The 281,661-nt window shown below is 51.4% G+C and overlaps 7 protein-coding genes across 9 annotated transcripts; 3 read left to right on the top strand and 4 right to left on the bottom strand.

Annotated features, from left to right (window-relative positions):
* The first annotated feature begins 68,721 nt into the window (after positions 1-68,721).
* Positions 68,722-92,034, top strand: RNF24 (ring finger protein 24). Of its 2 annotated transcripts, none has more exons than XM_050896209.1 (6): positions 68,722-68,784; positions 79,337-79,486; positions 86,075-86,117; positions 87,142-87,183; positions 90,422-90,501; positions 91,559-92,034. In XM_050896209.1, exons 2-6 carry the CDS (start codon positions 79,344-79,346, stop codon positions 91,695-91,697), a joined length of 447 nt encoding a protein of 148 aa, XP_050752166.1. In that variant the 5' UTR covers positions 68,722-68,784; positions 79,337-79,343; the 3' UTR covers positions 91,698-92,034. The 2 variants fall into 2 exon arrangements, with proteins under 2 accessions (XP_050752166.1, XP_050752165.1); XM_050896208.1 differs by lacking the exon at positions 68,722-68,784 and adding an exon at positions 76,511-76,521.
* Positions 92,035-95,218: 3,184 nt separating this feature from the next.
* PANK2 (pantothenate kinase 2) lies at positions 95,219-115,193 on the bottom strand. Its single transcript, XM_050895678.1, has 7 exons — positions 115,004-115,193; positions 104,579-104,931; positions 103,282-103,535; positions 102,067-102,243; positions 101,692-101,815; positions 99,004-99,129; positions 95,219-98,538 (listed from the first exon to the last, which is right to left on the bottom strand). Exons 1-7 carry the CDS (start codon positions 115,191-115,193, stop codon positions 98,488-98,490), a joined length of 1,275 nt encoding a protein of 424 aa, XP_050751635.1. The 3' UTR covers positions 95,219-98,487.
* Positions 115,194-121,577: 6,384 nt separating this feature from the next.
* MAVS (mitochondrial antiviral signaling protein) lies at positions 121,578-126,373 on the bottom strand. The gene is given in 8 exon segments (XM_050895899.1): positions 121,578-122,375; positions 122,897-123,051; positions 123,994-124,396; positions 124,399-124,575; positions 125,003-125,235; positions 125,633-125,807; positions 125,928-126,057; positions 126,319-126,373. Coding segments are annotated over 7 exon segments (1,947 nt in total). The 5' UTR covers positions 126,045-126,057; positions 126,319-126,373; the 3' UTR covers positions 121,578-121,688.
* Positions 126,374-127,347: 974 nt separating this feature from the next.
* Positions 127,348-258,461, top strand: PTPRA (protein tyrosine phosphatase receptor type A). 2 transcript variants are annotated; one of them, XM_050895857.1, is made up of 24 exons: positions 127,348-127,457; positions 155,400-155,537; positions 187,205-187,276; positions 227,930-228,008; positions 228,441-228,803; positions 231,617-231,634; positions 238,707-238,791; positions 240,139-240,212; positions 243,132-243,268; positions 245,081-245,171; positions 245,645-245,721; positions 246,878-246,914; positions 248,205-248,302; positions 248,448-248,567; positions 249,529-249,695; positions 251,275-251,410; positions 252,198-252,347; positions 252,471-252,564; positions 254,004-254,080; positions 255,658-255,792; positions 256,185-256,310; positions 256,803-256,954; positions 257,275-257,410; positions 258,116-258,461. In XM_050895857.1, exons 2-24 carry the CDS (start codon positions 155,520-155,522, stop codon positions 258,188-258,190), a joined length of 2,517 nt encoding a protein of 838 aa, XP_050751814.1. In that variant the 5' UTR covers positions 127,348-127,457; positions 155,400-155,519; the 3' UTR covers positions 258,191-258,461. The 2 variants fall into 2 exon arrangements, with proteins under 2 accessions (XP_050751814.1, XP_050751815.1); XM_050895858.1 differs by lacking the exon at positions 127,348-127,457 and adding an exon at positions 129,584-129,613.
* A 7,719-nt stretch (positions 258,462-266,180) lies between these two features.
* Positions 266,181-269,012, top strand: MRPS26 (mitochondrial ribosomal protein S26). Its single transcript, XM_050896131.1, has 4 exons — positions 266,181-266,455; positions 267,314-267,451; positions 268,253-268,376; positions 268,767-269,012. Exons 1-4 carry the CDS (start codon positions 266,181-266,183, stop codon positions 268,896-268,898), a joined length of 669 nt encoding a protein of 222 aa, XP_050752088.1. The 3' UTR covers positions 268,899-269,012.
* A 1,092-nt stretch (positions 269,013-270,104) lies between these two features.
* Positions 270,105-271,202, bottom strand: LOC127016147 (neurophysin 1). The gene is made up of 3 exons (XM_050896488.1): positions 271,083-271,202; positions 270,684-270,888; positions 270,105-270,154 (listed from the first exon to the last, which is right to left on the bottom strand). Exons 1-3 carry the CDS (start codon positions 271,200-271,202, stop codon positions 270,105-270,107), a joined length of 375 nt encoding a protein of 124 aa, XP_050752445.1.
* A 2,603-nt stretch (positions 271,203-273,805) lies between these two features.
* LOC127016148 (vasotocin-neurophysin VT) lies at positions 273,806-275,532 on the bottom strand. The gene is made up of 3 exons (XM_050896489.1): positions 275,413-275,532; positions 274,655-274,856; positions 273,806-273,984 (listed from the first exon to the last, which is right to left on the bottom strand). Exons 1-3 carry the CDS (start codon positions 275,530-275,532, stop codon positions 273,806-273,808), a joined length of 501 nt encoding a protein of 166 aa, XP_050752446.1.
* Positions 275,533-281,661: the final 6,129 nt, after the last annotated feature.

Genomic DNA, 281,661 nt, shown 5'->3' with positions numbered 1-281,661 from the left:
TTAATCTTAGCATCACATCCACGGGAAGACAGGAGAAACTCCCGCAGCATACCACCAAAACTCCTGCAGCATCCTCACAAGTCCTGAGACCTAAAAAGTAATGGGGGCCCTAACCTACCATCAGGTATTCAGGTAGAAAAATGTGGGACCATCAGAACGGCCATCATGGTCCATTCATCCCAGTGACTTGTCTTTGGCCACAGCCAAGAGTGGATGTCTAGAGAAGAGTGTCAGAATACAGCAAACAGTTTGAGATACTTCACCAAAATATCCAGTCAGCTTCCAACAATTTGTGGCTTCCTGTGCCATAAAGAGTGTTTTCATATTTAATTACCCATAGTGAATTTTTCTTCTATGAATTCACCTAGCTGCTTTATGAACCCCCATCGATTTTCAACATCCGCAACATCCTGTTGCAAGGAGTTCCACAGCTTAATTATACACCGGGAGAAGAACCGCCTCCTCTTGTTTGTTTTGGACTTGCAATTTCTGGTTTCATCTGATGTCCTGTAATTCTTGTACAGATAGAGATGGCGAACATGCTCTCCCTGTCCACCCTTCCCATACCACTCAGTGATTTATAGTCCTCTGTCATAACTCTGTCTGATGAGTCCTCATCTACTTAGCGATATGGTAGCCACTACAGAGTTTTGAGCATCTTGATGTCCTGAGTCTTTTCCAACTTCACTTTGCATTCACTCGCCTTTTGAGGCTAGGGAACCGTCTTTCAGATGCTTCCTAAGAGAGACCACGAGCAGCTGAGGCCCTTTCCCATAAGGGGGTGTGTATCCCATACGTGCTCAAAACAAAGGGGCTGCCAAACACGTGAACATGGAAGCCCATCAGGCCAAAGCAGCTCTAACAGCTCTAGTAACACATTTCTTACTTCACTGAGGAGATAGGAGTCAGCACGCAGTGTTTGCAGATGGTCTTGGAGGGCTGCATTTTTCGAAAGGGGAGAAGGATGCCAATATTTTTGTACTAGACTCCAGGGATACTGGAGGGGAGAAAAATAGCAGAGGAGATTTGAATTCCTCCAGGGTGATTTCCCTGAATGAAAGCCCGGAGGATGGCTGGCATGACAGTGCAGAGATCTCTGAGCAGTGCTATCCTCCACGAACCTCTCCCTATTCCCTTTCTATCTGTGTTAGCACAGGTGCTGGGCAAACCATCTCCAGCACCCACATTGCTGAGGAAGCAATGTCTTCACTGCTCAGAGCAGGGCAGAGCCGATCTCACACCTGCTTCGCTGGGCAAACATTCGTGTCTGCCGGATGTTTGCAAAGTCAGCAGAGATAGGAACCAGCCTCAGAGAGCCAGGCTCATTTTACAAACACTGATACCTGAGGAACCTCTAACAGCCAAGGCAGGAGGCCCCTGGGAAGCGCCGCTGAGCACGTGGATCCCAATCCACAGCCTGGGAAGGTGGGAAGTGTAAGAGGACTTGTCGAGTATTTTCTGCCCCTGATCACAGGAATCACAAACTTGCAAAGCTGGTGTGAGACCGTTTCACCCCTCTGCCTGCTTCTTTGTTATTATCAGAGCATCTAAAGAGGCGGTCAGAGCACAGAACGGCAGTGCGTTCAGGGGTGTACAAACACGGACAGCCTTTCCTATGAACACAGCTAAGCCTTTAAGAGGCTCAAACTGAACTACAAAATCACCAGCAGATCCTGTTTGAGACCAGCTGGTGTTGGCTGGCAATAACAGCCTGCCTGCCATGCAAACATCCATCTGTCTCTCCAGCACCTACGTGTCCTTTCTAGGCAGCATCCCACAGCTTTGTCTGTCTGGGACACCCCAGGGAACCAGACTCATTTCTGTTGCTATCACAACTCCAGCAAAAGAGATGCTTAAATTAGCGAGACTTCATAATTCCGGGTTCATTCAAATTTCTGTTCATTCAAAACCCCATGAGCCCAGGACTCAAGTACATATGGTCAGAGACCATCAGTAGATACCAACATGAATGAAAGCAAGTACAAAGAAGAAAAAAAGACAATGCTGTGTCGTCCCAAACCTTCCATTTTGTAGCCATCACAGCACCACGGTGTTTTAAGAAGATACTTGAAGGAGAACAAGGATGTTTAAAAGAAATTCTCCCCACCCGTGTTTGAAGGGGCAGTGCAGGAGAGAGCACAGAGGCACATGTCTGAAAACAGAGCAAGAAGGCTGCAGACGCCGTGGGCTGAACAGAAGCAGAGGCCAGCCGTTCGGTACAGAAGGGCAGTCGTTGGCCCACAGGGCATCCATGAAGGTACCAGATGCCAAGGGCCATGGATGAGACCCGCAGCTGTGCAGAGGGGTAGGAAGGACACAGCACAGAAAGCATCAGCAGGATTTTGACACAGCACAGTTTTGCAGGGGCTGGGATAAGATGTGTGTAAGCAAGAGGGGACAAATTCACTGTGTCAGCAGACACAGTGGTGTCCTCAGGCTTCAAAAAAAGACACCAAGTCAGCACAGGAGGAACGAATTAACTATGCTGGGCACAACCCAAAATCCATGAGGTCTTGTCAGACGCAGGCCAAGGTTTTAGTGAAGACATGAGCTGGGTCTTGGCGTAGTATGTGCACAGAAGTGGCAATCACATCGAGCTGGAGAGGAAATCGGAGCCGAGGGAGAGTTGTTTCAGATGGGAAAGATTAAAATGTGTTTGGGCTGTGAGGAGGGGAACCAGAAGCCAGTGGAAGGGTAAGCAAAGAGAGAGCCAAAGCAGAAGGAAGCATCAGGTGACGGAGCGAGGAGGATGGCGGGGACAGGTCTGGGGCAGGAAAGGGGATGCTAAAGGGAGAGGAAGAAATATCCTCTTTTGTCAAAATCTCCTCGGAAGAAAACAGAGAGCTCCTGTTCAGAGCCAAAACGGGGGGAGGATGAACGAGGAAATTAGCTTTATCACAAGATATCCCACAGCAGGAGAGCAGAGGAGGGCAAGTGAATGCTGGAAGGTGGCCACGGCTGGCAGGATGACCTGGGGGACCTGCGGTGAGTTGCAGAGAGCCAGGCACTGAGGAGAGAATTTATTTTGTCCCTTTTCAGCCATAGTCCATACCATGCCTTAGCCTAGGGCCACTTCCAGCTGAGGAACTCTGTCCTTCAGGTTATGCAAGGTATTCGCAGGAACCAGTACAGGTCCTACCACCGGTACCTGCAATAATGTGGGGGGCGGAGGACTCGTTATGTTCTCTGACAGCATCACGGCTTTCAAGCAATAACCCAGAAAGCAGTGTTTGCATTGGCTTGGATGTGAAGTCAGGTCATGATGCAAGCAGATAAAAACCGGAGCTTAGAAAACGGGCATTGCAGTTCTGAGCTGATGGAAATGTTGCATTGGTACCCTTAACTTGAGAGGATCAGGAGGCTCGTGGTGAGTAGCCATGACGTTACTCATGGCCCTGCCTAGACAACTACCCAGCTCTCACACCTTTCCTTTTCTTCCTTCCCAGGCGTCCAAACACCTCTACTCCTTCTCTGACACGACACGAAAACTGCTTGCCTGTCCATCAGCCATCAGAGCGTACAAAACCTCGTTCAGATCAGAAATGTTGTACCTGGGCAGGTCACACGCCCAAAGCCAGCAGTCAGTTTACCCTGATGAGGTTCCCAGCGCGGGGAGCTGCCCCAGGAAGGCACTGTCCCTAAGGCCAGCACCAGCTATGACATGGCCACCCTCTAGTGGCCACCACTCCTCTCACGGAGACTCCCCATCTTCCATGTGAACATCCATTGCTTACTCCTCCTTGGTAAGAGGTTAACTCAGGCACACAAAGAAACCATTGTGGAACTCGTGCTCCTCCCTGCCAACCATTTGCAGCAGCACTGCGTCGGCTCACGGTGCAAGAGTTCACCGATTGTGTGTTAAAAATGTAGAAGAAACCGTAGAAATTAAGGTGCCCACAACGATCACATCAGTTCCTCCTGATTTGCGGTCCAGCAGAATATTTACCCTAGTCAGCATATAGCACCAGCATCAAAAAGAGACCAGATAGAGATCAAATGCTATTAGTAGGGGAAAAAAATACAAGTTTTGTTCAGCTGCACTTTCTTTCAGTTTGTTTTGTTTTGTTTTGTTTTCTAAATGGAATATTCTGATCCTCAAACATTTTTGTCTGTTCTCCCGGAGAACTCCATATAGGTCAACCCATCTATATCTATATGGTGGTGTGTCAAATTAGGTGGGCATGAACACCCAGGGGAGAGTTTGCTGGGGTGGAAGACACAATGCAGCTGCGCAGGGACAAGAGCCCATCTCCTTCGCTTCCTCCGGATAATGACCAGATAAAACATTACATGGCTGAGAACAACATTTCTCCCCCTGGGGTCTGTGAGAGCATCTTGGGCAGCCCATGAGACCATACCCATGGTCGCTGTGTCCACTTAAATCTTCCCCCCATGGTGCATGTTGGCCCTTAGGACACCGTCAAGGTCGCCCAGTGGGGCGCAATTTGAGAACTGCTGGGTTGGGACCAAAATTAAAGCTGTACCAAATCAACCAGGAAAAGAAGCGTAAATGTTTTTAAACAAAATATCCTGCGGCGATGCTAAAAAACAAACACATGCTGCTTTTGTGCGAGCAGGCAAAGGAGAACTGGAACCAAACCGGAAGGCAAAAAGGAAGTCAGCAACCCAACGGGTGACAAGTAACTCAGATTTCTTGCATCACGCAGGATCCAGTCCTGTTGCGAAACCCCGTGGGGTTAGATCCCTCCCTCACCAGCAGTCTCATCAGCCGTGAGTCATTGCAGAGAGCAAGAAGAGACTCCGGACTCGCTGAGCCCCACTCCAAACTCATACTGGGGGATGCGACTGAGGAGGAGTGACTTACAGCAATGTATGCAATGACAATGGAGTCCTCTGCAGCCGTCCTTGAAGGCAGCATTAAAGCTACATTTGCCACTGGGAAGTGCACTTCCAGACCAGGTGGATGGTGTAGGGGACGCCTGTCAACCATCTCACTTACTCTAATAGCTAACAAGTAATTGAAACACAACCAAAGCCAGCAAGGTGAAGGAATCATCTCTGGGATTTCCTGAGACTGAAAGCGTTTGTCCTGACAGCTTTATTTGATGACCCCTAGTACTTGAGCTGTATGAGACAGAGACTAGCTAGTCCTCATCCGCACTCGCCAGACCACCCATGAGTTTCTAGACTGCTCTTGGGTCCTCTCATGGTCATCTCCTTTCAAAGCCAAGAAGTACCTTACCTGGCTATCCCTCGCAGGAATATCACTCCATGCCTCTGCCCCCCTCGCTGCCCTTCTCTGGACCAGCTTTCCCAGCTCCAGCTCCTCTGGTACGGGGGACACTGTATCCATGGCGCAGCGCAGAGCTATTGTGATGTTTCCCCTGTGTTCTTAATTCCTCCGTGAGAGTTCCTGGCACCTCACCCGTGCTGGAGACAGCTTCACCCAAGAGTGAACGCATCTGAGCAGGAAAGGCACGGAGAAAGGAACTCAGCGGCAGGGAACGTGCCTCTGATGAGGATGGGGATGGAGAGGCTTGACCCATCCTTCCTCCTGCCCCCATAAACCTGCATGGGAAGGAGTCAATGAGCATGGTTACGTCTCTTGCAATGAAGCAGGCCTAAAGCAAGATGTCAAGGACCTAAGTCAGGAGTTTAGAGAGCTACTGACAGTGCAGGGGCAGGCAGGAAAGTGCTTGGGCTAGCAGAGAGGTGCTCGGGGACACGTGTGACCCCCCCGGTGCCCTCCCTGCTACACAAGCTGTGGTGAGCATCCAGTGTGAGCTTACGGCAATGGGGAGAGGTAGCTTACTTATCCGAGAGGAATGGAAAAACAAGAGAGGTCAATTCCTGTGTTATTCTTCCTCGGGAAAACCCCTCTGGATATCAGCTAGGTCTGTTCTGACGTCGTCGTGCCTCTGGCTTTTGCAGACTGTCTGTCTGTCTGTCTCTCTCCCCAAGCCAACGCCACATTCGTGGTGGCACACAAGCCAGAGATGATAACACCAGAGCTTGAGCCAGCGAGGAGGACAGGGGCCAGCACTGCCCGTGGCAGGGAATCGCTCAGGACCGGTCGGTGTGGAGGCCAGCCCTGAACTTCTCCGTGATGCTACACTTGGGACAAGCACAACCACAGCCAGTCCTTGGCTCTGCCCTCGCTCCCCCGATGGGGGCATGGGGATGGGCTTGTCCCCAGCGTGAGCGGGGCTGTTTCTGTCCTCCGTCCCCTTACCAGGTGTTTTCTGCTGATCTTTCCTGCTCGGATCCCTTTTGTCTTTTCCTCCCCACAGGGCTGGGCTGATGAAGCTGATTTGGGATCATGTGTTGCTTAGCAACATTTATTATCCCTGACAACATCCGAGTTTACTCCGGCTGCCAAAGGAACCAGAATGAAACGAGCCTCCCTCACCTCAGGCATGGAAAGCTTTTAACTAAATTTGTATTTCTTGCTACCCTCTCTGCACGCAGACATGACAAGGGCACCCGGTGGTGCTCGTCTTCCCCCTCCATCACTGTCCAAAGCCCTTTTGTGGAGCATGTCTCTACCAGGGCGGGTCCCAAATCTCAATTCTGGTTCAGCAAAACTAACAGAGATGTAACCAACGCCAGGCTCACCCGGTGGGTGAAAAGAGGCTTTGGGTCAGAGAGTAGCATCTCTCTTCTGGGCTGATTCCATCTTACATACAGCTGTGGGATGTTTACAGCCACTGATTCCAGCAACACATCATACACGAACCCACCCCATAGGGAGGACATTACTTGACATACCTTCTATTGCTAGTTGTTGCACCACAGCAAGCCAAAATTGCATTCAGGTATTGGCATCTCCTGGGATGACACAGGTTACCGAAGGGATGCAGCTTGTGAATGAGCTGGAAGATCATCTACAAGGCAATGACAGTACGGATGTGTCACCTGCACCGTGATAGGGAGGAAAGAGCCTCTTGCCGATGCGTCAGCATGCCCTGTGAAATGCTTCCTCTCTTTCAGGGCTTGGACTGGTCAACGTCCTTTTGAGTCAGCGGGAATGGGGTTCAGTTCACAGATGAAAGCCCCACTAGCATTAGGTATCTACCTGGAATCTAGGGGCAGGACTCAGCTACCTAAATGTAGGCATCCATTTCCACTGGGGACATCCATGGGTATCCCACCAACCTCTCTGGACATGCGTGGGTCTCCTGTGCATCCTGTGCCATACCTGCCAACCCTTGCAGATGTCCTGGGCATGGTACAGCATCTCTCAAAAGGCCTGAAGTGTCTACACTGAGGCACCTGAATTTAGCCAGAGGTGTCCAAGGGCCTGTTATGGTTCACAGAGGTTTAATCAAGGGACTCTAGAGAGCTCTCCGCCTCTACAGAAAGTGCCTGCATGTGGTCAGATGAATCACCTCTAGACATTATTGCCTGTACTGGCAAGAGACTCGATGTGGTTGCCAAAACATAGATGTCTAGTGTTACCTGAGACCTGCTGTGGTGTATGGGACATCCTCTTAGGGATGTGGCACGGGCTCTTCCAGGATGGAGATATGGCCACTGAACCAGCAGATGGAGGGAGGGACGTGCCAGGCAGGAGACCCTGGGTATCTAAACCAGCACTGGAAACCTGTATTTAGGCAACTGAATCATTGCTCAAGTGTATCTTCCCAGTCCAGAGGTGCGTTCATCCTATAGAGAGCACAAAACAACTGGACGATGAGAAGCTTGGGCTGCGCTAGCTCTGGGCCGAGAGAGCGTTGGCATCCAGGATGCCAATTCAGCAGGTTTCTGAAAATGCCAGCTTCCCTTCCAAAATATCAAGCTTCACCCACGAAGGAAAGGAACGATGATAGCTCTGTTCTCCAGCAGCTGCAACAAACAAAAGCTGTGTCAGAGCCCATTCCAGCAAGGAGGCACCGAGTAAAAAATTGCCCAAGAAAATGCAAGGAATTTCCTGGCATAGCCAGCCCTCCTAGCATGATCCATGCTCACAAGCTAGAAATTCGAATCCTTGCATTGTTAGCTAAGACAGGATTTAAAATCACATATAAGCAGCACTGGCACCAATTAGCCATCATAATAAGCAGTGCTGTAAGGTGGTGATGCCTGGCAAAGGCAGCAGATCAAACAAAAACGCATTCAGAGGGCAGGAGGGGTTTTCTGAGGGAATTTCCTTGGGATGAGCCAGGGCGATGGAGAAGGGAAGATACTAAAGTGGTGACTGTGGGCTATGAGGAACTTGCTTTGTAGTAGAGAACAGAGCAAAAACCACAGTGCTGGGAGAAACACTGCTTTGGATGATAGCATTTCTACATATAAACATGCCTCCGAGAACGTCGCAGGCTTTCAGGAAGGTAAAATGAGTGTTGTAACCTCTGTTTCGTAACAGAAGGGAAAGCCCAGAGACTTCAGGGAGAAGCAAGAGGAGGAGCACGGATTACAGCCTGACGCTTTCTCCTTGACCTAGCCATGAGGACAAGCCGTTTTGCTGATATTCTTTGGGCTAAAAACTCAAAGCATTCAAGAAGGGTTTCTGGAGGTGCATCCAGGACTTCCTGAAGGTGGCCACAAAACATGGAGAAGGGCCAAAATCTCTTTCTGAGCAGAAAAGAAAATGCAGGCAATGCCTAAAATCCCTTTCTTTTGTCTCCTGTGGCCCCCAGATGTCCCAGGGGACATCACCCCATGGCTGCATCCCTGCAGGGGACCTGGACAGGACAACCTCCCCAGGGCATGGAGGTGAGCTGAAAACTTCGTGTGGTTTTGGAGCACGTCAGCACAGGGCTGGCAAGCCTTTGCCATCCTTCCAGCCCCTTGAGGCTGCTGTGTCCTGCATCTGAGCTACACCAGCTAACATCTCCCTCCTGGTCCTAATGGCTTGCTGACCTGATTTTAGTGTTGGTTGTAGTCTGGCATAGGTAAGCAGCCTGAGGTGGGTTTGCTGAGCGCACTTAAGGAAGGGCTAATTGTACAGGGTCTCCTGGGTGCACTGAGCTCCCCGGCACTCAGCACCTCTCTGGACCAGGGTTTGGACCAGCGGCATCACGGAGAGGGAAAGGACCTCATTTTAGGACTTCCTCCACTGAATCAGTTAATGAAATATGCAGCACCCCAGTGAGGCAGCAATAAGGTTGAAAGGAAACTGAGGCACAGCTAAGCTATGTGCCTTTCCTCCGAGGAGAGGACCCCAGTCCCATGCTTCCTCAAAGAAGCCGTGCTCCCTGGCAGATGAAGACGGCACAGACAGCAGTAGGTAGTTTCCAAACCAACAGTTGGGCTCTGGAGCCATTTTGGCCGAGCCCCCAGTCCATGTCCGACTGCTCAGATGAAAGGTTTCTGTGCTGGCCCCGCTCTTGCTGGAACTGAACGAGGATGAACAGCTTGGCTTCAACTTGCAAACTGAGCCGAAGCCCTAACAGACATTACAGGAGGAAGCTGAGCAGACTCCAGGATGTCCTCTCATCTACTTCTCCCCATTTGCCGCAGCAAAAAAAAGGGATGAGAGGGTTGCGATGTGCTCTGATTACCCTGCTCTGCAAAACACTTTCCTCCGCCGCTGTTGTTTCCTGCCCACCTACAACCAGTGGCCTTAGTGTCTGTGCTCTTGGCACAGCCCGATGAACCCAGGAGCTAAGAAAACATTCAGAGGGCTCGAATGAGTAGCAGCCCTGTGTTTGGGCTGAATAGCAAAAGGAGCTTGTGTGGGTTTCCCTTTCAGAGCCGGCTGAGAAAAGGTTTTGTTGCGACTCTCTGTCAGGCCAGAAGCGCCGGGGAGTCTTGAATTCTGATCTCTGCGCTTGTTTGTGCCTATTTAATTTCATTATTTACTCTTTAACTGCTATAAGGGCTGAAGCAGCTCAGAGCTCTTGCAGAGAAGACTCCCGCTAGTCCTGGCCAGGCGAGGTTGGGGTCTGTCGTTTGGCTCGGAGACCCAAGGAGCCCCCTCCGAGACCCAAACACCTTCCCACGCAGGACATCATTGCTGTGGGAATGGCCGTGTGACATAGCCTCTGTCCTGGCCCAGACCCTCTGCTTGGCAGGGTGCTAAAAGGGTCCTCTTGCACTCAAGGTTTTTTTCCAGCCCAAACACAGCAAGAGGAAGAGAGGCCGAGACAAGAGTGTGGATGGAGCTGTAGCCACTGGAGGTCTTCCCCTTGTCCAAGACCTCTGCCCTCAGACCACCACGTCATCCCACAGCTTCTATGTCCTCTTCAATTCTCCCAAGCATCCCAGCAGCCGTGATGGGAAAGATACGCTCCCTCCCAGCTAGCCCTGACCTTAATCTGGCACCTCATCATCTCATCCTTGGACCTGGCTGCAGTTTCCCACAGATCAGAGATCTCCAGGCCTGATGGTTGTAACTCGCTCTGCCTTGGAATGAAGACACAACACATTGCCTGGAAACACTCTCATGCCATCAAAATTCATCTCCTCAGGAGATCAGCACCATGGGAAGCCGTGGCTGCAGTGGTCTGGTGCTGGCTCCATCAGACATCCCTTGGTGCCTTCTGAGTGCAGGTCAGTACCTCTACGGCCACCACTCAATGGCATGAGGCACACAGGAAAGATGGACTACCCTCGGCCATGCACGGTCTTCTGCAGCCTTAAGGTATCAGCCATAAGCTGAACCTGCAAGGTGGCCATCCTGGCTTGGAGACTGCAGTAGTCACGGTCCCCATGGAGAGCACGTGATTTTGGCTGAGCCACCTCTGTGCCCAGTCTTGGTACGCATGCTCCAGACCGTGCGTTCCTCCCCTCAGCCAGAAACCAACTGGGAGAGCACCTTCATTTCTGCTATTAAAGTATATCAGGTGCTTTGAAATATAAATATCAACTTATTCCAGGTAAGCTGCAAAGCAGGGAGCTCCAGGAAGGTTTTGGGTGATGCTGATGGGATGGTCTCGTCTTGAGTTACTGAAGGAGGAGCAGCATAAAGGAAGGAGAGGAATGGAATGGAAGAGGATAAGGATAAATATTACTCAATGAACATTAATATTTAGTAGCCAGAACCTCAGTCATTGGATAGTCTGTGAATTTAGATACGAAGTTCTTGGAAGGGCTTGGAGGGATTTTTGTGCCTCATATTCTCATAGGTGCCAATTAATTAGACGAGCCAGCCTGAGATGCAAGACACTCGAGATGAAGCAGGATAACCAAAACCAGTCTGTATGAAAAAAAAAAAATATTTATGAATAATTCAGAACGAACACAGCAGTCCCAATTAAGGCCAAACCTCACAGAGGGAAATGTGGATCTAAGATTTTTTTTTTGGCTGAATTTGGAGTTTAAGTTCAACTTTGGAATTGCAAGCATGTGAATTATACACTGCTGGGCATCCTCCCTCGCTGCCTTGTGCCTATATTGCATGTGCTGCATCTAAGGGCTGCGTTTTATAGACAGAGAAGCGTTGATTCAGCCACGTGGGTATGAAGCCATCCGTCCGTCAGCCGCCGTCACTGCACACACAGTGCATCAGCTGTCTCTGGGGACGTTATTCTTCCTGCCCCTGGCAATCCGACCTCAGCCAGGCGAGGCTCCAGCCGAGGGAACGTCCTGGCCCTCGCTCTGCGATCACCCGGGTTGACATCAGGATAACCCCGTTAGTGTCCGGGGAGTGCCTCCCGCTCTGCACGTGCGTAACCGGGAGGGAGATGACCCCGCCGTGCTCCTGGCCCTGGAATTCTCCTCGGAGAGGGCTCGGCGTCTCGCAGCGCCGCACGGACGATGTGCTCCCTGCAATGCCTCACGTCGGCTCGTCTCGCTGAGCCGTGCACCCCCCAGAAAGACGTGCAGGGAGATGTTCCTGCCCTGGCAGCGAGAGGTGGCCTTTTCTTCGCATTTCATCGCCTACCGAGCCCCATTCGACATGGCACTTCAGCCCACGCCTTTAAGCCCAGGTGTCCCACCGAGTCACTTCTCTGCAGCATAAAAAACCCCTTCCCTCGCTATCTCTTGCAGACCACTCGGGATTTCTCCAGCCAGAGGCACTGGAGTATTTCCCACCCATCAGGAGAGCTCTTCGCCCGCTCTCAAGCCAAGGTCTGGCGTTACCCCAAGGGATGTTTCTGACTGGGCTCAGGCTCTCCCAGCTCCCTCTGGAGCTCACCTACCCCCTGGTGAAGCATAGATGCTTCAGACAACATGGATGAAAGGATGGGGACCATCATGCTCATTGCGGGGAGCCCCGTTTCGCAGCCCACTCCTCCCCTCGCAGTGCAGTGCACCTCTCCTTGGGATGCTGAGCGTGCTCTTTGCAGGGGGGGCTGCACCGGGGAAGGCTTAGCGACCTGCTGGATGAAGCCTAGAGTGGGGAAGCTTTCACAGTGCCTCGGAGGGATCCCTTTCCCATCTGCCCTATAATCACAATTTGCAACAATAACCAGTGTCAAATCCCATTCGAAAGCCGAGTGCTTCAAAAAAAGCCATTGCTACAGCAAGGGGAGGATGCTCTTGCCTCCCTCTCCCCTCCACGCAGCCCCCATCCGGCAAAATCTCCGGCTTCCTACCCGCTGCCTCAAGAAACAAGGAGAAGGGGGAAGGGAAGCAAATCTCAACCCCAGGCTCATGCATTTTGCCGCGTCAGAAAGCAATTTTACATGATTACAGAGCTTTCTATTCTGGTCTGCAATTGCAAGTTTATTAGTTAAGAGCACACCAGTAACTTTGAATTGTGACTGCATTAGGAGAAGCACTCAAGCCTCATCACCTTCTGAATAAGACACTTAAGGAAACATCCACGGCAGTTATAACCTTTGATGGATCTCTGCCTGTGGCAGGAGTTCATGTGCTCATGGTGGGAATAAGGAGAGGAGAGGGGGAAGCGGGTGATAATGCTTCCAGCACAGAAAGCCGCAGTATAGCAGCAGATCACACCCATCTTTACGGAGGAGGTTCATGAGATATTGATCTGCTTTCACTGTTTAAAGCCCAAAAAGGGAATCAAGTTTAAGCAAATGAAAAGCCTTCTCTGAAAGCGGAGGAATTGCGAAAGAAGATGTGCGGGGAAACGCAGCACGGGCAGGAGCTGGCTGGAGATTTCCATAAGCCTTCACAGCAAAGCAAAATCCATCCTGGGATCTTCTTTGCCAAACCACGTCTCCTCTCCCGGGAGGTGGGGCAGCTGGGGTACATCATGGGACAGGGCGTAACAGCCACATTAGGGGATGTGACCAAGGGGACGCCCTTCACACAAGGCCTTGCTGCCTAAGCAGGAGCTCCGGCGACCCTTGAGCATCTCCAGCAGACAGGGACAAATCCTCCCAAGAGCCCACTGGGAGATGGAGTGGTTATCCTCATTTCACAGCAACAGGGAATTATGACAAGCAAAGGCAAGGCAAGGACAGATTTAGATCCAAATGCTAAAGTACCTAAAGTCCCTTGACCGAATGGCTATTCATTCAAAGGACATAAACCTTAATAGACTATCAATGGCTGATGTATTAAAAGTTTACCGAGATCACTCAGATTTACAGCAGAATCAGGGGACTGAATTTTTTGGTTTTTCCTGAGCCACAAACATCTTCCTAAATTGTGGAGCAATCCTTCCACTCTGTAATTTAAAATGAGTGATTCAAAAAAAAACCAACAGAATAAAAATAAAATCAAAGCAAATTTCAATGAAGTGAAATTAAGATTACTGCCAACATCTGCTTTCTGAAAAGGAGAGAGATAATCTTGAAAAGATTTTGCTTGCAAAGGAGCGACAGGCATCTTCAGCTTGAATGCTTTTTCAAATGAAGTAGAAAAAAGCCCAATCTAGAGGAGCTTAGGCAACCCTCTCCTTCAGCAGAGACAAAATGCCACTTTCTGGGAAACCCACCAAATTTGGACCGCTGTTGCTGGAGGATGCCCTCCCTGCGGGGTCACACCCCTCCCAGGGGGATCCGAAATGTTACTTCACCCAGAGCTGCGAAGCTAAATCAGGCAGAAATAAAATCACCCCCCAAGTCCGACGTTCCTTTCCCTCTAACGGGGCCCGGTGAGATTTAGCCCTAACGCTGGTATCGCAGCTCCAAGGTTGCCCTTCAGCGGGACCGATGCGGGATGGGGTTTATTTACCGAGTACAGGCTGTGCTGACGCACTTCTTGTACTGGTGGAGTACAGCCCGGCATTTGCTGCCTTCAAGCAGCTCCTGGGTCGGACTCTGCAATCCCCCCGCCGCCTCCCGGATTTATTTGCAAGGACGGAAGGTCACGTTCCCGGTCACCACGCAGGATCCAGCCCAGCGACAGCGGCGGGGTGCAATATTTCCAGGTCAACTCCTGCTCAGCCCCTGAAGTGCTGCTCAGTGAAACAAGAACATCTTTTAAGCAATAATTTTCAACCATCCACTGGCCGACCAGCTCCCTCTGCTGCTGCTTCTTCCAACTGGACCCAAACTACATTTTCAAGAGATGAGAAGCCACCAGAAGCAGCTGATGAATTTAGCGCAGCAGTTGGCTGGCAGAGCACAGTCTTTGGGATTGAAGGGTCAGGCGGCTCCCTGCAAGATGCCTGGTGACATACAAAATGCTCTATGATACCTTAAACATCTGCACATGTCCCAGGTCCTGTCGGAGACCCACCACAGCTGGAGGCCAGCAGATCCTAGGGCACCTCCAACAGCCTATGGCTGCTGAACTGGACTGAGCCTCACTATCCATGTGAACAGACTTCACTGACTTCAAGGTTCTTGGTTTATTTTCCATCCTTTGGGGTTTTTTTTATAAAAAAGGCCAGGGTTGTACCAAGACCAAACAAATGCCTTCACTGCATCGCCGAGAGCAGGAAGATCATCTGGCATCTCCCTCGCTGATGCTCCCTTGCTATCTCTACGTTCACATCCCTCAGTGGGACCATACCCAGATCAGATGAGCAGAAATTCTGGGCAGGGGGTATCATAGCAGGCTTTTCCTGATTTATTTTGAAGATGTTACTTTAACCATTGCACGCTGTGCCTTCAATCTCAATTGGAGTGTAAATCTCAATGGCTTCTCTTGAACCAAAGCTTTCTAATCAGCCCGGCATTTGCATCGCTGGCCTTTGGAGATGTGGGGATGCCAGACACCTTCTGAGCTGGCAAAGATGGAGATCAGCAGCAGAAAGGTCAGGAAAACGATCTGCTGCCTTGCTGAACAACATCACCCATGCCCATTGCAGGAGGAGACACCATCTGCCATAGTGATGATAATCCTACAGTCACCACTTGTTCCCAGGAGACCCGAGCCCCCCGACACGCTTGGCAGTGTGCGTGACATAGCAGGAGACAGCCCATCTCGGGCTGAAGAGCATAGAGGTGAAATAGCCTCCACCTCCAATTCACATCTGGGGAAACTGAGGCACACAGCGGCTGGGACAGGCCTGTGATTTCGTAGAAAGTTGGTGGTAAACTGGAAATGTGTCCCCCAGGCTCTGCCGTGAGATTGAAGCTGCTGCGGAGGGGTGGGAGGGTGGCTGGCTTCAATATATGTTTAGAAGTGAGCGAGGTGATGTCAGGAGGCTCCAGCTGCAGCAGGGACAGCCTGGAGGGAAGGCAGGGGGGTCACGCAAGCTGCTACCCAGTCAGCCCTGAATTCTTCTGCAGGGACTGGCAGCAACGACACCAACCTCCTGGCAGACCTGCCGATGGGGCAGAGATGGAAGGGAGGCGTCCATCCACCAGGCACGTGGAGGAACCACCAATTCGCTTCACCCCCAACCACCCAACAGGTGCCGGACGTGACCGTGTTCAGGTCATCTCCCACCCGTGGCCAGGTTGGACCTGATAACCTCGGGCTGTTTGAAGCGGTGCCCCAGGGGTGAATGGCAGCAAGGTTTATCTCGGAAGGTTTATTTAGACAAGGGTATCCACCCTGAAAAGAAAATAGCCGGCATCCTGTTTTAGAGCTGTACCGTGCCGCTGCGGCCGAGCAGCTCCCAGTGGGAGCGGGACACCAAAGCCCTTGCTAAGGGGCGGTGGAGAAGAGTTGTACTCAACATGACCTTGAATCCATCGTCCCAAGGCTCTGCGTGGGCCCCAACGTCTTTTTTCAGCATCTTCTCCTTCCTGCAGCCTGTGACTACTAAGGAACAGGGAACAGGTAGGACTTACCCCCCAGAGAAGGAAGAATGGTTGATCTGGAAGCACAGGAGCTGCTCTGATCGAAGATGCCAGCTCAGAGCAAGGCCCCAGCTCGATTGCTGCGGGATGATCAGGATTTGGTGCAAACCCCAGTTCAGGATGCATTCAGAGGGAGCAGGATGAAGCCCGGAGGCTGGGCTGTGGGGAGGAGGGTGCAGCGGCAGAGGAATGTAAACCCTCCTTAGGTCTGGGCTGCAGAGATGGGATAGGGATGTGTGCCCACAGCTACAGGGATGGCTTTGGTCCCTGAAGTGTCCCGTCAGTGTAGGACTCCACTGGAGCACCTCGGGATGTGGCACCACCCACAGCCATCTCCAGGACCTGTTTGGTCTGTCTCCTCCAGACCAAGTATTCCCAGCCTGGGGTCACAGGCTACATTTTGGGCTGTATTTGAAGATACTTCTGTTTGGGTGAGAGAAGAGTGGGAGGAGACGGGTAAAGAGACAACGCAGCAGAAGTTGTGCAACCTCCCTGAACGAGGAACGAAGCGCTGCAGGAGAGCAGCCCAGGGAAGGAAGAAGGATGCACCCCCTTTGCAGAGCAACGTCCTCCCGCTTGCTTTCCCTCTTGGCAAGCCCTGCAAACAGGCTGTGAGGACAGGGGGCCATATTCCTCTGCTGGAACTCCAGACGGATGAACATTTGCTGTGCAGCTCACAGAGCAATGAGAGCCTCAGACCCTGCCTGTCCAGGTCTGCCAGACCTGGCCCCCATCCATTTGAGGACCAGAAGGAAGATTCCTATGGCAAATGCAGGTGACTCCACCGGCTGCATGCTGCAGGCACTGCAGACATTTTAGTTTGTATGGATGAGCTTCCAGCTCAACCATGACCTGTTCCCTCCAGGACACCAGAGGGGAGGGAATCTGCAGAAGGGAGAGGAGAAGGAGAGCCAGAAGAGTGGGGAATGAGATGCAATGACCAGATGGATATTTCCAAGAGCTCGTCCAGCCCTGAACCTGCCAGGGACCTTCTGCAGCCCCATCTCCTCCTCTCTGCCCCTGGCTGGAGAACCACTCGGGTCAGTGACAGTGGCACAGAGACTTGCTTCAGAGGGTATTCAAGCTCCAGGAGGAAGCATTTTTGCAGAGAACACCGAACGGGAAAGGAAGAATGCTTGAAGCAAGGGCAAAACCACCAGAGACCTGCCCACAAGATAGCTTCGTGGTCCCAGATGGGGCAGAAGACCCAGAGGAGCAGAGAGATTCAAGATGATGAAAGAAAAGCAAGATCTGCTCCGCACAGTGACTACAGAGGCCCCTTATCAGGGGTGCAAGGAGGAGGCAATTTTAGGATGCTCCACTTTTCGCTCATAGCCTGAGGGCTGTCAGCTGCTGGATGCATCTAATCTTACTGGCAGCACGTAGCTACTGGCTTCTTGTCTTTACCTTTGCTTCCACTGGAAACCACTGATGGAGCTTCACGATGGTGAAGCACAAGCTCACGCTCCAACACCAGAGCTTGGACCACCACCGCAGCAAGAGGAAGGCATGGGTGAGAAAACTCAACCTCTCCATTTCACACCATTGACATTTCAGCAAATCCTGCCTGGAATAGTAGCAACTAGTCAGGATTGCTTATCTGCTGGCTCTGCCGGCTCTGAAGTGGAGCAATTTGATGATGTCAGTCCAATAGCCCTGGCAATAGCTTAAGAGGAGTCATAAATCATTGACAATAAGTTAATCACTTGAGCTAATAGGTAAGACAAGGAATACATTGTTCTAAAATGAAGCAAAATTTGCCAGAGACAAAAAAACCCGTATTCCTCCTCATTGCTTTCTGCTGTTGACAGGAGAGCGATCCTAAAAGACATTTGCTATGAAATCGCTGTTTCGCTCCCTATCAGGCAGGGGGAAGACTAAAGCAGCTCTTAAGGTAATTCCAAATTTAAGATCTTATGTCACCAGGTTGTTCAGGAGGAAAACTTTGTAAAAGCAGAAGAAAAAAAAAATCCTCCTCCTTTATCACGTCACTTGGCAGCCTTGTGTCAACTTTCACCCGAGGATGTGAAAATGTTGTAAATGCAGCAGGATGCTGAACCTCCCGCTGCCCCTTCTCTCCTGGAGGAGCGTGGAGTTACCCCTCTTCCGAAGGAATACAATGGGATGCTTCTTTTCCAAGTACATACTTGTACAAAAAAAATTCACTGAATTAGCTGAGCCTTCCTCCTCCTGCTTTGAAGCTTGACTGGGCTGACAAAGAGTTTACTGCCTGGAAATGTTTGGGGGGGGGTTTTTGGAAATCACCATTTTTCAAGATGGAAAGCTGAACCAGAGGATTGCTTTGCTATTGTACCAGCACATGTAATCCTCTCCAGCAATGCAAAAATGCACGGCCACGGCTCTGGTGTAGGTGTCCAAGAATCCCCCCCAAACTTTGGCCAGAAATTCCTCTGAGAAATCGCTTCTCAATGAACAAGTTGTTCCCTCCCACCTCTCCATGTCACGCTGGATTTGATGGACCTGCTGTGTTTCCCCTCTTCTTTCCCAAGCTAAGAAGTCCTGGCCTGCCTAACCACTCCTCTTACAGAAGTCCTGCCAGACCTTTGCCATCTTCATGGGGATCTGAGATGCCTGACTGAGAACCTTCAAGAGACCCATGTCCTTCTGGGCCAGCAACCAGAGGACAGACGGGATATCCCAGGTCACATCAAACAGCACTTGGCACTTACACTTCAGCAGCTGAAATGAACTGGGTGGGACGGGGATCATCAAGAGAAACCAGAGGGCAGAGGGAGGGTGGGAGCATTGGTGGGGCACCCAGTTGTCCTGTAGATGATGTGATTTTCCTCCGTAGGAGCACAGAGCACTGGATTATTTCCTTATGGATTTGTTCCGAAATCTAGATTAATTCCTCACCATAGTTCTCATCCTCTCCTGCAAATAATTAATTCTTTCAAAGCAAAATAAAATCAAGGACCACCTAACTTGGCATATCAGGGCAACTCCACCTCTCTGAAGCCAGCAAGCTTGTGAATAGGACATCAGAAGGAAGACAGACTGAGAGGACCTTGTCACTCCCACCTGACTCCATAGCTGTTTGGACAATGACCAAACGCCAGGTTACATAAAGCCAAAGAAACCCCATCACTGGGAGGGGTGGGAGGACGTTTCTCCTCACCCTGAGCTGTTTGTGAGGTTTTTTCCATGTTTTTTCACTGTGGAGCCCTAATTAACGACAGATGCACGGACCCCCCGGGCTAAGCGTGCCTGAAGTCAGTACAGGAGAGGGACCAGCATTCCCCATTCCCAGCCCTCAGCCGGAACCACGGTTGAAGGAGCCAGTCTAAAATAAAAGGTTTCATGGCGTGAACTTACCAGAGGAAGTAAGTTTTCTCCTGGAAAGAACAGAAAGTGTGTGTGGCAGGAGCAAGCAGCTCCTTGGGGGCTGCCTGAGCAGGAAGGAAGATGTTTTGATTTATTCTAGGTGTGAAACTTGGCCAGGGAAGCTTGCCAGGTGTTTGTGTTGGCTCCCCTTCATCACCAGGCTGTGCTTCCAGCGGGAACTTTGCTTCTCAAAGCTGGCCTCTTAATATCCATAACTAGAAGAAGAGGGAACAGCCAGCAACAAGGTCTGGCTTACCCAGGGGCAGGGTTGGTGGAAGGGCTGAGGTTAGACTGAACTCAGCCTCCACCAGCATCTGGGCAGGGATCAGAGATGCACACAGGCTTCCCCCAGGGTCAGCCTCGCCGCCATCTCCATCCCTGCCACCTCCTCGGGTGCTGCAGAGAAAACCAAGAACCCAGCTTATCCTCAGCACCGTAGGGCAATTTTCCTGGCGAAGCAGATCAGAGCAACTACCTACAACCAGGGCGTGAGAAGCCAGATCTGCGGCAGTTCAAGGCATCGGGGTGGCCGGCCTTCGGTCAGCCACAACGCAACAACTTCCCACAGATGGGGCCAATTCAGATCAAGCCTTTGTGCTTCTGCACGGCATGACATTGGGCCAGGGGACAGCCGACAGCCTTCCCAGTCTGCAGGAACTGGAAGGTCCTGAGATATAGCCTGGGAGCAGGCTTAAAGCAAACAAAAGGAAGCGCTGTTTCACACCACTCGCAGAGACGGTGCATCTCATCATTGCCAACAAATCTAGCCACGTTGCATCCACTGTAGGTGATGGGAAATCAAGCAGATTGTGTTCTGGCCCCCATCTGGCTCAATACTCATGCTTCCCTGAAGGCAAGGGGTTTCCTTCCCCTCCCAGGGTGTGCAGGCACAACTTTTGCTCTTTTAACTCTTCCCTTTCCCTTCCCCGTGTCTTTTTGCATGGGTCTCACGGGGTGGCTGACCCACTAGCATCACCTCCTCCCTCCACTTGTGTTGCTTTCTCCCCGTGTCTTCTCATATGTGGGATAAAGGAAAGGGTGGAGAGAGTTGTTCCTCCTCTGCTTTCCTCTGACCCCTCTAATCTTCTTGGCACCCCATTTCTTTCCTTTTGCCTCTTTCTCCCCCTCCAATTTTTTCCCCTTCCTACTGCTCATCTATATTCTGCTGAAGCAACCATGCGGGAGAGCGAGAATTGACCCCAGGTCCCAGCAGTGCAGAGCGGCTCACATCTTCACCGTTAGACCACACTTGTGCACATCCCCACTGCATCTCCTGGGGCTGGTTCTCCTCTGCACCCCCCGTGGCTTTCCTGGGGCCACAGTTGTTTCTTACGTTTCTGTCCCATTCACAGTGCCTGGAATAACAACGGCTCTGGTGTCACAACCCAGAAAGGTGTTTGCAGCACAGTAGAGCATTGCAAAGGGGCGTGAGGCTGTGCGGGAAATCTAAGCGCGCGACCTGGGATTTGGAGGGCTAAAGGACTGCTCAGGGTGCAAAGGGCCAGGTCTAGACCAATTTCATCCACGCAACCTGAAATGGATGAGAGGAGGAGGGGTTCTAGTGCAAACTATGTCCAGAATCATGCTCAGGGTTCCTCTCAGAGGGACACTAATTTACTCCAAAAGCAATACAGGCTTCTGCATGTCTCCTGCTCAGGTTCCTCTCAGAGGGGACACTAATTTACTCCAAAAGCAATACAGGCTTCTGCATGTCTCCCGTTGCTTGTCCTCCTGTCACTCTAGCATCTCCTTCACCAGGGATTCCCTTCACCGTTAAGGGTGAGGACCAAGGACAACCTCCCCCTTAGACCCACCCTTACTCATTGAAGGTGTTCAAGCTCTCCTTCCTGCCTCCCTTGTCACTTTAGGCACGGTCACCCCCCTGCATATCACTTCAGCCTTCACATCTCTTCACAGCTACAAGAGGCGACCCAGGCAGACAGAGCAAACGGCTCTTGACTTTGCTCCAGACCAAGCACGCCCCTTTCCTCGGGATGAGACCGAGTGTGCTGAGTGTACGCAAAACATCCTGTATTTCCCTGACACCTGCGTCTAGCAAGGCCCTCGAGAAGGGATTTAAGGACTGTCTTCAGCTATGAATGTTCTTGGTTTCATTGCTCAAAGTCAGACCTTTATTGTCATGAAAAGGATATTGTGGTGAGCGCTGTCACTTCCACTCACTGTTGGGAAATGGACCTTGCCGTGAACTAGCTCTCACATTGCCTGGAGTATTAACCCACGTATCGCTTTTAGGATATTTAGGAACAGTCCTGCCTCCAAGTCACTACCTAACAGAGCGCTAGGAAGAGAGACATGCTTCAACAGAGACCCAGGCCACCAAATCCACCTGCTTGGGTCCTGATGCCTCCTTCCAAAGCATATGCAAGAAATTCCATGAGCAAAATGAACTCCATGGTCGAGATCCACGTGCAGCTGAGCCAACGTAGCTGCAGAGGGGAAGAGCCTCAGCTATTCATCCCTCCCCGTTTCTCCCCAGCTGTGTGGTCCTACCCCTTCCCAGCACCTGCTCAGGCCCTGACACAGCACCGAGCGCGAAGACAAGCCAGTTCTCATCCGTGTCATCACGGATCCCGTCTCTTGGGGACACAGGAGGATGTCGTATAAGGGCATCTGATATTATGGCTTATCGCAGAAAGTCTTTCCCTTCACAGGGGCTCACGTGCTGAAGCATTCGGCCTGCATTGCCACAGACCCCAGCACGACTCCCTCGCGTGCTCGTGCAACGCCTGTCGAATGCAAGGACTGCCACCTCTTCCAGGAGGACACGACCCCAGGTTTCATCCTGTTGAACATCCCTCTTGTGCAAGCAGGCTGCTTTGCATTTCTGAAGAGCTCTTCTTGTTTTTCTAATTCTCGAAAAAAAAAAAAAATTGCCTAATTTCTAACCCAATTCCTGGACCCTCCTGAGTACATGGTGGCTTCAGCATGCTCGAATGGGACCTACAGCCTGGGTCCGGGCATTGGTTGCTGCCTTATGTCAGGGGACTCCCGGCAGTGCAGGGCAAACCGCACAGGAGAAGAGCTGCTGAGGAACCCATCCCGAAGGGCTTCGTCACTGGGACAGGCAGCGACGAAGCCCCAGCTCCATGGGAAAGCACCTGGCAGCTCTCTCCCTGGAGAGCGGCGAGATGAAAGCACCCAGGTGCACAAGCAGGCAGCTGCGAGGGGGCCCAGAGCCCGTCCTCACACAGCATGCCGTGTTCCCGGAGCAGGATCAGGGTGGTGTGACCCACTCTGAAAGCGGCCAGCTAATTGCATACCTGCTTGGCTCATCAGTTGGGTCATCTCTTGGATGTCTGCTGGGCTCCCGTGAATCCTCACCGCTCTGACCTGTAGAAGTGGGTATCTACACCGAGAAAGGGAGAGAGGCAGAAGGAGCTGGCTTTGGAAAGCCCTCAGGTGGCACCTCCCTTGGAATCGAGAGGCTGCATTTTCCCGAGGAGCTCTCATCATTATGATTTTGCAATATGACGTTCCCTAGCAGACCTCCTCATGGGGGTCTCTTGGTGAAGGCTGGATCTGCTCCGTCGGCCCCCACATCGAGCCAGAGCAGCTCCCTCGCCGTCAGGTACATCTCCAGTTCAGGAGCTGCCTGTCCACCCAGCTCCGCATCCCACCTCATCCCCAAACCCGAGCTCCTGAGCGCTGCTTCCGACGGGACCTGTCTGAGCACGCATTGTACGTGGCTCGGGGTGACGGCTGCTGTTTTGTAGGAATTACCCTCAAACACAGGCACAAAGTTTGAAAGAAAACAAAATGAAAGATTAAATATCAAAGCTAAACCTACTAAAAACAGAACCCTGAAGGGACAAAATCCCCGGCCTCAAAGCAGCTTATGCATCTCAAGTTCCTGGTGGTTTTTTGACCAACCAACCTCAATCCTGCCCAGCTTCCCTCTCAGACACAGTGTTTCCAAACACGTTGCTTCCTCACTGTGAAAGCCTTCCTCCCACCCTACTAATCCTTTGCTTTCCTGCTGCACCCCCCAGATCTACCAAACATGCCTTTCCCACAGGACCACCTTCCCCAACAGCCCCCTCTAACCACATCCCCGTGGTGCATCTCCACCATCTTCCCTGCTGTTGGTCCAAAATGGTCTGAACCCCCCAGGGTCTCCCCTGTCTGAAAGACACACCCCACCCCAGATCCAGTGGGCTCCTCTTCAGCTGCCCAAAGCCCTGGGACAACCACCAGCTTCACCGAACATCTCCAGGAATGCCAGCTCCACAGGGCTTTCCAAAAATCATCACTTTTCATCCAGCACGTGCACAAGTCTAGGTGAACATGAGACACCTTTGTGCATTTCTCCAGCTCACCACACGTTGAGTGTCTTGTGGCTTTAGGGCAGAGCTTCCCATAAGGTATCCAGGAGCCTCCTTCCCTACACACAGCTCCTCCACCCTGACGTGGGCTGGGCGAGCCTTGCTCTCCCCTCAGCCCCTGGCCTCTGCATTTGCCATCCTGCAATCTCCTTATCAGAGGTGGGATTCAGCTGGCAGATTAAGACACCTAAACGTGTGCGTCTTGATGTTGGACACTCGATGGAGGAGCCTCAGATGCCACCAGGTGCCTGTTTTCAGGCCACCAAAGCAAGCCTGGGAGCCAACTTTTGGAGGAGCCTCTCCAGTCCCACCCAGCGGGTTCTCCACCTGATCCCCTGCTCCAGCACAGGTCTTGTGCCAGCGCTGGGTACGAGCCACATTTTCTGTTTACCCAAACCGTCTGGATAAACACTTATCCAAGATCAACCCTGCCCGTAAACAGCCCCTGCACCAGGTGCAGGAACATCTCCCATCACATCCAGGTGACTTCCCTGCATTGGCTTCGCAGAGAAAGCAAACACCACGTGTTTAAAAAACAGATTTTGCAGACTGATGGGGGTAGGCAATGAGTCCTCAGTACAGGAGAGATCTCAGATGCCGTACACAGATCTCTCAGATCGTGCCAGGGCTCAGACAGTCGATGGAGAGACCTCCACGCGGAAACCATTCCCGTCTCTACTCCCTTTAGCCTTTACTATGGCATGATCCACATTTCCTCTGCAAAGAGCAGTTCCCATCCCAAACACACCTGCCGAGGCAGATAGGGGCTGTTTATCCTACGAGAGGTTGTTTTGGAACTGATGGGCACTACCTTACACAAACAGCCCGTTTCAGTCCCCTACTACAATGCTGTCACGGGTACCTGAGAAAATGGCCTCGGCCCTTGGAAAAGGGGACAAAAATGGTTTCAATAGGAAAAAATAGAGGACAGGGAACGTGCACAGAAGAGCACAGACTGAGGATACCGAGCTTTTCTTCCTGGGATCCCTCGCTCGGGACACACAGGGACAGATCCAGACCCAGCACTCGGCACCAAAATCTACTGTGTCCTTTATCAGGATTTTATAGTCCCTCTCCCTCATGGCTAAGGAAAAAACCCACAGCCAGGAGAGAAAATTAAAACTACCAAATGCTTCCACTTACCTAAAAAAGGAGGAGTTAGGTAAAGATAGAAGAGATGCTGGTGTAGCATCCCCTGGCTTTCTACCCCACTTCCAGTGCAGGCGAGGAGCCCATCCAGGAGGGCAGCAGTTAAATCCAGGTCTGTATCCCTGAGGAAGGTGAGGGGTTTTTGCAGTGTCTGCTCAGGCCAGAAGAATGTTCTGGAATTAAAGCCCCCGTGCAGGTGTGGGCACCGTTCAGCACAGTCTTGCTCCATACCCAATACAAAACATCTGTGCCAGCGCTGCCAGCACACCTCATCCAGAGGAAATGATTTGGGGATTAAGCAGGCACACGTGTAGCAGAGAGACATGATCAAGCAAGCATGGGAAAAGCCACCGCCAGCAAGGAGAGCCCTGCAGACTCCTCCGGCCTAGCAAGGAAATACAAAGTTCACACAAAGGGAATCAATAAGGGGGGGGGGGGGGGGGAAATCAATTGTATTTTAGGAGCCCTGAAGTAAAAATCCCAGCGGGAGAATTTGTAAGTCACATTCCAAAACCCAACATTGGTTTTCGTGGCCTGCGGGAGCAGAGAGCCAGTTTCTCTCCCAAGGGGAACAAGCATGGCTCTGCTGCAGGCAGCAGAGCTGCCGTGAGAAATACGGTGGCCCCTGACTTCCACCTGGTGACTTTTTACAGTACAGGGAATTTCCAGAGATGAAAAGATCTCTATGCTTTTTTTTTGATAATTATCCTCTGCTAGCGACTTCCCTTCATCTCCGGTTTTATTTTGACACATTCATTGTGCTCTTTTGATCTCCACCTTCGCAATGACACCGCGGATAATAATTTCCAACAAAGGATTAAATATTTTGATGTCTCCACAAATCGCGTCTGCTGTCACTCCAGCTCGGAGGCAGCTGCAGCGCCTCACAGCCCTTATGCTTCGGGGCAGAGAAAGCCGATCACCAGCTGAGACCATGAAGACATTTCCTCCTGCAGCAAGGAGAATTTGCATCCCGTCTTTTGCAGCTCCTGGACCTTGCAAATCCCCGCTGCAGCGCTCTCCATGCTCCTCGCAGGCTGCAGACGTGTGCGATGGGTTTTGCCCTCTGGAGGTCCAGCCTGTAAGACCAGCGTGGATCTCCTTCACCCCAGGAGACCCCTTGTTTTAGAGCCAAAGGGTAAATGTTCAAGCTGAACCCATCCCCTCTGCCTGGGGGTCGCTGGAAGGTGATGCAGGTCGCTGCCGGCATGCACTTGGGGGAAGGAGCTGTATTATTTTCTGTTGCAAGGCGGGGGGGGGGGGTTGCAGCTGTCTTGGGACATGCAGGTTTGGCAAGGGAGGAGGAAGGAGATGGTGATGGATGACCACAGCTTTCCATCGCTCTGCAGGACTGAGAGCTGGGAGGGCTGCCCAGCCTCGCAGCTGAGGCTCCCAACCCCTCAGGGCTCATCCCTGGGGCAAGGGGTCACGGCTCCCGCTGTACTGGGTCTAGCTGAGATGGAGTTAATTTTCCCCACAGCAGCCCTCGTAGTGCTGTGCTCTGTATCGGTAGCTAGAAAGCTGTTGGTAACACACGAGTGTTTTGGCCGCTGCTGAGCAGTGCTCCCACAGCATCAAGGCTGTCTCTCCAACATTGCCCCCCCCCACCAGTAGGCTGGGGGTGGGCAAGATCTTGGGAGGGGACAGATCCAGGACAGCTGACCCAAACTGACCAAAGGGATATTCCATACCATATGACATCTGCTCAGTATAAAAGCTAGGGGAGGAGGAGGAGGAAGGGGGGGCATTCGTTTGTTTACATTTGTCTTCTGGAGCAACCACTATGCGTACTGAAGCTCTGCTTCCCGGGAAGTGGCCGAACATCGCCTGCTGATGGGAAGTAGAGAATAAAATCTTTTGTTTTCCTTTGCTTTCGCGCACGACCTTTGCTTCTGCTTTATTAAACTGCCCTTATCTCAACCTACGAGCCTTTCATTTTATTTTCTCCCCTGTCCAGCTGAGGAGGGGCAGTGATAGAGTGGCTTTGGTGGGCACCTGGCATCCGGCCAGGGTCACCCCACTACACCCACCCACAGAGCCTTTGCAGAGGCACTGCAGGTGCCCCCTTTGCTGAAATGCTTTAGCACAGCCACCTCCCCCTGTATTTGCAAGGAGCATCCTCATTGTCATCTCTCATTCCCCATCTCTGGAACCACCAGCTCTGCTGCTGCCTGCAAATCCATGGGACAGAGGGAGCCCAGCCATCCCCTGGCACAGTGCACCAAGGTGGACATTCATGCCACCCCAAATCACCCCCCGTATCATCCAGACTCTGCCATGTGTGGATCAGGGCTTTCTCAACCACAGTGACCAACTCCCTGTGCAACATCTCAGGCACAGCTTGGCCGTGACCTTGTGTTTGGGCAGGGTTGTTCCCCTCCCTCCCCAAGCGATGCTGCTGGGCTCCTCGGTGGAGGCCACGACATCCAGCATGGTGACAAGAGATGGTCACGTCCATGAGGCCGTGTCCAAGTCTCTCCTCATAGACCTGGGGCCATACAAGGGGTGAAAAACCAGCAGCTTCTGGAGCAGGGAGCTCAGCCCTGCCTTTGCCAGAAATAGTGCCGGTGTTGCTCATTATTTAATTTCTTCCCACCAATTCCCTCCCCAAACCTCTCCCCATCCCTCCATCCCAAGGGTCTAATTCTCCAAGAAGCGGGAGCATCGCTTGCTCTCCCCACCCAGCCGTGCTGTATTCGCGCTCGCCAACCCCAATGAAATCCTTAAAGAAAAGCAAAGACATACTCAATGAGAAAACCCACCGGAGGAGACCACGGACAACACCTCATGCATCACTTCTCCGTCTGACAGCTCTCCAAATCTCTGTATTAGGGGCTGCGCTGCCGCTCCCGGGGAGCTCCCTGGTGTCAGTGACACTTCACAAGCTGTCTGTCAAGAAAGCCGAGTGCCAGCAAGGACCGCAGTGGCATTTTTAAGACGCAATTAAAAGCTGTCCTGAGGCAGAAGCACGCATGGAAAATACAAACCCAACTGAACGTGTGACCTTTCCCCAGGACTGCAGTCTTTGCTGTTTCTCAGCAGTTGATGGCATTTTTGAATTGAAAAAAGTGTTCTGAATTAAATTGATAAAATCTTATTCAAGATATGGATGAGTGCTAGCTGTCTATTTCTTGGGGAAATTTTAAAAACTTTGAAAATCTCTATTTTAAAACAACTCCCATGTACTTTCCCAGCAAACTGAGAGGCTCCAAAACAAAAACCTCCCGTGGTTTGAGAGCAGCCAGCTTCTCCAGACTAGTAAAGACCAGTAAGTAGAGGAAGACAGAAACATCAGATGCCTCGTCAAATTTGTCCTGGTAGGCAAATAGGAAAAAACTGTAATTTGGAAAAAAAAAAAATTGTTTTACTTGCAACCTGTCATTAATCTGTGGAACTCACTGCTGAAGATATTTCTGAAGCTTTTAAGGTATTAAATGCCATTATGTACAACTGATTTCCATGTCAAATACCTCCCTCAGAAACTAACTTCAATTTCGAATGATCGGAAACATTTCTCCTGCTGGGGTACCTCCTTCAGGTTTATGTTTCAGCTTCGTTACATAATTCACACCCAGAAAAATCTGCATTAAGAGAAAATGAAGATGCTGACGTCAAACCTTAAAATGATAGGAGATGCCTTGATTAGGTGAACTTCCCCTCCTCACCCTGTGCGCTAGGGCATGCAACAGCTCACGCGCTTGTCCCCGAGAGACCTTGCTGGGACGAAGCAGCTCTGGGACTGAATCTGAACCACGTAATAGGAAATCAGGGTCTGTAGGTCTCCGAGGGGTTTGAGGAACAGTGCCCTGCATGAGGGATGGGACATTAAAGAGGAGGACAGCTACTTTCCTTGTTAAAGCTGTTGCATGTTGCCTGCAAATGCTGTGGCCATCTCTGCTACTGTGATACTAAATCACCTGAAGTAGGAAGAGGAGGAGGGAATCGCTCACTTGCACGTTATTCCCTAGATGCCCGCGATGACAGGGACACCTGCATCGTGAAGTTGCTCAGGTCTCCAGCAACGGCATGAGCCTGGTTCCAGAGCTGGGCTTGAGGAGGACCATCAGTAACCACCACCCAGCCACACTCAGAACAGCAAGGAGGAGATCCTTCCCGATGGCCTCTGTGGTGCACGTGCAAAAAACCAACAAAAAGCATGTACGGTGGGGAAAATAATGAACGTGCTCTTCCAGACTGTGCCATCGTGCACCCAAGGAGCAACATCAATGTGATCATGGGCAACCTGACATCCCCAGCTTTTGAGATCTGGGCTGAGCAATCTTCACTGTCTTTTAAATATATGTAAAGTACAACATCCGCAGTGATGCTAGGCAGGAGAGAGGGGGGATCTGGGGAGGCTTATACAGGCTTGAACTGCAGGACAAGCTGACACTAGCTAGTGGCAGCAGTGGGGAGAAAGCTGCTATAGGTGAGGTCTCTCATGGCTTCCATCAGTGGGACAGCCTGCTCAAGTGGAGCCATCCCTACCCGTAGCTCTGAACTGCGCTTTGCACAGTGGTCAGAAGTACGGAGGCACCAGCACATCCATCCTAAGAGACAATTATCCTATTGCCCTCAAGCCCCAGGATTTGCTAACTGCCCCGCTGCAAACCTCTGACTTCTCAGTGCTCATAGCCAACAGCTACGGTTTGAGGTTATGATGTGCCACTTTCAGGAACTCAGTCCCAAAGCAGGCGAAATTCAGCTGGGCTGGCTTAACGTTACAAACCCTGAACTGAAACCATCATCCTGGGAAACCCCAGGGGCACCTGCCAAGCTGTGCCAAGGCCGGCCGGTGACAGGAGCATGGCCCCAGTTCAGCTTCGGGTGGCAACCTGCCAAGTCGCAGTGCTTCTGATCCCACCCTGCAGAGCAAGGAGCCAGTTTTCTGGCCAGCCTCCCTGGGCCCGTCTCTCATTTTGGGACCCTGTGGTCCCAACCCTCACAGAGCAGACCAAGCAGCTGGATTCTACAACACTTGGGATGCTGGAGCAGAAAAAAAGACCTTAGTAGGATCTTGAGAAGACACAAGATCTAGGCATGACCAGGCCAGAGGGGTTGGTAGACTGACTGTCAGCCAGAAGGAGCGAGACATGATGGATCCGTCTCTCCCACTGTGTCCTCACCTTGCAACACAGTCAGCCCAAACCAGTATCTGCCAACCTTCTGCAGTCAGGGAGTGGGGTCCACAAGGAAGGGGAGGAAAGGACAAATGTGCTGCCAAGCAAAAGCCCCAGAGGGCTGGCAGCATCACCCCTGTGGATACAGCGAGCAAGATAACAGCAACACAGCAAAGGCCAGCAGCTGGGAGGGGAGAGTGGAAGAGAAAAGTTGCTGAGGATGTGCTGGTCTGGAGGACGCTGCCTCCCCCCATCCCACTGGGACCAGTTTGAAGTTCCAGCTGGAAGCAGTCTTGGCTGGCTGGAACAACATCATTCAGTTGCTGAGACATCTAATGCCCTCGGAGATGCTTTAGGCCTGCCTCCCCACTTTGCTGGTCAAGAAGGGAGAAGGTCTACCTTGCCCAAGCCAGCACCCTGTGGAAGCTTAGGATACTCTCAGGCATCTCAAACAGCCACACACCTACCTGGGGACATCCGAACCCAGCATGCTGATACCTCTGCCAACAGACATCTCAGTCCAGGAGCCAAATCCCACACTTGGTTTCTGGTTCCTGCACACACTTGCTCAGAGATGCTGGCACAGAGCTGGTTGTGGCTAGTAAGCAAGGATCAGGAGATACTGCAGGCTCTTATGCTTCAGTCAAGGCTTGCATACGTTCAGGACACATGAAAACCACGTCTCAACACAGCTAAAAAGAAGCTGATAGGCAAGCTAGAGACCACCACTCTTCCAAAACACATCAAACAGAGACTGAATGTCCCAGGTGGAGCTTAAATAGAGCTCCAGGGCCTATGGGTGAGGCTGGAGGCCACAGGTGAGGCTGGTCATGGCCATTAAGGCTTATTAGTGCCCTCAGAGCCCTGACACCAAGGACGTCTCCGATGGCAGAAGACAGCTATGTGTGGGCAGCTGAATGGAGCCTCATTCCTGGGGGATTACAACGATTCATGCAGCGGCACGAGCTGAACGTTTCGGCAAAGGTGATTCAGCCATAAAGGTGACACAAATCGCAAAAGGGCCAGCAGAAACACTTCCCCTCAGAAATGCTCAAGGATCTTGTTTTCACATATCGTAAACACCCTCCTTCACGTCTCTGCTGATCTCACTTATTTTAGGGGTGGTTCCCTTCAGCATCGCCCCCTTCCAACTCCAGGGCTTGCATAGCGTCCGCTCAGTGAAGCGTTCAAGACCCTCGAGCAAGCGGTGCCACGTTAGTCCACAAGACATCTGCAGACCACAAGCCTGCGTCATCTTTCTATCACCCTTTGAAGTGTGGAAATCATCTCATTAGTGGGTAATGCAACTGGAAGTTAAGGAGCTTAGAAATCCTGACATTTTATGTTCAAAAGTGCCTGTTTTTACTGCAGCCCAGCAGGGAAACTATTCTGCTCTGACGCCAACCGATGGCTTTGGGGGTATTATCTCTTCTGAACATTAATACCCATGAGCAAACAAAGGCATGTGGCTGAAGGGGAAAGAGTCCCACCCAAGGAAGGAAGGCAGTCTTCTTTTTATGCGTTTACACTAAAAACTGATTCTAAATTCAGCTTTAGGAAAGGTCAGTTCCCATGCAAGCATCAATGTGAAGCATCCGTGTCCGCAGGAAGGTTCGTGGGTTGTGACATGACCGTCAAGGGGCTGGTCAGTCCTTCAGAAGACCTTGGCCGTATGAGACAGCAATGGAGACCTTACAGTGAGCAAAACTCTCTTACTGATTCAGTGGCAGTGTGAGCTGTCCCAGAAGCCTTCATGTCATTGAGATGAGTTGTGACTTCACACTCCAGGGACACAAGCACTGAGAAGGGGCAGAACCAAGCCCCAGCTCCTCATCCCAAGCCCTCGTTTGACCCGTAAGGTGGCAAACAAATATCTTAGGGACCCCACATGGCTTTGAAAACCAGTGAAACACTTTGCAAGGAAAAAAGCAGCATGTCACCTCTGGCCAGGATGACTTCTGCCCTTCGCTGGTAAGATGAGGTAATTCAAGAATCAGCATGACACAAGCAGTAGGCTACTCCCCTTGCATGGAGCAAGACTTTACTCTTCATTCTTGCAGACCCACATGGAGTCATTGCCAGATGTGCAGACCTGGCCTGAAGCCCACTGGAGCACATGGTGCCTCTGATTTCCACGGACAATGGATGGGATATAGAGGGAAGGAGGAACCAGATCCCTTTTGAGGACGTTGGTGGAGGAGATGGTACTCCAGGTCTTGTCTGCCAGCATGTGGGAAGGGTGGGAGCGGTGGCCACCCATCATGGACATAAACAGCCCATCTGAGCCAGCCTGTAGGCATCTCCCACCGTCCTGCAGACTGCACCCATCTGACTGGCAGTGACACAAACGAACCCCCAGTTCCCCCCGGCTGTAGCTAACAGTAATCCGAATGGGGAATCTCCCTCCTTTCAGATCCCCTGCCCACCGTTACAAGCCCTGGGCGAAGCTGGCTCATTGCAGGTTGCAGAGCGTCTGCCAGCAGCCAAAGCAAACAGAAACACCAGCACCAAGGACCTCAGAAGTCGGGGTTACCCTTGGCAAGTGCAGGCTCTGCCCGTCAGGCTGTAAGCCCTGGCTCATGCGGGACCTGCTGAAGAAGAGGGGGCAGGTGGACCTGCAGGGCTCTTACTTGAAGGGCTTTATTTGTGGCATGGGCTTGGGGCTGGCCTGGCTGTCCAACACTCTCCAGAACCCCAAATCTCTGCTTTGCCCCAGCCAGAGATCAGCAGCACCCAAAAGGTACTGAGAAACTGTCTGCCCTAGGATCCTCCTCTTGTCTCCATGAGGATCTCCAGACCTTCTCTTAGGGGCTGCCTCCTGCTCCCCCAAACTAGGGAAGCCTAAACAGAACTGCAGAATCACAAAGCGGTTGAGGTTGGCAGGGACCTCTGGATGTCATCTGGTCCAACCCCCTGCTCAGGCAGGGCCACACAGAACTAGTTGCCCACAACCATGTCCAGATGGCTTTTGAGATCTCCAAGGATGGAGACTCCACAACCTCCCTGGGCAACCTGTGCCAGTGCTCGGGCACCCTCACAGTCAAAAAGTGTTTCCTCATGTTCGGGGAACCCTCCTGTGTTTCAGTTTGTGCCCATTGCCCCTTGTCCTGTCACTGGGCATCACTGGAAAGAGCCTGGCTCCGTCCTCTTTGCACCCTCCCTTCAGGTATTTATGTACATTGATGAGACCCCACGCCAGCCTTCTCTTCTCCAGGCTGAACAGTCCCAGCTCCTCAGCCTTTCCTCATAGCAGAGATGCTCCAGTCCCTTCGCCGGGCTCTCTCCGGTATGTCCATGTCTCTCTTGTACTGGGGAGCCCAGCACTGCTCCGAGCACAGTGCTCCAAGTGCGGCCTCACCAGCGCTGAGTAGAGGGGAAGGATCACCTCCCTCGACCTGCTGGCAATGCTTTGTCTAACACAGCCCAGGACAGCACTGGTCTTCAACGAGCAAGGGCACGTTGCTGGCTCACGGTCAAACCCAGAGCGAACTTAATCCTGGAAGGGCAAGAAGGTACGAGCCAGCCAGGGCACGGGGGAACTGGTCACTTTGGAGGGAGGGAGAGGAATCCCTCACACAGAGAAGACATAGCCAAGAAGACGCCAAACCTTCCCTTCCTGTGAAGCCTCACCACCCCTCCACCCATTGCTCCTTTCTTCTGATAACAACCACAACCTGGGCCTGGAAATTCAGGAGCAGGAAGGCTACTTACCGGCAATCTTTCCCTTCTCATCTCCTCCAGGTCCAACTCCAAGGTGTTGGCAGGAGCCAGGCAAGGCTCCGGCTCCATCTGGCAAAGCCCTCCGGGGCTCAGGGCTGGTGTGTCCTCACAGGCTCGTTTTCCCTTTGACCCGGGACGCCCAGGCATCAGACACTGCAGGCGGGACGTGAGAGCAGGTGAGCTGACGTGGTGGACATTGCCAAACCTCACAGACGCTGGCAAAGGGGATGCGTGTCCGCTCTTAGCCCACTCCAGCCGGCTCTCACGATATGTGTTAAACCATCTTCATCATCAACTTAGGGGATGTCACTAGGCTTTGCTCTGAAGTGGCCGAGAAGCAGGAACATGTCTTCTCCATCCCCTCAAGTAAGAGGCAGCTATGGAGAGGCAGTGACTGCTGGGAGAGGGGGTTTATCTTAAATGGCCCCAGCAAGACTCGGCAGCACAGCCATGGAGGTACCCTCTGGATCGGGATGTTCTGGAGATGATGCACGCAGAGCTCTTCAAGGTAACTCCTGTAACCCATCAGCACCCATTTGGCTTGCAGTGCTCTGCTAACCTGATCCATGCCCGCCTGCCTGTGGAAACCTCTTTGCTTTCTCCACATCGTGTCTTCCCACCCCAAGAGAGGGATGTGGCCATCGGAAAGGAAGGCTCCAGCCATCTGCCTTCCAGCTCACCGACCCCTACCTGCCATGGGGTCCTGCCAGCACTGGGCTGGCCTGCAAGCAGCAAACGCTTGTGTGACCCCTGTGCTTTAGGAAGGCAAAAGGAATGGGTTCAAATGATGGCGATGTCTCGGCTCAGCCCTGCCCATATGCTGGGGAAAAATGAACTCGGCTCTCGCGTGCTCTAGGACCTAGCTGAAAGGAAGGGACTTTATCTGAAAGACAACAGGCAAAAGCAAAGTAAATGAGGTAACGTTGAGTACCTTGCAGTATGAACTGCTCCTGGTCCTGCTAACGACTGCATCTGGGCCAGCAGCAATGTCCCGGCTTTTCAGTAAGGGCCTCCATAGCAGACAGGCTCTGGACTTGGTCTCCTGCTGACAGGAGACTCCATAGACTCACCTGCTCTTCTTGCTTGAGTTGCAAATCCAGGATGAAAGCCACCATCTCAGATTAGGGTCACCACCCCACTGAGACCTACTTATTTGGCCCAGAGTTTTGCACTTTATTATGGTCACAAGCTTCCTTCCACCTCCCTCCCCTTTTCCACAGGTATCATTTTGAGCTGAGATGGTTCACCCTCCTCTCTGGTTGCAGCCACCAGTGGTGCGGGCCTTAGCACATCTTACCTGCATATGGGAACGCTGCAAGATGTTTGGCCAGCAAATACATATGGAATTTGGCCATCAGGAGATAACTACCCGAAGTGGACTGCACCCAGTAACACCTCTCTTGTTTTCAGAAGGACACGTTGATGATGGTGAGACACCAGGTTTTACCTGAAGCAGCTGAGGATGTGTTTGTAGCTGGTGTTTCCTCAGGAGATTTCCACCTCTAGGAGGGATGGAAGACCCACCGGGACACAAACTTCTGCTGCAATGCAGAAGTGGGAAGATCAGGTTTGCCCACAGCTACGTGCAGCTGCGTCACTTGCCGCAGTGCTTTGAAGCCTCTCTGCACACCCTCCTTCAGAGACCTCCTGGTCAACCCAGCCTGAACCTCCAAAAATTTGGCTGCTGCTTCTTCCCTACGGTTCCTGAGCCCAGCTCAAGTTTCTTGGCTGGCTGGCTGGGAGCCGACGGGTGGCTGCTGGGTCCTGGATGCTTTTTTAGTGCCAGTGGCTCCAGCTGGTCTGCCTGTGCTGGGGAGAGTTGGTAGGGGAGGGAGTAGGAAAATAGCATAGGAAAAAGATGTGTCTGTGGCTCCGTTTTGTAATCCAAGGGCGCTCTGGTTTTAATCTAGCTTGGGAAAACCCTGAGGGATGTCTCTGCAAGGAAAATAAAGAGAGAGAGCACTGAGTCGTCAAGGTCAACCGGCTCCTCGTGTTTCGAGAAAGGGCAGGACTTGCAGCAGGGCTGAGCCGTAGACAAGGTTCTGCCTGAGCTGCAAGGCGAAAGCAAGCCCAAGACAGACTCCTGCAGACCGAAAGCACAATCTGCACTATTTCCATCACGCTGTGGGTGAACCGAGGCCAGGACAGCCCCTATAGACAGACTGCATCGGTCACTCACCCTGCCTTCAACCTCTGCCCTACAGCCTGGATGAGCAAGACCTTGGACACCATTAATTTGGTGCATACGTTGGTGCGGTCTGGAGGACCCAGAGCTTGGCTGAAGTGTGGCCCAACAGCACATTTACATGCCAGCAATGGGGAAGATGGCAGAGCGTGGGCTTGAGCAAGACCCTCTTCACTACCAGCACAGGCGGGCTGGGAGTTGCACCAATTTCGCACTATGGTTCCCCTTGTGAAGATTTCGCTGCCGGGGAAGAAATGTGCTTATGCCAGTGTCCTGGTTTCGGCTGGGATAGAGTTAATTTTCTTCCTAGTAGCTGGTATAGTGCTGTGTTTTAGATTTCATAGGAAAATAATGTTGATGATAACACCCTGATGTTTTTAGTTGTTGCTAAGTAGTGTTTATGCTAAGTCAAGGATTTTTCAGCTTCTCATGCCCAGCCAGCAAGAAGGCTGGAGGGGCACAAGGAGCTGGGAGGGGACACCACCAGGACAGCTGACCCAAACTGGCCAAAGGGATATTCCATACCATATGACATCATGCCCAGTATATAAACTGGGGGAGCTGGCTGGGAGGGGCGGATCGCGGCTCGGGAACTAACTGGGCATCGGTCAATGAGTGGTGAGCAATTGCATTGTGCACCACTTGCTTTGTATAGTTTAATTCTTTTAGTATTGCTATTGTCATATTATTATTATTATCATTGTTTTTCATTCCTTTCTGTCCTATTAAACTGTCTTTATCTCAACTCACGAGGTTTTTTTCCTGATTCTCTCCCCCATCCCAGGGGTGGGGGGGCAGCGAGTGAGCGGCTGCGTGGTGCTTAGCTGCCGGCTGGGGTTAAAACACGACAGCCAGCGCAGTACATCCCTACCCAGCCAAGACACATCACCATGCTTATAGCAACGCGGTGCTCCCACAAGGAGAAGTCATGTAAGGAGCAGGTCTGAGGGCAGTAAATCCTTTGAAACCCAATCTCCGTACAGAAATTGAGGGACCGCAGAGCCCACCCAAGGTGCCAGCCTCCTCACTCCACATCCAGGTGAGATCCTGGCTTGCATCAGCCCCTTCCCCGCCATGCCATGCTTGCCGTGCAAACAAAGCCCTACAGGGCTTAAAACCAACCAGCCTCCACTCAGTCTCCTGTCAAGGGTTGGGATGATTCTTCCTGGCCCAAAGGGAGTTTTGGGCCACCCAGGAGCTTTCATCCTGCTTGGTTTTGTCCCTTCCCCACCCCAGTCTAGCCACAAGCCAAGGACATAACTGGGAAGCCGTGCGCACGTACCCACGCCTCTGCAACCCTTCCCAGCATGGGGCTCTGCCCATTGCCTCCAGGCTTCAGCCAGTCAGGAATATTTGGACAGACCTGTCTTCCTTCCCCCTAAAAATTACAGAATGTATAGATATGTATCTCGGCAGGATACATTGCCTTTCCCAGCTCAGGGGAGTTGGGGAAGGTTTGATGTTCGGCAAACATCCCGTTTTGCATCCTCCTAAAATGCAAGGTTATGGGGGGGAGAATGTTTTTTGGTTCAGTTTTGCTGTTTTATGTCGGATTTCAATGATTCTTGTTGCGTTTGCAGTAGTCATCGTACCAACAGTTTGGGGTGTTTTACCTCCCTGGGAGAAGGATTCAAAGCTCAACCTTTCCTTTAGGACACACAGACCGTTTCCTTCCCAGATCAGGGGTATTTGCAGGGCCCCTTGTTCCCACCATCCCTGTATCCCCATATAAATCCTTGGCAATGGGTGGGCAGGTCTCCTCCTCTGTCCCACAAGGATCTACCTTCTCTCCAGCAACAGCAGAGGCTGGAGGCAGCTCATCGCATGGCAGAGATGCTCTCCGTAGTGAGCCCACCCTCTCAGAAATCACGTCTCAAGCCATTTTTTTTTTTCCCTGGGCCAAGCTCCAAGCGTCTTTTCCCCCACCTCATAGGTTCAAACGGGGATGGGGAGGAAGGCGAAGTGTTAAAGAGGTGAAGCAGGAGACCTCTGGGACCTCCCACCTGCAGCTTGGAAGGAGAGGGAAGGAGGGGGCTGAAATCAGACACTGGATCTTTCCATAATGAAATGGCCAAACGCTGCCAAGAGGGTTTTTTCCACTCTACAGCTACTATAGGGTTGATGACAGGAAAGCTAATTATATCAACATCCTGTTTACCCGGCAGCGTGGAACAAGAGCCCAGATATACTTGGGCTGTGAGGGCATACTCTGATCCGGTTGCATGAAAGAAAAATCTCAGCCATGCGTCTGGGTCATTTTCTTCTGCAGGTGAAGTGCTCCCTGCTCCCACTGCCCCACACCTTTGTCGGTTTGCCCAAAGAGAGATCCTGGAAAGCGAATCATGCAATGCCTACCTTGTGGAGTTCCTGCTGAGAACAGCTCGCAGAGCTGGGAAACTGCTTACCCTGCTCTTGTTGGAGCACATGGGGTTTATTTAAATCCCTGTGGGTTCCTGCTAACCCTGCAGCAAGCCCCAGCCCAAAGCCTGGGAGGGAGCTTTCCCTGGGAACACCCTGACCAAGCAATACTTTGCAGAAGAAGCAAAACACCCAGCAAAAACCACCCAGCAAGTCAGGGCGCCTTGCCTCAGTTTCCCTCTCTGTCAGAGCTATCTCCAACAGACCGGTGTCTTTTTCCCATGCCCTCCTTGTCCCACACCTTACATTTCTGGCTGGCAGGCAGCTGGGCGTGCTGGCAGGGTCCTCTCCAGACGTGGTTTTGGTTTCAGCCTTGCCACCAGATTGCTTCACATCAGCCACGGCCCCTCTGCTCATCTGCTGCTGTCCTACTCTTTTCCCACATTTCCCATCACTTTTTACTTCTCCTGCTAAGCCTGAAACATGATGGGACAGCCCAGGGAGAGCAGAGCTGGAGGAAGGAGGAGGCCCCAGCAACGAGCCTTCTCCATCTCCCTCCACCCGCCCTGCACCTAAGACCTTGAGCTTAGGGTTATGGTTATGGTGAGCTCTCACTGGCAGCACGTTGAACACCATTCTGTTGGCTTTTCCTCCTTCAATATTAGCATTTCAGAGCACCTGTTAAACGCAAACCCAGAGAACTCAAATAATTTGTACAAACCTGGAGAAACCATCCAGGACCAGAAAGTGTCCCTTTATTCTGTCCCTTCTGCTGGCTCAGAAAACAGCCAGAGAAAGCATCTTCTCCTACCCTCTCCTGGCCAACAGAGCCGATGTTGTGACGTGGTGTAGAGAAAGAGCTGACAGGCACAAATTCGCCGAGCTAGGGCTAGAGCTGCCAGCAGGCAGGGGACTCGGCACCTGGATGTGGTCCAAGGAAAGTGCTCAGACCTGCCTCCAGATGTTATAAGGTGCCAGCACATTTCTGTCTGACTACCAGAAATGAATAGAATAGAATATTTCAGTTGGAAGGGACCTACCATGATCATCTAGTCCAACTGCCATATCGTATTGATGAAGCCAAGAGAGAAAGAGCTGGAGATCCACATCTGGATCTGAATTTACTCAAAGCTCCAGAGGGCTCAGCAGAGTTTGGGGTTGGGTTCACCCTGGTGAGAGCCCATAGGGTAGGCAATGGTCTTTGTAGCTACCCTTTAACGCCTTCAGCCTGTCCTTACAGGCGATGTGCTCTGGGCCCTAACCATCTTGGGGTAGCAAAACAAAGTTGCCGGACTGCTGGAGTTCCTGCCTTCCATGGCAAATCAAGCCAAGGTGCCGTCACCTCTTCATTATTAGTGACCTTCCAGCATTTTTGGTGAGGGCTATGTCATTCACCGTGAGCCCCTGGTACCTTTCCAAAGTACAGTTACCTCCAGCCTCCTTCAGATCCTGCTACAATTTCCAAGGGTTGTGCAACAGCCGAAATATGGCACAGTGGTGTGGGGCACAGCTGCATGGTCAGATGTCCCCTCCCAGATGATGGGATGCCTTTCAGCAGCCAGGGTGCAATAATCACCTTTGCATTAACGTCTAGATATTATGAAGCTTAATGACTCAGCTGTCACAAGGTCCTCTGAAAAGAGACAGTGAAGAAGGACAGATAGGCGAAGAACAATGAGAACCTGAAGGACCAGTATCAGAAATAGCGTGGCCAGCAGGACTAGGGCAGTGATCGTCCCCCTGTACACTGGTGGACCTCAAATACTGTGTTCAGTTTTGGGCCCCTCACTACAAGACAGACATTGAGGTGCTGGAGCGGGTCCAAAGAAGGGCAACGAAGCTGGTGAAGGGTCTAGAGCACAAGTCTTATGAGGAGCGGCTGAGGGAAGTGGGGTTGTTTAGCCTGGAGAAAAGGAGGCTGAGGGAAGACCTTATCGCTCTCCACAACTACCTGAAAGGAGGTTGTAGCGAGGTGGGGGTCGGTCTCTTCTCCCAAGTAACAAGTGATAGGACAAGAGGAAACGGCCCCAAGTTGTGCCAGGGGAGGTTTAGATTGGATATTAGGAAAAAATTCTTCACTGAAAGGGTGATCAAGCACTGGAACAGGCTGCCCAGGGAAGTGGTGGAGTCACCATCCCTGGAGATATTTAAAAGACGTGTAGATGTGGTGCTTAGGGACATGGTTTAGTCGTGGACTTGGCAGTGCTAGGTTAACGGTTGGACTCAATGATCTTAAAGGTCCTTTCTAGCCTAAATGATTCTATGATTCGATGACCCTCACAATCATTCATTTCCAAAGAAACAAGACCCAAGATCCACATCTCAGCCGAGTCTGAGTGAAGTCACGTCTGCTTTAAGGATTTTGTTCCTCTTGTCAAAGGAAGACCCAGTCCTAATTAATGTTAGGCCAAATGCCACGGCCAAGACTTCAGGAGACCACTCTTGTTGCCAAATCCTCTTCCTTCCTTCCTTCACATCAGCTGCAAAACTGAAATGACCATGTTTTTTTCCAGACCTTATTATAAATTAGCAGGGCTACCCAAGTGTATTTATTATCCTGCAACACAGAAATGTCACTGTGAAACACCATGGCCCACCATTTCAACCTTCTCTCAAGTCCTCTTTCATCAAGGCCATCTGAAGAGAAGGGGGAGGTCGCTCCTCAGGCCCTGTGACATGTGTAACCTCATGGGGTACCAAAATAGGTTGAATCAAGAACATGAATCGCAAAGCCTGGCAGTCCCGGCAGGCTCTGGGGTGGGATGCAGCTGCCCACCAGGGACACCTGGGCCATGGAGAAGCTCAGGTCACCATCTGCAAGGGGCTGGCTGATATGACAGAGGACCAAAGGGACATGCACACCCTTCCAGAGCAGCATCTGGAGAGCAAGAACTAAGACAGCACTACGAGTCTGTGCCTGCACGAGTGTCCTACGTGAGCCACTGCACCCTAATGTAATGGGGTCTGGCTCAGACTGCCTTTTCTACTGAAAAATGTGGATTTAAGTGGCCAGAAGAACTCATGAATTTGGCAAATCGCTCTGGCCAGATTAAAAAAAGAAGAAAAAATACACAAAAGTCGGGGGGGTGTTCAGAAAAGTCAACATCTGCCACAGCTTATTCACACCAGCAGTACTAAATCAAAACAGAGTTAAGGCTAGAAACAAAAGCAAAACAACTCTTTTGGTTTGGGTCAGATTTCCTTTTTTTTTTTTCCCAGTCTCTGTTTTCAGTGGAGGGGGTTCTTCTGTTTGTTTACTTTGTTTGACTCAGCCCCAAAATTCCCTTTGATTTTTCAGTGTAAGCTGAAGGCAAAACTCAGTTATTTGCACAGCTGCCTGCCCGCCCCGCCACAGAGCACGAGCCCCTCGTGATGGAGGGCGTAGGGACAGCCACTTAGGGTCAACCCAAAATGTGCCACAGGAGATGTCCTGCGACAGAGGAGCAGGAGGGATGGCCACAGCACGTCTCAGCCCTTCCCTTGTTCTCCAGCATCCCCGTGCAACCCACAGCGCCGTGCAAAGACAGGAGCATGGTGAATTCATAGAATCATAGAATCATGGCATGGTTTGGGTTGGAAGGGACCTTTAAAGGTCATCTAGTCCAACCCCCCTGCAACGAGCAGGGACATCTTCCACTAGATCAAGTTGCTCAAAGCTCCATCCAATCTGGCCTTGAATGTTTCCAGGGATGGGGCACCTACAACCTCTCTAGGCAATCTGTTCCAGTGTTCTCCACACCTTCTCCTACGTGCCATGAAAGCCACCAGAAACAACGGCTATTCAGCTAAAAGGCAAATTTAACATCTGCAGAAATAAAAAATGGAGCAAATTTAATTAAGAGTTTTGTGAGCAGCATAGAAGCAGGATCCTGGTTCCCTCTGGCCAAGGTCTGGGAAGGCAGAACCCCCGTCTAGGCACATTGGTAGAGAATTTGCATGGACAGCCCCAGACCACACATCAGAGAGTGAAGAGGCTGCAACAAGTCCAGCTCTTCCTCTTCCACCTCTCCGTACAAACGCAGTCCCATCGTGGGAGGGAGTGTGGTAAGGAAGAGCCATTGTCCTACGGCGAAGCAATGCCAAAGTCAAGTTTAACCCAGACCCAGTCTCTTTAGGAGCCCCACCTGCCTCTCAGCTCAGGGTGAAGGAAGAGAAGGGGATGGAGAGTTTCTCGGTGACATCTCTGGTTTGCAGCCTCTGCCCTGTCTCCACAAAGGTAGTGGTGGGGGATTTTGAGGGTTCATGTTTTGGGGGTCAGTTCTGGCAAAGGAAGATCATGCCTCGTTAATCTTTTAAAATGTGCTGGATGAGTCTCTTGGGAAAAGCAAGCTGGGCAATCACATTGAGACTTTCTGTATGTACCAGAGGTGCAACCACATAGCTGAGGAGTCCCAGCGTGAGAAGCAAAATGTTTTTATAGAGTAAAAGAGGAGATAAAATGAAGAACTAGATGCTGTAATGAGGGTCACAGGCTCTGTACTCAACCTGTCACAGCATTACCGTCCCATCCTACCACTACAGGAGATGGATTAGGACACCAGGGCTTGGTTGAATTGTGTAGAGGTCCAGTTGTGTAGAATTGGGATTGGGATATCCCACCTGCCTCCAGCTGCTGTTCCAGAAGAGCCCCAGTCTCTTGGGGTCCTCTGCTAAATCTACCAGCCCCACGGGGATGTCCCAGGTGCCCAGGGCATTGCCCCAAAGAGCGATGTTGCCTCTACTGGATGGAGCCTTAGGGAGGGAGGGAGCACAGGATCCATAAAATGCACATATTACAAACTTCTCTGGGACTGAAAAGGAATTTCAGGAAGACGTAAAGAGCGTCCAGGCAGCTGCCTACGGCCCTTTCTCCCTTTCCCCTGATTGCAGGAAGGAGCAGCCCCGCTATGCCAGGAGGAGGTTGCCAACGGGCACGTGGCCAACGGAGGCGAGTTTGCTACCAGCCAAGGACGAGATCTGCTCAAGGCCAGAACGCCATCCTTGGCAAGTACTGCTGGTATAGTGAATGCAAGGACCTTCCCCCGCTCCGACTTTCAGGGCCCCCTCCGATGCACGAGGAACGAAACGGCTGCAGAAAACAGCTGGAAGCTTCCCTCCCCACCCAACAAGGGCAAAACACTTTTCTTAATCTCATTCTTGCAAAATGCTGAACTATTTTAGCTGAAACTTTCCAAAAACATTTCAGCCTGGAGGCAGCCAGCCAGCCTGGAGAAAAAGTAGAGTCTGGCAGAGTTATCAGTAATTAAAGGCAAAGTCTTGTAATAATAGGAAACAAGGAGCATGCTAATGATAGATACCAGCTCTCCCTTTAGACAGGCAGCACCTCACCAGCCACTGAATTAGAGCTGCCCTGGGGCACCAGAAAGGAGTGAGTTATGGATGGATGGATGGATGGATGGATGGATGGATGGATGGATGGAGCAAAGTGGTAGAAAACCAGAGAAGCCCGTACCCCACTCAGGACAAAGGGCAGGGAACTCTTCATGTCCTCCAGATAAAGCCCTACGAGCACAACCACAGTCAGAGGAGGTCCTCTCAGCCCCTCCTCCATGGGCATCAGACACACTTCAGGCTGCCCTCCACAGCTGCCCCGCGGCCCGTGGTACTGCTGTCATCGGTTGTCATCTCACTGGGAGAAGGGCTGGGGATGCAAACTAATTCATTTCAGAGTTTTCCACCGATATCTGCAGGAGTCCTTGGTCTTCTCCAGACCACGAGCAGCTCCTGGACCACCAGACTGCCCAGAGGGGATGCCTTCTCTGAGCTGCGCCTAGAATCACAGGGAAATAACACATGGCCTTTCAATGCTTGGACTATGGAAGATGGCATCTTCAGCAGAAGACAAGTCTCTTCCTGAAATGAGAGTGATGCTTTGGGATCTGGCAAGGGGACAGTACTACCAAATTAATTCAACACTGCACAAAGCAACTCTGCATGGGTAGCTTGCTCCAGAGGCACAAAGCAGTCCTCTTTGCCCTGGGAAAAGCAGACTCATGACCCACAAGCTCCCGGTATGTGTTAAGACCACCAAAAGCCTCACCAGGATGCAGTCCCAAATTGCACAGACCGACCTGGGGTTTCCAGCCAGCTCGGCCGTTGAACACTCGTGGAAACATCATTGCGGAGCTCCAGGCTTGCTCACGCCAGAGCTGGTGCTCCAGTGGGAAATGCAGCTGGAGACTGTAATCCAGCAACAGACAGCTGGAGGGTAGCAGATTTCCATCGAAACCACAAAACGTCAGAATTGCAGATACAGCAAAAGCTGTGAACAATCTGAAAATCTGCTTTGGCCAAGAACATTTACATCTCATTTGGGATCAGCAGGACGGACAGACCAGCACATTCAGAGCTCAGGAACACTGACTCAGGAATTCTTGGATTGTTCAAGTATCTGGTTTGGGCTTTTTTTCGTCTGCCTTCTTGCTTTTGAACCATTAGGTCCTATCTTTTCAGCCTCCTCTGGGCAGCTGAATGGACCGGCCATTTTTCTTGCATGAAGATCTATTCATGCAGTATTCCTGTGAACACTCACACGAGTCAGGGCAGTAAAAAAAAAGCACCAGAGATCCCAACCAACAGCCAACATCGGCTGTATCCCTGGTGTATTGTTCTTAATTAGTTACTATAATAATTTTTCTATTAATTGATTTCATTGCTTTGGTTCCTAAGCTATCCTTTCACGGACCAGGATCACTTTGTGCAAGATGCAATGCAACAAAAAAAACAGTTTCTGGTGCGAAGAGATAGGATTTCCACTACATTTTCAAGCTACATTTCAAGTTTGCGCCAAACTTCAAGAATCGGGTGAGATTTCAAACCTTTGGACTCTTGGACAGGGGAGTGATAGATAAGTAGGGTCAGCATCCCAAAAGGCACATCTGAAGTATATCCAGCAACATGCATCTCCCACCAAGGAGCCAGAAGATGCCACGACAGCTCCAGGCATGGTCATTGCCTGCAGGGAGGCACGGTCAATCCCCTATCCCTTCTTCCCCCGATTCCCGTATCCCTCTCCACCGGTGCGTGAGCGGAGGGGAGGTCTGGTGTAGCTGGGACAGCTGCGTCCATCGCTGCAGGAAATCCTGCGGCGAGGAGGGACCGCGTCTGGGAGAGGAAGGAAGGCAGGGGAAACGGGGCTGTCAGGATTCAAAGCAAATATCCTGTGCCAGCCGCCTCGCAGGCCCTGTGACGCTCGTGTCCCCACCAGGGTTTGATGAGATTTGGCTCAGGGCCTAGCCCCATTTTGGGTCCTTTTTTTTAAAGAAAAAAAAAAAAGTATTTGCTTTAAAGCTCCCTTCTGCGGAAATCTCTTTTCCGTCCCCTTGCTCCCACCACTCTCCCTCCCATCGCTGCACTGAGTTGCCTGGTCTCCTCTGCAGAGCGTGGCTCAACTGCTGAACCCCAACAGCCACCGGCTCCGCTCCCCCAAGACGTGACCCTCCAGAGATGCTTCCCACCGCGTGCTCCCTCCACGACAAAGCAGTGCCTCCAGCCTGGCACAAGGCATGGGAAGGGGGCAAGACCCAGCGCTCTGACGGATCTAGGAGACCTGGTAAAGCCCTGGCTCTGCCAAAAACCCAAAGCTGGACTTCAGGTTGCAATGGTCACTGGTCCCTCACTCCTGGTACCTCCAGGGTTTCCCCAGCTTGGCCATCATCTGTTTCTGCAGCAGGAGAAGCATGTGGTCCTTCCAGAGCCAGATGCTGGCTTGCAGCCCTCCAACCAGTTTCTCAGGCTACCTGGTGAATGGAGGCAGTGGGGTCTCCTTCCACCATCCCTGAAGGTCCACCATGGGGTCCTTCAAGCACGACGCACGCATCCACACAGGGATGCGGAAGTCACCCCTTTTACCTCCCCATCTCCCCCTCCTCCATCTCCCACATAAACCAGCTCCCTGTGCCTCGCCAGATGCTAACCTCACCTGCTGCTCAGACAGCATCATGGATACATCCCTCCTGCAGTGACCCTGTCTCCTGGCCCACAGGACCTCCAGCCTGGGACCTCCTCCCTGGTCCTGTACCCCTTACTAAGCAACTCCTTGACCCTGGAGCAGCTCCCAACACACTTTCTCCTGCGGGGAAAGAGGAACCAAGGGTCTTTTCTGTCCTCCCCAACACTACACAACCTCCACACAGTTGTAGGTCCAAGTAGTAGGTTCAAGACAAGAACACTTTGAAGATGGGGCTGAAATAAGGGGGGGAGGCGCCAAGACCACAACCTACAAATAGCAAAAATTTCCCAAAGACAGGGACCTCACATTCATATCTAACACAGCTCCTCATTCCAGATAGTCCAAAGGAATTTATCTGGATGAATGGAGTTAGTAGCTGGCCCCCAAATCCACCCCTCCTTGAAGAGCCAGACCCAAGACATGTAGCCCATGGAGGAGCTTGGTGTTGGCTGCAGACCTCAGTCTGGACATGAGGACTTGTACATGGACCAGCCCGCAGCGAAGCCTGGGTTTGGGTCGCTCTCCAGAGTCTGTGCAGGTGATGATGGGGTAAATATACTGAGAAACTCAGCAGGGCAGCGCTGTTGTCTTCACACGTCGCAGGAAATGCAACAGCCCCGTTTGTCCTATCGACACGGACCCGGGCAAAGCATCAGTCCCTGAGCAAAGCATCGCCGGCAAAGCAGAGCTTTAAATACAGGTTTCCAACGCCTAGTGGTAGTGGACACCGAGCCCTTTTCAGGCAAGAAGAGCTGCCCCCGACCTTCGCTGCTGATGGAGGAAGGGGAAAGGGGAGCATCCACGGAGGTACGCCCAACCCCACGCTCCCATCTCCCCAGAGAAGAGCCGCATGCCCTGCGTGGCGCTTGCGGCTCCGGAGACATCTCCACCCCACCAGCACCGCTGTGCTTCTGGATATAGCCACTAGAGGATGGCAATGTCCTAGGCCACCTGCCACACGCTGGAAACCACTGAGATCCAGCTTTGGAAACCGGCTGTACGGGGGATCCCATCAGCGCCGAGGCCGCCAAAAACACCCATCCCACGTCGCTCAAGTCCAAATCACAAGCTGAAAATCCCCGGCTCTCAGCTCCGCTTCACATCCCAAGCAAAGGCAGCCCCTTTGGAGATGGGTAATTGAGATTTTACAGGGGATCAGCCCACGCGTGCTCCCTGGTCCCCTCGGGACACGGGTGAGTGGGTGTTTTGCTGAGTTACTTGGTGTATTTCCAGATGTTACTGTCTCCCCCCCCACCCCAGTTTTTGTGACCGCAGGACGGTCAGACCCCCCTCATCAGAGAGTCCCTGGCACCTCCACAGTTTTCTTGCATCCACCATCAGATGGTTTGACCAGAGTAATGACCCTCTGGGCTTTCCGTGGGGCCATGATTTCCAGCAGAAAGCGGGGAGCCTGACGAGCCGGGGAGATGGAGGGAGCCCAGCACCTCAACCCCAGCATCGCCCCAGCATGCTTTGCAGGGAACTTTCAAGGCAAACAAATGTCTGGGAATGACGAATGCCAAAGTAAAATCCCGATTATGCCAAAAATGTCCTGTCTGAGCCACAGCTTGAAGAAATATTCCTCCTCACGAGGAAGCATAAAAGCCAAGCTGAGCTGCAGAATGAGATGAGCTGTATTACCTTTGAACAAGGACTCACTGGGGAATAAAACATCGTCAGTCGTTTCAAAACAAGATCACGGTTATGAGTGTGATCAAACTTGAGGCTGTGTGTGCCTTATTCATGGGCGTGCATCGCCCTGCTGCGGCCACGGAGCGGGTGGTCCCGAACGATTCGCTGGGAACCAACCTCTCCTCTCCTCTGGGGTTGAATTCTGCCCAGCGTTACACGTGTTTTGCTCCAAGCAGAGAAGAAAATGTTCAGTTCCTGGTGGGTTTGAGCAGAGCATCCAGGATAGCCCTCCGAAGACATTGGGAAGAATTAATTATCTCAATATGCAAAGAGATCTCAGTATGCAAAGAGATCTCAGTATGCAAACAGATAGAGTTTGCTCACGTCTGCCTTAGAGTGAACATTGGCAGCGATGATGACCTCTTCTCCCAGCTGAGGTCGGCTGTGGCTTTCCCCTTCCCTCCCACCGAGAAGACAGACCCAGCTATGTTGAGCACATCCCAGCCAGCGTGGTGGATCTGCTGGGCTGGCCCCAGTACACCAAGGTCTCTCTTGGGCTGGGGGGCCCAAAATGGGACATGGTCTCCAGATGTGGTCTTGCAGTGGTCCCAGGTCCCGCTCTGCAGGTGTCCAGCCTGTCCCGGGATGTGACATTTGCCTTTGCTGAATTTCAAGAAGGTCCTGTTGGCCTCGTTCTCCATCCTGCTGAATGGCAGCCCTGCTCCCCGATTTGGTGTCGCCCACAAAATGTGAAGACCCACCGTTGGCTCTGGGAATCCTCGAGACAAACCTCAGGAGGCTCAAAAAAAGAAAAAAAAAAAGGAATAAAGCACCTCGAGTCCCTCAGGGTGCCCCACACATGTCAGAGACACTTTGCTTTGGTCATCTGCACCAGCCGTTGGGTCCTTTCGGGGGCAGGAGGGGCATGGTGATACCTCACCCTTCCCAGGCCGTATCCCAGCCCCGGGGAGGGGGACCCAGTGGCACAGCATCTGCCCGCAGTGTCCCTGAAAAACTTCCCCACTGCTAATTAAAGGCTCCGACATCGGTGTTTTGATGCCAAGTGGTTGCATAACACCTGGAGGTGTCCAGGGCTCCGCGCTGCATCAAGGGCAGGGATGGAAATAGATCCCTCAAATCCCAGCTCCCTGCTCCCTGCCTCCCTCCTCGTGGCCATGCCGGTGGCCTCCAGCCTGGCACAAGCACGGGAGGGATGGAGGGAGCTGCTGGCCCCGAGGAAGAGGTCATCCCCCTCCATAAAAAGGGGCAGGTGGTAGCAGAAGCAGTACGGACCAGCACTGATGGTCTCCCACCCTGTGGTGCCTTCGGGGGGACACCTCAGCTCGATGTCCCCTGCCACCCTCATACGGACCATCTAACCAAGCATCCAGACCCCTCTTCTCTCCGGTGGGGATTTTCATGTGGTGGCTCAGCTTTCTCCACCCAAACAGAGTTATAAAAAGATACAGCGAGACCTGAGGTTCATCCAGCAAATTCCTTCCAGCAAGAAGAGTAGGTTTTCACAAGGGACTGGGTTGAAGTTTCAGAGCTGGAGCCAAGTCCAGCTGAGTCAAAGCTCCCTCCCGGCTTGCCAGCTGGATGTGATGCACCCCAGTTTTACGGGAAAGGCATCCAGCCAAGAGGCATATGAAGCATTGCCCAGGTCAGCTGCTCCTCACCCATGCACAAAACAGGGCATCGGCTACGTGAATGGAGGCAGGTGCGTCCTCCGCAGGACCAGCCTTCTCCATAGATCGTAAATAATCCCAAAGATGCTCAGCTTAAAAATTCCTGCTACCCCACGGGAAAGCCCTTGGCTGGAAGGGCACTATGAGCTCTCCTGGCTCTCCCTGGAGCTGGTGGGACAGCCAGTGAAGAGCATCTTCTGGAGCACCCCCAAGGAGGGTGGCTCTGCTGCAGCACCCAGGTTCAGGATGGACTTTGGCCAAGTGCTGACTGAGGTTACCCAACGCGACTGCCCAACGCCGGCCTCAAAAGTCTGAGGACACGTCCCAAGTTTTCTGGGTCAAGCCAGCGAGACTGGCCTCTCCCAAGGCCTTGGGACAACTTTGCGTTGAGCTGCAGGTCTCCTAGCCCTGCTCTGCAGAGGTAACAATCCTCTTCAGTTCAAGCCAAAGCTCTGACCTTGAGTTCTCCAGTTTTTGGGGAGCTGCAATATATTTTCCAGGGCCTCCTGCTCTCTGCTTTCCATGTGATGGTGTCCCACACATTTCCCAAGGGAGCTGCTGATCTTCTCCCCCTCTATTCCCAAGGGCAACGTGAAAGACCATCACCTGGTGCCCTGAGAAGGACAACATTACGAAGCCGGATGTCTCTGGAGAGAACAGGTCACCCCAGTGGGCCGTGCCTCAGTTTCCCCAGCTATCAAAAGAGGATTAGTTCATTTCCAGGATGTCATGAGGCTCAGAAATAAACATCGCTGGCGCAGGACCAAGCATCACACAGGCAACAGCTTATCTGGGCTGCTCCCAGCACCGCCCAGGAAGAGGAGATCTGGTGAAGCCTTGCCTCCCCAGTTAGCCCGGTGACAGGCAGGGACATCACGGGGGTGGACGCGTGGCACGCTGGGTTTCCCTATGCCCAGAAATTACTCCAATTGCTGAGCCCCAGTTCTTCCAGTCTCCCCATTTATCCAGAGGGTAAATGCAGAGAGGGTTAATGGGAGAGTCTCGGTGCCCGCGCTTGCCCTACAAGACCTGCCACCCGCACGTCAGAGTGGGAGGAGAGGTGAAGCCCTTTCCTGGCACTGATGCCAACCTCCCGAAAAACCATCCGCTCCCCTCCGTGGCTGGCCAGGGCCAGGGAAGCTTTGCAGGAGCATCATAGCTGTCGTCCGCAGGTGGCACGGGAGGTTCCTTCTCACCCTGCTTTGGTGCAACGGGGCGATCCCGTCGGGGTGTAAAGGCAGACCCCAAAGCTCAGCTCGGACGGTCGGGGTGACCATGTCATCATGCTGCTGCCGGCGTAGCACCATGTTTGCAGGGTGCTTTGGTGTCTAGGTCCAACGAGGAGGTTCAGCAAGAGAAAAACCGATTAGAAATGACCCGTGGGCAGGATTCGCTGACCCAGCAAAGTCCTCGGCTCCCTCCTCGCACGCCAGGTAGGGGAGCAGACGGAGCTGGAAGGTGCTCAGGGCAGGGATGGTATCTTCCTATAAACAGAGGCAAAATTTCCCGTAACCACAAGACAAACAGCTCTCAGAAAGGCCAAGACCCACAACCCCCCCAAAAAAAACCCTTCGGAGGGGCGAGCGTTGGAGGAAGGATTAGAGAAGAGCCATTTCAGGTGGCCTCTGCTGATGATGCATTCAGCATTTCCTTCTCCCCGCTCTCCCGACCAGGCTCAGCCGGCTCCACGGGAAGGCTTTGCCGGCTCCCTGTGTTTACTGGCGTGCGATGCTATCAGGAGTCACGGCTCTGCCCATACTTGCAGGAGGTAAATCTGCATTCGGTACGAAGGGTGGGGACTTTCCTCGCTCCCGACTTAAAGGCAACTTCAGAGGAGCAGCATCTGCCTCTCATCAGCACACAACAAGAGCAGGCGTTTGATGACCACTTCGCCAGATTTTTTCAGACGTGGAAGAGGCAAGTTAATTGGCCCCTCCGGCTCGGGGCCAGTGGTAGCCATGAGAACGGGGCTGGAGATGTCATTTCTTGTAGAGGCTCCAGGGAATTTATTTTCCTCTCCTTTTTTTTTTTTCTTTTAATTTAATTCAGGATAGAAATGATTTGCTCTGCACACGTATTCGCTACCTAAAGCTCGCTCCGTGCAGGACCCGCTCTTCACACAAGGCAGGAGGTCACCAAAAGACTGTGCTGGGTCCCAAATTCAGTGTCCTCAGCTCGAAAAGCATTAAGCGATCAGAAAAGCTCTGGTCATCCCATCTGCTGGATGTTGCAGTGGTGGCCCTCCACACCCAGAGAGCCTTGATGTTGTCCATCGCATGAGCTCCCCTCTGATTCCTCCCAAATGCTGTCGTCTTTTGCGCATGGCAGCATCCCCATCTCCTATTGACCTGCCACGGGACAGGGGACATCCCACACCCCTGCCCGCCTGCGTCCTGACTTATTTCCGATGCCACAAGCCAGGTAGCACCCCACCACCTCCACGCACAACTGCATTTCCTCCGATTTTCACCTGCTGGGAAATCGTCCCCCACGTAAAAGTTGTCCCCGGCTTTACCCAGGAGCCCCTCTCCCGGCGGATGCTCCTGCAAGGTTTTTCCCAGCCTAATTTTAAATCAATCCTAGCTGATCAAGTGTGGTCCCAGACTGAGGCATCACCGCAAGGATCTGAGGAAGGGACACTATTTAATAAAGATGCTCTGGGCTCTCTGCTCCCCTCCTCCTGCTTTGATTGCAAGATCTCTATTTCCACCAAAAAAAAAAAAAAAAAAATTCCAAAAAGTGAATTGCCCTCAAAACCCCCGGAGCAGTGGGTGGGTGGGTGGGTGGGTGTGGGGGTGTGGGTGTGGGTGGGTGGGTGGGTGTGGGTGTGTGACCGTCTGAGTCTGCGAAGGGCAGTTTGGACCCGTTCCTAGTTTGGAGCATTCCTGTCTCTTTATGGCTGATGTTCTCCAGATGTTTTCTATTGCAGCCTCATGTGGAAACCCACTGGCCCCGGGGCTGAATCCTGCTCAGCCCTCCACGTTACACCCAGCAGAGAGGAGGAGGAGGGTGATTTGACATCGCCGTATGCGCGGCACTTATTATATTTAAAGCATATTTAAAGCAACCCTGGGGCTGAACCACGGCTGCACAAAAAGTGCCTACTCCAGTTCTCGCTCTTACTTTTGAACTCTTTTTCCCAAGGAATCACCACACGTGTGATCCCTCCGTCTCCACCAGTCCATCAAGCGCTGTTAAACAGAAAGATACGGATACAACCTCTGGCTCAGGAAGTCCCAAAGCAGCAAATTGCCGGAAAGAGAGAGAATATAATGTGGAAAGCATTACCCTGGCTTGGCCCTTGCCTTGCATTCCTCTCGAGCAGCTCCCCTTGGTCCCAGCCAGCGGACGGATACTAGCAGAGACGGACCGTGGCTCCGAGCCAGGAGGAGCTCTCGTCCCACCTTGCGTGCGTGTCCCTTGCCTGTATTGTCCAGATTTTGTTGAACGAGCAGAGGTTGCCACCAAGGATCCGGCCGGTTTCACTCTCTGCCTGTGTCTTCTATGGGTGGGATGATGTGCTTGGTGCATTCCTAAGGGATAAGGGGGAATTTGGTTCCCCTCCTGGAGCTCTCGGCTCTGGTTTGGTCCCTACAGGGACCAATGAGTGTGGCAGTTCTCAGCTTGGTCCCTGTTGGCAAACGCCCCATCCCCAACTGGGACGTGGCGGGTCCCAGCCATGGAACAAGGCTGTGGTGGCCCTGGCAGCATCGATGCAGTGGGGCACCGCATTTTCCACGCATTAGTCACCATGCAGCCGATGCACACGCTGTCTCGGACAAACCGGTTCGACCTCTGTTGAGGGAACTTTCTCATTTACCATGTATAGATTCTTTTTTTTTTTTTTTTCCTTTCCAAAGACATCCCTCCCCCCACACACATCCTTCCCAATCCTCATCCCTCTGTGGTCCATACTTCACCGAGGGTGAGGAGCTGCCCTGGACGCCCAGCCTGGAGAGATGCGATCGTGAGGGCTTTGCGGGCTTTGCTTTGCCCGTCCGTCCTTGCACCGGTGCCGGATCCTGCACAGGACACGGATGCTCAGACTCGATGAGGGTCTTTTTCCCAAGGCGGGAGGGGAGGGCACAGGCAGAGCCCGGTGGTGTTAATGGGGTGAGGGAGGGTCTGGCTGCCTGACGGGAATTCCCGAGCGCTTCCTCGCGTCTCAGGAAACCGCCTGCATCCACCAGCAAATGGTCCCTGCTCCAGAAGAAGGCACTTGAAAAGTTTTCCTGACCTCAGTGGTAGGAAAACACCCGTGGCAATCAGCTCTCCATCCTGACCGTGCTGAGCCCAGCTCCGGGCTGTTCCGGACACCCCAAACTGCCAGGGGCTGGACACTCTCGGCAGGATCAGTCCCTGCCTGTAGCTCTGAGCCCTACAGCCATGTCTCCCCCAGCTAAAGCTTTCAACATTGCCCAGCGATGTCCAGGTTGTTCATTTTTCCCTGGCACATTTTTGGCATGGTCTGGGGCAGAGCAGGAGGATGAGGATGGACCCATGGGGACGCAGGCTGTGCCGTGCCACCTCCAAGCACCTGAAAACGGGCCCCGACCCCATTTACTTCGCAGCATGGATGCGAGCGGTGATTGCCCGAATTCCCCTTTTCCTGTTTGGACTGGCGGGATCCTGCCCCACAGCTGAGCCCCACGGCGCATCGACGGAGAGGAAGAGCCACAGGGTTTGGGTTGCCACCCAGGAGCGATATCTGCTCCGCTCGTTAAGCTGGATGTGATGCTCAGAGCGAGATCGCCCTGGGTGGGTGCAAGGACCGAGGAGGTGGGTCACGAGGAGGTGGGTCACCCGTGGGCAAGCAGTGTTGTTCCTTGACTCACAAAGTCATTCATGAGTCAAAGCTGCCGGGTAATCGTGCCCTGCTACAAGGAAGAGGAAGAGTCTGCCCCGCTCCACCCCGCTCCACATCAGTCTGGCAAGGGGCAAAATCAAAGTCCTGCTGACTCCGTGAGAGGGGTGGAGAAGAGGTCTGAGAAAGCAATCCTGCACCCCAAACGCGGAGCAACGCCTGCGCTAACCGGCTGAACAACGTTGCCGCAGCAGGGATGGAGGGAGGGAGGTTCCCCGCATCCCGCTTCGGAGGCAGAGGTGGGATGGGCACGCTCTGCACGTGTCTGATGTTCACCAACAAGTGTCCTTTGCTGGCCACGTTCCCGCTCGGATCAGCCGGCAAGGCCACCGCATAGACCTCGAGTGAAAGGAGGGAGAAGGGGAGGCAAGGAGTGGGGAGATCAAACGGTCACGGTGGATGAAGAAGGGAAAAAGGGGAAGAGTGAGGGGGATTGTTTCCAGTGAAGGAGCTGGAGGAGGACGTTGGGACCACGAGGGTGTCCAGGACCTGACAGCAATATGCCACGGTGCTGGGACCAGAGAAGGGGCTGGACTGCAGGAGCCCATCTCTTCCTCTGCCCACCAGGTCTCCCATCCACAACACCTGTATGATCAGCTTGGCCAGGCTGGTGAGGATGAAAGTCCCCCTGACCAGGCAGAGACATGATACGGGGATAGACAGTCCAGGTAGGCTGTTTTTATGTCCTCTCTACCGCTGACAGATGCCAAGATGACCAAAGCCCATTTCTGCTCGCAGAGTTGAGCCCAGACCGCATCTTCTGCCGCTGGCAGATGGGCTGAAGGCTGAGATTTCAGCAGGACAGACCTCACCCAGTAACATGGCTCAGGAAAAAGCCTGAGGGAAACAGCCAGAGGGTCGATCTCAGTGATGAGAAGGGAAGGTCAAACAGGAGTCCTGCTGTGAGACCCACTAACACCTTCTTCTGCCTCATTTCATGGAGGCCTCAGCCCTTGATGAGCCCTGTGAAATCCCTGCTGCAGCCGGGGAGGGCCCTGCGGGGCCACATGTCACCAGGCAGCAGTAACACTATGGATCTACACCTCCCACCATCTCCTCCGTGCCGGCAATCAGAGGGCGTCTCTCCCCACAGCCACCTCATCAGTTTTCATCCAAACAGGAAAAATTACACCCAAGCCCTGCTGAGGTCGGTGTTCCCCTGCCTGACGGACAAATTTTGGGTTTTCTGCTCAAATGAGGGCTCCCGGGCAGCGCCAAGTTGGGTATCAGCGCTTGCTTTCAGAGGGCTCGAGAGCACCAAAAGTGCAAATATGTCACTGGGTTCGCCCAGCTCACTTCGCCGTTGGGACCGCCGTGGCTTTCCTTGGGCTGCATGGGTGGATGTAGGTCTAACTCACAACAGGGAACCCAAAACTCTGCCACCACCTGCAAGCAAGGCTGAAATGCCACCAGAAAAGAGCTCGTCCCTGCCCCACAGCCCAGTCATGATCCACCCAAGGCAACCTCAGAGGGGCAGGAGGTCCTCACAGGCTGCAGGAGGTGGCACGTCAGGGAGGCTCCCTGGCTGCTGCCACCGCTCCGGCCTCCACAGGGACGCACAGGTCCCATCCCTGAGCTTGTCACCCCATTTGTCTTGGCATGACAACAGATCTGCTGTGGCATTCATGGACCAGCACCACCCGAAGTCAGGACTGGGCTGGGAGGAGAGCTTTGCAGCTGGCTTGGTTCACGTGCCATGAGAGGAGCTTCCCAAAGATGAGCTGCTCCTATAACAAGTCCTAAACCCTCTCTGCTTTCTCCCCAAAATCAGAAGAAAGACTTCGGGGTATCTCTACAGGCTGGATCAGCGCAGAGGAGCGTTACGTGCATCGTAAGAGGAGCAGGAGATCCCGTGCCCAGGAGAAGGCAGCCTCTGCTCCATCTGCTTTATGCATTTTGCCCGTGGGGGCTATGCTTGTGCAGCGCAGAAGCAGCTTTGCAATGGGATGGAAAGAGGGGGTGGTGGTCGACCACCCGGCCTGCAAGCCCTCCTACGACTGAGGACAGGTGATTATCACAAAGCAAAAACATCCCGGAGAGGAAGGAGAGGAGAAAGGAGACATCTTCCACCTTCCCAACGAGACAGACCCACCCTCCCTTATCACCCCATCTCTCTGCCGTAAGGTCTGGGCATGCAGCCGTGCTGGATCTCAGCTGCCTTTGCTCCTCGAGTAGGAAAAAACTGGATCTTCTCATACACAGAGCGGGGTGTTATTAGCAGGAGCGCACGGAGCAGGGAGAAAGTGAACGGCGTGGTTTCCTCCGCAGCGAGGGTGGTGAATCAGAGCTCGGAGACACGTCCCCGCTCCCCCCAGATGAGCCGGTTTTGGGTGCCCCCCTCCCACAAGCCTCGTACCGCCAGCCCGCAGGCAGGACACCGCTCATCCGATCCTTCCCCTTCCACCAAGGGGACTTTCTCGGCCACGTCCCCACGGAGGCAGCAGCGCTTCCCAAAGGGGAAACCAAGGCAGGGAGGAAGGTACATCACAGCGAGCCGTTCGCTATAACCGGGAGCAGAGCCTGGGCGTAGGGCAGTGTCCGGGAGCCCTGTGCCAGCTCTGGGAGTCCCAAGGGCCACCCTGCCGTCCCGGCCACCCGCCCTCGCAGGGAGCTGATGTCCAGAGGCAGAAGGTCCCTGGCTCTGGGACAGGCTTGGGTTTTTTTTCTCTCTTGCGGGGACTTTCTCCCTCTGGTGAACTGTCACAGCCTGGGTTTCCACCTGCACCTCGAACTCCTTTATGCCTGTGTTTGTCACCTCCTCGGGGGTGGACGTCATCTCCTCCCAGGTCCCGGCAGCTCGGGAGAGACGGAGGAGGAGGTGGCATTTAAGGAGAGGTGGACAGACAGACAGACTGCGCTGAAGTCCTACCCTCATGCATGCAGACCCCCTCCCCAGTGCAGCCCTCGGTCCCTCAGCCATCAATCCCTGCAGACCTCCCAGAGCAGCAGCCCGCGGGGACACCCTGCCCCTTGCGTCCTTGCACCGCGGTGACAGCGAGCGGGGCCGCGCCGCGGGGCTGGTCCGGATCCGTGGAAAGCCCGTGCTCACACACCATACAGCTGGCAGCGTCCTCTGCCCAAACCCCGCCGGCAAATTTGGGCTGGACCGGTTTTCCCTCTCCCGCCCCTCGTGCGAAGCCCGGCGAGGCATCAGAGCCGGTGTACGTCCCCGCAGCTCTGCGCGGACTCCACCGACCGGCTCAAGAGTAACGACTTATTAACAAGGGCCAAACTCTCTTTCTTGAATATGGATAACAGAGGAGGTGGTGTGATCAGACGCAGCACGTCGCTGGCCTTCATGTATTATCACAGCCTGCCGTGTGCTATTGCTTGCCTTCACGTTCATTATCACAGCCTGCCGTGATGACTGCGTTGAGAGCAGCCCTGCGAAGGACTTGGGGGTATTGCTGGCTGAAAAACTGAACATGAGGCAGCAATGTGCGCTCGCAGCCCAGAAAGCCAACCGTATCCTGGGCTGCATCCAAAGAAGCATGGCCAGCAGGGCGAGGGAGGGGATTCTGCCCCTCTACTCTGCTCTCGTGAGACCCCACCTGCAGTACTGCCTTCAGCTCTGGGGCCCCCAACATAAGAAGGTCAGGGACCTGTTGGAGCGAGTCCAGAGGAGGCCACAAAGATGATCAGAGGGCTGGAGCACCTCTCCTATGAAGACAGGCTGAGAGAGTTGGGGTTGTTCAGTCTGGAGAAGAGAAGGCTCCGGGGACACCTTCTAGCAGCCTTCCAGTACCTAAAGGGAGCCCACAAGAAACCTGGGGACGGACTTTTTACAAGGGCATGCAGTGATAGGACAAGGGGTGATGGCTTTAAACTGAAAGAGGGCAGATTTAGATGAGATGTAAGGAAGAAGTTCTTCACTGTGAGGGTGGTGAGGCACTGGCACAGGTTGCCCAGAGAGGTTGTGGATGCCCCATCCCTGGAAGTGTTCAAGGCCAGGCTGGACAGGGCTTTGAGCAACCTGATCTAGTGAAAGATGTCCTTGCCCATTGCAGCGGGGTTGGAACTAGATGATCTTTAAGGTCCCTTCCAACCCAAACCATTCTAGGATTCTACAGTTCTATATGTGCCAAGGACAAAGGCTGCGTGCGCGGCCAGCAGCTCTCCTCCCCACCGGCTGCGGCTCCAGGCTTCGCCCCAGGGTGCCGAGGTCTGGCCAGCGTGGGAGGAACGGCAGAACCTGATCTCCGAGTGCATTTGCTTCCCAAATTCATCCTGTCAGCTGCTGGCGGTTAGGTCCCCGTGGGGCCCTGGCTGTGCAGTCTCTTTGTCGACACCAGGACTCCCAGCGAAAGGCAGCTCGAGCATGTTGAGGCAAATCCCTCCCATGCGAAGTGGGGATTCCCACAGCGGGAATAAGGCTTCGCTCAGTGAAAACATCCAGCAAACTGCGTCCCTGTCTCATCGCTCAGGCATCCCGAGGTCAGGGCCAGCGTCGCCTTGAAAGATGCTGCAAGTCCTCCCACGACACCTCGTTAGGGCATCCCGCGCTCACGCCGCTGCCTTCCTCGGCTGGCAGGGAGACGAGGTCGCAGCTGGGATCAGTTCGTGCTCTCATGGCGCCCGGGGGACCCTCGCGTCCCAGCCTTCTGCAGAGCCTGGAGAGAGGCGAGGCCGGAAAGCCGCGTCGCTCCCCGCCGCAGGAGCGGTTTCCCACCGCCACGTCGCTGGCAAAGGCCATCCGATTTCACCGGGATGCGGCTGCCGCCACGGCAGAGCCCGGCGCGTGGGGCCGAGGGACGGAACCACCACAGACGAACCGTATTCACGGGTTTCTCATTACAGGCTCGCAGCTAATTACAGCCCTTGCCTCCTCTCCCTGGCTTGCCCACCGCCAGATCTGGCCTTGCCGGGCTTCGCCCGCCCAGCTGGGAAAGGAGACGGAAGATAAGACTTTCCTTGCACATTAATAACATCCTGCAGACGAGCTCGAGCGCCTCAGTCCTTGTGAGGAGCTCTGATAAGGATGAGTCACTGATGTACCCGAGATCCCGAGCTCAGGAAATCGCGGCGGCTCGTGACGGGGAGCGGGCACGCCGCCATCACGCCGCACGTCGCTCGGTTGCTGCTGCGCCGGGATGCAAAGCCCCCCGCGGTGCAGGTGCAGGCCGGTCTCTCTCCTCCTGCCTGCCCGGTTCGTCTTCCAAGGGTGGGAAGAGAAAACGCGTTGTCCTCGGGACAACGAGAGCTCGTCCCGATGGGGTGACGCCGATCGGCTGACATCCCGGCGCTGGGGGGTGATGTCATTTCTCTTGCAAGTGATGTCGAGTCCCTGGGGATGGGGATGGGGACAGCGACGGGTCCTCCTCCCCCCACGCAGCCGGCTGGGTGCGGATGCCGGCAGAGATGACCAGAGCAGGACGGTGCCCGCTCACACCCCCCCCGGTGCCACCTCCTGTCCCCTCTGTGCCACTCCTCTTGGCCCCACTGCCACCTTGGCCCCACTGCCACCACCCCCATACCACCTTCCTCGTCACCACCATCACCCCGTCCCCGCTGCCATGCCCTGTCCCCATTTTCACCCACTGCCATCCCCGTCCCTGTCCCCGCTGCCACCTCCTCTCCCCACAGCCCCTGTCCCCACACCACCCCCCTGTCCTCAGTGCCACCCCCTGTCCCCACACCATCTCCCCGTCCCCACAGTCACCTCATGACCCCACCGCATCACCCCCTTGTCCTCAGTGCCACCCTGTCCCCACTGCCACCCTGTCCCCACTCTCACCTCATGTCCCCACAGCCCCTGTCCCCACAGTCACCTCCTGTCCCCACTACACCTCCCCCTGTCACCTCCCCAGTGCCACCCTGTCCCCCTGTCCCACCCTGTCCCCACTGCCACCCCCTGTCCCCCTGTCCCCCCCTGTCCCCACAGCCTCTGTCCCCGCTGCCACCCCCTGTCCCCCCTCCCACCCGCAATGGCGGCTCAGCCCCCCCCCTCCAGTCCCTCCGCTCCGCCCTTCGTCACGTCACTCCGCCGCTCCGCCCCGGGGCGCGGCGTCGCGCAGGCGCAATGCTGGCGGCGAAGCGGCGCGGCGGTGCCCGGCGCCGGGCGGGGGCGGGGGCGGAGGCGGAGCGGGGCGGGGCGGGGCGGGGCCGCCTCCATCCGGGTCCCTCCCCGCCGCCGGGCAGTGCGGGCGGCGCGAGCCTCGGCGGGACAGCGGCGGGTGAGTGCGGGGCGGCCGCGGGGCGGCGGGGGCCCCCTGGGGGGCCGGAGGACCGGGCGCCCCCTCCCCGTGCACTGCGCTGTGGGGCAGGGCCCCCCCCCTCCGGCCCCCTGTGGGGCAGGGCCCCCTCCCTGTGCGTTCTTCTGTGGGGCACGGCCCTTCCTCCAGCACCCCTGTGGGCAGGGCCCTCTCCCTGTGCACCGCTCTGTGGGGCAGAGTCCCTCCTCCAGCACCCCTGTGGGGCAGGGCCCTCTCCCTGTGCACCGCTCTGTGGGGCAGAGTCCCTCCTTCAGCACCCCTGTGGGGCAGGGCCCCCTCCCTGTGCGTTGTTCTATGGGGCAAGGCGCCTCCTTCAGCACCCCTGTGGGGCAGGGCCCCCTCCCTATGCGTTGTTCTATGAGGCAGAGTCCCTCCTCCAGCACCCCTGTGTGGGGCAGGGCCATCTCCCTGTGCGCCGCTCTGTGGGGCAGAGTCCCTCCTCCAGCACCCCTGTGTGGGGCAGGGCTCCCTCCCTGTGCGTTGTTCTGTGGGGCAAGGCCCCTCCTTCAGCACCCCTGTGGGGCAGGGCCTTTCCATGTGTGCTGCTCTATGGGGCAGGGGCTCCCCTCCCTATGCACTGCTCTATGGGCAGGACCCATTCTTCAGCAACCCTGTGGGGCAGGGCCTTTCTACCTATGCATGACTCTCTGGGGCAGAGGCCCTCCTTGTGCGCTGCTGTGTGGGGCAGGGCCCCTCCTTGTGCACTGCTCTGTGGGGCAGGGCCCCTCCTCCGGCACCCCTGTGTGGCAGGGGCAGCCCCCGTGGGGGACAGGCCGCCCTCCCTCTCGGCTCCACAGTCCCCTGTGGGGCAGGGACCCCCATAGGGAAACGGGGCTGCCCCTGACTGTGCCCTGCAGGGCGAGGCCTGTCCCTGCTGCCCCCCATGCAGACCCCTATAGGGCAGGCCCTCCTCAGCATGACCGGGGTGTGCCTTTGGGGTGGCTGGCTGCCCTATAGGGGTGCCATAAGGTCCCCACGTGGGACCCGTAAGGTCCCCACTTGTGGGGCAGAGGGGACAGCCCAGAGGAAGTCCAGCGGAGGCTGGACCGTGGCCTGGGACCACATCGCCCAGGAGTGACAGAGGAGGGGGCTGGGGGCGTCGCGAAGGGACGGGGGACGTGTCCCCACCCAGCGCTCATCCCACCCGGACCCCTTTACGAGGGGGAGCTCCTGGGGGGTCCCACCCCACACTCGGCTCGGGTTCCCTGGGTCACCCCATTCCCGGTAGCCGCCAGCTTGGAATCAGGCACGTCCCCTCGCTTTCCTGGGGCCGAGACAGGACGCTGCGGGTTTCTTCGGCTTAAAAAAAACACCCAGAAATGGGAAAAGCTGCTTTTCGGAGTTATACAGGGCTGCTGTTCCTGCCGTACAGGCACGTACGGAGCCCTCCCAGCATCCGCTGCTTCGCCCGCTTTGGCAGGGGACGCGCGTGAGTCCCACGGGACTGAAAACCGACGGGTAAAAATGCACCTCCTGGGGTTTTGGGGTTTTTTTGTTTAGTTTAGCCTGTCTTTGTTTTAGCCTGGGCGCGTGGAGGAGAGCATCTCCGTGGGTCCGGTCACCCTGCACACTGACGAGCGGTGCCGGAGCCTTCGGATGCGCCAGCGTGTGTGTCTGGGGGTTATTTCCCCCTCCCTTGCACACCTTTGGCAGGAGGTTTGGATGACATCTTGCTCTGGCACGCTCCTTTCCTTTGATCTCGAGTTTCCTGCCATGTATAACGTGTTCGGCAACACGCGAACCCGGCTCCGCGGCTGCCGGGGAGGGCGATGCGGGTGCCTCCTCGCCCCGGTTTTCCCCGGCCGGCTCCTGCCGACAGCTCCTGGCTTTCCTTTGTCTTGGCTGCCGCCAGGACGGGCTCTCGCAGCCCGAGGATGCTCTGAACGGAGCAAAGACAAGCACAAAAAACCCCCCCGCCCCTTTGTTTCCAGACGTTGGCGGGCTCAGCTGATTTTGTGCGGCATTCTCTGTGCCCAGGCAGATAAACCGACTACTCCCATCTCTTTTTTTTTTTTTTTTTTTTTTAATTTTTCTGGGTTATTTTGGGTGATTTAGTTTGCAGGGAACATATCCCAGCTGCAGGCTGTGCCAGAGGGATGCAGCAGCTTCCTAGAAACGGGGTGAATTAGCCAGAAGCGTAACTGGAGCATCTCGTGGTTGTCCTCTCGTGTCCTCCTCGCGTCTCCTCGGGTGAGCAGGGCCATAAGCTCTCAGCACCGCAGGCTGAAATCCAGGTTCACTAACCCTTCTCCTTGCTCATAGGAGGAGAAGTTCAACCCCGGGTTGCACAACCCGCTGCCCGCAGCAGCTTTGGGGCCGGTGAGGACGGAGGAAGGCGAACGAAACCCAGGTCCAGGCTCAGACCTGACTGCCTTGATGGCTGAAATAAGCCTTTTTTTTTTTATGCTTGACCTGCGAGACAGCAAAATACAAATTTTAATAATATTATTATTTTTTAGATTCCTATTATTGTTTCAGTTCCCGTGGGTGTTCGGTTTGATAGCGAGACCGTAGCCTGAATTCATATTAACGCTTCTTTTTTATGACAGGTGTAAACAGAGCTACCTTGAGCGTGTCAAACAGCCCCTGAGTAAATCAGGTTATTTGCTCTATTACTTTATTCATACAGGTTAGATGCTCCAGCTGATGCATCTAGAGTGCTGTGCCATCTGGAGCAAAAATTAAATACAAATTTGGCCCCCAGCCCGGAAAAATAACAAGCCTTTGCCTCCAATAACTGGCGGCGGAAGAATATAGCCCCTGTCAGAAGAAATGCTTGGGGGCAATGTGGAAGGAACCCAAAATGCTCTAATTGAGGTATTTAAAAAAGACAAAAAGAAGGAAAATACATCCTTCCACCCTTGCAGTGCGTGCTGAAAGCAGCCAGGAGGGATGGTGTCGTGGGGCTGATGCCCACGGATGAAGGTCCTGGTCCTGAGTGGGTGGTGGAGCTGCAGGAGGTGAGTGTGGTGGTGACCTCCTGGCTCTCCCAGTCTTGCTGTTGAAGGAAATCCCCTCCACAACCTCCTGAAGCTCCACTTGACCACGTGCTCGGCTCAGGTTTGCTTATTTTGTCCCTGCTCAGCCCGGCAGAAGTTTATGCCAAGGCTGGCCCTCTGGCTAGGACCTTCCTTCTCATCTCCAGCTGGGTTTGGACACTCTGGGTCTGCTGGCTGGGTCACTGGTGTTGTCGTTTGGTCAAAGGCTATCTCAGATTTGAGGGAGCAAGATGCAGAGGTGGGTCAGCTGTAGTGGGACCCCTTGCTTGTGCAGCCCAGGCTCCGGTCCACTCGCCTCCAGGCGTGACTGGAGATACCTGTGATGGACCAGCCGTGAAGGACACCTTGGTCAACATGCTCTGGATGTTGTGGGATCTGTCTGACCTTCAAATGAGGAAGACCGTATGTGCCAAATGGGAAATAAGACGATGACCGCTGGTTTGCTACCACGGTTCTTGGCCGGAGGGTGGTCCTGGCCATGTCCTGGGGAGAGGCAGGTGATGGGGAGGAGGAGGTTGAGGGTTACGCGACGAGGAAGCAACAGAGCTGCTCGTGGGATGTCTCCAGACTGTGAGGCTGAACCGAGCCTGGAGGTTTTGCCCAAGAAGGACTGATTTCCAGCTGATCTCCTGGACTAAATGATGCGTGGGATGATATGGGGACACCCAGCTTTGCTAGGAGGACTTTTGTGCTTATGGGCCACCTCTCCACATGTTCCCTCTTGGATCATCCCTCCCAACGATCCGGCTGTCGCCTCCACCTTGGCTGTATGGCAGAAGACGTGTTGCGAGTGATTAGCTCGTAGCCATAAAACACCACCTGGACGTTGAAGAGGTGGAGAGAGGCACTGCTGGGCGCACTCGTCTCCTCCTGCTCCCACCACCGTGACCTGAAACGCTTCTGCCATGGGATGGCAGGGCTTGGCATGGCTGAGACAAGGTCCTCTCCTACCGGGTCAAACTCCTGCTGTCTCACCCAGCTGCACGGTAAACCCAGGCAACCCCATCCCTCAGGCCGGCGTGGGAGGTGCGGATGCTTCTGGTGGTCTTCAGCCACCTTGGAACCGTCGGCGTCAAAGCGTGGAGGATGTTTGTTTGGGTTTGAAGCTTCCCCTGATCTTCGGGCGTCTCGGTCTCGGCTGTGGTTGGTGTCACTGAGCTGCGTTTCTCTTTATTTTTGTTTCCTGCAATCATTCATCGTAAAGCTGAGTGTTGTTGACATAAGATAACGTCTACCTTGCGTAGACTTCCCTCCCCGTCCCTTCGACGTTGCCCTGAAGCCGCTCAGACTTAGCGTCGGGAGCGGCCGTCCTGCCCACGTCCCCGCCCTGACTTATTGACAGTGTTTTAAAATGACATCAGCGATGATGCGATGCGGGGCTTATCTGCAGGATAGCTCAGCCCGTCGCCTGACCCCGGTGGTGCCTCTTGCTTGGTTGAGAAATGCAGATGTTCCCATCGAAAACGCGCTCGAGGAGAGGATGCAAAACCCCCACGGTTTCACGATAGCGATGGGCAGGGGTAATTTGCTTCCTGACTTGAGGAACGGGAAAACCTCGGCATCTCCATCGGCACGGCGGGTTGGAGCAGTACCCGGTTCCCCCATCCCGGGATGCAGCGGTACCTGAGCACTCGCTGGGGTTGGAGCTGCAGCGGTTTGGGATGCTTTTCTCTCCCTGGAGCGATGACACGGGCCATCCAACGTGTCGTTTTTCTACCTGTATGGCACATTTAATTTCCGTCAAAGAAAAAAAAAGAAACCTAAACAGTTCCAACCACGCATCAAGGGCTCCTGTGTCCTGTTAACGAACTGATTGCGGTGCCAGAGGGATGTCGACGGGAGGAAAGAGCCGCCATCCAAAGCACCTCGAAAGGATGCCAGCAATAGCATCGGCGGTGAGGACAGAGCGGCTGTGAAGCCTCCATGGTTGGTATGAGCGGTGGCAGGAGAGGAGGAGACACGCTCGGGGAGGATGGACAACCTCGCTGCTCCGAGAGAAGCAAAAAGCCTCAACGCCGATGCGTGGATGGGCGGCAGGAGCCGGGCGCCAGAGCCCACGGACCAAATTAGCTGCGAGCAGCTGCCTCGGCGTAGCTGAAGGCTGCGAAGGTCTCGGGTTGCTCCGATGCCGGAGCTAAAACTGGATCAGCCTTCGGGAAAAGCAGGCGAGATGCCGAGAAGCAGGAGGAGGAGCGAGGGCCGGGCTGCAGGAAGCCCGGGCAGGGAAGTCCTTCGGCCGGTTGCTTTCTCTGCTCCAGCTCCGGGTCTGCAAATATGAGAAGGAAGCAGGAATAACTTCTCCTGGTTTATTTTTTTTTATCTCCGTGGAGGATTAATCTTGCCGCTAATACAGCTTTTAACTCGCAAAGCGCTTTAGAGGAAACCACGCCAGGAGTGCGTTTGCAAGAGAGAAACTGAAAGTGCTGAGCGGGGAGAGCAGCTGCCCTCCTGATTTCAGCCAGCGGCCGGCTCGGGGCCATTATCACTCTCCCTGCCTGCAAATAGCGGTGGCTTTCCTGGCTTCTTGGCTTGGAGGAGTATTTAGGGGAAAATATAAGAGCTCGGGAGCCGTGCAGATTCCTGTCCTGGGAACCCACAGGCTTGGAAGAGGTTTTGGTTCTTCAGTCGGTCTGTTCGAAGCCAGGAGGAGCAGCCCGGCAGGTAGGAAAATGGGTGAAGCCAAATTACCCATCAAAATTGGGTGGGAGGGAGCACAGTCTCCCACCTGACGGCTTCCAACTAAAATAAATTCATCTGAGCGTCGTGCCTACCCGCCCCCCGGCCCCGACCAGGCTCTTCGTGCTTGCAGCCTGCACGAAATTAAATTGTCAGCGTACCGTAAGGATCAAATTAAACTTCTCTCCACACAGAGCTTTCTCGCGAGCAGGCAAATATTTCTGCGGTGCTTTAAAGACTCTCGTTTTTCTGTTGTTCTGTATAAAAACCCGTCGCCAGGCTGGGCTTCCCCTGGGGCGGTTTCCTGGCTCGTCGGTTATTAACGCAGCTGCGGGGTTGGTTTTTTGTTTTGCTTTTTAGCTGAGAAGTGCTGGATTAAGACCCAGCATCTCACTCTCTTGGCATCTGAAATAAAAGATGGGGCTTTTGGAGACCCCGTGACGGTGGTAGCCATCCAAAGTGGGACGGGATTGTGCAGCATTGGGTAGTTTTGTGGCTGAATAAATAGCGATAATCTCGCCTGAGAGCTGGCTGGAGCCCATCCGCTGGCGCTTGCGTAGGTCGGCCGTCTGTCAGCTGAGCCCTCCACCCTGGTCTCGCTTCGCGTTCGCACCAAAAAAACCCTCACGTTGCGCTGAGCGTTGTTTTGGGGGCGGCGCTTTGGGAGTAAAAGCAGGAAAAATGGATCGTTTCCTCGGCTGCGGCTTTGCCTGGGGGGTGCTGAGTTGTCGTGTGCTCCCGACTGCCCGCGGGGCTTCCCCCTTGCATCTTCCTCCCTTGCATCTTCCTCCCTCGCATCTCCTGCAGCCTCTCTTGCCCCTCGCATCTCCTGCAGCCTCTCTTGCCCCCTCGCATCTCCTGCAGCCTCTTCCCCATGCATCTGCCGTCGATGCAGCAGGAGGAGCGGGTCGGGGTGGTGACGGCGAAGGGCTGGGATGTGTTGCAGCCGGGTGAGAGGGATGGGGCTGGAGACGAGCCCGGCGTCGGGTGTTTTATTCCAGTCCGGAGGAGCCTTGGATGCTAAAGCTGGGAGCGGGAGTGTTGCAGGGAGTTAGGAGTTGGGCTACGCGGGGATGGCGAGTGTTTACCCAAAGCCAAGAGAATATTTTTCTGTGCCTAAGGAGAGAAAAAAATACGGTACCCCATTAAAGTGGGCTGGAGAAGAGGGATTCTGCTGCCATCCCATCAAGCACCTCCAAAAGGAGTGTTTTTAAGACACGCCCTGATGAGATTGAGTCCTGGTTTAAACTGAGGTTGAAACTTAAATCTCTTTAGGTTTCTTTTTTGGATGGAATTTAAAAGAGGAAAGAAGTAAGGACTAATAAAAGTTTGCTTTCTTTAGAAAAAACAAAAGAAAACAAAAGTTTTCTAACAAAAGTGGCTTTTCCTCACTGAAGGATCATCTGAATCCTTTTTGCCTGAAGCCTCCTTTAGGTTTTGATTTATTTCAGCTATTAACGTTCCTCTTAAGAGCCAGAACGTCAAACTTAGGAGCGAACTGTGGTTGGTATCAAAAACCAGGTTGCAGATTGCCTGCTTCATCTTCTAAATCAAATAGTTTATTCTTTAATATTATGAATTATTCATTGCAAGCGTAGCAGCAGGTGCCAGGCTGTTTACACGAGGATGCCGCGTTATATTTTTCCACCTTAATAATGCGGGTCCTTGCCGCAAAGCTGTGCGGACGAAGGTTGCTGCGAAGCTGGGCAAAACTCGGGTTTTGTGTGAATTATCCAATTTGCTGCTTAGAAGTTTGCCCTCTTTTTTCCTTACTATTAAAATAATGTTTCCCTTAGTCAGTGCAGAACAAGTCAGGGGTTTGGGGTGGTTTTTGGTTTTTTTTTTTAACTGGAGCATCATTCCCGTAAGAGTGGGACCCCAAAAATGGATAGTGATGCCCCGGCGGGATGCTCGCTTGGGATGGGATCCTGCCTTTCGGCTGCAGCCAGGCAAGCTGACCTGGCTCGCCTTGGATACCAGCATCACTCCAGACAACCCTCCGCGGCACTAGGATGGAAATTCCCCTTTTCTACCCCAAAACCGGCCCTGGTGAGGATTTCTCGGCGAGGACTCGCTGTGTGGCAGCCGTCTCTGCGGGCTGCTCTCCGCTTTTGTTTACATCTGGTAGAAAACTTCTTAAATTTACTGATGAGGGAGTAATTCTAATCCTTCTCAATGAGATCAACGGATTAGTGTCTCAGATGCTTATAAAATTGTGAGGATTAGCCGAGCCTTTCCCCCCCCCTTTTCTCTCTATGCCGTGGAACGTCATCGCCGCATTTTAAAAGGGGATCTCTGTGCTGTTACTAAGAGCTGAACCAATTTATAGGGGTCTTTTGCCAATCAAAGTGTTTCAAAACCATATCTTCATCCTCTCCCTCGCTCGCTCTGGCTTTTTGTGCAATATTAGGGTTTTTTGTTGGTTGTTTTTTTCTTTTTTCCAGCGTCCCTGGCACCAAACCACGGTAGCTGTTCAGCAGATACGTTGGGTTTGCGTGGCTTGGCTGCGTTGCGGCGCCCGTGCGGGTAAGTAGGGAGCTGACCCGAAAGCTTTCCTTGATAGCGACTTGCAACATCACATATTGAGATGAGCAGATCCTGAAAGTGATGTTATTTCCCGAGGTTGCCCCTTATTGCAAAGGATTCGGGCTTTCGTGGTCCGTTCCCAGAGGGGAACAGTCCTTTTGGGTCGACGGGATGCTTTCGCCCCGGCTGTCGAGAGCGATGGGACCGGGATGAAACTCCACGCACCCCACATTCCTGCATCCTCTTAATTATAACCTGCGCTTTCATTAGGACGTGGTCACTAACCGGCTCGCAAGGAAAACCACGCACGGAGGTAACGTGGAGGAGGGTTTAGTTCAAACCCCGTTGCTCTACCTCCTCTTGCAATATTGCCTCGTGCCTTTCCCTGCAGGATATTTTTAAAATGCCTTTTCTCCTGGGTCGATGGCTGCGCGGTCGCTTGACCTGCATGAGCAGGGCAATCCCAAACTGCCTAGTGGTAGGAGCTCCAAGCCAGGAATTTCTGGCCCCGACCCAATATACTTTCAGAGGCAAGCTTTTAAATATATACAAAGACAAGCTCATAATTTCCACTATACTAATGAGGCCACGGTGTTTTCATTGAAATGTGCCAATAGCCGCCGCGGTGGTATTTTAGCAGCCTTGTACTGTGAATCCAAATGTGATTTAACATGGCAGCCCCCGCAGAGCGGAGGAAAACCGGCTTCTCCTGCTGAATTTCAATGATGCTTCTTGGCGGCGCTACCCAAAAATCCCCACGGCGGTGGGACCTTTCCTTGCGTTTCATCCCGACGCAGGTTTTCCGCTGAAATGCCACCGTTTTGGTGAAGATGGGGAAGGGTAGGAATGGGTTGAAAGAGGGATAACGATATTTGAGGAGGGGAAAGTCTTGGTTTTAAAGACTGGTTTTCAAAGATGTGTGGCTGGCTGGTGCGAGGCGGCGATTTAATAACCAAACTCGCTGGAAGTATCTTTAACTCCTAGTAAAAACCAAACGCGAGGGCTCCCAGGCATCATGTGCTCTCTTGACCTTTAAAAAGACACTCGAGGCAGCCTGCCTGCTCGTTGCTAAGCCGACTCGTTAGTGCCACTCGTATATTTTGCCTTCTAGTAGGCGATTCAGCGCCCGGGAATTTGTAAAGATCCAACAGCAAACTATTACACGCCTGAAAGTCGCGTTGGTGTTTTTTAGCTTCGCTACCCGAGGAGGCCCCGGTAGCCTTGAAGTGGTTGGAAAATATTTAGCGGGTTTTGTTCGGTCGGCTGCAAGAAAAATGCAAACTTTAAGCAACCCTCTCAAAAGTTGTTTGGCTTTTTTTTTAAACGAGTCCTGCGTCAGCAGCACACCCGTAACTTGGGGTTTTACTTATTTAGGGCTCAATTTATGAGAAACCCTTGCAAGAAGCAACGTCCTTCGGCAAAGCGGAGGTATGGGTAGGTAATGCTGAAAATTCATGCATGGCTATCCATCACCTCCTGGTTACAGACCCCCGTGCTGCAGGGAACCCTGAATTTTAAGGTCCCTTGACTTTCTCCATCCCACTAAGGTCAGGCCACAATGCCAGGGAGAACAGGGAAGAAGGACGGTATCCCATGGCATTGCCTTTGGCGCTGAAACTCTGCACCACAGAGGAGGAGATGTGTATGTTGGGTTTATGCGTATTTATCTCCGTCAAGCACCTCGCTTGGCCATGCAAGTCTGGCAGTGGAAAAGTTCAGTTTTCCGTTTCCAGCTAAATTTTGAGGTTTTTGTGATCCTTGCAGCCACCTTTGCTTGTGCCGATCCCATGGGAGTGAAGCGGTTTCTGTCCCATATCTGCATGGCTCCGAGGAGGGCTTTTTTGCTGGACTCTGAAGCATTGCAAAATCCCCCTGGTCTCTGTTAGCAGAGCAGAAGGAACGATAAAAAGAAATACTCCCCTAAAACCCAGTACTTTTGTTAAAACCAGAGGAAGGGCGGGCCGACTGTGCAGCTCCTTTTTCTGTAAGTATTAGGAAAAATAGCAAACGGCAGTGACGTGGCATTAGTGTAATTTCCCAGCAGGCTGAGTTTTGGGTTTGTTTGGGTTTTCCTGAAGGCTTTTTCATGCTGTCAGCATCTTAAAATACAAACCTTGCAGAATCGGCGTGGGCTTTGGGGGACGGCTCCTCTGTAGGATTTGTTTTAGTGACTTTTTTCTGGTATCCAGACACCAGCTTTTTCGCTCTTCTACATCCAGCTACCTCTTCTGCTTAATTTTTACAGCAAATATAAATGGTGCAATTAAAAGGGTCTGCGGAGAGCATTCCTGAGGACTGAAATCCAGAATCCGGGAGCAGACGGCAGCAGCATAAAGAGGAATTCTTCCCTCTCTGGCCTCATGCTGCTTTTCCACCGCGAGGCTTTACAGCCATCTGGATCCCCTTTCAGATTATGCCCCCCCCCAAAAAAATCCATAGCAACCAATCCTAGCAACCTTATTTAGTGTAAACGAGAGCATTATGCCTTCCTGCATCCCAAATTGCACTTGGCTCCTCTTACTGCCTTTGTAGGATGGCTGCTAGCAGCTGCGATTCCCATCGCCGGCACAGGGTGCTGCCTACCTCCAGGAGGATTTTGTAGGGATTATTGATCCCTGGATGTTGCACTGATTTTTCTTTTTTCCCCCCCGTTAAAGGAGCTTAGGAAACAGGGGAAAAAGGGTTTCAGGAGATCGTTTAGTCCATCTGCTTCTCAATATAAAAGAGTGGAGAAGGCCGGTTGCTCTTCTGCTGTGCAGAAAGAGATTTGCTTTTGTTCAGCCTGAAGATGACTTGGATCAAAGCAAGATGGTCTTCCAGGTGTGATATTTTGGGAGCCCCCCCTGGCTCTCGGTGTCATCAGCCAGGAATTTGCAAATTCCCTGGAGCGTTTAACACCACCTTCTCTGGTCTGGCCCTTCAGCGGCGTAGGCCGAGCATTTCTCGCGGGGTTTCCGATCCGCTTTCCCCAAGGAACCTGTTAATTGGGGAAAACTCTGCAAACGAGGAAAAGCAACCGCAGACGAAGGTGGAAGATTATTTCCACCAAATTAAGTAATAGGGGCAGGGGGGCTGCAACGTGCGGCGTGAAGCTGCCCACCCTGCGGTGATGCCTGACTTCAGCCCTGGCTTTCGCTGCTTTGCTTGGTCTAAAATACTCCCATTTTTAATAACAGGCGTGTTATGAATTTTTTTAGCACCTGAGCTACATGGTACGGGGCGATGCTGCTCCGTTGAGTGCCGTGGCGGCAGGCAGGGATGGAGGCAGCGATGGGGTGACGTGGTCCCATCACCGTGACACCGTACAGGGTACCGGGGGGCTGCTGCCTTCTGCTTTCACCACCGTGAGGATGAACGGGGCTGGGGGCAGGAGGAGACAGCAGCACAACCTTTCCCACCGCGCTTTCGGGAGGAAGAGCGAGCTCGGCGGGTCGTGACGTTGGATCTGGGATGGAGCCGCATGCCAGGAAAAGGGGGGGGGGGGGGGGGGGCGCACAGAAAAAAAAGGAAAAATCCCCAGGGCCAAAGGGAAAAAATTCCTCAAGTGTTATTTCATAGCCGAGAAGCAAACTGAACCGTACGCGGGCAGCTTGTGTGCACGTTTCAAAGCGAGAAGCTGCCGACTCCGCTTCAAACCCTCCTGATAAGTGATTTCCATTTCTCATTTCTGCGATCCGATGGGAGCCTGAGCAGGGCTCTCCTCCAAACTCCCCTTCCCCCCTCCTGCAGACCAGATTAAAAAGCGCTATTGATTTTTTTTTTTTTCTTTCCCCCCTGTTTATTTTTGCCTTTTTTCCTGGAACTTGCAAAATCAACCCTGAGCAAACCTGTGGTTTGCCTTCCCAGCGATGCTGGGCGAAAGCACTTGACTTTAAACTCGGCGATGGGAGCTGCAGCTGACCTATTTTCTGCACGTTTCTCTGCCAACGGTAGCAAAAACATTTTCACGTTTCAAGGTGCTCTTCGGTATTAAGGTCCTGGGATCATTTGTCTGTTAAACTGTCCAGAATCGAAAGCACTTGCTGAAAATTGCAGTGGTACCAGTTGCAGTGCCGGGTATTTCTTTTGTTATAAAGACTTTTCTATTTTTCTTTCCAGTGGCCGATTGCTTCGTCGCGTTGTCACATCGCTCTGTCTGTGTCCCCCTGCCCAAAGGCGGTGGAGAGGGTTAAGGTTTTGTGCTCGGTGTTGGCCAGCCGGGGAACGCGGCCAGGAAATTTCCCGATTCCAGTTCAAAAAAAGCATCAGATTCGCTCTCGGGGAGAAGGGATCAAAGGTTCGAAGCGGTTCTTGGTTGGAGGTCAGTTTGGTTTCTTGGTTGTCCAGGCACGCAACAAAAATCCACCGCCACCCCCCAAACTTGCACACAGCTGAAATGAGTAAAATAAACAGTTTTTGTTCCGTTTGACACCCAAAAGTTTCCTCTGTTCCCCAGCTGCGGCGCAGCATCGCCCCGGATGAGCTTTGCTGAATCTCGATACGACTCTGCCCCGCGGCGTAAGGGACCGCGAGGGACCTGTCGGGATGCTCTCCGTTCCCGGCACGCTCTGCCGCGCAGTCGTTAATCCCGCTAATCGATAACGCTGCCGAGCCGTGCGCCGTCGCTCACACTCCTCCTCTGCTCGCTGCCGGCTTTTTGCGGTCAAAGAGGGTCCGATCGGATGCTCGGAGCCAGCGCTGGATGCTGGCACCGTCCCCAAAGTAGCATCGTAGCTCTACTAAAATCACAGCACGCCAATTTTTTCCACACACACCCCCCCACCCCCCCAGTCCTGTTGTCCCCTGGTTTTGGATGGCAAAGGACATCGCTCCCGGCTGGAGCAACGTTGAGATTTCCCCCCGCTTCATCCCAGGCGAAGGCGATGGTGGCCGTGTGGCATCTCAGCATCTCTCGGGCGACAGCGATGCTGGTTTCGGGGGCTGGCTCTGCAGCTGCTTGCGATTTTCCCACCGCCGCGCTGCGGATCCTCGCGCTGGACCAGCTCCAGAGGTGGAGCTGAAGGAAATTCCTTCCAGCTGCTTGAGGTCAGGGCTTCGCTCTTCTTCTGGGGTTCACGAGGGGGGTTTTTTTGCCTGCGAGTTAAAAGCAGGCATCTCTCACTGCTGCTTTTTAAACACCTGGAAAAATCTTTAGGGTTTTTTTTTTAGATATTATCCTATTAGGCATACCCATTAAATAACCTTTATGTTGTGGATTTATTGCATGGAAGAATGCCCCGCTTTGCAAGACAACTTGGGGTGTTTCAGAAAGGTCTTGTCAGCTGCTCACAGTTTAACTTTCAACCGAGTTAATAACCGTTTTCGTTAAACCTGTATAAAACACGTTGCGGACTTGCGTAACGCCTTTGAAACTCGAGACACCGTTCGCGCTCGCTTGAAATCTTTCCCATCGATAAAATACTTCAACTTGGAGTTTCGCCACGGCTTAGCGTTTTCTTTTCCCTGAGATTCGTGGTTTCGATTGGGCGACAGGAACCTGTGTGTGTCTGGCTTTGTTGAGTTTTTAAAGCTCGGTGTTTCCTGGAGATGGGTTGGCTTCGCCAGCTTGGCCGGTGGGATGCTGTCAGGGCTCAGACCACCGGCTCCATCCAGTTTCCCCAGTTAATGGTCGGGGAGGTTCAGACCAGCCTGGCTTTGCTTTGAATCCCTGCGGAGGAAGTTGTTCGTCTCAAAAACATAAGGTAAATCCCTCTGAAAATGGGTTTTTATTTACAACGGCAGAGGCAGAAACCACCCCTCCACCGAGCGCGTGGGCTATATTTAGGCCCCGTGCACGGCGCTCGCGTGGCCCCTTTATGCACTGGTGTTATAAATAAATAATAATAATAAAAAAAAAAGAGCGAGCAGCTCTTATTTAATGAGTAAAACCCAGAGAAGGAGCGCACAGTTCAAATCCATGCGGTAAAGCAGCAGGAAAGAAAAAATTTGCGGCTTTCAGCCCGTGAATGATGCTCGTGGCATCACCTGCAGTGGACCAGCAGCGTCCCTGGTGTCACCCCTCGGCCTCGGGGACCGCGGCTCTCCTGCCTCGCTCCCCGCCTCCCTGCCTCAGTTTCTCTGCCTGTGAGAAGATAATTGCCTCCTTTATTAATCCCTTTGAGATCTCCTGATGAAAGCTCTGGGTAAGAGGTTGGCCCCGCTTATTAAGCGCATTAAGTGCTTGCTATGATTATAATAGGGATTAATTTGGCTAGGTGGCTTATTTGGGTTTGCCTTTAACAGCCCAACTTGTAATCAAAGTGCTGCGAAGCCGGTGAGTTAATGCTGACCTGTAACACTTCACTTCCTGACTTCTCGATATGCCGTAAACAGTACCCTGGCTTTTAATTAAAGCTCGTTTTTGTAGTCGTCGAAGAAACGGGGATGTGCTTGGCCCTGCGCTGCTGATTCACTGGAGGGTGTAACGAAGGAGGAGGCGCGGAGCTCAGGTCATTCTGCTTTGCGGCGTTGCCGTCCCTGGCTCTCTCTGCATCCCCGCGTACGGCCCCATTGCGATGACGCTGCCGTTCCTTTTTATTTTTGCAAGCTGTTGTATCGTTAAATAAGTTCCCTCCGTGCTGCAGCCTGGGAAGATCAGATTTTCTCTCCTTTGCTTTAGTCGAAGGTGTTTGCAATATATATATATAATATTGCAACATACATATATTGCAATATATTATATACACAGTATATTGCAATATATATATATTGCAAAGAAATATGCATGCATATATATATATATTTTTACTTTTTTTTAATGTGCACTTAAAAGATTTTCCTCCAGCCAGCCCCTGGGACTCCCGTAGGGCTTCCCTGGTTCAGGGCTTTTTCTTCCCACTCTTTCCCCACATTTATCTTTCTTCAGCAAACTTATTTCTTCTGTCCTGACCGCTGCTGGCTGGCAGGCGCCCTGCCCGGCCCTTGATGTTTCACGGTCCTCTCCCCGTGATTTCACGCTCCGTGAGGATGTGCTGACCCGATGGACCCAGGCACAGTTGGAGACCTCGGGGAAATGGGGCATCGGGCAGGTGCCTGCCCAAATTCCCCACCGCTTCGTCTCTGTCATCGCAGCAGGTTCATTTTTTAGATGAGCAGCAAGTCAACATCTTCCCCCCCCTCCTCCATAACCGCACGCTGCAGAGAGGGTCCCATCCAGCCCTGGGGAAATCCTCCCCTCTGGAAGGTTTCTGCGGTGCCAACCTCCTTTTCTCCGGGCAGCTCGTGCCCCCCATCCCGGGGGGTTGCGGGGACCGGCCGGGGGTGGTGGGTGCCCCAGGAGGGGCATCTGCCTGCTCTGAAATGCCTTGGCCTGAGAGAGAGCAACAGGGAGGCTTTTGTTCTGCACCAGAAACTTTTCATCCTTCTTTACGGCTCCTTTTTTATTTCTTTTGGCTGCGCTCTCACAAATCTGAAGCAGATTAAAATACAGTTCCTCCCCCCCGACTCCCCTAAAAAAAAAAAAACCAGCCCGAAGCTTGGCTGCTTAAAATCATCAGATTTCAGTGAAGTCTTTTAAAGTTAACAGTTTCCTGGATCCTGTGCAGGCTAACTTATTTTTTCCCTCTAACCTCTGTGTTTTTTGCCGTAATGTTTCTCAGCTGTTGCAGCGGGAGGGAGGGAGGAGCAGGGTATCTCCGATGTGGAGAAGCTTATTTCACACGGGGTTGGATGAATCTGGTGTGGGACTTGCTGGACTTGCACCGTAGGGGACCGAAGGGTTGTCCCCGGGAGGCTGAGCCCCCGCGATATGGCCGGCAGGTAGGTCACAGTTGCATCGGTGGCGTCCTTTTGGGGCAAAATATTAGGGAAATGGTACCGTTGGAAGAAGAGAGTAGGATGCTGTGGGTGGGACGGAGCTCTGTTTCTACTGACCGTTTGTTTGCCGGGGGCTGTGATGGTTTGTAGCTGCGGCCGTGGTCATGGGGACCGGTGGAAGAGCTGCCCGGCTCGGCTGGACACGACCGTAAGGATTTTTTCTGGCTTGATGAGATTTGCTGCCCTAAATGCAGCCCGGACCTTCCTTACCCGCCATCTCTGCTTTTGTGCTCGGTCCGCTGCGGCATCTCCTGGTGGGAGAGCTGAAGCAAAGCCCCCGGCTCTGGTAAGAAGAGCATCACAAGTTAAAGGAGTTGTAAAGGAAAGAAAAATAATAGTCTGGTGCTGGTTGGTTTTGTTGCCTCTTCTCCAAGAGTGGTCTCTCCTTCCTTGCAAAAAATCACCCGAAGCTTTCCCAGACGGCGGACGTTTGATTTTTCTCTTGGGTGGTTGAGGAGCTGGAGCCGGCCAACCTTGGCCAATGCCCGTGACTATCAACACAGGCCCGAGGGCGAGTGGGGACAGCCGGAGCCTCGTCCTCCAGCCGGAACATCCTCTGTCGCGTGAGCGTGACCAAGGGGAGAGCCCCTGAACCGTCTAAAATCCCTTTGACCCAGCAAACGGCGCGGAGACGAAAACCGAACCCAACCCTGCGCAGCGACGCTGAGCTGCGCATTAACTCTGCTGGAGCCGGGAACAAAGGTTTGGGGGCTGGTTTTGGCTTTTTTTAATTTATTTGCAAAGCAAAACAGCTCGGCTGAGCGGAGCAAGCGTTGGTGGAGGAGCGTGAGCTGCCGGGTGGTTGCTGTGCTATAAAATCCCATCCCCACCAGTGCTCGCAGGGGGGTGTGCCGGCTCCCCAAGCTCTTGTAGCATTTCCACGTTGGCCGGGAGAGTTTCTGAACATGCGTGTTGGTCTCTGGAGGCTTTAATCAAATCCAGGCTTTACCAGAAATTGCCTCGAAACTTCCAGCGAGCCGAGGAAACCGAAAGCAGCCGGAGCAAGGAGGCTCTCGGGCAGGCGTTCGGTGCCGGCAGAGATGCTGCCTTCGGCGAGGGGCGCGAGGAGGGTGCAGGCGAGGGGTTAGTGCCGGCGAAGCAGCCGGGGTGAAAGGTGAGTCTGCTCCCTGCATAGCAGCTGGGGAGCGTGCAACGTATATATGAGCAATGTGTATATGACGGGAGGATGGAGGAAAGCCCAGGGGGTTCGGCAAAGAAGGGTTCTCCAGGGGGAAAGGAGATGCAGGAGCGAAGATGCTGCTTGGAGGAGTGGGACGTTCAGAGGATGCTTTGCTTTTTGGAGCATCGCTCCCCGGCACGTTTGGGTTCAGGTCCTGCGGTTTCCCCGCCGTCTTCTCGCCCCATGCAAAATTGGGAGCCATACAATTAATGCGCCGTTGAAAACTCCCCGCTCCAGGGGAGGGTTTTGTTATCCCTTGGTAATTTTGTTTGGGAAACAGGGTTCAGACTTCAGGTACTTTCCCTGCTTGTTGTGAAATTTAATTGCACGTCCAGCCCTCTCCTGTGGGCAGAAATGAAAACAAGGCGTATTTTTTTTACTTCCTTTTCTAAGGTGGGGGTGGGTGAACTTTATGCCTGGCCAGAGACAGTTGCGATCATTCAAGGGTGAATGGCTCAGAGAACGATTGCAATAGAAGGGAAGAAGAAGAAGAAGTAATAAATATGTGCTTTCCAGTTAAGGGTTTTAAGTATTAACGTGGCGTTACAGCAACAAGGGTTTTTTACGGTGATACAGAGACACTGGGCTGGTTTTCCGCCTGACTCCTGAAAAAGACTCCGTGAGGGTTATTGTAAAATATCAGTGTCCCGTGTCATAAAACTAAAATCATGGGAGAGATCATACGCTGAAGTCGTTATCCCAGGCAGCTGCTTGTGGTTTAATTGGGTCTCTCTGAGGGGAGGGAGGTTTTGGTCACGCGTCCGAGACGTGGTACGTCGACAGCCAAAATCGTTGCATCTTCCTCTCGGCCGCCGTTTGCGGGTGCTTCGGGGTTTCACTGGGAGGAAGCAGCCTGGAGTTGTACTGAGGAATAAAGCTGAAACCTGCAAAAATGCCCTTAAACCACCAAACCCGGATCTCACGTGGAAAAAACCAAACGCAGTCTCTTTTATGGCCCCTGTAATTTCTCAGCGGCGCTGCCATATGGCACGGGAATGTCCTCGTCCTCTCCTTTCTGCTGGGGATGCGCTGGGAGTGTTTTGAACCTGCGCCGGTTCATGTACACGCTCGATGGTTTTGGAGGGGGGATTTCTACGGAATGAGGAATTGGTCTCGGAAACCGCAGGAGGGGAAGGGAAGGCAAACCTGCCTTGCTACAAGGCTTTCTGGCTGCTTTCAGTATTTTGGCCTAATTAATGAGGGGTTTGGGGGACATCGGCTGCAGCCGGGGCTGCTCGGATGCAAATCCCCGCCGTCCATCTGATGCAGCGTTTAACTTAAAGGATGACGTGTGTAAGGAAGAGGGAAAATAGCTGGAGGAGAAGCTCACAGCGGGAGAAGAAAAATCCCAGCCCTGGCTGATCCAGCCCTGCTTTGTTTTCAGGGTTACCGAGCTAGGGGCTCGGTTTCGGGCAAGGATGCCTTCACCCTGGGGGGTGAGGAGTGAGAAGGCAGTGCTGGTCGCTGCCCTCTCCTTCCCCTCCCCGCCTGGCTTTGGAGGGACCACGGGTCTCCAAAGGGCATCCCGTGCCGCCGAAGGAGCCTCACGTCCATGTGTTTTTCTCCCTGTCTCCGCAGCCTACCCATGAGCTCGGACTTCCAGCATTACAGTTTCAGGATGCCGAACATCGGGTTCCAGAACCTGCCTCTCAACATATACATCGTGGTTTTCGGCACGGCCATCTTCGTCTTCATCCTCAGTTTGCTCTTCTGTTGCTACTTGATCAGGTAAGGGAATGTTCCCCGGCTGCTTCAAGAGCTGCCCCGGTTCAGACCGAGCCTGTCACCGATCCCTCCATCCCAAAAAGAGGATGGCATCGCCTTGTCTTTCCGCGATGCGTCTCGTGCCAACCTGATGTGACCCCTGAAGTGGTTTAACTTTCCCTCATCATCAAAGAATTTGCTCAGCCACGTAGTGTCAGACCCAACGTTCATCCCTAGTAGAGCCAATAGACCCAGCGCGTACGCAGTGAGTACTGAAGGCCGTCTGCCCGACACATCTTGGAGCTACCAGTCCTGCAAGACAATTACATTAGCCGCTTTAAAACCAGGAGATGTATTTATACGTATGCTCAAACAGGCATGAAAACATGGTTGGCTTCTCAAAAAGACTGGAAAGGGATGTTTTATGGTTCCTGCTTTCTGCTTAATGTTTCAACACGTTTTCCTCTTTAATGAGTAACTTGTGTACTGTGTGCTTAAGAAATGTTTAATACCTGCTCCGTTCGTTATTGTACACAAATTGCTCATTCAACAGCGCAGTTTAGAGATTAATGATGCGGAGTTGATTTGTTAATCTGAAGGATGGGGGAGCGGGACGGCAGGGTTAAAGGTTGTTCCAGTTTGGGCTTGTTTTAATTATTTTATGGGCCATTGGGGAGAGAGTTGGGCCACTAATTGAGAGGAGAAACTCTTCCTGCCGGAGGGAAAGCAAGAGGCAAGTGGGGAAAAACACGGTGCCTGGGAATCGAGGCGGCGATGGGGGTAAGTTGTGCTGATAACCTGGGATGCGGGGCCGGCTGCGCCTCGCCCTGCGGCCGGGAGCAGAGGGCATCGCTCTGCTGGCAGCGGCTGCCGAAATCCTGCGTGCCCGGAGCTCTCCTGCCAAGTTGCAGAAGAGCTTTTCCATCCCCTTTCCCTCCCCTCTGGCTTTTCAGATGGCCCCGGCTCCCTGCTAGCCGTCCATCCATTGCATCCCCTCCCTCCCTCCCCGTATGACAGGCGCCTGGTCCCTTGCACCACGGAGGCTGCGTCTGGCTGGCTCACGGCAGCCAGTCCCACCAGGTTTTCTCTCCAGAGGGTGTTAAAAATGTTTTGTCCTGCTTTTGTAGACCAGGGAAGCAAGATTTCAGTGTCGCCTTCTAAATATTTGATGATTTCCACCTATTTTTAGCTCTGTACGAAGCAAAACCTCGTAAAACTTGCAGGTGAGCCCAAACCCAGGCTTACCCAGGGGTGATTTGGGCTGCCTGGGCGTCATATCTTCACTTTTGCCTGCAATTATGCACAAGAAAAGGGTGTTTGAAGGTGCAACGCATCTGTCCACCCCGGCAGACAAGGCAGAAACAGATCGAGGGGTCATCCGCGACCAGGCGATTTGTATCTTGGTGCTCGATGTTGACAAGGGCTGTGCTGGGATGTTGTATCTGCGTCCAGTGTTCGCATTTTAACTGGGACGCCAGTGGGAGGGGATGCAAAAAAAAATAGACAAATGGTGTTCAGAAGGCTCAAGGACGTGTTTTGCCCAGATTGAGCTTGAATCTATATGGCTCGCTTGCAAAATGAAGAGGTGTTTGGACTTTCAGAGTATTTTCCTGGGCACTGGGTCTTGCTGGGTGTGTTCTGCCCCAAAGAAGAAATAACAAGTAGTAATGTCTGGAAGATCAAGCCAGAAAATCTTTAAATTTAGAAGTCGGAGGCATGTTGTAAGAGAGAGGGTGAGTAACCGGTGAAGCAAGCCAGCAAGGGAAGTGGCAAGTCCTCCGTCTCTTCGTGTCTTTAAATCAAGACAGAGGGCCTTTCTGGATGAGACGTTTTGGCTCCCGTTCCCGGGAGTAACGAAGTGCTGTTTAACGACCTATGATGGATGGGAGGTTGCATTAGATCATCTAATGATCCCTTTATAGCCCTAAACTCTATAGAGACTCTATGAATTGCTCTTCAAACCACTGCCCCCAGCTCTATTATTGGCAAAACAGAGCCAAACAAGAATCCTCCAGCCCTCGTTTTGGAGGGTTTTGCCGTGCCATGGGGTTTTAGCTGTGCCGATGTGCCCCAGGAGCATCCACCTCCTTTGAATTTGCTTTGTCATCTCAGCTTGTGTCGGGTAGAGAAGCTTGAGCTTCGGCGTAGCTTGGAAAGCCTTGTAGATGGACAGCAGGAGAAGGACCACGTGCCTGCAAGTGCCGAGCATCCCAAATGATTGTTCTGGGAAGGATTTACCATGTCGCTCCCCTTCAGTGCCATTTAACGCCGAAACGTTGCTGGCGCCTGGCTGCGTAGCAAGCAAATACCTGCAGCCCTGCGGCAGGAGGATTTGGTGTACAAAGTAAGATATTGAATTTAAACTGAATTTTTCCCCGTCCCAAACCAGCTGCTAAAGCCTCCCGGATTACCCCACGCATTCCTGACCCCTTCTGCAATGAGGTGCGTGGCTTTAACGCAGAATCACATCTGGAGGCTGTATAAAAGAGAGGTGTTAATTTAACAAGCGGACGCAGCATGGATCAAACCGTGTCGTTGCAGAGAAACCGACCCAGGGCAGAGGGGTGCGGGCAGGGACGGTCCCTTCGGGAGCTCCAGGGCTCCGCTTGCACCCGCAGCGGTTATTTGGAGGTAACAGCGGCTCGTGGCTTTCCCCAGGCCCTGCTTTGGTGCAGAGGCAACGCAGCCCATCCTCTCCCTCTCCCTCCTCTCTCACAACTCGCACATCTGCAAATATTTGGCAAATAACAAGCGGAGCTTGTGACACCGTCCTCCGGGCCCTGGTTCTCATCGCCTGCTCCAGCTCAGAGCATCCCGTGCAGCCCTCCTCCGCATCCCCGGCTGGGGAGACATCCGAGGCGTGGAAGAGCCAATATCTGGTGTATTTACCCCTAATCACAGAGCTGACAGCATTAAATAAAGGATGCGCCGGGGGAGGAGGGCACGGGGGCTGCGCTTTGCAACTGTGTCAATACAGAGTGCGCTGCCCGCTCCGACGGGAGGAAGAAGTGACGTTTTTAATCGGGTTGGCTCAAAACGGAGTCCGATAGGAATTTCAGCCAAAAGCAAAGCAAAGATCATTGCTGTCTGTGCGCAGCCCAGGCAAATCTCGAGCTCTTCTGCCACTGCAAACCACTCCGGTACGAAGCAAGGGTCCCACCCTCGCAGCCGCTGCCTCCGCTTGGAAAAATGGAAAAAAAAAAAAAGGGAGGGGAAGAAAAATGAAGTGAAATTTTGCAGGCAGGCATTTGTGTCTGATCTCTGCTGAGTTAATGACAGTAATAACCTCGTGTTGCCTTCAGTCCCCTAAAACCCAGTTCAGAAGGATGCTGAGCCGAATGATGCTGTGCTTTCCAAGCATTTGAAAGGTGTGCACGCTCGCCCTGGGTAAAAGCCGCAGCATTCTCTCTGCCCGTGCTTCGGTGCACGGGGCTCGTCTCTGCCCAGACTAGAGCGGCTCAAAGTCTACGGCAGGCGCAGGGTACGTAGCCCTCAAAAAGCCCTTTTTTTTTATAGGGCTCTTCCTTTCAAACCTGCCAGGATCAAACGCAGCGGTTGGGTTTGGAGAGCCCAAGGAGCCCGGCTGGGCCGGGGAGAGCGATGCAGCGATGGGGTGAAGAGCCAGTGCCCGGTACCTTTCTATTCTTTCTGCTGTAAAGTGTCAAATAAGCAGATCTGGGAGGTAAACCTGCAAAAAGTTGTTTCCTCTGCATTTTATTCCCGTGATCGTTGGCTTGCTATAGACGATTCAGAGTCACCCAGAGAAACGGGGTGCTCCCTTTCCCGCGGCAGGCCTGGAAAGCTTGGGAAGAGATCACAAAACCTGCGAGAGGCGGTTATTAAATGGAGGGATGGGTGACGGCGTGTGCGCACGCGCCGTCTCCAGCCACGCGCTGGCTTTCAAGACGCTGTGTGGTCCCTTATCTAAATCAGCCATCTGCCAGAAATTCCTCCGGAGTCACAGCTCTTGAAACGAGATGGATGAAGCCCTGGGTCCGACAGGGAATAACGCTTGCCAGGATCCAGGGTCTCCTTACGACAGCTGCGCTAGATCCGACCGGGATCCATCTGGCCCAGGATCCTGGCTTTGAAAGGAAAGCGTGGAGGAGCAGACCGAGCTCGCACGCTTCGGGACCAGATGTGCTCCTGCCGTTCCCCATAACCTTCAGCGAGGGGTTTTTTTTTTTTGGGCAAAGTCTCCCCATATAGCTCAGCACCAGCCTGTGGCATTGTAGCATCCGTGCTCCGACGGCACGGAGCTGCACGGATCTGTGGCCAGGTGGTCGCTTCTTCCCCATCGCTGGTCCGGATGCCTCCACGGCGTCCGCAGATGCTTGGGCTTGTTCTGCGTGACACCTTCCCTCCGGTGGCTTTGGCTCATCGGGGCCAACGTCTCGGTGCTCCGTAAGACAGATGCTTTTTCCCGTGCTGGGAGAGTTTTTCCCCTTGTACGCGGTCTCCAGCCGCTCATCTTGCTTTGCCCCATCTGTGTTTCATAACCGGTTTCCCAGCCGCCGGGATCCCCGCGGATCGGGCTGGTTTCATCCTGTTTTCTCTATTGTTCGTGCATCTTCTGCTCGTGTTTCTCCTCGGGGTCGTTGGCGGAGGGATGCGACCCCAGCCTTCTCCTTCCTGCCTGCTGCCATTTTATCCGCGGCTCTGCAGGCAGGTTCCCTGCCAGGCAGCATCCTTAGAGGAGGAGGGATGGCTCCCCGCTAAATTCGGGGCTCAGGAGCCGACTTACTGCAACTCTCTCTGCAGCATTAAGGTGCATTTTTACCCATTCTTCGACTTTTAAGGCCCACGACAGTTGCAGGGGGGCAGTTTGAGGAAAAAGGACAGGGATATATTTTTACATCCTATTTTTCTAACTCACCCACTGCAGCCTTGCGGGATCAGAAAGCCTCCGAGAGCTCAGACTGAAACAGCCGGGGTTTGAGACAACCCCCAGAATATTTTCGGAGAAGCGAGATTACAGGCAGGGGGGTTTCCCATCTGAAATCACACTCGAGGCTGGCTGGGGAAAATATTCCTATGGCTGTCCAAGCCCTGCAGACATGCACTGACATCTTATTAAAAGTCCTTGGCCAACTCTTTAGCCTTGATGACTTCCCTCTTGAGTTTTCAGAGCACTTCACTAAATGCCATGTCTTGTAATGAGAAGCAATATTAGTGGTTTGTTCGTTTTTTTTTTTTTAAAAACGTATTTATTTTAGGAGCATAATCGGCTTCTCCAGCCAGCTGATGCCTGCAGAGCGCTCCGCCGGGCTGTGGAAAATGGGCTGCTGCTTGTTCTGCCGTGGAAAGATGTTTTATTAATAATAGTTTGGACTGAAAACTCTGGAGGGATGTGATGTGTGTTTGTGTTTGCTGTTTCGCTCGGTCCCCAGGAATGGGGACAAATGCTCCCAGCCGTGCCTCCTGGAGAGAGGAGGCTGGAGAGGGAGGGGACGGGACCGGCCCTTTGCTTGTGGCCTTAAATTCCTGCTGCCACCGGCTGGACTTCCCACCGCGGCAGGAGTTTTTGGAATAGGTTCATCCCTTCCATCTCCATGACTTGATTTAATCCAGGAATGGATGCTATTGAGGGAAGAAAATCCCCAGAAAACCCAAAATTGTGCTGAGCACAGTGCTTCGAAAGGTGGGTGGGGGGAAGCAGCTTATGCAGTTTATAATCTTGATTTTGTTCCACCGCGGCGTTGGCTCCGGCCCCGGCTCCTTCCCCAGGGCAGGGCCCTGGGTCATTGTGTGGGCTTGTCACCCCGTGCTTTAACATAGCACATCCCCATCTGCTCTCCTGATAAAAAACCCCCAAAATCCCAAGATATAGGTTCATTCTCCTGCGGTTTTTGGCAGCTCGTTATCTCTCTGGTTATTAAATTGCCCCCTGTGATAGGAGGCGAGAGATGGAAGACATCCCACTGCTTCTCTTCCAAAGCTTTCTGCTCCGGTGTTGTCTTTGGATGAATTAGCCGTCCTTTGCTTGCTCAACCACACGGATGACCTCTTGTTGAATGCTTCTTCCTGAGAGTTTGGGAGGCAGAAGCGGCACGATCGGTCTTATAATTGAAGATAAAGCTGTGTTTGAGGAACCCCACGTCACCCAAGCAGCACGATGGGGGCTTCGGTGGGAAACCTCTGAGCGGGGAGGTCTCCTTCCCCGTCCTCGCTCGAGCGGGAGCGGGGCTTTCCTCGGGTCTGAACACCCGTGGCTTGCAAAAAGGTGCCGCGTCCAGTCTGGAAATTGTTGGCAGCAGAAGCGGTTGGGAACTGGGGGTATTTACGGCAGCTCGTGATTTACTGAACAGCTTTTGCTGGTCTTAACGGTGCGGGTGATATCTGCGTGGAGAATTAGGGAGGTCAAAAGAGGAAAAGGGGAGGAGGTTGTGTGCTTTTGGATGGAGACGTTGCCTTCCCAGCTACAGGGAAAGCTGGCTGTTGCTTAAATGCGTCGTTTCATGTGGCCATTCTCATTTCCGAAATGAAAAATTAAAAAAAAAAAAAAAAAATTAAATCTGGAAAGGAGGGAAATGAAATGTTTGGGGTGTTACAGTAATCCTGATTTTTTTGCCTGTCTTCATGTTTCTCCCTGTTTGTTTCTTTTGATTGCAGGCTCAGACATCAAGCACACAAAGAGCTTTACGCCTACAAACAGGTGAGATGATACACAGTAAGTTGTCGTCTTCTCCCCTTCAGCTTAGCGCCAAATCCACGTTGGAGCAGTCATTCCTGCAGGTTTCCTTGTGTTGGTGTTCTCCTTGGGAGGCTTTTGGTCTTCGAAGAGAAGTTGTAACGCCCAGGCAAACCTCTGATGAGGTTTGTTTAATTGTTTTCTGCCCGCTGGGCCCCCCAGGAGCATCTCTCAGCTGTCAGTCTGCAGGTCTTCGCGTTTTCAGACGAGGTCCCTGAGCGCTGGGGATGTCTCCATCCCTGGAGCACCTCAACCGAGCAACCTTTCCAAACCCTCACCTTATTTCCCGCTGTGAGCAGTAACGCCGTCGCTTCCCCAGCAATCAAACGATGTTTTGCGGGGTCCGAATCTGCTCCCCGGCTTGGACCCGGCTGCTCTGGACCACCCGCAGCCCTGGGGCTCTCGTAGGGACCTCTCGTAGGGAACACCTCCCCGTCACCTTGGCAAACCCAGCTGTTTTCCGCAGGCACCTACACGCGCCAGCGCCCTCGTTAAAATAAACACGGCCAAGAGGTCGGTGTCAGGTTGCTGCTTCAACGTCCTGTTTTCTCCGGGGCTTGTGTAATTTTTCTGCCTCCAATCTGTCGTTCGAGCAGGGAACTGGGTGGAGTTGGGCTGATACGATACGATAACACGTGGTCGCCCTGGATTTATAGCCCTCTCCAGGTGTTTAGCCTGGATGGAGTGAAAATGAAGCGGCAGACGTCCGTGCAGGAGCTTGTTGCAGAGTGCGGGAGCCCAGGAGGTTTAAATTCGGGAGGAGAACTCCTGGATTTGGTCCTCGTGTTAGTGGTTATAGCTGTGCCAGCGCTGCCTTCCTCCTGTTCCTGCACAGGGGTGAAGACCTGATGCGCTCCCCGGCTGCGCCGGGTTTACTGGGGGTTTCCAGTTCTACTGGGACGCTAAACTGGATCTCTCTTTGCGGAGATTTTTCCTGCGAACGCTTGTGGCAGAAGCTGTGTCCTGACCCCGGCGCTCTGTCTTACAGGTTATACTCAAGGAAAAGGTGAAGGAGCTGAACCTACACGAGGTGAGTACGTCCCTGGGGCGGTGGCGTAGCGGCAAAGGCTCCCTCACCCTCCTCTTCCTCGCGCTGGGGAGGGGATGGAGAACAGGCAAAGGCTGGCACAGGTAGGAGGGTGCAAAAACTCAACGTTTAACTCCATCGGGAGCAAAATGCACAGCTAGGTGTGCTTTGGAAAGCTGGCAAACACAACTGCTTTACTTGTTTTTGGAGAAATGGGGCACCCTGAAGCCTCGAAGCCTTCATCCCAGCCTGTGAGTGCCAGGGGGCAGCGTGGGGTGTTCGCGGTGCTCGGGCAGGGCGGCAGAGCTGGACCCCGGCCGAGACAGCCAGCCGGGATGCCCTGGCCTTGGCTCTCTGCCTTTTAGCTGGGGCGAGAGGCGAAACAGCGGCGTGGGGAGCCCCGGGGGGACCTGCGGCTGCTGCAGTGGACAGGGAATACGTTGGATTTCAGGAAACCTGCCCGGAGAAGATTTTCTCCGGCCGCAGAGGTGTGCCAGCATCACTGCCCGCTTGCTGCCAGCAGCGGGATTTGCTCTGCAGCCTCTTACCTCGTTACAGGGAACACGGCCAGGGCAGGTTAACAGCAGCTCCCGACGCTGCTTTTCTCTTTCAACAAGTCTAATCGCTTGTTTATGCAGCCAGTAACAGCACATCTGCAAAGGAGGTCTGGATTTAAACCATCTCCCTCCTCCTCCTGGGTTCCCTTTAGCTTTTACTGCGTTATTATTATTATTTATTGCATTATTATTATTATTTACTGCATTATTATTATCACTGCAGTAAAAAGCTGTGGATAAAAGGGGAGGCAGAGGCAGGCTGGGCCGTGTATAAACAGTGTCCCTTGACGGTTACGTCCCCTCCAGCCCCGCTCAGCCTCGCCACCGTCAGAGCATGACGATATCCAGCACATCTCTGCCGCCCGCGTTACTTGGGCGGAGTAAACTCTGCTGGGATTTAATTGAAATCAAAGATAAACATGCTCCCCGGGCTTCTGCCCCTCGCGCTCCTGCTTTGCAGAGAAGAGCTGGCTGGAAGAGGCAGGCAAAGGAGTATTAAGAATTAAAAACCCCTTTTTCCAGCCCCAAAACCATGGAGGTTTCTTCTCAGATTCGGGAGGAGGGCAGAGCCCGCGGCAGCTGAAAAGCAAAGCCCCGGCGGACTTTGCATTTAAGCTTTGCAGGGGGAATTGCGCCAGCGCCTGCCCCGTCCCTGCGATGCGGGCTCCGAAGCGGCTCCTTGCCGGGTCCCTCTGCGTTCACGAGTTAAGAGGAGGCTGAAACACGGCTCAGAGTAACGCCGTTGCCCTAATCCACCTCTACCTACCTGCCCCTTGAGGTTTAACACCCCGTAGTTGTTCTCCGCAGGTTTCCAGGCTGTTTGGGGCTGAGTGTCCCTATTTACAGACCATTTTTCATGCTGAAGTTGAGCAGGAATCTGCTCGAACCCTGCTTCAAACACAGGCTGGATTTATTTCCCCTAATGACAACAGAAATGCCCACCCGCATCCCGGACCCGAGTCCCCTCGCCTGTTAAATACCAGCTCCATTTGTTTATAAGCCGCTATTTTTTTTTTTAATTCCCCGAGCAGAGCAACAAGAGCCCATCCCATGTTTCGTCCTCACCCTCCGCTCCCCGCAGCCGAGGCTTGAGGCCCCTATTTCTGATCTGCTTGCATTAAATTGACTTGCAGTGGGATTTTTTGCTGGCACGCAGACTTAAAAGCACTTCCCGGGGTGAGAAGCTCGTTGCAGGGGGGATTTGGGAGCGCGCCGGAGCTGGGAACGCAGCGATAACCCTCCATCCTCCTCCTCCATCACCTCTGTTCCCAGCTCTCCGCAGCTCTCCCAGCCCAAACGCTTTCGGGGAGGACGAGGGCTCCGTGGGGAAGGGGATAGAGCAGCTCGAGCTCTTCCCTGGGATTGGGGAAAGGCTGGAAGGGTTTTGCTCCAGCTCCTTCCAAAATATCCCTTTTTGGGCATTTGGATTTTGGTATTTACAGTAAGCGGTTCTGGAAAGCGGAGCACGGGGCGGGAGGGGGGAATTTTGCAACATCACGGGGCGGCTGCCAGGGCTCGGCCGGAGCCTTGCAGAGGGGAAAGTCCCCACTGAGCTCTTCAGCCCCGTATTTTTGGGTTTGGTTTTCCTCTTTTTTTCCATCACGCCGCCTCTCCCTGCCTTTCACGGGGCTCAAGATGTGTGCGTTCCCCCGGGGCCGACCCGAGCAGCTACGCCGGCATTTGCTGGCTCAATAAAAAAAGTCTCCGACGAGCTTTGGGTGGCTGGAAAGTATCGATGGGTGCCGCGTCCCCAGGAAAGCCGGGAGCCTCCCGCGGCGCTTGCCAGCCGCCTGCCTCATCCCCAGGGCTTTTGGCAGCGGGGCTGGCCCTTGTTTCAGGCTGCCGGAGACTCCCAGGCCGGAGGGGCAGGGGAGCGGGGCTGGGAAAACCAGCTGGGAATATCCAAAATCCCCAGGAATATCCAAAATGGGTCAGGAAAAACCGGCAGCGTGGGGGAAGGAGATTTCGGCTGGGTCTCTCGCCCGCCAAGAAAACAGCCACCAACCTTCCTGTCCCCGGGCCAGAGATGCACCCTTCGCCTTTTCCTCTTCCCAGAGTTATCCCTATGGATGCAGCTCGATCCCGGGGACCAAGCAGCAGCATGGATCCGTCCCCCTGCACCCTAAAGCCTCCTAGCACATCAAAACACATCCCAGCCTTGGCGGCTGCTGCTCCAGGGAGGCTCCGGGGACCCTTCCACCGGGAAAGGGAGACTCAAGCCCCAGCCGTGCAATCCCAAAGCCCGGGCAGCAAAGTCTGGGAAGGCTTTGGGGGGGATTTCACCCCTCGGTGATGCAGAAGCCTCCCAAACGTTTCTTCTGCAGCAGGGGGGGGCAAAAAAAAAGCAGCTTCTTGGTCCAAGCGGAGGGTTTATAGCAAAAGAGGAGTTTGCTTTCCCTGTGGCATGGGGAGGTATTTCTCTCCCCACCCGCAGTGTATCCTCGCTGGCATCAGACACCAAATTGCCCTTTTTTTTCCCCAACCAAAGGCAGGGGTGAGGCGAGCACTGGGGAGAAGATGGAAACTGGCCGAGGGCATCGCCTGCGGGGAGGGTTTTTTTTTTTTGGGGGGGGGGTGTGCAGTATTTTGGCTGGTTTAGAGACATCCGTGTAGTTTGTATGTGCAAAAAAAATCCGCTTCCCGGCTGCTGACTGCCTGCTGTCTCTGCCTCTCACATCTTTCAGATCTGCGCCGTTTGCTTGGAGGAGTTCAAGCCCAAGGACGAGCTGGGGATCTGTCCCTGTAAACATGCCTTCCACAGAAAGTAAGTGCAGGGAAACGGGAAACCGAAGCCGGGCTGCCCCGACCCCTGCCCGGCGGCCCCGGGGAGGCTCTTGGCGTGCGTGAGCTCTCCTGGTGCCGCTGCTCCCCCCCTCGCCCCCCCGGGGTTTCTTCCCACCCCAATTCCAGGGGAAGGAGGGGAATTGCAGCAAAAGCTCCTTATGAAATGAATTTGAGCATTTGGAGCAGCAAAGGTCCAGTCGTGAGCTGGCAAAACCGCTTCCCTTTATGTATACGTAGACTTTATATATTCCAAAATGTATATGTACGTTTGTGTGTGTGTGTTTATATTTACATATATAAAATTTATATCTATTTATAAAATAAGATACTCAGAACCACTGCAACAAGCTCCCCAGGGAAGCAGTCACGGCCCCAGGGCTGTTGGTGTGGGGTTTAACTTGTAGGTTGCCCTGTGGCCTCGCTGAGCCTCATGGGTCCCTTCCAACTCGGTCTATGATTCTATCATCAGAAATGTATATATATGAATTTTATATAGATGTATTGTATAAAAATGTAGAACACTATGAATTTTATACACATAATATATACACATTATATATGTATGGTGTGTGTATATATATGGTGTATATATACATTTTTATAGAGTAGGTATTTATAAAATGCATATATTCATGTAGACCTTTTTGTGTATATATGTATTTTATATATTTTTATGTATGTGTATACATTTTTATATCTGTTTTATAAATATATATAAATTATATATATATATGTGTACACAAAAATCCATGTATATATAGACACACACACAGAGACAAAAAAAATTCCTGATAAAATAAAGACACCTAAACGGTGAATTAAAAATTCGGCAGCGGCAGGGTGACAACGGATCAGAGCTGGCACGGGGCACCCCGGCCATGGCCGTCACCCGCCGGGGAGGCCCAGGGGTGGCTGCCACCCCGAAGGGGCACGTGGGGCACCGAGTTAGGGGGTTATTTTTGCAGCACCCTTTAATGACCCCTGCCCCCGTGTCTGTGTGTCCATCCCTGTGTGTGTCGTGTCCCCCCCCCAAAAAGGTGCCTCATCAAGTGGCTGGAGGTGCGGAAAGTGTGCCCGCTCTGCAACATGCCGGTGCTGCAGCTGGCCCAGCTGCACAGCAAGCAGGACCCCGGCCCCCCCCAGGGCCCCCTCCCCGGCGCGGAGAACATCGTATAGCTCCGCCGCCCCAGGGACTGCCCCGCCGCCGGCCCGGGGGACTCGGAGACAACCAAAGCACTACGGCACCAGCACGGAGGGACAGGCGAGGACGCAGGCGGCCGGGCGGGGAGCCCGCAGCACTTTAAAGGGGGGCACGTCCCCGCCGGCCGAAGCGGAAGAGCCCCGCGCCCCAAAAACCTGCCTCCGCGGAGCCGTGCCGGCATGAAGGATCTCGCACTCGAGCCCGGGCTCGATTCCTCTCCCGGGGCAAGGAGGGGACTCGGGGTCCTCCGTGGGCGCCTGCACGACATCCTTCTTCCAGCGCATCCCTTCTCCAGCACGACGTCCGCCGGGAAGCAGCGTGGGGTACGACGGAGCAGTATGGAACCATCCAGCAGCGCCGACAGCCTCCTGCAACGCCGCGACGTCCCCCCTGAACGCCCCGGTACGCTTCCCAGCCCTGCTGCCCCCCCCATGCCCCTCCACCGCCCTCGAAAACGATGCCTAAAATGCAGGGGGGGACCCCGGAGCATCACAGGTGGTTCCTGCCCCATTCTCCTCTTTGCCGTTATTTTAACGGGGTTACCTTTGCCTCTGCAATCGCTACCTAGAAAATTAGGTCTCGGCACCCCGGGCGCAGCGACGCCGGGGTCTGTGCCGCAGTTGGGTGCCTCCTTGGCACCCGCTGCTTCTCCGAAAGGGCTAACCGGGGCGGGGAAGCCGGCGTCGCCCCAGGAGATGGCAGGGTGGAAGTTGCGTGGGGTCTCGTGGGCTTTGGTTACCCCATCCACCCTCCCCGGGGGTGGCCGTCCCCCTCCTTGGCGCGATGGGCTACCTCAGCGGGGCCGTTAGTCCCTCCGACGGGCACGATCCTGGCGTGAACCATCAGCAGCGAGAGCCGGCGGCGGCCACCTCCTCCTCGAAACCGCGGCACGGCCTTGCCGGGGTGGCAGGCAAAAAATCCTGTGCTTTGGGCTCGTCCCATCGCTTTCGGCCTGGCCCCGGGGGGTTTCTGGGCAAGGGAACGCGTGAGCCGGCAGCGTTTTGCCTTGCCGAAACACCCCAACCCAAGCAGCATCAAGTGCAAAAGCTGCTGGGGGGGGCGGGAAGCCGTGCCACCCCCCTCGCCTCTCTGACCACCTCGCGGGGTGAATTCAGGCACCGTAGCAAACGCCCCGGCGTCCCCCTCCATCTTCACAACTCTTATTCCCTTTTTTTTGGGGGGGCGGGGGGGGTGTCAGTATTACATGGTGATGGCTTTCCTGGCCCCCCCCGGGCGCAGGATGGGGCGCGGGGCTGGGAAGGCTCCGGGTGTCGATCCCCCTCCTGTAAATACTGTGCGACTCCCGAGACTGTTTATGGAGCGTGGAGCCTCATAGACGTGTTTGTACACTACGAATTCTGCAGCAGAATGTTTTTTAAAACGTTTGCTGGGTTTTTTCGGTTTTTTTTTTTTTTTTGGTTTTTGGTTTTTTTTTTTGTAAGCTATATTTTTGTATATTTAATTGCTATTTTGAAATTCTAATAATGCGTCTTTTTTGCTAATCACACTATTCTTAAGGAAAAACGAGGAAAGAAAAAAAAACAGTTTGCATGTGATTTGACTTGAAATGTAAATAAAAGCAGGTTTTGGAAGCGGGGGTGTGTTTGAAGGGGTGGGTGGAGGGGGGCGGTTGTACCTGGGAGACCCCGGCCACGAGTAAAAGGGAGCATCCCTCGTTGCTCAGCCCTGTGTCACCCCGGGGACGTCCCGGGACCTGCTGTGCCACGTCTGACCCCAGCCCTTTCTGCAGGGGGAGCCTGGAAAATGGGCTGGTTTGGGGCTGGGGAGGGGGGGTTCCCGTTGTCTGTGTCTCCCTGCAGCAGCAGCAGCAGCAGCAGCAGCAGCAGCAGCAGCAGCAGCAGCAGCAGCAGCAGCAGCAGCAGCAGCATCCCTTGGCCCAGAGCAGAGCTTTGCTCCCAGCCAGTGCTGGATCGGGCAAATCACCCCGGCAGGGCAGGCTCGCTGCCTCAGGTGCCCTGGAAATCCCCGGCCGAGAGGGATTTCGCACATCCCGGGCGTGGCGTGGGCTTGCCTGGCTGGGGAAGAGGAGGTTTCTCCTCCAACCAACCTTCCCAGCCCAAAGCCCGGCCCGCAGGCAGGGGTTCCCGGGGCAGGCAGCGAGGCCTGGCTGGGCTAATGCCGACCTCCCACCGGCCACGGGATTTGGAGGAGCTCAGCTCCCAGCCTCCATGCTACGGGATTTCCTGGGGTCCAGCTCGAAACCCCATCTCCTGCTCGCCTCATTTCGGCCCCGCTTTTCCTCCAGGCTTCACGAGACGGGAGGAAAATCCCCTTTCCCTCCTCTCGCATCTCTCCGCTGCTGCCTGTCCCCGTTTGGGTTGCTTAGCTGGGGCCATGCCAAGTTGCAATCCCTGCAGCAACCTGGGGTGGAGGAAGGAGGGCTCCCACCTTGCCCTGTCCTCCTGTCCCCTGTCCTGCTGTCCCCCTGTCCTGCTGTCCCCCCCCACCCCGTCCCTGCCCAGCGCGGAGGGCTGCTGCCCTCTAGTGCTGGCTGCACCCCCAGAGCCGGGTGCTGGGGGGCAGATCCCACCCGGAGATGTTCTGCTTCACCTTCTCCCGATGGAAACACAAGGAGCGACCTTCTTGCTGCCCTCCCTGTCATCTTCTGGAAGCTCCAAAGAGTCACGGTCACGGAGAGCTGGCTGGGTGAAGAGTCCCGCCGGTGGGACAAAGCAGCAGAGGGTCTGGCCGAGCCGCAGCCTGGAGGTAGCGCCAAGACGCACAAAAGACAGTTAGTTTTTGTTACTTCCACCCCACGGTTCCTGCTCCGGAGAGATGCCTTGCTTCCACCTCCAATCCACTCCCTATCATCCATACATGAAAAGCCAAAGGGCCTCCAAAGCACCGATCGATCACCTGCTGCCAAAGAAGTCTTTCGTCAAACCCTAAAATCCTGCAATTTGCCCTGAAACGATGCCAGAAACCCCCCTCGCTGGACTTACCGGTGCTGGCAGCCTCTGCTAACAAAGCCACGGGATGTCCCTCAGAAAGCCTCGGGCTTTGAAGCCAAGCTGCAAAAATAAGCCCAGACCCAACCCCAGTCGCATACAAATCCACCTTCTCTCAGCAGCACAGCCCCGTGCTGGCGTGCAGGTTTTGGTCAAACCTGGTTTTTAGAAGCCTGTTTTTAAGGTACCTGATTAAAAGCGTTACTAGCCTGGGGGGACCGAGCATCGAGAAGGGATCCTCGCTACCAGCAACAGGCAAATACTGAATTCTTAATTTTTTTTTCCCCCTCCATTACCGTGCTTTGAAATGCAACTGATTTCCAGAGACCAGGACGTGCAGGGAGTGAAGAGCAAGCAAGGATTGCTGGCAGTTATTTTAATAAGTTTCTAACCATCAACTGGAAGGGCTCATTTACACCCATTTCACCGGCATATTCTTGATGCCTCTTCAGATCAACGTTCATCCCTTTGCTCTGCAGCCAGGAAGAATGAGACAAGAAGCAAACAAGACAAGAGTTTCAAGTATATAAAAAATAACTGTAATATTTTATTACAAGAAGAAAAAAAAAAAATTTACAAAAAAATACACACAACACATCAGGGACTTTGGTGTCAGACATCAGACCGCATGGGATCTACTCAATATCCATAGAAAAAAGAGTTACACACACGAGTGCGCAGAACGAACACGGGAAAACGCGCGGCACGCTGCTCCCAGGGACGCCAGCCTGGCACCTACGCCAGCGCCTCAGGGCAGGGACTTCTTGTAGACCAGGCTGCGGGGTCGCTGCAGAGGCTGCTCGGCTCTGCAGAGGTTCCTCGGCTCTCCGCAGCTCCCCTCTGCGTAACAAAATCATTTCAAGGTAGCTCCTTCCTTCCGTCAGTCTTCAGCTCCCAAAGGCTACTGCTACTAAAAAAATCAGCCCCTCTTCTGCGTATTACGAAGATTCAGAGGCGGCTTATATTCCCTCCCCGCACCGACGTCGTCTGTATAAAACCCTCGGGACTAATTAAATCTGATAAGCCCACACCAGCCCAGTGCATCACTGAAGCATGACACCAAGGAGCTAAGGAGGTCCTGAGCACGAGGACGTTTCAAAAAGCCAAAGCGCGTTTCTGTTTCTTTTCCACGAGTCAAAGCAGGGCCCAGGTTATTGGCTGTGCGGGCGGGTGACCTGGCTGAAACGGCAGCCGGGTACGTGCTGTGTGCTACATGTTGTATGGCAGAGAAAGAGTTAAGTCTAGAAAACCTACAATCAGCAATTTGAAAGCGGAGTTGTTTTTAATACACCTACCTGGGCTATCTTTTGTGTCATTTCACAAGAAATGAAGAATACGTGAGGTCTCAGATGCGATTTGCCCAGCGAGGTTGTGGATGCCCCATCCCTGGAAGTGCTGAAGTTCAGGCTGGACGGGGCTTTGAGCAACCTGGGCTAGCGGAAGGTGTCCCTGCCCACGGCAGGGCGTGGGACTAGGTGATCTTTCAAGGTCCTTTCCAACTCAAACCACGCTATGACTCTGTATTATCCTGCTCAAACCCCTTACCTCTAAAAGTACCACGTTATACTGAACGCAGAGCGGGATACAACTGAAACCTGCACTATCCTGCAGGAAAAGCACAAACATTTTCTTCTGCAGACAGCACGCAGCAAAGATTACCTTTCACGGGAACGCTGCTCTCTTTCTTCCCCCCATTTGATTATTGTTGTCAAATTACTGGATGTATTCAGGAAGTTCCAGGCCCACAGTTAGAAAGTCCCGTACTTTACGTGGTGTCTGCTGTCTGGAACACTTACCCAGCAGAGCTGACAGGACAGGCTTTAAGAGAAATATCACACAGGATCTAATCTAGCAAAGAGTACGTCTTCTGAATTCGTAGTTTCTTCCCTTTTCAGGCCCAAAAGAGAGGCAGGTACCGTGCAACGAACGCAGCGAGCTGCGGAGCACCTTGCGAGTACTCGGATCTCGGGCTGCAGCAATAGGTAGAGCCGGACGCGATTTGTTGTGCCGCTACTGCACCTCTACTGCGCGTTATTGCAGCCAAACCGCAAGCTACCAAACCGGCAGCGGCTGTCCAGCGCTGCGATCAGTCATCAAAACGGGCATCGGGATCAGAGAGCTGAAAATCAACTTCTCCGAAAAGAAACCATGGCTTTAAAAGATGCGTTCGAGTCAGGATGACCGTCGTTCCAACGTCCTGGGATAAACCCCAACAAGTATGAGGCGAAGGGATCGGCACTTGCATTTCACGAAAGACTGCTTCATGCCGGTCGCGGAAGGAAAACTTCTACATATAGCTGAGCTGCTTAGCTGGAAAGCCAGAGCACTGAATTGCAGAGAACGCGCTGAAATAGTATCTCCACGTAGCTGACATCGTCAAGGGAAGGCGCAGATGGCTCTTCAGAAAAGCGGCTTTTTCACGCTCCCTGACTGGAGTGCAGTTATACTGAAATAACCGATGCCAGTCGCACGGCCAAGAGAACACCAACACCCTTCTCACTAAAGATCTTCCTTTCGTAACGCAAGGTTCAAGTCTGGGAAGAATTTCCGCAAAGAGCCGGGGCAAAGCAGAGACAGGAGGAAGGAAGGTCAGATTACAAACCGTATGCGTGCTGCTTTTCTTTTTTAAACTGCTGTCCCGCTATCGGCATCTCTGTTGTTTTGAGAGCGCAGTTATTCGGCGTGCAGTAAGCCACTGCTAAATCCACATCCTGAGAGTGCAATATCTTTAGGGGTTGCAAGCTGCAGCCACCCAGTTTGCGGGCTGTATGCAGGACGGCATGCACAGAGAAAACAGAGAAGAGTGCAGCATGCATACGGGAAGGAGAGGTTTCCCCCGGAAGCTACAGTAGTTTAGCAATTAATAAACGTGAAATGGAACATTACAGAGAAGATCCCAAGTGTATGACTGAAAAAAAACCAATCTCTTTGGTACGGTTATATGCAGCCAAGTTTTACAACAGAGAAAAAAAACCCACAAAAACCCAAACTCCACACTATTTCATCCTCAAATTTGCTTTTAGCAGATCTCGAGGTCAGAGGTTGACAGACAGTCCTAACGCTACGCCAGCACTATGATGTATCCCAAGGGGTGTTGTGGTCTGTATAGAAGTGTTACAGGCTGACATCGGGATCAACCCGAGACAGAAGATTTGTGCCTTACCTTTCGTCTCTAGTATACACAGATAAGAAACTGCGGTAACAGGAATAAAGCTTTACTGACAGCACAACGGTGACTGACAGGCCGCTGTACGGTTCAGAGGAGACAGAAGTGGTCCGGATGGTTTTTACCCGCCAGGGCTGCGCTGACGTTCTTTCCCCCGTACAGACAATTTACAGCGCAACGCGAACGGGATGCCTTTCATTTGCAGAACGTAAGACGCTGCAGCTGAACTCTATGAACTGTGAACTGGGTAGACATTCAGCACTCAAAGGAATCTTGACGGAGGGAAGAGAGTGCACGTCTTCTATTACGTCACCACCACTAAACATGGAGAAGACTACATAAAAAGGGCTACTTGATGTAAGCGACTAAATGCCCTACAGATGTCCCAGATACAACCGCCACCTTCGGTCAGCGTATTTGCATATATACTCCTTTTAAACAAACCTGCGTTGTAATCGACGATTGGTTTCAACTTTACAGACAGAAACACAACAGTCCTTTCCTTTTCTGATTAGGTCACGCACAATTAGTTTAACAGTCAGCGAACAGATGCTTTAAAGCGAAACGTGGGCTTAGTGACCCAGGAAGCGCCCCAACTTCGTAGGTCCAACGTACAGAATCTGCAGGGAGTCAGGCTGAATCCAGGAGTTCCAGAAGAGCACCGACTGCCCCAAAATAACCCTGAAGAGCAGACAGGAGTATCTATTAAAAACTCAAACACAGGCATGCACCTGACACAAGAACAATAATATTACATGTACTGTGTAAGTTTAACAACTTACAAAGGACAGTGGAAAGAAATAACTATAGGTAGGTACGTTACAAAACAGATTCTAACTATAATTGCTGTATTGGAAAGCAGAGCTGCACAGAATCATCTATACTGTCAATAGTCTTAAAAGAAAGTTCACAAGCAAGATGAAATCAGTAGTAAACAATTCTGATATTAGCTACCAAAACAATATACGTGTTTTTTCTGACCCTACACTGGGCATTGCAGTAACTGTGGCTGTAGTAACAAAGGACCGGGAACCTGCTGCACAACGTGTATCATCAACAGCTACAGACTCCACACAGCTGTTCCCACAGCGTTCGAAGGATTTGCATTTTGCCACAAGACAAAATAAATTTAAAAAGTAATTTCACCTCATGTTCCAAGAAAAGTGCTTTTAACTGTCCCTTCGACCAGTAGTCCAAAGCATACGCCAGAAGCCTCATCGAGATTGTATTGATCCGAAGGAAGTTGCCAACGAACACCACTCGATTAATGTTCTGCAAGTATTAAGGGGAAAAAAAAAAAAGACGGGAACATTAAGGCTAAATTCCATTTTCTGCTTCCAACGATGAAAACCCCACCTTAGAGTAAGAAGAAAAAAGTTACACTTGTAGTGCCTATTAAAATGCCGTATGCAGCTTTTCAAATACATTTTCCGGTGAGACTTGATGAAAAACAATCAGCTGAAAGCAGAGGGAAATCACCAGTTGACACTAAAGCAACTAGATCCAGAGAATCACCCCAAATAGCTGTTCTGGCAGCTAAGGAGCGTAACTCCCTTGGTGAGCAGGGACGGGAGCTGCAGAGAGAAGAGTTATAATCCACTTGCAGCCTTCTGAATTTAGAATTTTAAAATTGGACCCAAAAGTGCCGATCTACAAACAAGAGACGACACCGAATCGGCTTGGGGTCTGGCAGCAGCAAGAGACGGTTCAGAAGAGCAAGGTGAGACCAGAAAGGGTGCACTGAGATGGTCAGCAACTGCGCTGGGAGGGGCCAGAAACTACACCGAAAGGCAAAAAAAAAGAACTCTACTCGGCACTTGTCCTGGTTTCAGCTGGGATAGAGTTAATTTTCTTCTTAGTAGCTGGTACAGTGCTGGGTTTTGGATTTAGTGTGAGAAAGAATGATGTTGATAACTCTATCCCAGCCGAAACCAGGACAGCACTGGTGAGGCCGCACCTCGAATGCTGTGTTCAGTTTTGGGCCCCTCACTACAAGACAGACATTGAGGTGCTGGAGCGGGTCCAGAGAAGGACAACGAAGCTGGTGAAGGCTGTAGAGCACAAGTCTTATGAGGAGCGGCTGAGGGAAGTGGAGTTGTTCAGCCTGGAGAAAAGGAGGCTGAGGGGAGACCTTCTCGCTCTCTACAACTACCTGAAAGGAGGTTGTAGCGAGGTGGGGGTCGGTCTCTTCTCCCAAGTAACAAGCGATAGGACAAGAGGAAACGGCCTCAAGTTGCGCCAGGGGAGGTTTAGATTGGATATTAGGAAAAATTTCTTCACCGAAAGGGTTGTCAAGCATTGGAACAGGCTGCCCAGGGAAGTGGTGGAGTCACCATCCCTGGAAGTATTTAAAAGACGTGTGGATGTGGTGCTTAGGGACATGGTTTAGTGGTGGACTTGGCGGTGTTAGGTTAACGGTTGGACTCGATGATCTTAAAGGTCCTCTCCAACCTGAACGATTCTATGAATTAAATGACTGCTGGAAGTGTCGGGCAGGATCTGCAGAACATTATAAACATCCACAATTCCATCAGAAAGCAGTACTAGCCAGGTCATTTTAAGACAGGCTCTTTTTCAGACTCTTCCACACCACCCGGAAATCCGCAGGTGTAGCTACAGCCTTTCTGGCTTAGGAATTTGAATAGAACGGTTGAGTTTTTGCTATGAGATCCTTATACTGGCTAGGAACACGGATCATCAAGTGCCATCTCCTCTCTCTCCCCCCAACTCCAGCCTTTGACTCATCATTAAAAAACCTGCATGGCTCTCTACTGTTAATCTGGGGGGGGAAAAAAAGATTTAGAAACCCATAACCAAAGCAATTCTGAAAGAAAGGAAAAGACCACCCAAGTAGCGACATTTTGGATTTAAATCAGACTTCCAGTCAAACTTTTCAATCCCAAAATAGTTCTCCCGAGCCAAGTGATGAACTCTGAAGCTTTCTTGTTCTCCAACAAGAAAATAATTTTCAGTTCCTCCTCTTACCGAGGAATCGGGATCAAGTCCTATCTGCTCCTTCACTCACGTCCTTCTACGGATTTTCCTTCCATCCCGACACTCATTAACGCTTTCCCCTAACTGTTCAGCATTCTCTTTGCATTCAGCTGTGTACTCAGCAGATGTAGTGTGGGCAAGACTGTTTATAATATGTCTTGCTGAGTTTCAGCACTAAATGAAGGTAAATAGTGAGCATCTGCCAACAGCAACAGGAGTCAGGAGGATGCTTCTCCCCGTTAGCGCATCCCATAGGAACAGGCTCGGAACGGAGCGGAGAGCACGTCTCTGTTCTTTCATAGCCCTGTACAATGCTGCTTGACATGAATGCAACAAGGCAGCACTGTAAAGAAGCTGAAAGCACAAAGATACAGGAACGGCCGTGGAAGTGGTGGGGCCTGACCAAGAAATCGAGAGCAACTCGTAAAAACAACACAGGAAAGGTATCCAGCCTCTACGCCCCTCCACCCCACCTTTCCTTCTCTCTCAGCGGTCCCAAGAGCTGTAGTTTATCGCACACCTACCGTTCCTCAAACCACCGCGGAGAAGCTGTTTCACTCCTGACCAAGCAGAGGACCTAATGAGACCAACAGCCAACCCCTAGTTCCTTCACAGCTCTTCAGTTCACAGCGCAACGATCTGGCTCAAACTACACAGATGAGCAAGGACAAAATTTACCGAAGAATCCAAAACGAGCGGATTACAACTTACTGAACATCCAAAAAGACGAGTACTAACATGCATCTACAGAAGCGTATGCAGGGGAAGAGATACTGCGTGGCAGCAGCACACAAGTGATGCTTGAGACAGGAAGCGATGAAACAGATTGCCCCTTAATACCTCATTAAGTGCACACATCCGTGCTATGGAGCCAATGTTATTAGTGATGGTTATTAAAGTAGCCTTCGCGAGGTCCTCTTTGCTGACAGATTCCCGCTTCTCCTTGCTCATCATGTTGCCGAAGCTGTAAAGACAGTTTTTGGGTTACAGGTCCATTTGCGTCAGAATTCCAGGAGAAAATGGGAACTGCTAATTTAACCAAAGTGATTCATCTTGAAGTATTTCTAACTTTAAAAAGCGTTGCTATCAGTAATTTAGATCTGTTAAAACAGAGCAGCAGAAGGAATGGGAGCTCTTCTAAGACACGTAAATCCAGCTTTTCATCCTTGCAGAATCTCCAGTGAAATTAAAAATAAAAATCAGTCAAGTCGTTACCTGGACGCTACAGCCCAGCCTGGCAATCCGAATCGCTCGTAGTCTCCTCCGTAAATGTCCCGCACTAGTTTGTCCACCTTGGTACTGTCTCCATGGGATGCCATCTCTAGGGCCTCTTCAAAGGTGGAGCAACCGGTAAGAAGGCAGCAGAGACCAAAAAAAGTTCCCCCTCCAAGGCTGCAACATAAAGCACAATGAAAGTCACCCGCCTTGCTTCTAAAGAGACAGAGAAACAAAATGCCTCGTTCCACTGAAAGCTCCGATTACTCAGCTACGCATGCTGAGTTAGCTCAGCTTGCCCCATTCCTTCAGCTGCTTCTCTTTTCAGTCAGAGCAACCTTGGAAGAGCAGCAGTTTTCTTTAAATCTGTTACTTTCAAATAACTTACAGCCTGTAAGGAATCCCACGCCCTCACAGCCTTCCGCAGAGGGCATGTTTCTAAATGAGAAATTAATTTTGTTATTTTACAATATCCACCTTCTTCCCAGCACTCAGAGAAGTCAATTTTAAAATAAATATTAGTCCTGAGGGATAACTGGAGTATCAGGGCACAGCTGTTCAAAACTTAGGGGGAAAAAACGACGTCCTGTTCACTTTACTGCGCACACATGCCAATAACGAGGTATAGCAAGAGTAAGATCTGTACTGTGGGGTTTTTTTTTTATTATTATTGCCAACTTGCAGGAAATTCAGGAGAGCTTAAAGCCACAGAGCTCTTTGGCTTTGCCTGGCAACAAGAGCCACATCTTCAAGAAGGGTAGCTGCAGCAGTCCAGCAACTGTCTGGGGAATTACTGCTGTGCCAGCATCCCTTCCACCAAAATAAGGTAACTTTCGGAAGTCAGGATGCAAATCTCTACTGCTAGGATCAAAGCTAACAGTTGTTAACACGATCATTAGGAGTGTATTTGGGATAATCCCAACCTATGGGATCTCTCTGATGGCAAATAAAACACTTCAATTCCTGCAACGGGGCAACCGAAAAAACAGCTTCTAAAGAGACTGGCTGCAGTAAAGAGACCAAAACATGAAATTCAGATTCTCTCTTCCAGGAGGGATCTTTGTTGGCAGAGATAAGGGACTGCAGTAAAAGCAGGAGCTCGGTCATTCAACTCACCACCTTTATTGCAGCTTGTCCCTGAAAATGTCATCTACAATGCAGAAACGCATTCCAGACTCGGCAATAAAACTCCGTTTACGCCCACACAGCACTCACCTGGTGCCTGTTACCCGTTTATAGTTTTCTTCCGAATACACAGCCAAAATGCTGACCCCTGAGCCAATGTTCACCAAAAGGAGAGGATACGGATTCTCCAAGTTGAATGGGAGCTTCTGACATCTTTCAGCATCCGTCGGGTTCTCAAAATAGTAGCACTCTGAATGTCCATTGAATCCAACTGAATCAATGTACAAAACTCCTTTAATAAGGCAATCGAGTTCATCTAGCTTACAAAGCTGAAGGTCACCCATCTGGCGGGGAAAAAAAAAAAGAAAGAAGAATATTCAAGAAGTGGCTAGGGATCTGAAGTGTTTATGCTCAGGGCTAGAAAAATGCATTCACTGCCAGCTGAATGCAGCTACCTCCATTACTCCCTGCAGTGGCTGAGAAAGAAGGACAGCTCACAGGAGGGCTCCATCTTTCTCCACACACATGGACTGCTAACTACCCCGGCCCTAAAGCGTGCCGACGTGAAAGAGGGGGGGAAACGAATAACTGGATGCACAGATGGACACCGAGAGAATCCCATCAACTTCCACGGGCCTGATTTAGGCCCTGACTCTGAGGCACTAGCATGAAAAGCAAGGAAAAATGAGAAGGGACTTAACTGTTTGACAAAAAAAAAATCCCCCAAAAACCACACGCAAAAAAAAAGGGGAAGTTATGAAATTGTTTTCCCCTCATGTCACTGCCTCGACTGCACAAAAAGCCTCTTTATTTGGTGCATTTTTTCAAGCCCTGGTTAAACAAAGTATTTATCACACGTTTTTCACCTATGAACAAGAATCAAACTTATAATGAAGCCACATGATGATGTCAAATCCCAACTACTAACCTCCTTTCAGTTAATTTACCACCAAATTTGACTGAACCTCTATCAGCTCACTCACATGTGTGTTAGAAATGAAACCACGTGAGCAAAGGAACAATAAAACAAATATTAAGCACGTGAAAGACAGCAATGAGAAAAAAACCCGCAAGACTGAGATCAGCATAATCAGAGATTAATAATACAGAGAAAGTCTTGTAAGAGCACACGCCATGGAAGTTAGTGAATAATTTTAGAGTTACAGGAATGTTACATGCACTTTCAGGAAAGAAAGTATCCTAAATTGGAGATGCAAACTTGACTCCACATGCTCTTTCCTGAACCAAGTTTCATTTGAGTTAGGTACACTCTTCCAAAGCTAAGATTTAGAGACGTTTTAGAGTCTTCAGAGAAAGTTTTCTAGTTTTAAGCTTTAAAAGAATTCCACTACCAGATCCTAATCGTATAGAAGCCAAAAATGCATACTGTGCGAAAGTCCTGCTCAAATTTGTACGCTCCACCTCCCGTGGCACATAAAGTAGTATGGAGGCTTGAGAAGTGTTTTTCGCTTCCCATTTGAATAAAAGCAGGCATGTCATGAGTAGGAAAGCGTATAAAGTGCAGATTGCCTTTACGTCCACATAGGGTAAGGTCCTTTAGTTCAAGGTGCACATCCCGAATGCCTGTAGATCCATAGGCTACGTTTGATGTCAGGTATTTGCGGATGCTTTTGAGATTTTCCACTTCTTCCTCCTCCTCTTCCGCGGTGATGTCCTTTGGTTCAAAATAAACAAGTTTGACCAAGGTCCCTCCGATATCCAAGCCAAACCAAGGAAAGACTAAAGAGAGGAGAGAAAAAAAAAGAAGAAACAGGGTATGATACTGTCATACCACCAGCAAAATAGTTATAAACTGAATTATGTCATGCAATTCTCTAGGGACTGCGAAATGCAGGCCCGTTCGATCTACTCATTTTCAAGTGGAAAACAAAGAAAGAAATGTTAGCAGTCTGGTCTGTCTTTGACAAGCGCGGCTGAGACTCCTCTGCACCCGAGCACAACTCCTGTTTTGAGATGCCTCATGTTCAGGAGCTCCCAACATTTGATACGCAATACTCAAAATACTTACAGCAGCACGCAGAGCTGAAGATACACACAGCGCAGGTCTGACGGTATCCATACACCCGCTAGACACTGCTGCAATTTTAATCCCCAGCTATTTCTTTTATAAAGTTCTGATCCAGAGCCAGAGCCAAGGATAATACCAGTGCTTTTACATCAAAGGGATGTACAAACGTTAACTAATTACAACACATAACTGAGGTAGACAAGTAATCTAAGATGCCCCAGGGAGACAAAAACAAATGTCTAATTGGATTATTTTATTAGTCAAATTCCCCCATGGTACAAAATATGCATTAGTGTCAGGCCCAGCAACATTTACAGCTGTAACAGATAATGAGCTTCTTGGAAAAGATCAAGAGAAAACCCTGATCAGATGGAATCTGCGATTAGAGCTGAGAACTGGAACAGATTAATATTACTATTAATGAACTAAAGGATAGGCTAGAGCTAACAAGATACACGGGCTCCAGAGCAAAGAGAAAAATGTAGCCACATGTTCTGGCTTATGGCAGCAGGATTAAACCCTTACGGTTTTTTCCAAAAGGAAAAAAGGAATGTTTAGAAAATAAACCTGAATGCAGCATAGATGTTACTAACGTTCCCCTGGAAAGAAGGATCTCAGGTTTTAGTAAAATTCTTACATGTCAGAGCCAGGCATGATAACACGCTACTGTTATTTTTGCAAAATATGTTTGCTTATCTGCAGACAGATAAGCCAGCAGTACGAAGAAGCCCGCGTTCCTACTGCCATTTGAAAGCGGTTATCCCTCCGGTTAAACTCAGGGAAGAAGCAGCAGCCACCCTCGGAACGCAGAACTGCCCAAGCGAGAGCGTGTTCCTTGTGCCCCCGTCCCAGCAGCGCAGGAGGTGCACGCCGAGGCCCCGCCACTCGAGCCGCAGGAGCACTAAGCAGTCAGAGAGCAGCACCCAAATACCCACAGGCAGCACTTAGGAAAGCTGAACAGCAAAGAAAACAACTCAAGGGCAGGAGGGGAACTCACTCCTAAAGAAAACCGTCTTTGAAAAGCCACAAACCCGACAGGCAAGCACGTTTTTGAAGACGATGTATTCTCTCCTCGGTGGGTTAACTTGGTTGCCGTACAGAGCGGAGGTAGAACAGGCCCTTGTAGAGCATCGCAGTTCCCCAGGAGCTGCTAGAGCCATCAGTTACCCACGTTATTTTTAAACCACTGAGTTATTTTTATATATTTACATAGAGGCGACCCCCAACCATCAACAAAAGAAATCTTGAAAGAAGATGCAAACTCTATTTTAGGAGGCACATCCAAATCCCAATCACTCTCTATTTCTAATGCATTTACTTCAAACAAGAACAGACATAAAAATAACTTTTCATGAATGAGAGAGGGAGAGAAATCTGAATCACGGCCCAACAGAGAAAGAAAGCAGGAGCAATTCAAGGACGTTTTTCATGACAATTTCTCATTCTGCACTCCTTAAATGAATTTCAGAATTGCAAACTCTATCAGCATTTTTAGGATGGAAAGTCTACCAAGCACTTTAATTGGAGAAAAGTTTAGCATATGTGTCTTACTTCAAGACTCCCTCATTAAAACCTTACTAAAGTGCTTCACAAAAAATTAAACAGTGAAGTTACTTCTCAAGGGAGGAAAGTTGGCTGCCTGGGCCTCATCACGTCACGTCAGGAGAACCATATCCCTGGGAACACCAGACTGGGAGGAGCACCCTCATGGGAAGGGGAGTCCAAGACCCCAGAGTGTAAGTGAAGAGAAAGGCAGGACAAACTCCAGGATTTCTGTACCCCCAAAAAAGAAAGGGTCTTGTCATGGAGGAGTGCGGTAACAGCAGCTGAGCTGGCAAACAGAAGTTGGAGACCATGACCATTCCAACAGGGAGATGGACACTCTACTTCTGCATGGCAGGCACCGGGGCAGCAAACAAAACCCACCGAGCGTCCGCTTGCTTCACTCACCTGCTCTTCCTGATACCTTAAGCCTAAAAACCCGTACACAGGCTCTCCTAATGCCGTATTAAAGCCATCTCCAATACGGCATATACATCTGTAAGTCAGCAGTCCCCATATTAACGGCAGAATAGGATCACCCCAAAAGTGTTTTCCCTTTGTTTGCATGAAGTCGCAGATTTATCAACTAACTACTGCAGAAAAATGCTTTGAACAAGGACCATGCTCTGCTATTGAGAAGCAGCAGCAATAAAAATACCATCAACGTCACGCAGGTAAAAACAGGGCATCGGCAGCCAAACCAGAGCCTTCCGCTGCTGCTCCAGTCCCTCCAGTGACTGAACTGGTAAACACCACTCTAAATACCCAGTTCACATATAGGATCACTAAAACCAGTTTCCCCACGTTCACTGTGCTTCTCAATACTGCTTAAACTCTGCTGGAAAACTAACAAGCTCTACACAAGAAAAGGAACATGAAGAGGCCTCCCACGTTACTCAGCCAAGCCTGCTCCTGTCTGTTGTGGTCACTGACATCCCGGACTCCCTTTTCACAAGTTTCCCACTCTTAAAAGCACTCGGCTGCTTTGTCATCTCTGCTCTGATGAAGGGATTGGTTCCAGAAGGCTCCTGTCCCGGTGCCGGGAAACCTCCTTCTGATTTCTGGAATATATTTGTTCCTGTCAGGACATGCAATTTTTTTTCTGCATTATGAAGCCTGCACTTTTTTTCTTTAAAAGCATCCCCACCTTTGTATTTAGAGACAGCAATCTGCCCCCAAACTCACTCTGCCAGGCTACGCAAGGGTAAAACCAGGGAGAAAGCAAAGGATGGGGTCTCAGAGATGCCCTGATTGAGGTGAAGCAGAAAAGAAAAGCATCCAAAAACTAAAGCATGGTGCCCCGCTGAAGCCACGTAAACGCCATACGGGCTGCTTCATCACAAGGTAACGGGCTTCCACTTCAGAGCAGACACTCGGCTGGTAGTACATGCATTTGTTCAGCAGAATAACACTAGCTCATTTCAAAGTTGGTTGTGAAGTTCACACACCAAACTCCTACATTCAGGGACACAAACCTTCCAGATTTTAGGGCACGAGAATCACCAACTTGGTCCATCAGTTTAGGAAGCCTTCCTAGTCACAAAAAAAAATATAGCAGCTCCTTAGAAACTTCATCCCAGCTCATTCTCAGTGCCCTCAAGACCTTCAATTTTAATATATATAAATTTACTTTTTATTCAGGTGGTGTTATAGTTGCCACTGAACTAGCAGAACATCAAGCGTGGGGTCAAACCACGCCAGTTATCCACGGTCTGGCACATCAGAAGACACGGCTAACGGGGAAACAGGAATGATGCCTGCAGAGCTTGGTGTAAACTGCAGTCAGGCTGGGCTCAGGGCTTACTAGTCTTTACTTGGCACTGGCCCTGCTGAATCCCAGCTGGCCCCAAAAAGAGCATCCAACCCGCCGTGCAGGGACACAGCCTCAGACGGGAGCTGGCTTCACACACCCGGGCAGCACCAGCTGCAGAAAGCCTCTGCACGGAGCAGCTGGTGTTCTCCATCTGCCAACAGCTCGGCTATACCTTCAGTAAGTCACCAGGGATAAATTCGAAAAGATAGCCTATTAAGGTAATTAACTTAAACCAAATGATTCTTAATTATGGATCTCTCGTTATATACATCCCAGCCACAGGTTAAGAATCCAAGGCAGAAGTATGCTAGCTCAAAATCAAGTACTTCTTTACCATACGGTAAAGGATTTTCTATGCAGTAAAACCTGCACAGAACTCTCAAATAATCTGGGGCAGGGACAAAACTTCCCGTATAAACCCATTTTTGTAGGAAAGGGATGTGGCACACAAACAAGAGGAGGAAATTATTTCAACGACATGTAGAACCGTTTTTTTTTTTCCTTACACTGACAGGAAGTCAGCCAACACGAACACGCAGGGCAGCGACAGCTCTTCCGTATCTGAGAACTAGAAAAATCCATGCCTTCAAAGGGAGGAAGGAGGAAGCTCTCTTGGATGAACGCCATCACCATCTGCTACCGAGATTTCTCTTAAAACACTGATTTTTTCCCAGCATCCACAGTGCAGTTGAAAGCCATCCAAAGATCTCTCCCTTTTAAGCCTCTGAAGCATTTTTTCCAAGAGAGCTGCGGCAGAAGACGGCAGATCTAGAGCAGCGTGAGAACTGGTGGCATCCAGGAGCCTTTGGGCAGCCCGGAGGCTGATTTTTCTCAGTCAGAAGGTTCTGCTGAAATAACCAGCGCAAGAAGACGCCAGCTTTAATGGCTAAGGCAGAAAATGCAAACGCTGCCTCTCTTCACTACCTCCCCGCTGCTACGTGGAGCCCTCCGTGCTGGGAAAGAGCCTCGCACGTCTCTCCTTTCCAAGCGCTCACCAGCCAGAGAACGACGGGGAGGAGGAGAAACCCGCAGGCAGAGCACAGGAGGAGCATCGCGGTGCGAACCTCTGGACTCTCCTCCTGCCCAGCACCTTCCGGGAAGCGTTTAGTCTCTCTCCCTGAGTATTTGGAGATTTACAAGAAAGGCAGGAAATCCTCTTCTCAAAGCCAGAACTGCAATCCATTCAAAACCTTCTACAGTCTTTTTCCCTCAAGAAACTCTCTATGTTACTTCGTTAGCACGATGACAGCCACCAACCCCACTTGCAAACATTGTGTAAGACAAAAAATAAATCCCAACGGTATTCAGTGTGAAAAGCAGCAGGGGTACAAAGAAGGTGACTGAAGGAACTGGCAAGATGGTGGCACCGCTCAGCAGATCAAGCACACAAGGATGAGCCTTATTTTCATTTGCTTCCCTAATGCAACACACTGCAACAGCAGTTATAAAGTATCTTAAAGCAATTTTTTTCCAAGAAAAAAATTCTTCATCTTTTGGCCTGACGAAGTATTGTTTCCCCTTAGCACAGAGACTTTTAAAAAGCAGCTCTATACATACATTTTCATATGCACAATGTACATACAGCTTTGTCTTAAAAATAAACCTTCTTCGAATGGGCAGATCTATGGATACGCAACAACAAACAAAAGACCAGCCTGCAAACAAAGTTAAGGGCTTAGAGCTCGTACTAAATAACCTCACACACAGAAAAGCTCGAGGATACTATGTGTTCCCACCACCCTCCCTTAATCTTCAAATCCCTTTTAGAGTGAGACTGTAAGCTCTTTGGGGCAAGAAAAATATAATGCCTTTATTTGTTATGTAAATTACTTTATAAAATTGGACACTATATAAATAAAAAAACCTCAACAGACTTATTCTGAAAGCTGCAGAAGTGTCAAGATGAAAGAGGCGATATAATTACAGATCTCCATGGTGGATTTTCTTCATACGACAAGCAGCTCAAGTTGTATTTCAGACTGATCCTTAAGTTATGAGCCAATTATATCCAAAGCTAAAAAGATTAGCCTGCGGAGCAACGAAGACTGACGATTTAGTTGAGCGTATGACAGCATCTCTATGCTTACTCTAAAATATTCAACGTTATATTTTAATAGTGTTATACCACGATGGAAATTTTACAGCTTGGAAAAAAAAAAATTCATCAGCATTTAATATAAAGTGACACTAAGTCTACATATCCTCCCAGCTCTAAAAATAGGCTCTGCTAGGAATTCACATTTCATACACAATTCCAAAACATAAAAAGGTATTTAAAAATCAAAGCTTAAATTTTGTTCTTCAAGGGAGCTGCCAAAACAGTCTTTTATTTGTACCTCTACTTGGATACCATGTATATTGAGAATTTAAAGCAATGTGTACATTATGTCCTTGCATGATTCTGATAGCAGATACTAAAACTTTAAAAAAAAAGGTATCAGTTGAAAGGACTACAGAATGGATGAGGACATGTTTTTGGTTTTTTTTTTAAACCACACATGCATACATTTTTAGAAAATATTTGCAGGATGCTTTTCTTGACATTTTAGGTATCGGCTTTCTTTTGGAATTCATGAATACCCTACAATACAAATACACTTTACGCAACTTACTTGCCCTCCCCTTTTGTCAAACAGTAAAACATTATGGATGATGCCTGGCAAAAGCATCAAAACAAGGTATTCTTTTTTCAGAGACCTAACAAACAGGCTACAGAAAGGAGAAGCATACTTTGTCACCCAAGGAAATAACCTAAACTCGTCTCTGTCAAGGAAACCAGGTTTTCCAGAAGGAGCAGAAGAGCGGTGCAGCAGCACAGGAGAGCCAGGAGAGAGTGGGGGAATTGGAAAAGAGGGGAAGCTGATGAACCAAAACGCTGACCTATTTCTCTTATCATAAGGAAGATTCACTACAAAAAATATTCCCCTGCTCATTATGATCTTGTCATCATCAGGTTTACGCCTGGCACTTAACCTTACCCACAGCAAGCCATTTGGTATCCCACAGTTACGTTAAAGTAAATATAAGGTGAATATCCTCTTTACTCATCTGGGATACTTCCAGTCCAGTTTTTAAGTGTAGATTTCAATAATGGTACTGATAATTCATCACCAGAAAGGAATTCTTCTGTATTGTCTCTGGAGCTGATAAAGCTTTTTCTGTATTACCATTTCTGCCTGTACTAATAATCCTGTCAAGCTCCCCTTCACACCCCACCAACATAATACCTCAAAGCAGCTAGGAACTTCCAACAAATCTCTGCTTCACAACGTTTTCAGGGACACTTCTCACTCCCTTCCGAGAGCAACAGCGTCCTTGACTTCTCCTCCTTTTGCCTGTGGCATACTGAAAATCACGGCATCCGCGATAAAGCTCTTTAGTTCCTATGAAGCGCACCAAGAAACATTTAATAGCCCGAGATGCACGAAGGCACGCAGCTCAGACATCAGTTGTACTGCTGCAGGTCAGGTTATTTCAGATACATCCAATCTAATTCCCCTCGGTCTCAGACCTTCCCTGATCTCTGCAGTGAAACAGCCCTCGCTGCACATTACTGGTACAGACGGACGACTACGGAGGAAGAAAGATCACGAGCTTGAACCGCAGCCTGCTGAAATCCTTTCATTCCTGGAGAAGCAGGGCTCATCTGCCAGGGCATCTGCCAGCACAGGCAGGCAAGACAAGCCTCAAGGTCACTGAGCTTGTTTGCCACATACCAGCAGCAGACAAGTGGGAGCTAAAGTAGGACATTTTTGATCAGACGCCCATTAAGCGGTTTGCTTTCATTTAGGCTTGCTTCAATCTTCCTTAAGGTGGGATCGAGCATTTTAACTTCAAAACGTAATTTACTCTGACATCAGACGTTGTCCCTATTAAGGGATGTACTTGCTCCAGCACATTTCTCTTCCAATTATGACAAAAATCACTTAGGAAAGACAGGCTATGCTGTAATCCTGAATCCTACTATGCTGACCTTCCAGACTGGACCCAAATCCTGTCTTGGAAGCTGCCAGAACACCTTTTTTCCTAAAAGTATCCCACACCAGTCTCTCCATTTAACTTTACCGCAACAAACCAGAACCTCAACGGCCAACTTCAATCTACCTTTTCCATAAAAGACACAGAAACTGCCCCCGAGCAAGGCAGAAAAGTATAATCACCTCATGCATAGCTCTAAGTCCACCCTAATTGTCATACCAGAGATCTCCCACATTTCCCTACAGCTGGCTGCAACATATTAACCAGCATGTCTCTAACGAACAACCCCACAGCTCCCACTGGTAGGTTTTGGTCTGATTTCCTTAGAACAGCCGCCACGTAAGCGGACTTTCACATACAAAGTTGGTTTTGCTGCATCTATATCGCAAGGATGCTCACCACTGCTAGTGCCATTACACCCCTCTACTAAATTTCTCTTTCATCCTATTAATGCTTCAGCAAGGAAAACCCCTGCAATTACCTCAGTGATTTAACATTAACTTTACAATCACTTCCCGGTGCAGGATCACTCCCGTAATCCGGCACGATCTAGAAATGAAAGGAAGGGAGAGGCAAAGGGAACGCAGGTTAGCACAGCCACGCTGACACTACATTAGCATTGCTCAGCTGCACTCGCCTGAAATTAGTAACGCAAGCAGCATCCAGTTCAGCAAACGTCTTCGAAAGTCTTTTGATATATAATTCCTATTGTTCACACTAAGACAGGGCAAAAGAGAAGCTTCCTTTTTTTCTAGCAACCAAAAAAAGAGAAAGAACACTATTTAAAGCTTTACATTAATACGGTAAGAATAATGTCTCAGCATTGCCAGCCAACAGATCAAGTCTTGCTATGAGATGCAGGACAATTTTGATTCCTGTTTTCAGCCTGGACTCATTTGCTGATGTCCTTTTAATAGCTGCGCAGGTAACAGGGAACTACATTGACACTATTTCATTTTCAGGGTACAGCAATTTCCTTCCAAGAGGAAGGACTCTAGCACAAGTAAAGAAATAATCACTCGGTTCCACTTCAAACATGGCTGAAGTAAGTCACCAGCCACAGCCACCTGAACGGCAGCTCCTGCTGCTGCCAAAATGAAGGCTGCCATCCATTTTGCACCTAACTCACTCCACGGACCATTTCTGATAATGGCGTTGAAAAACGTGGTTCGGGGGACTCTTTTTTCCTTACACAGCCCAGTTCGCTCTGTGCCCAGCCCCTGCCAAACCTGCGGGGTTCTCCCCTCCCAAAATTTGCACCATTCTCTTTGCTTTCCGCTGCTTTTCTTCCACCAGTTACCAGTCCAGCCACACAGCCCTCACCCCCTGGCTCTGCCTTCACACCCTGGCCCCTCTGTCTGTCCTTCTGTCTTCTTTTCCTCGCTCTCTGTGTCCTCACCAGTGACCTTCCCTCCCCCTCCGATCCAAGGTCCCCAACTCGGGCACCTCAGCACCCGCCACAGCCCCAACCTCCGCGTCCTGCCCCACCAGGCCAGGCGCCATCTCACCCTCAGTCTCCCAGAGTTCTTGTGGCTCAGCTTGGCCCATTCTCCATCCCAACCTGCTGAGCCTGTGTCACTGTCCCACCGTGTCCCCACCGTGCTGTCCCCAAACTGGCCATGCTGGCCAAGGCATTAGCCCGCCGTGTCCCCACCGTGCTGTCCCCAAACTGGCCGTGCTGGCCAAGCCATCACCCCGCCGTGTCCCCACCGTGCTGTCCCCAAACTGGCCATGCTGGCCAAGTCATCATGGGACACCGTGCTGTCCCCAAACTGGCCGTGCTGGCCAAGTCATCACCCCACCGTGTCCCCACCGTGCTGTCCCCAAACTGGCCGTGCTGGCCAAGTCATCACCCCGCCGTGTCCCCACCGTGCTGTCCCCAAACTGGCCGTGCTGGCCAAGTCATCACCCCGCCGTGTCCCCACCGTGCTGTCCCCAAACTGGCCGTGCTGGCCAAGTCATCACCCCGCCGTGTCCCCACCGTGCTGTCCCCAAACTGGCCGTGCTGGCCAAGTCATCACCCCACCGTGTCCCCACCGTGCTGTCCCCAAACTGGCCATGCTGGGCCCATGTCACCACTCCACCATGTCCCCACTGTGCTGTCCCCAAACTGGCCATACTGGGCCCATCAACCCCCTGCACCGTGCTGTCCCCACATCCCTCCCTGCCTCACCCCACTGCTGGTCTCTCCCCCCCCCCCCATGAAGGAGCCCTCTTCGCCCAGCCTCACCCCACCTGACCCCGCCCCCTCCTGGCCCCACCCATCATAGCCCCACCCCACTCCATCTCATTATCGTAAACCCCGCCCCAGACCCCGCCCCTTCCCCGCTGCCGCCCTTTAAACCCCTCCCATAGCCCCGCCCCCCCGTCCAAGCCCCGCCCCGGCCTCACCCCCCGCCGCAGACCCCGCCGGCCGCCCCCCCCTCTCCCCCCCCCGCCGCCGCACTCACGCGGGCGGTTCTTGCGGACCGAGTCCCGGCGCTGGCGGCTGACGGAGCCGCCCCGTTCGCGGGGCTGCGGCCCCGCCGCGCTGTCAACGCCCGCCGCGCCGCTGCTCCGCCGCCGCGGGGGTCCGGCGTCCGCCCCCCCCCGCCGTCGCGGCTTCTCCTCCGCGCCGCCGCCATTGCGCAGCGGCTCCATCCGCAGCGCGGCCCGGCCCCATGGGCCGCCCGCCCCGCCGCGCCGCGCCGCGCTCCTCGCAGCCGCCACCGCCGCAGCCACCGCCTCCAGCGCGCCTGCGCCAAACGGCCCCCCGCGCGGCGCGCGCGCCCCCGGCCCCGGCGGGGCGGGATAGGCCGTGAGGTGGCCCCCAATCCGCGCCCTCCGCCGCGCGGAGCGGCAGGCGGCTTCGCCAATGGGAGACGGGGATTGGAAGGCAGCGGGGCGACAGGCTCCTCCCCCGCGCTCGGCCGCGGATAGTGACAAGCGCGGCTACGCAATCGAATGCGCGAGCTCGGCACGGGGCGCCCGTTAAGGGGGCGGGCCGATATGCGACAGCGCCGGCCTATGGTTTTCTTTTGGAAAGAGAATGACACGACAGCTGCCCAATGATGTGAGGCGGCTGTCTGCTCGGGGCTGGAGAAGGCAGGCTGATTGACAGGCCGAGTAACTATGGCAACGCAAAAGGTGGCCGAAGGGAAGACCGCAGTAGGCCCGGTTGGGCTGGGCCGCGCCGGGAGGGGGGCTGCTTTGCATACGATTTGCATGTGCAGATAGCGAGGCCTCCCTCATCCCCTCACCGTGGGGTGGCTCTGCGGCCCCCTGGCCCCCCACCATGTCAGGCCTGCGCCCCATGGCCTCCACCACAGCCCTCCCTCGGTGGCAGCACCAGGCCGGCCTGGGGCCTAAACCTCCTCGTTCCCTACCTGCAACTCACCCCCTTCCTCTGCTCCTCCTTCATTAGCCATCTCTGGGAAGCTCAAGACTATCACGGCTGATGCTGCCCGTGAGGACGCTCTGTCCCAAAGGCGTGCTTGAAAGCGTCATCTGCGGAGGCTGCCTCTCTGGGCCACGTTAACAGCACTACCATGAAGTGAAACAGAATCGGATGTTTCTCAGCTTGACACATCCTGGAGGACAACTAGTTGGGGAGAGCTAAGGTTTCCCTCCTACACAGAAAGAGACAGACGGACAGCAGAAAGAAGTCCTGTTCCCCTTCATCAGGCCTCAGCGGTCAGGCTGGATCCAAACTCCCTCTTCCAGTGAGGGCAGATGAAAACACTCGAGTTCACCAAAGATCTTGCAAGCTCAGTAGAAAGGACAGACACAACGAAACGGGAACCAAGACAGGAGGTTTAGGAGCAGAGACAAAGAAACAAGGGTCAAGGATTGGGGATACATTCAGACCCAATCCTCGGCTCCCCTATATATCACAACGTAATTTAAGTGCTGATGCATCCTGTTCTTTAAACTCTGACCCTACGTTTATCGTTGCTGAGCTAGCAACTACAGCAGTAGCCATCCAGGCAGCAGAAAAATTGAGGCGACCATAAAGAGGGGTGTAAGCGACGATCAACAGGATGACATTCAAGAGGAAAACAGACTCCCGGATTATATTGTGCCGTAACAGCTCCTGTTGTAACACGATGGAGGTTCCTAGGTGGAATGTTAATTGATGTCTGACATACCTAGAGCATGGCCAAGCGTGTAACTGCAACCCAGTGACCCACGGTGCTCTTCACGTGCACCACGTTAATCTCAGCTCACCACAATCCTCAGGCATTAATTCGATACCAAAGGGATAAGTGACTGACATTCAGAAAAGGTGTAATAGTTTCACTAAGAATTTGCTGAATTCTGGTTGCTGTGGTGAAAACAGGGCACAGGGATTGGTCAAATTTAGTTTGTGTAACTTTAATATCCTGTCGGGCAAGTGCAGGAAGCATATAAATGGGGTTGGTGCTGATACGAGATAAAGCATAACCTCTCTGAAGAAAAATAACCCTGCTTCATAAAAGCGTTGCCTTCATTTTGTTAAAAAATGAACTCGCTGAGCTTCACTGCCTGAAGTTCAGAGTATTGTCAAGACCGAGCCCTGAATGTGTTTCATATACCTGGGTTGTAAGTCAAGAGCTCTAGCTGGGAAAGCAGAAAGCGAGGAGAGCTAGCGGGCTGTCTCAGCTGTGAATACACAGCAGAGCCCTTGGGAGCCTCTTCTGTAAAAGGCAGTGTGGAGAGGGCACATAACGCTACTGAAAAGGGCTGTTTCCATCATGCTGCTTGAAAACTTCCTATTCGTCCCCAAAAGGCATACACCACAGGCTGGCTCACCCCTAGGGCTCCCTCGCCAGCGTGGGGTGAGCCAGAGCCGGGCACAGCACCGGTTTTGGTGACGTTGGTATCTCTTTTCTGCAGGTCAAGCCAAGCCCAAAGCTGTTCAGCAGACGAGGAGCGGTACCTGGGGAGCAACCACCGCTGGTGCCTGCACACCAGAGCTGAACCCAGGGTGGCAAAGGTGGCCCAGCTCCGTTTTCTGTGCAGGATCCCGGGATCCAATGCGACCAGAGAATCTGGGAGAATCTGGATCATGAAGTGCACGCAGTGTGCTGGGCTTGGTGCGTACTGTCCACCTCAGCACACATCTGCTCATGGTGTCCGCCTGGTTACATCCAGTCCGGAGGGTCTTTCCCTCCCAGCCTGCCACCACTCAGCCACAGCTGCCTATGGCCTTATTTCTCCCAAACACCCTTCTAACTTGCAACGGGTTGCAGCTCAGATCTCTGCTTAAAAGCCTTTGGTGCATTTCTCTTCCCAGAACTTGCCCAGTTCCTCTTTGGCAACCACAACGTCCTGAGGAGACGACTTCCGCAGCTCAGCTATACGCTGCATTGAGAACCACCCTCCCCGTCTTCACCCTGAACCTGCCGTCTGGGCTTCCTATGACCTGCCGCGGTGGGCATCCTCTAGACCAGGACCTGTGCTCGCTCCGAAACGAGGTCTGAAAACTGTCCCTGAATCCTTTCCACCTCTTCCTGATACAGACTGATGGCCTCAGTCTTGCTGCGTCACTGCCAGCAGTGCCCTTCAAAGCATTCCCTCTGGCGACGGTTTCATAAACCTCCAGCTTCTCAAGACAGATCCAGATGTCACTGTGAGCAACAGAGAGGGGTTTACCTGCCCCTTTCACCAGAGGACCGCAGATTCGGTGGTTCTTGGCACTGTCTGAACCTACCCCCAAACCCTGGGGGGTCACCTCTAGTCTCTGGGATGCTGGAACAGGAGGTGTCACCCCGACGTGCCCGGCGCGCAGCTCCCAAGATCAAAGCAAGGGTTTTACCAGAACTGACTGCCCAGAGGCAGGCCGAGGAGGAGGAAGAGGCGAGGAAGCCGAATTCCCGGCAGACACTCCTCGATACTCAGGCAAGGGTTCTCCAAGAAATCCAAACGCAGCTCCACAGCAAGGGAAACGGTCCAACTCCCACAGAGTCGGTTGAAATTGTATACGGCAAAAGTTGTACAAACAGCCTTCTCTAAAAGCGTCGGTCTTCTTAAATGGGAAAACCCAGGGGCATGAACTGCTGCAACCCTCCCCAAAAAAAGCAGAGGAGGGCTGTTTGGATCCTTCTTTGCAGCCTCCGCTCCCTGAGCAGGTCCGTTAGCTGATTTAATTCTCCAGCTAACTTCTACGTTAAAACTTTCCTTGCTCCACAGAGGCTTCAAAAGCTGAGATCCATCCCCCTCATCTTACAAACACACACGGCAGCCTCACCAGTTGAGTGTGAAGTGGCAAACGATTTTATTACACAGTTAGTAAAAGGCTTTTGTTCTTTTTTTAAAAGACGTGCAGGGACACAGTTCCTTCCTGCAGGTTCACCTGCTGATTACGCTTTTAAAGTGCTACATTACAACTGTGAAAATACCGGCACTTCACAGCAGAAAACTGAGCGTGTGCTTTTATCAAGTCTGAAGTGGTGATAAACCAGCTGTTTCACACGAGTGATTCGATGTGAAAAGGCAAAGCGTACAAGCCATTGCTAAAAAGGAATGGGAAAATATGTGAAGAATTTTGCAGGCAAGTAAAGCATGAGAGAAGAGGGCCTTGGTACGGATGCTGCTGGTTTGGGATCTCACGGACGTCCTCCGAATCACGCAGAAAGCGTGTGGAGAAGGCACGTGCCCCCTCTCCTGAACGAATTTTTTCATGGATTCTGCAGTGTGGTTACGCAGGCTCGCGTACTCTGCTTTGCGATACGTATTCTGCTTTATTTCGGTGCAATATTCAGTAGTAAACACGAGCCTTTTAACAAGGTGAAAGGATTTGGGGACATTTCCTTACCTACTTCAAACAAAAAGCAATTCTTAGTGCTGAAGACTGCAGCTTTCACTGGTGACAGGTCTGTACAAAGCCCTCACTGACAAAATTATGAAAGCTGAGATAAAAAAAAACCAACAGCTTACTGGGAACTGCTGATGGGGAACCCTGGGTTCTTCTCCCTGCTGGCAGGGATGTTTTGGACAAGTCACCACATTATCTTCAAATAGGGAGAACAGCCCCCACGTCCCCTCTCCCAGCAGAGGAGCTCAAGTGTATTTAAAAGCACTGTCCCTTCATCTGACAGATAAAGCGCCAGGCACTGAGCACACGATGAACATCTCAAGTTCACCTGGAGAGCAGCCCCCTCAGATCAAAATCAACACCTCACTATTGCATATATTTATTGTCCTTATCGTTTAAGGGAGGCACTTCTTGCATTTTTGGGCGAAGGGCAAGTGTTAGGAGGGAGGAGCAACCGTTCGCCCCGTCGGGGGCCTGACGGACCCTTCCCACCGCCGGCCGAGCTCCGGGCACGACGGCTGCACTTTGCAGCCAGGCGCCGGGGAGCTCATCTCCCTCCTGCTCCCCTGCCAGCGGGAAGGTCGTATTTTGGGAAGCTGTGCCGAACAGTAGGAATCCAGGAGGAATAAGTTACCGGACACAGTAAAGCAGGGAAGAAGCAACAGCCCGGCCATCAGCACCAGGCCACTGCAATAGTTTAAAGCCCGTGGCATCCTTGCGGGCTGGCCGGATTCAAGCCGTGCCAGCCCATGGCACGAGCCTTCTGCTGTGCAAATCCACCACCAGATCACCAAATGTTTTACCCAGTCCTGCCTCCCGCCACAGCTCCCCTGTGACACCTGAAAGTCTACGCTGGTATCTTTAGAGCTTAAAAACAAAGAAATCCTCTAGCTACAATAACCCCCCAACTACAAAAAAGTAGGTTTGTTACTTTTGTGCCTCTGTGCTTTTGGCAGGGTGTAGATGAGATGGTGAACAACCTGCAGCCGCAGTGACAGAAGCGGGCAGCACGGCTGGTGATCACTAAACTCTGCCTAGAGCTGGAAATCCGTGCCAACAGCGACTGAGCGGGGCTGCTTCTGCCCCCGAAAGCTGCCCTGGGCAGGGGGAAGCTGGGGATATTTATTTGGGTTTGAGGATTTTATTTTAGAAATCTTGCAGCCCAATCCCCTCGCATTCCAAGCTGATCCCTGGGGACAGCAGGAAAATTGCAGACTGCAATTTTAAATGGGACCTTCAAGATAAGCCAGAGCATCTCAACCACCGGGTATGACCTCCCTGCAGCGTGCAGAGTCGATCCTATTTGTGTCCCAGCCTGGACACAAAGTTTCCTATATTCCTATCCCATAGCACCAGGTATCGGGAAAGGCAAGAACTACATCCACCCTCCTAGCCAGGCTCTAAAAATACAGCCTGAAGATCAAAGACGCCCAACAATCCTGTGTGGGACCAAGTCCACTTAATGCTGGCATTACGTGAAATGTTCCTCTTAAAGCATAATCTCACTTTCCCTGACTGGAGGGGGGTGAAATGAGGTTCATCCTCAAGAAAGCTGGTTAGGTGCAGCTCTTTCCTGACCCTGAGCTTCATCCCCAGGGTGTCAGCGCTGCGTGAAGCGATCCCAGAGCCCAGCCCTGGCCCTCAGGAGCAGGGGAGGATGCTCCGAAGCAAAGCACCGAAGCAGGACGACAGCTCCTGGGAGAGGGGACAGCTTGCACACGGTCTGGCCTGGCGCGTTCTCATCATGAGGGCGGCCTCCGCACCCAGCACCGGGGGAAAGGAGCAGCAGAGACGAGCAAAGGTCCCAGCAGCAGAACCAGAGATATCAAGTAAGGCAAATTCAACATGAGGCACCTGGTGAAGGCTGCTGCACAGACCCTCGGGCACGTTTTCAAGCCGAGATGAGCAGAGCCAACAAAATCAGCTCCACTTTTACAGGACGTCTGCAAAACCTCCCCTCGCTGCACTGCCCGGAGGGACCTGGGGGATCACCCTTTGGACCACCAGGACATGTTTCCCTGAGGCCTCCTGGGACCAAACAAAGAAGACGTGGAGAATCGCCATGAGGACTTTCTTTTTTGACTCAAGGGAGCACTCCCTGAGCAAGACCCTCTCTATGGGTGTAAAAAGAGAAGGCTACAGACAAGATGGTTGGGAAATGGGGGGGGAACAGACCCAAACCCAACAGCATCACGCAACCAAGGCCTCTTCCAGCAAAACCTTCCAGAAAGAGATTTAACAACGCCCCTATCATCCCCCCCCCGCTGCTCTTCAGGCTTCAAACGCCTTGGCCAAATTCCTGCTACGAAGAGGAATCGCCCAGGCTGGGCGACGGTCGTGGCATCCCATCCACTCCAGCGCTATTTCTGCAATCGAGCGTACACCAGAAATGCCACCGCTGAAATCACAGCGATGCCCACAGCTGGAACGATGTATGGCAGGGACGGTCCGTTGCTGTCCCCTGGGGGGACTTTGGCCTGAGACGAGCTGGTCGCAGTGCCACAGCCCCTGCTCGAGTCAAAAACTGGAGGGTTTCCAAGGGGACCGGCTCCGTCTCGGAGGTCGCTGCCTGCCTCGAGCTGGGTGCTGGGGTAATGGTCCACGCGGACCTGGTGGGTGCCCAGGGAGGTGCTGTCCCAGCTCGGAGGTGGACGGGAGTCTCTGCTTGCTCCAGCTGCCTCCTCTTCCCTGGGGTCTGCATGAGCCGCTGGAACCGGGCATCCCGAGGAGACTCTGGAGAGCGCTTCTCCTGAGCTCGAGCTATCCGTGCTCACCATGAGTGGGTCGCTGCTGAAGGTGAGGCTATCGGATGCCCCGGAATAGGGGCCGCTGGGCCCCCGAAAGCTCAGGCATCTGCCGGCTGCCTCTGGGCTCTCCCCAGCTGTGGAGAGGAGGACGCCCGGCTTGTTGACCTCCACATCCCTCTCCACGTTGCTGCAAGATGCCCAGATGCTCGTGGCAGAGCTCACCCGGGATGCTGTCCTCCCAGACGTGCCTTCAAAGCTTCCTGCAACAGTCGGGAGAGGGTCCGCCGAGGCCGGGAGCACCTTTGGGAGACAACGAGAGGGGCTGGGTGCCACGGTGAGCACCCATTTGGCCTGGTCTCGGGCACCCACGTCACATGACAAGCCCACTTCAGTGCTCAACCACCACATCTCGAGCCACTAACAGCAAAGTTGGGTCACGGGTAACTCCCAGGGCTGGGAGAGTGAGCGGGGCAGGGAGGTGTTGGGGCTCCAGGGAGCCTTTGGGATTCGGGGGAGATATGGGAAGGAAGGAAGGGGAGACAAGCAGTGAGGAGAGGGGTGGAAAGAGCCACCTGGAAGCCAGGAGACTGGCAAGTCAAGGAGAGGAAATAAGGAGTCAAAGCCTGACAAACCTTGGCTCCCTTCTCCCCTGCTCCAAAATACAGCGTTCAGACAGGGACATGAACACAGTGGGGGGAAAAAAGCCCTGAATAAACTCACTACCAGCTCAAAATCTTACACCACAGCAGAAAATCTCCCGACCAGGGGGAGTTCGCAAGGACCTGAATGAAGTGCAAGTGGGAACAGGAAGGGTCACCTACTTTCTCCTTCGTCAGCATGGAGGGGGTGCTGCTGGCCGTCTCCCCCGCGGGCGGTTTTTTCTCTTGTACCGGAGGCTTCAGGGAGGTGTCACAGGATGGGGATGCGTCTCTGGGTGCAGCGGTAGTGACTGGGGTGGTGGTTTCCATCCGAGTGTTTATTGGGGAGAAAACAAAACGTATTGCATTAATCAGGAGACCTAAAAGGCGAGTTTTGCTCTTCCCCAAGGACGCTGCAACAGGATACTCCCACTTCCATGGCAGGTTGCGTGCCTGCGTTCACAGGTTTTCACCTTTTTCCCCACAAATCCGTGTTAATTTGCACAGCAGCGGAGACTGCAGCCTGGTGCGGCATCCTCGGCACTGTGCAAGTCCAGGGCGCGGGCGAGGGACCCGAGCCACAGCACGGCCCAGAGCTGGGGAGGTCGGACAGGGAAAGGACGCAGCACCGCTGCGTGTTGCTTGTGTGGCCCTGGCTCTGCCGTGGCACCTGAGCTCTCCTGGTAGGTAAACCAGACGGCACCAGCCAAGCCGGCACCCCCAATCTGTTCCTCCCTTTGAGACTGGGGTGACCCCAGGCTGCTGAAATGGGGATGCAGACGTTCAACCGGGTCGTTTTACATCGGAAATGAAGCAAGTGCCTCTGCCAAATCCTCGTCAGGACGTTGTGCCAAAATACAGCGAGCAACAACCGCAGCAACAACAACTGCAGGGCCAACCAGGGGAGAACAAGCAGCCAGGCTGGATTTCTGTACAACCCAACCTTGCTCCCGTCCTGGAGGAGGTCACTGCAGCCCAGAAGATGGGAGAGGAGATGGGTGACAACAGCACTGAGAGCTGTTCTCTACACCTCCATGAGTGCTCATGGGCCACGAAGGCAGACGCAACCTTGGGCTGTCCTGTACCAACAGCCACAGCTACGCCCGTTCTTTGGGGGGGTCCCCATGGCCTCCCAGCGGGGCCCTACCCCACGCCTGCACCTTCTCTGCCACTCTCCATCCTCACCGTCAAGCAGGACGGGCATCCGGCAGCACCTTCAACCCCGCTCCCCGTCAGCTTGGTGGCTACACGGAACTGCCGGGAAGGAAACCCACCTCCATCTCCTCCGTCCTCTTGCAGCATCCCGACCCGCTTCTGCTCCGCCTCGAACTGCTGCTGTATGAGGAGGGGGCTGCGCACATCCACAAAGCTGCCCGGGGGCTCGCCGTGCCCAGAGCCTGGCACAGCCTGGTTTTCTGGCAGCGAGTCTGGGGGCTGCGGCCCCCCGCTGCGAGCGGTCTCCTCCAGCCTGGAGGGCATCTCAGTGGAGACATAGGAGTCCTCTTCAGGCTCGTTCCTGGGCTGCTCGGCGCTGCGAGCAGAGCCCGCATCCCTCGGCGGAAGAGACCTGCCCAGACCCAAGGCCGGCGCGCCGCGGTGCAGGTGGTTGGCGTTCCCAAAACACCCGTTGTCCACGCACACCGGGTGCTGCTGGCGGCTCAGCCAGTCCCGGCCCCGTTCGGGGGGGCAGCCGATGGCACGGCCACGCTGGCTGCCCCGGGGGTCCCCGCTGCCGCCTGCACAGCCTCGATGGGGTGCGGGAGATGCCCCTCTCCGCCGTGCCCATCGCTTGCTCCGTCACGGACCACGCTCCCAGGTGGAGGCGGCCGGGGATTCTCTTGCTCCAGGAGGTTTTTGGAGAGCTGGAAGGAAATGAGCTGTGTTAAATTGCTGTGCCAGGATGAGGGGGTCTGGGACCACCGGGGTGCCCCAAACCCTGACCCAGTGACCTACGCGAGCCCGGCGATGAGGGGGTCTCTCCTCGGCACCCACCGCACAGCTCGCAGGTCTGCACGGGATTGGGGGCTGTGGAGGGGAGCCTGGACTAAGAGAGCGGACCCTGCGCTCCCATCCCTGGAGGGGAAGCAGGAGAGGGGAGCAGTTATAGGGCCATATGTAGGCTATAAGATGCCAGACACAGCAAGCGTGCAGCAGAGATCAGCAATTAGAGGCTGCTTGGGGTGTCCCTGAACGAGCCTGGCCCTACCACGGCCTCCCCACACCCCACCGCGCCGACAGTCCGGTCCGAAAGTGACCTTTGTGTCCCCATCTGACGTGTGCCCCGCTCACCGATTCCTGCACCGGGGCCCTGGCGTCCAGGTCTGTGCTGGTGGTGGTGGCAGCACCGGGCAGGAGAGGCGGACGGCCGCCGGCGGGCAGGTCTCGGCGCGGCTGCTCAGCCAACGAGGCACCCGGAGCAGGGTTCAGCCCCGGGGACGGCGTCTGGGCACCGACGGAGGAGACGGCGGGACGGGCATCGCTGGCCGCAGGAGGGAAGGAGGCAGTGGCGGGAGCCGGGGGACCTGGAGGAGCCAAGACAGTTCATCAGCGGGAACATCGGGGGAAAAGCCGAGGAGGCAGAGGATGAGCGTGGGGCCGAGGCAGCCCCTCACGTGCCCCTGCTCTGTCCCCACATCGGCCAAGCCCACAGCACCCCTTCATTCATCTTTCCATCTCCCCTCCAGGTGAAAAACCCAGCCCACCACCAACCCAAGCACCTTCGCACAAGGACCCTGTCATCCCCGGGCACATCACCGCGGTGAGGGACATCCCTGGGGATGGTCACAGACACCCCCAGGCCCCGGGGAAGCCGGGGCAGGGAGAGAAGCCAGCTGCTTGGTGGACACCAGGAGATGTGGTTCGGCTCCCCATCTCCACCAGACCCCTGGGGCAGCACCCAAGGACGACGAGGCTACATACGGGCTCGCCAGCAGTCATATACGTGCTGCAGCTCGTCGGCCAGGTGCCCCGCGTTGTTGTGGCGCAGCGCGTCGATGAGATCCGGCACCCAGCCCTGCCGGCACTTCAGGTGCTGGTAAAACCTATAGACGGTCGCCTGGCTCCCCCGCATTTCCTCCCGGGCGTGAAGTTCATCCTAAATAAAACACATAGGGCATCTAAGAGAGGATCTGGCTTAGAGGTAAGGCAGCTATATGTTGCCTGAGCTATACATTGGGGAAGGAGGCCGGCAGGACTCGAGAGAGCAGAAAATTACTCTGTCGGCATCAGTCAGGCAGCTCAGGGAATCGGCGAGCGACGCCACATGGATGTTCTTGAAATTCTTGAGGTTTTTCAAAATGTAGTCGTACACTTTGTCTTCGGCAAAACCCATCCTGCCTCAGCCCCTGCCGAGAGAGAGAGAGAGAGAGACTTAACGCGAGCGGAGGGCTGCCGGTAACGCTTCGACTTTTCTATAGGGGCTTGGGCTTTTCTATAGGAGCCTCGGCACAGACGCTCAACCTCGCCGCCGCGGCGATGGAGGCAGGGGGAAAACCCTGGGCAGAAAACACACAAAGAAAACATACTCAGGGTAAAGTTCAGCTCTCGACTCCGCTTTCACAAACCTAATCCCCCTTCTGCAATGCCCAGCCGGTATTTACCCTTACCCTTTTTGCGGCCGGGTGGATCCCAGCTGCGGGGTTTTCGTGCCGGTCCCGTGACACGAGCACGCAGGGTCACGCCAGGCGAAGGGGGGGGGGGGCCATGGCTGGGATCCCGCTTTAGGCCCTGGGCGACGCGGCTTCTCGCCGATGGAGAAGGATGGCGGAGGGGAAGCAAGAAAGCTCCTTCTCCCGGGGAAACGGCAGCCCGGGAGGGGAAGGCCGCGGCAGAACCCCCCCTGCCCCGCAGCTCGGCCTTCCCGCTCCCCGGGGAGCGCTGGGAGACTTTATGCTTGACAAATAAACTCGAGAGACCCACCCCCGGAGCTCCCTGCTCGGCGGGCCCGGGGCACGGTGCGGGCCCCGGCCTCCGCTGCAAACCGGGCGCGCCCCCGCCGCACAAAGCCCCTACCTGCGCCCGCCGCCGCCGCCGCCGCCGCCGCGCGCTCCGGGGAACGCTCTGACGTCGCCCACCCCGCGCGTCGCCGCCGCTGATTGGCCGCCGCGCACGCCCGTCGCGGTGATAGACAGGCGCTGTGAGAGGGGGAAGTGCCCGCCCTCTTCCCGCTCCCCTCCCCGCACCGGGACCGGATCCGGGCGGCGGGGCGGGCCCGGGACCGCGGGGCTGGTACCGGCCGCCACCCCATGGCGGCGGGACCGGAAAGGGGCGGGGAGGAGAGGGCCGGCTCCCGCGCCGGCAGGTGGCAGCACCGTAACGGGAACGTCCCCCGGGCACCTGGCGGAGGGATCCCGCTGTGGCCGCATCGCCCCGCCCCTCGCCCCGCCTCCCTCGCTCCGCCCCCCTCGCCCCGCCCCGGCCCTGTCAGCGGAGCGCGCCCTGCATGGAGCCGCACCATGGCGGCAACGGCGGCGGCGGCAGGAGCGGGCGGGCGGCTGCGGGGGCGCCGCTGAGGGCCGGCAGCCCCGCGGCGGGGCTCTGAGGGGCGGCGGTGCCTCCCCCCCCCTTCCCCTCCCCTTCTTTCCCCCCCCCTACCCCCCCGCCCCGACCCCCGCGCCCTCCCCCGGCGCGGCGTCCATGGTCGCGGCCGGCCGCCGCGGCGTCGCACCGGAGCCGTTGGGCGGCGACGAGAGCCAGCGAGGGAGAAGGAGCGGGGCCCGGCCCGGCGCCGCCCGCCGCGCCGCAGGTGAGCGATCGCCCGCCGCGGGGGTAGGCGGCGGGGACGGGCCCGGGGTTGTTATGGCGACGCGGGGGCGCCTGGGGGGGGGCTCCAGGCGGGGCCTCTTCGGGCGGCACCCACGCGTGTCCGCGGCCTCTGCGTGGGGCCCGGCCCGGGCTGCCGTGGGGTCCTGCCTCTCTCCCCCCCCCCCCCCCACTGTGAGTCTTATTACGTGTTTTTTAATAATAATAATAATAAAAAATGAATCGTGGATCGGGCACATGAACTTCCACACGTGGGTCTGTAGCGGCCCACGGCCCCTTCCCTCCCCACGCCCCTGGGGGCGGCCGGGGGGTCCGAGCTGGGGACCCCTGTCCGACACCCAGCAGACAGGGCACGTCGCCGGGCCACAGTCAGACCCCACCATCTCCAGCCGCCGCCTCCTCCCCGCCACGGCTCGCCTCTCCCTGCCGCAGGATCGCCGGGCTCCGTGGACACCGGCACGCAGGACGCCGGGGGTCCAGCGCTGGGCCCCCCCACCATGAGCGAGCAGCCCACCGGCCGTGCTCGGCCTGACCCACGGCCTCCTCGGCAGCTCTTTGGCCTGTACCGGGGATGTAAGGCTTCTTTTCGGGAGGGGTACACCGGCCTCGTAGGCTCGTGGCCTGGCTCCCGCCCTGCGCCGTCCCTCGGGGAAATGCTCCGAGCCGGAGCGTTGGAGGGGACACCCCTCCTCGCCGCGAGGTCCGAGGGCTGTGTCCCCTCCTCGCCGGTGTCTCCGCGCATCCCAAATGGGAACGTACGGGCTGCCACGCTCCGGGCTCTCCCACGCTCGGGTAGATGCGTCCTTCCTCCTCGGCCAGCGCTTGCTTATTTCTGATCTTGGATGTCATCAAGGGTGGAAAATGTGACAGGAAGGAAGGGAGGCTTTTTTTCCTCCTGCTAAATATGGACTGGCATTAAAATCCAAATACTGTCGTGAAAGGAATCCCAGCCCCTGTTTGTTGGAGGAGGGAAAAACGATGTTTTCTGGCTTTTCGGCTGCGAGGTTCCAGCTGGGAAGTTTCGCAAGGAGCGGCGAGGTCCTTGCCGAGAGCCTCAGGAATTTACTTTGCTTGTTCGCAGGACGCTCTCCGCAACGTATTACGCTAAAAAAAAAATTAGTCATCCGTTCTCTGCCTGTCCGTGGCTGGGGGGGAGCTTGCTGTGAGCATGCAGGATGCTTTGAAAATATTTAGGGATTTTTCCTCTCCTGTATGAGGACTTCCAGAAATGAAAGGGGTGCGGGCCAATAAAACTGCAGCCCCAACAGAAGTTTTTCATCTTTCTTTATTTTAATTCCTGTTGCTGCAGCAGCCGGTGGCGGGGAAGGAGGTGCACGGCGTGGCTGCAGCCGATGCAGGGAGCTGCCGGGTTTGCAAGGAGGATTTATGTCTCCCTCCGTCAAGAATCAGATACAAACTCATGCCGTTATTCCCACGGTGAGGGTGGGAAACCGGCTCGATGTGGGGCTCTGGGACGAGGAACGGGACCCCAGGGATGGTCACGGCTCTGCCAGCTCCCCCCATGACTTCTGCTGTGGCCGAGGTGAAGAGCCAGGACGTTTTGGGGGGGCACGGACCACAGCTTCGCTGGGACCTGGGGGTGCTGGGCGGGAGAGACTTGGTGTCTGTGCTGGGCAGAAAATGGGCACTGCCATGTTCCCCTTCCACGTGTTCCTCTCCATCCCTGTTGGAGAGCTTTCTTGGAGGGGTATCTGTGGGAAGCTCCAGGGCTTTTGCCTGATCTTTATAAAAACTGTTTGTTAAAGCAGTGAGGGGATACTGGGAGGTGCTGAAAATAGATGTTTCCCGTTTCCAGGGGCATTGCTGTGCTGGCGTTGGTGCGGCTGTATTGTTTTCAAGCTAATAGGGTACATAGCTCTGCTTTTCTGAAATGTCACTCTCAAATAACTGATGCTTTGTGCGGATCCGTGGTATTGGTCCCAGTCCAACATCAACATCCTTGTGGAAGAGCAGTTTGAATTCCCTCTCTCCCCGTCTCCTCCCGCCGACGACCTACATCTGTTCTCCTCCGGCCCCTCTGTGTTTGCAGCAGGACGGCGGATCCCGATCCAGCGGGAAGGGCGCAGGTTGAGTGACCCCTGCCGTGCTCGGCCCGCGGGTCTGCCGTAACCGCTTCGGGTAAGGCAGTGCTGAGCCACGGTTGCGTGGTCGTGGTCTGCGTGATGCCTCAAAACACTGGGGAGCGTGGGGTGGGTTATTTCGGGTGGAACAGAGCGCCCGTACGCTTCCGTAGGGTCGGGAGTAGCACAGCAGATACGCAAGCTGCTGGCTGGTACTTTATTCTTGGTGTTATATGAGAAGGAGGTCAGCCCTCACGGCTGCTTTCTGGTCTCATTCACAAATCGCGTTTTCCTCTTGAAATAAAACAAATCCCCGGGCTTTCCTGCGGCGGTGGAAATCATTTGAATGCGACCAGGTCCGTAAGCATCTCTGAAGCCTGCGGACAGGAAGAAACACTAGAGCGAAGAGGTAGGAAATGTCCGTGTTTATAGCAGCGGGCTGATTCATCTCCCTGCTCTTAACTCTTTCCCTCCTGCTTTTGGTGAGATCCAGCTGGTTTGCTTCCAGGCTCGGAGGCCGAGGAGAGTATCGCCAGCTCTCCTCTAGCTGGATCGCAAAGTGCTGCTGGGTTTTGTACATTGTGTTTATGTGGTTTGGGGTGGAAAAGGAATGGGCTGTTGGGGGTGTGCGGTTATCCGAATGGGATAAGCGGAACATCGGCAATCACATTAGGAAGGTTTAATATTTAATATATGGGTTATGAACCATTGTGCTTAATCACTATCTGAAGGGCTTAGGAAGAGATTTACTGATAAGCAAGCGATTTCTGAACTGTCCAGAATGATTTCTTGCATCTTCCTCGGGAGCAGCTGGTCCTGGAGATTGATAGAGGCTGGCCTGATCCTGTCCTTCCTGATGTCTCTAGCTTTTGTAAGTGGGTAGAGCAGCTTTCATCACAGGTGCTTTCTTCTCATTAAACTCACAAAAAACGCTGGAAACCCTTTTTCTCTGATACAACTCACATGGCTGTACTATAAGCCGTAGTACCTGGCAGTGCTTGAAACTTATGCGCGTAGCCAAAGCTCATGGGAAACATGTCTTGGGCTTGACGGACGCCGTCACTGTCACGTACGTCTGCCCCGCCACGAGTCCGGAGCTGGCTCGTTCATACTTTTCTCTGGCTAGTGTCTTCAGGAGACCTTGAATTTCAGCTGTGTCTCCAGCGTGGCTCTGGAAACCCTTGTGATGGCGGTGCTGCTGCCCCATGTTGACCCATGTGGGTTGGTTTGGGGTTTTTTTTTTTGCAGCATAAGGTGTTTTGTAGTACAGCGAGGCGGGGGCTGCCCCTCCGGGTTGGGTGCCGCTGTGTTTGTGCGGGGAGGAGGTTGATGGCGGGGGACACGTCAGGGCACACAAATAATCCGTCTCCACCACCGCGTGTCCTGCGGGACTCAATCTAACCACGCGCTGTACGGCCGCGGTTGGTGGGGCTGTGCATGTCTTGCAGGTCGGCGTGGAGCTGGTTGGAGGTTGGGAAGCGGAGGTGGGAGGTGGAGGTCTCGTGACTGGTGGGACTACTGGGGTTCGACTAAATTTGGGGGTTGTGTCTCCGTCGTGGGAAACCCTGCTTTAGGCTGCGGGAGGGTGCGTGCCTGCGTCCCCCTTCCCTCCCTGCCATGAGTCGAAACTCACCTAACTGAAAGCATCAGCCGTGGCCGTCAAACCCACTTTTGCTGTGGTTACACATATGGTACCGCGGTGTTTATGGTGGCTGCAGTTTTGATGGTGGAAGTCGAAACAACTGAGTGTGGGTTGGGTTTTGGCATGTTGGTCATGTAGGAAATCCTGGTGGCTACTGTAACAGGCTTAGAAATCTTTTAAAAAGGTTAGAAATCTTTTAAAAAATGGAGCGAGGACTGCTTTTTTCCCAAAACACATGTGGGAGAGCACCCTTTTTATGCCATGTGCAAACAGATCGCTTGCTTAGGCAGCAGCGAGTCCTCTTTATTCCAGAATAATTTGTTGTCCTAATTCCTTCCTGTTGAAGCAACTCCATCTTGCATGGAATAATTAGTACTAATTTGGACCTGGGATGGAAAACAAGAGTTCTCCAACTTCAGAAGGGTAGAGAAGAGCATAACCTCTGCCTCTCCTGCGTGAGTCAGGCCGTGCCGTGCCGTGCCATCCCTCCTCTAAAGCAAAATTAAAACCTGTACGTGAGACCAAACATCCCAGGTTGGTAGGAGGGGCAGGAGATGTTGGTGTCACCAATTTTAAGCCTTTTGCTGCTGCAGGGAGCCGAGGACATCTGTAGTGAGGAGGAACGGACCACCACCTCCTTCCTTCTTGGCTAACACTGAGGAATAAATAAACAAAAATGTTCCCACCGTGCAGATGTGAAAAGCTGCTGCTGAGCCGGTCTGGCGTGTTGGTGTATTCCTGGCGCCCCGGCCAAGTACTTGAGACCTTTTTATTGCCGTAACGAGGACTTCCACATCCTGCCCCACAGTCCAACTCGAGCCACGGCTATTTTCTGGTCCTTCCGGGAAGACATCCCTGTTCTCCCTTCCTTTGCGTAGCGAAGGAAAGCCAGCCAAATTCCTTCCCTCCCCCAAATCCCTGCGTGTTTGAAGAAGGGGAGGTGCAGGCATCCTTCCTGGCTTCCCCAGCGTTTACCTGGGAAGCATGAGATGAATTACGGCGCGAAGGTACCGCAGGCAGGATCACCCCTGCCCGTCTCGCAGCCACCTTCCTCGGCGCTGGTAGGTTCGTCGTTTCTGCTGGCAGGGGTGGCGAGCACCGAGGCCGCCGTGTCCTCGTTTTCCAGAGTGCTGCGTGAATGTCTCTTCGGGCTGAGCCCTGGAGGCGGTGGAAATGGAGGGATGTCTAGCCTGGAAATCCCAGCTGGCAGGAGACACGCTGTGAGTGAGACGGGCTTCCCGGTGTCTGGATACCTGACCGCTAGAAACCTTGGCTGATGGATGCTACCTGCCTGCAGGGTTGGACGGGGAGTTTTAAGACCTGTATTCGTAACTTGGGGGTCCAAAACGCTGTTTGACTCTGCACAAGCTAGATTGATAAAAGCATGTAAGAGGCTGATCGCAGAGGTGCTGCAGCAGCATACCAGTCTTAAAAACAGAGTTCGGCGTGTTCGAGCTTGTAGGTTTTGTGTATCCAAGTTAAGTAATAGGTGACAGGAAACCTTGATTCAGGTATGAGCAGTGAATCAATCAGCACTGGATTGCTCTGTGGTTGAACCAGCCCCCCCTTGGTATGACTGCCTTCCCATATCACGCCTGATGTTTCGAAATAACCTCTCCGAGTTACGATTGTTCTGATGATCTAAAACCCAGGGGTCTAGCTCACTTTGGTCTCCACCCCATCAGCGGTGACCTTGCTCCGGGGCTGCAGAGAGCAGCAGACATTTCTGGTTTAACTGCTGAAGGTAGGATGTCTCCCTGGGTTTGTGCTCAGATGCTCTCCTCCAAGGAGTTGGGGATTTTCGGACCAAAAGGCAACTTGTAGAGGGTTTCCCCAAAACTGATACCCAACCATCCTCGCTTGTCTTCTGTGCATCCAGTGTGTCGTCTTCTGTGTCTGTTATTTATAGTGTACGGTCTGGTGTGCTCATGCAGGCTCAGCTTTAACTTTGGTTGACCAGGTAGTAGGAAGAGCAGTGATCAGAGATGTGAATGGGATGGACTAGGCAGCTCTGGGGCTTTTCTGCAGCGTTGCTGCCCTTGGGAATGCTGATAATAGCTGCAACTAAGTGGTTCAGCCATAGTGGTGAACTTTGTGGTACCTGCAAACTGAGAAGCAGATCCTCCTTTAGTCCCTGGGACTGTGTGGGGTCCGTCCCTTGCTTGCAACCCTGCGTTTTCAGAGTTGGTGTCTCAATTCATACTCTGGGGATTTCAAACGCTTCATTCACAAACTGCGGCTGGCTAAGGGCTGATATTACTAATTTGTGTTAGTAAATTACGTCATGGTACGTGTCAGAGAGCGTTCTGCAGCCAGGAAATCTGTTCCTGGCCTCAACGTGCGTTGCAACCAGCTTGAAGTCCTGCTTGCTCCCGGTTGGGCATCTCTTACTTCACCCTTCGAAATAGCAAGTTTGCCCTTGTGAGCTTTTAGGTGAGCACTGAAGTGATAACTGATGATGTGATCTCAAGAGAGGTCTTGACAAATCTGGGGAAGGTTTTCTGTTTACTCATCTTTATTTAAAAAAAAAAAAAAGGAAAGGGAGGACCTGCATTGGCCTGGAGGTCAGTCCACTCCACGCAGAAAGACACTGGCCATAGCCGTGCTTACTCCGTCCACGAAAGACTCTGCTACACGCTGTGCGGACCCAGCCCCTGACCAGGGACAGGAGGAGAAACGGAGATGGAGGAAGAAGCGACCCCCCTAGACAGTGAAATAGGTTAGTGGAAGAAAAGCCAGGAAGGCAGCTCGGGTCTGGCTGCTGGTGGCAGGGCGGCCTGAGAGACTCAGCTAAACCTGGGGGGCAGAAGGGACAGATGTCATGATGCTGTTAGAGGTTTCTAGAAGGCAGAAACCCTGAAGTAAGTAAGTCTTGCTGAGTAAGAGGAGAAATATGAAGAACAGGATTTGCTTTTTAAAAAAAAAAAAAAAAAAAAGGCATTTTAGTGGTTTATAAAGATTCCAGCAGCGCTCTGGGAAAGGGCAGCCTCTTGTTCCAGGCACCGTGCACAGAGCACGGCGATATCCTGGCTCTCAACCTGAAGGTTTTGAGGTACCACGAATTTTTCTCGTGATAGCATGTGGCAGGACAGCGTGCAAAACTTTCCTGCTGCTTTACAATTTGAATAATGTTTTTATCATGCCAGCAGATAATCATCTTACTTTTGTTCCAGAAGCGGAGCTCTTATGGATATGTTTGAGAAGCCTGAAAATAAATATATTCACATGTGTTTTCCAGTGTTGCTTAACACGTGATGTATCTCAGAGCCTCTGGATTTCACTCTCTTGCAAACTGGCCGCTCTTGAGTATGAAGGCTCAGAAGTATAACTTCAGGCCTGCTCTCAGCTGTGCGTGTACATACTTAGTTAGTCTCTAACTGGAAGTACAGACTTAGTTTTCCCTTGTTTCTCTGCATTGCTAGATCAGAAAGGCAGTGCTTTAGTCCGTCTGTGGCAGCCCAAATGCTGCAGCTTCACATCCGTCTCGTAGAAGACCCTAATGCCATCCACGCTAGGCCTGGATGATGAATTAGAGATGAACAGAGATGAGTTAGAAATGAATAATAAATTGGAAAGCATGCATAATCCTCAAGATTTTCTCCTCAGGAGACTTTAAACCTATTTGGCTACAGACAGAGAGATGTTTTTAATCCCAGTCACCGTGTAGAATTTGCATTCTCATTCCGGTGGCAGGGTGGGAATGCCAGGCAGGATCTTTGGTTGACTCAATGGCAGCAGCTTGGTTTTAGATATTTGGCTAGCTGGAAGACTGTGGCTGGGATTAGAGAGGTTAAATTATTTTCTAAGGTTATCTAGAAGTATATGGAAAAGAAATGGGAAGACTGTTTTCATGGCTAGCAAGGTTTTACTTTGCTGTTTTGCGAATAAAGTTTTGCTACTTTTTGATTCTGCTTCACTCAGTCCTTCAAAATCTTTCTACCGGGCAGTGGCCTCCAACAGCTTAATTTGTGGTTCCCTAATTTTTTCCATCATTTTAACCCTTTGAGAAATTTAGTGTATGCATATTGCTGCATAATGGGTGGATCTGCATTTCAGTCCTCCGCTGGGCTTTGAAAGTCTGCACGGGTTGGCGGGGTCATCTAGAGCAGGCTACAGACGTTTCCCGTGGGGCTATGGGAAAATCTCTTACATAGCACTGCCTTTTAGAAAAAATATTCAGCCAACTCATCTATCATCTTTTCTATACTTGTCTAGGTCTGCAGTGGTTGTGTACGAGTTATTTTTTGACTCCAGCAGGGACCTGGAGGTGAAATCTGTGACCCAGCCATTAGTCTGCGGTGCAGCAGTGCCTGGTCTGGGGCTGTACTTCAGCTCTCGGTGTGCTGAGCAGGCAGGTCTGGCCTCCCAGAATCCAACATCCAAACGAATAAAATGCACAAAAGAGGTATTTTTACAAAGGGAAACTGAGGCACGGGCTAGCTGACATACAAAGGCAGCTTTGGAAGGGTTAAGATGAATCTCTGCTCTCCTGGGAGGTGAGTAACTTAAATGCACGATCATCCTTTCTCATATCTTAAAACATGATTGAAGGAGGCGTGGGATGGGCAGCTTGCAGCCTTGTCTGTCTGCGCAACCCAGTCTCTAAGAGCATCTCCTCTTGCTTTTCTCCTCTGGCATGTAGAGGAAGAGCGGCTCTCCTGTCCCCTCCTTGGCTGAGGCTCCAGAGAGGCTGACAAACCCGGTGGCTGCTTGAGCGTTTTCCACCTTGGGTCCACCAGCGTGTTAAGATGGCTTGGAGGATCCCCAAAGTGTCTCCACCCCTCTCGGTTGCTATTGAGAGGGTCCCTGCGGGAGGTTGTGTCCCTCGGTCGGGGCTGCAGGGGAACTCTTAGGGATACAGGTGTAAAAACGGTGCTGCAGGTGCGTGTTCACAAAGGTGGTGGATCTCTTGATCTACTCAAGAGAGGTCGTGTAGACATCTGAGTATCTGGTATTGCTTCTTGTGTCCGTGTCTTATCCCCTACGTGATGGAGCATTTACTCTTTGCCTTCCTTGAAATTTGTTAAACTGAGTTCAGTGCCTGTGCAGAGGTAGTTGTCTTTTTTCCGGGATACAGCATATTCTGTGGGGGGTGTTTGAGTTTATGTAACCTCCCATATGTTGCCCTCTTTGTGTAGAAACTTGAAGATAAATTGTGAAATGCAGGGAGCTGCTTTAAAAGGATATACCCTCAGCTGGATCTCAGCCTGTTTGTGACAAGAAAAGAGGAACCCAGGGAGCCCTCTGTCCTTATTTTCTCTCTCGTACAGCTGAGTGAGCCGCATGGGATGGAGCATCTGATGCTGCCCCGTTGCCCAACACTGTGATGCTCCTCCGGGAAGAGGGCATGGTGAGCTGTCAGCAGGCTCGAGGGCAGGCATGTGCTGTTAGGAAGGGCGGTGGTTTCTCCGTGGAGGTGCTGCAGCTCCGGCATCATTCTCTGCAAGCTCTCTCCCCCTTTCCAAAGCCGCTGTGTTTCCTACAGTGCATCTCTGCCCAGCAGAGAGGTTGGTGTTTTCGGTGGAGCCTTAAGTCAGTGTTAGTTGAACCAGTTGGCTGGACCTCATCTTGCCAGGTGCTGCTTGGTCTCTGTTCCCGTGTAGATCGAGGGGGTCTGAGGACGCTCGGCACCTTGCAGAGCAGGGTCCTTTGGCTCCTGTGGGACACAAGCCTGGCAGCTGGTAGGAGATTCATGGCTCTTGTTCGTTGCAAAGTTGAAAGAAGCCGTTCAGCCATCCGCCCAGCTTGTTTCTGCTCATCATTTTTGAAAATGGTTCAGTCGCAAGTGTAAGAGCAATTGTAGGCGTGATGCTGCCAGATTCTGCAGCCTGCCTCTTCTGAATAATTACTCAGCACGGAATGAGGGTATCTGAAAACATCCATTTCCATTCCCTCTCCAACCGCCCTGGAGCAAAGCCAAGAAGCTCAGCCCCTAAAGAACTCCCCTTTTGAACTTTAAGGTTGAGAAACTGAATTTTTACTCTGAAAACTGTGCTTATTTGACTGGTGGACGGAGAACGAGGAAGTCTGTGCACATGTGCATGGGAGAGGCGGAAAGTACTGGGGGGAAAAAGTGCTTCAGAGATGAGCCATGCAGGTCTGCTGATAGCTAGGTGGAAACTTCAGCCAGGGCTCCTGGGCAGCAAAGCAGTCTCAGCGGTGACGGGAAAGCTGAGCTCCTCAGCATCCATGCCCAGGAATTGACCTATTCAATGTTGGGTTTTTTTTTTTTTGGAGTTACTGCAGGATCATGACTGTTTTTAGGAAGCCAGGAACTTTGCAGTTGCTCAATACTTGCTCAGCTGCTTTCGCATGGATTATTTGGAATGATTTTATTTTTGCAGGGTGGATTTAGACTTGCCGACGTGGGATCTTTGGAGATTAGGGTGTTTAGCTGCCATGGAACGATGTGGCGGGCGAGCAGCAGTGGAAGCGTCTCCTAGCTGCTGTGAAGGGAGGAGGGCTGGCTGCTCTCCCTGGCCGCTGAGGTCCTGGGGTGCCTGGCTTGGTGACCGTTAAAGGTGACCGATCCCTGGACATGCTAGCAGCCTTTGGACTAAAAGACCAAACCTGTAGTTTAATCTGTTTAAGCTGGTGTTGCTCCCCAAAATGAGTTCCTGCCTGTTATTGCCTGTGATCCGAGGCACCCAGGTGCAGAGTGGGGAGGTATTACCTGCTGATAGTTTGGCTCAGTTAGGGGAGAATCTTTAAAATTGTGTTTTGCAGCATTTAAGAATTCCTTCTCTAATGGGACTCATGCAGCCATTAGCAGAGGGAGGGCATTGTGGTGTGCATAGAGGGATTTAATTTTGGGCCACTCAGTGCCCCATGGGCCGAGAAACGCGATGCAGATCTAAGGGAATTTGGGTTCCTGGAGCCCTGTCTGCCGAAATGCCATCCACTTGTGCGGAGGAAGTATTGCTGGCCAGCTGAGATGGTCTCTTTATATTTGGTGTTGGATTTTTCTCCCTCTGACGCTTCATTAAGGTGATGTAGTTACAGAAATGCTAGTAATTAACGAACGAAGGACACGGGCGGTAGCACAGCAGCCAGCTTGCATGGGGACATGGACATTTTTCCCCAGTTTGCAGTCCGGCGCGGAAAGTTCGTCTTGGGATACCTCTGCCATGCTCATCGCGGCTGTGACCAGTCCCATCCTCCAGCCAACACTTTCTGTGTCACTTCAGCTGTTTCCAGCCCCCCAGATGGTCGTGGCAGCGTGCGGTGTCTCCCCTCCGACACCGGAGTGCAGGCAGGCTCCCAGCCCTGCCAGAAACCCTGCCGGCAGCAGATTCCAAGCCTGGGAGAAGGAAGAAGGCTGCTGCTTCCACCTTTTTTTTCCATTTTGCCTGTTACAGTAATAGTTACAGATCTTTTAAAGCATCGCTTGAGCTTTGTCTTCCCTAACAGGACTGGCCTGTTGGTGCAGGGCATTTGCAGGAGGATTATTTTGCTGTTCAGGTGACAAATTGCAGCTCAGCTCCTTTGGGATGCTTTGACTTGACGCTTGAAGAGGTTAGCCTCCCGAGTGAGCGTCCGGCATCCAGAGCTCAGTCCTCTGTGTCCCTCCCGTAGTTTGAGACCGGGGTAAAGCAGCATAAAAGGTTTTTAAAAAAAGCCTCTTTTCAATTCTGATCTCCCTGCAGCCTGAGACGTTCCTGCCTCTCTATTTCCCTGCACCAGCATCTCCGATGATGAAAATCGGTGATGTGGCAAAGCCTCCGGTACAGGGGAGATGGGCTTCAGGCTGCGGCAGTGTAAGAGGGTTTTTTCTCCTGCCCTTTGATCCAAAGGACTGGCAGCAATTTGCCCCTGGGGTCCAGGTCGTGCTGACGGCGTGCCAGGCCCGGTGGGTTTCCAGCATGAGAAGCAGGCTGCGGGACTGTTTTATGTGAGGTGAAGGATGCGTTTCCCCCAAGATCTTATTAGAGCGATGCCATCGGCAGCCCCTTCCCAACAGCCAAGGGTCTGCCCTGCTCCCCACCCTGGCCCTTGGGAAGAGGGATGCCAGAGGGTTGAGGATGGGAGCAGATGCTGAGCTGCGCTCGTGGGTTTGCTTTCAGCTGTGATTCTTCAGCATGCATGTCTGTCTGGCATGACGAGGAATTGGAGAATTGTTTTTTTAAAGATGAAAGTGCCAAACTTGGCTGTAGGGTTGAAGCCTCGTTTCAGGGGCTGAGCAAATGCACCATGAGCAGCAGGGCCATAGACTTCCCTTCCGCTGCCCTCCAAAGGTGCTGCAGGCTCTGGTCTGGGGGGAATCAAAGTTCAGCCACTGGGTTCATTCAGTTTGGTGGGTTTTTTGGAGACTTTTGGAGAGCTGCTGCTGCATCAAGCCTTGGCAGGCAGCCTGGCCTCTGACGGCTGCCGTGGCACAAGCCCATCATTTGGACTTGAGCTACCAACTTCCATCTTTGGACCAGCTCTCAGATAACAGTGGCTTTTGTCAAAGATATGAAGGTATTTTGTGTCCCTCTTGAATGAGGCTCTTCCAGTGACCCTGTTGTAGCTCTTCAATGTTCTTCAGCCAGTTCTCAAGCATCTCTGACTACCCCAATTTATCTGTGGTCACTTGATGTGCGATTACAAATGACCCTGTCAGACGATAGTGTTGGATGTTACGTTAGAATCAATTTTTCTCATTGCTGATGGTTTTACTTCATATATTATTGGAAGCTGGGACCTAGTTTTACTTTGAAGCAGTCAAAACATTGAATGAAATGCTCCAAAGCTTTCAAAGCATTTGAACTACATTCTCCCTTCAGACATTCTCGAAGTCTCTTCCATCCTGGATCTGACCCCAAATACCAGCTCTGAGCTGTGCCTGGGTTGCAGCGGCACTTGGATCTACCTCTGGGGAGAAGTGAGAGGTCTGGGGAACATTGGGAAGCAATGATATGGGGGAGAGGAACTGAATATGTATGTGGTGCTTAATTCTGTTCTTGCTGGTAAGAGCCACTTGAATTTATTTCTCAGCACAGGTTTGGTCCATCCTATTCTGGAGCTAAATTCATGGCTTGTTTTTTGGGTTGTCTCCTCCTTCCTTCCTGTCCCCCAGCTGCCAAACCCTCCCTTCTGCACTGTGCCCTGGCACACAGCATCACAGTGTCTTGAATTCCAGGACTGCCGATGTGCCAGCTGGAGACACTGAGCTTGTACAGGTATAAATTTTGGAAGCCACAAAAAATGATGACTTCAGAAAAACCTCCTTGCTGAATTTTCTCTTTGCTCAGAGCCCAGCGATGTTGAACAGGCACCTCGGAAGCTTGGCTTATTTCGGTCTTTGTGCAGCGTTTGGCTTCGTGCAGGATAGCTCCCAGGCTTTGCTGCTGTGCTTCTCAGCGACGTCCTTGCATGCTCGCTCCTCTGATCAGCCCAGGCTGGAGCAGTCCAACGTGCGTGTGGTTGCGGTGCTGCAGAAGCAGGCCCCAGCGCAGGCGGCAGCAGGAGGTCCACCTCGCCCTCTGCCCTGCCCACAGCAAGCAGGCAAGGGCTGCCGAGACCGGCAGTGCTGGGTCACGCCAAAATCTCGCCACAGATCCGTCCTGCAGTACAGGAGCGAGACACCGAGAAGCCATTTTCACCTCCCCACTGTGAGTGGTTCTTGGACCCTGCCCCTCCATCTCCACGGCCAAGACCCGAAAGACAATCTTGGAATAAGGTGCCTGCAGGCAGAAAGTCTGGCAGTACCTGCGCTGCCCTTCTTTCCCCCGTCCTCCTTTGCTTTTACGAACTTGTTCCATAAATTGTCTCTGTTGACAAAATCACACCTATGGCAAGCACTTGCCCACTTAATTCTTCCACTTGTAGTTTTTCTTTCCTCTGGGCAGGGTTGTTTCTTAGCAGCTTCAGGCGCAAAGATGCCTATTTGTTAAGTCTTTCCTGGCTTCAGACAGAGGAGTTGAAACTCTTTAATATTCCTGTCTTCTGTGAGCTCTCTTCCATGAACTTTCCTTCACTTGCCATCCTACTCCCATTTATCGATGCCTGCCTTGCTCATGGATTTTGTGCCCAGGGAGGGACTGGGGTATTCCTGTTGTGTCATAGCAGGCTGCCTGCTGCTCCCAGGGAAAAGGGGAGAGATGTGAAATAAAAGGAGGAGTTGGTGCTTCCATGCTTGTTGAGAAGTGCCGGTTTTTGAAATACTCTAAGCATGAAGTCTCTTGCTTGGAGAATACATATGATGTGTCTAACGATGCTGACTGCTTCCCACTCGAGTTGCCCACTGCCTGATCCGAAATGGATTTATTCCCTCTGAAGTGGGGCTCATTCAGCTCACTTTAGGTAATAGGCAGCTGAAAAAGCAACACTTTTGCTTTTTCCTAGCAGAAAACATCCTGCAGACGATTCATTATTAATAATAAGCTGCTAAACCTTGTCATCTTTGATAGCCAGGCATGTGCTATTAGCTGAACTCAGCGGTTTAGTCCCGTCCTATAACGTCCCTTTAACCTTGAAGCCAGCTGTGCCTATTTCACCATTAATATTTGCACTTAATATTCCCACTTGCTGCTTAATAACTGGGGGTCAGGCCCTGTCTCGTCCAAATTGGGTGTTCGCTGGGGCTCAGGCACAGCAGCGTTGGCTCATTAGTTAGTACGTGGTTGAGCAGGGAGGGCTATCGCCCCGGTGTTGAAAGGCAATTAAGGTGTGAAGAGCTGATGAGTTGTTATGCGGCAGAGGTGAGCTGATGTAAGATGTAGGTGGTGGTGTTTTGGAGAGTTTATTTTTCTGTTCCCTCTTTTCTGCACGTGTTGGACCACACCTGACGATCGAGTAAGGCAGCTCAGCTTGCTTACCTTGGCGTAAAACCGCTCTCCCAAGCATGGCACCCTGTCCCGGCTGATGTTTTGGCAGGTTAGCAAGGCGAGTTGGCCGGCTGTGGCTGACGCAGAGCCTGGCACGGGCCGCTGTGGGAATGCCTGGGGTGGGGAGGTGGAGGAGAAGGGAGCTCTCGCCTGGTGGCAGTGGCCTGTGTGATCATCCGGCTCGGAGGACCCCGAGTAACCCACCGCAGAACTTCTCCCAACTCCGGCCGGTGCCCCGACTGCCTGACTCTCGCCTTTCAGTAGGCTGAAATGAAAATGTGGAAAACAGATGTGACCTGACGACACTATCTTGTTTAACTATCTATAGCCAGATGTTTCCAGCTTGTAGTGCTAATTTCCACTTACAGTTATCCAAGAGCTAAATCCAAGATGCTCACTCCCCTTGTGTCCAGGAAGAGGAGTCAAACTAACCTTAACACTAGTCCTGTGATCCATTACTTCGCTCGATCCTACATCTCTTGCAAACAGGTAGGGCAAGACTGTCCATGCCCAAACTGTCACATGCATCTAAAAATCTCCTTCTTGTAGTGAAGAGTTTTCTTCATTAACTGGATGAAAGGATTGAAAAGCAAGACTATTTTGAGAGTAGTCCGTATTTCAGGGTAAGTACTTTGCAAGGGCTTTTCATCATGTCCTTTTTTGAAGACAGTACAAATAACTTTCTCTAAGGGATGCTCTTCCCTCGAGACCGCACATGTTTTTCTTAAATTTCATTGGCACGTGACCGCTGAGCACTGAAGGACTCGTCTGAATTTTTCTAACTCCTTTTGAAAGGCAAGCTGTTCTTTCAGCCTCTTGCAGAATCTGTATGACAGGAGATGCTGTAATCAGGCTGCAGCGGTAATTGCATTTGTAATGTGAAAGACAGAACAGAGTCTAAAATTCTCATCCTTGCCTGGCTCTGTGGGGACTCAAGGTAGTTAAAAAAAAAAACAAAACCAACAAACCGAACCATTGCTTTTGACATTTGAAATTGGTCTGGGCAAAACATTAGGAAACAACATACTCTAGGGGACAAGATGATCTAATACATCTGACTTTTTAAAGAAACATGCTCCTGTGGAAACTTGTTTCTGTGCCTATTCCAAAGCCCTGGCTGCTGCCCCAATCTCCCCTGCCCCCCCCGTACCATCTCAGCGTAGTCAGCAAGTTCCAGTTAAACTTCTCTTCTGCCTTTTATTTTGTGCTCCATTCCTAGGTAACCAGTTCCTTGTCAGAAGAAAGGCTTCCAGGATGCTACTGGAAACTTGTTGTCTGTTTCTGGAGGAAAACTGCTTGCTTTTAAGTAGATTGCCCGAAATCGTGACTATTCGAGTACAGCCGAGGCTTCCTGTGTTGGTTGACCTTCTTAGGACGAAGTTCCAGCCACCCACGTGCACCGTCTGCGTTTAGCTTTAAGAGAGAAGTCTGGAGAACCGATCTGTGCCGTAGGATTTCGCCATCACCGCTTTGTTGTTCCTTTGACATTGCAGTTGCGATGTATGACGATCCTCGGTGTAGCAACCGTGATTTACAAACAGCAGCTCTCCGCTGTTCAATGCTGTTGAATTTTGAGGGGTGTGGAGACGGGAGCTGGGCTGGAGCGAAGCACAGTGGTTGGATGTCCCCAGTGCTGCGGGAGGTCACGGCTGGAGCTCAGTGGCTTGGGCTAGGGATGCTTCTGCCATGGCAGATCCTCCCCAGTCCTTCCTCTAGCCAGCCCCGGCTGCAGATCAGACCTTTATGAAAATAGCTCTTTAGTACGAAGACAGTGAAAGGGGCTTGGCATCCCAGGTGGATATGAGCTTGTTTGCATCCGAGTTACTCAAGGTTTTCCTTTAATAAAGGTTTGGCATTCCCTGTTTGGCTGGCTTGAACGCGAGGCTGATTTCTTCCTTGTATGTAATCGTAGGTGTGGCGTGGACTTTCCCAATAGGACGTTGCTTATTCAGTCCCATTCCTCTTCCCTTGAGCTGCATGAAGAATATAATAGACTGTCTTTTCAGGGTCTGATTCCTGCTGGTTTGTGCAGGAGCAGGAGCCAACAGCCACTCTGGGCATGCATGAAGTGATACAAGAGAAGCTTGCCTGGAATTGACTGTAGCCCCCTCTCTGCCTCTGAAGGATTTAACCTCCTTGAAAGGTTTCCATTTTCATGAAATCCACCTGTAGCAATGAAACCTGAAAAAAAAAAAAAAAATGAACTACCAGCTCCAGCAGACTGACTCGTGTTGGTGTTTGGGTTTTTAACTGGGGTGAATGAGTCAGCCTGCGCTCAATTGAGCGTTAGTGCAGTGAAAGCACCAGGACTATCGGCACCGCTTGACCACCGGTTTCCTGTTGTTCTGGAGGCCTGTGCGTGGCTGTAGGAACAGCTCTTGCCTCCGTCCCGCTGCCTGTTACGAAGCGGGTATTTCCAGTGTGCTAAACTACGGAGAAAGAGGAAAAAGCGCTCTGCGAGGTTGCCTCGGTTTGAAAGGGGCAAGTTTTCTGCTCCTTATGCTCTCTGCTGGCTGTCCCCGGCTGCTAAGTCTCAAAAATCCTCACAGATTTAATACCTTAGGAGAAATCCTCTTAAAAACTAGAAATGGGATACAACCATCTTCCCCCTCCTCCTCTTTCCCTGGGGGAGCAGGAATGGTACTTTATGTAAAGACCTGCCGCTTTCTGAACTCATGTGCGTTTTTCATGGCACGCTGGCTGAAATCCCTGCGTTATGCTGGCTGCACCTCCTACTGACCTCTTCTCCGTTTCATTTTAAGTCACAGAGGTTGCTTTGTCGAGGTGCCACAGGCACTTGATATGCTTCCCCATCTCCCACGTCCTGTCCTTGGCTCTGCCGCTGACCTCCTGCGGAGCGATGGAGATGCTCCCTTTGCTTTTGTTACTCCCTTTTTCCTTTTGTTGAAGCTTTTAGGGCTAGGGTGCATGTTTGCAAGAGTGTCTGGATGTTTCCTGTTGTTGGGACTCTACGGTATGTGTCTTCTCTGCTTATTGTTTCCAAAAGGAGGACCAGAAACATGCAGAGAATCCAGACCTTGTCTGAACCTGAACTTCTAGTATCATAACTCTAACTGATGACCTTCGGGAGCTATACCTAGTCCCTCCACAAATAAATCTTTATAAATCAGCATTTACACTATAGAACTTCACACAAGTCGATTGCAAAGTCACTTAAAGTGCAACAGAATAAAAAACGTTAGCTGTTATGAGGTTAAGGCTTTAAAGGTAGATAAGTACCTATCTAGAGGCCATGGAGGACCGGTGACTACGAAGTTAAGGCAAACTCATACCAAACTCTTGTGTTTAGTCCTTGGGGTACGGCCTTGGTGTCTCAGGACCACCCTTTGCATACTAGGCACTCATATTTTTCGTTGTTCGTCCCTTCTTCCTAAGAGAAGAACGCAAGGACGTGCGATAGAGCTGTAGAAGAGCATATGTGCCGGGGTGCTGAAGGCACATCTTCGGCTTGTCAGCACGCGGGAATATCTGTATGGAGACTGGCGCTTGTGGAGATGGGAACCATCCCGACTGAAGTCAAAGCAGATGGGACACGCAGACTGAACCAGCCTGTCTAGTTTATGCTTTATTAATTAGACATGTTATCGGAGTCATCTGTATTTTCTTTCCTTTTCTCTTTCCAAACCAGTTCTTCTGCTTCTGTGCCCGCAGAGGTACTAATGAGGAGCGCAGTTTGAATCTTTAAGACTGGCATGGCAATGCTTGTTTGTTGTGGTCTATATTAACGCTGTAAAAACTTTGGGGTGAGAACTCAGTGGAGCTTTGTGAGCTGTGGGTATCATAATTTTTGGAGTTGGTGGTACTCTTCTGGTAGCATTGTAATTTTTGGAGTTGATGGTACTCTCCTGGTAGCACGTCCTCCTTCTGCATGCTGTAGGTGTTTGTAAACACTTCCACCCCATGTGTTAAGCTATGCTGCTACTTGCCTTAGGATGCTTAAAAACTTACATGGATCAAAAAGGTGACTGGATAAACTCATGGAAGGAAAGTGCAAAGATCCCTGGGCAGAACCAGTCCGTGCTGGAGACTGGGAAGTGTTCTGGGGAGAAAACGGTACGTGTTGGTGCAGGTCTGACCTTGCTTCCTAGACCTGCTGCTGGTTGCTGTTGGAGGCATTGAATTAAATGGCTCTTAGATGTGGTCTGTCGTGCTCATTCGGACAGTCTCAGGCTGTAACTACGCACACTAATTTTTAAGATTTTACTGAAGGAGGGAAAAACCTTTTGGAGGTTAAAGCGCTCAGGTGGGAGCCGGGAGAAGAGGTTTCCCCGGATTTCCCTTTGGACCTCTATCCCCCAGCGGGTTAATATCTGCATCCTCAATGGCAGTGCCCTTATCTGTATGTGAGGGTGAAGTGGATTGTAAAACCCTTCGAGTGCGGTGTGCCCACGTCTGATGTGGGCGGCGGCGAAACCCCGTAAAGCCGACCTGTGCCTGAGTATCCGCCTTTCAGACACGTGGGTCTGTTTTACAGCTGCCGTTTGGCGAGGTAAGGGAGAGCTCTATGGATTTGCTTTATGTCTAACGCTCTTCCCGGGAAAATACTCATTCACTGAATGAGCCGCGGGATCGGCCCTACACAAATGGGGGGGAAATGGCTGATAACGATCGGTTCGTCGGCTGACTTGGATATTGCACAGATCCCTTCCCTTACAGCAGGACAAGACGATGACCGTGTCCAGGCTCTTCCTTTGCACATACACGCAGCATATATTTTCTCCTTGAAGTCCTTTTCCCAGGCGTGGCATGCCTTTGTGCATGCACAGCGTCTACCGTGTTAATAGGATGCTGGTGTCTTATATCAGCAAGTTAATTGGGTCCCTCGGTGCAGGGATATTTCCTGCTGCTGCATCCTCTTTCTCGAGCTCTGCGTCTACCTCGGGTACTTCACTGCTGATGAAGATATGTGGTGCTGAGCTATCTGCCGTGCCTGAAGCCAGCAGAGGTTAAATCGCAGGAATTGCTTTGGAATTGCTTTCAGGCTCGGGAGGATGCACATGCTGAGAGGGCTACTGGAGTCATTTTAATTGCAGCGTGTTTATCGTGCTTACTGTAAACACAGCAGGAGATTGCTGCTGCTCCCGAGTCTGAAAGCCCTGCGTCACCCTGCAATGGTGTATCGATCCTAGAGAGCTATGGGGCACAGGTATGCGCTGGTACCGATCGCAGCCGGTTTGTTTCCAGCTGAGGATTAAATTTCTCTGGTCCTGCGTTTCCTCCTCAACTTGTGTCAAACTTTAACGATTTTGTAACACAATTTTGTAGGCGGATTCCTCCTCCTGAAAGCAAGCAGCCCTGTTGCTAGGGGAAGGGGGAGAAAACCTCAGGAATACTAATCTTCAGCGGTCCAACACTGTAGATAACATTGAGTCACTGCTGAAAGCCTCAAAGCAAAACAGATGTTCAGTTTCTAGTGACTAAGTATTAAAGGTACCAGATGAGCAAAGTTTTAACTGAAGTATTTAATTTGTGGTTGGCAACAGAGACAAAGCATGAGCAAACAAGGTGCAATGCAAAAATGGGCCTCTTTTCTGTCTTAGAATCGCTTGCATGTTTTCATTAAAACTTTTTTCCATTTTTTTCCCTTTTTTTAAATAGGTCTTTCCGGCTTGGCTCATTCTCACTGTAATTGTAACCTTTAGTTCTGGGTGGGAAGGCAATTATTTTGCAAGGCATGAGACCAGTGGTAGAGTGAGTGGGCTTTTGTTGCTACCTCTGTCATCTCACCGTTTGACAAGTCACTTCTCTAGGAGTGTCTTGTGTCTGTGAAGTTGGGGATGATGATACTTGTTCTCAGAAATAAGGAAACTGGACTTGATGGTGCATCTGCTTAGCCTTACTTTTGAATTCATGAATGAGTATAAAACTTTGAATCTGAATGTGACTGTCATACAGCTGTTAGCCTTTGAGTAAGAGACAATTTTTGAAGACTTATGTTCTTTAAAAAAAAAAAAAAAAGATCAGAACTGTGATCCTAGGAACCTGGGCTTTTTGGGCAGCCAACACTGGAAGCTCCTTGAGACGCTTCTGGTCTAGGTGTTAGGTTCCCATTCCTTTGATCGTTGGCGAGAAACCTACAGCACTGTCTAGCTGTTTGAAGCACAAGTGCTGCGTCCCTACTTGCCGCTCAAACCTGAGCACCCGTGCAGAGGAGCACATGATTTTTTGGTGGAACATAAAAGGGAAGGAATTGTGTCCTGGTCCCTCTTCTCAGCAGCGCAGGCAGTGTGAGTGCTTGTGGGTTTCTCAAGTCCAATGAATATCTAACGTAAAACACATAAAAAGTTCTGAGAAAGAGGACCGTGGGCAGAACTTCCCTCCTAGGTAAGTCCATTAATCACTACGCTATGTACTTTCTGGTGTAGTGACTTGCATATTTGGCTGCTTCGCATCGTAGCATCATCAGGGAAGGACAGAAAAGACCATGAGCTGACTAGGCTGCTCTCCCTGGTATGTGGGACGTGGATTTGAACTGCTGAGCCCAAGTGGGAGCTGAAGCCAGGGCTCCATCTCGCTGGTCTTGCAGGATTTAGCTTTTCTTATTGGCAAGTTCTAGATGGTTTCTATTAAGAAAAAGGCTTTTTGGATCTCTTCTGAGGGTGCCTCCCTTTGTAGGCTTTCTCAGGAGCCTGTATGCTGAGCACTTAGTCTTCCATCCCACTTCAGGAAGAGGGGCAGACACCAAACCTTGTTGGCGCCTTACTTCACTTAATTCTTGCATTTAATTGTTCTTGATTGGGCTTTTAAGAGAGTCTCTGCCAAAATCAAGAAGCTAAAAATTAAAATAATAATTGTGGTGATGGAAGCAACCAAAGAGGCCATCGGGTTCCCGGTCTGTGTGCAGTGGAGGAAAAGAGCAGGCTGGGTTTGATCTGATCTCCTGGGACATGCTGGGCTCCAAGAGTTAATTTTGCCACTGGCTTCTCTGTCCCTGAGTAATCCATTTGTGCTGGAAGTAAATGGCAATTTCTTGCAGTGAGGACAGGCTTCACTACTGGAGAAAATGATGTATATTTATCATCCATATAGCTGATGGTCTCTGTGCCTTTTTCACTTGTTGTTGTTCATCTAAACTAAACTCTTTGGTGATGAGCTTGCCTGTATGATACCAGATTTCGTAGTGACCTACAAGTATTTTTCTTTCTTGCATGTGCTGTTTCCCTGCAATTTCTATCACTGCAATAATCAAGCAGTATCCCTCAAGAAGACTGAGTAGATAAATGCAAGATTCTCCAGCTTTTTTGAGCCAAAACTGTAAGTACAGGTAGGAGACTGAGCACCTTATCCGGGAAACCATTTCCAGGCACTTGATGGATGAGAAAATCATCAGGAGCGCTCAGCATGTGTTCACCAAGGGGAAGTCCTGCTTGACCAACTTGAGAAACTTCTACGATGAAATGACTGGCCTGGTAGATGAGGGGAGAGCAGTGGATATTGTCTACCTGGACTTCAGTAAGGCCTTAGACCCTGTCTCGCATAAGATCCTCGTAGAGAAGCTGTTGATGTATGGACTGGGTGAGCAGACAGTGAGGTGGGTTGAAAACTGGCTGAATGATGGGGCGCACAGGGTAGTGACCAGTGGCATGAAGTCTACTGGGAGGCCAGTAACTAGCGGTGTACCCCAGGGGTCAATACTGGGTCCAGTCCTGTTTAACATCTTCATTAAAGATCTGGATGATGGGGCAGAGTGCACCCTCAGCAAGTTTGCTGATGACACCAAACTGGTGTCCGACTGAGAAGAGTGGCTGGTACTCCAGAGGGTCGTGCTGCCATCCAGAGGGACCTCACCAGGCTGGAGAAATGGGTCGACATGAGCCTCATGAAGTTCAACAAGGAGAAGTGCAAAGTCCTGCCCCTGGGGAGGAACAGCCCCAGGCACCAGTATGTGCTGGGGGCCACCCAGCTGGAAAGCAGCTTGGCAGGAAAGGACCTGGGGGTCCTGGTGGACACCGGGTTGACCGTGAGCCAGCAACGTGCCTTTGCGGCAAAGGCGGCCAGCGGTGTCCTGGGCTGTGTTAGACAAAGCATTGCCAGCAGGTCGAGGGAGGTGATCCTTCTGCTCTACGCAGCGCTGGTGAGGCCACACTTCCACACTTGGAGCCAGGCTCTTTCCAGTGGTGCCCAGTGACAGGACAAGGGGCAATGGGCACAAACTGAAACACAGGAGGTTCCCTCTGAACATGAGGAAACACTTTTTGACTGTGAGGGTGACCGAGCACTGGCACAGGTTGCCCAGGGAGGCTGTGGAGTCTCCCTCCTTGGAGATCTTCAAAATCTGTGTGGACATGGTGGTGGGCAACTGGCTCTGTGTGGCCCTGCCTGAGCAGGGGGTTGGACCAGTTGACCTCCAGAGGTCCCTGCCAACCTCAAGAACTCTGTGATTCTGAGACAGGGAGGTTGAGGTCCTCAGGAGATACAGGGATGGGCTGAGCCCTCTGGAGGGGTGTGACTGTGTATATAAATGCAGCTAGATTTTGACTTGTATAGCACTATATGATCACATCTTGTTTGTTGTATGCAGTGCTGTATAAATGTAAAATGGCTTAATAATTCTTCTCTTGCTGTTTTTGATTAATTTGTATCTTTATGCTGTGTGTTTTCTTTCGCTTGCTTCCTCCTTTCACCTTCCCAGATGTCTCCTCGGAGCAAACTTCTGTGACTCTTATTGTTCTGCTTGTTTTCATTCTCCTTCTTGGGTAAATGTATTATTTTTTTCTAAGGGTGGTTTGCTAGAGCTCTGTGAAATGCTCTTTGCCTGATGTGTTTTGAAGTATTAGTTGCAAAAGAAAGGGAAGGGAGTCTTAATTCAGGTGCATTTCTTCCTTTATCCATTTTTCTTTTTAAAAGTGACTAAAGCCACAAATAAATATGCTAATTTTTGCTACCATCTGTGAATGCAGGACCAAGCTGTTTCAGAGTGGCATTTTTAGTGCTTTCTTTATCTGTTAAGGGGAAAGAAAAAAAGCTCTTTGCATTAGCAGCAATAACCTATCTCCCACAAATTGTAGTCTGTTCTTCCATCTACCACTAAAACCCAAAGCAAACAAAGATTCGTGCAAAGACAGGAAGCGTTTTGGGTGTAATTGCCGGTGGATCTTTGCTGTCACGATTTTTGGTTTCACCCAAAAAGGCAGCCGAGCAGTGCTGCGGTTCACTTGGGTGGATTTATTATGAGCTCTCGCTGTGCTCTAATTTGACGTTTTTGGCAGCTCTGCAAGTTTTAAAACATCCTCTGCAAGAGTCTCCTGGCCACGCTAAATAAAAACATCCCATGGAGGGGAGGGAAGGGGCCGGTGCACGGCAGCACGGGTGAGCTACGCCCTGACGACAGCCCTGCCTCCAGGCTCCTTTATTTTGGCCTGGAGCCTCCATTTTCATAATCCTGCCCTGATCCCTCGCCTTCTGCATGGATCGGAGTTGGAGGACCCTCCAGTTTGACCAGATCGAACAGGGAAGCAGGTCTTTCCCATCATCTGAGCCAAGAGGTGGTGGTGTTGCTGGAGACAGTTGGCCTTGGCTATATCAGAAGACCTCACCGGTACCAGGACCTGATTTTGGGGCTACCTTGGAGGCTGAAAAAAAAAAAATCAAACCTTGAATATGGTCCAGAAAACTATGGAACAGGTCTGGCTCCTGGAGCCCGTGTGTTGAATAGCTGGATGGTGCCACAGTGCAACCCCACGTCAGGGGTGAGGTCTCACCTCTGAAGTCCTCGTGGCTTTTCCCGGTGTGTTTATCTTGTTCGTGTGAGTTTACCAAACCATAATTGGACTGTGAGTTAGCATCACGTCTTTAGGGAAGCTTGTCACGGCGATGTGTAATAGCATAATAAAAACATAACTGCTTAGCTTTAATGTGTCAAAATGATTCATTTAAAATATCGTATTGGAGACGTCAGGGTCTAGAAGATAAGTAAGGCTTTCGTGGGGAGGGAATATTGAGTAATGGACCCACAGCTATAACTGGGGGGGAAAATGTATCTTCCGTTTCAGCTCTGAGGAAGTGGTTTATCTGCCTGAAAAACTGTTTTTCTCCCCCATGCGCTGAATCGGCTGGTCTGGCAGAAGTCAGCACTTGCCCGGGTAGATGCATGTGAAGAATTCAGCTGCTTGGCAATCCTGTGCATTGTGCAAGTTGTGCGATATACAAACTGCTTAAGTATTGATCCTGTTTCCATTATTTTTTGAAATAAAGCTTCTTTCTAAAAAGCTTCAGCATTTCTGGTCTTAGGGTCTCCTACTGCACTTCATGAAGCGTGCAGGTATTTTTCCCCTGTACCCCAGTCTGTAAGTAAATGATACTTCTCTCAACTTCCTCCACATATTCTCTGCTTCCTATGTGTGATATTCCTGTTATAAGTAACTGCTTTATTGAATCCTAGAGGCAGATGCCACCTGCATTTCTATATTATATGGAAGTTGAGGTCCGACAGGTTGGTGCATAGTCCTGCCCTTCTGGGAGCAAGAAATTGATATGGAAGCAGGGAAAACATCCGTGTCCCTATAGCTAACTCCCCTTTCCCTATAGCTAACCCCGCTTTGCCTATAGCTAACCCCCCTTTCTTGTCTGAATATAGAGCAGCCGTGTGCATCTCCTCCCATCCCGCAGGAGGCCAGGGAAGTGGCAGACAGACATGGAAAGGATTATTATATTTGATCAGGCTTTGAAATGGGCTGTAGATAAAGCCCTTGGTGTTTACTGGGCCATTAAACATTTATTAGCCTCTGTCCCAGTGCATTACTAGCACTGTAAATAACAGCTGGGATTAAAATGGAGAGTGGGGTCAGCAGTTGCCTTTTGCACTGATGTTTGTAAATGAAGAAGCAGGTCGTGTAATTTTAAGAGCCTGGTTGGGGGAAGCATCTGCCCACATGCCTTGGAGAGAAGGGGCAGATGAGCTGGCAGACTGGAGCACCTCTTTATCACGAGGAAATGCTGAAATCTTAGGAAGTGGGAGAATTTAGACAACAATGACAAAAGATTAGGGCCCGAGTTAGGAGTTAATTTATCCCTTCCCTTTCCTAACAAAAATGCTTAATGCCATCGGATCAGAATGGCTTTTGGATCTTGATTTAATCAGGTTGAAGGAGGGTTCATGCCTCCCTCCCCACACTGCCCCAAATAACCCCCGGCTGCCCCAGTGCTCAGCCACGTGCGCTGGGCTCACCAAGGCCGTGGTTTTTGCTTGTCGGCATTTCCATCATCAGACTTTTATTTCCCTTTCACCCCCTCCCCAAGCTTTAATAGGGAGAGGAGAAGCATCGCCGCAGGGCTGAGACTTGGCTCGTGGGGTCTTAGCTGCAGCACCTGGTCAGATGATAGGGTTTTTGAAAGGAGGAATATGAAGGGATTACTCTGTATTGCTGAGAGGCCACAGCCTGGTGATTCATACCGGAGGCAATCCCTCTGAAGTCAATGAGATTGTAAAGCATGTAAATCAGTATGGAATTTGGCATTTTCCTAGAAAAGTGGGGGATATTTGTTTTACTTGCATATAAATTACTTCTAATAAGACTCTATAGACATGACTGATCCTTCTAATCACACCGTTGCTCCTTGCAGTCCCAAAGTTACTCTTGCTATCCTCTCATTTTAAATAATTTTTCAAAAAAATCACTTGCGTGGGAAATATCTGTGGTTGCTGCCGGGCTGCGAAGCGTTGCTGGGAATGACTCAGGCAGGAGCGTGTCCTCGTGTGCTTGGGACCTGCGGTGTGAATGGAGAAAGGAGACGGTCTTGTTTTCACACTCTCTCATTTTGAGTCTCTGACGTATTCCTGTTCCACCATTTAGATGTCGTCAGGCTGAGGGATAATTAGAGGGAGCCTGTTTTGCTACAAAGCCGGATCAGGAATCCACATTGCCGTGAGCAAGCCTGGGTTATTTGTTGGGGAATGCAAAGTGACAGAGTGGGCGTCCGGAGAGCATTGCTGCACCACGAGGGAGAAGATGCTCTGCTGCTTCTTCTTCCCTGTGTCTGCATAATATATCTCCTTTCTACAACAAATTTAAATAAATAAATTGATCGTCCCATTTATCAAATGCAAATGTAAAAGCTGTCATTGCAATACGTTGCGTTGGAGCGGGGATATTGGTTCTTTCAGCGGTGCTCTGCAGCCTGGCAGTCTCCGTCAGCTACACCAAGATGCTCAGGGGCAAACCTGGGAGCTGCTGTTGGAGCTCTCAGGCATCCATTCTGCTGCCGGCTTTGCTGCCTGGGTGCTGGTGGGTGGTTTGGGTGCGGTGCACAGCAGCTTACTCTCTATATGAGAGGGCTTTAATGCTCTAATAAAGCGTTATAACAGAGCATCAGCTTTTCACTTGCTACGGTTGAGGAGGACATTGAATTTTGCCAAGATGTTCTAACAGCATAGGTGGTTTTAGCTATTTGAGACTTGCCTTACCTTATAAAAATGCATCTTGCCTGTTTATGTGTTGTGCGGCATGTGGAAAGCGTGACGAGCTTTGGTTGAAAATTAAATCTAAAACTGGAAGGAGTGCTATAGAAAGTAACTGAGAAACTGAACACATATAACTGAATAATTGAGAAAATAACCAGGTCCCATTAAGCTGGTTGCCAAGGGAATAATTCACTTGTCTCTCCCCCAACTTGATGAAATAGTTATTGTTTTCCTCTCCTCCTTACTAACATACCCACAACTCCAGAAGAGCCACCTATCCGCTCCTGTAGATGGTCTAACTGATACATGCCTAATTCCAGCTCGGAGCCAGTTTCGTTAGCAGAGCATAGCTTTGAAGGCACCTTCCCCTGTGTCAGGCCTCCAGAAGGGTTTGTGCAGTTGAAAGGTTTGTCCCCTTTTTCCACTGATGCTGTCTGGCCTAACAAGTGCCCTGCTCCTGCACGCAAACCTTGCCTTCTCTAGAAAAGAGAAAATAAGGTTGTTTTTAAGGCAGCGGTCTAGATTTGGATGTAAAATCCGGCACAAATGGAGATCTTTCCAGCTTCAGGCCAAGTGGCGTATGTTCCTTGTTGTCCTCTCTGCAAAACAGAACAGTTTAAGACTAATTTTCTTCTGTTCATTAGGCTCCTGGTGTATTAGCAGACTGCGTAGCCTTGAGTTACTCCCTAAATGGCCTGAGCTATGGTCTTCAGTCTTCTTCTCGACTGTCTCCATGCCTTCTGCAGGCGGGTGTACCTCCAGCTGGGCTTGTAATACTTCGATAAACTTATTTTATGTGGAGACTATGTTAGTGGCTGGAACAACCTCAGTTATAGGGGACGGTCCCACTCATCCACAACAAAATTCAAGCAGCTGGGGCAGGAAAAAGGCAGTTTGCTTAAGATGGCTGATCTGTGTGAAACGACTCGCTCGTCTTGGCACAAGGCATTAACTGGGTGTTTCTGTCTTACAGGGCGCATCGAGAATAATCGTCAGCCTTAATAAGGATTGATTGTGTACTACCCATCGTCGTCCCGGTTTGATATTAATCGGAAAAAGCTTTGACCGTCACGTTGGGGAGGTGAAAAGTTGAATGAGCGTCCCTTTTAAGGTACAGTAGAAACATTAATGAGATGTTTGGGGTAAGAAGCTAGAACTGCTGTAGCCTGCGCAGGAGAACAGCAGCCTTCGGAGATGCTGAGTGTACAGCTTTCTCATGGATTTATATCTTTCAGTCTTACAACATCTACATGGTGAAACCTGCGCTCCATCGTTCCCCTGTTTCATCTTAATGAGCGTGGTCTTCTTAGACTAGGGGATTGCCTTTGTTTTGATGCAAACTTTCATGAATCCAGTATTTTCTCTTTATTTACTTGAAAGAATCTTTCATTTTTGAAACTTCTAGTTTGTGTTGCAAGGCATGAAGAGTTTGGGTATCAATATTTGCACTACTTTGAGGAGGGCTTTTCTTAAGGCTTGTCTTTTCTTGGTTATACAAACCAGTATTAGGTGGAAGTACACTGACCTCTGCTATTACCTTGGCACAGATGAGCGCATAATTCTGGCATGAGTGATTTATTAAGGAGGGGGAAAGAAAAAACCCAGAGTCTTTTTGAGGAAAGGAAGGTCACAGAGTAAGAAAGAAGGTTATGGAGTAAGAAGGAACATTACTCAGGGTGTTAGTGAATTGAAAAACAACATCCAGCAGGGAGTTTGTGGGCAGTTGTTCTGGTCAAAGTGCTTCCCATGGTCTGCCTTCAGGAAAAGTTTGAGGAATGCTGTTAAAAAAAATAAAAATCTTACTGTAAGATTTCTTGTTCGGTATTTCAGAGGACTCATTCCAACCATAATGGATTTGATGCTAGGATGGTATTGCTAGAGTAGCAAATTGAGATGTGCATGTGCAACCGGGTGATTTTTATAAACAAGGTCTTTTTTTAAAGCATTTCTTGTTGCTGTGACTTTCACAGATTCACCCTGTCTGGAGATGAAATTTGTATATGTGGTTTGATATTTCCTTAAAGCTTGCACATAGGGCCCTGCTGACACTGCGTGCTTCACAAACTTGACTAATTTATGGTTTCATATAAAAATTCTTTGAACTTTTTGCAAACCTGGTGTGATACCTCTGTGCCAAACTGAAGTCAATCATAACTTTGATGGATGACTAAATGCTTCCCTTTGAATTTGTGTGATACTTAGCAATGCGTTTCAGATCTCTTTGTGTGTGTGTGTGTATGTACTTAACTGAATTTCATGTTGTGTTTTGCTACGTGTATTTTTTACTCTGCTTGGCTCACTCTTTGATTTGGGGAAGACTCCTACTGAGGTCAACAGCTGAATGAATCCCACTAATTTACTGAGAAGTGGCCAGCTGTCCTAGAAGAAGGGCTTTGTCTTTGGTGCATGCCTTCTCCATAGCTGATCCCAGAAAAGGGTTAAGTTCAATGAGACTAAAGTCAGAGATACGGAAGAAATTTGCCTATGGTGCATACCATAAACGTTAATAGCCTAAACTCCGTTTATTATTCGGTTTTTGCTTGTGTAAGAAAAGCCTTTTTAGAGAAGCAAGAGACTGATGAAGATGTTCAAATATCTGCCAAAATAACACAGGTCCTATCCAGTGAATATGTAGGACAAAGATGCTACCTGCACTCAGGCAGTAGCTTTCTCAAAAAAGCCTGTGCTCTGGATGTGCCTGTCAAGGCTTCTTAGCTGTTTGGGCTTGGAAGCCGGCAATTCAGTGGCCAGCTGGAATCCTAAAGCTGCTCGGATCGGCAGCATGCACCTGAACTCACATGAAGAGGAGCGGCCGTGGGCTGATGCTTTGCTGTGGCCAGTGCTGTCCGGTTTCACTGGCCAGCGTAAACGGTCTCAACAGAATTGCTTGTGTGAGAGTGGTTTGTCTTGCATGATGAAGCCAGATGTGGATGTGACTCTGTCGGCTGGAGTGAAATAGTCCAACAGCACTTTCTTGACGCAGCAAAATCCTTTTGGAATACGGCAACAAGGTCCACAGCTAAGGTCATGGGACTTGTTCTGCTATTTCAGGTAGTGTGGGCTGCTAGGCAAGATGCAGAGCTGGACGCTGGGGTGCCGGAGGTGTCTGTCATACTGTGAGCCTCTTGATTCTTGTGGGCTACTGGAAAGGCGTTTTGGACTAGGTGGTTTTTCTTTCTAAAACTGGGGTTATGAAATAGCCGATGTCAGCTGGAAGGGCCTGAGCACCCTTTTATGCTTTTATGGGTTGCTTTTTAAAGTGTTTCATTATACATCACTTATTGATTCATGTCACAGGTCCAAAGCATTCAGATTTGGATTATGTGGGAGAAAACTAATGCATGAAGTCTATACAAAGCCGTCCACTCAGATGTATCGCTAGATTTCTGGGCTTTCACGTTTCTGTGACCGGCGTTTTCACTGGTCACATTCATTTGTCACAAGTTCCTGTCCTCTTTTTGTCAGTCATTTCAGCAATGTCACACATTTATTCTAGCTCAGACTTAGCACGGGGTATAATGCTGGCAGACCAGGGAGCTTGCATTTGCAGAGCACAGGTAAGACGACTTCAAAGTTTAGATCTGAAACCTCGATTACATCCTAAAAGGTTCTGCATGTGTAATTGGAAACCTTGGGATCCCAGACACCCTAGTGCTCCCAGGTCTGGTGGCACTTCTGAGTAGAGGTCGTGGTAGTCTCAAATCAAAACTGGCTGAACTGAAAACACTATGTTACTGGAGGAGGGGAAGGAGAGTGGGAGGTAGAAACAGGCCCACGAGCAAACACGTGCCACCTCTCCCAAAGAGGACAAGTGGGAATCATAGAATCATAGACTGGTTTGGGTTGGAAGGGACCTTTAAAGGTCATCTAGTCCAACCCCCCTGCAATGAGCAGGGACATCTTCCACTAGATCAGGTTGCTCAGAGCCCCGTCCAGCCTGACCTTGAATCCTGCCTTTCCTAGCCAGGGATGATCGCACTGGCTCGTGACTACCTGATCTTCCAGGGCTTCGGTGTCCGTCCCAGCTTACCCTACTGGATAGGACAGTTTCACCGAGCCGTGGTTGGGTTAGCCCAGGTTTTTCCACCATAATTATTTTCATGATCCCAACAGGTTTACAGGAAGGGTAGGGGGGAAGTGTCCGTGATGACGTGCAAAACTTGCAATGAGAACAAGGGCGGGCTCATCTTCTCCCCGAGCCTTAGGCCACCAGGCTTGCCTTAGGCAAGCCTTAGGCTTGCGTAAACAGTTGTGTTTAGAGAAATCGAGGGCATTGTTCGAAAACGCTGTGCTGTTTCAGTGCTATGCTAGCAGTAAAGGATGTGGCATGGGGGCAGCTTCGTAGGAAATTCAGCTTTCAAAGCCTGCAGAGAAGCTGCTGCCACGTGCAGCAGCTCCGCTCCCAGCAGCGGGTCGGAAGCTGCGTTTTTGGGATTACTGCCAAGAGACGTTTCTTGGAAACTCTTCCGCATGCAGTGCGAACAGCAGGACGGGAGGTCTTGATTTGAACTCTAGATGATAAAACCACTGAGGTTTTGGCAGGGCTGCGTGTTTGGATGCCTTGTTCTTGCCCTTTCTCGTTTGGGTGTATAGGTGAACCCCTGCCTCGCCTGGCTCAGAAACTTCCATCTGACTTTGTAGCAAGCTGAATTTTCCACTGAATAGGAAAGTTTTTTGGGAGTGAAACAACTCTCTATTTTTTTGAATGGAATTCTCCAACCCATTGGCTACACCCAGTCTATTTTTCTGAATCAAACTAGTGCTGAACCTACCCTGCAGGATCATTCATTTTTCTTAAAGCTGACGTTCCTCTTCCATGTTTGCCCTCCCTGATGTGTAGTCTTGCTGCTCGCATTGCCTCATGGGCCGTAAGAGAGAATGGTAGTGTAGGTCACCTGCCTGCCTGTGACTCACCGAGACCCTCAATTGACTAGAAACTATTTTTTTCTGGTAAATCTCATTTTGGGCAGAAAGGGAGAGGAGGGAATAAATAAGTAATCTCTGACTAGATCCAGCATTGATTTCTTCAGTAGGAATCCATAAGCGCTGCTGCAGTGGAAGTAACACTGATCATTATTATTTGCCTTTAAATTCCCCCAAAATATTCTCAGTTCCCCATCACGTGGAGATTTAGAGGCTCACAACGTATGGCAAGACACAGAGGGAGGAGGGGGAACTCGCTTGCTGCAGTTCCTGGAAGGCGAGTTACGTGCTCACGTATGCAGACAGCAGTAATATTTGGAGATTTGGTTTCTGCTGCCCCAACTGCTGCCGGGGAACTTCAGAAGAATAAATGGAAAACGGACAGAGCTGTGGATGTAGCCTGGAGTGTCAGTTAGTCTTTAGCCTGGGTCAGACTTTCCTCCGTCTTTTTCCTGTATACGTTCTCCATCGCTTTCTCCGAATCCTGTCCTTCTGTTTTTCAGGAAACTTTAAAATTTCTGTGGAGAAGGGAAGAAAATCTCTTCCTTACTGCAAGGGCCAGGTCAGCATCTTTTTTTGAAATCCCTGTGAGAGCAATTTGTCAGAAATCATTGGGGGAAGTGGAGAGCTGAGACTAGCAGAGCCAAGCTGAGCATGAATGCTCCCTTGGTTTGAGCTCATCCATATCAGCAAGGTGCAGTGGGAGCAGAAATCTTTTTATCGGTGACTGTACGGGATAAGAAGGAGAACTTCCCAAAGGTTAGACTTCATCCCTAAGTTTTCTTCTCCAAGGAGGCCCTAAGAAAAGCAGATAGACGGGGAAGTTGGTAACTCCAGACAAGTAGGTACAAGCACCGGTGTGCCTACCCACATGTATGTACACGGAGTGCTTTCCCAAATAGCCCAGAACCTGAGAAAATGGAGATAAAATCAAAAGACAATTGAAGTTAATTACGCTTTCAAGGCAACTGGAGATTGGTTGAAATCTTGTGGGATTTCTGAGGCCTCCCAGTGCAATTTGAGACTGAGTGTGGGGAGGAAGGTTTGGTTGCTGTGGTCTTTAGTGTCTCGGTTGTGACTGTCACTTGTTGCTGGTGTCGGACGATGACGACTTTTGGGTTATGGATGACACAGATGTCACCACCAAAACACCGTTATCTTCTCTTTGCAAATTATTCTTTCTGTCACTTGGCTGCGTGCTCTGTGTGCCCTTTCGTGGTGAAGGAAGCCTACCCTTGCTCTTTAAACCGCACAGCACAAATTTGGATTCAATGTAAGTTTTGGTTTTAGATTAAAAAACAATTAAAAAAGCATTTTGACAAGTGACCGAACTTCGTTGCTCTTCTTCCACCCACGTACTTTCCCCTTTCTTTTCATCCTCACCAAAATCTGGCGTGCATTTTGTGTTTTGGGCAATAGTGAGGGTGCTAGCCTGACTTTGAACTTAATGAACTTTTCCAAAGAGCCTTCAGAAAAAGCCACATTCCAAAAAGTCTTGGATATCTCTTTGGTTTACAGAGGAATTGGGATGTGACTGAATTCTTACAAATGCCAGGTGTTGGACACTGAGGGGTTTACAGGTGAGCTGGTGTGGAGTAACAGAATTAGAAATCCATCATGATGGTTAAATGTCTTGCTTCCTATGATGTGAGCTTGAGAAACAAAAAAAAGAGCCTTGCTTTAACTCTAGAAGAACCAAAGTCTTTAGGGATGTAGCAATGGGAGATCACAAAATACACAGAACTGTATGGGACAGTATTTCTTGCTGTGTCCTTCTGCGCCTGTGTGAATTTAGGCCAAGAAGTGCCCCACTAACTTCAGAATTTTGCCTGACCTAACCTTTGGGTCTACAAACATGTTATAACAAAGTACCATCAAACGCGTTATTACGTGAAATTGCGCTGCGCGTTTTTTGGTATGTTCATGTGAGTATTTGTTCAGAATTGTACTTCACCAGTAGAATCACGTGATATTATTAAAGAGATAACGCACACTTGTTTTTATTCCCTTGACATGGAAGATCTTTCTTCAAAGAATCATGAATAAAACAAGACAGTGCCTCATAGCGGGTATTAAGGAAAAAAAAATAATTAAAAAAAGTCTTTGGAATGGTCTTTCCCTCTGGCATCTTCGCTCAGGTTCTGCAATCAGTAATTCAAAGGAGGCTTTGTAGAAAGGAGAGGCGAGATGCAGGAGTTGATATGACTTCCCCAAGGGTGAGAACTTCTAGAGCTGAGACCCAAACATTCATCTCTTTAATTCCAGCTCAACACTTCACTATAAGATCATTATTCTGTTTGATTAATCTGCGCAATGCCTCTAAAGCCTCTAAAGCCATAATGCTACAGATGCATTGAAGAATCCTACTGCAAGTCCTTGTTTGAGTATCTAGGAGCCTTTTGCTATCCCCGACGCCTTTTTGCTTGAACTTTGAATACAAGAAGTATTCCCTAGCCTTGATTGGTCTTACTCTGATCTGATCATCAGGGCTAATGTATTGCTAGTGTTCATTGGGGAACATTGTTTTCAACAGGGACAAAGAGTTCTTAGTGCAAAAAATAGCTAAAATGCTAATATTTGATAGGTACGGGTGCAACTGCAGCAATGACAATGTCATTCGTAGTTTTCATATAACAATGAGTAAAGTGCTGTGTTCTTAAGCTTAATTTCGTAAAGATAGGAGAGCAGTAACATGACACAGTCTGCATTTATCAGCCCCTCCATCCCAAGTAGCCTTTTGAGCCACTGAGCGATTTCAGCCACGTTTGAGAAACTTCAGAGTCTTCAAATCTTGCAAGTTCTGTGAAAATTGAGTAGCAGGGAGACTGAGTGGAGAGATCATAAGACTTCCCAGGCTTGATGGAAAGTCTGCAGTGTAAATTTGCTTCTTAGGTAATCCATATTTGATTTGTAGGATGATGCCAACTCCTCGGTTGAGGTCATGGTATTACCAAAGCCTCACGTGTGATGCTGGGCAGTTGTTTCGCCTCTCTGCCGCATTAACCCCTATTGTACGTACAGATGACTTCATCTCTGTTCACTCGGAGGCACGCGCTGCCTCTTTTACAGGAATTAGCAGATTTACCGGCAGCACCTCACACATCTAAAACGCTGTGTAAATGCCATCAGTGCCCCATGCCTGGAGACCGGCGAGTATCTAATGCATCGCGTTGCAAACTGTGAAATTGAAGATTCAGCCCCGCTTTAATGCTTTAGCGCTGTAAGCGGCAGAACTAATGTAGCTCAGCATACTAATGAGGGAGGTATTTCTCGTTAAGTGCCGAGCCCTTAGAGAATGGCCGGCGTTCAGCTTCACCCTTGAAACCTTTCTGGGAGGTTGGTCTTCCTCTTGGGCTGAGCCTTGCGGTGTCCTCGGCAAACAACCGGCATCGCAGCTGGAGCGCAACTGCCAGCAGCAGGAGAAAAAGCCCAGCTTGATGACTTTCAAGGAAATAGCCCAGAAAATGAAATCCTCTATATAATTTATAAAAGACCTTAAGTGAGGAAGGAGGAGGGATTGATGTGGAAATGATTGTTCTTCCTGGGGAGAAAGTGAAGATGAAACAGAGAAGGGATCTAAGCCGGCAGGTTACCACAGAGATAAAAGTGAGTTGCTAACAGCTTATGGTATTGCTTGGGGGCATCAAAAACGTTGGTATTTTCATTTTGGAGAACCCCTTCTCCAGCACGGTCTATTTGGGTCACTGTCATCTGCTAATTTTAATTGGAAAATATCAGTATGAGTGAAAGTGTCGCTTTTAACCTTCTCTATGCTTCGTAGAAAAGCATTTAGAGCTAAAAGCTGGTATTGGTGTTACCTGGAAATACTGAATGGAGAGAGCTTCATCGAGATGACAGACCGCTTTATAAAGACAGGACTTCAAAAACCAGCGGGTTTGTCAGGTGCTACATCATGAGGGGCTCACTGGAAGGGAGGTATCACTTACGCTCCTCAAATTTGTGATCTGGGCAGTTTCAGTTCTCTATCTAGAAAGGGATGGGGGGATACTTGGGAGAGTTTTGCTCGCAAGGATGGCTTCCACCCGGAGGGGAGAATGCAGTGGACAGAGCGCCTGTCCAAGAGGGTGTGGTGGTTTCTGTGAATTTGAGTAATTTCACAACAGCCCCTGGAGGCTGTCCAGGTTTGAAATGGCAAACCTTTGAATGATGTGCGATGTAATAGCCGAATTACTTAAAACCAAAATGGTCTCCTGAATATCTGTCCTCTTGACTTGGATAGAGGGCCTCCAAGCGCGAAGATGGTTTTAGTTTAGATGCCCTTAGCTGTGAAATGTGCATCAAAAATCCCAAACATGCAAATTCTACTCCAATTGCTTGACATCTCTACATGTAGCTTGTGATCATCCCTGGGATGATCTTGATTTGTTTCCACCAAGAACGTGAAATTCCTGCTGAACCGCACGGTGCAGAACTCGGAGCAGCGCGTTGACACGGTGTTGATTGGGAACCCAAAGAGTTTTAAGAGCCTGATGGGAAATTATAGCAAACAAGGGCTGTTGGCAACCAACTTCCAAATCTAAATCCTCCATGAGCACAATACACTATAATTATAGCAGCTTTCCCGGGTCAGGAAACAAATGCTGTGACTGCTGTATTCCTGTGTGTGATATTTATGACACACAATGTTATCTTTGTAATTGTTACGTATGCTTTTATGTAGTGCAATTAGGGTGGGGCTGAGGTTAATGGTAATGTTAATCGTTTTCGTGTTCTTAATTTAGACTCTGAATGCTGTCGTTCAGTAGGGAGTGAGTAACAAAAATTATTCATGCTATTGTACTGCTGTCACATCTGTGGTGTGGGGAGATGGCTACGGCACAACCTGAATCAGCCGAGATCGCCCGAGTCTTGGATTTACCCTCTGAAAAGCTCATTCACTTAAGCTTTGGCGTTTTCTCCTGCTTATACCACGTCGGAAAGTCCTGAGGGTCTTAATGGATGGACTTGCTCTGAAACCAAACGCTGCGCTTGGAGGGGTGTCTGTCTGTATAGACTTCCACCCAGCTGAACTGCAGCTGAAGGAGAGAAACTATTCGTGATATACTTGTTCAGACAAACTCACCTCTGACATAATGACTTTCATTCACCCTAAATTTCTCTTTTCTGAAATATATTCTGGAAATGCAGTGGAAACTAGTGCAGAGTCCATGGGTATGTGGTTATAGGGATTTTTTCTTCCCCACTAACTTCCATGAGTTGGGATGTGTCTGGCTGCAGGTTTTATACAAAATACCAAACTCAAAATATCTAAAAATAACAAAAATTAAAAAAAACCCACCACAACACCCAAACCCCCTCAAATAGTTTTGTTTTGTGACCACTCCTAAAATGCTTTTGCTTACCAAAGTTATGGAAATAGGCACCCCATGCATCCTGAGTATTGGTTGAGGGGTACAGCTCAATGAAAAAATGAAGAAAATGTTGGAGATTGGCTTTTCTTTTTAATTCTTCAGTGTCTAGTGAGAGTAGCAGAAGGTGAGGAGAATTACTGCTATCTCCAGGATCAGGTCCTGCTGCTGCTGGTGGATCTCATGGGACCATTCTGCTGTAGCCTTTGTCAGAGGGGAAGTTAAAATGCTGGGGTCCTCAGCTTCCTAGTGGGTTGAAATGCATCTTTTTGCACCAATTTAAAGTTAAAAAGATATTAAGTGCAAGTTTCTTTTTCTGGAAACTGAAATGTCGCAGCCATCTTCGGGTAGTTACAGAAGAAACACATGCAGCCATTTTGCCGAGGATCAAACTTCTTTTTTTTTTTTTTTTTTTTTTTTTATGGTGTGCTCAGTTCACAAATAAAAAGCTTATTTGCTAAAGGCCATTTGCTTTTGCTGCAACCAGACCGAAGAGGCTGTGCTCAGGAAGCGCCAGAGGGCTGGCTTAACTTTATAAGAAAAAAAAACCTTCTGAGATTGCTCTTCGTGTTGTACTTCCTCAGTTCAGGACTCCAAGTCTTTCACAAAACAGAGAAGCATCCCATGGGGCTGCAGCCATCCTGGGGTGGTGGATTGAATGACTTAAGTATCTTTTTTTGGTCTGATTTGTGACTGTAGCTTTAATTTATTGCCTCCTCTGTAAACCACAGATATGTTTGTTATTTGCAATTACATGGTAAAAAAAAAAAAAAGAGCTTTATTTGGATTTTTAAGTCATTCTTTCTCTTTGCCTTGGCATTTGTTGCAATGAAATCCTTTTATGAGGCTTGTGGAGAGAGCTGGGTTGAAACAGCGTCTCACCAGGACGTGTGATGGGCAGCAGTGGTGCAAGCCCAAGGAAAGATAAGAATGAAGGTTTTATGCCTTCATTGAGACTGGTTAGTGCAACATTCACCCAAGTCAATTTTGTACGTTGAATATTTTAAAATTGTAGCTTTTTTTTTACCCTAGAAACCCTTCTATCTTAAATTTAAACTACCTACAGGAGTTGAACTTCAGTTTCTCTTTCAAAAAAATATCCCCATGATGGGCACCTCATGGTCCGATGATGATGGTCACTATATGCACATACCTCGATTCAGCAACAAGCCCGCTTGTTTGTCACTTAACACAACTTCAAAATGTTTACACTGAAATTTTCCTGCACATATAATAGTTTCTCTGTTTTACTTAACTGAATCTGATAGATTAAATTTCCATTTTCAGAGTGGGGAGAAACTTGTGGTCCAAATCCAGAGATTAGTGATAAAATACCGTCAACAAATTTGGCAAGTGGTCTTTCATGTTGGTTTCTAATCCGTCAATCTCTTATAAAAGCAGAAAGCTGTGTATTACCTGGGTGGTTTCATAAGTGCATGAAGCGCGTATGAAAGGTTATTCAATGCCCAAAGAAGAGGCAATGTTTTGTTTAACCAAAAAGCTTTGTTCTCTGTTGTCCAGAGGAGGCCACGAAAATGGTCAGAGGGCTGGAGCACCTCTGCTGTGAGGAAAGGCTGAGAGAGCTGGGGTTGTTCAGCCTGAAGAAGAGAAGGCTCCAGGGAGACCTGATTATGGCCTTTCAATATTTAAAGGGGCTTATAAGAAAGATGGGGACAAACTTTTTAGTGGGGCCTGTCATGATAGGACAAGGGGTAATGGTTTTAAACTAAAGGAGAGTAGATTCAGACTAGATACAAGGAAGGAATGTTTTACGATGAGGGTGGTGAAACAGTGGCACAGGTTGCCCAGAGAGGTGGGAGATGCCCCATCCCTGGAAACCTTCAAGGTCAGGTTGGAGGGGGCTCTGAGCAACCTGATCTAGTTGAAGATGTCCCAGCTCATGGCAGGGGGGGTTGGACGAGGTGATCTTTGAAGGTCCCTTCCAACCCAAATCATTCTATGATTCTTGCAGAATTCTGTTCTGAAGATCATAGTTATCAACCGCAGCTTTCAAGCAGTGCTGATTTCAGGAAGGTCTGCTGTCTGGATTTCAGACTGTGGTGGAGAAGGCGTCTCATCCACGGTGTGGTGGAGTCACAGGCTCAGTGCGTGTAACAACTGGACATGAAAAAAAGTGAAAAAATTAGATTGTTCATGAATATTTTACTAAATTTAAAAAATGTAGCCCAATGATTGCTTTCCTATAATTACTTTTTGCCTGCTTGAAAATAACATATGCCAACACGAACCCCAGTGCAATGGGGGAAGGATTGAGTGGGAGAAAATCAAGTTATGTCTTGATCAGTATTACATCAGCTCAATAATATTTTGATTAGGAAAAGTATTGCACTGTGCCCGCAAAGAGGCACGGGCTTCCTTGTGTTTTCTGTCATCTAGAGTTGTTTGAGGAAGGTTGAACACCACATGGCTTAAAAATACCAAACCACTAAGACCTCATGAGTAATGGATCATCTTTTCAAAACTGTGTCATCTGCTTTAAATCCTTATTATTTCTCAAGCCTGGGTGCCTGGAAGGAAGCTGGGAGCTCTTCACTGTTAAGTGATATTGCTGCCTCTGGCTTGCTCTGGCTGCCTTTTGTGTAGGAGAGGACAACTTGTGAGCAGGGTCAAATGTATCAAAAGGCCCTCACTTAAAGGATTATCAACACCGGAGGTCGGGGTGGTCTCGGGGCTGCAGCCACGGCTGCTGCTGGCCTTTCTGTTTGTCCTGGGCCTGGGGATGATGTGGCTCCAGTCAGAGAATCGCAGAATGGCTTGGGTGGGAAGGGACCTTTAAAGGTCATCTAGTTCAGCCCCCCTGCTATGGGCAGGGACATCTTTCACTAGACCAGGTTGCTCAAAGCCCCGTCCAGCCTGGCCTTGAACACTTCCAGGGAGGGGGCATCCACAACTTCTCTGGGCAACCTGTTCCAGTGCCTCACCGCCCTCATCGTAAAACATGTCTTCCTTATATCTAGCCTGAATCTACCCTCTTTCAGTTTAAAACCATTACCCCTTGTCTGTCACTACAGGCCCTGATAAAAAGTCTCTCTCCATCTTTCTTATAAGCCCCCTCTAAGTATTGAAAGGCCGCAAGAAGGTCTCCCTGGAGCCTTCTCTTCTCCAGGCTGAACAACTCAACCTCTCTCAGCCTTTCCTCATAGGAGAGGTGTTCCAGCCCTGGGATCATGTTCATGGCCTCCTCTGGACCCACTCCAACAGGTCCATGTCTGTCTGCTGCTGAGGGCCCCAGAGCTGGACGCAGTACTGCAGGTGGGGTCTCACGGGAGTGGTGTACGTGAGGAGAATCACCTCCCTCGACCTGCTGGCCACGCTTCTTGTTAGGCATCCCAGCCATGGCTGTGTGCCCTCAGTCCTGTCTTCACCCCGGTTGGGAGCTCTGCTCAGAGCTGCGCATGGTGGAAAGTAGAGGAAAGCAGTTTTTCCCTGGTTTTCCCCCCTGGGACATGAGTTGGATGGAAGCATTCAGGGGCAGCCTGTTCAGGGCTCTGCAGAGCGTCTCAACAAGGATGAGGACAGACCCTCTGCCCTGCTGCTACGACACGTGCCTTCAGGGTTGCCTCTCACCCGGGCTCTCCTATCAGTTTGAGTGCAGCAGCATCCAGGCCTTCAGACAGCACAGGGCCCCATGGAAATAATTTGATTTTTTTAGGGGGGAGACTAATCCCTTCTCCAAAAATGCTATTGTTTCAATGTCTAGGCATGACACTACAATTCCTGGCTTTGGGGTCTGACCTGAATTAATGAACTCAGCCCAGGCTGCCTTCCACCACACCACTGTTAAATGAGGGATAAACCGACTACAGCAGAGGAGATGCGCAGTGTGCCATAGGTGGTAGGTGAGAGCTGCGGGGTGCAGGTCCTTTGGACCTCTGAGCCCTTCCCTGACCACATTCCGCACGCTCCCTGCCTGCTGCAGAGAGCTGCCTTCTGGTGTTGAAAGCCTTTCCCTTCATCTTCCCATCCCATGGCTCAGGAGGCAGTGGTACCTAATGGGGACGGTACGGCACAGTGGATTGTGGCACCTTGCCACCAGCCTCGCCGGTGACCTCAGGAAAGTCCCTGTCCCTGCTGCTGCTGTTCAAAATTGAGAATAAAAGGCAGTATCTTAAAAAAAGAAAGTTCTGAAGGTGATGCTTGCATGTAGCTCTCTCTGTTCTAGGTGGTGATATCTCTTGAAGCTGTCGGTACTCCTGGTGCCCTTCTCACCCTCTGAAGTCTAAAGGCTTTTGTGCAGCATTTAGCAAAGGACTGCAACACACGGGTCTTTTGGCAGCATGGGTTTCCAGTCGTTATGCAGTTAATCGTTAGGCTACAGCTAAAGGAAAAGAGAAACCCTTTGCTTATAAAATGGGTGGAAAAGGGATCAAGTTTTGCATAAATCGAGATTTATGCAGCAGCGTGGTGTCGTCACTGGAAATATTCACAGGGACCTCAAAGATAATGGGAACAGGAGTGCTGAGCAGCATAGGATTGTATTTTTAAAAAAAAAAAAAGTTTGCCTTTGCCTTTTTTTTGCATGTTAAGAGAAAATTGTGTGGGCAAAAGTAGTAGTAGAGTCTATGCACCTATATCAGGAAAGCTTCTAATAGCTTTCACCAAATATTTTCACAGTGAATTGAGATCACGGGGGAGATAAAATGATACAGCTTTCAAAATGCCCAGAGGTTCCCTGGCGAAGGGTGGTAAACTGGATTTCTGGGCTTTGAGGGAGCAGCCATGGGGGAGTTATCAGGAAGCCGAAGCAATAAATCCGGGGTTACTGCTCGGATGTTTGCTGATGGTAAACAGACCCGTGAGATGTCCAACAGCAGCTGGAAAAGCTGTGAGCGCCGATGCTGGATACGGTGCAAACGTCCACGAATTGGTTAAAAAAACCCCAAACCCTCAGCGCTTAAACTAGTTCTGCAGGCAGAAGAGGTGGCGATGCCAAAACTGGGAGGAGCTTTGATACCCGGCGATGAAAAGCTGTTTCCTGAGTCGGAGGCTGGAAGGATGGATCCTGTAGGTTAGAGTAACCCGGGGACGCTGGCTTTCCTATTGCTAACTGCGTTCCCTTTTCGCTGGGCGATATTTATTATTTCACTTGGGTTATAACTTCCTCGTCAGCGCACGGGGGCGTGGGAGGGGGAAGGAAATGACACTTGCTTTCTTTGCAGGACGTTTCGAAGATCTGCAGATTAAAGGCTGGCTGTAAGAGCTAGGTGTTACCGGAGATGGTAGAAATAACGCGCTTGAGAGAAAATTCTTGCAGGTACGTCAGGTGAAGTAACCTGAAACCTGGCATTCGGGGTGCGGCAGAGGAAGATTGCAACCCGTCCAGTTTTGCTTTGTAACGTAACACACCGTGGAAAAGGGCCTGTTCCTTTTTTTAACATTTTTTTTTTTTTTCTTTTTAAACTTGTGGCTTGGTGGTTTTCGGGCGCTCCCAAGCTCTTGCCTGGTGGGAGTTGAAGGTAGCTGTGCTTTGTTTGCACGGGTGCCTCCAGAGCCCTGTTTCCCTTCGCACAGTCACAATCAGGCAGGAAACGGGTTTCTTGTCCGCTGAGCCAGCCCGGTTTTCTCGACAGCGAAAGCTCCCTCCTTGCTTTCTCCCTGGGTCCTGCTGGGAAGGTCTCCAGCCGTGCTTGCCCCCACGCTTGTCCGTGCAATTCCTCCGGAGCAATATCGAGCCAAAGCTTTTGGTCACTTAGCCTCACCTGGCTCTGTACTACGCTCCTTGTAGTTTTTCTACCTTACGCCTCTAAAAAATCAAGCAACCTTGCTTGCTTCTTTTCATATCATTGTACAAAATGTGGCTGTCACACCCACTGGCTTCCTTTTAGGTTTTACCCGGCGCTGGACTCCGGGCGCCTTGAATAAAGCGTTTTATGCTGGGACGTGGCAGCGGCAGGCTTTCCTACTGGCATGACCAGACTCTCAATGTGACATTCAGAGCTGTAAAACACTCCCTGACAATAGCTGGTGTTGTTCAAAGAGCGGCATAAATAATCGAGGGGATTTTTTTTTTTTTTTTCTCCTTTTTTTGCGAGAAGAATAACATCTCCCCGGGCTGGCTGGGGAGGCGGCGGGCTGTTTGCATGCACAGCGCTGAGGGGGGAATTGTTGTAGCGTGGAGGGGAATCTCTGGAAAGGGGTGACATCGAAAGGGGGGACTTCAGGTTGTTATCTAGAAGGTTTTCAACATCGTGGCGCTGGGATGTCTCTTAAAGGAGGTGTTGGGACCTCTGTTCTCTTGTATACCCATTTTTGTACAGAATAAAATAATTCTGTCATCCAGATTTTTGCATGTTTGTAGCATGACAGGCTGACTTTGTGGCACAAGCTTTAATTGCTGATGGGATACCTGGGAAGACAGGCTCATAGAGTGGTTCAGGTGGTTCGATGAGACCTCAGGAGGTCTCCAGTCCAACCTCCTGCTCCAAGCAGGGTCAGCTTGGACCGAGGCTGGACCAAGCTGCTCAAGGCTTTATCCGTACGGGTCTTGAAAACCTCCGGGGATGGAGATTGCACAACCTCGCTGGGCAACCTGCTTGACTGACCTCACGGTGGAAAAGCTTCTCCCTACAGTTTGAACATCTCTTGTTTCATCTTCTGCCCGTTGTCTCGTGTCCTTCTACCGTGTGGTCCTGTAAAGAGCCTGGCTCTCTCTTCTGCCTGACCTCCTTGGAGATGCTGGAAAGCTGCTAAGCCCCTTTCTCGCCTGGTGCTGGTAACTGAGCGTGCCCAGAGAGAAAAAAGGACAAATACATGTGTATTTGTGCAGCCACCACATACCTCAAGTTTTTCCTTGTCTTTCCATGTGCACCTGGGTCCATCCCACCTCCATTGCATTCCTAGATCAAAAGCAGAGGGGAAAAAGTTTTTCTGTCTTCATTTAATCTTTGGCTTTCTCAATTTAGAATCAGATAAATTAGTATTAAAATTAAAAATAAAAATTGGTTGAAGCTACCAAAAATCTGGATTAGCAATTCAGTGAAATTTGGTCCCAGATCATTAGCCCACGTGTCTGGTGACTCGCCTCTTCTGAAACTTCAGTAGAAAATAGGTATTTCTAAGATTTTTTGCTTCCAGTCTTGACATTCATTGCTTTCAATACACCTAATAGATGATGGTGGCATTATATACTGGCATTATTTTGTCAACTAGGTGGCTTTTTGGTGCTGTCACCTGAATATGGGGCAGAGCAACTGCTGATTTCATCCTTTTCTCTTCAACGTGATTTTTCTGTTCTTTCTTGTAATTCTTTCAAAAAATCAAGAATGTTGGCACTAGAGCAACTTCTTTCTTGGTAATTTCTCCAATACTATGGAAATAAAGCCCTGAAATAGATGCATTTTGTACAGTGAATATGCAGAGGAAAAAGCTTTTGTGCATCCTTTAGACTGAAGCTGATCCCAACCTCGTCTATTAAAATTGCATCTTTGTAAAAACGGATTTAAATATGCTTATTTAAAAAAAAAAAAACAAACTGTTCTAAAACTAAGCTTAAACTGAAAAAAAAAATACGCAGTCGTTGTGCTCATGCACAGACTCTGCTCAGCACGTGCCGTGGGTATGAATGAGCCCCGGCAGTTTTGTCTCTGGGCTGGATTAGGCACAGTTGCTACTGGTTACTGCGCAGCCCGGCTCGGCGAGGCTCCGCTGTCGGGGCCGCTTGCCTTTCCTCTCCGAAAGCACCGCCGAGGCTTGGGAACCCAACGGGGTGGCAAGGACGTGCCCCGAGCAGGTGGTGTCAGGATAGGGCTGAGATCTTCCTAGCCCGCACCCGTACAGCATCCCTTGATGTCCCTTAATGTCACTTACTGGGTTTTGAGATGCTTAATAGTCCTTTGACCTCCAACAGCATCCAGAGGAGGCTTTTGCTTCTGGGATTTGCTTTGGGTTGAAATGTTCTTACCTTTATTTTTTTTTAAAAAGCCTCTTTACAGGATTGAAACGCCATGAAGTCTGTTTTTTAGCAAAGATGCAGTTTGGTTTTTAGCCCTGCCGCTTGCACAGGCACTTGTCAGTCCCGGAGCAAGCGATGGTGGATTTTTTTTTGAGATGTAAAAGAAAAGCGGTTCATGGTTGATGTGTGCTGCTTTCTGCCGTCGGGAGGGAAGCGGCAGCCTTGTTCTCAGCCCGTTCCTGCCCTTGCCTTCCTGTGAGTCCATTGAACTGGCTCCTGTCAATCAACGATGCTTTTAAAACGAACGTGTGGGATAAAGCTGCAAAGCCATTCCTGTGTCAGCTCTGGAGTGGTGACTGCACAGCTCGGTTTGTTGATGCACAGACGTACTCATGTGCAATCATTTTGGCACAGTCATTTTTGCCTGCCTGAGGTGTGGCAGTAGACGTTGCAAAATAAAAATGCCAGCGTCAGAGGGCATAGTTCAGGGACAGATAACGAAGGGCAGGATGGCTTCAAACGCCCCATGTCTCAGCGCTCTGATCTGTGGCAGAGATCAGGTTATTTTCCTCATGAAAATATTCCGGGAGCTCCCGGATCCCATACACGCTTTCTAGAGTAAGTCTGATAAAACCAGCTTTAAACTGCAGCCTTGCTTAGTGGAGAAGGGACACAGTGGTGTGTAGTACCCTCCAGAAGTAATAACTGGGAGCTCCCATGTACAGTGTATTCAGATGTTAATCTCGTTGCACAGCTAAAGCACGTGGCGACGTCTGCACAGAGGACGCCTTTCGCTGCGGGGGAAGATCTCCCCTCCCGGTGTTGACCTGCCCGTCGCAGGCAAAGCAAAATGCATTCAGGTTTTATTTCACCCTGGCAGGATATTTTAAAATAAGGCTGGCAAAAGTGGCGGACTTGAGAAAAGAAAAGGTGTCGAAGCAGTGGCGATTATTGGAAGCGTTAGAGCAGCACGGGGGAAATGCAAGGATACAGAAATAATAAGAGGTGACTTTTAGGCAGCAATATGTTTCAGAGAAAGCTGAGTGAACTGAGAACACCTTTATGAAAATCAGGCATTTGGAAGAAGCCCTCGAAGGTGAGCTGACCTCCTTGTAACGGGCTGCGCGGACACAGAATGCGTGGACAACTTCCCGTCTCCAAGTTGACTCCTCAGATAAGGCTGACCTCGCAGCCCGAAAGTACTGCCTGGAAGAGGAGAGCAAAGTACCCAGTAAATGAATCCTGGGTTTGGTTGTATGGACCACAAAAGCTGCTTGCTTTTAATGTTTTTCTCAGATATTTGCTTATATTTCTTTGTCATCGAGTGCTGTGCTTGAGCAAACCCACCCATGACCTTGCATCGGTAGGTGCTACCGCTGTGGGTAGCTCTCAAGGCAGCATTGCCACCAGGGACCAGGCTTGTCTTCTTCTCTGTTGCGGTGAAATTCTCAGCCCTTCCAGAGCGATGACCTTCGGTTTATACCTGTTTACCTGGAATTATTCCTCAAGCCATGTTGTGCAATAGGGAGCGTGATTCCACATGTGTTTTATAAAAGCAGAAGAGGATTTTGGGTGTTGTGTTGGAAAATCAAAGCCCTATTTGGGGGGAACTTGCGGTCTGACTATCCAGTTGGACAAGCTCAGCTTTCCCTGCAATTTAAATATACTCTACCAGAATTTTAATAGTGCCAGTCTCCATAACTACATTTTAACTCTTTAGGAGCGTGCAGGGTTTCTGAGCCACCGTCGCTCTCCTGTTTAAATGATACAGCCTTAGAGGAAAAGAAGAGCTTTGAATGTGTGTGTGTGCATCATCTTCTTATTCCTCTAGAAAGCTTTTATGGCTGCAGTGTGTCATTTGGGATAATCTAGAATATTTCTGTACGGCTCAGAAAGGTCCTTGCCTCCCCACCTGCCTTCTGGGAGCTTCCCCGCCCTGCCTGGAAGTGGGGTTCTCCCTCTGAGCACAGTTTTTACCCTTATTCAGCCCAGAAGTTCCTCTGCATCTTTGAGGTCGGCTATACGATATCTGTAACATCTTGGCACTTGAATTCTGTTTTCTTGTTCTCAGTTTTTGCTGGCACTTACGTGCTTGAAAGTACAGCAGTTTCCTAACTAAATTCAACCAGAATAAACAGCATATAGAGAGAGAGCTTCCAGTTTATTGCATATATCAACAACATTGGAGAAACGGCTATTCAGATCAGGGAAAAAGTCCCTGAAAATCACCGTCTCATTTATTAGAAGGAAAATAAGAGAAATAATCTGCTAATGCTCCAAATATCAGAGGTAGAGAAGGGATTGTCTCAATTTTGTTTTGTTATGGTATTGTGGGAACACAAGTGCGCGTAGTCCCAGCTGGAGCTGCTGCAAAACCTGTACCCTGGAAATGCTGGAAGCTTTGCTGTTGATTTACATGTATGCAGAGTCGAACCCCATCTGTACGCTTGCTCGTAGATTATTATTTTGCCACCGGTGAAAGTTTCTGCAGCAAAACCCTCATTTGAATAGACAAGGTTTAGGATGGTAAGGAAAACCGGGATAGATTAGGGTAAAACAATTTGGTTTTGTTAGTGCTGCAGGCCAGTAGTGGAAATAGAAAATTAATCTCCTTTTTCCCAGGAGACTGACTTACCTGGAGCACATACCTCCCTAAGAGGTGGTAGATGGATTTCTTTGTTTTTCCTTAGGCTTGTAAAAAGCCTGGGATTTGGGAAAGAGCAGCTACGTATCTCGAAAGTTAGATTTAGATGTCTTCTTGTAGCCTGTCTTATTAATGGCTGTTGCAGCTGATGCTCCTGGTAGGCTGGACCCATCAACACCCAGGGTCTTCTGACGCTGTCCTGGACCCTGCGGCAGCCGGGATGAGTTTCACTGCTCAAGGGTCTCCATCTGACGTGGCGGTGAGACTGTGCCTTGGCTACACTTGGGCTTAGAGGCAAAGCCAAGCTCCTGCTCTTGCCCCGGTGCCTCCTGCTGCCAAGCTTGGAAGATCGTCTCAGGCGCCGAGTGCCTGACCATCATATGATCTGCAGAAACAGGTTTCACTTCCTTAGTGCCTAATGCAGCAAAGAGCATGATCTAGGGGGGAAAAAACCACATTTAGCCCTACCAGAGAAACCTCTTCCATGCAAATCAGCTGTTTAATCTGTCACCCTCGTGCTTCCCGCACGCCCTCCCTCCGCGGGTTTGTCCGGTGGATGGGGCACGAACCTTTGGGTTGACTTTCTACAAGTAGAAGTTCCTTCTGGTGACGACCACAGGGTGTCCCAGCCCGGCGGGTGCGATGCTGAGAGCTGCGCCGGCTGCCTGAAGCTGTATCTCATCCAGCACTAGCAGATGTAGCTGCTGCCAGTCATCGTATTTACAACTGAGAGACTTTCAAATTTGACTGCACCGGGGTTTCAGAGTTTGCAATATTAATGCCGAGGGTGTTGGTGGGGAGCTGAGTATTAGGCACCTTCACTGCTCATTTTTTCTTTTAAAGCTTAGGTCATGAATCGAACAAATCATGGTAGCTAAGGTAGGAACGTGATATCTGTGTGCAGAGGCAGTCTTGGTTGGAGGCTTGCTTTCGCTTGGGTGAAGGACCTGAGCAAATTTGAACTGAAAATGTGGGGTTTTAAATAAAAAAACAGACCTAACCATTTAAAGCAGCATTTTGTATTTTTAAACAAAAAATACGGTGGTCGGAGCGGACTTCCAGAGAACCAGATGGCTCATTTTACTGCTGGAGCAGGGTCTCCACTAATGAAACAAAACAGAAACCCCTGAAGAAAACCGAGCCCTCTTGCGTTCGATTGTCTGAAGACTACGGGAGATCACCGTGATGGATTAAAGCAAAGCCCCAGAGCTGCACGCAACATCTGGCACCACAGCTCAGTCAAAGATTTTCCATCCATGAGGAGGTCTCGTCTGTGACTTTTGGCTCCACTTCCCATCTCCAATATGTCCAAAGGTTACAGAATTCCCATGGCAGGACTCCTCGTGCAGCATTACAGGGATCCTGCTACCGGCATGATGAGTCCCGCAGGTTTTCTCTTGCCGTCCACTGTATCCCTCCAACAGAAACATCAAAAACTCTTGCAGAAAAAAAAAATCGGGTCCTGGGTCTTTGACTGTTTGGGGGAATTTGGGTGGTATGGACCAGGAGGTGGCTCCTCCAGGGCTGCGTCTCCAGAAATTTGCCCTATAGCCCCTTTGTCATGTGGTAACACCCTTAACGAGATGCTTAATGCTTTCAAACCTGATGCACGTAAAGATTTGTGCTGTAATTCTCCTGATCCCTAGGTCCGCTGAGTCCCCATGGACTTCAGTGGTGTTTGGGGGGGGGGTGAGGGGGGTCAAAACTCTGAATTTCATCCAGCCTAAAAGCTGCGACAGAGCCAACATGATTCTTTGGTGCAAAGTGCTGAGCAATCCACAAGAAATAAAAGCCTGGTTCTGCAGCGTGCAAAGGGTCGGTCCCTTGCCTTTTTGGAGTTACTGCTGGGGCAACTTCTGTCATACGTGGGTGTGTGTTGTTTCAAGCCATTTATAAACAAAAATAAGCAAAAAAAACCCCTTCATGGTTCCTTGTTCTGTATAAAATTGAGTGGATTTATTCACAAACTTTATTTTGACAGTGAATCTAAAATCAGAGCCTGATAGTCAAGCCTGGAGGTGAAACTCTTCCATGAATGCACTGAAGTGGTGCAGTGCCAGTGCCAGAAGTGAAAACCCATTTTCCTTTGGTCTGTGCTGCTGTGGCTTAATTTTTTTCCCCCGTGTTCAGCTTTCACTTTTGTTAAAAGCCTCGTTCTGCACTGTCGTCATCTGCCAAGGGTTTGTTTGATGTTCAACTGGAGCAGGACCGGGTCGAGGTGCCGCAGAGGTGTGTAACGGGGTGTCCTCGTCAGCACTGGTAAAAGATCTTGTGATGCAGACGACCGGCCCTCGGAAAGGGGCCAGGGCTGTTGCATTAACCCTGAGCCCAACAACGAGGGTGCTGGGGAATCCAAGCGTTAATGACAGCCATAAAGAAGCTGTTGCTTTTTGAGCAACATGACTTGCTGTAGCTCTGAACTTGCGACCCGGAGGAGAAAAGCACAATATCCCGGCTACAACAATGTTGTATTTATATCTGAAGCTCAGAAATCCATCTGTGTGCAGGAATGAAGAACATCCTATCACTGTCCGATGCTATAACCGTTGTTAGAAATCTGGCTGGAGCTTGTTTCTTGGGTTGTTTCCTGAAGGGTCGCTTGGTGTCCCTGCCCCGGCTCCACCGCCTGCGTGCGCGGAAATCACAGCTGAAACCACCGGTGGCCTCCATCATACAAGCTGCATCGTGTGGATCTCCCTTAAAACCAGCTCCTAGTTGCCTTCAAGCGGATAAAGCTCTGGCCGGTCACTTGGCAGTCTTTGGGCTGGGGTTTGGTGAAACGATGGGCAGAAAAACCCAACGTGTGGGTCACGAAACTGAAACCTCTCCTCGCAGGAACGAGGAGGTTTCCATCGTGGCGATTTGCATGGGTGAGCGGAGCAGGTGGTGGCAATACGGCACGTGGCTGTGTTTGCCGTATCGAGATGGCGTGTGGATTCGGAGTGGCCCACGTATCCTCTTGGTCAGAGATAGAAATTCTTGAATTCGAGATCTGGCAAGCCAACAGCATGATGGGGATGCGGGATTTTTTCCCAAAACCTTTGGGGAAGCACAAATGCCAGCTTGCTGCATTCATTCACTCCCAAAATGTATAGGATACGGCCAAGCCTCCTGCAAACAAGCTGTACATCCCGACAGCCTTGTTCATTGAGTGGGTCGGATTAACACGCCTTCCCGAAAACGGAGCCAGCCCCGAGCCACCAGCAGAAATCGGCCTCGTCGGCAGCGTGCACGGTGCTGCCGTGCCATCTGTGTCCCCATTGCGCTGCTAAAAATCTCATGTCTCGTTGCCCTTCCGAGCTGCTCCTAGCAAACCCGGGCTGCGCAGAGGGCAACTGAGTCGTGCGAATGGGGTTTTTTTTTGTTCCCCGCTTCATAAGTATGTTTATTCATTAAGGAAGTCAAAAGAGGAAGAGGAATAAAAAGGTTGCAAATGTTTTGCTGGGTTAGAAATGAGACCTCGGCGACTGGGCTGCACGTTGCCCTGTGTACGATGCGTTCAGCAGCTCTAGTGTCCCTGGCGCGGAGCTCAGGAAGACTGATGTGCCCTCCCAAGATGCGTTCAGGTAGAGTCACAGCTTGTTTACATATCTACTTATATCCGTATTGGCCCATATGCCAATATTTGACTATCAAATCATCACTGATGAACGCCTCTTGCATACAGTTGTGCACCCGCTGGCTTCCCGGGATGTGGCTCCTGGGGTCAGTGGCCACCTCTGCGTGCCTGGGTTTCTTTTTTTCCCCCAACTATATCACTTCAATTTGTAGAGGAGGCCTCTTTTCAAACAGCTTTGCCTTGTCTCTTTGCATCTTCCAGTATTCTTAAGAAACGGTGAGACCTAAATTTTGCCAAGCACCGGGAGAAGATCGCCGGGTGCTCCTGCACGTGCTGCTGCTGCGCCGGGACTCGGGCATCAGCCCTGCAGCCCATCCACAGGAGCGGAGCCAGAAGGTAGCTCGGAAAATGCAAGGGAACGATTTCTACGTGCGCATGCAGATACGGCGAGGAAAGGAAAGCAGAAAGATTTGCCAAGGGAAATGGTCTTGTTACGCACAGCGTGTTTTCTTTATGTATTTGTTTCCCACCCACCCCCCTTGTTCAGGATATCTAATTGGGTTTTGAAGATTTGAACCCGTCTGGTTTATCTCTGGGTGTGTCGTTGCTGCAGGCTCTTATCAGGTGTGTCGCGGTAAGCAAAACCATTCAAACAAAACCCTTTCACGTAAGTTTGTGCGCGATACGCTGGGTTCATGTGTTTAGCCAGGGTTTGGTGTCTGCGCCGGGATGAAATAGGTCCACAATTAATGCGGCTGCAGGAAAACTGATTATTTTTTTGGTCTTTAATAAATTATTTTGGGGGATGGAAATCTAGGGTGGTTTAGTACAGATGAATGGAGGTTAGAAACATTAGTGAGGATGTATGGAAACCCCGGCACCAAAATTAAGGTGACTGCATATTAGAATCATAGAATCAATTAGGTTGGAAAAGACCTTTAAGATCATTGAGGTAAAATTAGTTGCCTTGGTTAGAAGTGTAGGAAAGCTTTACCTTCTGAGAACTGCCGGCTTGTTCAGTTGTCAGGGAAGCAGCCAGATGCTTTCTTTGCTCTTGATTGCTCGTTTAGCTTTGACATGCTTTTTGCTGGGATGAAAGGAGAAACATCAACAGGCAAAACTGCAAGAACTGCTGGCATTTGTTGCTGTCATGCCTGCGTGGTGGTACTGCCAGTACGGTAAATAGGCAGGTAGAGTAAATAGACTAGATTTTTAAAATTCTTTTTTTACAAGAAAGGAGATAACAATTGGATGCTGTCCCATTTTCAGACTAGGAATTGTTTGCCAGACTTGAATTACAGGAATTGCCGTAGCGAGGCAGATCAGCGCCTTGTGCCATTAACTCAGAGCTGGCGGGGGCCGGGGCAGCTTCGCACGCTGGGTCCCCACGTTGTGCTCCCGTCAGAAACAATCAAAGAAACTGTTTGTGATGGAAACAAAACCAAATTGGTCTCATGCTTTAAGGGGAAATAAAACAGTGAAAAATAACTTTATTGAAATAAATACTTTATTTATCTATTGTTTTTTAAATCTTGCTGTATTCCCTTCTTAGCAGCAGAAACTGTTCCAACTGATGGTGCAGCCAGCTCGTATTTTTTATTTTCCTTTTTTGAACTGATTTGGTATGGAGAGTCTTTGGACAAAACTTTTTCGTATAGCTTTGGCTTAGTTGCAATCCAAAACTGATCTGCTGGTGACAGACTTAAACTAATTATCACCAAAGGGTGGAGACAAGTGTTTTTAAAGCTGCTGCTGCGCCAAGGTGTTCGCTGTTCAGAGGGGCTTGGGAATTACTGGGCACTAAGGCGCTGATGCTGGCCCATGCCAGTATCCATATTACTTCTTAGGGAGGGAGAGAGATGAGTTTGCTTTCCCTGCTAAACTACTTAGGGGGGTTTCTGTTTAAAGAAGGGAGGGGAAAAAGCCACCAGCCAGCCACTTGTGCTCGAGGGGAGCTGCAGAAGAGCAGAAGGAAGCTGGCTGTGGGTTTTTTTACTTCGTGCCTTGCTAATTCCTCTGGCCCTGCAGCTGGGGCAGCTCGCTTTTGCTCCCCGCTCTTGCTGCATATGGAGCATCCCCCAATTCCCACGTGTCCCTGCCCTTTTAGGATATTCACTCTTTCACCCTCATTTTCCCTTTCCTGCAGTGACTCGGTTTTATCCCTGCTTCCTTTGCCTTGGGTTGAGTTTGGGGTGCTCACTGTGCCTGCTTGTAAACAGGGTTTGTGGCTTTGATTGTCGATCCTCCAGGTACCTCCGCAGGATTCTGTAATATTTTCAGCCCGGGAGCTCTGCAGGGCATGGCTTGTCCCGGTGCTGCAGCCGGGCACCTTCTGGGTGCTGCTGGAAAAACCATCTCTTGCTATTTATAAGGTCAAAGTAGCAAAGAAATGCAGAAATGCAGGAACACTGAGGTCGAAGGCATTAAAAACCTTTCACCTGGGCGTCTGTACCTGGGCTGGTTTGGTATTTAAGCATCGTTATTCTCTGAAAATCGATTATTTTTACTTCGTGCTGTACAGAGCGTATTGTATTTGCTCTAACCTGTGGCGTAGTGAGTGTTACCATATGGTTTGCCCAAAGTTGATTTTTTTAAACACTTTTAGCGGTGGGTTAGCGCATGGTGCTTTTCTGCTGTATGTTTTTTAGCCAGGCAAAGTGCCAGCGCGTCTGTCGGAGGAAAAACTCCTGGCTGGATCCTGGAGAATAAACTGAGCTCAAATTCCCTCTGAAGGGAGAGAGCTGAAGTCCCACAGGTAGGATTTTTCATCGTAATGATCCTGTTTGGCGGCTAAATTAGTGACCAGTTTTGGTAGGAAAGTTGAATGGCTTCAGGAGCATCCCCTGGTACCTGTAAGGAGAAGGGAGGTGCGGTGCAACACCAGACCCACCCTCAGCCCACGGAGCTGGAGCTGAGCGTCGCCGGCAGCTCCGCAATGCCGTCCTCTGCATGGGGACGCCGACCACGGCCCCGCAGGCGTTTGGGGCTCAGGCTGCAGGATACCTGTAGGATATCTAAAAAAATCCATGTTTTGGTAAGAGACCCTGAAGATCTACCTTGATAATTACCTGCACTAGGTAGACCGACTCGTCATATGGCTATTTAACTGAATCTCAAAAAGGAGAAGCTGTCGCTTTGTAGTTTATTTGTTCTTCCATTATCCTCGTTCATGCAATTGGTAAGATTTAGGGTTTTTTTTTCTGCTAGGGCAGGGATCATCAGGGATACTCTCTGATACATCCCCGATCCCGGCGAGCATCCTGACCTCTGTTGCAATTCAGGTGGGGATTGGAAGGGGTGAAGTGCAGCAGCTCTTTTTTTTGTGAGGAAGACTTGTTTCTTCACATTAGGTTTGATACAGCAAAGTGCAGGGGATTTGAGTCTCCTGCTCTTTATTTGTCTTAGATGCACCTTGGTGTTTGCACCGTGGTGGTTTATTTTTCTAGCAGCCTCTCTCTGCCCCCATCCTATGGATCGACCTGTTTCGTGCATCACGGGGGAGGTTAGGATGTGATGTTTAGGAAGGAGAGTTATTTTGGGGGGTAGCATTATAGCTTAGAAAAGTGACCACCATTTCAGACGAAGCAAATCCCAGCAGGTCTCCTCGCCCCTTCTCCTCCATTATTTAGGCTTGCTTTGGGGCGACGTGCGGCCGTACCTGCCGCGGCGGGATGCCGGCGGAGCGCCGGCCTTTTCAGATGCAGCAGCGCACTCCCGGTGCTGTCCCAGAGGATTGTGGCAGATTGCAAACACGCTCGGCTCAATCGCACCATCCCAATTAGCATAATGACGCTGCCTAATTTATGCGCAAATTGCCCTAATTTACGTGTGTCGATACATACGATTAAACCAAGCACGGGTGGAACGGGGTTCGGTCTCAACCCAACCGTGGAAGCGTAAAGCTGCGTCCCCCGCAAAAGGTGTGAAAGGTCCAAAATTTGTTCTCTGTGTTACTAAAATATGGAGCTTTGTGTTGTTTTGCCCCCGCAGCTCTGGCAGCAGGAGGGGGTGCGGGGCAGGAATAAACTCGCGGCAGGAGGTAAGAGAATAAAAGATTCCTGTGCTGAGATTTGCATGGATTAAAGGCAGCTTTAATTCGCCTTGATACACTTGGCTTTCAGGTGGATTATGCAGGCGGCAGGATTTGGGGCTGTCTAGCCAACTAATACCTGCCTTACTTTTATTTTAATTATTTTAATAAGAGACAGAGGAGTCCTATAACTGTAGGCCGCCTTTGCCAACCCCAGATCCTGAACATTTTTGTGTGTAACGTTTTCTACCATCAACGTTCTCGATTAACAAACCCACTGATGTTGTCTGAAGTCCCACCTAGTGCGGCCGTTCCCAAAGCGCTTTCTCAGCGGGGTTCTTCTGAAAGAGACTTCTCGGTTTGTGAGCTTGTATTCCTCATTTTTGTAAAATAAATGGTGTTGCGCCGAAAAATTATTCCATAGTGAGCAGGATGATCCAGCGCAGAAATGTGCAGCTTGAGTGAAGTTCTCATTTTGGATGCCGGCTGCTCCACCGTGTCCACCAAAGTGTTCATTCCCATGACTTTAAGTATGCCTGTTCGCTACGGAGAGTGGCACAACCTGGCTGCAGAGGTTTAGCAGCTTTAACGGAGTGGGTAAAACAGGGTACCAGGCTGTGAATTGGGTTTGGGCTCTCCTAACGGTGTGGTCACTGACCTTCTGCTTGAATTATTCTGGGAGGGAAGAAACACCAAGGAAAGGCACCTTTCTCATGGTCCCGTCCATCTTTTTATAGGTCCTGTTTGCAGATGTAATTGCTTTTTCAGGAAGGGAATATCCTACAGTTCTTTATGACTCATGATAGGGCCCTGACCTGAGCTGAGGTGTCTGGACGCCACTGAATTACTAGGAGCTGTTCACTCCCAAGCACGTAACTCACCATCTGTAGCATTTTCCTATTTGATGATGGGAAGCCACCAGTTGAGCTGTGGTTTTGGGGCTCCCAAGCTCTGCGAGATAAGCTACCTCTGTTATTTTTTGAGGTATAAGCATGGTTGAACTCTCTCTCCTGGCATTAACTTGCACTCTGCCAGTCGGTGGACCATCCCTTGGACCAGTCCGTCTCCAGGGGATGGAGCCTGCAGGTGAGCTTGCAAACACACAGCTCTTGATCTTCCATTTCTTGGTTTAAATAAAAACACAAGCACAACCAATTCACCTGACTCCTTACCAATAAAACTGCTTTGTCTTGTGAATCTAAAATACGAGAGCACAAGGTAGACCTTCTCCTTCACCTTGCTTGCAAGGTTTGCGAAGGAGTCTTTACTCTTTCGGCACAGCACCGTACTGGAAGACACTTGGCTGCTGAGTCCCAGGGTCTCTTTCGTAACTGAAGCTCATTCTGAAGCAGCTTTGTGTTACAGCATTGTCCAGAAACACCTGGATCAGGTCAGTGTTGGGTTTCCCAATGCTGCCGGACTTGGAAAACTGAATTTTGGCTGTAGAGAATGGAAGCTCCGTCCTATAGCCAGCATGCCTTCATTACCGTTGATGTGCCATAACAGCGTATACATTTACCTAGTTAAATTGCTTTCATCCAAACATGTACAGCTAACATCCACAAATAATAATTACAAGTAGTAATCATACTGTTCCTAAGGCCGGTGGGTTGCAGCCATGGCTTACCGCAGTCAGCTGACTGCACCGGATCTTCAGGATACCGCGTTTTTGGAGGATTATCTGGCAAGCGGATTACATTGCTGGCACGGTGGGGCACAGTGGGGTCGGCGCACGGCAGATGAGTGGAAAGGCTTGTGTGTGGCCGGGGCTGAATAAGCCGAATGTGGGACACACCACCTCCTTTCAGTTCTGTCGTACGTTTGCTCTTTGGCAATCGTGTTTCCTCTACGCGCAGGCCATATGACTGATTTCTAAGAACAGATGTGGATGTAAGAAATTCTTGTAAGTATGTATAACATAAGATGTTTCTACTCTTACGTACTCGAGCGACTTGAGTGCATGCCTGCACCGCGCTCCTTACCTGTCAAAAGGAACGAGGTTTATGAGTCACTGCAAGTCATGCATCATGAATTACTCTCTTCTTCTGTTACTGATCTGTTTTTACAGCCATCTGAAGACACAGTCTGCTCTAAAACCCATTCAGACATGTTGCATTGACTTTTATAAGCTTTTATAAGCTCTTTTGTTTTCATTCTGCCTTTGCGTTTGCTTTTCTTCGTTACCTCCCAGTGTACGTTTTTCCTTCAGCAAGATGTCGGCCTCATCCTGGAAGGAGCCGTAAGCGTATACTGCAAGTGTCTTGCTCCAAGCTTTGTAAAAACTCGGCTTCATTGCTGATTCCCTTTTAACTCTCAGATGATGCCAATAACGGCAGGGAAGGGGAGTCCTTCGTTCTATCAAGGCTTTCTGAAGCTGGAGGCGAACGCAGAGTCTTCCAACTTTTCTTGCACGTAACACTGTCCGAGGCTGCGTTTTGAATCTGGCAGCTTTGTGCACGAAGGAATAAATTGACCATGAAAATATTGACAGCATAGTTGCTTATGCCAGCTTCCTGATTTGGTCCCGTAAAATTTACCCCTTTGTTTTAAATGCATATAGCTAACTGAAGGACGGAAGGACCTCATCCCCATTGCGCAGGGAGGAGAGGAGAGGCTGAACGCTGGACTGCGTTTCTGCAACCCCCAGAGCCCTCTGCCCCAGGACAGCAGCGTTGCTGGGAGGTGTCGGGAAACGCTGGATCGTAAGGAAGAAAATGCAAGTGGTACGGGGGGACCAGCGAGTTCGACACATCTGTGGGTTGCTCGCTTTGAGCCAGAGACAAAAGAAAGCAGATGCCTCAGCCGTTCTCCAGTTGCCTTAAAAAAGAAATACCGGGAAAGTAACCCAGCTCTCCTCCTCCCTGCCAGATCCAATGTCTTTTTAATCTGCTCTCTCTCAACTTCTCTTAAAGTGGAAGTTGCTGGTTGCTGGTGGTCTGCTGGGGTTAAGCAGCGATTCTGGCAGACTTCAGAGCAGACGTGATCTCCAGGTCTCGTTGCTTTGAAGCTCCTGGTTCTATCACACTCGACTAAATCAGACTTTTTCTTCTCTGTGGAGGTAAAAATCAGCCTTGTGCGCCCATCTGATTGAAGTGCTGAGACTTGTCTAATTGAACAAGTGCTCGAGTCAACACTTGAGTAGGATGAAAAGCAGCGAGGAGATCACCCAGGGATTATGTCTGAGCTCCGCAGCTACTTGGCACTGACAGAGCAGATGGCTGGGTCGCATCCTGCCCAAGGCTGCGGAGAAAAGAAGTCGATAGGAGAAAAATATTAATTTGGTTAAATATTCAACTCTAAATCTAGAAGAGCCTCAGGTCTCTAATTTCATACTTTACAGCATTAGCCCAGAAGATGGGATTAGTGAAAGGAGCGGTTGGTTCTGCAAACTCCTGCAAGGAGCCCGCTGCTGCCTCAAAGCTGATGTCGGTAAAAATTTTGGGAGGGAGAACAGAGATGGAGAGAGTGGGAACAACTTGGCTTGTCCTGTAAAAGTAGGGATCAACCAAGAACAGTCTTGACTTCGCGAGTAAACCACGAGCCTCTGCGGTGCAGCTTTGCGACGGAGTGAGGAACCCAAGTCCGAGAGCTGGTGGGGAGGGAGGCTGGTTTGTGCAGACGCGTGAAAACATCACAAATATCACTGCATGTCACCTGAACCACAGGGGCAAGCTTCAGCCCCTTCCCTTTAGGATAGTGCTTGATCCCACAGCCAAAGTCTGTATCCAGAGATGTTTGGGCTTGGGGAAATTTGCTGGTGGCTGCCTCGCTGGTACGTGGCCATCAGAAGACCCAGTGACCACCGTGTGGCTTTCTGGCCCCTTCCCTTGGGGTGGGAATAAATGAACATACACGGAACCGCTTTTTCAAATGCCCCAACCGCGTGCATCTGGGTAAATACACACTCGTAGGAGCCCGAGGTGAATATGGTGCCTTCACTAGGATAAAAATTATCTACTTCTTCTAGCTGTGGACCCTCCTAAACTTTACTTGACTTTACCCCAAACAGCAGTGCACGTATCAAGTGAAGCTGTGAACATGAGAGTCTCCCTCTCATTTGTAGCTGCTGCTGCTGACCTGTAATCACCTGCTGCTGCCTCTGCCCAAAAGCGCTTTTAACCCTGGAAACTCCCACGATTTTGCCTTCTGTATTGAAAAGTTCTTTTCAATTTTTCAAGTGTGTCTCTAGCTTGAGCAATAATGAAAAGCTGCATTTTGCATATAGGTAAAATGAAGCGGAATCGCCTTGCTGGCAGCAGTAAAAATACTGTTTTCCAAAGACGTTGCTGAATTTTAACTCTTTGGTTTTAAAAGCTTTTTTTTTTTTTGGTTTGTTTGCAGGGGGCACCACTGGAAGAACCTTTATGGGCTCCTAATGACATGCAAGTGGACGATTTACTTACGATAATTAAGGTAGGAAGAAGCGTTGTTAATTTGGCATCTTGGCATGTGTCCTCTCCTTGAAATAAAATCACGCTGGCCAGTGGCTGGCCGGTCATCGCTCTATTTTAGGGTTCAGTACACAACGGTGGCAGTATGGAGCAGCACACGGCCAAGGCATTAACTTGTGTTAAAGTGTCCCTTTAAACACAGAGGGAAGGGAAATCTTATTTAAGAACTACCTGGGAACATAACTAAGTGGAAAAAATCTGACTTCCTCCCCCAAAGAATAATAAGGCCTCTGTTGGTGCCGAGTTGGAAGGGGCATGACTCTTATTTGAGAGCACTCAGCACAGGGATTTTTTTGTTCTGCTGAAACGTAGTGGTTGAGTTGGAATTCAGGTTCTAACTTGCCATCTCAAAAAAAAAACCCTAAAAATTTATTTGATTAGTTTATTTTCATCATCTTGAGCTTCTGTGGAAAGCTGGTCTATCTCCGAATGTGGCAAGAGAGTACTCAATTCTTGATTAATGAAATGGAGGAAAATCCCTGATGTTAAAAGCACTAAAACTATTGGACAAACTTGGAAAAGAAAATATAAATGTGTGCGGAGTTAAATGTATTTAGAAGTAGTTTTTATGATACTTTAATATCTGGATTCTTGTCTTGCTGGGTCATTTCTGCCATGGCTGTTGTGCTGAGAAGCATCATCAGGGTGGTGCAATGGTCGCTGCTGGTCTCTGCCTCCTGTTGCGGTAGGAAAGAGGGTCTTCACCGTCGTCACCATATAGACTCCTAAATGTGAGTCAACCTTTCCCCTTGCAGTCAAAAAACCTCGTAAAGTCATCTTGACTTTACTCAGGCAAGAAGACCCTATGCATTTCTAGGCTTTGCTCTACACACTCATAACATTTCAATTTACAAGCTTGAAAACGTGGTAGAGCTGCCTCCGAGTTCCCACCAAAGTGTCAAACCTCTGCAATCTGCAAATACCCAGAATACAGCAAAATCAGATGCTCTGCTTTGGAGCCCGGTGAGACGTTTGATGAGACCAACGTCACGGATAGGATTTTGTTCTTGCATTTATTCGGACTGTAAACGTGTAAGAAAGTATCACGGGTGAACGTGGAGTGTGTTATATCTGTCATACTTTAACACAGGCTTTGCTTTATGTTGCAGTTGGGGTTTACACTGCTTATTAGCACGGGTGGAATTAGTGGTTTGGTTGGTGTTTAGTGTCGGATAGTTTACTGGCTGAGTTGTTGGAGGGAGAGGAGGAAATTCAAGCTGTAACAAGAGCAAATTCTTTTAATACAGGTTTTCGGTTCTCAAATGTATTTGTACTTTTTGGTTGGCTTGCGATAAGATGCACTACCGTGGAATTTGCTTGGAGCAGGGATTTGCATGAATTATTGTTTCTTACAAAATGAACATCTGTGCAAACCTTCTCCTTGTGCTCCACGGTACCAGAGCACCCATTAGAAGAAGGATTTGTGTGCCTGGATGCAGCGGTCAGCAAAAGCCAAGTGCTTGAGGGAAGGAAAGATGGAGTAATAGAAACAAAGCTGCTGAAATCAAGGGGAAAACTCCTTCTGGGCTGTGCGACGGCATCTGGATGTATGTGTTTATTTTATGTGCTGACTTCTTTCCTTCTCATCCCAGCGCGATTTTTTAAAAAGCAACATCCTCCTGTTAGGAAAAACTTGGGACAATTATGCTTGGCCTCTTGCAGAGTTCAGTTTTGTATTTGGGAAGTATAATGCCATCAATCACAGGAGCTGCTGATAGAAATAGTGTGGCCCAAGACTAGGTAGAAGATGGGAGTAAACAATCATTATCAATGGTCTCTTGATTCTGCACTTAAAGCATTTCATCTGAAGGGTTTCATGTTCTCGTAGAGAGATCTTTCTGTAAATCGGTAATTAAGCAAATTAGCTACAGTGTCATCAGTCTGTCTACAAAAAGCAAGAAGCTGACGTTTTGAAGAAACCTTCAAGCTGCAGACTCAAATTATCCAATATTTAAAATTACGATGTCTCATAGGAATAGGAAGAGCGATGAAAGAATCACTTGAAGTTTGGGTGACTTAAAACCAGGCTTCATGTAGAAAGGCAAGCTTTTTATTTTACTCACAATTCTACATGGATGCTAAACCTGTCATCCTCCCATAAGATTTGACGAAACCTGAACGTATTAAATAATTTGCTTGTAATTATTTTCTTTTTGTAGACAGTAGAAAAGGTTAAGGTAAACATGTTGGGGTGTTAATCTAAAATACTTTGTGTAATGTACTTATTTTCTCAAAAATTGGCTTTGATAGGGGAAAACAAGGAGGAGGATTTCTTCATTTACTGAAATAAATCCCCATGACGCAGAGCATCAGGTGTAGGCATGAGCGGTGAGACAGGTGGTTAGCGGTCCCACCATTCGCGTGAATGGTCCTGGGTTGGGAAGAGAACCAGCGTGTGTTGAAAGCAGTAGGAGCAAGGTGTATAATGGGATGGCGACACGGCGTTGTGTTGAGCCGTCTGTATTTGAGTCTGCAAAACAGTGCCAGATATGCTGATTAATACTTGCCGGCTGATGCAGATACCGTTCGGGCTGTGTGTGTGTCCTGGCACCAGTGGGTTTTTTGAGCGTGTTACGGTTGTACGTATGGTCGGAAGTAAGTACAGGCGTACAGCGAGCTACTCAAAAGGGCAGAAAACCATCCAGGCGTGGAAGTGACAATCATATCGATACAGGGGCAGTGCTGAGCCGAGTGCCGTGTTTTGTTGAGCGGGTGAGTACTAAAACCACTTATCTTATTTCAACGAAGTCCATCCAAAGCCATTCGCTACCTTCGGACCATCCGTATCCTTCCCTGTGCCTTTTCCAGCTGCGTTGCCAGTATCTTTTGGGAGGTGGGAGCCAAGGCGACACGCCCTGTGGATTTGCAGAAGAGCTTGACACGTGTGGTTTTCTTTTCACCGGTTCCAGCAGTGCCGATCGCCGAGCTGATGTTTTCAGCGCTACCCACAATAACTGAAAGATCTTTCCTGCGAGATAAGAGTCGGTAATTGTGGTTGGCTCGTTCCTCTGGTATGCGTTCCCGTGTTAACTTGAAATTTAATTTGTCGTCAGAGTGCTGCTGCTGCTGCGCAGCTTCATCCCCTCCAGCTGTACCCTCCGGCGTGGAGGCACCGGCTACTGCAGCGGTCGGACCCTGCACCCTCTCTCTTAAGGATTGCTCTTCAAAGACGTGCATTGGTGCCGTAGCTTGATCTTCTCACTGAGTACGTGCAGTTGTGAGCAAACTGCAGGAGAAGCAAAGAGGAGGTGTGTTTTCCCCCCACTTGGAAGATTTGCTCCTGTAGTTTTGGTCGAAGCCACCAACAGCTGTAGTCCTTCTCAAACCTTCAAAGATTGCTGTCAGATTTTGGCAGTTGTTGATGCGCAGCCTGACCCTTGGAAGGGTTTTTGGAAATGCAGGGATTGCCCTGAGACCAGAAATCACAAATTAGTGGTGCTCCTAAAGCCCATAGGCACTTCTCCCCACCTCTTTCCAATGAAGCTTCAAACTTCTACATGGAATTTGACGTCACCGATGTGAGCTAACCTGGCCTGCTGCGTGCTAAAAATGCCCTGGGATTTGTATGAAGTGTTTCACAAACCGTCAGTACTAAGCACGCACCTCCAGTGTTCGGCTCTTGAAGCTGATAGTGGGCTGGGGACGTGAAAGAGACAACTGCTTACAGAAACCACACTGAGCAGCGTGTCGGGACCTGCAACCCGTACCTGGAGCTGATGTGTATAAACAAACACATCCACCCTCTCTCTTATTTCTGACAACTACCTCCCTGAATAGTAATTTATTTTTTTTTCAGTAGCTTGTTCTGCAAGCAGGTTTCCTCTTGCAGGTGTTTAGGAAGACCTCATTTTTATGTTAATTCGGCGTAACTATCAATGCACAGACATCGACTGCTCTTGCGTCCTTCTGAGCCGTGTGATTTTTATTGAAATTCAGTCCTGAAAAGCTGATACCAGCAACTGATGTACCTGTCACCTGAGTCAGACGGGAAACTGCACCAAATTGGTGGTTGCCTCAAAAATACGTTGCCAGCCCTTGTTCTGCAGGGTGTAGCAACCACAGCTTTAGCTTTCAGGAGGGTTGCAGCTGCAGTCTGCAACCTGGGTTCAGATTTTTAGTGGTGTTTGCTTGCTAAGTTTAAGGACGTCCTCAACATCATGTCTCCACTGAGATCAAGCAGTGCTAATTACAGCTAAACACAGTTACTGCTAATACTGGTGGACCTGAATCTATAGGAACAATTTTTTTCATGTTGATGGCTTCAAACTCATCTCTGCTTTGATTATATTTATTCCCATGAAAGGGTTGACTTGATCCACAGCTCCTTCAATAAAATAGATCCTTCAAATCACGCAGGTAACGTATTAGGCAATTTAAATGACTATTTTTACAGCTCAAAATGGATTTTTTTCTGAGCAAGTAATGCTTACTAGCTCCAGCCAAACCTGCGTTGCTCTGGTTGATCAATATTGCGTAACAGATGTGAAGGCGAGTTCCTTGCCGCTGGAGAGTTTGCCTACTCCTGGTCAGAACAATAAGAGGAGATGACAAGTAGAGGAAGTGAAGACGCGGAAGGGACGACGTTCGGGCTCCTTCGTCATCTGAAGGTTCCTCTGAAGGAAGGAGTGGTGCGGGGTCACCTTTGTTTTCAGTCGGTGATGCCCGTTCCTGTTTTTTCAGGGCGTCCTTCATACTGATGTTAGCTTTTCAGCCCCCCATCCTCACCGTTTCGGGAGAGTGTGTTAACAGAGAAGATCCCTGCTATCTGATGGTGGAAAGCAAACAGAGAAGAACAGATGAAAGGTCTTCTGCAACCCGAACTTCGGGTGGCAGTGGCCTCCCTGTAGCACAGGAGGCTTCCATCAGAGGCTGTGCAGAGGTATTCAAAACCTTGGGTAGACCTGATGGCAGAAAAGCCTGGTTAAGTAAGACAAGGAGAGGAAATTTAATCAGACGTGCTTTGGATTTGTTGGTAAAGACACGAGTGCAACTGCTTTAGTGACAATTTTTTCATGGTACCAAATATAGAGGACACTGAAGCTGGAGGGGCCAGAGGAGAACATCTGGTGCCAGCTGATATAAACCAAAAGCCATGAAATTATGGAATTGCACCCAATAGGTTTCATGCCTCAAGACACTGCCGTGTGCTGTAAACCACATCCAGGTTTCAGGAATACATTTGGTCAGCCAGATGCACGTCAGCGATGGGATTAGACAAGTCGGTGGTTACTAACACCATTAACTTCTCATATCTCCTTTTGCAGAACTCAATTCTCATGATGTTATTTAAGTGTTTTGTAGTCCAAATCCTTGAAGTTCCCTGCTGAAAGCTAAAACAAATATATCAATCCTATCAGATCTTTCCAAGAGCAAAGCATGGAAATCCCCTGTCCTCAGGCTGGCACCATCAGCAGTATTTTCCTCTCTCCCTTGACCAGTGGCTTTTCCTTTAATATTGCTCTCTAAATCTTCTGTGGCTTATGCAGTGATTAAAAAGAAAGAAAAAAAAAATTACATATGCTACGGGAATTTGGCAAGCGATGCGTGGACCTCTCGCAGTTCCAGTTGGTGGTTAGACGGATTTGTCATACTTATGTTATACACGTGTGTGATCTACTTGCGGTGAGGAACTGCTGGTGCTTGGTCAGGGACCTGTTCCCTTTTCACACAGAGTCATTCTGAGGGCAAGCAGATATTTGTTTTTTGGGTTTTTTTGTATGTGGATGTACATGGGGGGATAAGGCAGGCTGGAATAACTAATTATTCTCTGGGAGAGCGGAGTATTTACAAGTGCTGTGATGCTTTACCCGTGATGGTCTAAGGTCGGTGCGTTTTATGGGAAGTAATATCTGGTAGCAGGTAAACTGCTGCAGTTGGGGAGAAGCAGACAAGCTTTTGATGCGTAAATCCTCCAGTTCTGAGACAAAATGCGTTATCGGTCTTACAAGCTCAGCCAGTTGCTCTGAGCTTCATCCAAATATAATAACACTTTGAGTGAGAGAGAGGACAGTTGGTACCCACGGAGCCGAGGGATGTGCTCGCTGGGGAAGGAGGTAAATTATTTCTTGGGGAACACGGAAGGGTTATCTGGGGACCAAGGAGGAGGACAGTTTTAGAGGGAAACTAGCTTTTGGTTGACTGTTGCTCAGTGACAAGGAATTTAATTCCCAAACTTGCTTTTTGAATGCATTTTATAGATACCCATCAAGGTTGATGTGTTTTGCAAGATGTATTCCCTTTCTCGGCTGTCCTCTCTGTTACCCAGGTGCTTCTGCCCAGTGTATGAGGTGGCTGTGGTGTAGTGCAGGAGGAGGGTGGTGTACCGGGTGAAGCGTACGATATTTGGGGAAGCGAATACTGTAATCCATACGGTTTTGCTGCTGCAGAGAGCATTTGTGGGGATGGGGGCTGTGCGTGAGCAAACATTGCAGCTTGGCCAGGTTCTGCTTCCGTTTGACGTGGTGCATGTGCCTTGATGAGCAATTCAGCAAGGTCGAGGAGCTCTTTGAAGAGCTGGAGGGAGGGAAAAAGCTCTTTAAAGTAAAATACTTCAAATATAGATAGAGTTTATACTACAGTGAAGCTGCATTTTACTTCTGCATGGCTCTTCCCTTTCCCCACTGCAAGGTGCCTTGCTGGTAGAGCGTGCTGGCTTGACTGCACCTCGCTCAGCAGATGTTCTTGGCAACCAAGGTCTTACCTTGGGCTGAGCTTTGAGGAAGCAAAAGTTCAAACTGCTGTAGTTCTAGAGGAAGTTTGTAGGTTATAAATTCAACTAGACATGGTCCTTAAAGAAAAATTTAAAAAGAAAAAAACCCAAACATTAATGTGGACTGCTTCCAGTCTTGTACAGGGGGTTGGAGAAGTCAACAAGATTGTGTGAACAAGACCATGCCGCTAAGGAAACCAGTGCCTTAGTTTTTGCAAAAAGCTTTGTATTTGAGACAAACTAGTTTTGAGGAGTAAATGCTGCTGTCCCCCCGAAACGAGTGGATATTATGGCATCTAAACTGACATCTGAGCTTCTGAGGTACAGCTGTGACTGAGCAGGAAGGTCTCTGCAGCTGCAGTCCATTTGGGTTTGGTTATTGCGTGTTACTGTGTGCAGCGTTCCTCCTTGCAGAGAAAAGTCAAGGGGACGTGAGAGCTCTGCAGGAGGAGAGGGAAATGACCCTAGAGATTAGGCAGCAGAAAGATGACTCAAGTAACTGTTGAAGCAGGGTTGGGTTGTTCAGGAGAGAAGGTGGTCAGGATGCACGTTGTGTTGGTGCATTTTAATCCGTGCAGGAAGACTCGGAGAGATGTGTTCAGAGATGCGCAGGAGGAAGAAGTGATGGGTGTTGAGCCGGCACTTGCAGGGATGCCCAGCATCTCACTTCCTTCACCCCAAAGATGAACTCTAAGTTATAGACATGGTAAGGCAGATGGTGGGACATCATGACCCAGAACAGTGTGAGCTTGAAGGATCTGGAAGGAAAGAGTTAAATCTGAGCAAAAAGCAAATTATCTGGAAGGGCTGGAGCTCTGCCCTTCAATGCTTCCTCAAATCGGGATGTGCAAGTCAGGAATCCCGGGAATGGCTCCTGCACCTGGGGGTCCTCGTGGAGGGCTGCGACAGGAGTGGTGGTGTTGGCTGGATGTTTTCTTCCGAGTCTGCATGTTCAAATGAACGTGCAGCTTGAGCCACTCGGAGAGGACAGGGATTCTGCTTGCGCGCTCTCCTCCCGTTGCTAGACCAGGTGTCCTCTTAAAGACACCAGTTACAGTCAAAAAACCATTCTGAAACTCCAGTTGCAAAGGATCACCGCCTTCAGCTGCAGGGGCACTACCCACGCGCGTCAGGCCACCTCCCTGGCTTGTCACCACTTTTTAAAATACTGCTGTTGAAGAAAGGTAGAGTCCTGGTCCTGCAGCGCCCTACGGGTGCTGGGGTGCAAGAAGACCTCGACACCGATGCGGCTCGTGCTCCTGCCAGAGCTGTCAGAGGCTCAGGTCTGCTGTCTGAGAGCTCAGACACACGTTATGCATAATGAAGGTTTGTTTCCTCAAACGACCAGTCGCAGGAAACGAATTTTCTGCTCTTCAGCTGCCAGCCCAAGCCCGTTGGGTTGCGGCGAGGCAGCTCAGCTCCCGCTGCGCCTGGCTTGGCTCGGGTGCCGTCAGCAGCATCGAAGCCACCCTCAAATATTACAGTGGGGATGCTAACAGGTATCCACAGGCACAAAAGCAAACTGGGAAGCCCCGTATACCACTGGTTTTGAGCCAGTTGCTCGATGGAAGATCAGCTTTGCTGGGGGATGCTGCCACCTTCTCTTGGTGGCTCCTTCCCCAGTTACGCTGTTTTGCTTTGGAGGCGAATCTGTTAAGTCCTTTTCCTGAGCACCAGCCAGAGGCTCGATCGAAACCTATTTAATAGCTATTTCTTTATTTTTATGTGCTTTGAGTAGGGCCTGAAATGTATCATTTGGGAAGATGTTTTAGTGAGATTTTGGATGGCAACCCACTTTCTCCTCTGCATTAATTGCTTTAGAACGTCTACTCCCTGGTTCAATTTTATTTGCCCTTTAATAAAAAAAGATAATATCTGCTAGACACTAGTTTTTTGATCCCTCAGGCAGATGTTTAAGAGTTTTCATTGTTTTTAAAGTAGCTGTTTCTGTGCTTTTTGAATGACTGTCAGCTTGCTGAAGACGATGATTAATCTTTATCAAGTGCTTAACTGAAAATGCTGTTAAAGTGATGTGATGCAGATCGTCACCGGGATGCTCAGGATCACCTTTGGTCCACATACTGTGCTTCAAGCATCGCTGCTTTATAACCTAATGAAAGCAGCCCTATATTTTGAGCGTTAGCAGGGGGAGAAGCTCTTCTTCAGCCTTGCTTGTAATGAAATGACTTTATTTTCTTATGCAGCAATCATGATAATTTTAATAAACTTTTCTCAGTCACAGAAGGGAAGAACTGTCCTGAACTATTTGCTGCTTCTCTTCACCATAAGCCAGATTTTTCCTTATGAAAGGAAAAGTACCTTTTAAAATCTGTGCTCTATCTTTCAGCCTTTCCGATTGAACTATTTCGTCCATACACCTATTTTTATTAACAGATCGGGAAATAAACCAAGCACTTTTCCTTAGGCATCAGTACTTTCTTCACTCTGAGCTCATCCCAAGTGCAAAATATCTTCTGTGCAAGCTAAACAGAAAGCAAAAGTAACCAAGGCGAAAGCCTTCCTACGGGATAGGAAAACAAACTGACTTCTGGAAAATGGAAATGCGGTGTTAGTGCTGCGTTGGAGTGAGAGCAGTGGGGATGGCTCCATCCGGCTTCGATAGACATCTGCAAAACCCAACGTCAACGTGAAATCCCCTTTGCCGTGATTCTGCTTTTAATTAAAAAGTCAGAGCTGTTAAAAAGGACTCACTGAAGAATTTGGGTAGATTTATGCCTAAATGTTGGTGATTATGATTTTCTGAAATCAGATTCTTTAATTCACATTCTGAATACGCTTTAAACTGTTCAATCTTAAACTAACTGGGATTTTTAACAATTAGATGCTCCCTTCCATCCAAGGGAGCATCATTCATTCTGATGAGAGCAGAATAGATCTTTTAAATGTTCAAAACAGACTATTAACACTAATTGTGTGTTTGAGGGTGATGGGGAGCCATGGTCACTGGCCACAAGAAACAAGGTCACCGGCTGTGTCTGTCTTCAGGGTACCAGGAACATGCACGGCACGGGAGAGGGTGGTAACTGGGAAGTGCAAGGCTCAAAGCAAGACGACTTTCAGACCCTTTCAGCTGTTGATTTGCACTGGTCTTTATTCTTGGGAGCAAAAATACGGAATAATTTTCTGTTATACAATTTTTTAACATATATATAGAGGGTTTCATACCACAAGGTGTCTGGTTGGTTTTTTTCCAATGATGCTTTAACATCTGTATTTGATAAAATATGCTACTTTTTAAGCATTTGTGTTGGTGACTTTTATTTTGCCACTGAACCAGTTATGATGTGAATTGTCCAACTTCAGTTTTTGGGGAGGAACGAAGCTATTTTTTCTCACCAGCCTACATGGCATTTAATCCGACTGGAGCACGTGGCCGCTGTGATACAGAAAACAAAACTCTCTCTTCGACAAATTCTTCGCTGCATGACTTCAGTAGTTAAAGCTGGTTGAAGAGGTTGGCTCGAATCTCCTGCGCCAGGACTGCCGTGCTGTAAGCTGAAAGTTGTTTGTGTTCAAAGATGCTATTTCTATTTCGGTAGGAAAGCATGCATCGTTGAGAGGTGTTTCTTCCCACTAGCTGCACACTCATCCCAGAGTACGGTTTCCAGAGGGACATCTTAATGAAATAACCCATCACGGGCACAAAGCAGTCGCCCCTGATAGTGGGACCAAGCTGGACGCTCCCCAAAAACAACGAGCCCAGGTATTGCGTAGCAGAGGTTGGGTACCATGGAGAGGTTAGTGACTGATTAAACGGTGTTTGAAGAAGGTTGTTGGCTAAACAAAGTCTGTTGTGTTACTGGATAGTAACTTTCATCTTGTACAGCGACACATTGGATGCTGTATCTCATCAGCAAAAAAGACCAGGGATATTTTTGTTCGATTTAAATAGGTTGGGATGCAATGAGGACCCGCATTAGCAGGGGCAGAGGACTGGCGGTTGATTAACCCGTTAGACACGTGAGGATGTGCAAGGGATGTCTGGACGCAGCCGGTATGACTAGGAAAGCGCCGAACACGTAGCCATTCCCCCTGCATCCAGGGATGTGCTCTGGAACCAAAGCGCAGAAGTTAGCAATGCGGTGAAGAGTGAAGCAATTTCTCCCCTAAAAATTAATGCAATAGGAGAGGGGATGTATGCAGGGACTGAAGAAACACCCATACAAGTTATGTTTCCATCATTGTCGTCGCCTTCCTCATGTGGATCAAGATGAATCGAGGGGGAAGGACAGAAAACTGGAGGAGTGGTTGGGTGACCCGTTCTGAAAGCCACCATCTCCACCAGCTGATGATCTTGATGATCCTGCTCCTCTTATCTCAGCATCGTACACACTGTCATCTTACGAGTATTTCTAGAGGGATTTACAAAGCCGCTGAAGTGATTTAAGTGCTCAGAAGTATTTGAATATCCCAGTAAGTATTTATCTGCAATTAAGGTCTTGTAAAAACATTGTGAAACATGAACCATCATCCGAGTCCTGCTTCCCTTTCTGTCAAACTGGCAAATACCGGGCTTTGATCGTCTCTTGTCCCTATGGATTAGAGCCATCTCCTTTTTTCTTTGCACAGAGCACCCACAAAAGAATCTGGGACTGTGCAGGGGCGGTTGCAGCCCTGAACAAGCAGCAGCAAGGCCCATCTCTGCAATTTTCAGGCTCGCCAGTGCCTTTTGTGAGATGGTACCAGCTTTGGTACTTCAAAGAAAGGTGTCAGAAATGCGAAAATGAGCAATTAAGGATTAATCTGCTTGTGGGGATGGGTATCTGCCCCCCCCCCTTCTGTATGCGCTGTAAATTAGTGGTTGACTTGAGCCCTGTAGTGTAGCTATTTATACCTCAAAGGTTTGAATTATAGCTGTGTAGATTATATCATCCCTTTGTTTAATCCTTTTTCCTTTCTTCTGTCATGCTTTTGACCTCAGTGATTTTCAAAGCAGTCAGATTCGCTTCCTATGGTTTTCTTGTGATGGTATTTGTATCCAGGAAAGGGAAGGAGAATTTAGATGGCTTTTTCTGTACCATTTTATTTTCTCTAATGCTCTCCCTTACTCATTTCCTCATTCAACAGCCCAGTCCTTTTTTTTAACCTTTTCAGAGGTTTTCATGTCACAACCTTCATAGCCTTTCAAGGGCTTTTTATTTTCTAAGGCTTCAAAACGGCATGCAGAGAGCTAGGGGACAGCCTGGATGAATATTGCACCTTATGGGCTTGAACGCTTCACGAAAAGCTTTGGAAAGGAGAGCTGCTGCCATGCACCTGCCTGCTTGTTGGACCTACGCCTCTCCTTCATTCCCCCCCACCAAGGAACAAGCGATGCGAGGGAGGGTATTGTTGCTATTGGATTTATTGGCTGTGATTTTGCAAATAAATGCTTTATAATCACTTCCTTGCTGCGCCTCGCAGCCAAGAAAGGGAGACGTGCAGCGAAGGAAGGGCAGGCTACCTGCTTGTGTTCTGGCTTTCCCTTTGGATATGCATTTCCTATTTCCAAGACTGCTTTCTTTTAGACCTCTAGTAAGTGTTAGAGCATTTAGAATACATATTTATTCTTATAGCTCTCTATAAGTTGCATGTTAAACAAAAAACCCCAAGTTGGCCCCAGGCCAGCGAATGCAGTAGTTCCTGGCTCTTTGCTCAGTCGCTGCAATTTGGATGTTCCTGTACTTCCCATCCAGGAGAAGCCGTGAAAAAAATAAAGGGCACAGGAGATGTGGACACGCTGAAGTCAGCTGAATATTTTTAAATACTAGACCATGCTGTACAAGGGTGGGAAATAAACTTTGCCGCTAATGCAAGCAGATAGTCCCTCTGCAGTGCGAGCTTCCCTCCCATCCCTCTCGACGGGGATTCCTAACTGGAGGAGCCCTCCCACCAAAAACGCTCCCTTTGGCTTTCAGACCCTTGTATAGCAAGGCGTTTTTATTTGGCGAAGCACTGAAAGGACACATGGTTAAATGTTTTGAACAAGAAGGAACGAAGAGAGCCAGCCAGCAAAACTCCTGAGCATGAGCCTAGACCTTTGAAACTTGAAGTTGAGCTGAGCTGGACACCAGCTGCAATGGTAATGGAGGCAGCAGGAACACTCGTGTGATGGGAACAGCCTTTAATTACTTGTAATATGGCCGGGCTGAATGCATAACCTCTAGAAGAGGGGCCATTGCTCGTTAACATCCAAATGTTAGCACATCAAACCGAGTCAAGTTGTGTAGGTAAACCCAAGAGGACAATTCCAACCATTTGCCATCATCTTTCCCCGTAACTTCTTTTTTTATATGCTTTCCAGACATACCTGGAAATGGAGAACTTGCATTTAAGTTAAAGTTGATAATGAAGAGAAACCTTAAAAGCGTAGGCCGAGAAAGTATCGAGTATTAATTGTCATTTACTTTCCTTTCGTGTTGGTTGGACAAATCAGAGGCAGGACCCTGAAGTAGCAGGAGGGCTCTTAGATCGAATGGGTAATTATTTGTTAAAGTGTGAGAATTTCCATTATGATTAAGCTCAAAAATAACCATCTTTTTTAATAAATTAGAATAGCTATTACCAACAGCAGGCCATCAGACAGGTAGATCTGGGTGTAAAATTCTATATTGAAAATTGCTGGGGAAAGGCACTGGCAGATTGGGGTTGAGTTTTCCAATCGAGGTTTCCTTTAGGATGTTTTCAGTCGAAGCTCTTGCCTTTGTGACGCCCTTTACCAGTATATGCTGTAAACACCGGCCTGATGGATATTTGGGGGTTCATTTGTCTCTTGCAGCTGTTCCAATTTTTGTGAAAAGATAATATTTTTTTGGAGCTGCATTTCAGACCTTGGTCCTTCTTTTTCCAAGCTGCTGCCCGCAGTTCAGCCAGAAGTCAGCCTTTCTCTTCCTTTGGTATTTATGTGAAGCGGAAGCTATTGCCCGCTGCAGAAAAGCCAATCGTTGAATAAACCCAGATCCTGCATCTGAAATGGAATTAGGAATATTCATCAGGCAAAGCCGGTATCGTAACCTGCATTTTCATACGCCTGGGGAGTGCTGCAAGCTATTAGACTGGTCTGATGGGATGGGTCCCTCTCCTCTCTCCCCTTATCCCACCCTTTCTCATTTTTTTCTCTACCTTCCTTCCCTCCTCCCCAAAAAAGGAGAGCGGGAAAGAAAAGCAAAGTTGTATGGATAGAGGGGAGGTGTAATTATGAGCAGTGGGACCAATTTAAAAATGGAAGATTTCAGAGAGACTCAGACTTTCTTTGACATGTTGGGCTTTTTCGTAGAGGATAAAAGGAAAACAAACTCATTTATTCCTGAATTGTAATTCCTTTTCGGTATTAATCTGTTTAATTAGTGTAGTTCACAAATGCACGTATGCAGGGAAGAGAGGGGGACTGCAAATTGAAATGAAGAAATTTTCAAAAGGAAAGTCTTGATAGGAAAGGCTTCCCGGCAGTGAGATGTTTTAGGCTGCGGGGCAAAATAATATCCCAAGAGAAGAGGTGGAAACTCCATCACTTTGGACTTTTATAAGTGAGACTGGATGGAGTAATTTGGGAAGTTTCTTGTAGGGAACAGTCTTTTGCTGCATGGTGGGTAGGACAAGATGATCTAATCGATCTCTTCCCTGTCCAGTTCATATGGTTTTCATTTCCTTCTGCTGAGAGGTGGGGAAGGGAGTTGGACTGGTGAGGAGTCTGGTGCTATTAGGGATTGGTCATTTGTTACAGGGTTAATGTTTTTCTGGGCTGTGATTCTGCTACTCCAAAATATTTTAAATTAAAAAGGACTTTTTAGCCCCTGCTCTGACTATTTCTAGATGTAGAAGGGTGTAACCATCTTAGCAATGATTGCTCTTCAGCTTTCCTGAATCTGCAGTTGAGGCATCTCCCAAAACTGTCTTGTGTCAGCAGGTTGTCAGCTCCGGAGCTTAATAACTGAATACTGTTTCACTGAGATTTGAATAGCTTTTTCTTTGCTTTCACCTACAAGAAATGCTGTTTCCTAATTGCTCCATGGTACAGAGCTCTGATAATGGGTAAGAAATTGGGGCAGAATGTAGCTGGCCGTGAACATTTTATTTCCCCTCTCTTCTAACCTTGGTCATCACGCACATTGGTGTTGAGAAAACCTTTTGAAGCGTGTTAGGATTTGACCTGCTTGTAACACTAAATTATGTGGCTAATGGCTCTTGATGTGTTGTGGCTGAATCATGGCTTGAAGGTTGCAAGTGGTCTACCACCAGCCTTATTTATCTACCAATGTGGTTGCTGTTTCTGTTGATGGGAAGAAAAGCAAGAAAGCAAGGATATATGACTTGGTATGAATTTCCAAGGAGGAATGGAGAGATCTGAGAATAATTTCTTATCCAGGAAGCGTGGCTTTGCAGCCAAGCTAGAAATGTTATGATGAAGGAAATGGTTGTAGGGCCTGGGAGGAGGGAAAAGATGAGTGGACTGTGAGCAGCATTTAGGAAGAAGACGGATTAAAGTTTGGTTTAGTGCTAAATGGGAAGGTTGTTCTTGGGACAGAGATAGTTAGAGCGGCGAAGATGAGGACTGTAAAGCGTTGGATAAAGGAGCGACTTCAGCTTGGCTCTGCGGTGCGGTCGAGCGGTAGGGTGCTGGGTTTGGGCATTCAACCTAAGCCCAGCAGGGCTCGTGGAAAACCTGTACAAGGAAACCTTGTATTTTATCCCCAGCAGAAGAAAGATTACTCATTACATCTCTGAAGAGTATCAGTAGCTCTCTGCAGTTGCTGACTTCATGGTTATATTTGTTCTTGAGACATTGGTGCATGTAAACACAGTTTACACGTGTTTATTTTTGAGGCCTTGTGAACTGTAATGTCCGTCTTTATTTGGTTCTGTGCTGTAGGGCTCATATTTCCTAGTTTCAAGTGCAAGAAATTGAACCACAGATAGTGGGCATGTCCATCTCTGGTGTCCTCTCGTAAGCAAAAGCCTGCAGAGACCTCCCCTGGAGCCACGCTTGTGAGCAGGATGCGCTCAGAGCACGTTCATCCCCTTACACAAGTGCAAGGTCAGGTTTCCGATGGATCTGTTGTTTCCCTTGGAAGAGCAGATGGCTTTTCAGGAGGAAAAGTCCGTTCTCCTTGACAGCGATTTTATCCCCCTGACAACTTTAAGTCCTTCTGAATTCTCCCGGTTGTGAGGGACAGCAGAAGTTGGATGCTGCATCATCTCCGATCCCTTGCCACTTTTGCATCCCTCCTCTCAGCAGTGATTTGTAAATATTATTTTCCCCCAGTATTTTAAAGGACATTTTCCTCTTCCCTGGCAGAAGGAGGAGTATTTTTCTGGGACTACTGTTGTATCAAATTTTGCTCCTTGTTTAAGATTTATATTAAAAATAATAGTAACACCGATGGAAATGCAGCTTTGGTGTTTTCCTCTGGAATTACCCGTTCACTTACAGTCCAGGAGCTGCAGCTTTGCTACCACTTGAGACCCACAATGCGAATATAACTGAAGATCACGTGGAAATCGACTCATCCATTTTCTGCTCTCCTGTGTAAGGAGCGAAGGTGTACAAAGGGAAAGCCATTGGCAAATATACTGGAATTTACAACTTGGCAGAAAATAATGAAGCAGTTGTGGGCTGCTCTCACATTGATCACTTGGGCCAGGCAGTGTGATTCTGGTGTATTGCTTCAATTCATCTAATTCTTAGCAGCATAATGGTAATTGCATGAAAGTTGTTTCGGTTTGTATCAAAACTGCAACACAATACAGATAGATTTTTTTTTCCCTGATAACAGTTCTGATGAAGGTTTCCTTTTATCTTGCAACTTTTAAATAATTGGCCCGCTTGCCCTTTGCTTTTATTGTACTCGGGATATTATAAACTTAGATTGTTTTGTAAACTGCTAATTTTAGACACATCTTGATGCTTATTTTTCCTTCCATTGCGCTTTTTTAATACCGTGGCAGAACCTCTGCAGAGAAGCGGAAATCATCTGTGTCCTGAGACTTTTACGTCTAGACTGGATGAAGGGCAAGACAACACAGCCGGAGCAATCACCCACCGGCCTTTTTTAAAGTCACTTTGCCTTCCCGATCCAAAATTCACAACTGATTCCCTTTTCCATAATATTAGGTAGCGGAAATTGGACAAACATCATAAATGTACCTATATCAAATGAGTGTGAAATCAGAAGCAGCTTTCCAAGTCAGTAGGTATATATAATAGCCAACGTGGGCATTACAGATACAATTGAGTTGCTAAGGCAGGGCTTTCCAATAGTGCCTTGTATAGCCCCGTATCGTCTCATTATTCCGCTTCAGCGTAAGTTAACAATGAAGAGAAGATAAAAGCTTGGCAACCCGTTTGCTTAGAGGGGTCAGTTTATCCCAGCTCTTTGTAGGGCAGTGTAATTTTAGGCTTTTACACGGCGGATAACGCCATCCCCCCTGCAGGAACACTCGCTGCCGCGCTTCCGTAAATAGGTCAGGAGAGGACGGTGTGACGTACAGTGTGGAGAGCAGTGCCAGAATCCTACCTTGTTTAATGTGAATTATTTTTTCTCGAAGAAGAGAAGATGGCTTTGTCCTTATTCACCCGGTTTATAAAAAAAACTGGGTCAGTTGGACAACTGCTTGTGCCAGCAGCGTGTTTCGGTGTGCTGCATTTGGGATGAGAAAGTTCACGGAGCCTGGGATTAACGCTTTCTTCAGCAGCAGCAAGGAGTGATGTCTTTTTTCACCCAACAGGAGCTTCTTCTGAAATAATATATAGCAGGTGTTTCACCTTTCTGAACATTATTCTGATATACTGGGCTCATTTGGCATGGATTATAAACCAATCGTGGGGCTATTTATCGGCTCCAGCACTTCTGGGTGACCTTGGATCTCAACTTTGGAAGCAGCTTAATCCCCACGACATCCAAAAAGAAGGATCTCAGGGTTTTTTGGTAACTTCTGTATTTTCCAATACTGTGACAAACTACAGCTGTTGGGCATGGTCAAGGGCTTGGCTACAGTGGCAGAAGACACAGCAATAATGGAGTGAAGTTCCTCATTCCTCCTCTCCCCACTGACAGGCTGCTAATTACTCAAGGAGGAAATAGGAGGACTCTGGAAGGCAGAGCGTTGGCAATCACATGCCAGGGTAAATATAGCCTGGGCCCTGCCTTTAACCGACTCAAGTCCATCATGATTACACGAGGAGTCCTGCTTGAAAACAGCTGGGATGGTACAGCCCGAGGTTAACAGACAGCTTTGAACATCCGCGAGCGAGCGATGCAAAACCCCGGGAGCATTCTTCTCTCCCTCAGTATACAAGCAAGCAGCAGGCTGGGACCTGTCCTCCCGGAGCTGCTAAAGAGCACTTAGGATCGGAGCACTACAAAGGATCCATGAAAAATAAAAATCAAAATCCACTTCTGTCTGCCTTAGCGTGGATTTTGCTCCAGAAACCGCGTGGGAGGTAGATGGACGTGCGGGGAGGGTAAGAAGTTGCATTGGAAACCTTTAGTTCTTCTTCCACCCAAACCACAGACATTGCTGGTGGGCATGGGATAGCCAAATGCCGGAGATGCTTTTCATTTTGCAGTCTTGCTGGGGAAAAGGAAGGAAAAAAGGCCACTTCTGTTAGTTCATTTTGCGGGAATGCCGGGGCTCGGCTCAGCAGGGACTTAGCTCCTCATTGTGGTTGCTTCACTTCCCGAGTAGAGCTTCTTTCATCCAGCGCAACCAAAGGACTTCCAGGGTAAAACTTTAAATCAAATTTTCCTCTTCCAGTAAAACATGAGGATCGTTTGAGGATGACCCAGTGCAACGACATTAAGTAGAAGCAGAAGGAGGAGCTCACCCTTTTATTTTGTCACCCAGTTCTTTCATCAATCCAAACATTGATCTTTTTTTCTCTCCTTCCTCTGCTTCTTGGCATCTTCTGCGCTGGCACTCAGGTTACGTGGCCAGAGGCTCCAGCACAAAGGAGCGACCTCTCGATTTGCTCAGCCCCCGTACCTGTTAATGCGTCTCTTTGCTGCCACCCCTCCGGTTACTGCCCTTTCGCATCAGACGCTCGCCACTCCCGCCCAGGAGCCTCCTTTGATCCTTGCGCTGGTTTCCTCTATAAAATGGGTGGAAAGAGACTGAATGGTAACTCCCTTGGGCCGGGAGAGGGAACATGGGTACACAGCAAGACACAAAAAAAAGTGGAAACAAGAGCTGGCTCCCTGAAGCCGAAGCTTCTGTGTAGCGAGGAAGAATGTAGATGATGGTAAAGACCGAAGGCTGGGATTCGGGATGCCTCGCTGTCCTTGGCTGCCCAGCTTGTCACCTGCTTCCAGGCTGGCTCCCTGGCTCCCCATGATGGCGAGTGAGCAGATCTTCGTACCGTAGGTGTGGTTCGGGGAATACTTTGCTCCAGGGACCCACTCGGTGTGATCAAGAGGCACCGGATTTCCCTTCTCCTGCCCCACCAAGACCTCTGGTTACCGCAGGGCTTGCGCAATTAAATGGCCCCGTATGCTCCTGTGCTCGTGTGACTCATCTTGTTACCTGCCAAGCTGTTAAGCCGCCAATTTCGGTGTGCTGCATCACGGCTCTTGTAATATCTCAGGTCTTTTGAAATGGAAAAGAAGCAAAAAATGCCCCACATGAAGATGCTGTTGGGCTGTGAGGACCTTGTGGGACCCAGGGACAAGCCAGGCACGGTGCTGGGCAGCAGGGACAGAGCCTGCTTCGGGTGGGCTGATCCTGAGCAGTGGGGTTGCTTTGAGGGGCTTGGGATCACTGCCTGGTGGATGCCTTTGTTGGGTAGATATAGCTAGCGGGACCTCTTGACAAGCTGGTTAATGTTTTGTCGTGGTTTAACCCCGCCGGCAGCTAAGCACCACGCAGCCGCTCGCTCACTGCCCCCCCACCCCTGGGATGGGGGAGAGAATCAGGAAAAAAAAAACCTCGTGAGTTGAGATAAAGACAGTTTAATAGGACAGAAAGGAATGAAAAACAATGATAATGATAATAATAATATGACAATAGCAATACTAAAAGAATTAAACTATACAAAGCAAGTGGTGCACAATGCAATTGCTCACCACTCATTGACCGATGCCCAGTTAGTTCCTGAGCCGCGATCCCCCTCCCAGCCAGCTCCCCCAGATTATATACTGGGCATGATGTCATATGGTATGGAATATCCCTTTGGCCAGTTTGGGTCAGCTGTCCTGGCTGTGTCCCCTCCCAGCTCCTTGTGCCCCTCCAGCCTTCTTGCTGGCTGGGCATGAGAAGCTGAAAAATCCTTGACTTAGTATAAACACTACTTAGTGACAACTAAAAACATCAGGGTGTTATCAACATTATTTTCCTACTAAATCCAAAACACAGCACTATACCAGCTACTAGGAAGAAAATTAACTCTGTCCTAGCCGAAACCAGGACAGTTTTTATAGCTGAGTGTGCCATCTGTAAAGGAAGATAGTGATGATTTGACTTACCTTCTCTACTTGGATTGCAAGTGCTGTTTATTACCACATCTTCATTGGAGAGATCCAAAATAGCTGGAAATGGTGCCTAAGCTCACCACCAGCCTTAGAGCTAACTTCTGCTGCTTGACGTTGGAGCCAGTGAGAGTCATCTTGGAGAGGCTATATGCTAGAAAAGCAACATGAAGGTTTTGTGGTGCAAATTCACAGAATCCCAGAGTGGTTGAGGTGGGAAGGGACATCTGGTCCAACCTCCCTGCTCAAGCAGGGCCACCCAGAGCCAGTTGCCTAGGACCATGTCCAGATGGCTTTTGAAGATCTCCAAGGATGGAAACTCGTTCCACAGCTTCTGTCTGTGTTAAAATGTCCCCACTACCGCAGTGAGACCTAAGTGGGAAAACTAAATGAGAAAAGAGAGAACAAAGATGCTGAGGCGCATAAGATGACCCTGACGATGGGACGTCGGATGCCCCTTTGGTGGAGGGTCAGACCAGAAGCGCAGACCACATTCCCTGCGGTTGCACTGATTGTCTGAGGTGCATTAGACCTGGCTGTGAAAAAAGAAATATTTAATTCTTGTCTTCAGAGTGAGGATGGGGACAAGTGTCAGCAGGGGGCAAAAGTCTGCTACAGCAGCGAGGGCTGACGGAGAGCTGGGAGGGTGGTGAAAGGGCTGACACGGAGCTCGTGTAGACTGATGGAGCCCCAGCAACCAAACCAGAGGGATCCTGTCATCTCTTACAGTGGGGTCTCCTTTGAAGTACCCTGTAAGAGCAGGAATGGAAACGCGTGAGTGCACACACCTACGATCTTCACGGGATAAATCAGCACTTTCCCAGTTTCATACGCATTTTCATACCTAAAGCATTACCATTTTGACAGAGGTGGGGAACGCTGCATTCATTAAGTGTGATTCATCTTTTATTTGTGATACCACGTAGAGGTCCTGCGGAGCCAGGTCCTGCGTGGAGAACTACTGGAGCATGGGCTGAGCAGAAGTACGGCCCCTGCCCCGAAGAGCTGATATGTACAGAGTAGTCCCGTTGCACGGTGCCGTGAATGTGGGAGGGAGAAGGATCAGCGCATCCCTTCGTTGGTGAACCGTCGCTTGTTTTTACTTTATAGCTGCTACTTCTCTCATACAGAGATCTGCAGGTGAAGGAGAGCGATGGGAAGGGGAGGGACAGCTCTGTAGGACAGCAGAAGGATGTGGGAAGGCTCTGGTGCACACGGAGATTTGCTGAGGGAAACCATGTGTATTTTAGCATGGTGGAAGGAAGGCCACAGCTCCCTCTGCGTGATGGGTGCCAGGGCGATGGTGGGGTGTCCTGGCTGTGGCGTCAGGGTTGGGCACAGCCTGACGGGAGGTCCCCATAAGTCGCTCCTCCTTCTCCACTGAGCTGGTTCCACCCTCACGTCTGGACCTACCGAAGGAGCAGCTGTGCAACCCTCTGATGCGATGGAGTAAATCAGATGCAGAAATATTCCCTTCTTTTCATCCAACAGAGCAGTTAACACCACGAGGACATTTGTGGCTTTGCGGGATTTCTTTGCTACTTTCTCAGAGTGTTTTCTGCTGGTGAGATAAAACTGATCAGCCTTAGCTCAAAAAATGAAATTATCTTGGACCACCAAGCCATATCTTGTCGAATGACTCCATCCGTTTGCTCCACACCTTACTGGCACAACTAAAGCCTTTGAGGTCTTTGCTGGAGACGACCTTTCTGTCTTTAGCCTTTCTACTGACCTTCTCAATGAGGAATCCAGCTCTCCAAGGCTGAGCGCATCCTTGGTTGGCAGTAAAGGTCCAGTTGGGTTTGAGTGCTTTTGGCACCGTGTCTGATGGGGTTTAAGGATGACGGTTGATCCCAGGGCTGGCTGCACAGGTCCCTGTCCCAGAAAGCTGCTTGGGAGTGAGACCATCCACCTGGTTCTCAAACCCAGGATCCCAAGTCGAGTACTCCCCTGCAACGGTGAGGCAGGAGGGGGAGATGCCAACTGCACGCTGCGTTTCTGGTAGCTCCGCTCTGACTTAATGGGAAAACACTGACCGCAGAAGACGTACAATATTTTTTTTCTCTGCATTTTCCTGAAATCTGTTGAACCGCTTTGCCTGTAGAGGGAGAAGAGGAGGGGTGATATGGGGAATGGGGAGGAAGAAATAATGGTGTCTCTGTTCAGTGAAACTCCCCTAGCAGACAGTTTGTGTTGTTTTTTTCCCCCTCCAAACACGTAGATCTGATCTGAAAATCCAGGGCTTAAAAGCACAGATGTTTAGTCTGACACACAAACATGGCATCTTTCCAGCAAGTGGAACAGCTTTGCCGCTGGTGAGTTCAGAGGAGCTAATCTGGGATGAGAGGAGTTAAAGCTGCTCAGCAAGAGCTGCATCCTTGAACCAGGTCACCCGAAACTTTCCTTCCCTTCCCTCCAGGTGAAGGGCTCTTTCCCTTTGTACTAAAGCAGCTTTCAGAGATGTTACTGCTTCTTTTGTCCCTCAAAGTGTCCTCTGGGGCAGGGGGAGAAGCAGTGGTAGGGATGTAAACCAGTCAATGGCGGTGGCACCGTGTGGGATCTTGCGAGATGGTTTTTGTGGGTCTTATCTCCATGCCCAAACAGGTCAGGCGGAAGATGGTATTGGATTAATTCTGTCTATACATAAATCTCAGTCAGAGCATGTTGGGGTGCGAGTCAGGATGGCTAGCCATTTATTTCTAACTCATTAATTTTAATTCCAGTCCACGCCAGCAAGGATTACAAGTCACCCCACTGCTGATGTTCCTTGCTTGACTCTTAATAGGTATCTCAGCATCTGCCATTTATAACTGGTTCCTCCAGCTGGTTTAAGAGCATCCCACACCTGAAATGCCCTTCTGCTGCTAAGAAAGGCCACCTGGAAAGAGCAAGGGCTGCCCCGCTTTTGCCTGCGCTCTCCCTTTCCAGAGCGTGTCTTTTCAAATGGTGCAAAATCTGCTTTAGAGGCTGAGCTGTGCCCCTCGTCTTCCCTGCCAGTGTTGGAGCTGGGAGGTGGTCAAAATTGCACTCACGAGCACGCTGGCAGCCTCTGCAGAGTGGTGGTTGAGATACGGGGGTTTTCCCTTCAGCAAAGCAACCAGCGGGCGCATCAGAGCTAAACCCTTTCTTGTGGTGCTGATGGGATAATTAATTAATTGAGAATGAAGATGCTACCATGTTTTCCAAAGCCTCCAGGTCTGCCTTTCGTATAGCTCATGCTCTACACCAGTCGAAGACGGGGAGGAGTCAGCATCCAACCTTATAACTGTACAAGCATCCATACAACAGAGCACCAGGGATATAAAGAGGATATAAAGGGGTCCCATAACATCTGGAGAACTTGTTTTTTAAAGCCAGCTAAATCACACCCAGAACCCGTAGGATGCCTGTAAAGCTGTGAGGGGAGAGGAGTGGAGGCTGGTTGGAGGCCGAGTGCAAGCACTCCGTCGTGCAGTTCACATTTACGTTAAGGCACTTCTGGAAATGACATCTAGATCACGGAAATTATTTGGAGGCAGTGCTTTTGAGAACAGTGCCCTAACGTGAAGGTATTATTACGGTAAAAATGATCAAAAATAGCCCTGTGATCTACTGACCACTCGTAACATCCCTCTTGCTTTGTGTACGCATTGGATGTTGCCCCTTTTCCATCCGTAGGACTCTGTTTTCAACCCTCGTGCACCTCCCAAAATCACATCTCCTACTCTTTTCCCTCCTGTTTGGTGCATCGTTGCATTTGGTTACAGCGACACTGGCAGGGGGGTCTTCAAATGAACACTCCTCTCCTCCTCTCACCCCACTGCTGTACAAGCACAGGGTGGCTTGGGGTGCAACACCGTTCGCTTGGGATAAACCAAACCCATAGATAAATCATCTAGAAACACTGAGGATCTGATTTCGGGCAGAGCACAGCTCAGAGATGGATGTGTGTCACTGAAGGATTGGACGTGATTGGACTGGATTTGTTTTGGACTAAGGGGAACGGCGGGGATTTGAGCCAGGTTGGCCCCTGGTCTTCAGCAGGCTGCATTTCAGGGAGTCAGAACCGATGACAGCAAGCTGAGGGGTGCAGGTGATTTGCTCGAGGGAAGGGATGCCATCCTGAGGGACCCTGCCAGGCTTGAGGAGTGGGCCCGTGTGAACCTCATGAGGTTCAACAAGGCCAAGTGCAAGGTCCTGCGCATGGGTCAGGCAAGCCCCGGTATCCACACAGGCTGGGGCATGAGTGGATTGAGAGCAGCCCTGAGGAGAAGGACTTGGGAGTACTGGTGGACAAAAAAGGACCCGGCAATGTGCGCTTGCAGCCCAGAAAGCCAACCGTATCCTGGGCTGCATCAAAAGAAGCGTGGCCAGCAGGTCGAGGGAGGGGATTCTGCCCCTTTGCTCCGCTCTTGTGAGACCCCACCTGCAGTACTGCGTTCAGCTCTGGGACCCCCAGCAGAAGACAGACATGGACCTGTTGGAGCGGGTCCAGAGGAGGGCCACGAAGATGATCAGGGGGCTGGAGCACCTCTCCTTTGAGGACAGGCTGAGAGAGTTGGGGTTGTTCAGCCTGGAGAAGAGAAGGCTCTGGGGAGACCTTCTAGCAGCCTTTCAGTACTTAAAGGGGGCTTACAAGGAAGACGGAGAGAGACTTTTTAGCAGGGCCTGTAGTGACAGGATGAGGGGAAACGATTTTAGACTGAAAGAAGGGAGACTGAATGTAAGGAAGAAATGTTTTACGATGAGAATGGCGAGACACTGGTTGCCCAGAGAAGTTGTGGTTGCCCCCTCCCTGGAAGTGTTCAAGGCCAGGTTGGACGGAGCTTTGAGCAACCTGATCTAGTGGAAGGTGTCCCTGCCCATGGCAGGGGGGTTGGAAGAGGTGATCTTTGAAGGTGCCTTCCAACCCAAACCATGCCATGATGCTATGAAAATGAGATGAGTTTGTTAGGCTGGGCCGCCGCGCCGCCAAATACAGCCTTGGTCTTCAGCAACAGACTTTGTCTTGTATTTGTGCAGTGAGAAGCTGCTACAGAAAGCACTCTCTGTTGTTGTGTGCGAGCTCCTGTACCATTTAATGCCGGGTTAGGGGGGTCTCTTATTTAACGGCGATACTGAGGAGCCTTCTGTGCATTATGCTCCTAGCCAGGGCGTGATGGAAATGGGTGTTTTTGTAGGAAAGCTGCTTTTCAAAGGCTTTTGAAAAGGCTGGGACAGCAAAGACTTTCAAAGATGGGGATGTCTCGGTTGCTATCCACTGCATTGCTATTGAAATTAAATTATTTAACCTGAGTGGAGTGCTCTGTCGTTCCGGATAGGTTTGAAATTAATTTAGTTTAGCATAATTTTGGTGGCTGTTTGGCCTAGGTGAAATTCCCTCTTTGTGGTTTTTTTTTGCATGCAAAATGGCCAAGATACATCACTTTACCGCTGCTTACGTGCATGCAAAAATATTTATGGTCCCAGTGCAAATAAAATCTCCAAACATTTCAGAGAAGTCATTCCTTCCGGCATCTGCCACCGCTGCGGTGCCCCATTGTGCCTGATCACAGCAACTCTCCCAAGCTTTTGAGCAGTTTTTGGGCTGAGAATTGCCCCACCGAAGAGGGGAAGATTATTTGGGGGGCTCTGTACTTTGACTGCAGTTTGCCGCGATGGGCGTTTTACCGCTGTATTGCAGGAGAGAATAATTAATCTGACGATTTGTTGGTTTTCATGAAGTTGCCATTGCAAACTTGTCCTCTTTTCTAGCGCCAAGCTGCAGGTCAGGAGATGATGCTTGGAGATGATGGGATGCGTCCGCCTTCGCTTTGGGGAGGGACCTCAGCCTTCTCCTGGAGCTCCATCTAGAGGGGAGGAAGATGGGCTGGTCGTGGAGACTGGTGGCTTCTGTGGACCACCATGGTTCTGGTGTCCCCTTACCTTACCTTCTACCCTGCGGCACCTTGCCAGGGCTGTCAGCCGTGGCTTTCCTGGCCTTGTGGTCACTCTTGACCCCGGAGCCACTTTGCTGCTGGAAACCCTTGCTGCAAAGCTGGCGGCTGTGTTTAGCGGGGAGGACACCACGGCCAAACCCAGTTCCTTTCCATACCACCGCTGGGGAAGAGCATTTCTCTACCGAACCCCAAAAGCAGGTGCTGCTCCCTTGGCTAAGGATGCTCTGCGGTTGCTTTTGGGGTTGATTTCAGAAGAGAAATCATTGCAGTTTGGGCTGGGGCTTTCCTTGAGAGGAGGTTCCAGCTGGACATTCCCAACATCTGCGCCGTGGCTGCGCGGGCAAGGTAGCCAGCATCTCCATGGACCTCTTTGCTCCGGCAGAGCTTGCTCCTCCAACTTCAGCTTTCCTCTTGCCGTGCTGACAACGGCGCCGTCCAGCCCTGCGGCGCGGATCATTCCCGCAGCCATCTGCCAAGCTTGGGAACATCTTAGCCATCAGTGCTGCAATAACCTCGAGGTTTCACCACGGAGATCTTCGGTCATGGTTTACCTCCTGCCCTTGCTGGAGCAAGACATGAAGCCCAGGACCGCAGAGGTTGGAGCAACACATGGGCTTAGGTAGAGCATCGCCTGCTGCAAACAGCAGCATGCTCCAGCCCTTGGCTTTGGTTTAAAGTCCGCTACGTGATACTCATATTTTAAATGCCATCCTGGAGGGAAAAACACAACAGGGCTGAGTGTCAGGTTATTGTCCCCTATCCGAGTCCCAATTCTCCCCTGTTTTCTTATATAGGGTGGCACCGGGATTCCCAGCTACCCGGCTGTGCCCAAAAAAAAGGCTGATTTAAACCTTAGCAACAGGGTATTTTTGTTTAGATTGTATTTATTCTCCTGTGAGAGTCATTGTTCTCTCCCATGCCTTGACCATTTTGAAGGCCGATGATAAAAGCCCTCGCTGACAATAATACGATTGAGTTCAGACTTTTGTTGGGGAGATTAAAATAGAGAATGAATTGTGAATAACATAGGAGGGCTAGAAGTTAGTCATCCTAGGCTGTTGTTTAATCACTTTAAGGATAAGAAACTGCATTTTAATTATATTTTTTTTCAGAACTACTGAGCATTAGGTTTTGTGTTGGTATCTGCAGGGGCTGCAGGGGCTTGTACCCACCCTGTTGTTTAAGACGAGGATTGTTGCAGTTTGCATAATCTTGTGTCAGCAGGAAATAGGTTTATAGCACTGATACTAGGTTTATGATAGGTTTATAGCAATATATGTATAATATATAACAGCTTTATGATATTAGGTTTATAATAGGTTTATAGCTATAGACATATATTAAAAAATACATATATAAAATAGGTTTATAGCAGTAGCAATGATAGAAGATGCCCAGCTTGTTGGTGTGGCTCTAAAACCTGTGCCTGCAGCATCGCTTCGTCTTGAACAAGGTCGCCCCTCTTGGGCATGGAAGATGGAAAGGAAAATAGATGAAAAAAAGACGGATGGAGAAAACAGATGGAAAATAGATGGAAAAAAAAAAAGATGGGAAGTGGAGATAGAGCCACTGGAGGCAAACAGAGTGTGGTCCTTTTTCAGGAACATGGGCTGATGAGAAGAAATGTTTGGGAGACTGATCTGCTCAAAATGCTGACAGCGTGAGTGATAACAGGGATCGCCCCAAAACTCTGCTGGCCCCAAAATCTTTCCTTGCTGAGGATGTTTCGGCTGCTCTCTGGGCACAGGCTCCTTTCTGCCAGGATATTTATGTTCCCAGTGAACTTCCCGCTCACATCAGCATCTTGAAAAGCTTCCCATCCCTCCCCATAGAGAGCCCCTCTCCCCAGCTGCTCTTACCTGCAGTCTCCGTAATTGGCAATAATTTCCCTAATTGCTCACAAAAGCAGATGTTCTCTCTGTGGTCGCATTGAACCGTCTTATACTGTACTATATACATGAGCACGCAGCATTAAAGGACTAATTCCTGTAAATAAGCCTATTAAAAGGTTAGAAATAATGCCTCCAACTAAACCATCGATGGCATGTGAATCCCACTGGTTTTATTAATTTGTTATTTGTAACGTGGCAATCCTCATCTGCTCGGGACTGGGATGCCCTCGTGCTTGGCTAGTTGCCCTTATGTTGTGGTCGGTGGGTGTCTTAGCATACAAGATCAGCCCTTTGCATTGTTTCCAGCTAATAAATCCCATTTATAGGTAATTAACACTACACGTAACATATCCCCAGTATTAGTGGTGAGTGGGAGAAGAGACCGGTTCATGCAATTGCGAGTGGGGGGACTGTGCTTTCAAGGCTTTAGGTGATGCTGCTAAAGAAAAAAATTAATCATCTCACTTATTTTCCTGCCTCAAAGGGCGAAAAAAAAGTAGTTCCCTGATTCTTCTCCAAGTGCAGCGCTTTGCTTTTCACCCTTCATAGGGAAAGGATGACGGACAGCAGTGCAGCGCCGATCCCGGGGCAGCCTGGGGAAGAGCCCTGACCCGAGTCGTCAGCTTAATTGCCAGCGTTAATCCCCTGCACTACTTGAACCAGGAGCTGATGAGGTGTAATTAGGCTGTGGGAGGGTAATTGCGAGGAGCTCCATCCAGCCGTTGGGGTAGCATTGCCTTCTGGAAAGCCCCTCGATGCTTTTGGGCTGTCCTTTGCTGGCAGGTGCCATCAGCTCTTGCTGTGGATTTAAAGTCCCCGTTGCCTGTGCTACAGGGAGAGCACAGCCCTGCAGCATTCAGAGGCTTTTTATATATATAGTATTTTTTTTCTCCGGTTATTTCTGCTAATTTAAGAAGTAGGGACTGGGATACTTTCTATAAATTAGGATGGCCAAAGAGTGATTGTTTTTCTTCTTACTTGCTGGTGGGTCACATATGATCTACAATTGCTCCGGCTTTTAATACCTCCAGGAACTGCGTCAGAGCTCGCAGTGTTGTGTTTTGATCTGAATTTCACCTGCAACCTGGATGAGAGCTTCAGCAGCCGTTTGCATTGCTTTACAAATAAGCTGCAGCTTATTTTCATGACAGCCTTTGGCTGGGCAAAAGATACTTGTAAAAAGAGCATCCTTGCTGTCAGCCAGGTGGTAGCTGAAGTCTCTAGGTCACCCCCAACTGATGATTCTGTTTCCAACTTTGGAATTTTGCATTTTACTTCCTTGCTGCTTGCAGGGGAGAGCTCTCCTCTCTCTTGCATGGACCAAAAGTGTTAGCTCAAGCTTCCGAAATCGCGTATGCTGACACGGAGGGGTATAAAGTCACAGCCCAGAAGCTCTGCTGCCTGTCTGGGTCAGGGCATCACAGCCCAATGGTTCTGAACTGAAAGATGCTGGCGCTGCTTGGCTCCTGCCCTTCCCCAGGACAAACCCGAGGCCATGCCTGAGCTCAGGGCACGGCTTTCACCAGCAATTTGGTTTTCAGCCTCTGCATCCCCTTCGGAAGTGGTGGCTTCTGGTCCTCGTCAGTGGAACTGGCAGAAGTCAAGCAGCTGGGCTGTGTGTCACGCGGCAGCCCTGGATGATGGCGAAATGCAGAGTCTGCCATTGCATTAATGAATATTATAAGCTATTAACTGAGTTTTGGTCCTTGGCCCCGCTTATTTAGCACCGTTTCATCTTCTCAGTAGATTCATCGTCCAATGAGAATGGAAAAATTAAGGCGTTTTGATGAGCTGACTTTTTAAAGCAGCAGCACTCTGGGTTTGCGGCTCCAGAAATACCTGTCAGACCATTTTCCTTTCGCCTGCAAATACGCTCCGGTATCTTATTTGTAGATTGTGTTGAAAAACACTTGTGTCTGGCAGCACAACTGCTCCCAGTCAGACTTTTCAGCTTGAAGCCTTCAGCAGAAGACGTGCCTCAAAATGCTTTTGGCACTCAAATAAAAGTCAGAGAGGAAAACGCTTTCAACTCTGGTTCCCCTCGTTTGCAAACCTCGTTTATAGACCCTTGCAGCCACTGGTAAGATTGTAATTTTGGTTTCTTTCTCTGGCAAACTGCGACAGAAACACAGTTAATGAGAGATGCAGAAGATGCATCCCTGGCCCCGCTCAGGCTTTCACCGTTTGTACATCGTCCTCAACCCTTTTTTTCCAGTCTAATACATGCAAATATATGTAAAGAGTAAAGACTGTTCCACCGAGTCTTGCACGTTTGTTCAAAGAGAAAGAAAACAAGCCAAATTTACAGGGAATTTGCAAGCTGAATTTTAAGACCCATATATAAAAAGACCCAAAAAGCGGCTGGCAGTGGCCGCCAGTGCTGACCCAGGCGATGCTTTCTGGCGTCTTTATTTTCCCTGCGCTCGCAATCATAATATCATTAATATGGAGCTTTTTGAGAACTGGAGTATATCCTAATTAGCAGCCTCTGATTTTTTTTCTAGTTTCATAATCAGTGATCTCGGCTACACCAGAAGTGTTACTGTGGCAACAGGGCTGAACTGAGCAGCGGTGCAGAATTACCGCAGGTAAATTGGTGATTTTACGGATCCGCCGCACTTTCTTAGCCCCGGGGCTGCTCCGTGGGACGGGCTGGCTGCTCCCCGCACCCTACAGGTGTCCCGGGCGGATTTCAGGGTAAGCACAACCAGCGATTAAGCTGCATGACCGAACGCATGCGTTTTAATTGGAGCTTAGCCTCTGTAATGAGATTTTAAGGCTGTCATGCGAATGATCCCCTCCGACACCTTTGTTTTAAGTAGGATGATCTGACCGCTCGCCACCCGAACGCTCCGGCTGCCCAGCTTGGTCTCCGCTTGGAGCTGGGACTTCATCTCGGTCCTGCAGAAAGGGCTGAGCCTAAAAGCTGAGCTTTATTTTTTATGTGTTTTTTTTTTTTTCTTTAAACCTTGTTTCTCCTCCCCACATACTGATCGCTCGCTCTCCGAAAGGCATCTTGCTAGGTAGGGATGTTGTTATGCTAAATAATGGCCATGCTTCATCCTGACTCTTCAGTCAAAAGCAACCGGTCCTTTTCAGAGCTGATATGTGAACTGCACTCATGTTTTCTTTGTACATGTTACAAACAATGCCTGGGACAAAGAAGGGGACACCCTAAAATGGAGTATTTAAAGAAGTATATTCCTGTATGACTTGACTTTTTTTTTATTTATTTATTCATTCATTCATTATTTTGAATCATGAGATGAACCAGCTTCACTCGAGCCTTTCGGGCAGTCACTCTCCGCTTCCCAGCACCACATTGCAGCTGCGATGCCTGTCCCGTGGGGGAAAGCACACCGGGAGGCCATCTTTTTTGGTCTCGTACTAGCCAGGGCTTTTTACAAGCTCTGGGGATGTTGCTTCAGCACATCCATTTTAATTACCCCAGAAGGAGATCTCACCTCCCTCTCCCCTTTGCAATGCAGCTCCTGCCGCCCCACCAACCCTCACCAGCCTAGCCTGCAGCAAAACCCTCCATCCCCATCGCCTTCCTCCTGGTCGAGGCTCGGAGTCGGTCCTTCATCTTCATCCTCCCTGACCTGACAGCTCCCTTGGACTTAGCTCACCGCTCTCCTTTTTCTTAGAACTTCACCTTCTCTCGGCTTTCACCTGTCCCACCTTGATGCTCCTTGATGCCGTGTACTTTAGGAAACCCTCACCAGCTGGTCGTTCTCCATTGCTACAGGTCCAAGAAGCTCCTCATCCCTTTCTGTCTCCCTCCGCAATTTATTCCCTGACCCATCCTGGTTTGTTCTGCACACGGTGAAAGGTGCAAGAGCGACCGGCACGTGCTCCCACGATCAGACAGCCACAGCGCCGGCAGAAAAGCGTGGCTGAGGGCGAATTAAACCCATCCTAATTATGAGAGTTATTAGGAAAATTATTATTAGGAAAATAATTAGACGTATTTGTAGCTCTTCCCCTCCGAGGCACTCGAGGCAGCTTCCAGATGGTGACTCTGCTCGCTGTGCCGGCGGCGCAGCCAGGAGTACCTGTCCGTGCAGCTCAGTGGGCAAGGACTGGAGATCATCGAGCTTGGTCCTAGACGTGCCACCGATCTGCCCCTGGCATAGCTGGGGATGGAGCCTACATCTCCTGGCTTTTTCTCCTGTATTTTTAGCATGAGACCATCGAGTCTCTAGGCTCTATGTTAGTATTTGCCTGTTTTTAAACATATGGAGAAAGATTTCTTTCCTAAAAGCAAGGCAATACAGAAAACTAAGATCTGACGTGCCGCAGTGACAGAGGACAGATACCCACTGTCAACATTTCTGCATCTCTTTAGCAGCCTGAACTATTTCATGTCCAGATTACTTAAGCATCCACATTCATTGGTGTTTTTCTCTGTTTTTTTTGCTTAAAACCTCATCAGTTTAGTTTTCCTATCTCCTAACTGGGATAATAATTCCCTAGTCTCAGGGCTCTTCTAGAAGGCTCACTTAGCAGTCTTGAGATGCTCCAAGCTCCTTTAGAGGAGGCTATAATGGGTTCATTTCCTCTGAGTAGCTTTTGACTCTTCGTTAGTGGCTCCTAGAAGGTGAGGGTTGTGTCGTACACGGCAAAGGGCTGTGATGGTGTGCACTAACTGGTGCTTGTTTGCTAAACACCAGCGTAGAGCTGGAGGGACACTGGTGGGATCTCGAGATACGTCCTGCACAGTGTAGGGATCTCCTTCTCAGTGCTGGATGTTATCTTACTCCACTATGAGCTGAAATCCCAGGAGGTTTGCCTTCTGAAAAGTCTGCAGGACAGTAAGTTACAGAATCACAGAATCCCAAAGTGACTGAGGTTGGAAGGGACCTCTGGAGTCATCTGGTCCAACCCCTGCTCCAGCAGGGTGACCTAGAGCTGGTTGCCCAGGACTGTGTCCAGATGGCTTTTGAGTATCTCCAAGGAGGGAGATTCCACAGCCTCCCTGGGCAACCTGTGCCAGTGCTCGGTCACCCTCACAGTCAAAGAGTGTTTTCTCATGTTCGAGGGAACCTCCTGTGTTTCAGTTTGTGCCCATTGCCCCTTGTCCTGTCACTGGGCACCACTGGAAAGAGCCTGGCTCCATCCTCTTTGTACCCTCCCTCCAGGTATTTATGTACACTGATGAGACCCCACGCCAGCCTTCTCTTCTCCAGGCTGAACAGTCCCAGCTCCCTCAGCCTTTCCTCATAGCAGAGATGCTCCAGTCCCTTCATCATCTTCGTTGCCCTTCGTTGGACTCTCTCCAGTCTGTCCATGCCTCTCCTGTACTGGGGAGCCCAGCACTGGACACAGTGCTCCAAGTGTGGCCTCACCAGCGCTGCGTAGAGCAGAAGGATCACCTCCCTCGACCTGCTGGCAATGCTTTGTCTAACACAGCCCAGGACAGCACTGGTCTTCTTTGCCGCAAAGGCACGTTGCTGGCTCATGGTCAACCCGGTGTCCACCAGGACCCCCAGGTCCTTTCCTGCCACGCTGCTTTCCAGCTGGGTGGCCCCCAGCACATACTGGTGCCTGGGGCTGTTCCTCCCCAGGGGCAGGACTTTGCACTTCTCCTTGTTGAACTTTGTGAGGCTCCAGTTGCCTCATTTTCTCCAGCTTGTCGAGGTCCCTCTGGATGGCAGCACGACCCTCTGGCATCTCAACCACTCCTCCCAGTTTGGTGTCATCAGCAAACTTGCTGAGGGTGCAGTCAGCCCCATCTTTCAGATCATTAATGAAGATGTTAAACAAGACTGGACCCAGTAAGTTGTTCTTAAATGTGGTCTCAAAGGTCCCTGCAAGTTTTTCTGAATAAATTAAACTGGTGTCATTCACTTATAGAGTAAAAAAGCCAATTTGGGAGCCTTTTTATGGTAGGTCAGGCTGAAGCACAAGGATTTCCAGTTTTCGGTGGCAGAGGTAGGAAGGGAGCTTGGGGAACCTCCTTCGAAGTTCTGGCTGGGAAGCACCTGATCCTCTCTATATCCACTCACGATGGTTTCACGCACGTTGCTGCTGCCAGTGTGTGCTTTGAGAGCCTGCGTGATCAGCACGGCATAGGCTAACATCTCGCTAAAGGTTATATCCATGTGAAAGACTGATCCTGGTTCAGGCCAGCAGTTTTTAACATCATCCTAACAGTGCTATTTCTGGATGCCCAGAAAGCCAGGTGGGAGTAGGGTCGGGTTCCCTCCATGCACGTATGATGGTGTTGCTCTTTGAAAGAGGACTGTGTGTTCTCCTGTTGGCGTGAGGGCTGCGAAAATGGTCAGAGGGCTGGAATGCCTCTGCTGTGGAGAAGGGCTGAGAGAGTTGGGATTGTTCAGCCTGGAGAAGAGAAGGCTCCGGGGAGACCTTACAGCGGCCTTTCAATATTTAAAGGGGCCTTATAAGAAAGACGGAGAGAGACTTTTTACCAGGGCCTGTAGTGACAGGACAAGGGGCAACGATTTTAGACTGCAAGAGGGGAGATTGAGGTTGGACGTAAGGAAGAAATGTTTTACGATGAGGGTGGTGAGACACTGAACCAGGTTGTCCAGAGAAGTTGTGGATGCCCCATCATTGGAAGCGTTCAAGGCCGGGTTGGATGGGGCTTTGAGCAACCTGGTCTAGTTGAAGATGTCCCTGCCCATAGCAGGGGAGTTAGAGTAGGTGGTCTTTGAAGGTCCCTTCCAACCCAAACCATGCCATGAGTAAATATCAAGGTGCAGGAAGGCGGTGGTTTGTTGATGGTTGGGCAGGCGGAGAAAGCAAAACCCCAGGGCCCTACCGCAGGCTTGTCCTCCTGCTCGTGCGCTGTTCGTTACGGCGGCTGTCGCTCGTGTGGAAGCCGCCTGTTTATTTAAAAGCAACAACAAAAAAAAAAGGAAAATGAAGTGGATTTTCAGAAAGGGTGAATGGTTGCTGTGATTCATCTTTTCTGTTGAAGAGTGGAAAAGCAGAGGATGGGGTGGGGGAATAATGTTCAGTGACACATGAAAGGCCTCATTTCAGCTTCGGAGACACATGCAAGGAATTAGTCACTGCGTCTTAGTGCAACAAAACCCTTTTCCCTCCCTAAACTGAACGGCTCCTCTCCCGGCGACAGCCACCTCGCTGCAGCCCTTAGCCATCCCAACGCGGTTCGGAGCCAAAGCAGCTCGTTGCACGGTGTTAACGAAGAGAAGAAATCAGTGCACGGCGTAAGGAGTCCCCCTGCAAGACGCTTGCCCTCCCGAGTGATTTCTCGTAGGGGACCAGGCTTTGCTTTTCGTTGTGGAGCTCCCAGCAGCAGGGCTCATCCTGATCGCTATTTTTTTACATCCTTTGCATCTCATCCAACACGAGAGGTGTGGGGTTCGGGGGAAGGGGAACCCGGTGCCGACGAAATCGTTCTGCCGTCGGACGAGCCCGTGGGCAGCTCTCCTCTGCCGCGGATCACAGCTCCAGTGAGAGGCTGCAAAACCCCAAACGGGATTTAAAAGGAGCAGGGAGGGGGAGAGGGAACAGCAGGTTTGTTTTCCAGGGCGGCTCAGCCATGCTGATGGCTTGCTGCCACTGAAAAGGAAAAAAAAAAAAAAAAAGACCTTTTTCCCCTTTCTTTATGCTCATGCTTGTTCTCGTCCTACTGTGAGCTGCTTCAAAGACCTAACCGGTGTGAACGCTAACCTTGCTCCTAGTTTTGCCCTCTTCCCTGCCAAAAAAAAGAAGAAAAATGAACTTTTTTTTTTTTATTTTTCACTGCGGTTGGGGCCAGCACAAGGCAGTCGGGTGGTCTCAGTTGAGCCACTACATTTTAGCATCCTACTGATAGCAGCAGTGGTTACTGGGGTCCCGGAAAGCCGGATAGAATTCAGGTCATGTCTCCTGCTTGCACATAGAAAAAGATTGCCTCATTTTCCAGGAATTAGGAATATGTCAGAGGTGGGGGTAAATCCTGCCTTTGATTGTGGACGGCTGTATCCGGGTAGGATCTGGGCAGTTTCTGCAGCGCTAAATACTAATTCTTTGCTTTCTGGAAGCACGGGGAGGTGGTCCGGCATTCAAACCCCCCTACAGCAGCACCACACACAAGGACCATTTTTAAGCCACTTATTACTTTATAAAGAGATTATTTCCTCCCCCACCCCCCCCGCCCCGCATCAATCATCTCGACAAGATCCGCTTATTTTAAAACAGACGTCCTGCAGCCTAAAACCCAGCCTTTCCTATAGGAAGCTCCCGAGCAGTGTATGCGAGAGCGCAGTGCATACACGCTATATATATATAAAAAAATATATATATAAAAAAAAAAAAAATATATATATAAAAAAAATATATAAAATATTGCTGGAAACACCAGTAGCAATTATTCAGGTTTCTAACCCTGATTTTTAAAAAGGAAGGTTTAAAATGAAGACGCGATGCTGAGCATCCCAACCCGCCGGGGCAGCGGTGCCGAAGCCGGCTCCTTTCTCCTCGGCAGAGCCGGCGCCGTGACGTCAGGGTGTTTTTCTGCAGACCTCGCAGGATGTTGCAGCCGGCCAAGAGCTGTGTTTATGTTGATAACATTACAAGTATTTCCTCTCTGTTTCCGAAACCAGCAGGGAGGCAGCTGAGGGGGAAGGGAGACTCGGGTTTCTCCAGCTTTGGGGTAGGACTCTCGAGGCCTTTTATGTTAAGAAGCGGGTAACGGCGTACCGCTGGCATTTATTTATACTGCGTTTGGGAATAGGGAGTGTTTAATAGCAGGGGCTGGGAGCCGGGAGCTGGGCTGGCACAGCCCTCCCCCTGCGCAGGGCTCTTTCGGTTGCTCTCTGCTCTGGATCCGGTTTTAAGGTGATAAAGCGGCGCTGGCAGCTGATTGCCGGTCACGGGAGCAGCTCCCAGGATTTTTGTGTAATGATCTGCACAGCAAGCCGTGATGCTCTCAGGGCTGCCCGGCGTCCTGTTTCTTTTGATGTTCACAGTAATAAAGCCATAAAAACTCAGGATCCGCACAGACTGCCTGCATCCAGCTTTCTTCATGAAAATGGGGCAAGGCTTGGAGAACTTGGGTATTCTCTGCCCTTGCCAACCCTCTCCTCCTAATGCAATCTGCTCAAGGATCAATGAACTTGTATGTTCATTGTAATGTAATTGTAATTCATGATAAATGTAATATCAAGGGGGTTTTAAAGGCAGGCAGCTGCCTGCCCACTGATGTAATCCCAGGGCATCGGAGCTGCTCTGCTGGCTCAGCGAAGGAGGGACCTGCATCAATGGTTGGACTCGATGATCTTAAGGGTCTTTTCCAACCTAAATGATTCTATGATCATCCCACCATCCCAAAGGGGTTTTGCAGCCGGTACCCGTGGCCGGTCCAGGAATTGCCCGTAGCTCTCGTCCATATAGCAGTCGCAGTCGTGGAAATAAAACCAAGCTCTTTTATCGTACGTGGGTTACTTCCCTGTAACGGAGGGCAGAAAGAAGAGAGGATTCACAGCTTTTACTTCTTTCCACCCACCCTCCTTGTCCTGCTTTTGATACCAAGGGAAAATACGTTGAGGATAGGGGAGAAGAGCTTCAGAGGCCAATGGGACATATGGCTGTTGGCCTTCGAGAGGGGGTGCGGGGTCAGTATGGGCTGACCCATCGGTCGTTCCTTCCTTAACTTTCTCCAAAGGACTCCCGGGACCACAGATGGGAGAGGAACCGGGTCCCTTGGGGTCCAGTCCCAGCTCTGCCACCCCTTTGCTGAGTGACCACGAACAAATTGTCATTCCCCTGGTATTTGAGGTGTGCTGCAAGAGCTGGAGCAGCTAGCAAAAAAGATCCTTGAAGCCATGAAGAAAGGCTTGGAAGAGATTAAGATCTGTATGGTTTTCCAATGATCGGTTAATTATGGGCCAGGCATTGAGGAGCAAGATCTCAGTGTGAGGAGCCGGTAGGATGCCAACGTGGTGGGATCGTCCCCGTTAGCAACTGGTTTGTCTGCTCGTGGGGCAAACTGCTGCTGCAGAGCTAGCGCTGGCATAGCTGTGGGAATCCCAAATGAACAGGATCCCAAATGAGGGGAATCCCAAATGAACGAGATCCCAGATGAATGGGATCCCAAATGAATGGGAATCCCAAATGAACAGGACCCCAAATGAACAGGAATTCCAAATGAACAGGATCCCAAATGAATGGGATCCCAAATGAACAGGACCCCAAATGAACAGGAATTCCAAATGAACAGGATCCCAAATGAATGGGATCCCAAATGAACAGGACCCAAATGAACAGGAATTCCAAATGAACAGGATCCCAAATGAATGGGATCCCAAATGAACAGGATCCCAAATGAATGGGCACTCTCGTTTCTCAAAATGGGACGGGGGGAAGAAGAAAGGAGCCACATCCACCTATGAGAATGGCGTTTCTATACAAATATTCATCAAAACACAGTGAACAGTCACCTTTTTTTCCTAGTAGTGTTTGCAGAAGAACCAAGTCTTTCCCTTTCCCTTGTTACTGTTTTCTTGTTGCGGTGGTGATGGGTTCCCAGTGAGGGAAGCCATTGCAATGGAGAGACCTTGGTACCTTCGTCAGCCCCTGCGAGGTTTCAGGAGCATCTCAGTGCCGCCGTTACGTTCGTTTGGAGATTCAGCATGGACTTAGGGTCCTTCTGCCTTTGCACGTGGGTCCGATCACGAGGAGCACCCTATTTCTGTGGCTTTCCACAGTGGGATGCTCGAAGGATCTGTCTCCTGCAGCGAGTTGCTTTCATTCTTGCTGGCAGCACAGCTTCGTGTGCTTCCCAATTGCAATTAAGCACGGGGAGGACACGAGCTCCCTTTCCTACAGTGGAGGGGTGGAAAATCTCTTTGGCTTAGGACCATCTCAGCTCCAGAATGCGATTGCTTGTTGAGTGGCCTCAACAAGCACCAAGAGTGGAGCGTGCCATCGAAACCCTATCAGTTGCGGGTTTTCCGGACATCCCACCCTGCAGCAGAGCCTCAGGGAGGCATTGCAGGACCAGTCCTGCTCTCGCCAGTGGCAGGAGGATTGAACCAGTTCAAATTCATCCGGACAGATATTTTAACCGGTGGTGAAACCCTCTGGAAAGTTGGCTGCTTGCACCAGTGGGACCCCTTGGAGAAAGCTCTGCCCCAGGACTGGCCGTGGAGGGAGCCGAAGGAAAGCTCTTATCTCTGGAGCTTGGTTTCCTTCTGGTTCAGGGTTTGTCTGACCTTTTGGTCACTGAGTAAGTTCGGTTTTTGCCAGGTTTTCTTTCGGGGGGGAGGAAAAACATGTAAGTGGGTGGTGCTGGTGGGAGGATACTCCCGGGTGGGGTGGGGAGGATCTTGTATTTCTGATATCGTTTCCAGCGCGTTGATGACTTCAGTGTTGTCCTTTTGCCCAGAGTTTGGGATGGGTCTAGATTGAAGCAGATTTAAATAAATAGAACAGGAACAAACAACACAAGATGCATTTAAGAGGGGGAGGCTTAGACCGCGTATCGGGAATAAAACCCTTTCTTGGCAGCATGTTGAGTTGACTTGGCGGCAAGATCTCGCAGCCTTCTCCCAGGAGATGCCGAAGATGCAACTGGACGCATGACAAAAGCCTGAAGGACCGGAGAGAGTTGTACGGCAGCTGCCGGGCAATGGCACATAGCAGAGCCGTCTCCGAGCCCTCTCTGGGCTCATCGCAGATGCAAGATGCTGGCCCATCCTTGGGAGGCCCCGGGGCCGTGTGCTGGTCTGGGGCTTGGCAGCTTTGGGCTCTCTTCTGGCCAGGATGATGACGTCTCACATCTCGCTGTCGTTTGCCTGAGCCTCTGGATCTGTATCTGTTTGGGAGGAGATAACGATACCCATTTCTCAGGGGCTTTTTGAGGTCTACAGGGGAAAGAAATCACCATAAAAACCTTGTATTTAAAAGGGCCGGGGGAGAAAGCCTAGGGGAAATGACTTTACTGATGTCATCGTCCTGTAATTTTGCAGGACATTTCCTGGGAAGAAACGTACAGTACAACAAATGTGCAGCCTGCACTTGCAGATGATCTTGGATTATTATTTATGAGTATTTGTTTCATCTGCACGTGCAGGGAATCTGATGGGGTTTGAATGGAGCTGAGCCTGGCCTTATGCAGGTGTCCTGCCCTCACCCAGTAACAGGCAGGGGCTTCAGTGAGCCGGCAGGGATCTGCTGGGCGCTGCCCGCAGGAGGAGCTGACCTCTCCTTCCCTGCCTCCGGTTCCTGGGCATTTTGGATCAAGGCTCCTTGCCGTGGTCTTCACACTTATTGCGTTTCAGTTTGCTCAAAGTACGCTCATTTGCAGACCGTTACATGAACACATTATTCATTTCCTTTAAGACCAGGTACTTATCTTTGGTGCTCAGCTTCATAGCTCGTTCTTCTCGTGCTCTCCCACAGTTTGCTCATTCCCTGCTTCATCTCTGGTCACCTGTCCTGGTCCACCAGACTGGGATCTCTCCCTGCACCCTCCCGTTGGGAACGGATGAACATATCACTAAATCCTTCCCATCCACATGCCCGCAGGGACTCCAGCCACACGTTCACTCCTCCCTTCCAGCTCTACACGCGCAAGATGCGCAGCGGTGTCCCCAGTTTGAATTACTTTGGGTTGATGTTGTATGACAATTGAAATAATTTTTCTTTGCTCTCTTCCCCCAGGTCAACATGGATTTGTGGTTCTTTCTCCTTTTGCTCGGAAGTGGCCTGATAAGCGTAGGTGCTAACAACGTTACAACAGGTAAACTATGCTTGTTGTCTCCTCTCTTTTGTCCCTAAACCACCTTTAGGATCAAAGGAGTAAGTGCTCACATGCTCGGTGACTTACCCCTTCTGCCCGCCGCTTAACTGTGATATGAAGTGTCGGGAAGAGGGTGATGGGCTGCAGGTGCTCATAAATGGGACCTGCAGGTTTTACCTCCAGCAAATATTGATCCTCTCTTACAGGGGCTCTAATCTTTGTACCTCCTTGATATCATAATATGTATTCAAGTTACCTGCTTTTATAGGGTGTGCATCAGCGTGCTGTGCAAAGCATTCCCTGTCCCGGACTCGGGATTTTTTGGCTGTTTTATCCTTGTAGTTACAGTCACACGAATCTCCAGCATCTAAACCCGCCAGTGTTGCAGAAAGGTATCTCATGGAGGTTCCCTTGTGCTTTCTCTTCTTGCAGAGCCACCCACGACAGTGCCCACCTCCCCCAGGAGCCCCACCAAAGCTCCTACAGCAGGTCCTGAGGATGGGACTACAACAAGTGCAAACAGCCTCAACGTTAGCACTCCAGTGACTGTTTCTACCATGGCGTCAAAGCCACCTACAACCACAGCCACCAGGATCTCCCCCAACACCACCACTGTCAGCCTCAACACCTCCACCCTGGGGACAACCGTGCTCGTGCCTCCAGCCACCTCCCTGCTACCCAGCGTGACGGCATCTGCTCCATGCACCGCTCTCCCCAGCACAGAAGCGGAGACGATGGAGAGGAATTTCAGTGCGACGGTGACAACGCAAGAGACCTCTTCTGCTTCCCACAACGGTAGGCATCTCCTCCACCTCTTCTTCTCCAGGCCACCCTGCCTCCGGGTTTGTTTCTTTGCTCTTCTTTTGTTTTGCTGAACAAAAGGGAATGAGAAGACGCTTTGGGGCAAATTCCATGGTGATACGAAACAGTGTAACTCCCTGAACTGACCAGATCAGAAGAGATTAATCCTACCGAAGGTTTGGGCTTCTTGCCAAGGTGCTGGGGCACCAGAAACCCTAGGATCTCGTTCCACTTTTGTCACAGATGAATTTCATCGCTTTTTGTGGTTTCTGGAGTGTGAAACAGGGCTAGTGCTGCACGGCTCCCAGGTGCTGGCTGAAAAGTTGATCCGTAATGGGCCTGTGTAGGCAATAGCAATAAATCACTCCGGGTTGCTCCTCAGCTGCAGAGCTTGGGTTATCCAGAGTGTTGCTACATTTATTTGTGTTGTGGTAGCCACCACGGGCTCAAGCCATGCTTTTTGGCACGGTACAAGCACACACACAACAAGACAGTCCCTGTCCCAAAGGATGTAAGGCTTAGACCTTAGAGGTGGCCAGCCGGGGGTGAGATCCAGCTCCTGGAGAAAGCTGGTAAGTTGGCTCATTATCCCAAATTAGCCACGCTGGGGATGAAGGATGATGCGGTAGGACGGTGCTGGCCCATCTGGTAGGGTGATCTGTATGCTCCACCTGATGGTTGCTAAACCGCTTGCAGACACAAGCCGCACATGATTTGATAACCCATCTGAAGGTGCTCTCTCTCCACCGGGATAAGCGCCAGGAGCAATGCGGTGAGACCTTATTGAGCAGAGTATTCCATGCGCTGGATGTCTCGGTCTTGCATTTTCTGGCCCTTCTGATGATGGGGTAGATGCCCATCCCTGGAAGTGTTGAAGTTCAGGTTGGACAGGGCTTTGAGCAACCTGATCTAGTGAAATATGTCCCTGCCCATGGCAGGGGGCCTGGACTAGATGATCTCTGAAGGTCCCTTCCAACCCAAACCATTCTGGTAATCTATGCTTACATTATCATTTTTTCCCCCATTACTTAGGCTACTTTAATCTTTGAAAGGTCTAGATGAGCAAGAGTTGTCTCTGTTGCCATCCTGCTGTCATTCCCCTCTTGGCACATCATAAAAGTGGCCCCTAAGAATGTAGTTTGGCTGCTCAAAGTAGGTTAAGAGCAAAAATCAGGCAAAAAGAGGCTGAGGTGACCAGAAATTTTAGCTGATTTATGACTCTTCAGCCATGGTTTGCCCATTGCTGCGTCATTTGAGACCCACCTTTGATACTACGTGCCTCTGAGTTGCAACAGTTACATAGCAGTGCCCACTAGAGCTTATAGTGAAAGCCTTGGCAGTGCAGGATTTAGTGGAAAAACAGGATGGGTAACTTGGTGGTGGGGCAGAAAAGACTGAAAGAAGCTAATACTGGAGTTAATGCAGGGAGGTGTCAAGTGTACATTCCTTAAGAATAAATTTCTCAGGGGATATTGGGTGTTGGGTAACTAAACCCCTCTTCACGTCAGTGAGATGTGTGTGCCCTCTTCCTCTGGGCATCTTTGGAAACCGCAGCCCGTGAAGCTGCAGTGAAGTTGTCTTTGCTACCAACATAGGAAGGGAGGTGGCTGAAGGAAGTTTGCAACCCAACTTCCTTAGTGTCCTGCCATCCCCGAGCTCATCCAGCTTCCTTTCAAACACGAATCCTCAAGGCTTTTTTGCAGAGTGAAGGAGTCCAGAGTAACCGAGATACATGCGCGGTGCAAGTTTAGAATAAATGTAGCCTTTGAATGGGAGTGGTGGAGGCAAAAGCCTTAAGTACTGGTAAAATCTGGTTTTTGTAATATGATATCTGCTAGTGGGGGACTGAATTTATCATTTTTGTGTCTTTGCTACTTTTTTAATGACTTGGGTTACTGGTTTTGGTGAACTCCCTTGGTGTATGCTATGACACATTGGCCATTGCGCCATCAAGGCCAGATGTGGCTTCTCACTTGATGTCAGTCCCAAGAACAAATGACCAAACCCAATTCTTTCTTTATTTCAAGTAATTTGTCAAGGAGCAAAATTAGTTTTAGGGCTGCCCTTGCCATTAATCTTAATAGGAAATTTGGATATCAGTCATGGAAGAACTAAGTGGTGCTCACGAGAGGGACAGGAGCAGAAGGCGCCGTATGAATTCCATGTCATACAGGCAGCTCCTGCTTCTCCAAACCTACCAGGATTGTCCTCGCCCCCGTGCTGCAGCTCTTCACACGTAGAACAGGGGCGTGGGATGCCTGTGCCAGCAGCGTTGCAGCAGGAGAGCTGGGCTGTGCTCTTGTTGGCACGGGTTTCTTCTGGCTTCCTCTAGCTGAGACATCCAAAACAGCGGGTAGAGGCTTTCCTTGGATGCTCATCCTCCCCATCCCTGAGCCCAGCTGCTCTCAATTGAACTCTTGGCTCAGCCCCTCTTTTAAAATTATGCACGAGTGTTATCTCTTAATATTTAAGTGCTAATGAATTACACCAGCGACTTGCTGGTTATAGGCTTAAACAGACTGTTATCGATTAAAAGCGGTAGGTTGTGTTTATCGATGTTATAGCTTGGCTTCAGCTCCCTGCTCTGCTGATAAAAAGTTGCTTTTTGTTCCTTTTTCCTTGTTACTAAGTGAAGGCTGAAATTCGTTTTAATATCCTGGCTTTGTAGCTGGTGTTTTAAAGGAAAGATTTACAAGAAGATGATGAGAGTTACTAAATTTGTTACTGTCTTGGTCTTTGATCCTTCCTGACTTATTAAAATGTATATTTCTTTGTTGCTAAGAGACTTTTGTTTTCTTTTTCTGCAGGTAACTCTGACAGAAGAGGTAAGAATTTTATATTTCATTGCTCTTCAGTCAAGCCCTCAGTAAAAACATTTCCAGAAGTATTCTGCTATTACATAGCTTTCCTTATGACACACTTCCAAAATTGCTTTTACAAAGCCTATCAGGCTCTTTACAAGAGCTGGTGACACACTGATATCTTAATTTGTGTTGCGCTCTTCTTTTTAGAAATAAACAATCCCGTACCAATTTGTACATGTCCTGCTAGATACGATGAGTTCCTGATGTCTGCTCTGAAAATACTAGCATTACCGTCCCTAGAGTCGAATGACCAAAGTCTAAGAAGCCATTCAGGAAATTTCCTTCTTTTTTTGCTTATGAATTGTCTTTATTGACTGTGACTTACCCTATTTGATCCGGACTCATTCTGCAAATGATGTCAATAATTATTATTATTCTTAATTCTGTTGGCAAGCAGTAGCACAAATCCATTTCTTGTAATATAATAGCGCTTCGGTGCATTTTTCCATCTCTTAGTTCTGAGAACTGGCATCGCTGCCAGAATATTTGCAATTACTCGTTGCTTTAGCAGCATAGGAGCGGGTAGAGCGGAGGTGCAGCTGGTCTGGTTGCTACCTATAGAAACGAGCTTCCTCTGTGTGTTTTCATCACTGTTCTGATGGGCGTTTCGGCTTTGTAAACTCCACAGCAATCCGCTTTCTGCTGCTTGGTGTGCCAAGCTCACACCGTCCCGCTGATGGTATAAAGGAAAAGAAAGATGCTCTGTGATTGTTACTGTCAACACACATCGGCGCAGAGGAAATAAAAGGGATGCAGGTCCAAGTGAATTCATTTAAAATAATGGTTACGCCGCTGTAGAAATGCTCAGTGTAATTCCCTTGGATCTGGCATGGCTTAGGTCTGATCTTGCAATCTCTCTGACATCGTTCATCCCTGCTCCTGGGAGCAAAGAAACGAAAAATGAGAAAAAGTCTGACTTCCTAACAATATTAGTATTGCTAATATTAACGTTCATACTAATAAAATAATTAATATTTTCCAAGTCCTGTGACTTGGAGGATTATTGTAGGGGGTTGGTCACAATTCCTGGCTCCCTGCCACCAAGAAGCAGCACTGGGAGCAAAACAGTGACAGCAAAAAGTGGAGGGGCTGCTGTTGACATTAAGTACTGCTGTTGGTAAAACTTGGCTTGGGTCATGCTGGGGATGTGTTGTCTTCCCAGTGACTCTAAAGGGACTAAATTCTGTCTCTGCGGGTCATTTTTCTCCTGCTTTAAGATGGTGGAGTTGCAGTCAGTGCCTCTATTCTGATTTATTCCAGAACACAATCTTCTTTGATATTTTAATCGTTTCTGGATGTGTGAAGGACACAGAAAAGAATTGTTTTGATTTATTCTTGCATCTAGATGCGGGATTAGTTAGATGCGGGATTAGTTAGACACGGGATTAGCTAACGTGTATGTTTTTCTGACCTAAGTACATCTTTCCCAAATTATACCCCCTAACCGCTATAGAATATATCGCATCGTATGTAGAATATATCACATCATATATGGAATATACCACATCATGGAGAAAATTGATGCAGGTTACAGCAAGAGCCAGCCTCCCGTCAGCTTGTGTGGCTTTTCCATTTAAAAAGTGAGTCTCCGCTAGATTAAGGGTGCTTTGCCACTAAACCCTTTTAAGGTTAGACAGACCTGTGAAACTGTAGCAGATGAAATCCAGGTACATTGACTGCTGCAGGACTAACCAGCACAGGATAAGCTCTGCTCAGAGCTGAAGGCCTTTGAGCTTGTGCCGGCGTTTTTCTTTAAATCTCAGGAGGATTTTGAGCGATGGTTTACAGCGAGGTGAGCCATGGGAACACGTGTCTTGTCTCATTTCAGATGCGTGTCCCCTGGGAATCGCTGGAAGATTTTTAGTCTCTAACGTTGGAAAGAGGAGAAATAGGTAGTTTTCTTATCAGGAAAGTTACAGTAATAACCTTCACAAGGATATTCCAAAATTAAAAGCTTTCCTAACAATTTGTTGATTGAGGGTTATTTTGAAGATGAGGAGCAGAGAAGTGATTTTTATCCAGATTAGTGAAAATCTTCTGCCTCTTGTTGCTTGCACTTATACTATCACGTGAAACCATCCCCAGTGGTGTATCATCTCAGACACCAAGTACACTTGGACAGCTATTATTTATGAATCTTGCAGGAAGCAAGTAGCCCTTTTATTTCCGCCCCCCCTCCCAAAAGAGCATCGGCAGAAGAGACCTCTGCAAGCTTTGGGGCTGTTGAGTGATGGAGCTGCCTGTGCTGGAGCATCGGTGCTGAGCAGGGTGGCGTGGAAGAACATTTGCAGGGGGTTCTGCTTGCCCTGGTCTTCTGATTTGGGGTCAGAAGGGGATTTTTCGTGAAGTCAGACTGATGGAAATTAGTGGTTTGCCTTTCCCAGCAGCACTCAACTCTGGCAGATTCTGCGAGTCCTTCCCCATCCCCTTTTAGTGACCGTGACCTTTTAGGGCATCCTTAAGCTCTTTTTGTGCTACAAGAGATGGTTTAATCCTTTGTAAGCCTGGAAGGGAGAGGCTGACCCAGGTGTCCTTGGCAGGCTCACTGAAAAGTCTTACCTGCTTTCCCCAGGGGGAAGAGAGTAAAGCTGCACAAATATTTATGACTTGATGCCGTGCTTCAGGCTCAAGCTCCACATCTGAGACAGCTGTGGGGATGTATCAGCAAGACAGATCCCTTCCCCGTGGGGCAGTGTGGATGAGAAGTGCCCTGCCTTCTCCTGCTCCGTGCCTGGAGTTGGTATGGTGGATAAAGCAGTCATTTCAGTAAGCAGAAAACCCTGGTCCTTGGCTGGAGAGATGCTAATGCCTCCTGGTGTGCCGCCTCCTGAAGGGATCGCCCGATGGTTGCACCATAGAATCACAGCATGGTTTGGGTTGGAAGGGACCGTTAAAGGTCACCTCGTCCAACCCCCCTGCCATGAGCAGGGACATCTTCAACTAGATCAGGTTGCTCAGAGCCCCTCCAACCTGACCTTGAAGGTTTCCAGGGCTGGGGCATCTCCCACCTCTCTGGGCAACCTGTGCCAGTGTTTCACCACCCTCATCGTAAAAAAATTTCTTCCTTATGTCCAGTCTGAATCTACCCTCTTTTAGTTTAAAACTGTTGCCCCTTCTCCTATCGCAACAGGCCCCACTAAAAAGTCTGTCCCCATCTTTCTTATAAGCCCCTTTTAGGTACTGAAAGGCTGCTAGAAGGTCTTCCCAGAGCCTTCTCTTCTCCAGGCTGAACAACCCCAGCTCTCTCAGCCTGTCTTCATAGCAGAGGTGCTCCAGCCCTCTGATGATTTTTGTGGCCCTCCTCTGGACCTGCTCCAACAGGTCATGTCTTTCTTAAGCTGGGGACCCCAGAGCTGAAGGCAGTACTGCAGGTGGGGTCTCACGAGAGCAGAGCAGAAGGGCAGAATCACCTCCTTTGACCTGCTGGCCACGCTTCTTTTGATGCAGCCCAGGATACGGTTGGCTTTCTGGGCTGTGAGCACACGTTGCTGGACTCATGTCCAGTTTTTCACCCACCAGGATCTCAAGTCTTTCTCTGCAGGGCTGCTCTCAATCCCTTCATCCCCCAGTACTGATACTGGGCATTCCCCCGACCCATGTGCAGGACCTTGCACTTGGCCTTGTTGAACTTCGTGAGGTTCACATGGGCACAGAAAGAGCCATGCCTACCTTCCAGAAAGCCATCCAGGCATGGTTTGAAGAAAGAAGGCAACAAACCCTCTCCTGTTTCCCTATGAATGGGTTGAAATAATGCGTCCATATCCCACCAGGGTGGACAGAAAGCAGCGGAGAGACCTGGAGCTCAGGAGGATCCTCTGGCTTTGAAGCCTTGCTCTGCTTGTTGCATACCTCTCCCAACGTTCCTCACTGCTGTGATAGCACCTTGTAGGAGATGGGGCCGGAGGACCACTGTGCAGAGCGGCGTACGATGACAGTCTGGCCTTTTCCCGAGCAAAGCATGTGCATGCGTGCGACACGGTCCCGAGGGAGTAATTTAAGGTGTTCTGTGAATACACTCACTGGTTTATCCTGAGCCGCGGTGTCTGGGGTGGCTTCTTCTTCCACCTCCCAAATACAACCAGGAAGGAAATACTGCAAGAAAACAGATAGAGGTTGCATCACGGATCTGCTCCTGCAGGCTCTTTGTGATGTTTGCAGGGGACGTAGCTGGCCTGTGATTTAAACTCTGCTTGGGATCTAAGAGATAGGATTTAAACTCTTGCTTCTGCTCTGCTCCCCCTTTGCAACCATTTTGCAGAACTTGCTTTTCCGGGAGCTCTGCATCTCGTGTGCTGGGGGTTTTATTTAAGAAATATTGACCGTACGTCTTTGCTTCCATTTCTTTTACCTCCTTTTTTTTTGCTTATGATCCCGTAGTTTCTTGTCTGCTCGGTTTGACTCAAGTTTTGTGGGCAGGCATTGACAGCGATGAACGAAGAGGGCTGCTCAGCCCTCTCCTTCTCTGCCGGGTGGCTGCGCCCAGGTCTGCGTGATGTATAGGGGACAGCCTGTAGACCACTATATAGCACCTCTACCTACAGTTGGAGACGTCATCTCGAGCACCAGAAGATGGTTTGCTGGCTCCTCAGAGGTGCCAGGACAAGATTTAAGCATCCCGATGCCTTCCAGGCTCTGGACCGCGGTGGGTGCTCCAGCACTGCAGGTCTGTGGAAGCAGAGGGTTGAGTCCTTGTCCCTTCTCCAAGCGAATTGGAAGCATGAAACCCCCGGGCTGAGGCTTGAGCAGGACAGGAGCTGCAGGGGGGTTGGCACCACTCGCCAGGGCTGGCTGGGGAAGGAGGGACTGGCTGGGGACTCTCCAGCGTGTTTCCTGCCCGGGGTTTGCTGGGTGGGCCGGGCAGCGTGCCGGCAGTTAGCGGCCGTGGTGGAAAAGCTCTAACTCATCCAGCCAGATGTGTCGAAAGAACGGCTGCAAAAAAAAAAACCAACCCCTCAGGCTCCCTGCATCCTGCTGCCAGAGGCACCCCTGCCGAAACCCCTGCCCATAAATCACGTCTCCTGCCAACCGGCGCTGCCGCAGCGGCCCCTGCCCAGCTCGGCACCAGTTAGGCTGAGCTTAACTCCAGCCGAGGCAAGAGAAGTGGTTCAACGATGCATAGCGGGGGCATAGCGCCGTGGGCTTTGGCAAGGCAGCTCGCCTTCCTCTCCTACAGCCAGGATGGCGGTGATGGTTGCAGTCGGAGGTCTCAACGAGAAGCACATTAGAGGAGAGGCAAGGGCTCGCTGTAGTTGGGCTAAGACGGTCCGTGGTTGCTTTGCCTTTCTGGGCTTGCTTTTGGAAAGCAAGTGGATATCACGGTGGATAATGGTAAGGCTCAAGCAGCCACCGAGTGTGCAGGAGACAGAGATGCCTCCCCATAAATTCCTTGGCTTTTTGCTGCTGGGCTGGGGGAGATGCCGACCCATGAGGACAATAGATGGAAAGAACAAAAGACATGCAACACCGGGAGGGTTTCATGTTTTTATTTGCCATACCAGGTCATTGCCTTCAAATCATTACACAAAAATCATATCTTTTGGTCGGAATAACATTTCTAGACCTCATGACCACAGAAGGACAAACGCAGAAATATAACCAGAGTGCCCCTTGGTATCTCGATAGTCAGAGATGGACAAAATAAATCCCACCTAAGAAAATCTCCTGGCTGAAATTGCTGAGACACCTGGAGCAGGAATCTGCCCTGGCAGGGAAATGGATGCACAGAAGGTGTCAAGGGGGGGTCGTGCCCTGCAGTCTCGGGGGGCCAAGGCGTGTAGACACGGTGCGGTGGCCCATACGGATTGAGCAAGCTGGTGAAAAATGGAAATACCCCCAGCTGGCGTCGCTGACATCCACATTTATCTGGAAAAATGCCCTTCAGGGCCATTTTCCTATCTGGTTAGCGTCGCTTGGCTTCCAACCCCATCTGGCTAATTTGCTTGCGCTGACCACTGTTTCACTGACCTCCGGGACAAGTTACAAATAGCTTATTTAAAACAAAAAATGGGTGGGTCCCAGAGGATGGGAATGTTTCAGACGTGGCTAATCTAAGTGTGTTTGCAAGGGAATTGTGCGGTGCCTGCCCTTGAGAAGCATCTGCAAGGGAGTGAACAACAAAGCGAGCCAAATCAGTTCATACTTGGTGGCCTTGCAGTGCAGAGCATGCACGATGGGTTGTCTAACATCACCTCCTCTCTAAACTCAATATTTCCAGGGAGGAAAGAATGGGGGTTGGGCTAGATGAGCTTTGGAGGTCCCTTCCAACACAAACTGTTCTATGATTCTATAAAAGCAGTCCCAGCAGGAGCCACCTCTCTGCAATGAGCCAGACAGATGATAAGTAGCTCAGTAGCCCTGAGCCTCTCCAGCAAACCTCAGCCTGAAGGTGTTCAGAGCCCAGGTGCAGCGTGAAGCATTGCCCTCTTGTCCTATTTGACAAGGAACTGGAAGCAAAATCCTGACGGTTTTACACACGTAGTATCTGTGGGATCTTACAAAGGCCACAGTCTTCACCTATTTTAATATAACGTTCCTTATCGTGTTATACCAAACTCATGGACCTGTTAGAAACTTCCCGTATGGATCTTTATGTCTCAGGCAGAAGACTTTGTGGATCCCCAGGTGACAGAGCAAACTTCTACTGGTGGCTGGTGGGCCACCATGGGCACATTCAGTTGTGCAGAAGAAGCCCCTAAAACAGCCCACTCACAACCTTCTCAATCGCTGTTTTCGTCTGCAAGGTCACAATTTCACAGTGAACAACTCTTAGAGAAGGTTGAGGAGCTCTGAATAGTGGTTACAGGTTTTATTGTAACCTCGGAGTATCGGAGATACGTGGTGCTCGCTCAGGTTGTGTATCTGTCTTCACTGTCAGACTGGAGAAACGTAACTTTACTCAATACTTATTATTATCATCATTATTATTAATATTATTATTATTTTGCAAGCAGAAATTGTAGAGCTCTGCCCTGCTAAATGATGACACTGGATGTTTTTCGATGTTGATAACCACACCTTTCTTTTCCTATTGCAGATGAGACTCCGATTATAGCTGTGATGGTGGCCCTGTCTTCCCTTCTAGTCATAGTATTTATTATTATTGTGCTGTACATGTTAAGGTAAGAGAAGCTTTAATGCTGACTTCCCTTGTTTGACAGAAATTAATTACAGAATGAACAGGAATAAGCCTTTTGTGCTGTTTCCTAAGCTAAAGGCTAACACAGCCGGTGTTTTAAAAAGAAACCTGTAAGGATAATGAAAATGATGTTTGGGGTTATCTAGTAAATGATGCTTATTCCTTTCTCTGTAAAGCTGATCCTCGTGTGGGGTAATGCCTGTTCTGCTACTGAAAATGTCATATTTAGTAGCGTAGATTAAACTGAAGTCCTATCAGTGCCGTTAAAAAGCAGCTAAGGTTTCCTTGCGAGGCTAAGGGTGTTGGATTGAGTAATCCAGGGAAGCTGAACACACCGATCGAGCCAGAAAGTCCTTTGCATGTATAACCGCGTGTGTTATTCCTTGATTCCCATCTTGATACCGAACGTGATCCAAAATCCAGAGCCGAGCTCTGCCTTGGGTACCAAACCTGCACGTCGTGCCTGTGCATCTTGTGCTGCGAGGTGGTGTACGACCGGAGCTTGTTGGGAGCGTTAGGTGATGCTGTACCTGGAACTATAGCATAAAAAAGCCACCTTAGGTCCATTTTTAAAAAATCCAAGCATCTGGGCTGTTCAAAATGGAGCATCCCCAGCTCCTGAGTGCATATCTGCTCAGCTAGAAGAGGGTGTTTATTCACCTGCAGTCAACATTTTAATTTACTCACCATTTTGGTGATTAAATAACTGGAAAAAAAAAAAGAAAAACCAATTTCTTTAGCAGTGGAAAAATTCCCTTCGTCTCCTGGCTCTGGGCCTGCCCTCACAGCGGTGAACCTGGTGAGAGTTTTGCCTCGGGAGTTCGGCGGCGGCAGCAGCAGAGTTTGAGTCCTCCCCACCTGGCTTCCAGCCCTTAAAAAACGGGTTTCTGTTCGCCGCCGCCTGCCCGGTGATTCAGCAAAACCCGTAACTTCAGGCAAACGGAGCGTAAGCATCTGCTTCAAGTTAAAAGCACATGGAGAAGGGCTTTGCTGCAGAAGGACGGATCAACCTGGAGTTTATGTACTTTGCTGAATCAGCCCGTGGAGCAGGAACTCCTTGGGGTGTTCTCCATAAAAAGCAGCCTTAAAGCTTCTCCTCCTGGCTTTCACCTTGCTCTGGTCTCCTGCAGCCGTTCCAGATGTGGTCAGTTAAAAGTTACACCCGTAGGCAGGATTTTAGAGGTCCCGTAGCCTCTTGGACCCACCAGCTAATTCCTGAAGCCATGAGAAAGTGCAAAACACCCTTCATGGCTGCATCTCTCATCCAGAAAGTAACCTGGGCTTCTTGGTGGCTATCTACTGATGTTCTCCGCTCCCTTGTCTTCGGTAGGTTCAAGAAATACAAGCAAGCAGGGAGTCACTCCAACTCCTTTCGATTGTCCAACGGCCGGACGGATGATGCAGGTGAGGCCCGCGTCGGTGCAACACGGGGAGCAAAAATGCATCTCGCAGGAGGAATAAGCTTTGTTCAGATCAAAACAGGTCAATGCAAACATTCTTCAGAATAACAACGGAATATTTTAGGGTGGGTTTTTTCCCCCTCACTTGGAATCCGCCAAAATTAGCTAGTGAAATAACCAGGAATTCTCCTAAAAATTGTAAAAATTATAAAAATGTCGTAAAACCCTTGAAGTTGCAAAAGCAGGGCTGGTTTATGCCCTCCAGGGCAGCTCTCTGGGCAGCGCAGAGCTACCCAGGTTGGTCTGCTGACCGTGCAGTGCCTTTCCCCTTCCAACACAGCAAAAAGACACGTGCAACTTGACGGGCATGTAGCCAACGTAATACCCGGTGGCATCTTTTCCTGGCCAGCTCAAATGGGAATGGGAAAACACTTGCCAAATACTGGTTTGAGGAGGTGATTTGCTGGAAATGTGTAAAAAGGAAAATGAAGATTGTGTTCTGTCTGAGTATGGTCTTGGAAGGATGTATGAAGGTGGTCCTCAGGATGTGTTTATATTATTCCTGGTGGGAATAATATAAATATTATACAGCAGAATAAATATAGATACACCAGAATAATATAAATATATACACCAGAAGACAGACCTCTGTAAAAGTCCAGGAAAGCCAGTGGATGCAACACTGTCACAGCCTGAGCCCGGTGCGATGACAGCGCTTGGGGACTGGGCAGACTTTGTTCTCCTACCTCATGTTTTTGTAGGGAAGTATTTTTTCATTTACATTTTTCTTTGTTTCTTGTTCTGAACTTTCTCTGTTTTCCATGATTTTGGCAAACTTTTATAGAACGAAAATTTATTTCCCAGCTTTCATTCCAACAACAAAATGTTTGCCCTCAAGTGGTTAATACTAAAATGGGCAATCACTTCCAACACCGAACTACTCACAGTTCCTCTTGAGTTTTCACAATATCTCTTTGACTCAAATAAGAACCTTTTTTGAAAAAACACATCTTTGGGAAATAATTAAATATCCTTCTACCTTTTTAAATTAGGATGACAGCTGATTAAAACTCAGATCTTCACACTAACTGTAGACACCAAACTAACATTTCTGAGAGAAAGCAGGGAATACGTTGTTTTTCTTTATAAAAACCTTTTTGGACCTCTTAAAGATGCATAAATGCAATTTTAAAGTCTTGTGCAAGCCTGCTGTAATGTCTAAACTCTTCTGTCCCTGAGCTTGTCTCGTTTTCTGGCTTTGAGCCAGAGCTGCCCATTGAGGGTCTGAAGTTGGGCATCTCCATCCATATCTAGGCACCAAAGTAACAGCTGAAGAGGAACCACCGCCACTTAAACTCAGTTCAGATCCTTTTTCTGAGCTCCTTCCACATAAACCGAACAGCTTCAGAACAAGCACTAACTGAAAATCAGCACCTTTTTTTTTCACGTTGGCAGCTAAGACCTTCCCTACCCATTTTACCTTGCTATAAACAAAAGCGTGAACTTCATAAACCATCGGTTGTGTTGGTATAACCCTCAGGTGGCCTTTCTTGGCTTCACTAAGGAACCACAAGCAACAGCTACCTTTGCTGTGTCCACCTGGGAGTTATGTCATGGTGACGGTGCCAGACTTTCCGTGTGAGCAAGGGTGAAGTCCGAATTCAAAGCGAGTTGGTCTTCATCCCCCAGTATTGATGATTTGGTCCTCGTTGCCCTATCCTGCCTCTACAATAGCGTAATGCTTGATCCCAGGGTGTTGAGAGAGTTTCACATTATCCTAGAATCATAGAATCATTTAGATTGGAAAAGACCTTTAAGATCATCGAGTCCAACCGTTAACCTAACACTGCCAAGTCCACCACTAAACCATGTCCCTCAGCACCACATCTACACGTCTTTTAAATACCTCCAGGGATGGTGACTCAACCACTTCCCTGGGCAGCCTGTTCCAGTGCTTGACAACCCTTTCGGTGAAGAAATTTTTCCTAATATCCAATCTAAACCTCCCCTGGCACAACTTGGGGCCATTTCCTCTTGTCCTAGCACTTGTTACTTGGGAGAAGAGACCGACCCCCACCTCGCTACAACCTCCTTTCAGGTAGTTGTGGAGAGCGAGAAGGTCTCCCCTCAGCCTCCTTTTCTCCAGGCTAAACAACCCCACTTCCCTCAGCCGCTCCTCACAAGACTTGTGCTCTAGACCCTTCACCAGCTTCGTTGCCCTTCTTTGGACCCGCTCCAGCACCTCAATGTCTTTCTTGTAGTGAGGGGCCCAAAACTGAACACAGCATTCGAGGTGCAGCCTCACCAGTGCCGAGTACAGGGGGACGATCACTGCCCTAGTCCTGCTGGCCACACTATTTCTGATACAAGCCAGGATGCTATTGGCTTTCTTGGCCACCTGGGCACACTGCTGGCTCATATTCAGCCGGCTGTCGACCAACACCCCCAGATCCTTTTCTGCCAGGCAGCTTTCCAGCCACAATTCCCCAAGCCTGTAGCATTGTGGGGGGGTTGTTAGACTTGGTCCTCATTGTCCTATCCTGCCTCTACGACAGTGTAATGCTCAGCCACAGGGTGCTGAAAGAGTTTCATGTTATCACAGCATCCCCAAATTTTTGTGCACCATCCATAGGAAGAGCAAAAGGCCAGGAAGTTTCAAGTTGGATGGGGCTTTGAGCAACCTGATCTAGTGGAAGATGTCCCTGCCTACGGCAGGGGGGTTGGACTAGATGATCTTTAAGGTCCCTTCCAATCCAAACCATGCCATCATTCTATAAAAATATGGGGATAGTGAGGATGCGAGGTGGCCCTAAAAGTGGACAGCCCAGGGTGTGCGAGGTCCCTGTGCCCGCTTGGGCATGGGTGAGTGCTGGGCACAGGGAGCGGCTGGGTGGGCACCTCTGATGCATGGGTGTCGTTGCAGAGCCTCAGAGCATGCCGCTTCTCGCCCGCTCCCCCAGCACCAACCGTAAATACCCACCTCTGCCTGTTGATAAGCTGGAAGAGGAGATCAACCGCCGGATGGCAGATGACAACAAGCTCTTTCGGGAGGAGTTCAATGTGAGTGCCTTCGCTTCTTGCCCTTAAATCCTGCGGGCTGCTCTCGGCATCGGGCTTATGACACACAGCGAGTTAAAATCTGGTCTCACTTCGTAGAGCAGGGACAAAACGGCTGGTACATCAGAGAGGAGCTGCAGTGGTACCCAGCTTGGGGACGGCACATCAACCCAGGGGGTAACTGAGTCAATAAAATAACAGTGCTGGATGCCGTGCTTCAGAAGAGCTTATCCGGGAGCTTCACGGGGGGAGTGATGGTCTGCTCAGTCCTCAGGGGTTTCTCAAGTGGCTGTGAGGTGGGAGGACTAATTCTGTCCCTGAATCTGCTGTGAGGGTGGGCAAGCCACTAGCCCTCACATTCACCGCAGAAAGCAGACATTTTCTAGCAAGCAGCACTACAGGGTTACGGTTTTCTGGGCTCAGGAAGTGTCCCAGATGTTTTGGGGTCTTCCAGAGCTTCCCTGCCTGCTGGTTTCCTCCCAGGCTCTGCCTCTCTCCTCCCGACCCTCGTGGCTTAAATCCACAAACAGCCAAAACAAGAGCTCTGACAGAGGAACAGAAATGACCCCATCTATTTCAGTGAGCTGTTAACCTTGAAACAGAATGGTGGCCATTTATAGGACAACAGTTGGCCTTCAGCAGTGAGTAATAATTCAGGTATTGTGCTTATCCCACAATGCCGGAGCATCTCTTTTGAGATGGCTACAACCTCTTCTTGGTGTTGCTGAGCTCTGCAACTTCTTGTGACGATAAACCTGTTTCACCTTGGCAGTACAAAAATAGACAGAGCAGTACTGAGGTCGGGGACAAAGTTAAATAACAGGCTGGAGTATCGCAGCATGTAACGTAGGAGCTGCTGAACTACCTGGATTCTCCGTCAGCCTAATTAATGAAAGAAAACCCACTGTTGATCTGGTTGTCTGCACTGCAAAGGTGTCCTCTGCAAATACATAAAGCTTTAGGTCCAAGGCGCGATACGGCGATATGAGGATGATGAGAAGATAAAAAAAAGCCACTCGACTTTCTCCAGCTGTTGCACAACTTGATACCCTTCCTGGCTGCGCTTCGATGAAACTAAAGAGGCGCAATGAATGCCCGAGGAGGGGGATTTTTCATGTTATAAATACTCAATTGCCCTGAAGACTTCCGTTGCCAAAGCACGTCTGTCCTGTCAGCTGGAGGAAGGGATGGCGAATACCTCCAATATATTCTCATCCTCTTCGCTGTTCAAAGAGGATGTGGAATAACGGTGCTGGGGAAGCACCTTCTCTGCTCGAGCATGAAACCTGGCTGCTGTGACCAGGACAGCATCTCCTGTGACCCCAGCACCCCCCAACCCAAAGGTCCCCGGTGCTGCTGGATGAAGAATAACTCCCTGCATGGGTGCTCCTTCCCATCACTGGGTGTGCTCGGGTGATGGAGGCTTTAATCGGGTCACCGTTAGCATCGCTGTTAACACAGAAAATCTCAGCAGGAGCCTCCGTGGGCAGAAATGAGCTCCTTGGTCGCTGGGCTGGTGGGTTTGGTGTCGGAGGCTTTGCTGCCACCTCGTGTTCATGGGTCCTGAGATTCCCGATACCACGTTTCGGAAGCGATTTGCTCTCTCTGGTCCAGCCCAGGCTATTTAAATGGTCACCTTGAGCTCGATGGGGAAGAGGAGCCGGTGCTGGGATGGTCAGGGGTGTGGGTGGTGGGGACATGTCCGAAGGGGCAGGAGGCTCGGATGCGGCGTGCACCGACACGCCGGTTGTGTTGTGGTTACTGCCGTGCCGTGAGTAAGAACATCATGGAAAACCCCCTTTGCTGCCATTGCAGGCTCTCCCAGCGTGTCCTATACAGGCCACGTGTGAAGCTGCTTCCAAGGAGGAGAACAAGGAGAAGAACAGATACGTGAACATTTTGCCCTGTAGGTATCGGAGCTGGTTGGGCGGGGGGGAACACGGCCGGTGTTCCTGCCAGGGCTCCCCATTCCTGTTTTTGGGATGGGCAAGGACACGGTTGAGGTCATTTCACCTCCCAGATGGGTGGCTGCATCTGCTTTAGCTTTAGATGCCTATGAGGAGGAGCTCCCCGGAGGCCATGGAAAGTGAAACGGATGAGAAATGCCGAAGCGGCCAGCTCTTGCCAGGTGGCATGGGGCAGCAGGCTGGCTCGGAGGCTTCCTCAAATGTGTGCACTCTGCAGAAGAAAAACTTCCTTGGGCGAGGTCTAGCAGCTCTCCGGGCTTAAGCGAGAAGAATCTGGGGGCATAAAGGTGTTTGTGTGCGCAGGGGAGCCAGCAAGCCCGAGCTCCGCTCCCACACCCGGCTTTCTCGCTCCGCCAGATTTCAGCTGCATGGAGGGAGTTGTTTTTAATGCAGAGTTTTAATTTTCCTCCAGATGATCATTCCAGGGTTCACCTGACTCCTGTCGAAGGAGTTCCTGACTCCGACTACATCAACGCCTCCTTCATTAATGTGAGTTTTGTAATTTGAAGGGGAAATCCTCACTGGCTGTGCCCCGGCCGGCGGTGCCTGGTCCCACCAGGAGCATGGGGCTTTTATGGAACATGACTTATGCCTGGGAGAGGATGGTTAAGAGACTATCATCTCCTATGTTAACATCTCCCCAGCTCCTCCAGAGCAATAAATTATGCTGATTTTTGATCTCGTAACCTTTGTGTGGCCGTGGTAGAGCTCACTGTACTCCGCTCCATGTCGTGAGCCCAGACAAAAGTGGTTCGAATAAGAGGCTGGGAGCTGGGTCTCATAAATTCTGGCTGTATCTCTGCCCTTGCTCAGCTGTTTTGCCATAGTCACATCTCTTCCCACCTCTCTTTTCCACACTTACACTCCTTAGGGTGCTGCAAAGCCGAGCCGGCTGGTTTGGAAGGGTTTTGGGAACCATTCCTGCAGGAATTGGGGATTTCTGATTAATGGCTGATGAGCGGTGTGGCTGGTTAATCATGGGTACTTCCCAGCTTGCAGGGCTGGACGTGGGAAGGGGATGAAAAAGAAATCAAGCAACCCAGCTAAAACAGAAGCAACATTGCCCTGCTCTGCTCCTAGGAGGAGATAGGTCCTATACGATTATCGCCATACAGTTCAAATAAGTTAGAAGGGTAATATGAAGAAGTAGACTTTGAGAGAGATGGAGGCACGTGAAGAAAAGCAAGACCCAAAAGAGCGTTTTACTTTCTTCTCCAATAAATAAATATCCATTAGGAAATACACAAAATCAATCCCCATGAGTTCAACAGCCCCATCTGCCGAAGATTAGTGCTGATTTTCACGTGATGCTCTGGATGCAGGGTCTGATCCCAGCAGAAGGGCTGTCGGGTACCACTTCCTTAGTGCTCTGTGCCAAAAAGTGGGGTCGTTCCCGCATGACGTGAGCGTGGGGAGTGTTGCTCTGGGGCAAGGACCCTTTGCACAGGGATTTTCCATTATTTCTGCCCCGCTGTCGGTGCTGTTTCTCCCCTTGGAGGCTGCAGCCCCTTCTCTGCACAGGGAGGAGTGAGCAACAGAGCAAGTGATGGCTCTGTTTATTAATGATGTAGATGCATTTCATGACTCTTGTGTTAGGCAAATACTCATCTTTCATTGCTCTTCCTTTTTCTCCTTTTCTCTCTAGGGGTACCAAGAGAAAAACAAGTTCATTGCTGCACAAGGTAAACGCTCGGTTATTCCTGTAGCTCTCTCTGGTGGCAGTTGGGCTGAGGTCCTTCTGCTCGGCGAAGCTGTGCCAGTCTAACCACAGCACAGTGCCTTGCAGAGCTCCCCTGGTCAAATGGAGGCTTCGCTGGTCCACAGTTTGTTCCCAAAATGGTTTTTCTGGTCAGAGACCAGTGGGTGGATGCATTGGGGGAGGAAGAGAAGCCCTACCTGTGCAATACCGATTGCTGGAGGATGTCAAAGCCTTTCTTCCCTGAGCCTTGTCCTTCCACCCTGGTCCACAGCTGCAGGTGGTCGTGATCTCTGGAAATACTGCCAGTGAGCTACTTAATTATATTCCCCAAATCTGTTATTACGGAGAGCACCACGCTGATCTGGTTTCATTTCTCCTCCTTTTTAAATCTTGGCAGACAAGAACATGGGCTTGTGCCCTTGGAGAGAAATTTCTTTGTGGTCTTCAGAGGGAAGGCAGGACTATCAACTATGGAGAGCAACAAGCATCACGAGCCTTCCCAAGCTCAGCTGCCCCCAGACAGTGCATCACTAGCTTGCATGCACCATCCGTAGCCCTCCGGCTCTCTTGCTTTCCTTGTACGGGTCCAAACATGTCCCTAAAACCAAGACGCCCACTTGCAGGGGGGGTTCATGTCAGCAAAAGGCGGTTATCTGACCATGGGAGGTGGTTTGCAGTTCTTCTCTTGACTTGCAAGTGGGTTAGGACATCGCCTGCCAGTTTGCCTGACTCTTGCTGGAGAAGGAAGGCTGGATCGGGTCCGTCAGCGGTACCAGGCTGGGGTAAAGCTTTGGCTCTGCTGTTCTCTTGGCTCGCCCTTAGCCTCAGGCTTGGCAGGGGAGGTCTAGGTTGAGTCAGCGCTTTGTCTGGCAGGCAGCAGGTAACTATTCTTGTGCTACGTTGAAATGAGATCCCGTGGTTAAAACACAAGGCTCAGGGACAGGACTTCTGCAAGCTACTTGCGATGGCCACAATTTCCCTGGGTGACCTGAGGGCAAGTCATTTCCATGCTCCATTTGTCCGGTTTCCCCTTCTTGGGCTAAAAATGGAATTCCTCATCGTAAAACGTATCTAAAAAGCCCAGCTCTTGTGTGATAGGATTGTTCCTTGGGTTAGCCGACATTCCCAGACACCAAAACACCTCCGGTGCTGACATCTATTGGCAAAAAATGTGTTGCATCATCCGCGACGTGTTACTTCACATGCTGGGTTTCGGTCTCAGCGCTTGAGGGGTTGATCCCAGAGACCACATTTCTTTTGACCTTCCCCTTAGGACCAAAGGAAGAAACCGTGAACGATTTTTGGAGGATGATTTGGGAGCAAAACACGGCGACAATAGTCATGGTGACCAACCTGAAAGAGAGGAAGGAGGTAGGTGCCAGAAGGCTTCATGGGCTGGTATCTAACCCAGCTTTGTCCGAATGCGGCACATCTCATGCCCGTGGGCATGTCTTGGAGCCGATCCCAAGCTTGCGAGGGACCAGAGCTCACCTGCGCCCGTTTTCTCTCCCCGCAGTGTAAGTGTGCTCAGTACTGGCCGGATCAGGGCTGCTGGACGTACGGGAACATCCGAGTGTCCGTGGAAGACGTGACCGTCCTGGTGGATTACACCGTGCGGAAGTTCTGCATCCAGCAGGTGCTGGGACTCGCATCTCCATCGCATCCCATCCCATCCCATCCCTCCCCTCTCCACACTGGGCATCCAACAGGTCCTGGCGTGTTCCTCGACTCCTCCAAGGTGCCGTGAGAGCAGAGTTGGGGTGAAATGACCCCAGCATCCGTTTTAAACCAGAGCTATTCAGAATTTACTCACCTTAAACACCTGGGAGTCCGTTCCCAGCGGATACCAACGTGGCTGTACTGAGAGCAGGGAAGCTGATGGATGCCATGGCTGCAATTCAGTCCTGTAATACTCCAGCACTTGCTGTTACCAGTATCGGTTCCTGCTGTCACCCACAGATACTTAATGCCTGCAAATAATCACATTTATCCCATGAGCCGAGACAAAATCCAGCGCCGTATGCATTGGTTTTGATTGCTTTCCCATCTGTCGCTACATTTTCTCATCCTCCGAGGAGGCTCTGGATGCTTTAGTCGCTCTGTTTGTTTTCCTGCTGCTCTCGGAGGCACGCAAGGAAGAGCTGGCAATTGAAAACCTGTCTGGACCCTGAGTGGGGTTCTCCTGAGGCTCACCCTTCACTCCCAACGGCCTGGACGTGGGTTGTTTCCTCCCCTGCCTTTAATTGAGGATGCTGTGGGCAGAGGTGTGGGAAAGGATGGAGCAGCAGCTTCTGTTTGAGCTGGCTGGGAATGAAATACAGCAGCTTCTGCCAGGTTGGAGCCACAGCCGAGGCCAGGCTGATATCTCTCACCCCTAGGATGCGGGATGTGATGCCGGGCAATTAAAATGTCATGCTTTTAGACACTAATTTGGCCCCGGAGCCTGGGTTCTGTGCCCTTTCGGCTTATGGATGCTAGCGCTTCTTAAGCCTTCCAGCTCAGTCTTGGGGCTGCAGCTCCCTCTCTGCCCTTCCTTTTGGGGAAAGAAGGGAAATCTGAGTATTTATCGTTAAGCTGAATACACATTTCCCCTTCAGGTCGGCGACGTCACGAACAAGAAGCCTCAGCGCCTGGTGACTCAGTTCCACTTCACCAGCTGGCCCGACTTCGGGGTGCCCTTCACCCCCATCGGGATGCTGAAGTTCTTGAAGAAGGTGAAGACGTGTAATCCCCAATACGCAGGAGCAATAGTAGTGCACTGCAGGTAAGTCCTGGTCACGGCTGACCTCTGCCTTTCCTGGGTCACTTGGAAAGCGTCTCCTGTTTAATACTAAAAGGATTTTTTTCGGTCAGGCCTTTTTAATTATTTTTATTTAACTTTCCCATGTTAAATGGGAATGTTCCACATGGGAACATTCCAAAAAATGCATGTGAATTGAAGGAACTTCTTGGAATCAGCGATGTGATGGTGTTACAACTCGTGTTGAGTGGTGTTTGGGTTAGCTGGATGCCGAGTGAGCCAAGCTTAACACCACTGCTGGGCATTGGTGGCATCTCCCTTGGCTCTCTGCTGCCCTGGGCACGAGAGGGCAATATCCCTTGTTGCGAGAAGGCAGTACTCAGCTGACAGCGTGCCTGGGAGCGGGGACCACAGTGTTTGACCTCATGTGGAGTGGTTTCAGGCACAGCAGCAAGCCTGGGGGAGCCACAGAGGCTGTCCGTGTTTCAATAAGGGAAGGCCCCGTGGTTAAAGGCAGAGATGATGATCACATTTGCACCCTCCCAAGTCCATCTTTCCAGCTTTCTTCTCGGGAGGCAGCTGACAAAAGAGCTTTGTCTTTCCATAGCGTCTGCTGGCCTCATCTTTCTTCTTCTCCTTAATGGTTGAGTTACCAGCACAGAAACAAGGCTTCCCCGTGGGCTCACCTTCAGGTGATGGAGGGTGACGGGAAGGACAGCGGGCAGCTGGTAGGAACAGGCAGCCTGTGAGACTCTGGAAGCCGTAGCTGGCTCAGGTTTTGCTTTGGCTCACCCTGCTCGATGCCTTCGTACTGTCCTGCTTTCAGCTAGGACAGAGTTAATTTTCTTCCTGGTACAGTGCTGTGTTTTAGATTTAGTAGGAAAATAATGTTGATAACACCCTGATGTTTTTAGTTGTTGCTAAGTAGTGTTTATACTAAGTCAAGGATTTCTCAGCTTCTCGTGCCCAGCCAGCAAGAAGGCTGGAGGGGCACAAGGAGCTGGGAGGGGACACAGCCAGGACAGCTGACCCAAACTGGCCAAAGGGATATTCCATACCATATGACATCATGCCCAGTATATAAACTGGGGGAGCTGGCTGGGAGGGGGGGATCGCGGCTCGGGAACTAACTGGGCATCGGTCAACGAGTGGTGAGCAATTGCATTGTGCACCACTTGCTTTGTATAGTTTAATTCTTTTAGTATTACTACTGTCATATTATTATTATCATTATCATTGTTTTTCATTCCTTTCTGTCCTATTAAACTGTCTTTATCTCAACTCACAAGGTTTTTTTCCTGATTCTCTCCCCCATCCCAGGGGTGGGGGGGCAGTGAGCGAGCGGCTGCGTGGTGCTTAGCTGCCGGCTGGGGTTAAACCACGACAATGCACTCCGGTCGCAGCAGTTGCTGGAGATGCTGCGTGCATCTCTCTGCAAAACCCGGGTGACACTGAACGCCAGGCTGAGGACCTCTCTCATCTCCAAAACAGATTTTGCTATTTACTCACTGCTGGGAAGCGTCTGGCTCGCTCCCAGCCGCTCTACAAGGGACTCCAATGCCAACACTGCTGCACTGACCGCTTGTCCCTTCTGCTCTTTCAGCGCTGGGGTAGGACGCACGGGCACTTTTATCGTCATCGATGCCATGCTGGACATGATGCACGCAGAGAGGAAGGTGGATGTTTATGGCTTTGTGAGCCGGATCCGGGCTCAGCGCTGCCAGATGGTACAGACAGATGTAAGTGTGCTGCTGTGGTTTCTTTTGGGCTTTGCTCGCTAGAGTTAGATTTCCTTCGCGCAGTCAGTCCCCGGCCTGCAGCGAAGCCTATGTGAGGGTTGAGCATCATCCCTCATTTTGGAAGGATGCTGCATCAAGTGAGCCTTTCGCTGAGTCCTGCTCTTTTTAATCCCCTTCATCGAATCATAGAATCATTTAGATTGGAAAAGACCTTTAAGATCATCGAGTCCAACCGTTAACCTAACACTGCCAAGTCCACCACTGAACCATGTCCCTAAGCACCACATCTACACGTCTTCTAAATATCTCCAGGGATGGTGACTCCACCACTGCCCTGGACAGCCTGTTCCAATGCTTGACAACCCTTTCGGTGAAGAATTTTTTCCTAATATCCAATCTAAACCTCCCCTGGTGCAACTTGAGGCCATTTCCTCTTGTCCTATCGCTTGTTACTTGGGAAGAGAGACCGTCCCCCACCTTGCTACAACGTCCTTTCAGGTAGTTGTGGAGAGCGAGAAGGTCTCCCCTCAGCCTCCTTTTCTCCAGACTTGGAGAAGGTTTTGTGTCGTCTCAGCTTTGTGTGGTGTAGCAAATAAGGTCCCAGTCCCCGTACAGCGGCAGGAAGGTGGTTACCCGCTTTTCTGGGGTCTCGGAGGGGTGCCACGTGCCCAGCGAGCACGGGTGGGCGGTGGGGCGGTGGGTTTGCAGCCAGCGTGTGTGCGGGCACTGGGATGCGCTCGCTAAGCGTGGAGCGGAGGCTGATGGCTTCTCCCTGCAACCCTTGCAGATGCAGTATGTGTTTATATACCAAGCACTTCTGGAGCACTATCTCTATGGTGACACAGAGCTGGAGGTAACCTCGTTAGAGATCCACCTTCAGAAGATCTACAACAAAGTGCCAGGGACCAGCAGCAACGGGCTGGAAGAGGAGTTCAAGGTGAGCATGGTTCTTGTCCTGGTGGATCCGCTCGGATGGTGTTGGGCTACGGGGAGCACGATGCACTTGCCTGGCGCTGGGTGGCTCTGAAAGCTGTCCCTGCTTTCATTCCTTCCTCTGCAGAAGCTCACTTCAATCAAAATTCAGAACGACAAGATGAGAACGGGCAACTTGCCGGCAAACATGAAGAAGAACAGAGTGCTTCAGATAATTCCATGTAAGACTTGTTTGTCTGCCTGGGGAAAGCATGCCCGGTGGGTGTGGGGACTATTCGGGTGGTTGTGGGGACAGGAGTCAGGCTGGAGAAACGGGCTGACAGGAGCCTCGTGAAGTTCAACAAGGAGAAGTGCAAAGTCCTGCCCCTGGGGAGGAACAGCCCCAGGCACCAGTATGTGCTGGGGGCCACCCAGCTGGAAAGCAGCTTGGCAGGAAAGGACCTGGGGGTCCTGGTGGACACCGGGTTGACCATGAGCCAGCAACATGCCTTTGCGGCAAAGAAGACCAGTGCTGTCCTGGGCTGTGTTAGACAAAGCATTGCCAGCAGGTCGAGGGAGGTGATCCTTCTGCTCTACGCAGCGCTGGTGAGGCCGCACTTGGAGCACTGTGTCCAGTGCTGGGCTCCCCAGTACAGGAGAGGCATGGACAGACTGGAGAGAGTCCAACGAAGGGCAACGAAGATGATGAAGGGACTGGAGCATCTCTGCTATGAGGAAAGGCTGAGAGAGCTGGGACTGTTCAGCCTGGAGAAGAGAAGGCTGGCGTGGGGTCTCATCAGTGTACATAAATACCTGAAGGGAGGGTGCAAAGAGGATGGAGCCAGGCTCTTTCCAGTGGTGCCCAGTGACAGGACCAGTGGGCACAAACTGAAACACAGGAGGTTCCCTCTGAACATGAGGAAACACTCTTTGACTGTGAGGGTGACCGAGCACTGGCACAGGTTGCCCAGGGAGGCTGTGGAATCTCCCTCCTTGGAGATACTCAAAAGCCATCTGGACACAGTCCTGGGCAACGAGCTCTGGGTGACCCTGCTGGAGCAGGGGTTGGACCAGATGACCTCCAGAGGTCCCTTCCAACCTCAACCGCTCTGCGGTTCTCTGAGTGCTCAGAAGCTGTCGAGACAGAGGCATTTGTGCCCACAGTCGTGGAGTCACAGACTGGCTGAGGTGGGAAGGGACCTCAGGAGGTCATCTGGTCCAACCCCCTGCTCAGGCAGGGATAGCATGAAGGGACGGGGCAGAGTCAAGGGCAGGTGGTTTTCCATGGCCAAATATAACACTGTCCCCGGGGCTTTCTTGCTTTCATTCTGCTCTGTCCCTGCCACGACTTTCTTCTCAGCAGGTTTATGCTGCCGAGGCTTTCTGCCTCGAGGGAGAAGGGACTCCCTGTGTTGAGCAGGTCCTGCTCCTGGAGTCCTCAGCATCCGCTTCTCCTTCCCCAAAGCAGGGCATGGCAGAAGGCAGAACTGAGTCTCCTTGTCCCAGTTGGGTGCTGTAAACACAGGGCTCCCCTTCCCATAAACACAGGGCTCCCCTTCCCGTATCTCTGTCCTCTCACCCAGGGCTTGGTGACTTCCCAGCTAGAGGCCATGCATGGTTATCGAGGAGTCACGCTTTGAAGGTGTTCCCCAAAACTCAGATCATTTCGCTTCTGTTTCAGATGAGTTCAACCGAGTAATCATTCCAGTGAAGAGAGGTGAAGAGAACACAGACTACGTAAACGCTTCCTTCATTGACGTGAGTCTTCTTTAATCTTCTTTCCATCTTCTCCCAATGGAAACTCTTTACCTCACGCTGCTTCCTATGGAAAGGATTTGTCCCAAAACACTCCTTCTCTGGGTTTTGTGAGGCTCTTTCCACTTGACTTTGCTTTGTGTCACCGGATGGGGCTAGTTTCTTTCTCCAAGAAACCCCTCTGTATATACAGTTTCCTTGTGACCCACGGATGGTGGGAGAGGAGAGCTGGAGCTTGAGCAGAGTCTCCAAATCCTGATCTCACTTCTGCGACTCTGGGCTCTGATGATGGCTTTGGAGAAGCGGATGCACGGAGCCGTGGAAATGATTGCTGTACGGCACTGTTCATTTGGTCAGAAAACATCCACTAGATTAGGTAATGGAGCAATACACGGATCCCAAAACCCTTGAGAAAAACCAGGTCAATCCCATTATACCTGTCTGGGTGACGGGAAGAGGCGAGGCAGAGAGGTTAAGTGCTTTCCTCACTCCGAGGAGGAGGTACGTGATTGCACATCCTTTTCTCGTGAGTAATCCTGTTGACTTCAGGGGGACATCTCGTATGAGTATTTATCTTCGTGCGGTGATGCCAGCGCTGGCTAAGTGACAGAGCCCTGCTCTTTTCTAGCCCAATTTCTATTTTCATCTAACGGCAGGGTTTTTTACCCCCCCAAAGGACGATTACTGCCATGGGTTGAACCAGTAAAACCAGCATATTCCCAGTTATAACATCCCAAATTAATTGCTCCCTGAAATCTCCTTTGCTGGGTCCCCGCGGGTTGCTCTGGCTGCGTGAGCGTCCGGCACAACGCAGCCGGGAGCAGCCGCCTTGTTCTGCATCGGGATCAGAAAGCTTAAATGTCACGTAAGCAATTTTTGTTGAGGATTCAATTTCCTGCCTCTGCTGAACTTTGCTTAAATGACAAGCTCCAAATGACGAACATCTTTAGTCACAGTCTGCAGCGAGGGCACAAGGGAACGTCGGATGGGTTTTGGAGACAGAAGCACTTTGTGGCTGTGGAAGAGCCAGAGTCAACCAGACTTACTACTGGTTTTCATAGATCATAGTTCATAGAACGGTTTGGGTTGGAAGGGACCTTAAAAATCATCTAGTTCCATCTAGTTTTGCTTACTTCTTCCAAAAATCCCCAGTAAAAATCATGCCTGAAGTACTTGGAGCTTAGGCAAGGCTCTGCTACAGCACTCAGACTTAGCAACATCGCTTAGGAGTGCTGGAAACCCAAATCTTTCTTCACCGAATGGATAAGGCCGTGCATGCGTAGGGGATATGATCCTGCTCGAGCTGCATTTCTTTAAAAACAAAGGTCCTACCACGGTAAAGTGCTGGCTGATGGCACCTCAGCTGCCGAGCAGCGGTGTGGTAATGCCCGTGCATGGGGACGTAGTCCACCGTGAGAGCAGGTTTCTCTGCCCGGGCTGTAGGCATTCACACGGACAGTCATGATGCTCCCCAAATTCAACAGAGCTTGGTAACCTGACCGTGTCCAAGAGCGTTCCTCCCACTGCTCCCAGCATCCAGGTGCTGCCGATTCACCGCTAACCCAGTTTTCAAATTGCAGGGTTATCGCCAGAAGGACTCCTATATCGCCAGCCAAGGACCACTGCAGCACACGATAGAGGACTTCTGGAGGATGATCTGGGAGTGGAAATCCTGCTCCATAGTGATGCTAACGGAGCTGGAGGAGAGAGGCCAGGTAAGCGCCCGGGCATAGCTACATTTAAGCACCAGCAAAATAAATCGTTCAACCCCTTAAAATCTCCCGATGGCCCCGGCACTGCCAGCGCCACACGCGTTGGGTGCTGTTTCACCCCTTCTCTGACAGGAAATATATTTCAGCCTCTACTTCTAATGTAAAGAATCCAGTTGTTTGTAGACCCAGGGTGGGGAGATGTTCAATAAACCAACTCTGGACCCTCAGTTCTCAAAGCACCTTTGGGTACACTGAGCAGCTCCTCTCCAAAGGAAGCCCGTGGGATCCCACCTGGTTTGGGGCAGCTGCCAGCCCCAGGAAAAGAGGTCTTCTGTTCAAGCCCATGGGAAGAATATGGGGTCTTCATCCTGTCTCCTCCTGTAACGCTTTCTCAGGAGAAGTGTGCCCAGTACTGGCCGTCTGACGGCTCCGTGTCCTATGGAGACATCACTGTGGAGCTGAAAAAAGAGGAGGAGTGCGAGAGCTATACGGTGCGGGACCTGCTGGTAACGAACACTAGGGTAAGAGTCTGGCCTTCTCCCTGCAGGGAGCTCTGGGCTCTCTTGGGTTTGGCTGTCGTTCACCCTCGCTGATGTTTAGGGTGCTTTGCGATTCTCTTGCAAGTGCTAAACCTTCCCTCTGGCGTCTTCAGCTCCTCGTCTCCCCGTCATCCCAAAGTAGCGTCCGTCCCCTGCAATCCCACCTTGTTCCCTACGCTGACCTCCCACCCCTGAGCGTTCCTGTCCTGCTGATCGCTTCTCATCCAGCCCCTCTGCCCTGCTGCCACCCAGCAGCCCTCGTCCTCCTTCTGCCTTGTCTCCGTGCCCACCACCCAGCCTCCCTCCTGCTCCCCGTTCCCCACATCCTGCCCTGCTCCGTGCCACGGGAATGCCTCCCCTCCGCAAGCGGACAGCTTTCCTAAGCGGATGGTTTTCCCGAATCCCTGAGCTGATGGGTTTCTTGATACGGGTCTCCCACCAACTTACTGACCTCGAGCTGTGCTCTTCCACCAGGAAAACAAGAGCCGACAGATTCGGCAGTTTCATTTCCACGGCTGGCCAGAAGTTGGGATCCCCGGGGATGGGAAGGGAATGATCAACATCATCGCGGCTGTGCAGAAGCAGCAGCAGCAGTCTGGCAACCACCCAATCACTGTGCACTGCAGGTAAAGCCCGGGTGGAGCAGAGGTTGGCCACCCCTCCAAGGGGACCTGCTCTACACGGAGCTTGGGAGATGGTCAAAGCTCCCTCAGAAGGCTTGGGCTGAGCAGGAGCAACCCGGGCAGACGTGGTACGGGGTGTTCCTGCTCGGCTAAGCAAAGAGGCTTCAGTCTTGTAGACCATGTCCTAGCTAAACTGGGAGAGGCTGGGGCAGGACCATTGCCTCCTCCAGTCCTCCGGTGGTTCCCCTATGGATTGTCCCCTGAGCAAAACCAACACGGTCAGGACGGACCGTTTCCTTTACCTTCTGGTTTCTCTTTGCCAGTGCCGGAGCAGGAAGAACGGGCACCTTCTGTGCGCTGAGCACTGTCCTGGAAAGGGTGAAGGCAGAAGGGATTCTCGACGTCTTTCAGACGGTGAAGAGTTTAAGACTACAGAGGCCGCATATGGTGCAGACACTGGTAAGCGCAGCTGAGGACAACACCCCACGCTCCTCCTGCCACCCCAGACCTCAGCGAGAATGGGCTGGGAACTCAATGTTGAGCAAAAACTTCCTCGGTTGAAGGTTTTCTCTCTCCATGAAAGAGTAAGGGATGGAGGTGGGTCAGGAGGTGTCTCCCCTTCCTCGTGTTAGGACATCTAGAAGAGTGGAGCTTGGCTTTCTGAAGGCATCAAGCCCTTTTGAGCACTGACACAAGCTGTAGGAGCCTCCTTGGAGACATCTTCAGCCACAGCCCACATATTTATGGGTTCCAGGAGCCTGGAAACCTGTCCTGGAGCGGCTGTGGCACGGGCTTGGGCGTGCAGCGTGGCAGGGAGGGGAGGAGCAGGCAGGACTAGACGAGGTCTTGCAAGAGGGGTTTGCAAGGACGCTCAGGGATTTAAAAAAAAGTCTTTTGGGGTCAAAATAGGACCTCAGAGAGGCAGGAGAAAGCAGAGTTTCTTTTTCTGATGGCACCCTGGCAAGGAGGGTGGGCAGCCTGGTTTTGGGGGGCACGGAGGAGGTGGGACCTGCTCACGGGTGGGAATCCAGTTCCTGCCCTCGGTCTGGGCTGAGGACACCTGACCACGCTTGGTCCCAGCTTGCCGCGGACCACGAAGCACGAAATTACGTCTCGGGTGTGAATTTTCTGGGTCTAACGCTGTGCTCTCCCCGAATCCCGCAGGAACAGTACGAATTCTGCTACAAGGTGGTGCAGGAATATATCGACGCCTTCTCAGACTACGCCAACTTCAAGTGAAGAAAGAAAAAGAAAAAAAAAAAAATCCACGCCCCGAAACAAATGACAGAAGAGTTGCCTTCTTTAATATTTTGTAATATTCTGTTTGTTAATATACCCCCCCAAAAAATATGTGTATATATCTTAACTGTTTTAGAGGTTGGTACCATAAGCTTCATATTAGCTGGAGATTTTATATGTAGCAAAGTGTTAGTGCAGATACTGTTGGCTCCTTTTTTTCCAATGTTTTATTGGGGAATTAAATAGCATGATGTTTGGATTAATATTGTCATACCATCTCTCTTCTGGAGAGTTGATACAGGCTGTTATTTTGTTTGTAAATCTTTTTTTTTTTTTTTTTCTTGAGGGAGTAAAGCCTTTTTAAAAAAAAAAAAAGAAGAAAAAGATATCCTGGGTCTCATCTGAAAAAAAAAAAAAAAACCCAAACCAACAAACCACAACCCCACAAGCACAAGCTTTTCCGAACCTGCAGGGAAATGGTTTCACATTTTTCTGCTGGTCAGCTGTTTAAAAAAAAAAAAAAAGGAGAAAAAAAAAAAAAAGGTTATTCTGTGTGTGTGTATATATATAAATATCCTAATTTTTATATCAAAAGCAAAAAAGTTTCCTCCTTCAGGGTCAGGCCATCACGTCCTGCCGGTTTGGAAACCATAATGACCATAGCAGCGACCGCTGGGATTTCAACCCAAAAAACCAAACCCCAGAAAAACAAAAGGATTTTTGCTCCCTGAAGGAAACGTCCGGGGTGCTTGGTGCCGGATTTTAGACCTGCCGCAGGGATCGGGCTCGGAACGGGACCCCCGCGGCCCTGAGCCGAGGGTGCTCGCGGTGGCCCTGCCGTCCCCACTGCTCCCTTCCAGGGGGGAGCGGTACCCGCGGGCTCCCAGCAGCGAGGGATGCTGCTGCCTGGGGTCTGGGGGCTCTGGCTGGAGAAGAAAGCGGCTCCACGTGGTCCTTGCTCTGTGTTCTCACCCGTTGTGTCTCTTCCCGAGTGCCACCCAGACCCTTCCCTCTTCTCGGTCTGTAACAGCAGCGAAAGAGAAAATTTGGAGCCGTCTCAAATTGACAACGTGCTGCAGGTTTTTGCCTCCATCCTTGAACCAGGGGACCTCCGTCCCTAGGTGCTGGAGGAGATTTCAGATTATTTCTCCTAGCATCTCAAGAGATCATACAATCACAGCATGGTTTGGGTTGGAAGGGACCTTAAAGATCATCTAATTCCAACCCCACTGCCACGGGCAGGGACACCTTCCACTAGACCAGGTGCTCAAAGCCCCGTCCAACCTGGCCTTGAACACTTCCAGGGATGGGGCACCCACAGCCTCTCTGGGCAACCTGTGCCAGTGCCTCACCACCCTCATTGTAAAACATTTCTTCCTTACATCTAATCTAAATCTCCCCTCTTTCAGTTTAAAGCCATCACCCCTTGTCCTATCACTATATTGCCTGATAAAGAGTCCCTCATCTTTCCTGTAGGCCCCCTCTAAGTACTGGAAGGCCGCTAGAAGGTCTCCCCAGCGCCTTCTCTTCTCTTCTCTTCTCTTCTCTTCTCTTCTCTTCTCTTCTCTTCTCTTCTCTTCTCTTCTCTTCTCTTCTCTTCTCTTCTCTTCTCTTCTCTTCTCTTCTCTTCTCTTCTCTTCTCTTCTCTTCTCTTCTCTTCTCTTCTCTTCTCTCTCTTCTCTCTCTCTCCTCTCTCTTCTCTCTCTCTTCTCTTCTCTTCTCTCTCTCTCTTCTCTTCTCCTCTCTCTTCTCTTCTCTTCTCTCTCCTCCTCTCCTCCTCTCCTCTCCTCTCCTCTCCTCTCCTCTCCTCTCCTCTCCTCTCCTCTCCTCTCCTCTCCTCTCCTCTCCTCTCCTCTCCTCTCCTCTCCTCCAGGCTGAACAACCCCAACTCTCTCAGCCAGCCCTCATACGAGAGGTGCTCCAGCCCCCTCATCATCTTCGTGTCCCTCCTCTGGACCTGCTCAAGTAGGTCCGTGTCTTTCTCAAGCTGGGAACCCCAGAGCTGAAGGCAGTACTGCAGGTGGGGTCTCACCAGAGCGGAGCAGAGGGGCAGAATCCCCTCCCTCGCCCTGCTGGCCACGCTTCTTTAGATGCAGCCCAGGGTACATCTGTGTCCACGGACACGTTCAGAACTCGGCTGGTTGCTCCAAGCAGCCTGCTCTAACTTTGGCGTTGGCCCTTCTCTGTGCAGGAGGTTGGACTGGAGACCTCAGAGGTCCCTGCCAACCATGTTTCTGTGTTTCTGCTTCTCAGGAAGGGCGTGCGTGGTCCTCAACCTGGGAGGGGTAGGAGCAGAGCTGGAACGACATGCCCTTCGGCGGGGCGAGGGGCTCTGACCTCCTGCCAGAAATTAAACGTAATCAAGGTGACTTCTTGCTCTTGCTTGGGCGAGGCTCCACCAAAACAACTGCGAATGTGAATCACAGAATGGTGGCATGGTTTGGGTTGGGACGTACCGTCAAAGATCATCGGGTCTAGTCTAGTGGACACCTTCCACTAGACCAGGTTGCTCAAAGCCCCGTCCAACCTGACCTTGAACACTTTCAGGGATGGGGGCATCCACAGCTTCTCTGGGCAACCTGTGCCAGTGCCTCACCGCCCTCATCGTAAAAATTTCTTCCTTACGTCCAATCTCAACCTACCCTCTGGCAGTTTAAAACCTCAAGAAGGTCTCCAAATGGTCACCGCTAAAGAGCTCACAGGTTTTTAAAGCTGAGGGAGACCCTTCTCCAGCCTGGGGGATGCTCTTGCTGCCCTCCAGACAAGTTTCGACATTTTTCCTTTTTTTTTTTCCCCCCCAATGGAGGATCCATCATGGAGATGAATTTGCGTTATCAGAGGAGGTGGCAAAAAATAACTGCTGATTTTTATCGTTCCCCTCCCAGAAGAATTAAAATACAAGGAAACCCTAACGCTGGTGATGGGCCAGGGCGCAAGAGGAGTCCAAAGGGTCAAGAAAAGTCCTGAGGGCAAAGTCCTGAGGACCCGGGGGTGCAGCACTTCTATATTAAAAAAAAATTAGGTTAATACAGTTGATTTTAATAGGTTTTTTTGTTACAAAGAGATACCTGATGAAATACCTTCCTTGTTCCTCCTGCAGTCGGGCGACCGTGCCCTGGTTAACTGGGGGAGCTCCATCCCCTGCTGCAGGCACTGGGAGAACTGGGTTGGGAGCGGAGGTTTCACCCCAAGGATTTGGCCGGGCACCCCGGGGGTGATGGGGGGGGGGGGGGGGGGGCAGGGGGGGGCACGGTGACATCCCTGCCCAGCCAAGGGAAGACTCGGGGGACATGGGGTTGAAATCTAGGAAATCATGGGAAAAGCCACCCCATGAGTTGGGGTATCCGAGTTTTCCAGCGTAGCTTTTCCATCCAGGCAGGATTTCCCGGTGGGGAAGGGATGGATCGGTGGGGCACACAGGCAAAGGGACACACACACACACACACCCCCAGCAACCCAAAACGCCCCCAAAAATGACCTCGTTGCTGCCGCCGCCATCCCCGCTCCGTCACCTGGCACCCCCTCACGAACCCCAACGTCGTCACTTCGTTAATAAACTTTAACTCCTGAATTTGGGGGGGCTTGCGGCCAAAGCTGTAAGTCACGCTGGGAAATAAATGTGCTGACCCCCAAAAAAACGGGGACCCTCCTGGGACGGGGCGGGGGGCCGTGCTCGCCCACCGCAGATGCTGTCCCTGGGGACACGGACCACCCCAAGCACCTCCGTTCCCCCCCACCCGCCGGGTGCTGCCTGCTCCCCGGTGATATTAATGAGGTTTTTTCCCCTTTTTTTTCCTTCCTTCCCGGGATCGCTGCAGGGACGGAGGAATTTCGGGGTTTGGGGAGCTGCCGCGACCTTTCGCCGCGGCGTCTGCCGTGGCCCCATCCTGCCGCATCCGACTGCACATAGCAGAGACACGAGCAGCTGCTGGAGATAATCCGGGGCCGGATCCTGCCTTAAATCCCTTTTCCCGGGCTCCGTCGCATCCCACCGAGCCGGGGGCTTTGGGCTGCGTGGCCGTTGCCAGCCTCCGGCCCCGATTTGGGGGCGATAAATCTGAAATGGGGGGAGAAATGGTGAAATTGGGGCTGGTGGTAGGGGTGGGGGGGAAACTGAGGCACGGAGAATTTGCTCCCCCGTCTTCACCAAGAGCATCCCCGGCGGCTGCAAAGCGGCTCCTGGGCGCGTTGGCCGTGGGGCTGGGGACCGACTGGGCTGGATCCGGCCCTTTCCCAGCCGCCGGGAGCCGTGTCAGGGAATTGAGCCCATTCCCGGGGGGTTCCCCAGCCCCCCCCACCCTCCCCAGCCCTGGGTGACGAGCCAGAGCAGGGTCAGCAGGGCAGACCCCCCCCCCCCCAAAAAAAAAAAAGAAAGGGGTGTCAGGGTGCTGTCCCACGGTGCCAAGGGGATTTGGGGGGAAGGAGGGGCCGGGCGCTGGCACGAGGAGGCCGACGCCATCGGCGAGGTCACGGTCCCCCGTGGGAGCGGCGGCGGGGCCGACGTCACCGTCGCCCAGCCCTACAAATAGCGGCGCCCAGCCCGGGCCGGCCACCGCTCCAGCCGGCCACCGCTGCCACCGCCACCCGCCCGGCCAGGTGAGGCTGCCCCGGCGGCGGGGTGCTGGGTGGGTGGGTGCTGGTGGCACGCGGGGACCCCGGGGTGGGTGGTTCTGCTCGCCCTGAATCGGACCCTAATGGCACCCCCAGGAGGTCTGTCCGTGCTGGACCCAAACCCCAGCAGCACCCAAGGGTGCTCATCCCCTCCAGCATCTCCGTCCCAAACCCACCCCAAAGAGCACCCATGGGTGCTCATTCCCTCTACACCTCCATCCCCGAACCCACCCCAAAGAGCACCCATGGGTGCTCATCCCCTCCAGCATCTCCATGCCAAACCCACCCCAAAAAGCACCCCAGGGTGCTCATCCCCTCCAGCATCTCCATGCCAAACCCACCCCAAAAAGCACCCATGTGTGCTCATCCCTCTGGCGTCTCCATCCCAAACCCACTCCAAAGAGCACCCATGGGTGCTCATCCCTTCTGCATCTCCATCCCCAAACCCTCCCCAAACGGGACCCTGGGGTGCCCATCTTTGCTGGACCCAAACCACCCCAAGCAGCACCCATGGGTGCCTGTCCTCTCCAGCACCTCCACCCCACACCAGCCCCAAGCAGCACCCATCGCTGCTCATCCCCTCCTCCACCTCCATCCCCCAACCCAACCCCTGGGGTGCCCGTCTTTGCTGGACCTAAACCACCCCAAGCAGCACCCATGGGTGCTCATCCCTCCAGCATCTCCACCCCTAAGCCCCTCAGCAGCCCCCCGGGGTGCCCACTGGGGTGGGTGCCGGTGGGACAGGGACCCCTTTACCCCCCCTGCAGCCCCCACCCCACCCACCCCGGCCATGGCACCCCGTGGGTCCCTGCTGCTGCTGGCGCTGCTGCTGCTGGCCTCCGCCGTGCCCTGCTGCCCGGGCCAGCACTGGTCCCACGGCTGGTACCCGGGGGGCAAGCGGGACCTCGCCCCCCCCCGGCCCTGCAGGTAGGGCCCCGCGCCCCCCCGGGTTGTAACCCACCCCCCCCCCCCCGGGGTGATATCCCACCCCCCCACCCAGGGTGATGCCCACCCGTGTCGTCTCCCCCTGCCTTGGGGTTACCATCCTGCCCCAGGGTTTATATCCCCCCCCCCGGGGTGACACCACCCCCCCCCGATTGTAGCCCCCCCCGCCGGGGTGACACCCCCACCCCCGATTGTAGCGCCCCGCCCCGGGGTGAAACCCCCCCCCCCGATTGTAGCCCCCCCCCCCCCGGGGTGACACCACCACCCCCCGATTGTAGCCCCCCCCCGCCCCGGGGTGACACCCCCCCCCCGATTGTAGCCACCCCCCCCCGATTGTAGCCCCCCCCCCCCGGGGTGACACCCCCCCCCGATTGTAGCCCCCCCCGGGTGACACCCCCCCCCCCCGGTTGTAGCCCCCCCCCCCCGGGGTGACACCACCACCCCCCGATTGTAGCCCCCCCCCCGCCCCGGGGTGACACCCCCCCCCCGATTGTAGGCACCCCCCCCCCGATTGTAGCCCCCCCCCCCGGGGTGACACCCCCCCCCGATTGTAGCCCCCCCAGGGGTGACACCCCCCCCCCCCGGTTGTAGCTCCCACCCCCCCGGGGTGATACCCACCCCCCGATTGTACCCCCCCCACCCCCCGGGGTGACACCCCCCCCCGATTGTAGCCGACCCCCCCGGTGTAAAAGCCCCCTACTCCCGGGGTTATAACCCCCCCTCGGAATTATCCCCCCCCCCCCGGATTACAATCCCCCCAGGTTATCCCCCTCCCTGGATTATCCCTCCCCCAAGATTCCCCCCCCCGTGGTTATCCCCCCCCAGAGTTACCCCCCCCCCCGCGCGATTATCCCCCCCCCCCGGGTTACCCCTCCCGAGATTATCCCCCCCGTGGTTCTCTTCCCCACCGATCCCCCCCCCCCCCAAATTACACGCCCCCCCATCATCCCCCCTGCGGTCACCTCCCCCACCGCATTCCCCCCCCCCCCCATTGTACCCCCCCGTGTTTCCCCCACCCAGATTATCCTCCCTGGATTACCCCCCCCCCCCCCCGGGATTAGCCCCCCCCCCCCCCTCCGGGGTTCCCCCCGCGACTCCCCACGGGCGGCCGCTCTCCCGCAGGTCTCGGCCCCGCTCTGGCTCTGCCGCCCCCCCCGTGCCCCCCCCGGCGGGAGGAGCCGCTGCTGGTGAGCGGGAACGGGGCTGGGGGGCACCGGGGGGGGCACCGGGGGGGCGGACACCGGGGGGGGGGGACACCGGGGGGGGGGGCACCGGGGGGGCACCGGGGGGGGCGAACACCGGGGTGGGGGCGGACACCGGGGGGGGGGGCACCGGGGGGCCGGTACCGGCCCCGGCCCCGACCGACCCCGGCCCCGCTCCCCGCAGGGGGCTGCGCTGCGCCGCCGGTGAGCGGCACCGACCCACGCGGGACCGACCGACCCCACCCGCGACCGCCCGGCGGGTCCTCGCGGGCAATAAAGGGGCTCGGGGAAGGACCCTGTCCTGAGTGGTGGCGGCTGCTGGGGGTGTCCCGTGGAGGGTGTCCCGCGTGGATGGGTGCTGGGGGAGGGGGGGGGGGTGTCGTGCCCCGTGGGGGATGCAAGTGTCCGTGGGGGGCTGTGTCCCGCGGGGGAGGCTGTCTGCCGTGGGGCTCTGTGTGCCCGGGGAGGGGGGGCGGGGGGGAGGATGTGTGCCGTGGGGCTGTGTCCCGCGGGGGAGGGCTGTGTCCCGTGGGGGGCTGTGTCTCGGGGCGGGGGGGGTGTCCGATGAGAGGGGGCTGTGTCCCGTGGGGGGCTGTGTCCCGTGGGAGATGCGTGTCCCGTGGGAGTGAGGGGTGTCCGATGAGAGGGGGCTGTGTCCCGTGGGGGGCTGTGTCTCGGCGGGAGGGGAGGCTTTGTGCCATGGGGTGCCGTGTCCCATGGGGTGCCGTGTCCTACGGGTGTCTGTGTCCCGTGAGGGTGCCGTATCCCACGGATGCCATGTCCCACGGGTGTCTGTGTCCCGTGAGGGGGTGCCGTGTCCCGTAGGGGGGGGTGCCGTGTCCCACGGGTGTCTGTGTCCCGTGAGGGGGTGCCATGTCCCGTGGGGGGGTGTCGTGTCCCACGGGTGTCTGTGTCCCGTGAGGGGGTGCCGTGTCCCGTGGGGGGGTGTCGTGTCCCACGGATGTCTGTGTCCCGTGAGGGGGTGCTGTGTCCCACGGGTGTCTGTGTCCCGTGAGGAGGTGCCGTGTCCCGTGGGGGGGGGGGGGGGGGGGGGGGGGTGCCGTGTCCCACGGGTGTCTGTGTCCCGTGAGGGGGTGCCGTGTCCGTGGGGCCGCCCCCGCACTACATTTCCCGTCAGGCCCCGCTCCCGCGCTCTCTCTCCCATGGTGCCTCGCGGGCGGGGCGGGGCGGCTCGGGCACGTCACGTCCGGTCCCGCGGGTTCCCCCCCGCCATGCTGCCGGCGCTGAGGCGCTGCCGCCCGGGGCCGGCCCTGGGGGCCGCGCTGGGCCCCGCCGCCCCACCGGGACCCGGCCCCGGCCCCGGCCCGGGAGCCGGCCCCGCCTGGGGGCCGCGGCTGGTCCCGGCGCGGGGCCGCAAGACGCGGCACGACCCCCCCGCCAAGTCCAAGGCGTCGCGGCTGAAGGTGCCGCCGCCCGTCGACCCCGAGGAGCTGCTGGTGGTGATGGAGCGGTACCGGCAGCACCGGCTGGTCCTCGGCGCCCTCCGGTACCCGCCCGGGGGCTGGGACTGCGCGGTGATGTGGGCGGAGGGAGGGTTACGGGGCCGGGCCTGGGGCCGGGAGGGTCGGGGGGGCTGGCTGGCTGTGGGGCAGGGGGCCGGTTATGGGGCAGGGGGGCTGGGTATAGGGCTGTGGGGTTGCTGTGGGGCAGGGGAGGGTTGGGCTTGTGGCTCTTTGGGGCTGCTGTGGTGCAGAGGTGGGTTGGGGGGCTGGATGTGGGGCTGGATGTGGGTCTGCGGGGCTGCTGTGAGGGAGGAAGCTGGTTGTGGGGCTGCTGTGGGGCAGGGGGCTGGTTATGGGCTGTGGGGCTGGCTGTGGGGCAGGGGGCTGGTTACGGGGCTGTGGGGCTGCTGTGAGGGAGGAAGCTGGTTATGGGGCTGTGAGGCTGCTGTGGGGCAGGGGACTGGTTATGGGGCTGTGGGGCTGGCTGTGGGGCAGGGGGCTGGTTATGGGGCTGTGGGGCTGGCTGTGGGGCAGGGGAGGGTTGGTGGGTCTGGGGCCACTTTGGAGCAGGGGCAGCTGGACCCCAGATTGCTGTGGGGCAGGGGAGGGTCAGGGTGGTGGGGCTGGGAGCGGTGTGGGGCAGGGGAGGGTCAGGGTGGTGGGGCTGGGAGCGGCGTGGGGCAGGGGAGGGTCAGGGTGGTGGGGCTGGGAGCGGTGTGGGGCAGGGGAGGGTCAGGGTGGTGGGCTGGGAGCGGTGTGGGGCAGGGGAGGGTCAGGGTGGTGGGGCTGGGAGCGGTGTGGGGCAGGGGAGGGTCAGGGTGGTGGGGCTGGGAGCGCTGTGGGGCAGGGGAGGGTCAGGGTGGTGGGGCTCAGCACCCTCTGCTGCCCTCCCCTCCCGGCAGGGCCGAGTTCAGGGCCGAGGTGCTGCAGAAGAAGCGGGAGGCCCTGCTGTCCCAGGAGGACTCGGCGGAGCTGACGGCGGAGCACCGGCGCCTGATGGCCTGGAACGAGGCGGAGAACGCCCGGCAGCGGGCACGCAGGTCGGCCCAGCCCCGCGCGAAGCCCCGGGGGGGGGAAACCTTCCCTTCGTGGCTTTGACTTTTGCTTGTGCAGAACTGAATTCAATGCCCGGGTCGGTTAGGGTCAGGCTTAATTTTTCCAAAGACCTACATTTTGACCTTTTTAAAATAAATCTGCGTACGCAGCGGTCACGTTTCCAGCGCCTCTGGCTGCTGAGGGGTAGGTTACCGAGCTCTGGAGAACCTCCCGCTCTCCTGCGGAGGTGGGTGTCGTCGCGAGGAGAAGTTTCTCCCGCGTCCTCTGGTCGGACACGGGAAGCGTGTCGATGCTTCCAAGAAAATCAGCATCTGCTGAATCTTGTCAGCAGGAGAAGGTTAAAGGGAAAGGCCGGTCTGTCCCGTCCCCGTCCCCGCTGGCTGTCCCTTGGGCTGTCGCAAAGCGCTCGAGCTTCCGCATCCAGGTCCTGCCGGAAGAATCGCATTGCTCCGACTTGGAGCTCCTGAACGGAGCCGGACCCTGCTAGGTCCCAGGTCCGCAGCAGGCGTGTCGGGGCCGGTCTGTTTGAAAGCTTTTGCCTGAAGGTTTTGCGTTCATTTTTCTCTCGCGGGAGGAGGGCAATTCTCTTCGTCCCCACGTTGGGGACAGCACGGGGGCTCTCCTCCCCGGCGCGGCTTGCTCCGCTCCTTCCCGTTTGTTCTGGCTGCGCTCGAACGTGGCGACTTTGCATCCCGAGGGATTAGCGTGTCTCGCCCGAGTGCCAGCCTGCAGAGCGTGAGCGTTCACCGAAGCCTTGTTGTTTTGTTTTCCTTTCCGTACGGCAGAGAGGAAAGAATTCGGAAAGAAGAGGAAGAACAGAAGAGGCAGAAGTTGCAGGCTGCGGAGAGCAAGGCCAGGATAATGGAGGCTTTCCTGAAGGAGAAGGAGAAGGAGGTTCTCCGGCTGCAGGTAAGAGCAGCTGGTGGCTCCTGGGGAGAACGCTGCCAGCAGTCCCCGTGAGGGATTTGATGGCAGCCCGTGGGAGCGATGCGGAAGCCGTAGGCTTATTTTCCAGAGATTTTTACGTTGGTAGCGTTAGCGCCTTCCAGGAGTGTTGACAGCGTGTGGATGGGATAGAGGTTGAGTGAGAGCTCTGAAAAGAGGGTGGAATAATCCTGAGCGAGAGAATAAAGGTTTCCTCGTTCTGGCCTCGGCTCCTGCTGAGATCCTGGCGATGCTGGTGGCATCTCGGGGTCTCTCGGAGATCCGCGAGCTCTGCAGGCACCGGCAGTTCCTCCCCTGCCCGTAGCGACTCGTCCGCTAACGTGCGTTAAGAGCCGGTACTTGTCCTTCGTTCAGGAGGAAGCCAAAACGTTCATCACCCCCGAGAACCTGGACGCACGGATCGAGGAGTGCCTGGACAACCCGCGCAACTACAACTTCGCCGTCGACAAGGACGGGCGGATCGTCAAACGGACGGTGTTGTCCTAACGGCCCCGGCCTGGGATATGGGGCGGGTGCTGGTTTCTGTCCAGAAGCTCCGCTTACGAGCCGGTTGCTTCCTTTTAATGTATAAATCGACGACAGAATTGTTGGAGAAAGCCTGCGGGGGTCTGGCTGTGGTTCTTTTTGAAGGGTTGAACGCCTGCGGGAAGGAGGGCGAGGGAGAAATTTGGGCTGGCACCAAGCGGCGGAGGCGCCAGCAGCCTGGCTCAGCCCTGCGAGGCAGCGACGGAGCTGCCGGCGAAGCTGCCGGCGTTCCTGCGCCCGTTGCTCTGACTCTCTGCGATTCCACCTCCCACGTGTTCGGATCTTTCGCGCCAAGCGTGTAGCGGGGGGGGAAAAGCAGGAGCGGTCCCGAGGCCGATCCTGGCTCCGAGCTCCCCGCTGTAGCCCCGGCACTGTTTGCGTGTCGACCCCTCTAGGTGCTTTTGAAAGAAACCGAGGTCTGAATGGCTTTGTAGGAAACACTGACCCTCCGCTTTTTGTCGTTTGGGGGGAAAAGAATGTGTTGTTCCTCTGGTTTCTGCTGCGGTGGAGGGACCTGGCGTTCCTGCTCGCACTTTAAACCCTCTGTTGGTGTGGCTCAATGAGAAAATGTGCCGAGACCGTCGGAACGGTGCTGGCTTTTATGTGTCTCCTTTTCTCTTCCCCCCCCCGCCCTTTCAACCTTATTTTACTCATCGCCTGGGGCTTAAGTTGTAGGTAATACTGTAATTACTCTGGGGCCTCTCTGATGGTTCTGGCTTATTGTGGTCTTTCAGACGGAGCTGCGCTCTCGGTTTTGCCCTAAAACCGCTGGTTTTGGGCCGCCCGACACCAGCCTGCGGTTTGCTGCGGTTCAGCCAGAACCCCGGGGCGGACTGACCGCAGGTCCCTCGGCCCTCCCTCCCTCGGATAAAACACCAGCTGCAGGAATCCACCTTAAATCCTTGCTTTTTATCTACGCTTTCCTAAAAAGGGCTTTTTCTCTCCAGCCAGCCCTCCTGAGTCTGCACCTAAACCAGGCAAGCACACGGAAAAACTCAGTCATTGGGTTTTTGTGGTTTTTTTTTTTTTCTGTACAAGTTTTATTTCTAATTAAGATCATCACTTAAATCTGAGTCACAGACCTTGGCTGGTCTGTTCTCACCCTGATGCGGGGCTGGTACAGCTCGATAGATAAGGGATCCTGCTGGTTCTTCTCTCCCGGGTGGTCTACGCAAACAGCATTTCTTGGTCGCAGGATGAATCAACCACGCAGCCCTCTGCGCGGGGAGAGAAAGGGGAGAACACCGTGGAAAATGAGACGGCACGAACCAGCCCTCGGAGAACGTCCCCTCCCCGGCACCATTTTTTAAGAACATCGAGCGAGCTGGTGTTCCCTTCGTGCCCTGGAGCTCCCCAGGATTTGTAGCGGGATCTCTGGTAGCATCCAGCTTAGGGAGGAGGCTGGGATTTTTGGAAGACCGTAAGGAAAGCGGGAGCGGGCACGGACTGCCGTGCGCCGCAGGAATCCTGCCGCTTGCTCAGCCCTCGAAATTTGGTTGCTGTCTGCTTTCCCCCCTTCCGCGAAACCTCCCGGTCTGTTATCGCCTTCCCTGGGGTCGGGATCAAGTCTGCCCTGAGTGGGGTGGCCCTGGCTGGTGGGGAGACGGATGGACAGATGGACGGGACAAAGCAAGTCCCTTGGGCGACGTCCCCTCTCCCACTTTTATACCCTAATTCCCTCTCACGAGTGTGGGGACCCCCGTGAGGAGGCTCCCAGAAGGGAGGGGGACCCGCCGCTGCCCTCACCGCTGCTGCAGCAGATGCCGGGGGCCGCGCAGCTCCCTCCGCTGCCGCCGCAGGGTTTGCGTCCCGACTCGCAGGGTGTCGGCAAGAAGTTTTCTTCCTGGCACCGCAGGGTTTCGGAGGTGCCCATGTAACAACCCAGCTCTTCTCCGCAGCAGATGTTGGGACCGAAGCAGTGGCCCTTGTTCCTGGGACCGCAGGGCAGGCACTGCTCGGGGAAGGGGGGGAAGAAAGGAGGGGGAGAGTTAGCAGGGAAAGCGTCTGGGCTCAGGTCAAACCTTTCCCTCGGTCCTTTCCTCCCTCCTGCCGGCGTCTTCCCCGCAGGAGCCCCGGGAAGGCTTGGGGAAGGTAGGGAGAAGGCAAGGAGCGGGTCAGGAGGTCTCCCAGCCCACCGGGACGTACCTTCCTGATGTCCATGTCCAGGACGGCGCGTTTGCCCCCGATGGGGCAGTTCTGGATGTAGCAAGCGGAGGAGAGAGCCAGGAGCCCCAGGAGGCAGACGGCGAGCGCCTTGCAGGGCATGGCTGCGGGGTCGGGAAGCTTTTCGGCTTCTCATCCCGGCGAGCGGTCGTGTATATATAGTGCCGGCTCCTACTTACGCATGCCGGCACCGGCGTCACCCATTTTCCCTTAAAAACCACAAGGCATTGCTTTCCACACCGGAGGGCTCGGCTAATAGCCGGAGGTCGAGGACGTGAGGTCAAGGCCAAGGTGTTGGTTTTTTTTTTTTTCCTTGGTGATGACTCCGGTGGCGGCGGGGGGGAAACGTGCGGAGGCTGCGGGTGCTGTTTGGGGCTCGGGTCCCTTCTCTGCCAACCCCTTCGGGGTGCCAGGCTCTGGTTTGTCCCACCCGCTGACGTGGGTTGGGTAGGGATGAAGGCAGGCATCTCCACAGCCTGGTGGGACATGTCTTCCCAGGAGTGGGGTTGAGCTTTGTGCGTCCCTTGGCTTCAGATTCCCTTCTGGTGGTGGTGGTGGGGGGGAAACCAAACCCGTATCCTCCTCCAGGAGCATCTGGGGTGGGAAACGCCGTGTTGGTCCTTTCCACCTGCCTGGTTTTTGGGGAATGCTCAACGCTGGGCTTGTCCCGCTCTGGGATGATGGTGAGGCCGAGCCCATCGCCGCCTGCTTTCATCTGAGAACGCCAAACCTCATCGGCAAAGGCCTGAAAAGCCACGTTTCCCCCTTGCTTCTGCCCTGGAGCTGCGCCCGGGGCTTGAACGTGATGCCCTGGACCGCGTCGTCCGCAGGCGAAGGAACCCCCGGAGTAACGGCACCGAGGATGGGGCCGAAGGCTGATGCAATCGCACGGGGTCCTGCTCACCCCCACCCCTCGCCTTCGTTACCGCAATTAAGAGCTTCCCGCCTTGAATAAATTCCTCTGCTGCGGACAAATCTTAACGTCTAGCGAGACCATTACCCCGCTCCCTCCCCGCGCCTGCTTAATTGGGAATTAGGCAGCCCGGAGCCCGAAAGCCGTGACCTCTTCTCGTCTCCTCCGCCTTGCTTCGAAATCTGCCACTTAGCGTGGCCGGCGGTGAGGGCAGCCAGGTCCTCGTCACCCACCCGGGGTCAGGCAGCTGCTGAGTCCTGGTCCCTGGGGACAAGCCGGGCGCTGGGATCCATGTTAATGGGTTAGAAATGGGGCTCAGCGTCTGCCGTGTGACGTCCCAGCGGCTCAGCTCCGGCTGCCGTCCCGCTGCGGTGTGGGGTGGAGGGGAAAATCGCCATCCCGGAGCCCCTACAGCTGATCTGGGGGTGCCCGGACCCCCATGGGCAGGGTTGGGATGCGTCTCGGGGAGACAAATGTGGAAAAAAAAAACCAACCCCCAAACCCAATTATCAGCTGCTGGTGCTTTTTGGGACCTCGACACCCCGATGCCGAGGCTTCCGTCAGCCTGGAGCATCATCCCTGCTCAATGACGCGTTCCCCTTTGCTGCGGGAGATGTTGGGGTTCGCATCCTGCGTCCCCGGGACAGGCTGAGTGCCAGGGCTGGGCTTAACAGCCCAATCTCTTCATCCCCCGGGCGTCCGGCTCCGAGTCACCCGTCCGCATCGGCACGGCCGCTTTCCCAATGATTTTGGAAATGATTTCGGGTCGCCCGCCTCCCCGGGGCTGGGATAAGACGCTCGTTGCGGGGACCAGGCGCTGGGTTAATCCTGCACCCCCTTGGAGGTGCGGGGAGCTGACGTGGGCAGGATGGGTCCCGCCGGCGTGGAGGAGCTCCACCTCCCCGGAGGTGCCACCTCCCTCGGGGACATTATAAAGGACGAGCTGTTCCCCGCTCCGTGGCCAGATCCCAGCCCGGAGAGAGCCCGGAGCAGGGACCCCACCGGGGTAAGAGACCTGGGGAGCGGGGAGGGAAGAGGGTGTTGGGGTAACGGTACCCCGAATTTGGGGGTGATGGTGGAATAAGCGGGGGACTGATCCTGCCCATCGGTGTCTGGAGGGGATCAGTTTGGGGAGCGATGGTGGGGAAGGACGAGGCCAGGCCCGGGGGGTTGTATGAAGCTGGGACCCCAAACCTTTCTGCTTTTGGGGTCTTTTTGGGTGCTTTTCATTCCTTTTTATCATTTTTAGTAGATGTGGCTTGAAGCTGCCTGTCGTGCTGGTTCCTGAAGGCAACGGGACCCCAAATCTGCCCCAAAGAGGGGTCTTAGCCAAGAGGTAAAATGATGGTGGCACATCCCAGCCGTCCCCGATCTCCTGGGGCTGGGGGTGCTGGGAGGCTCAGCACCCATGGGTGCTGCCGGGGCTCCTGGGCTGGAACTCGATGGCCAGATCCCAAAGGCCAGCTCTGCCTGGGCTTCTTTTCCCTTAGCGCTGCAAGGACGGGGCCAAATCCTGCACCCAACCCAGCAAAACCACCGCGATGGGAGCCGAACCGTGTGGGGCTGGATGGGGATTTGGGGGTGGGGGGGGATGAAGACCCACCAAACCCCCCCCACCCTGCCATCCTCGAGCCCCGGCTGGGTCCCCTGGAGCCCCGAAGCCCCCCGTGACCCATCCCCAGCACCCCAGACGAAGCCACCACAGTGCACCAGGACTTTTATTGGGTCTCGTATTTACAAGGCTGGGGTGGGGGGGATCGGTGACGGTGGAGGGGACGCCTGGCACCCCGGCTCAGAGGAGGGGGTGCTTGCCCTGCTGCTGCTGCTGCTGCTGCTGCCGGTTCGCCAAGTGCATGAGCTTGAGGAGCAGATCTCCAGCCGAGCCGTCCAGCACCGTCAGGTTCTTCTCCGCCGTCTCCTGAGCCTCGTCGCTGCCCTCGTCCAGGCAGCCGGCGTCCATCGCGCAGGTTTCTTCAACAGAAAGCGAAACGTCGGGACGGGATGGGTTATTTAGGACCGCGAGTGTTTTATTTTTCAGGTGGGGAAGGGGTTGGTGGCAGCCGGGGGTGTCCGCGCGGCTCGTGCTCCAGCTTTGTCCCTCCTGTTAACCAGGGAGCGGGGCTGGCTGGGCTTTTTCCGGCACATCGGGGAGGCTGCGTGTGCCTGGCCGGGAAATATGTCACGGTGGAGGCTTGGGAAGGAGCTCTGAGCCCGATCCTTATCACAGAATCACAGAATGGTTTGGGTTGGAAGAGACCTTAAAGATCATCTAGTTCCAACCCCCCTGCAATGAGCAGGGACATCTTCAACTCGATCAGGTTGCTCAGAGCCCCGTCCAACCTGACCTTGAAGGTTTCCAGGGATGGGGCATCTCCCACCTCTCTGGGCAACCTGTGCCAGTGTTTCACCACCCTCATCGTAAAACATTCCTTCCTTCTATCTAGCCTGAATCTGACTATCCCAAAATTATCCCCAAATGGGGAAAACACTGCCGCCGCTCCGTGCCTCAGTCTCCCCTTTGTAAGGTGCAGGCTAACTGGAGGACTGACCCATGCCATTGCAATCCCCCCATGGCCCCAAGACACCCCAAACTCTCCAGACCCCCATCCCGCTGACCCCAACATCCCCCCCCCCCCATTACCGGCGGTGCAGCAGATGCCGGCCGCGGCGCAGCGGCCGCCGGAGCCGCAGGGCTGCCCGCCAGCCTGGCAGGGTGAAGGCAAGTAGTCTTCCTCGGCGCAGCGCCGCGTCTCTGCCGTGCCCAGGTAACAGCCCAGCTCCGCGCCGCAGCAGATGCCGGGGCCGAAGCAGTTGCCTCTGTTCCCGGGGCCGCAGGGCATGCACTGGGGGAAGGAGCCGCTTGAGTCCCTCATAACCCCCCCAAAAAAAGGAGGGGTACACCCTGCTTGCACCCCCTTGTATTCGAAAGCAGCCCCCCCTACCCCCCTGCTTTGCCAGCCCTCGGGGTGCCACGCCGGCACGAGGTGACCTGTCTTGTCCCCATCTCCAGCAGCGTGGCCTCGGGCTGCGGCGCTGGCCCCGCTTTGGGGGGCTCCCTGCTGCCCCCCGTGTCCTCCCTGTCCCCGCTCCATGGGGGTGTCCTGTCCCCCCGCTTCCCCCCCCCCCCTCCAGCAGAGATGCTCTGCTGTGGCCAAGCTTGTTCCCCTCTCTGAGGTGACAACAGCATTTCGGGGTGCTCATTCCTCCGCCACCGCCCCATCGTGTGCCCTTGGGCATGTCCCCCAGCTCTCCCAAAAAACGGGGTGCACCGCGCTGCTCGGAGGAGCGTGGCACGGCCAAGGGTGCCCGCAGGTGACAGGGAGCCTCTGCGCCCCACGGAGCCGCTATGTCCCCCCAGAAGCCCCATCCCGTCCCCCAAACCCCCATCCCGCCCAGTACCTGTCGGAGGGCTGTGTCGGCCAGGGCCCGCTTGCCGCCCCGGGGGCAGTTCTGGATGTAGCAGGCGGAGGACAAGGCGAGGAGGCAGAGGAAGGAGAGGGGCAGCGAAGGCTCTGCCATGGCGGAGGGTGCCCGCAGCTGTGCCACGTGTGCCAGGGGAAGCCGGCAGCTCTGTCGCTCGCTTTGCATCTGGCCCCGTGCTGTGCCAGCCGCTATTTATGCTGCTGTCGCCTCTTCCCCGGGGAGGAGGAGGAGGAAGACGAAGAGGGCTGGGTTGTTTTTTTGTTGGTTTTTTTTTTTTTTTCCCCCTCTGTCTTTCTTTTTTTTCCCCAAATCGCATCCAAGCGAATCTGTAATTGAGGTGATTCAGTGCAGGAGCGCGAGTGACAGCGCTCAGAGCTGCTGAATCCCACACCCCCCCCCCGCCACCCCGGGCCCTGGCTGCTCCGAGGGGCGCGGGCCGCCCCGGGGATGGCCAGTTCATGGGGAGGGGTGCTGAATGGCGGGGGGTGCGGGTTTGGGGAGGGGTGCTCACTCAGAAGGTGCGGGTTTGGGGAGGGATGCGGGTTTGGAGGATGCTGGTCTGGGTGGGATGCAGGTTTGGGGAGAGATGCTGGTTTGGAGGATGCTGGTTTGGGGAGGGATGCTGGTTTGGGGAGGGATGCTGGTGGGGAGGGATGCTGGTTTGGAGGATGCTGGTTTGGAGGATGCTGGTCCGGTCAGGATACAGGTTTGGGGAGGGATGCCAGCTCGGGAGGGATGCTGGTTTGGGGAGGGATGCTGGTGGGGAGGGATGCTGGTCCGGTCAGGATACAGGTTTGGGGCGGGATGCTGGTTTGGAGGATGCTGGTCCGGTCAGGATACAGGTTTGGGGCGGGATGCTGGTTTGGAGGATGCTGGTTTGGGGAGGGATGCTGGTTTGGGGAGGGATGCTGGTGGGGAGGGATGCTGGTTTGGAGGATGCTGGTCCGGTCAGGATACAGGTTTGGGGAGGGATGCTGGTTTGGAGGATGCTGGTTTGGAGGATGCTGGTTTGGAGGATGCTGATCCAGTCAGGATACAGGTTTGGGGTGGGATGCTCATTCAGAAGATGCTGATTCGGGGAGGGTTGTTGGTTTGGAGGCTGCTGGTTTGGGGAGGGATGCCAGCTCGGGAGGGCTGCTGGTTTGGAGGATGCCGGTCTGGGAGGGGATGCCGGAGGGGAGCGATGGGGCTAGGGCTGGGGGAGAACTCAGGGCTGCACAAAGGCACTCCTAAACCAAGGGGCTCGGCTGTAGCGCTGGACCACAGAGCACCGGGGTGTAGAGCAGGACCCTGCCACAACTCGGGGCCCAAAGGGACCCGTCGTTGCCACCCGCCGCTCACCCGCCTCTTCCACCTCTGGTTCTCCAAGAAACGAAGGCAGAGAAACCAACGGCAGAGGGAGAGATGAAAAGAAAAAGGCACCTTTGGGCTGGCAACCAGCGGGTCCCACCTGCGCTGAGACCCAGCATGCTCGTGTCACCGATGGGCTGTTGGAAACGTCGGTATGGGGCAAACGGCGGCAACAATCCCCCCCCCCCCCGGCCCCATCCAGCCATGAATATTCCTGCCGGTCCCAGATCCCCTTTCCAGCAACGCCGAGGGCGACCTCGGCAACGTGAAATGAATATGCAGAGGGGAATCAGGCGCCTAACAAGCATCCGCCGCCCCCCCAAAGCGTTGGGGCTGGCTCACGGTGATTAGGAGGGGCTCATTTGGGGGTGCTGGGAGGGACAGGGGTGGGCAATGAGGGGGGGGTGTGTGTGCCGTCAGCTGTGGTCCAGCCTCTGGGGTGATTTTCTACCCTTCAGCCCACCCTGAACTCATCTTCATCAAAGATGGGGAATTGAGGCAGAGCACCATAAAAATCAGCCTGGGGAATCACTTGGGGTGGCTGGAGCGTGGCTTTTCCCCACCCTCGTTAGCATCCCTCATTTTGTCACCCTCGTTAGCATCCCTTTTCTGCTGGATCAGCGACCCGGACTGGCTCAGCCCTGGTTGGAGCGAGGGGGACGGTGGTACCCTGGGTGGGGAAAGGGCCGCTGCTCCGCTCCAGCATCCCAAAGGAAACCGTGGTCCCGCTGCAATCTGCCCTGGCAAAATGAAAACGCTCTGAAAAGCCAAGCGAGCGCCGTGCGGGGCTTCGCAGGCAGCAGCGAGGGATGAACCCCAGAGCATCGCTTTGCCGCCCAGGGGAAACTGAGGCACGCAGGGGTAAGGGCAAGCATCTATTTTGGGGCGATGCTTGCGGTGCTGGGAGTCCCAGCCCGCTCCCGCCTCCTGCCCTGTGATTTTGGAGGGATGCATCAACCTCGGGGGTGAGGGTCCTGGTTTTTAGGGGGGGGGCTCCTGGGCTTTTTGATGGGTAAAATGGGGGTGATTCCCCCCCCCAAGAGGGGTGAAGGTAACCGCAGCCCCTGAGTCAGGTCTCCCTGGGGCCAAGGGAGCGGCGAGTTCCCAAATTTGCCCCGTGCCCACCACCAGAGAGGCTGAATCACCCGCGTGGGGCAGCCGTGGGCAGCTTTAATGACCAATATTATTAGCACCGGCCACGTTTCCCCATCCAAATCCATCCCTTCACAGCGGGAGCAAAACCCACTTGCGTTGCAGGACCGAGGAGGACGCAAAAGCCCTCGGCTGGGAAAACTTTTCTTTAAAAGAAACCCAAATGTCAGCTCTAAATTGGGTGTTACACGCTCACGCTCCGTCTCTTCATTACTGTATCGTAAAATTACATTAGCTGGGAATGATCTGCATTCAAATGACTCTGTGTCTGGAATGATAACGCGGGAATATGAGATTAAAATGTAATTATGCTCTTTAAAGTCAAGGAAGGTTAATAAAATGTTTTTCCAAGTTGCAGAGGCTCCGCAGCCGCAACGCAGAATCACTAACAGGAATCAAGGGGAGGGTGAGGTGGGAAGGGGGAGGCAAAAAATGTGTAGAAAACATAAAAAGGGGGGGGGGGATGAAAATATTGGGGTCACCTGGGGTGAGTCATGGGGGAAGTGGTCTCAGGATGACGGGGTTTCATGGGGCTGGGCAGATCCAGCTGGGAGCATCCTTGCTGGGCAGTGATGCTCACTGGTACCCAGCCGCAGCCCCGGGGTGATGCTGGGGCCCCCAACCCACATCCAGCTCCTGCTCCGTGCTTTGGGGCTACTCGAATCCGTGCTCCAAATCCCCCAACATCAGCCACCGGCTCCCTCCTCTGCCTCCCCGGCACCGGATTTGCTCTGCCACGTCCCTGCTCTTCCCCAGGCTCTTCCCGGGGCCCCAGAGGAGCCCCCTTCGTTAGCGCTGATCTCCTAACGACATGCAAGGCGGGCGATGCGGGTGCCGCGGCATTAATCGGCGGCGTTAGCTGCCTGCTATCTATAACCCAGCTCGCCTCGGCTCGCGGAGGAAAGCCCCAAAGGCCTGCCACGGGGTGGGGAGTGGGCAGCATCCTCAAATCCATCCCCCAAGCCCTCCTGCTCAGCTGAAATACAGCCCCAGCTCTTCCTGGACATTAGCAAAGGGGCTGGGGGCTCCCGGAGAGGCTCAGCCGCGGAGCTTCGCCACTTGTGCCCTTCCCAATTGCTTTTCACATCGGGGAATAACCCGGATGATGGGAAATGGGGCGTCCGGCAGCGACCCACAATGCTCCTGCACTGTTTCACACGTAAAACACCCTCCGGCTGCACCCGTAGCTTTAAAGCATCTTTGCTGCATAGAAATGACGATGATTTTCCAACCCTCGAGTGATCACACCTTTGCGCACGGTCAGGGCAAACTGCAAGTATATTCCCGCCCCCCCATCCTTCATTAACAGTGGGAGCTTCATTAGCTTTGAAGCCTCCATCGAGGTTTTTGAGAGCCCCTCCGGAGGCAGGAGAAGGGATGGAGGTTGCGGTGCTCCGCCGCAGCCCGCAGAGGTCAAAGTGACACAGTTTAATCAGAATAAATTAGAGGACGTTGGGTACCGCATGGAAAACTGGAAGGTTTTCACCGATTTGGGCGTTTTCCTGCCTTCGCCGTGGCTGGAGGGGGATGCAGCAGAGAAGGAGAAACTTCTTAAGCACGTTGCTCGCGCGCTGGGGATGGGAAGCGGGTCAGGCTGACAAAGGAGCTCTCCCTTCTCCTGTCTGGGTGAACTAATGCTCCTCAAATGGGCCTGTCTTTGCGGCATTTAGTGGAGAGCTAGCCTGTCACGAGCATTTCAGCCAGCCGCCGTGAACTCGCGGCTTGATGGGGCTTAATGGCTGGGGGCTGACGAGGAGCAGGGGGGTCCTGCACCTCCTGGCTGAGCACAGCACCTTCTTTTTTCGTGTCACGGCTAAAGGCGCTCCTCTGCTTCCATGGAAAACAGCTCTGACGCTCGTTTAAAGAAGGAAGTGCAGCCAACGTCAGGATTTGCTGGGGCGCTGCCTTTGTCACTCGTCCGTCCAAATCCTTCCCACTGGGATGCAGATGTCACGTCAGGAGGTCACTGACCGACAAGGGATGGATTTGTCCTCCAAAAAGCGCTTGAAGATGAGCGTTAGAGGAAATTGCTCAGGCCTTCGATCAAAGGCTGTTCCCTACCTCCCGAAGAGAAGACAGCCTCGGTGCCGGGAAATAAATTGGCTGCTGGCATCTGCCCATTCTGCGTAGGAGCTTAAGGGGAATTGCTGCGGGTCCTGGCAGAAGACCCCCCCCGGAAAGTCCTGGCTACGTGTCACCCACCACCAAGCACGTCTATCTCGGGGTGCAGAGAGGGTCTCGGCTGCCCGCAGAGGTTTCAGTGCCCCGCTCGTTTGCAAGGGGAGCGATCAGGGGGACTCACACCCAGCCGGGGGGTGCGTGGTCCTTCCCTAAGCAATGAGAGGTGGGCGCAGAGAGAAATTAATCTCCTCGCCCTCCCCGTATCAGCAAGAGGGGACACGTGGGTTGAAACTTGCTGCCAAAGGGTCCTACAGGGTTAAGGAGGAGAAACTGGGTGGATGAAGGCTCTGAGAAAACTGGTACAACGTGGAGATGAGCCCTCCTCTGAGCAGGGCTTGGACCAGACGCTCCCCTGCCACCCCATCCCTTCCAAGCTCTGCTCCGTCAGGCTCCGCGCTCGCTCCCTGTCCCTCCCTGGAGAACGAAGGGAACCTGGAGAGGTGAACGACTCGCCTTCAACCCCAGCGAGATGGCTCCCAGCCTGAACTGCTGCCCACCGGCAGGGTATCTCGAGGAACTTTGGGGCAGGAGAGACGCTTGGCTGAGCCGGCAGCTTTGGGTTTCGCCGGAGGCGACCGGGCTTCGTTAGCGCCAGAGAAGGACGAGATGGCTGTGCGGACGGGGAGCTCCTGCGGCAGCGATCGTTCCCCGGAGATCTGGGGCGGAGGAGGTGTGAGAGCTGATTCACGTCGGGATGGTTCACTGCAAACGCGACACCACCACAGAATTAAGAGGGTTTTTGCTGCCTCTGAATTGTGGGATTTTTAGGAAATCTTTTGCCTATTTTCTGACCGTTTATTATTTAAAGATATGGGACTTCCTATTTTTGCTACAAATGGAGATGGATTATAAATTCCCACCGACGCAGACAAAGAGCAAGATCAGTTCGGTGCCGACACAAAGCCGTGTCTCAGTTGCTTGATGAGACTGCTATTTCCCGTGACCAGAAAGCCACGAACGTTACGGGTTGCTCAGCAAGTAGGTGCCTTTTAAGAGAGAATCAAGGTATTACATGCAAAGCCGAGTTGAGTCAGCTGGAGGCTCGTTACCCCAGAGCGACTGGCACGGAACATCAAGCGAGTAACGTCTGCTCCGCGGAGAGAAATTACTAATTGAGTGGCAGCAGCAGGGGGTTACGTAGGTGACAAAACCCTCTGCTGTCACCTTACCCTCGGCACATCCAGGACACGCTGGAGACAGAACGCATCCTTTTCCTTCTGGCTTTTTTCTGAACAGCTCTTTGAAGACCAGACCTCCTCGGGTTTAGGTATCTGAGCCTCAGCCCTGTGACGCTCCCTGCGGCTGCTGCGATAACCCCTCTAAAACCCAGGGGTCTGCAGATCCTTTGTGTCGCCTTAGCTTTTTCCAGCCCATTTATTCATTCAGTACTCCGCAAAGAGACTCACGCCACGGAATCGTTAAGACGCACAATGAGACCAATTACGAGTCAGAAAGAGAACCTGACTTTAAACATAGTTTTATTAAGGCTTAAATGTCTATCAGCCAGACGGGAGCTGGTCCAGTCACACGACATAAACCGAG

The sequence above is a fragment of the Gymnogyps californianus genome, chromosome 4 (assembly GCF_018139145.2).
Source record: "Gymnogyps californianus isolate 813 chromosome 4, ASM1813914v2, whole genome shotgun sequence".
In the NCBI taxonomy this organism is placed as follows: Eukaryota; Metazoa; Chordata; class Aves; order Accipitriformes; family Cathartidae; genus Gymnogyps; species Gymnogyps californianus.
This window is presented reverse-complemented; position numbering and strand designations above follow the sequence as displayed.

Coding starts and splice junctions, on each gene's coding strand:
- RNF24 (XM_050896208.1), top strand. Junction 86,118..87,141: donor AGCTTTACGCCTACAAACAG/GTGAGATGATAC, acceptor TCTGTCTTACAG/GTTATACTCAAGGAAAAGGT. Junction 90,502..91,558: donor AAACATGCCTTCCACAGAAA/GTAAGTGCAGGG, acceptor CCCCCCAAAAAG/GTGCCTCATCAAGTGGCTGG.
- PTPRA (XM_050895857.1), top strand. Junction 248,303..248,447: donor ACCTGAAAGAGAGGAAGGAG/GTAGGTGCCAGA, acceptor CTCTCCCCGCAG/TGTAAGTGTGCTCAGTACTG. Junction 254,081..255,657: donor TAAACGCTTCCTTCATTGAC/GTGAGTCTTCTT, acceptor TTCAAATTGCAG/GGTTATCGCCAGAAGGACTC.
- PANK2 (XM_050895678.1), bottom strand. CDS start 115,193: ATGGAGCCGCTGCGCAATGGCGGCGGCGCGGAGGAGAAGCCGCGACGG. Junction 104,932..115,003: donor GGTCCGCAAGAACCGCCCGC/GTGAGTGCGGCG, acceptor TCCTCTCTTTAG/TCTTTCCTTGGTTTGGCTTG. Junction 98,539..99,003: donor CACTTTTCTTGGAACATGAG/GTGAAATTACTT, acceptor TCTGCTCTTCAG/GGTTATTTTGGGGCAGTCGG.
- LOC127016148 (XM_050896489.1), bottom strand. CDS start 275,532: ATGGCAGAGCCTTCGCTGCCCCTCTCCTTCCTCTGCCTCCTCGCCTTG. Junction 274,857..275,412: donor CCGACACAGCCCTCCGACAG/GTACTGGGCGGG, acceptor TCCTTCCCCCAG/TGCATGCCCTGCGGCCCCGG. Junction 273,985..274,654: donor CGGCATCTGCTGCACCGCCG/GTAATGGGGGGG, acceptor TTTCTGTTGAAG/AAACCTGCGCGATGGACGCC.
- LOC127016147 (XM_050896488.1), bottom strand. CDS start 271,202: ATGCCCTGCAAGGCGCTCGCCGTCTGCCTCCTGGGGCTCCTGGCTCTC. Junction 270,889..271,082: donor TGGACATGGACATCAGGAAG/GTACGTCCCGGT, acceptor TTCCCCGAGCAG/TGCCTGCCCTGCGGTCCCAG. Junction 270,155..270,683: donor CGGCATCTGCTGCAGCAGCG/GTGAGGGCAGCG, acceptor CTCCCCGCGCAG/AGGGCTGCGTGGTTGATTCA.
- MRPS26 (XM_050896131.1), top strand. CDS start 266,181: ATGCTGCCGGCGCTGAGGCGCTGCCGCCCGGGGCCGGCCCTGGGGGCC. Junction 267,452..268,252: donor GCCCGGCAGCGGGCACGCAG/GTCGGCCCAGCC, acceptor TCCGTACGGCAG/AGAGGAAAGAATTCGGAAAG. Junction 268,377..268,766: donor AGGAGGTTCTCCGGCTGCAG/GTAAGAGCAGCT, acceptor TCCTTCGTTCAG/GAGGAAGCCAAAACGTTCAT.